The sequence below is a fragment of the Pagrus major genome, chromosome 19, assembly GCF_040436345.1.
Source record: "Pagrus major chromosome 19, Pma_NU_1.0".
NCBI classification, from domain to species: domain Eukaryota; kingdom Metazoa; phylum Chordata; class Actinopteri; order Spariformes; family Sparidae; genus Pagrus; species Pagrus major.
Window position 1 is genome coordinate 13,127,213 of NC_133233.1, and position 280,522 is coordinate 13,407,734.

A 280,522-nucleotide genomic window follows, 5' to 3' on the forward strand; every position below is an offset into this window, starting at 1 on the left:
TGAGTCCATAACTGTTAATTGATTGTGATTTTAAAAAGTTGTGCATGGATCGTGAAATATTGAAAAGAAGGTAGCAGATGTTTCAGATGTTTTCCCAGGTACTCAGATTCTGACTGCTGAGTTTGCAGTTCGCAGTCTGTGTGAGAAACTTTTCATTTCAACATATTTAGGTTGTTAATGAGGTACGCATTAAGTTTGACATGCTTGCTGCTGTAGCTAATGCCTTTGAGTGGAGTTTTGAAGGTGGCTACCACAACTGTACTCCTTTGCCGGAGGGGGGGTGACGACGCCGTAAAATTAGATGGCGCTCGTTTGTCATGCCAAGGTCGATACTTACCTCAGGTTCCGCATTCCTCCTCCTCATCCTTTTCTCGGCCTCCATTCCGACCCTTTCTCTATGTCTGAGTGAGTGCTGGCCTCCCTCTCTCCTCCATCCTCTTCTCCTCTCCTCTAACGGTCTATTATTATATTGGTATTTCGCTCCCCTGTCCCCCCTCCTCCGTCTGCCCTGACCTGCATTTACCCCTGTGTCCTCCTTCTTTCCTCCTCTTCTCCTTCCTCTCCTTTTCTCCTCCTTCCCAAAGCCTTCCCTTTTATCATCATGCTCCTCTTTAGCTCTCTTTCCCTCTCTTTCCCTCTCCTCTATTACCACCCTCCCTCTCTCTTCTCATGCTTTCCGTCCAGAAGCTGTGAGCCCCAGTGTTTGGCCAGGATGAATGGGAGCTATTTAAGCTGCTGGCAGGTCCATCCGGTGCGTGTGCTTGTGTGTGTGTGTGTGTATGTGCGTGTGGGTGTGTGTGTGTGTGTGTGTGTGTTTGCAGAGAGAGTAAGACTGTGGGTGTTATGTGTTTTGACAACTTGGGATGTTCAAATTTTGGCACCGTGTCACTTTGGGAGGTTTGGAGCAGCCTGATCGGTGAACTTTTGTAAATGTTGCCATAACTGCATACACAGTAAGCTGCACCCTTAACCCGCACACAATATGATTAAATTACACACACAATCACCACAGAATAAAGCACTGGACGCATACTCTGCAGACTAAATTGTATATTGTTCTGCAAATAATTTTCAATTTTCTCTTCTCTCTTTCTCTTTTTTTAGCCCACCAAAGGCCCCCATGATTGTGTCTGGAGTGGTTACAAAGGTAAGAGACACACACACACACACACACACACACACACACAGACCACCAGCAGTGTTGAAATACGCATTATAAGGCGGTTTATATCTGGGACATGAGCTCTACAGGGAGACGTGGAGGCTTAGCGCTGAGATAGAATAAGAGAGAAAAGGGAAAATAAGGCAGGGCAGGGGGAGGAGAAGAAAATGGAGTGGAGTGCAAAACAGAGAAAAAATATAAGGTAAAGAAGGATTAGGAGCAGTGGTCAGATATGTAGGACTTAAGATAATGCTGCGAGTTCTGATTGTGCAATAACCATTTTAAATCTGTAAATGAATATTATACGTGGCAGTAACTTGACCGGGGAAAACATCAGTGATTGGTTTAAACCAGGGCTGCCAGAAGTGGGGCCCACAGGCCAAATTTGGCCCGTCATAACCCTTTTTTGTGTATTTCACTGTTGTGTATAGTGCATATTCCTGTTAGGTTAAACATGGTAACACTTAAAGATGCTCTATAATGCAGTTTGATACAGTGCCACCATATAATGCAGCATATAAGATGATCATAGAGTGGAACAAACGCCTGTCTGGCACAGTCTTTACAAAAAACGTAACATTTTAAGTTTCACAAAAGGATTTGGCCTAATGTCAATGTTGAATTATATGATGTAGGTACTGCTTTGTGTTTGTTTGTTCAGGCTTAGACAGCCTTGACCTGCCTCTTTAAAACACAGGTCAAAGTCTGTGAATAGCCATGTTTGTTTAATTCTTTTTGACTGTATGTCTTGGATTAGATGTGAGAGCATGTGTGTGTGTGTGTGTGTGTGTGTGTGTGTGTGTGTGTGTGTGTGTGTGTGTGTGCGCACACGTGTGCCTCTGTGTGTGAAAAAGTGTCCTTGAATCCCTGGATGGCTCCGTTCTCTGCCTGTCAGACCAGGTAGATTGTTTGCGGAAGATTGTGGTGATATCAGCAAGGTGGCAGGCATCCCATTTATCCCCCGATCCTCCTCTAGCCTTCCCATTCGCCCCCTATCACTGCCATCAAACCCGGAGGCTAGCACTGCACAAATGCTCAGGAAAGCCTTTTAGAGGCTAAGTGAAACACTTCAGTGTCTGTGTGTGGAGTTCGTGGCATGCTGGGATTTTTTTTTTAAATGTAACAAAACAAGGACGTTTTGTATTTCCTACCTTTCCTTTCTCATTGAGTGACAGAATGGCATTCATAGGTGAGGGCTGGCTAATGTTAGTTAGTTACATTCTTCAAGATTGCTTCAATTTTGACATGTCTTCATTCAAACCTTCTTTAAAATATTAAAAGAAAAGTGTGATTTGGAAACAATAAGTAGCACATACCACATTACTTCTCTAAATTTGTATTTTTCTTGTATACTAAAATGGTTAGAAAGGAGGCGGGAGACGTGCCTTTGCCAATCAGCACGACTTGTATTCACAGTGTGGTGCAGTAATACAGCTAATTTGTTGCATTCCCTCCCATACCTGCACTTTCAGTGGGACAGAGATAGAGGAGAGAGAAGCTTTGAGCATCAGAAGAGAGAAGGAGGGCAATTGGAGGTCAGATCCATCCACATCGCATGCAGTTGGCTGTGGAATTGGCTTTAAATGAAAGAAACGCACATACACACACACACACACACATACACACTGTAGATGTTTTGTGCCCACCTTCACACATACACATGCAGGAAAACTAGCGCAAATACAGGACGGTTCAAAACCAGCACACACATACAAAGAGAGGATTAGGGTCAAGCGAGGATGGGGTGGGCGAGTAAAGTTCAGCAAGAGGTTCATACAGAGTGTGTGTGTGTGTGTGTGTGAGAGTGAGTGAGTGTTGATTAAATCTGTTATATAACGTTATCCTGAGAAATCAGAATGTGAGAGAACCATGTGTTTGGTTATTACATTAATGACGAGTAGTAACATATGGCAACATCTTGACATATGAGACAGCATTAGTAACCTAGCTAAATATTTTAACTGGAAGAATTAAAACCTTCAATATTAATCCACTTAGACATGCATGAGGCAATGTAATATGTGTTTTAATGTGCGCTTTTCATAAATGCTGTCTTTAAGCAGCTGGTTTGCCAGCTTTAACCAAGCTCACCACCCACTCCCCACCGGGCTGTATGTAAAAGCTCCTTTTCACACCCGGAGATATGCGAGCGCGCAGTTCTATAGCTATAAATTTCATCCATCCACTTAGACTAACGTGTCTCGAAAATGAGATCGAGGTGAAGAAGGCAGAGAGAGAAGAGTGTGGTGAGAAAACAGGTAAACTAAGGTGTCTGACTCAAAGCAGTGAGAAACGGGGGAGTCGGGAACAGGCATGAGAAAGGAAACAAACAGACATAGAGGACGAGCGAATGCTGGCAGGTAAAGATACAAAGAAAGAAGGAAGGAATGGAGTCATCATCGTAGCAAGTCTTTGATTAAAATCCCGCTTTCGTCTGAATGATCAAATTCCTGCTATGATCCGATTTAGAAGCGACGCTGTTTATGGGCATTTTTCTTGGAATAAGAGATTGAGGTTGCAGAGCAGATGAGCGGGGACAGATGAGTGCTCTATACTTTACCCTTGGTGCACTTTGCGGATTTCCTCATTGTTATTATGATTATCGGAGGGAGAGGATTTAAAAATGGGGCATAAAATGAACATAGCCTACGCAGCCATAAACACAAACTACAAAGCACTGTACACATTCCTGTTGTGTTTACTGTTCACTTAATGTCCTCTGCACTGATCTTTCCCCTAATTATTGTAAATTCTACTACCTATTCTAACTTTGATGACAAGCCTCTTACTGGTAACAACCACCTCACTATGCTACTGTTTAATAGCCATCTTCAGTTGGATGGATATTTGCTGTAGTGTGTGTTGTTATGGTAGTTTTGCGACAGATAAGATGCAGCAGAGCAGATGGGCAGTGTTGTCTGAATATTTAGCTTCAGTCGTGATTTTCCCAGCTGACAAGTTTAAGATAAAATAATGTAAAATTAACAATGAGGTTTAGTCTGGGAACCAGACGGATCTGTGAGCTCGTGTTTCATTTGCTGTGGTATATGTGTCTTCCCCCTTCTATTCAGAGTTCCATCTGACTTGGCCTGTGTTGGGCCAATCACATCAGTTTATCTGATATGTGGGAGTTTAAGTCTACTGCTAACTTTATTTTGGGAAAGTGTGCAGTTAGATCTGCAGTAGCACAAGCTGTTATTGTAAAATACTTTAAAACTCCAAAAATGCCATGGTCTTGTATGACATTTAAGGATTTCATATTGACAATTAAGAATAACGAGCCAAACAGCTGTTCCTTTCCCTTTTGACCACTCATTAGACCATATTCACATGTGGCCATCTTCCTCTGACGTCACATTCAGGGCGAGAAGCTCAAATGCTGTTTTCAAGAGGTTATAATTACATAATGCTGTGTTCAAGATTTCAAGTGGAATAAACAAAAGGGCATCTGACAAATCCTTATCATTTATTCCTGATTAATCAGTAGCTAAATAGACATAGTGCCTTATTTCAAGGTTAAACAACATATTTGATAAACTATTAGCTAATGTTATTGTTAGAGCTAACATTGGCATTCAGCTACTTCCTAGCTTACAGTACTGTGTATCAACTCACATGTTGGATCATTTATTTAAGCCTTGAAGTAAAACAAACTGGATGTAACATCAGGCAAGCCTGCAGTGTAACATTACCTTTCTCGCTGTCTCTTCACCCAACCTCCAAAATGTTCTGGCTCCAAACACTCTAGCAGAGGCTGGAAAGACATGCATGCTTAGTTTCAATACATTACGCTTCATAAAGAGCTTGATTACCTGCAGTGCATTATACTTCAAGGCTTAAATAAATGTGACCAAGATGTGTGTTGATATTTCAGAATTAATTTTACGCCTTTTCTTTCATATTGTGTACCACTACCAAACGGTAATATTCCCTGTGAAATGGTGGAATGCCAACGTTAGCTCTAACGTTAGCTTACCGATTATCAAATGTGTTGTTTTAACTTGAAATATGTCCCAGTGTCCCTTTCGGATTTTCAGTATCCATTGTCTTTTCAATTGCTGATCAATCATGAAGTGGTGAAATGATAGTGATTTGTCGTATTCCCTTTTGTTTATATGAATTGCAATCTGAAACACAGCAGTACGACATTTGACCCTGAGCATGACATCTGAGGAAAATGTCAGTTGTGTGAATATGGTCCATAGTAGGCATTCTGTGGTGTTGTACATGTTGTTGTTTCAAGTTTCATAATCACAAGTCATTTTGGTATCAACCTTCATCTTGTTAATCAGGCAGACAAAGCATGAACTCATTTTGCAGCTTATGCTGTATGCTTGAGTATCTTGGCTTTTTGTGCCAAACAGTGCTTGCAGTTCATTCTTCTTCTCTTGAAAACACTATTTACTGACTGTGTTCTGTTCAGGGTGATAAGGACTTCACTCCTGCAGCTGCCCAGGTGGCCCACCAGAAGCCCCAGCCTTGTGTCCCGAAGCTGCCCCCCGGTCAGCACATCAACCAGCACATCCACCAGCCCCGCAAGTGAGCCAGGCAGCAGGCTACAAAGGCTACGCAATCTCCACCAGCCGGCCTTCCCCAATGGAACACATAGGATGAAGACGTTTCCCCACTCAGGCACAGATCTCCTAATCAATCAGAGGAATTTATCAGTAACAGACACCCAATGCCAACACAGCCATTGTAGAAGTCCCACTCTATACACCCCTGCTGCATCAGTGCTGCACTATTAGTCTGCACTTTGGGTCCTCTCCTTAAGAGGAGTGTTTTGACAGTTGTATCGTCTTAAGGTGGTATAAGTGCAAGGAGGGTCTTCTAAAATGGCTATCACTCTAGGATTAAACATAAATGGACAAACTCGATCTCAGATCTGAGTCTGTGGGGGGGGATGGGACTCTCACCGCAGCCATTTGCTGACAAATACTACACATCACAGCAACCAGCCAATCACAGCAACCTATCAATCAGGCCAACCAATCACCTCACAGTGATGAGCCCAAGCTCCAGCCTTCTACCTATGATCTTCGCTGACCAAAAGAACCAATCGACCAATCGTGAGGTGGACACCTGTCTTACTATCAACACAAACCAAAAAGAAATGCAGAGAAGCTTTTAATTTGCAGAGGTTTCATGTATGTATCACTTTGTTCAAACTCTTGCCAAATTGCATGGACCAGAGAAGCAAATACATAACAGCATTAACCAATTATTAGAGAAGTAGTATGATTCACCCCAGACAGGAAATTGGACCTTTTCAATACTTCAGATGTTCAATAAGGAGAACCAGTTAGATGCAAAACATGCCCATTTCACTGTAATGATGGCTGTCTTTACCCAAGTAACTACTGCATGCATGGCAAGATAGCTAGCTACAGTTATAGCAGAAGTTGATATAGCTTTTGGACCATATCAAAACCTATTTGGCTTTTGCCCTAGTTTCCTCCTGTGTCTTATATTTTATATGACCGAGAAGAGTCTCACTGATCTCTGATCTGCTCGCCAGTTTTGCCTGCCTTGTTGGAGCTGTAATCATGTCTATCCTGGCCAACACATTTTAATGCAAACTCCCGCTTGCTTCATAGTAAAAGTCTCCCAGCAGTGCCTCATTGCTTAGATTTTAAGATTTTCTTTTTTTGACTTGCATGGATTTACATTTTATCTGCTGCACACCAGAGTCAACTGGAATAAAAAATGCAGCCAAAAATGTAAGGAAATCTAAAGAAAGCAATGTATTGTGAAGCAGCTGCAGGGTGCTTTGTTTTTGCAGCAACATTAGCGTGAACATCACAAGGGAGTAGTGTACTTTTATTACCAGTTGGACAAAGCGTTGCAGAGAAGCAGTTCAGAAAATAGTGAGTCTCTTCACTGTAAGATGAAGGTAACGAGGTACATTCCAAGTGTTTGAACAAATATATCAAGCATGTGACAGTTTGTCAGTGTAGAAGGAAGATGTATTACATTTATTTCTGCTGCAGGTGTGGCTCATTGCATATCAGAAATCTGTCTCAGCCCCCGCAATCCAGATCGGCATTTCCTAAGATATGATGCATAACAACACACACAAACACACACCACCCTCTTCCTTAATCACCCATCCCCTTACACTCAAGTGTCGTTTGTTGCAACACTAATGTTCAGGTTTCAAAGAACGAAAGAAAGAAATTTATCTTGCCAAGAAGGAATGATTTCCGATGTTAATTTAAGTTGAAAGAGTGAAAGAGTTTATTTTTGTTTTGCTCAGTTGTTCTTCTTGAGTAAATTGTTCAAATTGTACAAATCTTTAGTCATTGAGTGGACTTAGGTATTAGGTGTGGTTGTCATAGTAAATAAAGATATAGACTATCTTCAAAAAAATCACCTTGTCTGTTTTTTATGAAATGAGGCATGACTGGATGAAAACTCTGTTGTCTTGAGACTCATTTGTAACATTTGCCATGTAAAATATATTTTGTGAAGGTGAATGATACGGTTCCAATATTTTCTACTCTGATAAAATTCAAAGTAGTCCTCCTTGATGGATAGTGACCTGTACCTCACCTCGAGTATTTGAGCATCCCATGGTGAATTAGCACCCTGCACAGAGGAATTAGGGCTCAGGTGGTGTTTTGAAATGAAACAGAAGCATCTCCAAGAGCTGTCCGCTGTTTTTTTTTTTTTATTTCCCCTTCATCCCGCGCACAAACACACACACACACACATACATACACCCTCAATACACTGTGCACCAGGTGTTAGTGCATGTAATCCATCTTTACACAAGCATCTGCAACCAGGTGTTCTGTCAGTTTATGTTAGCCCAATAAAGCAGCCAGTGCAGGCTTAGTTGGTACGAGCCTCTGTCTGCACGCTGCAACACCCCAATAAAGCAGACACAATCTCCTTGACTCTCCATGGTTGTATATAGTTTTCCCAATGTGGCAGAGCTCTCATCCCCTGCCATGCCCTATTAGACTGACTGAAAGAGCAGGATGAGAGTGAGACACTGCTAAAAAAAGTAGGAACCTCTGGTTGTATGAGTTCCACAATGATGAAGGTAAATTGCAAGATTAATTCTATTGAAATTAAATAGTATTGTGAGTCTAGCTAATAAACAATAGTGTTGTTAGTATTAGTATTTACCACATAACACTAACACAGCAAAGAATGGTTCACGTGTAGCTATGAGCACCCATACAGGAGAAGCTGCCAATCATGGTGTTGCAGAAATACCTGTTAAACAATGCACTGCTCTCAATGGGAGTGTTTTAAAGGATTAGTCACCCAAAAATGAAAATTCTGTCATTATGAACTCACTGCAATTGTAAGTAGAAAGTCAGGTGAAGGTTGGTCATCCACAAAAAATTTCTGGAGCTTCACAGCAAAACAGCGTTGCAACATTCAGCTCCAAGTTATCGTGAATCAGCGGGCAAAAGAATGTGTTGGTGCCTGTTTGACTCCGAAACATGCTCTTTTTTTATCACTTGCTTCAACATCATAAAACCAGTCAAGGTTATAGTTAAAGCACTCTAGCCTCAGCACTAAGTCCTTCTCAATTAGAGGCACTTTATTACATTAGCCTTGAGTATACACCACCAGCTGTTGGACATGTGGTCCTCAAACTGGTTTCAGCTACCTGAGACCGGTAATTTCTGTTACATAGCTGCTGGAAAACCTTCCACCGATGCTGCCGTTTACTCAGTCAGCAGGCAACAGTGGGAGAAAAAGGTATGTAGTCATTTAGATGGGGACCATTTGGATATGCTCCAGCTAATTTTGATAAGGCTGCAGGGTTACAGTGACAAAGTTACAGTGACATTATGGTTCCAGCTTCACCAAACAGCTTACTCATCGTCACACCACACTCCTCAAACAGAGCGTTGACTGGATTTTATGTAAAACTAACCTATTTCTGTAGAAAACGTCTAAGAGAAAGTATAATGCATAACTTTTCTATCAAGTTTGGTGTTATCAGAACTCCTCGGAGGAGATTTTTTTTTTGCGTAAGAGAGCTGCTCTCCACCAACTTTTTCCCTCACTTATTATCAGTGAGGGCACCACCACTTGAGGTTCATTTTGAGTTCAGACGTTGTAGATAAATCTGATGCTGATTTAATTGCGAGACATTTTCATTTATTCATACTTTTTCAGCATTTCAGAAATGGAATTCATTAGGAGGGACCTACTTTATCCCCTGATTGCATCACAGTATCATTTCAAAGAATACTAAAAAGAGGAATTGAAATTATATAGCTCCAATAGCCTGAGCACTGGAAGAGATTACATTCAGTTCATACTAAATGAGGGAAATTCATTGTGAGCGTAAGGATCTTGTTTTTCAGAATACTTTGTTTATAGATAAAGGCCTCAGATGCGGTTCACTGAAAATGTACCAATTCAATTATAATTAGCTTTTTAAACTTCCCCATATTCAGCTACACACACTGATTCTGTTTCATGTTATTTCTTGCTTATTAAATTGCACGTTTTAAAATAATTAACAGCTTGATTTTAGGATTTGACAAGTATATGTAGTGACAATGTAGTAACGGTTACCTATCAACATGCAATATTACATCCTAATCGAAAAACTCATTTGTAAAACATCACATTATCATTTTGTTTATACTTATTCATAACTTTTTAAAAAAACACCCTGATTTATCAAGGGGTGTCAGCAATTATGACATTGTTTGTGATTATTCAGCAATATATAACTCACTCAAAATGAGTATTAAGCATTTAAATGAGGATTATCATATTCATAAGAATGCACAATGTCACCTCATCCTGCATGCAGAAATCCAAGTGTTGTCACAAAACCAACCAGCAGAGGGCCCCAATTAAGGATTCCCCCTCAAATTCACAGGTTTGACAGAAGCACTCACTGAGCGCTGACCTACAATCAGGTCATCCTGTCTCAATCCCAGCCTCCAGCATCACAGCATGACATAATAGCTGTCATACTATCAGTGGATGGCGTCCTGTTTATTTATCCACTTCTGAATTTCTATGAGGGATTTGGGTCGGAGAGGGTGATGAGGAGGAGGGCGGTCGGTTGGGGGGGGAATCGCTGACCAAGCCTGTAGCGCTTCATAATCTCAGGTTACAATCTAAGCCAACAGCTGTTTCAGCTACAACGATGACCTAAATATTATCTGATGCATTCAGGGCTGATAGGTTTTGTCTCTCTCCCATACGCGCAACACACTCATGCAGTCCATTCCCCCACACTCTGTATGAGTAAACTTTGTATAGAGATGCAAACATGTCACAAATGTAGGTATGTGATGTATCTAAAGGTTACTTCATTCCGTATTCCAAAGAAACTTTTCAATGCTCTGTACTGACTGAGAGAACACTAACAAAGAAGTGCATTGCAAATGAATAAGGTCGTGGCCATGAGACTGCATCGCCAGCAAAAATCCATTTTCATATGAAACATTTCCTTATGTTAATGTTAAATATGTTAATCCCGCAACCACTTACAGTTTGCTAAGTGCAGAGTTCAGTGAATGTGCACTCTGCTCATCCTTTGTCGTGCTCAAATGACTTCCTCTGGGCAGTATCTAAGCAGATTGCCACTCTGAAGTCAATGAAGTTTATTTGAAGAAATGATTTGGCTGCGCGGTACCCCTTGTAACCCCGTAGCAAGTCATCACCATGTATATTAGACACACACTCTCGGATGGAACTTAAGCTGCAATCGCCATGGGGAGTTAGGACCGTGAAATTGTGCTCTCAAAAATCCGACAATGTTATATCACTGCTCTCCCCGTGGCTCTGTGTGTTTAAACTCACGGCTATTTTTTTTTTTTTTGCCCCATTATTTTCACTGTTCTAATGTTAAAACATTGAGCTGACCTCTTGTTCTGTAATGGGTTGGCTGTTTTTTTGTTTTTTTCTTTATCAGAGAGGTCCATATGTTTTAGGGATTATCACTTCCATTCTACTTCTCCTGTCATGTTGACCCAGGCTCACCCCGGCTTCTCAAACTCACATCACTATTGAGTAATTTTTTTGCTATTGTTACTGGATGAAACATGTGCCCCCAGTGCTAAGATGGAGGAGCAAAAATATCCCATCAATTTCTCATTAACTCTCCTGCACAACATGGCTGAGGCTTTTGAAATTAAAACAGCAATAACGCATCAATATTTGGCTCAATCACACCCACAGTCACTGTTAGCAGAAGTGTTTATTTTGTCCTCTCCATCCATACCCTGTAACATCGCGCATGTTGGACTCTCAGTCATTGCATGTCAGTTTATGGTTTTGCAATGTAAACATTTGGAAATAATTTAATTCCTACATGGTGAGATGTGTTACATCACAATAGTGCTCTACATTTCAGTCTTGCTCTCCAACATTAAGACTAGAAAACACAGGAAAAAGTCCATGTTGAATAAAAAATTAAAAGTTTGTCATCAAAAAGCATTAAAATCTCTAATATAAAATATATATGCAAAATACATTCATGGGTTCGTCATTATAAAGCAAAACAAAAAGCATCTAAGAGCCATTAGATTCTATGTAAGCTTTTGTTTAGCTTTCTCAGTCAATATGACATGCCCATTAGTATTCTCCACTGAATTAATATAAAGACATTAATCCAGAACATCTTTAATAAATTGCTTCTATTCTTAGGCAGTAAGAGGAACAAATCTTTGCTGTGTTTACAGTCTGAAAGAATGTGTTAACAAATGTCTCCTGCTCCAACACAGTGTCACACTCTACAGAAACAGTGCTGTATTGAGCACCCAAAGCGTAACAAAATATAGACTTGGCCCTCCATCAAAAAGCAATAAATATAAAAAAATAAGTTAGCTACAAACATTTCAAGTATCAAATCCCCTGGGTATTCACTGTTTGACACTCTTTGTCACATGTCTGGCAGCCATTTTTAAGAGGCCAACCACTGACCACCACACCAACCTGAGCAGACAAAAGCAACCTTAAGTCCCTTGTCCTCTTTTAGGAACACTGCTGGTAATCTGAGACTCACCCTGAGCTCATAAAGTGTAGAAAAATATTAAAGCCAAAAATGGGTCAAACTTAATGGTCTGTCCAGATTTAGTCTTTTGGGGTAGTGTACATGGCATTCTCAGAGGCAATGATATTATTTCCTTTTCCCAGCAGCGAGGTGTCTCTTGGTTACAGCCTCCAGCCTCCTCCTCTCAGCCTCCTCGGCTTTCCTCCTTTCTTCCTTCAGCTCCTTGTACCTCCACTTCGGGATCTGCAGCAGGTGCCCTCCTCCATCTTTGGAGCTGCTTTTCCTCCTGATCTTTTCTGGTTCATAAGTGGATGCGGGCGCCTTGGTCACCCTCACCTTGGGGATGCTGAACCCCGGCCGGACGCTGCTCCTCCTCAGCACCATGTGCATGGGCAGCAGGCTGGTTCTCCGCAGCTCCAGGGCTTCGTTATAAGCCACTATGCTCAGGCTGGAGCTCCTGTGTCGAGGCACCAGGCTCTGGGCCTGAAGGCTGGCCCTGCGGTCTTGTGAATTCTTTGCCACCATTGTGACCCGGGAGTTCTCGAAGAGTTTGAGGTGGCTGTCCACCCTGTCGGGGTTGACGGAGCGGAGTTCTTTGGCGCGCTGCTGGCGGACGATCTCAGGAACTGCATGACGCCGTTTCCCTACACTTGGGGGGCTGTCGGGACAGACCTGAAACAAAATCCACAGTCTCTGATTGGTCTTGATATTTTTAATATCAGAAGTGTAATATTAATATCACTGCATTAGTGATAATAACAGAATTCTTGGTTTCCTTTAAACAAAAAGCAGTTCTCAGTCTCCTTTTTATTTGCAGTATTGCATCACTGGTAATCTTGCATGAATAACTTGCTTATCAGATAACGCTCTGTTAATTATATCCTTTAATTATTCTGAACAAATCCCATGAAAAAACAGAGAATTTGTTGATAGAATAAGAGATAAATTAGCACCACATTTATCCTTTAATAGCATTATTAGCACAATGTTATCATTAGTTTATGTGCACACTGATTGCATGAAACAGCAGTGATAGAACTACTGATATAGCATAATATTTAATTAAATAAGAAACAGTAATACATGTGCACACAAATATCGACTGTTCAGTCAAATTTTAAGTCTGTGGAAGTTGATTCTCACTTTCTACAAGAATGTTTGGCTCTATCTGAAGATAAGAAAATAAGCCCTGATATCTCCTACTATGCTGAGCATGTGCAGACACCACCAGGAATAATGCAGAGGAGAGCAAATTTACAGACTTTAAAAAATCCTCCCTTATCACACAGACTAGTCACCTGTATATTAATTGCTTCACCTTATCTCAGCTTACATTCGCAAAATGCCTGTTGGTGTGTTGTGATGTGTGGGTTGCAGTAGACGTGTTCTCGGATCTTGTGAGATGCTGTTAGATGCTGATTGCAGTGGATAGTGAAGAGTGCACCTGATCTAGAGCTTAATTACTCACTGAATGGCACGCCACAGCGATGAAAGGGCTCCTCATGGCAGTTGTAACAGAAACCATGTGGTCGATGACACCTTCGTCCTCAGGGTTGGTGACGTTGGCGATGTTGAAGACTTGCCGCATGGTGTCCGACAGGCGCTTCAGACAGCCGCGGGGCTCCTGGGCTTTGGCTACCAGTGATGCAAGCGGGGGCCACTCTAGACTGGGAGAGAAAATTTGATATAAATCCACTGCGCACTGTAGGGTTGATTCTTCAGCATCATGAAGAAAGCCACTCAGTATATTAGCATTGTTTATTGGCTGGTGAGTGAAGGAAATCCACAACCGGCCAAATGCGAGTGAAATATGCAAGTGGCTGGTGCTCATTTTTGCAGTTTCCAAACAGTTTACTCCTGCTGCCATATATTCTTCTCCCTTTCTAATTAATCAGTGGCCACCAGCACTGATCCTCCTTATATTTAAAACACAGAACTTTTTTGTAATTCCTTGTTTTCTGGCAATACAAAAAAACCCTCTCCTGCCTCCAGCTCATCCAAAACTTTTGGATGAGCTGATTAATTTTCCCGACCCTGGCTACCTAGATTTCGATTTATTGTTGATTACTTCAACGCCCTGAGAGGCCTTGCCCTAAGTTATTTAACTCATATTTTATTTTCCTTTGTCCCTTCCGCTCCCTGACATCCTCAGATGCGTCTGTTTTTCTCTCTTTGTGTTTTTAATGTGTTCAGTTTTTATGGCTTTTAGTTTCTTTCTTATCTTTTGTTTTAACTGTGTTCTGTTTTTATTATGAAGCACTTTGTAACTGTGTTCTGAAAGGTGCTATATAAACAAAGCTTACTATTATTTTCTTTGCCCTTGTTGGGCATACCTAAATCCTAGTGTCTTTCAGCAAATAACCAGAAAAGACGCAGTGAATCCAAATATGTCAATCAAGACCTGTGCACAAACGCTAATGAGGAAATGACTTGTCCAGATCTACATAGCCAGAATGTTAGTCAGGATTACTTGTTTTCTACAAAGCCAGCTGGCAGATATCGACTGTGTTCATTAGACAGCTCTTCAAGATGCTGTGGCGTGGAGTTTCCCAATGAAAGACTTAGAGAAAAGGACTTCCAAAATAACTCAGTGTCTTGAGGAAAAGTACTCCATCATAACAACACATTTTTTAGCAACATTAAAGTGTAAAAAGAGAGCAGTTCTTCATGATTTCTATTAATGTTTCAGTACCTTTGAAAACCTGCCTGCCTTCCGTCTCCCTTCCTTGGAACACAATTTTAAAAATACTGCAATGCAGTGATGAATTGCATCATTTCTTCAGATATTGGTATGTGAGATACTGCCCATGACAGACAGACACACAGATAAACAGCAATGAGTTTACCTGAATGTGTCGCAGTACTGGCGGGGGCACGGCCGCTCCATCAGCCGTGTCATCAGCCAGGCAGTTTCATAACGGCCTGTAAATAAGGCCCAATCCCTCGCTGTGAAGTTGCGGCCGAAGTCTTTGGCATTCAGGGCAGCTCCTGGTGGACACCACGAGGGAAAGACGTCAATGTAAGGACACAGCAGGAGGTGGATACACAAAGATACAACTCTCATGGGATAAGGACAAATAATACCAAAATCAACATGTTGAAGAATTCATCTCAAAAGTGTCATTCACACCAATAAAATGAAATCCTGACAATGAAGCCTGTCTCTATGATTTGGTATCAAATATCTCAGTTTGTTTCATAGTCATGGCTAAAGAGAGAATAATAATCAAATAACACAGATCTGGATCACGACCAAAACGTATTCAAATTGTCCATCTGTCCACCAATTCTCTGAAAATCTGTTCAGAGTTTTCTGAGCTGCCATGATGGAACAGTGATGACAGAGTAAACATCTTTTGTGCCCGTAATCAGTAAAATCTGCCAACAGAAAATCCAGGTAATTTGTAAAATCACATTCCTGAAGCTAAATCACTTTGTGTCTGTGTTGAAATCTACACATTTGCTCCTTCATGATTACTCAAGAAGAGTAGCCCTGTCATGATAATTAGGTTATCAACTCATCATACATTTCTTCACGACTTATTGATGTATGTATACGACCTCGACCATTTTACTGACCTTGACATTTCTTGTTGTGTTTACATGTGTTTGTTTACATAAGATTGTTACTAACATTTTATATCAAGCTGCACCTCACCATTTTCTCACGTTCTTTATTGTTTTGGTTGTTGGTTGGTTGTTTTATTTATTTAGGATATTTTTAATATTTTTTTCCTTTAATTTTGACAATTTCAATGTCTGAATATTAAGAATTAGATGTTTATTGCTCTTTAAAAGGATGTGCTTAGCACATAATATCATTTATCGCATTTATTGCTGGGACAATATATCGTCCAGCAAAAATAAATTATTATGGCAGACCTATACCAGCGTCACCAGTCTGTACCAAGAAGACTTGCCAGCTGGAGTGCAACAATATCGAATCTGCTGTCACTGCATTAATATAAATTAAATGTACATTTATTTAAATGGTCTTCTTTTTGTTATCTATTTTTCATTGTTTAAGATAACAGTAACAAACAACATGCACAAACAAATATACAACAAATACACTACAAAGAACCCCCCCCCCCCACCCCCCCCACCCCAATGGGCAACCCAGTTGGAGCAGTCCAATTGTTTGACTTGCTATTTTTCTTTGTCTGGGCTGATTTTCCCTCATGGCTAATCACAGGGGATTCAGAGCACCTGTGCACAGGTGGGGAGCCTGACCCCTGATTTAAGGAGTGGAAGCAGCTTCGGGTATTTCCCTCCCAGCCAATCAGGGTGTGACGACACCCAGGCTTAAAAGAGGTGTGAACTGGCACACTGGTGGTTCTCACCCTCATACTGTATCTGCCCCTGGCCCATGCTGAACCGCGCCCTGAATTACCAAGAACCTCATTCCCCTTAGATTGTCAGCCAGAACTCTGGTCTATTTGGGCCCTATTTTGTTTCTGGGCTGCCCACATCTTTAGTGAGGAAACTTTGTTTTTTTTGGAACCCTTTAAAACCCAGACCCCTTTACACCTTCAGTTTACTATTTTATTTCCCTGGGGCCTGTAGAAGAGGCATTTATTTATTGTACCCAAAAGAGGCATTTATTTATTATATCCAAAGAAGGCATTTGTTCATTTATGGGTTTACTGTCCTAGTGGTGGACATTGGGCATTCCACTAGTTATGTTTTTTGTTTATATTTTTATGTAGGTTGGGCTGGCCTGCAGGCAATTTACAGCCAGTACCGCCACACAGTCACCTTATGATTGCCCTTGGTAGATCAATATGGAGGAGAAAATAAAGAAATTATGAGGAGGGTAAAAGGGTGAATACGTGACAACTATGTAACTATGTGAAGACAGCTGTGTGGTAATTTATTTTTTAAGTGAAGAAAGCCTAGGCACCAATTGTTGATTGATTGGACTTTATTCATTCTTGCGACTGATATCTGATATACTGAGACTTGACTAGAGTATCGTTCATTACAATTATTTCTGGGACAATATATCGTCCAACAAATGTATTTATCCTGACAGGCCTACATTAGAGTTTTGTACGTTTTGTGTCACTCTCTTTACCTGCCATCATGAGCGAGCGCACACATTCCAACCTCCCCTGCATGGCAGCCTTCATCAGCGCGGTGAAGCCGTGGCAGTTCCTCCTCTCGATGTCCAACCCAGAGTAGTAGTTGAGCAGGTAGTTGGTGATTGTTATGTGGCCTTGAAGAACAAAGGGACGGATAATGGTAACTGTACAATACAGAGCCTGTAATTATAAGGATGGCTTGGAAGAGAGCTGCTGAATACTTTTTCACACTTGTCACATTTTGGACAGGCGAAATCCACATCCATACGGCTGGTCCTCACACAGTCATCACTTCTGTTTCAAAAAGCTTGAGTGTACAGTCTTATGTTTTTCATGCTCCTCTGTGTCAGCATTAGTGCCAAGCTGTGTGTGTGTGTGTGTGTGTGTGTGTGTGTGTGTGTGTGTGTGTGTGTGTGTGTGTGTGTGTGTGTGTGTGTGTGTGTGTGTGTGTAACAAAGCCAGTGTCTGATAAACTGTGTCCATTTGTGTGTTACCTGCTTGGGCGGCGGTGATGAGAGCTGTGTTTCCCTCGCTGTCCTGCCAGTTGACATCCAGATAGGGACACTGAGAGAGCGCTATGACGACGTCCACGTAGCCTTGATAACAGGCGACCAACAGCCCTATCTGAGAAAAAAAGTGACAGATAGAGACGGATGAGTTAAAAGACGAGGGGAAGGGAGAGAGGCTTAAGGGTGGAATCAGCAAAAATGTTCAGGGGAAAAAGAAAACTTGCCAAAGGAGATGAAGTAAAACTGCAGTAAAGTGCTGACATAGAGGAAGTAGTATGAAGAAAAATGCGATCCCGGCAGTGTCAGTAGGAATCCACGAGACCAGGGGATCTTTGTGCATCTTTCAAAACTAATACCCCTGAATAAATATGACAACTGTTGTCTTTCCAATGAGAACTCAACCGTCTTGAACTCAGTGGAAAAATAAGCTGTCTGATGTTGCTGTGTACTTTTGTGTGTATGTGTTTGTGCGCCTGTGTGTGTTCAAGACAGAACAGGAACCCTTTTATTTGTGTGTGTGTGTGTGTGTGTGTGTGTGTGTGTGTGTGTGTGTGTGTGTGTGTGTGTGTGTGTGTGTGTGTGTGTGTGTGTGTGTGTGTAAATGTTAGTCTGTGAGCGTGTGAGTCCTGGAAAAACTCCCGTAAAAGTTGGGTGCTTTCCGGAAGGTGCACACTTCATCAGCCAAGACAAACACGTTTACCACCAGAGAGCGAGGGGAGACGGAGGGGGAGCGGCGAGTAGAATTTGGGAACACAGAGTTCTCAATTAACATATCATATATACGTGGTGTGTTTATAGATTTATTCTGTTGGAGAGAAATGACTTTTACAAGATGGCTCTGAGCACAGCTGTGATGCTGTAATGTGTTAGTCAATATATAAAAATGATGTGATTAAAGTGATGAGAAGACATTTATGAAGAAATGACCAAGCTTTGACACTGAAAAATGAAGCTAATGCGGATGTGACAAAAATTGTAGTCACTACCAGCCACTTGAGGCTACTCTAAAAGCGAGTTAATCCCCATGAGACACCATGTTAAAACATCCAACTTTACGCTCATGGCAACTGTATGGGGGGGGGGGATTTTTACATAAAACAGTAAGAGGAAGTAAAATGAAAAACTCCAAATGTGGCTCCAAACTGGCACTGTGAGGAAGAGAAATGCGTCTCAGGAGGGGAATATTTCTAGCTGCCCTATTGAAACTGAAACTGACAACTGAACCAATCACAACTGCTAGTAGCTACATTGAGCAGTGGTGTTGAGACACGTTAGCCGCAAACAGCACAAAAAAGTGAGGAGATATGGCTCGACCTCATAATGTTTGTACTTGGAGAGCCTGTGATGGCACATGGTGTGAAAAGGGTTAGGTCATCAAACTGTTTCTAGGAAAATGACTGTATTACTGTATTCCAATTCCATGCAAAAGATGACAAAACAAAGCTAAATAATGTAGTAGGATTTGCATACACAGGCTCACAAGTGTAGCTCAAGTTGCCAGAGCTATGGTAAAAATTTAATTTGCAACCAAGTCAAGCAAACAACAATGTGTTTTTCATAACGACCTATTAATTGGCAACCACTGGCAGACTCTACAGGGACTCTTCATTAGAGCTTGATTGAAGCCACGTGCTGGAAAAGGTCAACCCGTCAGACTAACTTCATGTCAAAACACACAGACAGTGCATACATCAGCTGCAAGCAAATATTTATGTATTCTGCAACAGTTAAATTTGAATTCACACCTATTTCCCACTGTACTTACACCTATTCATATTATGTTTGTTTTCAACTTTGAAGGCTTTTCAGTGAATACAATGCATGAGATTTAACCAACTTTGCCAAAATTGGGGGCACACTGCTGTGCTTGGTTATGTCAAACTGCACATCCTCTAAAAGTATAAGCTATGATGAAAGCACATGTCCTTTTGTGAGGTATGGCAGCACAGACTTGGTAATTAAAACAAACAATATCAACTATCCCCTCCCAGCTGCTGTGAAAATGAACTGTCTGCAGGACATATTGCTTTATTAAGACACTATTAAACTGTGCATATTTAATGTCATTTGAGTATCAGATCTGTGCCACAGAATTCAGACTTCAGGGAAATAAAATCAAACTTTCTGGTAAGAGTAAAGTTTTAAAGTGTTATGTAAATTGTTACATTTCGTTCTAAATTTGATATTGCTTAAGCAGACCTGATTCTGTTCATGCTGCTGTGACATGATGTTCTCCTCAAATGAGCACTCATAAAATCTCCTTGATGCTTTGCACCTCTTGGCACGATGCGTTTTTACGCTCGCTTCCCAAGCACACTGCGTTACTTCAGTAAATTATTCTCTCAAACTCAAATGTGGATGTGATCAAAAGTTCTGTCTCGCTGACATGAACACATATGAAAAACTGAAGACTGGTACAGAGGGGGCCTGGAGGTTTATAGAAAACTTCCAGAGTATTGTGCCAACGTCCCCGGTACGTACCTGCAACCCTCACACACAAACTTGATACTGGCAGGGTGTGTGGAAGGGTAGAGTTACATGTGCAAGTCAAATACGAAGAGCTCACACCTACACTTAAGATCTAAATCTTTCAAAAAGGTATCATGTTGCACATTTTTTCCGTTATTATTTTTATTATTTAATTTAACCAGCATCAAGAATAGGTCAGCATCATGTTCCATCAACATGAGAGTCACCTTCATCAAGACAATGCACTGCCAGTTATCCCAAAACATGTGGTGGTCTGGTAAATCCTATAATTACAGCTGTGTGAGTAAGATAGCAACTAAGCGACTAAGCCTGTGCTATGCCAAATGATAACAATGTCTTGCAGCATTTACAGTATATGTACAGTGGATGTTTTCACACCTGCAAGACAAGCTGAACTTAGACTTTTGACTTAAACAAGTCAGGCTGTCAGGCAGCTGGAGATGCAGTCGCATTAGTGTTGTCAGTCCTGAGATTTTTAAGGGGAAAAGGTGCCGAGAGGTCCTGTGGAGTAACTAGTGGATTGTCTGGGAGACATTCACTTACACAGCTGGCACAGCTCCAGATAGCTCTATCTGGTTAGACACACACATGTAGAGCTTGTCTATGTCTCTCTCTTACACACAAACACACACACGCACACATTCTTGGCAACCCTCCAGCCTTGCTGTGATGTACTTTAGCAGCATGCCCTGCAGCATGTCTGGAGCAATCTCAGTTGTCTGACATTGTCCTATTTTCTCTGTGAACCTTTCTCACGCACAAATACGCACAAGGATTTAACTTCCTTCTCTTTTTTTTTTTTTTTTTTACCTTTTTCTCCCGTGCTCTAGTTTTCTATTCAGCACATTCTGAAATGCACACAAGAATATGTGTTCTGATGCATTTCACCAGTGTTAGTGACTGAAGAATCTGAGAGAAGAGCACCACTGAAATGAACGCACTTGCATACACGAACATTAATCGAGCTAACTCTGAGGCTAAAGGGAGGCAAAATAACACTACCTGGCAGCTCAACAAAACTGAAACAATCAAGAGAAGCGCTGCCAGGGATGGATGAGCGTGTGTGTGCAGTGCATGTGGGCGAGATGTCATGGACGGAGACTTATGTCCTCCTAAGGGTGTAATCTCCTTTTTTACATTTTACAATGAATTGCAGCTGCATTCATAAAATGTGTTTTTACCCCTAAAGTTAATGCACACCCAAACTTCCCTTTAATAGTAGTGCAGTTTTTCTTGACCCTTTTCTTTTAAAATAGCTTGTAAAGTATAAAGTAGTATACAAAAGGTTTGAACTAAGGCCAAAATGCCCTGTGGTGTGAAGCACTGTTCTGTGTGCACATGGTCTGAGCTCTTGATACTTGTAGTATCATAACTGAAACATTCTGAGTTATGATCACTTTAATGTTATACCTGTAGTAGCAAACTCTGTGCTTTCTTGTGGCCTATAAATGTGAAGGCTTTTCTTCTTTTCACATAAATATCTAACAGTGCCGATATAAGCTGTCTGTCCCTTTAGTAAAAGTTTAGTAGGTAAACCTCAAAATTAAATTCCTTCACATTCAACTCAACCCCATGCAAAAAAAGAGAAAAAAGCTTGTATGGTGTAATCCAAGTCTCTGGAAGCCCTTCAGCTTCAGCTTCAAAGAGGGTGTAAATAACGTCTGCAAATCAACTGGGGATGTCAGAGCTTACGGAGACTTGGATTACGCCGGACAAGCTGTATGGAGCCATTATATGGGTCTTTATGGTAGTTTTTTTAGGTTTTAAAACAAGTCCCTATCTACTACAGTTGATGGGAAGAATGAGAATGAAAAGGAGGATGCTGCAGCGCTGTTTTGCTGTGAAGCTCCAGAAATGTTTTGTGGACTACCAAACTTCAACCGACTTTCCATCAGGGGGGTGAGTAGATAATGACTGAATGATTTTCATTTTTGGGTGAACTTGTCCTTAAGTGGAAGCTAGCTAGCCTAGCTTGCTAATATTAGAACTGATTCCCAATGGACATGACTTTTCATCACTTTTTGTGATTCAAAAACCTGCTCAGTGCCACTGGCCATCTCCTGCACACAACTTTGGCCCCGAGCCAGTTCAGGTCTGTTGAGGAGTGTGTTTGAAACCAAAGAACATTATTGTATAATAATAAATAAGATGACTGCTTTAACCTGATCTCTGGCTGGTGAAAATCTTCAATCTGTATCAAAAAGACCCGCCAACTGAAATACACCAATATCATAGGGTTGTCATTGCATTCATACAAATAAAATATGAATTTACTTTTGGTAAGGACAGTTTTGACCAAATAAATACACACATTCTAACAAACCAGAGTGATATATATACATACTGTGTGTGTATATATGGAGAGACTCTTTTAATTTCAGATGAACTTTAACTAAAGCTCACATTTGCAATCAAGGTCAGTGGGTTCTCATGCACTATGAAACACACACACACGCACACAAACTCTTATCAACTTATTATTAGTCCGCACAGACACACGCACACAGAAACAAAAACAAACACACACACACACACTCGCCAAAGTAATCTGGGAAATATCCAGAGCTAGGAATAGAAAGGCTTAGCCGTATCAGTCAGTGACACAGAGACAGAGTGGGGGAGGGAGAGAGGCAGATCTTTGTGTCTACAGTTAACATAAAAATGCTGTAATAATTGGCTCCAGTGACGATGACACAATACCCAGTGCAACTCTTAAAATTCCTTATTGACATAAAATGACTACAGTTTTCTTAGTCAATGTTAAACTATGTTATCAATGACGTCTTAATCAAATCACGCAAAGTAGACAGAAGTACATGTTTGCACTTCTGCCAAGCTGTAGCATCTTTAGATAAGCTTGGATGGACTGATTGACGTTACTGTAAGCAGATTGTAACCAATAATACATTTACAGTTATTGCCTAGAATAGGTTTTAAAAGTGATAGAACTAATCAGCTCTGTGCGAGCGACCATATTGGTCCAGTGAACTACATAAATACTGATCGAAGCTCAATCTGGGACAGCTGATAACCTGTACATCTGCAGCCTGCATAAACCAAATATAAAACGTTGTTCTTCCATTTTATAGTAAATCTCCATGCTCAAGAACATGCACACACACATGCAGTCAAACGCACTGTAGATCGCCCTCAATCACATACACAAGAAGCACTGACACAGACATACTGGGCCATGTTTCTGTCAATAGCCTCTCTGTTAACCGTCTTTCTGTCTGCAGCTGAGCATTCACATGGCTGCATCAAATCAGATGTGTATGACTGTCTCTTTGATTTTTCCACTCATCTATACTTGCTAGCAGCATCATGCTCGTTACCATCTGCACAGCCCAATTTCAGGCCCCCGCCCGTGCCTCATTTAGTCTGCCGGCCTGACGGTCGATCTGCGTGTTGGCCAGCTGGACTTTCTGGCTGTCTGACACTCTGCGGGTGACTTTTTTCACCTGTTGCCTGGTGTCTGCAACTACTATATGTCCTTGTTTTTCACCTGATCTCACCCTATTTGGAAAATTTGAGTGCATTCTGGATGGGTAGAGTGCGTTTGCATGTTTGAGAGAGAGAGAGAGATTAGAATCAGGCAGCATGGCCTCATTTCAAGTTGATTGGATTCTGTGTTTGTGTGTTATGTGTGTGAATTTTCATGTGAGCATGACAACTTAACCAAATCACAGCCAGGAGGACAAACACTTTCCAAAACAGGGTCAGGGTCATCTCCTAACAGTCAACCTTAAGAAGAGATGATGCCAGTTTTTTCATGAAATCTCACAGAGAGCATCAGCCATCACAGTTACTACACTAAAAAGATAGGGTTTTGACATTGACATCATATATAATTACTATGCCATGATCATATACAAGGAGAATTAAGTACATGTACTTGATTATGACCTACATAATGGCTTGTCATTAAGATTCTTGCTAAATTTAGCACACTGTGTTTAGTTTAAAAATGGACTGTCTCTCCCAGTCTTCTGAGGGTACTGGGGATGAACCCTGTCTGTTTATGTCAACAAGTGGGCGTCTGGTTTTTTAGGTTGTGATCGAGGTTGCAGTTTTCAAAATGTGCGTATTACAAAGTATGATTTGGAAGTTTCAAATAGGCCCCCAAAACATGCTGGGAAAAAACATATTAAAAGGTTATACTAATCTTTCAGTACAAAAAAAATGTCATTTTGTTAAGTCAACTTAGGTTGTGTCCGTCAAACTTCCATTGCATTCCTAAGGGTCTGTTGTGGAACATTTATCCTTTCCTATTATATCACACCAGTTAATTTTAGCAAATATTGCTCCGGGCTATTGGACTTGTTTTTCTACCCTCTTTGCATGTCTTCTCCTTAATCCATATTGAAAAATCTTCTGGACCATATTAATTGGATGTAAATTGTTGTTGGCTATAAGCCACAAAGACAAAAACAGATCCTTGTGGTACAGAAAAACCCAACGTTCCTGCTTGCTACAGCATGTCAAACCACACACATCTTATGTTTTATGTCACTCACATCCTTTAAAAATTGATTTGTTTTTCTGTGCAGCAGCAGGTAGTGAATGCACTAATTGGGCTACCATTAACCAAAGGTTCAGGTTAATCTCCTGTGTTGGCAAATGATCCACCATGCTGAAATAACTTTATGCAAAACAGATTCCCCACCAGCTTCTGGGCTGCCACTCTGTAGCTGACTCTGACATCTGACCTCCCTGTTGAAGTGAATTTGAGTGCATCAAATATTATGACTGAACCTCTTTTCTGCAGCTTTAGAGCCTATTTAACAGAACACGTAGGCTACAAAATAATATTAAAGCCCAATTTTTTTCTGATTGGCCTGGTGTATCAGTGTTAACATTAATATTTTTCATTTATTAGACTGGTTTAATCAACTATGTGTTTGAACTAGCTCTGCGCAGCCAGACAATTGAAAATGTATTGTCTATCAATCCTACTATTGATATGCAATAGTTCCATATACTTTAAATATAATTAAACACAACCTCTTCAGTAGTTTCTTCATCTTCCAAGATTATAAAAGGATTATACTGAAAATGTCCATACAAACCGGTGAAGGGCGAAAAGGGAAATTTACAACCCTGGAGCCTCTTTGTCTCGCACGTCACACTGTCAAACTGTCTGCTTTATCAGGATGTTGACATCTGTGTTAGGATGTTGAAAACACACACTCACACACATGCACTAATGAGCTTAACAGATTCATGTGAACATGTGTTTCCAATGCATGGCTTTTTCCTAACCTGTATTGTGTCTGGTTACGCAGCGTCCCTGAGGTCACAGGGCACAGCAAAGTCAAAAGCACACATCCTGCTTATCTATGCAAACGCATAACTGTCTCTCACTGCTACAGTGCACACACAAAAACACTCAATGCCGGCATGTGTTTTGAGGTCCTTACCAAATGAATCCCCTCTACCTTACATGTCACAGAGAGAAATCTTTACATTCCAGTGAAGTAATTTCTATTTTTACTACATGACCTCATCAGTAATTACATAAGCAAAGAGAAACAAGAAGGGGGAGGTGGTCAGAGATGTATAGAAAAGTGAAACAGTAGCCTGAAGGTCGGAGACGCAAACCTGTGACGTAAAGTCAGTAGTGTGAAAACTCAGACCAGCTGGTAAGTGTTCAATGCAGAAAGCTTAAGAATTAAACACACTTCTCTAATGGCTCTCTTTAGTTGCCAATGGTCGAAAAACAACAGTTACACTCCGTATGTGAGGACATAAAGTGATGTGAATGCAAAAAAAGGGCTTTGTCAGTGTTACGAACGTCCAGATGAATTAAAAGTAGTCCCGCGTTCCATCAGTATGGATTTATCTCTTTGCTCTGGGCGGCAGTTCTTTGGCAGAAGCGAAGTGATACACAAGGCGTGAAGGGGATACATGCTTTGATTACACTGCAGATAACATTTCCAATAAGCAGGCCCTCTTTTGATAAATTACCTTCAGTGAAAAATGTTTATTTTTTTGTTTAATTTAAGCCAGCCCACTGTAATTGCATATAAATCATGATGCATCGCTATTGACATCAGTGTTGATTAGTAAAAGTCTATAATTCAACGCTGCTACTCCCCTATTGTGGAATTTATGGTTTTAAACGCATCTTGGGTCATTAGCAATAGTGCCCTGAGCCGCACGAATACCACCATCTCATTGGTACATAAGGTGTTTGCGCATGACCTCCCACATATGGAATCCAAATAAGAAAATGTATTCAGATGCACACTCAAATACATATGTATGTGTCTGCATGACCACACACGCTCTCGCACACACAGAGAGAACTGTGTGTTCTAGATGGAGGTAGCTCACTCTTGCAAAACAGGTCTGTCAACACACAGGGGAGGAAATTTTAATCATAAGAGAAAGATCATCATTGACACATTTTTTTAATGCCTAAAACTAAATAAACAAACTCTCTTCTTTTTCATGACTGGATTAACTGAATAAGCAAACTGACCTTTAAGGACAACACAATTTCATACTGTTCTGCTTTGTTTATATTTGGCGGACCCTGCCACCTTTCTAGCTTCAAACAGTGTTCTGGGGACCTAATTTCCCTCTGAGAACAGCTTGTTTATTCAGTTATAGAAAAAAGAAACAGTTCTGAGTTTGTACTATTACCTCATTAATAGGTAACCCTTTAATCGAAGTATCAGTTAATTAATGTGATTACTTTACAGACCTGTTAAGACTTTGGTGTCATAACTCAAGGCCAGCATGGGCCTGGAATGAAGTCAGGTCAGCCTTCCTTATCTCAATAATCTGAGGCTTCTTAACTAAACTTGTTGCATTGAGCGACAGATAGGTGATGGAAGCTGTCTGAAGATGGCTTCAAGTACATTTAATGCTCCCTAACTACTAAAAGTGCAATAATATGTACTATGAAATTCATCTACAAGGCATGGTGTCAAAGTGGACTACTAAAAAAGTTACTCAAAGTGCTCCTACTGTGTGCTTCATACCCTGTTATTCCTGTCCTTCTCCTTCACCTCCTCCTCCGTCACTCCATGCCGTATCATGATCCGGACGATAGCCGCGTTGTTGGTGCAGCACGCCTGGAAAAATGACAGCGGCTCCGGGCTGTCCGGAGACGGGGTGCGCTCCGAGTCCGCGAACACATCATCCGGCGGGTAGAAGGAGTCGTCCGACGCGATGCTCCGACAGTCGTCCAAGTCCTCGAAGTCAACTTCTTCGAATTCATCATCGTCTTCCTCCTCTCCCTCGTCGTCTTCATTGTCCTCATCGCACGAGTCCAGGTAGTCCTCGTCAGAGTTGGACAGGGGCTCCTCAACTATGGTCGGGTGGACTTGGGTGAAGTTCCCCGTGACTTTTTGCTGCTGCTGGAGCTGCCTGACCCGGACGCCTCCTCCATCCCTGTCGTCCGTGATTAGCACCATCTAGCCCCCGAGCCTAGGGCACTGTCCTCGGGGCAGAGTGCAGCCTGGCACGCGGGGCGCGGGCATGGGACTGGCTGTCTCTCCTGAACAAACTGTCGTACCAAAAATAAAAAAAAAAGTCACTTACATCGCCGAGGAGAGCCTTAATTCAACAAACTTCACCCGTGGTGTCGGCTTCACTAGTTGAGCATGTCGCGCGTGCAGTTACCCATCAGTCATCCTCTGAGAGTTATTGACGATGCGCCCATCTGGGCCGTGAACGCCCCACGAAGTGCGCTCTCAAAACGAAACCACGTTGTAGTTGTTCTAGTTATGCGGCTTGAGAGCACATGGAGGGGAAATACCAGTCAGGTTTAGCCCAAAAGTGATGCTAGGACAGAAAGTAAAACTGCTGCTCACACGACCGTCCCGTTTAGGCTGAGGCGGAGAGAGACAGCAGCCTGTTAACCTATAGTCTCCTAATCCGATTACATGTTGGGACCTCTCTCTCTCTCTCTCTCTCTCTCTCTCTCTCTCTCTCTCTCTCAGTCTGTCTACTGACTACAGATTAATTCTACTCTCAGCTGGTGGTGTCACATTAATGTTGGTAGAATATTCATGGTAACATGTTTGTGTTTCACTTCAGTTTAATGTGTGTATTTCACTTCCAAAGTAAAACCAAAACACCAATTTTCTCTGTATCATATATGCTCTTTGAGTAAAATTAAAAATGAAACTGGCAGTTTACTTGTGACTTCCTCCCTATTCCTATTAATTAGCTGTTAAGCACCTGTGTGAATGAGGCCAACTGCAAAAGACTCACTCCTGTGAACCCCTGTACTATGACATCATGTTTGACAGATGGTTTAATTCTCCTTTTAGAAAAAAAAAAAAACCCAATGTGTCATGTATTTATGGTTCATGAAAACTCAAGCAGGGGAAAAAACAGCATTGAAGTGCCAGCCTGTGATGAGTCATTTGATTTGAATATCTACAAGCTATCACTTCACTGTAAACCAAAAGAAAGTGCCTGCCAACTTTAAGGCCAACATAGGGCAGGATAGGTCCAAATTAAGTGGTTAACATTATGAAAGTGATAGTGACACATGAGTTACAATTTCCATGATTGCATTTAGTATGATTTTAATCTAATTCACACGCAGTCTCAGTGCATTCAGTACTTGCACCTCTCTCTCTCTCTCTCTCTCTCTCTCTCTCTCTCTCTCTCTCTCTCTCTCTCTTATTTTCTTGGCCACCAGCCAGTTGAGATAATTGAGACATAGATTGGGCTTTATTGCTTGGCGCTGAATTATGGAGAGAGTTGGTCTTGTATTTGTGCATGTGTATAATGAGTTTCATCTCATGGAAAATTCATGCGGGAAAGTGGGAAAGACAATGTTTTTCACCTGGTGTGCAAAAAATTGGCAACTGTGTGGGCACAACCACAGAGACACAAAAGTGAGCGAAACCATGACTAAAAATGATTAGATTATTTAAAAACAGTAGCCCTAAAATGGGGAACTAAACATGTAACAGGTATGGTGTCGATTTTACACTTGAAAATGAGACGTTCAAAGTAATGCAGGAAATATAGATCTGCTGAGCAGACAATTGGTGTAACTGAAATGAGATATCATGGTAATATTGATCCCACTAGCAGCATCAGATTTTTTACTGGATGTGCTGGGCTGCTTCTGTGCTTTGTCTGTGAATGAGGACCATGCAGTCATTTAATTTTCTATTTGGAAAAGGCAGTCTCACACAAAAACTTCAATGTAGTTTTACATGAAACCTTTTCCACTTTCAAATATGTTTACAGTGTGTGCATATGCACAGAGAGGGGAAATTAAAGCTGCAGTCCTTGTGGGCCATAACTCAGTCCTCAGGGGAACTTTCAGTCCATCTTCACTTGCAGGTGCACATATCCAATATTAAGGTTCTATGTTATACAGGTTTAACACATCTTCACAATTTCAGGACCATGCTTTTACAATAAATATTCTACATGTGGTGAGAGTGAAATGAGAAAATGTGATCATAATATGCTGTTATTGGATGTAAACTATATTTATCTATATAGCGTAAAAAGGTATTTAGGTGCACATTCTCTATGTATGTATACAATTTCCTATCATTTACAGGCCACAGCCAGATTTACATAGATGATCCCTTTCTCTCAGTAATTAATAACATCGGTTTGCTGAAGTCAGCTGTGGAAAAACCGAGTGCATAACAGTCCCAGTGTGTACCCATTATTGTTATACCTTCATCTACCCCCAGCTGAGAGCTCTGCTCTCCTGTGGCTCCTCCATCTCTATGGTATCAGTCTGCTGCTGTGTGCATGACAGTCAGTGCAAGCACTTCCAGAGATAAATATCAGTGCAAAGTTTCGCTGTCTGGTCAAGCCACAGACAAGAGCACCAGAGAGGAAGAGAGAGAGAGAGACCAAGAAGATTCTCATCTACTTACTCTAGTAAAGCTATCAAGACTCAGGATTGTGAGTCATGTTTAACAATGAAGTGTATAGATTCAGAGGGCAGCCTCTAAAATCTACGTTGCAACAGAAAGAGAATGTGCTCATACAACTGAAATCTAAAGGGACATCAGGCCCACATACAGGAGCTCCAGCTGTAGGGCCATGAACACAAGAGACTATGAATTATGTTCTAAGTTTTTTTGATTTTTTTCACGTCTTGTCTTTGTTTCTGTAATTTGTTTTCTATCTATAAATGTGCTTGAATATAATGTTGTTATTATTTAATGTAAATAAAAATGAGCATCAACATAACAATATACTTTTACATTTTTAGCTCTATATAAAATATTTGAAACAATAAATCAACTAGAAAACAGTTACTGGGCATCCCATCTTCTCTTTTCACCTTAGATATTTCCTAATATAAGCTGTTGTAATAGACAACATTACCTTACACAGCCACTGTGTTTGAAAATCTGATGGATTTTATTAGAATAAAATTCTAATATTTCGATTGCTCACATTATGTTGATTTTTTTTTTTAAATGATGATAATGTATTCTGTAGTCACAGAAGTGTGTTGTGTTCCAGTTTCACATCCTGATCCATCCATCAACAGTTCCATTGCACAGTAGGATAATAAAGGCAACAATTTGCTGCCGGTAAAAAAGAAATATTGCTCATATTGCTTGGTAGTAGTTGTGTTTATGGGGATACAATGGAATAACTAGAGTCAATTAAATTACAGAAGAGTCTCAATATTGCAAATTGTTAAAAAAAAAAACACTGGTATCCACTTCACAGTTAAAAAGGTTTCTCTAACTATGTTGGCTTTTGTATTACCCAATATTATTCATTCTTATCAGTTTGTTTTCTTTCACATTACATCATATTTACACAGCAATATTATGATTTCAAATAAATCACTACTGCGCAGTCTTTTGTACTTGATCCAGAATCTCCTTCCCATATGTCCTATACAGTATGTACAACATCCCACACTCACTGCTATATCACAAAATACTGCAATACTGTAGAGTACTGACATGTGACCACATGAAAAATCAGATCTGTTGCATTCACTGTGATGCACCTTCTGTGCACATGTGAGACTTAGACATGCTGTAAATAGCACAGCACTACTAACACCAACCCTCACAGAGCAAATTGCATTAGCTCAACCTAGGCTCAGAAGAAAAATCTAAATCCCCGGACAGATAATCACAATGAGCTCTTCTGCATATGGGTGTGTGTCATGTAAATAGTCAGGTTTATACTGGGACCCTGATCCTTTACATATTCAAGACTCTTTTAAACAGCTATACTCAGTGAGAGGACAGCACTGCAAAGCTGTTAGATATGTAATATTCGTAACTGTCTCTTTGCTGCATGCCATTTGGCAAAAATATTTGTTGCCATTTGGGTAGACAATATTTTCTTGAAGGAGAAGATTGGAAAACCTAAAATATTGGTTTAAATTACTTGAAATTGCAGAGCAAAATATGAGCAGTGTTGAAGCTACAACATCCTCACTACACCTGCTGCAAGAGGGAGGAACGGAAGGGTTCATGCTCTGCTCACTTTTTGGCATCTTGACCCCTTAATGCTACATGTGCAGTCACTACACTAATCCTGACATGTTGCATTAGTTAATCATCTCTGCAACCTAGCTCTGCTTGCATCCTATATAAGCAGTCTTACACAGACGGATGATTGTGTATGTTAGCAATTGCAAGCAAATATGCTTGTTGGGACAAAATAAGAACCCTACCCAGACAGCTAAGCTAAAGCCCCCCTACAGACAAAATATTTTTTTCTTCTTGGACCTACAGTTGAATTTTTGTGCTTCACTGAATATAATGATGCACATGCAGAGTTCAACACAACTGATATGTAAGTATTTAGTTGAAAACATTAAAAAAATGACTAAAAATGTCAACACAACATGAAAAAAATAACTGTTTTGACATTAAGACATCTACAAGTACTGTGTAGATGTGCGAGATACCTACTGAACTTACCATACTAACCAGCTAACCCCAGCCTGTCCTGGTCCATAGCTCCTGTGCAAGCAGTATAAACATCAACATTTCCCCCGTTGCAATCATTTGCAAATCCTTTTTGACCTATATTGGATACAGTACACAGAAAATACTTTAGGTTCAAACTATTTAACTTTATTGCCTTTTGTAGATATACACACATTATGAATTTGAAAGTGGAAAGAACCACAGCGTCACAACGTCTTTGGAAATGAGGTTGTACATGTCTGGAGAGGACCTTTTAAGTGTGCCTCAGGGTCACTAAAGAGAAGCTCACATACCTGGATTACATGAACATGAGTCACTGTGGGATGGGCTCTCTGATCAGAACGTCCCCAAGTAAGTTGTTTTAAAAATGTCTTTGACCATCAGCACCAGCAGTGAAATGTTCCTGTAAACTGAGAAGTGACTGTAGTGTGGACGGCTCTTGATATAACAACATCTTTCTCGGAAGAGCTCATATATGACTGCATCTCACATACACCTAACGAGTACATGACCTCGGTGCTCCTGCATTCAGTCATTCATATCTTCCCCCTAAAACCACAAACAGCCAAAACACCCCAACACAGTGTGGTCTCTTCTATGGCATACCTGAAGCCATACAAAGATCTCCTATGAGTCTCCTCTTGACACAAGCACTTAACTGTTCAGGTGTGTATGTGTGAGGGTAAAGTGAATGTGTGACCAAAGCTGAGTTTATGTCAGGGTTTCAACGGGGCTGCTTGTGCCTGAGGAGACCTGCCTAAAAATGTTGTTTTTCCAGTTCATAGCAAAGGACCCATGCGCTGATTAATAATAATAGCTTGATTATAAACTCTTCATATTATCCCTGAATCAGTTAAAGAGGCTGGGACAGACAACACTGTCAATTCAGAGGCTAAGGGACCACACTTCAATTGAGGGACAGAGAGAGCTTTTGCTGCCCGTCGAATGGAAGAATAGGAGAATTCAATAGTCCACAAGTAGCAAATTAACTCATTTTAATCAGACAACAAAGGCCCTTCATTATGTTTTTGTGATATGTATTCATGTGTGTAAGAATATCAGCCCAGCCAAATCATGTATTCCATGTATTGTATATATGTGTATAAGCATATTCCCCAGACAAAATCAGTATTAATAATAATTACACAAAAACATTATACAGAATATAAACAATCTATACTGTGAAGTGTGACAGCCACAAGATAAATGTCCAATTCTTCTCGATAGAGGAACTAATTGTTCTCTTACACACAAACACACACATAACCTTGCTGTAATGGGGAGGCAGAGTGGTGAAGCTGATGCGGAGGTGTCTCGAAATGCTGCTCCTCTGATGGCTGCAGGATACTGGCTCCATCAAATCCCAGAATGTGTTGAAATCAGTGGGAAACCTCCTCCAACTTCTCTCTTGCAATAAAAAGTAATTATGTATACTTTCGCAAGGAGTTCAGGTCTCAGTGAATTAATTTTACATCTGCTAATGTGTGTCACAGCGGGGATTATGAGATCATTGTTCCATTAAGGAGATAATGAGGCTTAAAGAGAAAAATGCTTTGGGGGGGTGTTTGCTTGATTGACAGGTGCCTGTCACAGGCAGCCGTTGAGGTTTCTGCTTGCTTCATCCCACCTCAGCTTTAAGATTGTGGTAAACGCAGATCCAGGCTTTAAAACTTCCCTTGAGAAAAGTATGGGTGATGTCATAATGTCTATGACCCTTGCACATAAGTTACATCAGATAAAGTGTAGTGGTAGAGGTGTTTCCAGCTCACTCTCTTTTTTTGGTCAAACAGACATATGCATGCTGCACTTACCAACAGGTCTGTTGGCTCAGGATTTGGTCCGACGTGTTCTGTTAAAAATAAAGCATTAATTTAGACATTTCTGTCTTTCGTTGTTCTTATTCAGCTCTTGAGGCTGCTCTGGCTGGAGTTGGGTCCATATCATCCCGATAGATAAAGTCCAGAGGTTTTATCATCCCATGTTGGAGTTCCCTGGAACATATAATATTCTGTTAGACATTTGTACAATACAATCTATAAGCAATACATATGCAACTGAACAGCTAATGAGAATGTCCCAGTTAACTATTAGATAACTAATACAAACAGCTAAGCTTGACAATGAAGTCTACACTGATTAAATCATGTAAAACCCCAAAATGTTTAAAAGGTTCCTACAAAAGAGCACAGTAGAGCTGACTGATAAAATATCCATGCTCCACAACTTCAGAGTACAGCATGAATCATGTTTTCCCTCATCCTTACCCTGAAATCTGTTACACAACAGCTACAGAGAGGAACGCTCAAATGGAGCCTTTGTGTCCACGCTCTCCTCTCCTGTCTCTTTCGCACTGCTCCGCTACATTCGTCGTGTCCCTGGAGATGTGATGTTATGAGCGAATCTTAGAGAAGCAGTAAAGGTTGTGCAACAATGTCCACCCTGGAGCTGAGATTCCTAAACCGCTGACATCTTTGCAATGACATCATGGTTGCTCCCGAGTTCCAACATCCTAAAACAATGGAGCATACAGCTCTGAAGCTGCACTGTGTGTGCATTGTACCAGACGATGCAACTAAAAATACGCCTCAGCTGCATGGAAATATGAGGATTTTCTATGAAGAACAAATCACTGTTTCACTGTGTACGGTTAAAAGTGAGAAAAATAAGAAACCATCGGGATATACAGGGATTTTTTATCGTCTTGTCTTTATAGCAGGCTTAATAATAAATACATGGTACCACGGTCCTTACATACCTTACATACATAAATATAAAGCAGCTTCTTTTACTAGAATTGTCAAAGATGATCATTTTTCAATAGAACATGTGCATGTAGTGTGTCCAATCGAGCACACATGCCAATGTTAACGGTTTCAGTTTTAGACAGAGACTACAGAGTGTTGCTCTTTGTAGTTTGCCAATGTGAGAGTGTGATTTTAAATGAATGCTTGAAGGAAGATGTGCAGAAGTGGGAAAAGGCTCGATGCAAGTCTCTAAAGTATGAAAAATCTTCTTTTTTTTTCTCTAGTATTTTTTGTCTTGAAAACATAACTACAGTGGAAACATTTATTTTTGCTTCTTTTGTCCATATTTCAGTCAAAAACAAAATGTAAAAAAGAGTCAAATTAAACCAATAAAAGCCAATAGACAGTGCCTGCTAACAGTCTCAATGAATACTGTCCACAAACTGCTGCAGTCTCTTGTGTTTCACAGGTCAGCCATGTTCAGCACTACAAACTCAATCCCAGAAGTCCCTGAGCCACTGAAAAGTACCAAACTTGAGAGTGGGGAGTTTCTGGGGAGAAGACACTTCCTGGAAGCAAAACCAAAGTACTTGATTTCTCAAAAAGATTCTGGATTCTTGGAAGTTACTGCAGAGAGCAGGGTCCAATTCTAATTTGTGTCTATTTGGTAAATTATATGAATGTAGCTTAAAAGTTCAACTTTTAAATTCATTAATTCATTCCGTCATCCAAATTCTCATGCATCATAGGTAATGGTAAAATGGTGTTATTCAATAAGAAAACTGATGTTTACAACCTGCAACATTTTTGATGGCTGGAATCCTAAATCATTGCTACCCAATATCCCAGATATCCCAGAACCCAGATTAAAATCAATGCTGACTTTTTGTTCAACATACTATTTAGCAAAATTCTACTTGTGATCTTCACAGAAAGATCTCTGTTTTAAGCCCTGACAAAATTCCTTGTCTGCAGTGTCATACGGGTGGAAAGCCTGCAGTTATCAGGCTATCAAGGATTCTATCTGTCCTCCAATTCCCTTTGACTTGGCCTCAGCTGCAATCCAGCTTGTGTGTGTGTGTGTGTGTGTGTGTGTGTGTGTGTGTGTGTGTGTGTGTGTGTGTGTGTGTGTGTGTGTGTGTGTGTGTGTGTGTGTGTTTGTGTATCCTCCACTCTTAAAACCTACTGCCAACTGTGCCTGAACTGTGAATTCCCACTGATCCTGTTTCCTGTCCTGCCTGATGAAATACTCACAAAACAACACAACTACAAGCCTGTGTGTGAGAGAGTGTTAGGGGGAAAATAACATGTTCATAAGAAATGAGAGTCATATTGTGCCTGTGTGAGCAGCGATCATGCTCTCTCTTGCTGACACACGAAACAGTGTCTTTTAAAAATGTGTGACTGTAAATGATGTGCTGTTGAGAGAGACTGGGCGTGAGATTTATGCTTGCATGTGCTTGCCTCTGAGATTTCTTGGCCCTGCTTGGGATTTTCTGACTAGTTTCATAAACCTGTCTGAGTGTGCATTTATACTTGCCTGTGTACAATATTGCATGGAGGCGTGAACAAAAACACGGGGGGTTTGAGATCTTTAACACGAGCTGAAAATCACACTCTTGTGCCCTCAGAGCTTATCTCCTTACTGCTCGTCTTTTTTGTCTGCTGGGCAGAATGAACACACCAGCAGAGAGGCCAAATGAGGTGAAGCTGCAAGCTGATAGGTTGTGTGTATGATAAATGAACTTTGGCTAACCCAGACATAAGGGAACGGGCAATAAAAAGCATACACACACACTCCACCTGACAATTTGTGTAAGGCAGCTTTGTGCCTCTCTCGCTGCTCATTAAAAGATTCCAACCTGACTCAAAATAGCAGCCTGAATCGGCTGGACAGTGATGAATAATAAGCCGCTGTGCCTGATGCTAACAATTAATGAGACCAATTTCTTGGTAATGAAACAACAGCTGTGCTTGAAAGAGCATTAGCAGGCCCATTTATTAATTGAGCATTTCTCATTTCGTTACTTCTGTTCCTTCCTTCCTGTCTTCCATTGCTTTCCAGTCTCTCCTTCCCTCACTTCCTGCTGATGTAGAAGTTGGAAACCTGAATCATGCCATTCTGCTTGTTGCTGTCGGGCAGAGAAACCAGTGCATCAGTGCAACAGCTCTACTCAGCAGCCTAGGGATTTTCACAACAGTGAGTATCACTATCTCCCAACTTCATCTGAGGCCAGGGGATCTGGCTTAGCTCTTAAACTGTCTGTGCTTCTAAGCCTACCAACATTGACTGGCAGAAATATTGGGCAGAGAGAGCTAAAGCAGTGTTCAGCACATCCAGAGGCAGAAAACACATTTGCACCATCATTCTTACGTAGTGTTGAATGTCTTTCCTGCATTTAAAAAAAAAAAGTCCTTATTTAACACTATGCGTAGCTTTGAATTTAAGCTCTAGTCATCAACTCCATTGTGAGGCTTTATGTAGGAATATGATTATGAGAGTTACTTACGTCAGTCTACATTTTGCCAACATTTAATTGCAAGTATAAAGTAAAAAAACAGTATTAAGGGGAATTCCGGTATTTTTAAACCCTGTGTATAATTGATTCTTACCCAAAAAGGTTTTGGAATCGGTCAAGTGGATTGCCTCAGCTGCCAGCCGCAACACAGCTTCAATGGCTGCTGGGTCGCTCAAGGAAAAGTCTCACTCTGAAATCTTGCGGGGTCAGTTGTTACAGTTGCCTCATCTTAATTGTCAGAATGAGTTTAAAAAGTCAGCCATGACTTTGGAAATTAATTCTTGCTGGCAGTTCCTCTAGGTAAACTCCTCTCTCCAACTCTGACTCACGTTTCCATCGTCACTTCTCACGAGATTTCAGATGAGATTGTCTCTGGTTAAAAAAAGGATTTTAATATTTAATAAAAAGGTCTATCGCTGTAGGAATCAATTCCGTAGAGTTGACAGACTCTTGGAATAACCTCAGAAACCATCACTTTTAATGGACATTACTTTGACAGTCGGAGTTGACCTAAAGGATTATGTTGTCGCCATTGCTGCAAATGGTTCAGATACCAGCTGAGGTGTTCAGTGGTAGGTTTAAAGATTGTTAACATCAAAAATGCAGACTCACATGCAGAAGAGCTTAAATCATTTTGACAAAAATAAATTACAAGATGGATAAATAAAATTTGCTAAAATACTTGTGGCAATTAAGTCTAATGAGTAATGTTCAGCAGCACAATGCGTATTAGATATAATCATGTGTGCTGACATTTTGACCAAATCAAACTCTGTTAGCTACTGCCAAATTAATCAGGAAAAAGGAATAAAATATTGATTAGTCATAAAAGTAAAAGGCAACCGCACCTGCAGACGTCATATGACCTTGATGACAGACTATCTTCATAGACCAGGGTGAAATAAAGACTTTTTATGAGATTTGACTGGAGCTGAATCCAAGGGGAACTCATTCAAATGAGAAAAAATAATTAGGCTGTTTGAGACTGGGTAGCATCTCTATTTCTGATGCATTTGAAACAGCCCCATCTTCCACCGCCTACATCCACTCTTGCTTATTGCAAGTGCAAGTAATGAGGTAGGCTTCATTTCTATAATTCTCAAAACTGACACACAAACAATACTTACACTTCTGCCTGCATGCTGCTGAGGAAGTTGTCAATGTTCTCCTGTGGCATGTCTCCATCCACGTGAGCCAGGTAGGTGTAAAGCTTGACAAAGGTGTTGAAGGGGATCCTCGCAGGTCCACCCTCCTCATCCTCTGTCAGGATCTCACAGGCAAACTTCAGAGAAGTCACGAGGGTCTGACAAAGAGATCACGGAGGAACACACAGTAGGGTTTTAGTCAAATCCAAATATGAAAACACGCATTCAGCATTCAAGGACGATCAAGTCTTGTTTGAGCTTCACAAACGCACACTGCAAATACACTTACACCAACACACACAGGCTCGCAGGCACTTAAAAAAACAGTCTAATCAGTATAGAACATGACTGCCCCCATGTGGCTAAAGTGTTCAACACCCTCATGCACAGCAGCATTCTTTTCAAACTACTGACACTGAGCACATCATGTTGGTAATGCTGAGCAGATTCTAAGCCATCATCTGCAAAGTTCTCCGTGCTTAGAGAAATTCTCTTTGATCTGTCTCCATCTGCAACTTTGAGGTAAAAATCATTCGCTTCATAGCACTGCAAAGATTCAAGTTGTCAAAGAAGGATTTATCCAGTCATTCTCATTGGAGCCTGGGGGCCCCGATGGAGAAGTCTGGATCATGGACATCTGGCTCTAGTATAAACATGAGAAGACTAGACTGTGAGATGATGAACAAAAAAGGTGCTGCTTGGGGATCTCCAGCTGTCCTTTGCCTCACAGTAGGTTTTAAGGCTCAAAGGAAGTGATATGAAGTGGTGTTAGCGTTTATATTTGGCCTTATGTAACATCTCACCCCTCCCAGAGCACTGCAGCCCAGGGCGAAGAACTCCATCCAGTCAATGTCTGAGCTAAAGCCGCCTAGTGACAGCAGGGCCTCGAGCTGATCCATGGGTAGACACAGACCCTTCCATTTCTTCTCCACTTCCTCCTCTCTGCATGTTTGCCTGGATGACAGCTAAGATTGGTTCAAGAGAGTAGAGGGTTAACAGAGAAGGGGAGAAAATATTATTCAGTAATTATTCAATATTATTTGTTGAAATAGACAAATTTCACTGAGCATACTAATGATATGTTTATCAGCAGGATTTCTTGTTCTTATTTACTGGTAGAGGACTTTTATGTACTTTTATGTAGGGGACGTTATGTAATTAAGACACAGAAGAAATGAAATGTATTCCCACTCCATCTAGTAGAGTGATATGTAAGCTACATGTCTGAGCCTTGATGCTGCAAAACCACCCTACAATGTTGCATTTGTCCTAGATTTTTCTCCATAAAGTTAGCAGACGTTTCTTTAATTTGTCAAATGTTCTGAAGTTAACACAGTTTAAAAAAATTAATAACTACGTAAGACTAATATTCCTGGCATAAAGACAGAAAGAAAGCAGTATCCTCACAAGGTTAAAACTGCTCAAGTATTAGCCTTTAAGGAAAGGGACATTTTAATGAATCCAGCACAACAAAAAGCCAGTGGACACCCCAAGTGAGATAAAACCGGTTTATGTAATGAACATTTAATGATACACAAGGGGAAACAGAATCACTACATTTTGCAAATACACACAAAAAACAATTAACTGTAACCAAGCGTGGATATTAAACTTACAAGGTACACGTTAAGGTGATGTTAAACTTAATGCAACTTATAATTAAATCCACTGAACATAAGGTGTAGTAGTAGTAGTAGTAGTAGTAGTAGTAGTAGTAGTAGTAGTAGTTTCTTTCAACAGCAATAATATGAAGCAAACAAGTATATGATCAGTTCTATGAGGTGTGGTCATAAATACCTGTTTATGGAGAATCTTAAGTAGACCTGGAGTCAGGCCTGTGTCTGTCTTCTGGGTGGCAACGTTCATCTCCAGCCTGTCCTTGACAGGCAGACACTCTCCTTCAGAGAGTGCTCTGAAGTATCTGGGAGAGGACACACACACACACACACACACATTATTAACACTCATAGTATATTATTCAACACTGCATAACTTCACCCTGCTTGTCACTCATTCCCCCTGCTCCCCAGCATGCCAGTCAAATAGTGATAAAAGTAGACAAGTAAATTCAGGCAAAAGTTGGCATTTGTCCAATTTAATGAAATCTCATGAGTACCATCAGTCGAATAAGTCACCATGTGTTGTAGTTTTCTTTGTCTGACATTAAGCGATATTCTTATTATCCTAAAGGGCATACTGAGGCTTATCTAACTTCACAGTTCAAATAATATTTTACAGTGGATTTAGAGGCAGCGTGACTTTCAGCGTCTCTGAGAGGCAACAGAGCCTGGAGTTACTTTAATAGCATACAAACATCTTGTAACCCAGGAGACATTTGAATTGTTTTTATTTCACCATATGGCTCACATTATTGTCTTTTGCTGTAAACACTGCCAAGCTACATTGGCTAATAAAATAGCAGATGTTATGACAGTCCTTTGGGGTAGAAAAGAAAATCCTTGACATACATTTAAATTTCATCCAGCACTTTCAAAGTGCTTTTACTTTGTTGGAGAAAGTCAGATAGTTTAACCGCTGCAGTAACGTGGAATCCCCTTGGGATCCAATTACAGCCAGTCAATGTAAAGATGAGAGATGCACAGGTGAAAAGGGTATGCCTTTTCATACAATGCTGCTGTCTGGAGAATCTGTTGATGGTATTGTTTAAGAGATCGAGATCGGAATAAAACACAATCACGTATCCTTACCCTCTACTCAAACCACCACCGACAGAAATTAAAACTTACGCCGCAGACCACAGCAGCACATCCTTGGGCTGTGTACGGATGGCTGCTTTAGTGAAGTTTTTGAGGATGTCTGGCAGCTGGGGAGGGATGTTGATTTGCTGGGCACAGTACATCGTGTCTGGAAGAGGCATGGCTGTAATATAAAACATTGCAATTTATACCAATTAGCAGATGAGTTCTAGCAGAAAAAAGATCTTTAAAAAAAAGTGGCAACTCCTGAGGCAATTACAACTATACACATTGACAATAACACAACATAAACAAATCAATTGTTCTATTGAGTTACACCGGGGAAGATTGACAGGGAAGTTTGACAGGTTGGCAAGATGCTTGTTAATGATAATGAAGCCGCACTGCAGAATATAACAGTCATCCGCAATTAATGACGTGCAGTTGTTGTCATCAATTTTACATATTTCTTTGAATGAAGAAAGCAGCAAGAAAGTAAAAGGCCGAGAATGTTATGTCACTGAATCTGGCATTGGCCAATGAAAGGCGTGGTGTTTAAATAATAATAATAATAATAATAATTGTATCTTATCTCAACAATGTTATAGCAACGTAAGCTGAACCTGCTCCATAAACGGCGAATAAAGAAACAAACTTAATACCGTTTGCTAGTTAGCAAACCAGACTACTGTAGCTAGCGTTAGTTTCCTAAATTCAAGAGCAGTGACAGGTAAAAGCGGGTGAAGAAAACAAGTCTGTATGGACGCAGCACTTTTACTTTTCTGTTACACTATTATGGAAAGAACAATAACCAGTCTCGGTATAATTTCTTAATCGCTCGATTAATATAAACTCATCTATATAAGGTTCCTTGAGTGTGTTTTTGTCATAATGCTAACGGCCGAAACTAAGTTGGCATAAAGCCCAAAGGTATTTTTCTTACCAGGGTTAATTGAAACTGTTATGTATATTAAACCCGGTTACGTTACCTGAATTGTTGAATAATGAAACGCTGAAAAAATGGGCCGAAATATGTACGGCTAGCTCAAAAAATGTGACTTAATTTACAACTAGCACTTGATGAGTGTATTGCAGTTTTGTCGCATAGCAACAGCGTTCTTCTTCTTTTGTTGGCTGAAGTACTGCACGAAGCGCATTACCGCCCCCTTCAGGTAGGCGAGTGGACAAACGACATGTTGCTGCTCAACCTTTATTTGACCAATATTTATTCCGAATTTGGACTTTTGATTACAAAAAAACTCTAATGTGCCATACAAGTTAAGAGAAATAGAGTGGTTGACACACACCTTTCATTAACTTGCGCAAATTCTAAAATTACAGATTTTTATTCTTTGAGGTTGATGTATTGAAATCTCAATTCAATTAGAGGATGTGGCCAAAACTGCTAAGTCTTACAATCTTCATGGCTTTTTTAATATCCAATGTCGTTAATAAGAAACTGTAATGGGTGATGCATCATGTCTCCCCAGAATCAGTAGTCCTGTTTGAATTTGTCAAAAACTGTAGGCCTACTACTAAAGCTGAATTTTCCCATTTGAACCATACAGAACTATCTTTTTAAAAAGCTTATTTGCATGTGCAATGCTCAGGAAAATGTACTTGACATTACAATGTTGATACTTTTGTCTCCTTGCATAAAATAAATAAAACTGATCAGAATAAATGTATTTTCCTTGTCAGATTAAAGTTGGAGATGTCACAAATCAGATGACACACATTCAAACAAACACGTAATGACAAACACCACTCTGTGTCAACACACACATTTATTGAAGTGATGCCACAAACAGGCAAAACATCATATTGAAGATTTTATTATTAAACAGCTTCTTGAAAATACAGGTTTACACAGACTGTGATTAGAAAATAATAGTACAACTACCAGTATTTGGTAACTGAACTGACATGGACAATTAAAAAAAGCAGAGAATCCCCCCAACTGCCCCAGACGCTCAAAAGAAGTCAGCAGCTATGATAGACCAGAGAGACAAATTCATACTTGTGCAACAGGCACACATGCACATTCACACAATCACTGTCAGGTCATATACACTGGCAAGTGCGAGTTCATTCTAGCACATGTATAAACTGGGTCAAGTGGGTAGAATCTGCGTGTGAAATCCCTTTCAGATTCAACTAACGCAACATTTAATGGGAGCCATGTAATACAAACAGCACAGCGTTCTTACATTGGGGGAAAGAAAATGTGCCTAGAAAGTCAATATTAAACAATGATAAGGATGGACTCTAGCAAAAACAACACAGGTTATGTGGACTACGTAACGGTGCTAGTCCCCTTTTACCCCTCCCGAATGTCATCTCTTTCTCCACTTGATACAAAAATAAACTGTGCTTCCCCATAACCCACCCTGGACACTCTCCTGTGCCTATAAAACTATCTAGAATCAGATAATACCCCCCACTGGCACCTTCAGGCAGGGACTACGCTGTTCCCAACCAACTATTACCTCATAAGCTTCTTTCCCTTTACCTTATCTTACCCTTTCCTGGACGAGACTTGGGCCAACTCATCATTTGAGAGGCGTTCAAGTGCAGTTTGACAGAGTTTGTTTGACACAATGGAACCGACTGCACTGTCCACCTCAAAGCTCAAAAACACATTGCTCTTGAACAATACTCAGACTAAACAAAATTCCTCATAGATAACTCTAAAATTTGGAATTAACCCAGCTCTGTCCATGGCTGGCAGTCCCAAAAGCATTGTAGTGCTACAGATTATAGCGTGCAGGCAAAATTTTGAGTCAATGCAAATGGGCAAACTCATGTATAAATGTATGCAAAACTATTTTAAGCCTTTCCATACACACCACTGTACTACTACATTGATTCAGAGTTACGGAGTACTGATAAGACCCACGTGATATAATTTAGTTGTTTGACTGGTTCTAATAAGAACATGTGAATGTGAGCTTTTTCGATCAACTGACAGGTAATCCTGGCTATCGACTTTGCAGTTTGAAATCAAATTAAATAGAATCAAATCAGTGAAGAACACAAACCAGTATATCATAGTTGTTGGTGAATGAAATATTCTTTCTCCAATGTTTATATACTTCAAAGGGTGATTCTGTGTTGTTTTATGGTGAATTCAATCCCATCCCTGATGATTTCCCTTAAAATGTACATTTTCTTTCTTCTGTAGGCGAATAAAGATTATTATAGCACTTATACACTTTTGGGAGACCAGGCTTTACCCGCTACAAACCCCAAGCTGGTCAGGTGGTCAGTCACAGGGCTCTTTCTTTCGTTGGTCCTATCTCTTGCCCCTTTTATTACCAGCAGGAGGTTTCTTGAGCTGGAGAAGGGGCCCTGCTGTGCCGAAGCCCGCGGCAGGTTGGTTCGACACGCCGAAGGTGAGGCCAGCCGAGGGGTTGATGCCAGGGTTGCTGAAGTTAAAGCCTGAGCTGCTGCTACTACCGAAACCTAGAAAAGCAAGAGAAAGGGGACACAGACGGACACCATATAAAAAGAAAATGTTAGAAATGTTAGAGAAAACAAAGATAATGTCAATATGAAATGCAGATTTTGTCCATCTGGTGAAAAACCCCATATTCTAATGTGTTTTGGCCAGACTTCCAGCAAACATAGAAAAGGCTTAAATGACTACACAGGGATGACTTTGATGAAAAAGGCTAATAAGAGCAGAGACAAACCCAGAGAAAAATTTTACAGTCTCTGCATGTTGCTTTGAAACTAACAATATCTTGCCATTATGTGCACAGAAGGCTTGTCCAACTGCATGTGAGGATGTACGCTCAGAAATATCACTATTCAGGGAGTACACTTGCAAACACAAGCCTTATCAGACTCGAGTGTGTCAACAGGTATCAGAAACTGAAACTAAATGCTGTTTTAGACCATTTTGAGATCATTTTTAACCAAATTTAAGACCGATCTTTTTGTTTTTTTCAGGCATGGCAAGTAGTATATGAGTGGTCCCATGTAGAGGTAGGTTTGAATTAGGAATATGGTTATTTGAGTGAGCTAGGTTGGTCTACATCGGTTGATCTAAGTTTTGACAAAAGAAATTAAACATGGATAAATTAGATAAAATGTTTGTGCCAATTAAAATCTCATACATTCAAAATTAAGACTGTTAAATGACTCTTAGGGCCTAATATTAATACAATTTAATATAAGACTTTTTAAGGATCTGCAGACACCATGTACGGCAATTTTTCTATAGTTCTAGTTTTTCGGGGCCGGGTACGAATGGGTATATACAATATGTATGTACCTGCACTCAGACTGCCTCCTGTGGGCTTACTGGCGGAGGAGAAGGCAAAAGAAGACCCCCCAGTCCCCACCCCACCAAATCCTGGCCCACCACCAAAACCTGTGGGAGAGAGTGACATGGAAGTCAGTTTGGGCTGAGCACACAGGCTACACAAGGAAAGAATGAAAGGAGCAGTGCCTCGGGAATACAGGCAGGAATTAGCAAACAAACACACTATGCAAAACAAATTCCACAGCCTAAAAATTAGAGCACTACACACAGCTTTACTTCTGACAAGAGACTGCAGAACACAACAGTATTCACAGTACACTGCATGGCAAAGCAAGGGCCAAAGGGAGAAAAACAACACGAGGAATACTTTACCAAACACACCAACTACAAGAGAACACTAACTTGATGTGCGTTCAGACCACTTGTTCCCACACTGCCAAGATACTTTAAACAAAATTGTTTTTATATAAAACCTGGTGATTTTTTTTGGGCCAAATTTTCTCTCTCAGTAATCATCCCAACTTGTCACATAAAAGTACAGTGACCTCCTGTGGCAAGTGGTTGCTCTGTTTTCTTGTGGTGTGAACGCACAGGGAAACTGCCAAGCTCTGACTGCACCACACTCTCAGACACATACACGCTGCCTAACACTACTTTCATACACAAAAAACAAAAAGGCTGCTGGCATTAAGAGCTAGGAGGCATGAAGGGAAATGTTAAACTGTGTAAGGGAAGGGCAAAAAGGGAATATTTATTTTTTTTAAAAAGGCAGAGGTAATACCTCCAAGGGTAGAAGAGCCCAAGCTAGTGCCCACTGCCGAGGCAAATGGGTTTCCGAACCCTGCCCCCAAGGGTGCCTGGGTCCCTAAGGCACAGAGAGAGAGTATATGCTTTACTCCTCTGAATGTATTTTGTGTATCAAGTAAATTATGTTCCTGATCTCCTTTGACAGAAAAAAGCTGGTATGAAGATTCACCAACAAGGACACATTATGCATTTTGTGACTTAAACTACTGTAACATAAAATTCAATTCCTATTAACTTTGAAATAAAACTTAATTATATGCTTTAATATCTATATAACCCAAAAAATCCCAAATATAGGTTTTTTTCACATCCATTTGTAAGAAGCAAAATGTTTGCAATAGATGGTATAGGAGTTATCTGACACAGTGGTTTTGATTGGAAGTACTCTACAATTATATAACACTACAGTTTAACTGCAGAATAAGGAAATACACCACACTTTTAAAACTTAAGTGCATATTTACCTAATAAATACTGTGTTTTAACGAAAACTAAAACATTCCAGCTAATCAGATGTACAATGATTCTTGCTGAAAAACTGTGGGGAAAAAATGCTGCTAGTTCTTTCACTCAGAAACTTGTCTTTTTTCCTCTATGCAATTTTTTGGTATGTTTTCAAATTTTGCAAGGCTTCCAATTAGTCTGCATTGTTAAACAACTTCAGTCGAAAAGAAACAAGGACAAACGTTTCTTTGTTTAAAAACGGATTTATTGTCAATTTAATATGCAATTCCACTTACATAAAACACAAACAAACAGTTTAGAACAGAATTGATTGTTAATTGCTAACTGCTACTGCATTTGACAAGTTTCCAAATTTTCAAGATTTCTGAGAGTGAATGAACTAGCATACGCCAAAAAAAAAAAAAAAGCATCACACAATTATTGAATATAGCTTAAAAAGGCACACCATATTATATATTAAATATACTGTATCAACAGGCATTGGTTATACAAGTTGAAACACATTCATCTACAAGTAAAAGCACTCGAGATTTAGGTAAGAAATGTGAATTTGGCATCTATGGCTGCCTCTCAGTGTAAACTGATCAAAATAAAAAGGAAACTCAGTGATATGTTACAGTTTGCCTGTGGAATTCAAGGTGGTTAAGTTTCAGACCATCCTTTCAACAAGAATTGACTGACCTTTGTGGTTTGTGTTTGTTTGAACACTATTCACCAGCGTATTCTCAGACATAACAGCCAAATTCTTGGTGGTTAATCTGTGTTTCTTTGTAAACAAAAAGCTGCACCTTAGATAAATCTACAAATGATTACAGGCTACAAACACTTTTTGTTGTTGGATCAAGTCTGACTTAGGTGAGGTGACTGGTTAACATATTGTAACATGTTGTAATTGAGGGAGTAGTTTTCAGATAAACGTGTTGTAAAGATCACAACCCCACCCCCCCAAAAATACAACTTGCAATAAGTAGTACCTCCTTAGAACCACATACAGAAAAACCACTACAAAAAAGGCTTAAAGTAATCATATGATAAATGATCAAAAGGAAATGATTAGGAGAATAAGAACATTCAAAACAGTCTGTTACAGCCAACCACTCAGAACACCAGACTCGCAGATTTTCAACTGATCAAGCCTGTTTTAGGAGAACTGTTGTGCTGAAGCTCAACGTCACACAGAAAAAGTAAGAAATTGTATGCCAAATTCTGATTCACTGAGATTCAGAAGAACTCAAATGGAGTCGAGCACTGTAGGCAAATTGTGGTGTAAGTAGTTTGCCAACCATCAAAAATTTTAAAGAAATATCACGTTTTAATTCCTTCAGTTGTTCTGGACAAAAAAAACAAAGGGCAAATGGGATCTTCCTGCTGTTGTTACAGCGTTCAAGAAAAAACAGCAGTCAGTATTTGCATACATAGCACTGACAGATATTGGAAAGATACCAATCAAACAGGAATAAGATGGGTAAAGATCCACTATCATCGTCAAGGTCCACACAGCTTTGACAGGCTAACATAATTTCATATTCATTATAGAGTAACTCAGGGATTAGCTCAAACACCCGGAAGTGAGTAAGCGTTTTTGTTCGCTCGGTTCCCTAGTCAATGTTTTGTTTTTTTTTTATGTTTTTTTGGTTAGATGCCTGAAATAAGGTCAGTGGTTAACAAAAGCCTTTCACGATTTGTTCTACAACATTAAATATGTCATTAAATACCCCGCTCGTGAATTTTGAAGCTTTTGAACTTGTAGATTGATCAATTTATTGTAAAGTGTGTATAGTTAACTGTCATTGGGAACTTAGTGGCGGGGTCGCTGAAGTCAAGCGACTGAGGTGTAGTTAGTTTATAGCCTACTGTTAGCTTTTTATTTCTGGCGATTGTATGTACGCTTTAGATATCAGAAAAGCAGTGAACATTTGTGAAGATTATCTTGTTGAACAAAATTACCCTTTTTTTTTTACCACGGATCTTATTTCCTGCATTGATTCAAAATCCTATGGGAAAATCCCATTGGCTGTTTGTCAAAGGAACCAGGGCAATGCTAACTTCCGGGTTAGCCTACAAAAATATGTCCTACCTTCAGCACTCAATTTTTTTTAAGTACAACTATAGGGATATGGAAGACAATATGTTCAAGTGTAAGCTAAACTACAAAAAAGTCAGATTTCTGGACTACTTGGGAATCTAGCTGACGGGCTTGACAGACATCCATCTCGATCCTACTAAATGTTTAGAGTTGTTTAACCGAGGACTGGAATGTCCAAAGCAGCAGTTTGTCTCTCTAACACTCAGCAACTCCATCGAGAAAGAATCAATTAGGTTGGATTGAGCGAGCACCACTGTAACTAGCAGCAACATACCGATAAGTGCTGGAGAGTGAACTGAACACCAGTTTATATCACAAAATATCAAACTACTTTTTTGTCCAAAAATGCTAAGTTCTCACCAGTGTCTAACACAGAGCAACACTGTATCCGTTCAAAATGGTGGGAAATAAAACCCCACGCAATAAAGACGTGGACAAAATCTGACCACACTGATTGGTCTGTTTTGTTTGGCACAAATGTGTCTTACTGGTACTGAAGGACCAGTGTGAGCAGCAAAAATCATTCTTCTCCGCTGGTCTACAAAAACAAACAGGACTCAATCAATGAAGTCGAAACAATGAGAAGGTAGATTTTCTACAAAATCAGAGAAACCTGTCTCAGCAAAGGTCCATACAAAGTACCACCATCTTGGATAAATACCTGAAATTACATCTTGTGAACAACACTTTTACTCTACATTTTAATTTAACTGAACTTAATGCAATATGATCCAGCCCCGTTACAGCGACCGTAGCCCTTAGGTGAAATAGCTTAAATCAAGTAAGAGTGGTATGGTCTCATGCAACCAAACCAACTAAATGCAATTTAGTATTGAACAGTGAGATAATGCAGACAATTTTGGACACGTGGCAAATTGACAAGGTTTTCAGCCTTGCTTCCACTTCAAGACCAACTAAGTGCAGTAATGGAAAGACAATTTCTAAGTTAAAATTTACATTTCAGGTAATTAAATAGTTTATATTTTCAGTCCTGAGTCTTTTGGCACCTTTCACCTCACGTCCACTGAGGCACAGATCTGAACAAGCTTTTGGCCTCCACAATCAACCACCGCAACAACAAATATACAGGTCAAACAAGAGTCTGCCTGAAGTAAGCGCCACCCAGCTGCATGGTTAGTGTTATATGTGCTGTAATACTGGCCATGCTTCACTATGCCATTCCAATTATGGACTTAGTTATGCACATAAACAAAAAATAAAGTTGAAAATAAATAGGTAAATAAATACTGTCAATACCAAGAACATCCACTTGTGATTAGGCTTAGTCGTTAAACTGACTGAGTCAAATACTGGAGAATAACAACTATTTGGCAAAAGGAATGGAGTTTCGCTAAATATTATGATTGATATCAAAAAAGAAATCATGTAACCTAGTACCCAACTCTGGGGTTAACAGACTTGCAAAGCTATGAGAAATAAGTTACAGCGCAATTCAGCTTTTTAGACAGCTAGCATACCCAGAGCACACAGGGTTACAATAAATGATCAGTAATTGATTTGGCTTTATATGAAATAAAGAAATGGAGAGCGACACACATAAAATCTTCAGCAGGCACCAATGTAGTGTGCACTTCTACCACACAAGTGGATCGTATCTCCTGTGAAAACAGGGCTTGTTGTGAATGGGTTTTTCCTGCTAATTGTGGTTTAGCAATGGATTGATAAAATATCCTCATCCCTACTTGGCACAGATGCTTATTCAGAATAGCTCCTGCATGTCCTGCTTAGCAGTCAAAAGGTATGTGAATATTCAAATATTATTACACTGAAAAGATTTGCCACATTCATTGTCTGGGGTAACAATTGTTGGTTATCGGCTCTATTAACAGTCTAAGCAGATTTGATGTTTTTATTGAAAAGGAAGCTGTTTTTGTTTTGTTTTTTAAACCATGCTGCCTTTGCAACCCCATCCAATTAAAGTATTGCTTTCAAACTCTTTACTCCACTTTATTTAAATTTACAAGAAAAAAATGACTGCAGAAACATGCTAATATACTGTACATAGTAGCTTAGTTTGTTCATCGTAAGTAGGTGCCCTGATATGCCAGTAAAATGGCCTACAAATCAAAGCCTACAAAAAAGGCTGAAAATTTGTTAAACACCTCAGAGATGTGGCAACAACTATAACGAATACTACTTTTAACAGTTATTTAAGTTGAAAAATGTTTCATAAAAGTGAATTAGTGTGCCATTGAGTGCCAAGATGACGGAAACAATGTGACCTGCTAGTTTATGTTTTATAATATTAGAGTATTAGGCTTATTTAAATATTTTTGGTGACTAAAAAACACACCAGCATTGGTAATAGAAAGATCAGGCTTTACCTTTCTGTTTATGTTGGATAATAATACTGTGTAGAATAATCTTTATTAGTATAGTTTTGTTTTTACTAGCAGAAAGAATTTAACATGTTTCATGATAGGTCATAATATCTTACATTCTGACTGGCTTTTTTAAATGTAAGCCTTTAGTATAATTCTTTACAGTATGGTTTCTGAAAAAAGTGGCTCTTGGCCCATATTTGGCCTATTACATAGGCCCTGACCATAGAAGCTGCACGCTTCAATGAACAATGGCGACACAATCTTTAGATCAAGTGTGTTCTTAAAAACATTTAAGAGTCCTGTATTTTCAATAAAGTAAGCTGATGCCAATTGGTGACTGAGCACCAGGAGAATCCCCTACATGGAAGAGACCTCTTGACAGTTAGACTGAAGAGAGTAGGAGCTACATTATAATAAATTTATACCTCATACACCAACTGATCACCCAGACACAATCTTTAAAAAACAAAAAAAAAAACAAAAAAAAACAACAAAGCAATCGCAGTTTATCTGAATCACACAGCAAGTGTCTAATGTTTCTAACCCCATTACATAACAACCTTCATGGAGTTGGCTCATTTCAAGCATTCATTGAATAAAAGATTTGAGTACTCGCTCAACTGAGGTTTAAAAGCTCTCATTATAACTTCAAGATTCAAGTGAGTAAAAATTGAGATAGCTGGACTTTCTCTCACATTACATCATTTCTCCAATAATGTCAGCCTCATACACCTGCTCTAGCATCCTTCCCTTAGAGAGGGCACAGAGAGAGATTAGGTGAAGTAAGTTATTATATCCTTGGTATTACTATTTACTGTATGGCATTCTAAAGTGTACAGACTTGGCACCAACACTGCCAGATTTTGGTGTTACTTTCCAACTGGGGCAATCTAGAAAATGTCCTCACTCTGGTATTGTAAGGCGCATTAGATAAATGTGTCTAACCCTTGAACTAAGAGTCAGAGACAAGATGGTAAGGCAGCACAAAGATTTCCTGTCGGGGCTTATCTCTCCCTTTCTTCAGCCATTCTTTCATTAGACACACACAATAGCTTGGCACCAGCTAAGTCTATTTTGTTTTTAATTATTTTTAATCATCCTCTCTGTCCCGTTGCATAATTGCTTCATTTTAAAAAACAATTATCAATTCAATCCCTCCCAAAAGTATTAAATTTATTCCACCTCTACCTCCTTTATTTTAAGGTGAGGGGAGCAGAACTTTCTAGAACTTGTAGGCAGTCAGACCTGGAGTTGGCTGCTGTTGCTGGGTCAACGTGGCTGCCATGGCCACCGCTGCAGCGTTGGGCACACTGGAAAATGGGGCAGGCCCAGTCGTTACTCGCGGCGTACTCTGCCACTTCCTGTTAGATGCCCGTTTGGACTCAAAGACGTCAGTGGAGTCTTCCAGGAAGGCTCGACGGTAGGAAAGGTACTGGTGCTTCAAGATCTTTAATGTCAGACATACACAAAAGGACAGACAAAAAAAGAATGTAATTAATATGTTGTTCACAAATATACAACAGCTATCTAATTTTATTAGTTTTAATTGGGTAAATGGATAATTTGGACAACAAACTTTTATAAAACAATAACATGATATGATCGTATTATCACAATCAAATTCTACTCAAACTTGATATTCCTCATCACACAGCCATAAACATTAAAATTTCAATAGAATATCAAATCATTTTCAGACAAAGCTGGAGGAAAAGAACTGACCTTGACATTCTCATGGATAGACTGGAGCTGGGCTGCCTGTGCAACAAATGTCTGGTATAACTTCTGCATGGCCAAGGTCAGGTCTGAAAACAAAAAATTATTACAATATCATCATCATCATCATTTGTGATAAGTTAATGAAAAGATGAAGGGGAAAAAGAGAGACATAATGACCAGCAAGAATCAGAAATCAAAAACAATGTCACCTTCATACTGGCACTTATTAAATAGTCATTGTTTCTTTTTCTTTATTAGATCTTGACCAAACAAACATTCTCTTACCCTGAGGAGTGATGTGGGAGCCACTGCTCTGTGTTGTCAGGTGGTTCTCGAGTTCTTCTATCTGCTGCCGGTACTGCTGCAACTGCACCTCGAACTGCTCTATCAGGCTACGGAAATAACTAAACACAAAAAATAACACATATGGTCATTTTTGACATATCCATAAAGTGCTGAAAGCTGATATATAAAACACCTGAGAGACTAGTGAGGAGGGGAATATTGGCCAGACACCACTGATAAAATGATTATTTAGTGTTGTCTCATGAGACTAGAAGGCAACTTTCATCAACTTCACCAAAGTTGTTGCTTAAAACTGAGTAAACAATAAAAAAATCAGATTGCATTATTAGACGACATTGATTACTATGCTTCTGCTACTGTCTGGTAGCTTACTTACTCTGATGGAGCTGTGTTCTCATGTTGTAGTCCTGGGGGGGTCTTCTGTGTTCGCAGTGCTATGTCAGCATTTTTGAGTTCCTAAAGAAGGAAAGTAAGAGACAGTCAAAAAAACAGATTTTTTTGTGAATCTTCTGGATGCCATCACTTTCTTGGAGATCCTTTGACACATTTTCAATTCATGGTGTGAGTAGCATGGTTAAAAAGCTAAATCTCATTGATCTGTAGCTCCATATCTTATAGTTCCACTTATATCCATTGTGATATAGAAGTGGAGCAATTCCTTATCAGTCTTACATGTATTTGGGAATAAAAATATGCAACAGTACATACATACAACGTGTGTATCCATTGAAAAATATAATTGTCACGTGTATCTCCTAACTGGATTTAAAGAAGTCAAGTGTACATTGCAGTGTATGTTCATACTGACAACTGCTCCACTACATATATAAAACTCAGTGCAGCAGGAATAGCATGCAATTTAAGCTGGTGTATGCAGATGTACAGTTTTTACCTGCGCTGTCTCAAGCTTTAGCTTGTCGATGCCCAGACCTTGTCGCTGTAGACCACTGGCACTGACAGATAGAAGCTGTTTGAGGCTCTTGATGTCATCTTGGACTTTAGAAATGGCCTTAGATGACATCCTGCTGATATCCTCCTGAACCTGTTTCTGGTCTTTGACAAATTTTCTATAAAAAAAGAGGAACAAAAACAGTTGGAAATTACTAAAACAACACATGTTAGAGTACATTCCCACAGTCCACATTAGAAGTTGTAGCTTTATGATTCTATGATACTTCTAGCTGTTGTTTACAACACACAGCCTTTTCGAACAATAACTCCACTGATAGAAATTGTTAACATTTGCATCTTTAAACAAATGACACAATTCTAACGTGCCGAGCGATGTGCCCAAGCTTGTGACCTAGCAGTCACTGCAGATCAAACCCTGAGACAATTTACACATAAAACACTTACTGGAAATTCTCGACATCCTGACAAATGACTGGGGGCAGGTTCTCATCTTTTAGAGCTTTACTGTCCCTAAGAGAGAAAAAGAGTGGGTTTTAATAATTACAACAAACTCATTAGTTCCTGCTGATCAGGTATACATTAACAGGATCAGAAGCCATTCTATTGCATAAACAGCAGTTTACATGTTTACATTTTAGCAGGAAAATTAATTTAGCATTTCCATTTAGTAAAGAACCATGCCTATCTTGGTCAGCATGACTTACTGTGCATTGGCTCCAGATGATGTGTCACTCTTACTCTCAGAGGAAGTGCTGAAGTCAACTCCACCAAGGCCAATACTGGGGGCAGGTGCTGATGATACTGCTGTGGAGGATGCTAACAGAGAACCTAATGTTAACCCACCTCCTCCTCCTAGAGTGGTCTGACCCAAACCTGCAACACCAAGTAAACATATAGGTTAGACCAATGGGCAGCATTATTAAGATTGAGAACTACTTCTAAAATAATCAAGGTTTTCCCATTGTGTTGTCTGCGCACCCATTCCCTTTACCATGTGTGGACAAGCTCAGGTTGTCTGTTTTCACCTCACCTGTAGATATATTGCTGGAGAAGAGACTCCCGCCCAGTGACGGGCCTGCTAAGGCTGCTGTGGTGGTGGTTGTGGCACCAAGACCGAGGGTGAAGCCCGAGGCTGCAGGCTGCTGTGGAGCTGTGGATGTCAGGACAGAGCCAAATGATAAACCTGCCGCTGCGGGGGCTGATGAGGAGGTGGTAGCAGTAGTGGTGAGGGAGAAGGGTGTTGCTGAGGCGGTGGGCTTGTTGAAGGCCAAGCTGAAGCCGGCGGTCGCAGCTGAAGTGGCTGGAGTACCTGAGAGAAAGTGTATGTATAAATCAAGGTTATAACCTGCTTTTTATTGACAATACCTGATCTTAGTTCAAAAGATATCCCAGAAATACAAACATACCTAATGTAAGGCCTGTTGTGGGTGCAGCAGCGCCTGAAACAGAACAACATATGACAAGATGTATGACAGCAGCAGATTAATAAAAAGCTAATTCATTTCACTGCTTGCCACTGGGTTTGTTTATGTATCTGTGTGGAATTATTACTTGAGGCAGGTGTGTTGAAAGAGAATCCTCCAGGAGGTTTTTGACCAAAGAGACTGCCTCCTAAGCCGAGAGATGGGGTGGTGCTGGTGGTGGCTGTACCCAGTGCAGTCCCGATGGAGAAGCCACCAGTACTGGCTGCAGGTGCACTACAGAGGCAAAAGCAACAAAGCAATAAAAAAGACACATTTGAAAAGGAAATGCCTTACTACTGTTTGACATCCTATGTTTTACATATAACCCCAAAACCTATAGATCACTAGACAACGTGCAATCTGCACAGTGACACTGAATCAAAGTGACAAGAAATATGTAAGTGCGCAAGTACGCGACAGAAAGAATATAACTTTGGACTTATACTAATAACTTACAATCTTACAAAACGTACAGAGACTCCGTTAATACAATGCCTATGCAAGTGTAGATACCTGCTAACAACCGGTCAACTCAATGCTACGCTAACGTTAGCTAAGTCGGCTATTGGAGACATGTCATTACCTGGTTGCGGCCCCAAATGAGAATCCCCCTCCAGTATTGGGGGCACCGAGTGTCCCTGTTCCGAAGTTAAAGCCAGACATTTTATCTTAAGAGTTAAACATAGCACGCATTTAAAACCAACTGCCTTTTTTGGACTTTAGCTACTGATAAAGACGCAAGCAACCCAGCATCACAGCTAACAGCTAACCCGCTAGTTAGCTTTGAAAGATGCCCGCGTGAGGACAAATCCGCGGTTTTGTGTCTACTCAAAACATACTCAGACAAAAAATGTCGCCTTTGGCATATAAATCCGGAAGTATTCAACTGTAGCCCGAGGTGTTTTGCACCCTATTCTGTTGCTTTTTTTATTTTTAAAGCTGACAAATATCACAGGATGAATTATCGCATGGTATTCCTTTCCTATTCCCCGCCTGGTACTGGGTATTTCCCGAATGCTGTTGCATTTCGGGTAATCTTTTTTTAAACTACGTTTCCCGTCGTCCCTACCGCTGTTTTTTTTTGTGTCGCGTGACGCCTCACACTTTCACACATGCGCATTACACCATACTTTGGTCCTTGCAGCAGACGTTTCCTAAAATCGTCAATTACCAACAAAAGACGATAATTTGATTCCGGCCAAGATTTCAAAATAACAGACACCATTTCAGATGTTTAAAACATGGTAAATGGGTCAGGCAACACTTATATATTTGTAAAATTGTGTACAATCACTATCTCAAGTTATTTCTTACCAATCTGTACATACTATATTTATATTCTATATGTGTTATTTTTTATCTTACACTTGCTTTGGCAATGTAAACACCTGTTTTCAATAACAATAAAGCCTTTTGAATTGAGTCGTTTATTTTATTTTATTTTATTTTTTGTCATTTTTTGCCACTACTCATCTTTGGCATTCTAGCAATAGTTGCTCTATTTAATTTGTGAATCACATTTTATAATTTCCTTCCCTATGCTGTTTTACACTGCATATAAATTATTTTTTAGAGCTGAATTCATGCCGCAAATGTACCATAATTTACATTACCTTGTATTTCATCTAAAAATGTCTTTACAATGAGCCAATTTTTCATTCAGAAATTAATGACATTTTAATTTGTATTAAAATATATAATTTTAACCTTTCATGGCTGGATTACCATGTGGGCAAAGTGGGCAGTTGCCCCAAGGCCCTAGACCTTTGGGGGCCTGGAGGCTCCAGGTACACTGTGTGGCAATCCTTTTGCGGAAATTGAATTAATTGCAGAAATGTTAAATTTGTTTTATACTATGTACACCACAATAGCATATTAACTGAAATAAAGGTAACACCTACATTATTATAATGTTAAGGCCCCATCCAGTAAAAGGAGTCCTTAGTTAAAATCTATTTTGAAGGCCTTCGAATTACTCTGCTATATATTATCCATACATGGTGTGTTTCACTGAACAAAGTTGTGCTTAATCAACACAAAACACACTTATTACGAGTTACATATACATTTTACAGAGAGAGTAATAAATTCTGGACTCATTATTCTGAACTATATAAACTCGTGCTTTTACTTCGAAAAGCCCACACCACAGGTGTTGACGTTATAGCCGGGATCTTTATGCGGATGAAGGAGTAAAATAATTGACAATAAATACATATCGTATGCCTCCGACAAAGTAAGGCCGGTTTGGTTCGGGCACTGACACCACCATATCATCAATGATACACTTATCTCCGGAAGGCGTCGTTTGAAGCTTTGCAGTCGCTGACAGCTGTTTCGACTCGGAGAAATGGAGCATATCCGAACGCCAAAGGTAGCGTTAGCTAACATTTCAAGCTAATTACAAATGGATGGATACAGCTCGGCCTGTCTTGTTGGGATTTGTGCAGTGCTCTATTGTGGTAACGTTTGCCAGCCGTCAATGTTCAGACTTAATGTTTGTGTATCACTGTAATAGCATGGTGGCTAGCAGGTGTCGCCAGCAGCTTGAAGTGTCAGACGTGACGAGCATCAATGAGCTGTTTGTTTTTCCCGAGCAGCAGATAGCTGGGCTTCCTTCTTGTAATGCTACAACCTGCACGCCCTTTTATTGATTGAGTTAACGTTACACTATCAAGTCAGCCAGTGCATCCAGCCCGAGGAGAAACATCCAAGCATTATGGCACACTGATGGACTTCTCAGTTACAGCACTGACTAGTGTGAACATTTTCACACCCATAGTGATCACTGTAGGACCTGCAGTCCTCTTCATATCTCACAGTTTTATCATATGGACAGTTATCCGAAACATATAGCCAAAACAGTGGACTGCTTTTGACTGGCTAAGTTAATCACCTGACCTCCAGATCATTTACCAAAGAGCAAACTGAAGGCAAAAACACCCAAACAAGCAACCACTGAAGATTCCTGCAACACAGGCCTTGCAGAACATTGCTAGAAGAGATACCAAGTTGCTGGAGATGTCTGTGGGTTGTAGACTTCAGACAGTGATTGATTGCAAATTAAATGTGATGACTTCAACTTAATGTTAAATGGCCAAATTACATTTCGTAACATTAAATTGAGGGATTACGTCTTAACAGGCCTGTAGCTTATATCCACTGACAGCACTTTTCCTTCACAGTCATTGTTTGTTTCAAAGCCAGTGTGCTGGAGTACAAAAGGCAACACACCCTAAAACTGTCACTGTCTAAATGTTGACAACACTGTGGTTGGTACAGGCGGCTTTCTCTTGACTTGCTCATGAAGCCTAAACCTACTTTATTCTTGTACACGTATTTGTGAGAGTGTTTATGTTGAGACGTGACCTAATTTGCAAGCCTCCATGATAACTGAACCTTACCTATGGATTAAGGATATGCTGGAATCAAGTGGGTGTGATTGCATGCAGACTGGGTGCGGCCCTCACTGTTTAAAGCCCTCTCGGTTGTTTGCTCAAATAAAACAGCAGAGAAGGGCTTTATTGCATTTCAAAAACGCAAGCACGTGTTTGAACTCGGCGTTATAAAAAGGAGTGCTGACATGTAAACGTTGTTGTGCGAGCGTTTTGTTGGATGATACGATTTTGAGTTGTAGTAACTCTGTGGTCAGCGTGCGTCAGAAGTAAGTCGATGCTCCTTTTTAAAAAGATTCCCTAATGAAACAGTATGCAGCTCACATGCTTTGTGGTCAATACTGTCTATAAAGTACTTAAAGCATTGCTTAGATTGCATCTTCGGTTTACAAAAATATATGCATTCACATCACCAGCTCGTTTATTAACTTTCACACACTCCTGACTTTTGGTATGTGCTAAGAAGTCTGTCTGTATGACAGAGCCTTGTCCCACTGGTTGCTGGGAGACACTCATTTCATCATATCTAAAACGACAGGAAAACGGAAACCGAGGAGAGGATGTCTGAGTCAACACTTGAACCGCTAGTGTGATGAATCATGGAAGTTGACGTTTAGCAGCGACAGCAGCAAACTGTCCAAATCCAACAGTCTGATAGCCTTTTGGCCACACAATGTAGTAGTAATCAGCACTTCTATTCTATTCTAATGGATTTTAGTGCCAAAAAGGGGATTTGAGGGGAATGCGACACTCCAGGCTGCACAGGGTTACAATTTATACAAAATCCATGAGCAGTATTTTCTGTTTCTTAGAATACCTGTTGTGTTGGGAAAGATCTTGTTACGTGTTTTTATCAATATTTAGGCCTGCCACTGTGAGGATAACTGCTTCTGATGGATCACATATTGTCGCAGAAATAATTACAATAACTTTATACGATATTATTATTATTTTAAGACAATTTTATGCATCTGATATAATGATAATATAATACACCCTTTCAACGAGCAATGAACTTTTAATGCTTAGGAATATTCAGACATTGGAATTAAAAAATATTTAAATATCCTAAATAGATGGATAAGTGTAAAAAAAAAAATACACTTCAATAAATATAAACATTTTGCACAAGGATAAAGTCATTTATTCATTCGTGTCATGTCTGAGGTAATATACAAAGTGTGATATGCAATATGCATGAACTACATTCATCCTGGACTGGAGGCTTTCTGTTGAACCTTATTAAATGGAGTAATGAATGGATGTTCTGACCACCAGAGGTTTAGAAACCTGTTGTTTTATGATAGCACAACCTTCTCCCTGTGTGAAAATGTGTGACTTGAGTAAATGTTCTACTGTGAGCATCTACAGCAGGGGTCAGCAACCTCAGACACGTGGTAGCTTAACCGGTGGCACACTAGCAAAAAGTCTGCAAGAGAGTTTTGTGGAAACGTTTATTGCTGATTAACAAGATTGATGATTTAACTCCGATCTGGATGTCCTCATGAGGAAGGCAGTGTTCTTAATGTTAGCCTTAAGGTTAATATGGTACACTGATAAAGAAGAACATTTTAAAATGGCACTTCATATCAAAAAGGTTGCCATCCACTGATCTACAGTATGGGTGTGAATGTGCGCACAGAGTTGTCACCATTACAACAATTCAGTTCTAATAAGGCTGCACCTTAGCAGAATACATGTAGTATAAAAATAGACATTTGACTTGAGGTGCTAGTAATTGGTTAAACTGGATCTGTTCAGTCTATACTCTAATTAGACTGTCTTCCTATATCCAGAACTCATTTGTGACTCTCGTTATAACAGAACTGGCAGCTGAACATTAGGCCCAGGTGGTCAGGATTAGGTGGTGTGCCAGCTGGAGCCAGTGCCACTTCGAGTAATTTTGTGACAGGTGTCTTTCTTGTTAGCAAAATCCTATCTTTCCTCTTTTGGCATCCTATGCTCTACACTAGAGCCTGACTGATGCTGGATTTTTTTGGCCGATACCAATATTAGGGAGTAAAAAAATTCAGACAATTATATATTGGCAGATACTATATATATACATAAACACTAATGTTTGGCAATGATCTATCAAATGTGGTTGTCAAACACTGACATATGTAATGTAAGCAGGATATTTTAAAGTTTATTATCCAAAATTATATCAGTGCACTGAAACAATAAAATTAGCCCAAGCATCTTTTTCTGCATTATTTTCTGTAAAAAAAAAAAAAAAAAAAAAGTTTTCTTGTTGATGTATATCGGACAACGAATACGCAGATACCGTTATATCTGTGATAGGCCAAGATCGGCCGATGATATCGTTCTGGTTCTACTTTGCACCCAGTTGAAGAAGTTTCCTTCACTTCCAGCTGCTAGCTGATTAATGTTGTTATCACTGGTGTGTGTGTGTGTGTGTGTGTGTGTGTGTGTGTGTGTGTGTGTGTGTGTGTGTGTGTGTGTGTGTGTGTGTGTGTGTGTGTGTTTGCAGGTGGAGCAGGTGCGACTGCTGGATCGCTTCAGCAACAAATCCACAAATGGCACACTGTACCTCACAGCCACACATCTCATCTTTGTGGAGAGCAGCTCTAATAACTCAACATCTGCCGGACAGGAGATCTGGGTGAGTGGGTTTTTTTATTACAGTTTCACCAAGTACATTACATATGGATGCAACCACAATAAATGCACCAACGGTATCTCTTTGCTGAACATATGTAAAAAGCAGTTTGGCTAACTCTTTTCATGCTGAGTGTTGTGTAGCACACTGGTGCAAGAGTCGATGCAGCATGGGAGGATTTCCACTGTGCGGAGATTACAACTGCACTAATTAGTGTGGGTAATTTAGGATGCTCATTTGAAAATTGTGGACCTGTTTTAGCCCATTAATTAACTTTTATTAGCCTGCAATATGTGGTTTATGCACTCCCACACAAGAACACATGCTGTGTAATGTTCTTTCCAAAATCATGCCATCACTGTCAGAAACTTGCATCTTGTCCTTAGAATTTGCAGCTGGTTTTATCTTTTGTTGCGCTCTTGATCCACACTTTGAGACGAACGTTTCAACAGCAAATGCAGGCTGTAAAGGATTGTTCTACAGTAAGCTTGAGCTTTAATGTAATGCCGAAACGAAAAGTCACCTCAAACGCCGCAAGGAAGTCTGCAACCTGATGGAGCATGTGTGTTTTGATTGTGGTGTGTTGGGCTAGAGGACAGAATGTGCAAGCTTGTGTGTGGTAAGAGGAAGTAGGGTAGAGGTTCAAAAGCCTCATTATATAGCCTCAAACTCTCCGGTTAGTCTTAATGTGCGTGTGTGTGTCTGTGTGTGTGTGTGTGTGTCTTCTGCCTCTACCTGAAAGAGGATTACTGTTGTAGCACTGTGAGAACTGGGTTATGGATGTACGGCAGCAACAGTCAGCAGGGCATCCTGATTCCACATATTACCCCGTCCTATTTAATTCTTCTAGACAGATCTTTTGTTTTTTTACAGATAGTGTATTTTGCTATCTGTGTATAAACAGCAGTACTATGCTTTTTTATTATATAAATGTAAAAATAGTACTCTAGTATTTCGATTGCCACAGTGGCTGGTCTGCATTGTGAAAAAAGCGTGGTTTAAAATGCTTTGTGCAGCAGATCCCAGGCCATGACCTCCTCCCCACCATCCTTCCTGCTGCATCTGCTGGGAAAAAGGGAACATTTACTTGTACTCTTTGTTTTTGCACTTATTGTGGTGGAGCAGATGCAGTAGTACTATTGTTCACTGTCTGTTTTTGTTCGTATTTTGGTCCTGCTTGAGTGTGTAGATGCCTGTTTGCATGTGCGATGTGCAGTGCACTGCATGTGTCTGCATTTATGGAGGCATTTTAGAATCAGTCTGTTGAGAGAGAGTTTGAGAGGGAGTTTGTTAGGCTGTTTGTGCCTCATAAAATATTAAACAGCAGTTGAGTTACTGTCTGTCTCAACAGCTGGTGAGATCAGCATATACTATGTGTGTGTGTCAGTTTCCTAGTCATTACCAATGCTGATGAATGTGCATCTTTATGATTTCCCGTGGTTAAGATCCCTGTGGAATTCAAACTGCCCTTATTGAATATGGTGATGTGCTGCTGCAGTTGTCCTTCTTGCCCTCTGTACTTAATTGAGGATATTTATGATGATGTGGTAATGTGGATCAAAATGCAAACCTTTTTGCAACTTTTCTCTGTTCAGAATACTTGTTCATGAAATCTTTCAAAAACACCAAATCTTTTTAATTCTTCATTCATTTAAAGCACTTTAACAGGAGCTTCATTGGCCATAGTAGATGTATCCAGGGATTTTTTTTGCATATGATAATTTTTATAGCTGTTTACTCCTGTAATGGTTCAATAATTAGTTTGTGTTTGCTTACTTTTTTTCTTGTAATTGCAAGAAAAATAGAAACAAAATCTGATCTAAAGCAGCTCACGGACGATAATCAACGCTCTCTCTCTGTTTTGCTCCTTTATTTCTCTCCTCCTCTGCAGATTTTACACCACCACATAGCGTCTGTGGAGAAGCTCTCCCTGACCACCACAGGTTGTCCTCTGGTCATCCAGTGTCGCAACTTCAGGCTGGTTCATTTTGTAGTACAGAGGGAAAGAGATTGCCACGACATTTACAGCTCGCTGCTGCGTCTTCTACGGCCTGGTGGGTTTAAGTGTGAAGATGTGTCAGTTCACATGTATCCACCTCAGTTTTCTTTCTTTCTTTTTCCCCTACCTCTTTTTGTTTATTCTTTTGTCATTTACACACATATGTCATTGATATACAAGCACATGATGTGTTTTCATATTAGTCTGTGTTTTGTTAAAGCTCTCTCTCCTTTTTGCAGTATCCTATGAGGAGCTCTACGCGTTCTCCTACAACCCCAAACAGAACGACCAACAGAGAGAGGAAGGATGGCAGCTCATCGACCTGGGGGCTGAGTTTGAGAGGATGGGCGTCCCCTGCGACCAGTGGCAGCTCACCGACGTCAACAGAGACTACAAGGTAGACATTTAGCTGTGTTTTGTAAGTGTTTTCCATTAGAAGTGCCAAATTGAGAAAACCTGCTGGAGGGAATTCCTCAAGAGGAGGATCTTTTGTCTGTTACTGGTACTTCTGAGAAGGAAAAGAACAAACACATTGACAGTCAGATGTTTTGTCTGACTGTGTGGCAGCTCTGATCTCAATAGCACTGAGTTTAGGCAAGGTTGGAGGAGCTGGACAAACTTTTTTAGAATCTATAATTTTTTAAATGTTATAATATTATAATTTATGATTTCAGCCCCTATAAACACCATGGGATATAGTGTCCATGTACAGGAAGCCATGATATAAAACTTAAGTAAAAGAGTAAAATTGTAAAAACAGAAGATGCTCAAAAGTGTTGGTCAGCGAGCACTGCCCAGTTAAAGCAGGACTTGCTGACTGTTGTTGAACCTTGGCACTGTCTCTGTGTGCCATAAACTCCACCTGCTACAAAGAAAAAAAGGAGTAGGCAGTTTTTTGATGTTCCATGAGCAATAAAGCCATGCATATAGTTTGGTTGTCTTTTTTTTACATCAACTATATCTTTATCGTCTTTTGTGTAATCATTGTCCAGGCTGGACCTGATCGCATATGACGCAAGGGATCCCTATATTGTAATAAACTGGCTTTGACTGAGGGTGTGGTGGTATCTTAGGAAATCAGTTAATACAGGGTTGTGGAGGAACCAGTGGGACGTTACCACACATTATTAAAAGCTTTGCTCAAAGTCCAGAGGAGGGCGCTGGAGCTTTACTCTTACCACAATTGTTGAATATTAGCTCCAACTCTAAAATCCATAGTGGTACATTTAACTCTAAAGAAAGGTGACACCTACTTTTAAGAAGTGATCGTAGGTAATACTAAACACTGCTGCTCACAAACCAGGAGACATCTGACTAAAAATATCTTTGTGTGTATGTTTGTGTTTGGTTTTCTAGGTCTGTGAGACATATCCACGAGACCTGTATGTTCCCATCACGGCCAGTAAGCCCATTATTGTGGGGAGCTCCAAGTTCAGAAGCAAAGGACGCTTTCCTGTACTCACATACTTCTACCAAGAAAAGAAGGTACTGTAATAAACTGTGGTAACTTGTACACAGTACTGTATGAGTACGTACCATTTTACCATGCTGTGCAAAGTATTTCCCACAAGTTTCTTTTTATACATTTATAGTTTGAAAACTGTTTGAAATTATGAAATGAGAGCATAATTGTTGTAGAATTGTTTTGATTTAGGTCTTCCTTTGCTAAGCTAAAATTTTCAAAGCCTGCCTGCATGACTTTAATGTTAGTATAACATAGGATATTTACCCTCAGTAACAGAAGTGCTGCTTTTATGGGAAGCAGTGGCATTCATGTGTATGAGTTTTAATACATGGCAGTTTTAATACACTTTTTTTTGTGAAATTAAGCAACGCTTTGCAAGTTTCCTTCAGTGAAGATACATGAGTTTGTGTCATTTTTTTGCAATGCACAACTGTCAGAAAAACAAGAGGCTTACAATTACAATAGACGGAACAAATAGTTCAGTAAAGACAAATAAAACAGAATTCAAAAGCCCAATAAGAAGTCCTTAGTGGGAGCTTTAATGTACTTGACATTACACCCACAACACAAAATTGTTTAAAGGAAAAAACTTTTTTAAAAGTCGTATTACCACAAGGTGGTGCTAGAGGAAAGGCCATCGTTTTAATGTACTATGGTGTACATGTATGTGGTTGACATGTTTCAGGAAATGTGCTCATAAATGTTCATATTTCTTGTGTGCAGATGGAAATTTTGACCTTTCATTGGTGATAGATAAAAGGTCAGAGAAGCACCAAAATTATTAGGAATAACTGCTGCGTCCAATGAAATTACAGGGAAATTTGGACAGTAGTTGTCAAAGAAGTGTTGTTATAAGATTTTGTTACATGGGACTGATGAACAGGCATCGCTATCATTGGACTACACTGAAGAAAAACTGGGGAAAAAACAAAAAAAACAGACATTTGACACACACAAACCTACACATGCATATTTTGATTTGTGATCTCTTTCAGTAAAATAGCTAGATTAGAGAGCAGAAGCCCTGCCCACTTCCTGTCCCACATTACCCTGGTCTTCCTTTCATGTGTCAACTTGGACAAACCAGACTCTTAACAGTGACTTGGCAAAATGGACTGTCGACACTCTGAGTTCAATCAATGTGTTTTTGGCACAGTGATTTCCTCTGGGCACAGTCTATATACTGTACCACAAAATAGCTTAGTCATTATCAATTATCTATTAAGGACTGGAAAGCTGAAACAAGATACTTGTGTTTTCTTTCCATAATCCAAGCTTAAAAGTAAAATGGCTAATAAATTGCTGTTGAAATTTTAACGCTTCAATAGCATTTTTTGGAAGATTAAACAATAAACAATGTTTTCAGCTTTGGCAGATTCATGGGAGCTGTATTTGAATTATAGGTGTTTATAAAGGGGGAAAAGAAAGGTGTCAAATGTTGCAGTTTAAGTTGATAATTTAGCATTTTGTATTTTTGTAACTGTTCTAATCAGTGTACTGTGTTCACTGACAGGCAGCAGTGTGTCGATGCAGTCAGCCTCTCTCTGGGTTCAGCGCGCGATGCTTGGAGGATGAGAGCATGCTGCAGGCCATCAGCAAGGCCAATCACAACAGCCGATTCGTTTACGTCATGGATACCAGGCCGAAGGTAACAGCCTAAAATATGCTACAGGTTCAACATTACACAATCGCAGTTTGAAAACAGCATTAGCAGGAGACTTGCCAAGGATTTTGTTTTTATCTGTTTTTTTCTGTCCTGCAGTTGAATGCGCTAGCTAACCGAGCAGCAGGTAAAGGTTACGAGAACGAGGACAACTACTCCAACATCCGCTTCCAGTTTGTCGGCATTGAAAACATCCACGTAATGAGAACCAGCCTGCAGAAACTGCTAGAAGGTTAAACAAATATTGCTGCACCCACCAGGACACAAACAAACATCATGAAATTGTTAATCTGAAATTAATTTCTGTATGTGTATGTGTCTGTCAGTGATTGGGACTCGCTCCCTTTCCATGAGTGACTACCTGGTCGGCCTGGAGAGCAGTGGCTGGCTGCGGCATATCAAAGCTGTTGTAGACGCAGCCATCTTTCTCACCAAGGTAACATTTTTGCCCTTTCCTGCTCCTTGATTTATGTTTCTCTGAAAATGCATTTAATTGCACATTTATTCCCCAGGCAGTAACAGTGGAAGGAGCCAGCGTGTTGGTTCATTGTTCAGACGGATGGGACAGAACAGCCCAAGTCTGCTCACTGGGGTCTCTGCTTATGGATCCCTACTATCGCACCATCAAGGGCTTCATGGTACCAACCTTAAACACACACACACACAGTTTGGCACAAGTTAAAAGAAGAGCTAAAGATCTGATAAGTAGGATAAACTTGCTCTTTCCTCACATTTGTCCTCTAGGTACTGATAGAGAAAGACTGGATCTCCTTTGGCCACAAGTTTGCCGACAGGTAAGGATGCAACTTCATCAATTAAGCCTTGAGATTTATTCAGTGTGAGGTTTACATTTTATGATAATATGGGCTATTCAGTTATGACCAGGAACTGTACGGTAGATGGCCCAGACATTTCCAGCAGCATGTTTGAGCTTTTAAGCCTTTGGAAATGACAAATGAAAACAAATGTAAGATGCAATCAAATTCTGCACTTTAGAGTCCATCTGCAGTGATCCCTCAGGAAAGTGTATCCGGAAAGTTTGGTGTTTGTCAATGCGGTGCCTCCAAATATTATAGTCTTCAGTTACCACAACACACCTATTACTTTGGTGTCTGGAAAAATAAACAAGTACTTGCCAGTCAAGGCAAATATGTTGACATGCACTTGACAATGTCTGCCTGTGCTGTGACATTGATAATGGCTGTTACAGACGATCACAGGCTACCATTGTTTTTGTCTTTCTGATTTGTATTTGTAGATGTAGATGTAGATGTTTGAGAAGGTACTAAGTGTGGTCGGAACTGCTACATATGAGAAATGTTGATTTGTGACACAAGCCTTTTCTGTACATCCTGCACAATTGGTACTGCACATGTGCAACTTTCAAAGCGAGGTGGCTCACATTTTAACTACTTCGATCATCAGTGTTTAAAAAAAAAAATTAAAAATTATATATCGGAATGTAAAAAAAAAAGTTTTAATGTCTTCTGGATGCAGTCAGATGAGTTATATGATATGAGTGTGTGATGACGTATGCTGGGCCGGATGTGGCTCATGGGCTACCAATAGAGTAGCTTTATGACTATGTACTGTTTAAACAACTTTGTAAGATTTTTTATAGTTAGTTAAATAATGACGTTGGTATGTACTCATAGGTGTGACCAGTTGGACGGGGATTCAAAGGAGGTGTCGCCTATCTTCACTCAGTTCCTGGAGTGTGTCTGGCAGTTGACCGAGCAGTTCCCACAGGTGTGAGAGTGTGTGAGCTAAGTGACACGTGTGTCGTATTTACACAGACTGGTGCGTCTTCTTTGGCAGGAAATGCTTAATTGTATTTATTCAACGATAACCGTCTCCGCAGGCATTTGAGTTCAGCGAGTGGTTCCTGCTGCAGATCCATGAACACGTCCATTCCTGTCAGTATGGAAACTTCCTCGGCAACAATCAGAGACAGAGAGAGGAGTTGCAGTGAGTCCAATACACACACGCGTAAATTGTAAATGACCCAGGTCTGACAAATACACCATATCTCACTCGTACTCTTCGGTCACATGACCTACTGCAAAGCAATCACTTCACACCCACATAGGGCACTTTTGATAACAAAAAACTAGTCAGCATGTGAACCAGTGAAGAAAAGGCTGCAAACAATGCTTTCAATAACTCTACTGACTGTAGTTCTCTTATCTATATCAACACTGGAAGAATGAACAAAGTCAATAAAACATAGAAAGAAGGAATTGTGACCCGTGAGACATTTATGACCGTGCTGTGAGCGTTTGTGTGTGAAAGCAAAATTAATTATGGTTTTGACGACCTAAACAATGACCCTATTGGACTGTGTTGAAGTGTGTGCGTCATGACTGCTGTTTTGTGTTCCAGGCTGAGAGAGCGGACTCACTCTCTGTGGGCATTTCTAATGAGCGAAAGACAGAACTACTTGAATCCGTTCTACAGCCCTGCGTACTCTGAAGCGCACCCTGTGCTGGCGCCTTCCACTCTGCCCTACAATTTCAAGTCAGTACAGCATTCCTCACCTCCCTGCTGTTACATATTTATAGTGCTTTACTTGAATCTGTAAGGAATCTTAATATCAGTGAAGCAAAGCATCTCTGATGTTTCCCTCACTGGAATCTTATCCATGCGTTTGTTTGCACTTGTGTTTCCCAGGTTCTGGAGGAATATGTACCACCAGTTTGATCGGTCCATGCACCCACGTCAGTCGATCCTCAAAACCATCCTGACTCTGAGAGAGAACAGCCGCAAGGAAGAGAGCACACTGCAGGCACTGGAGAGCGTGAGTGGACACACACGCACTAATTCTCTCTATAGAGCCCCCTTGTTGTCAGGACACTGGATTTAGTGTACCCATATTGATATAAATGGGTGCACAAAATAATAGAGAGACCTGTCAATAAAATGCAGTATCATTCAACAGCACTGCAAAGTACACCCTCTAAAATGATCAACATCTCACTATAACAGTTTCACAAAAACTGTACATTTTAGCCTTCATGATGGTAGATTTTAGCTCGGTGTGCCTATTAAACTGGCGACTGAAAGGCTTCTCACACTGCACATAGCCCAGGGCTAAAAGCATTTTAGACCCCATTCACATCAAAACTCGCAATCAAATGTTATTAATGGAAAAAGTGGTGCGACTCTGCAACTTGCACTTGAAAGTTGTGAATATTTTAACTTCTAAAGACAGCTAGAAAAATGTGAAAAATGAGAGGGGCGCAAGCCAGGCACACCGTACCATTGGAAGACAATGGTTTTGCAATGGTTTATATCAGGCGACACGTTTCTTGCGACAAGTCCGGGTGTGATCGGGGCCTTAGAATGCGTTTAGCCCATGCTCAGGAAGCTTTTAGCCCCAGGCCAGGGAAGATTTCACATTGGCATAATCCTGGTACATTCCAAAGTGGGCTAACATCGACTTTAGCCTTGGGCTTACTGCTCCGAAGCAGGACTAGCCCCAAGTTTGTAGGTTTTCCACTGAAAAATCAGCTCAATGCAGGGCTTAATGGTGCCAGAGTAAAATGGGGCTAAAGTAAGCAATGGACCTGAGGATCATTACAACCCAGGGCTAATAAAAATGTAGCGTGAATTGTATAGCACTGGGCTGAGTTAACCCTGGGTCCCAGTGTGAAAAGCCTTGAGTTTATTTTCTTGTTCTATACGTTTAGTGTGGATATACACACTTCTCTCTTTTTTTTAACTTTAGTTAATAAAATCCCATTTCTACATTAGCCAAGAGCAGCCATGTTTGTAATTTTTTTTAATCTCATTATCTGGAGTTGAGTATCTTGTGGATTAGCAGTTGTTTTCCTCGTGATATTGAGGAAACAAATTGTGGAGAAAAAGGGCCGCCATTATTTTGAGATAACAAGGTAATTATCTTGTTATGATGAATATTGTTGTCTTGAGATAAAATAATTGTAAAAGGATGCTTTCAATTACTTTAATTTCCCAAAACATTTTAGTGGATACACATAAAATCTAACATACAGTGCCATCTCAGAATATACATATTAATCTTAAACATTTTTATTATATAAACAATAACATTAACATCAAATATCACGTCATCACATTATATTTTATACACTGCAGCTCACCTTGCGAAAAAGTAATTCTCATTGTCTCGTTCCGCCCTCTCTGTCCAGCGGCTCCAACAACTCGGTGTGACCCCCGTCACAACCTCAGACCCCCCTGCGCCTCCTCCCACCAGAGATCAGCGGTCCAACTCCAGCACCCTCCCACCACGACCCGACTCCCTCATCCTTGGGGCGCCCATCAACCCCAAAGAAGTGCAGCGACAGCAGGAGGAGGACGAGCAGGAGGAGGTGGGCGAGGAGGCCACAGAGAGCACCGACACAGAGCGAACAGTAGAGGGGAGCAGCGGCACTGAGAGCAGGAAGCAGAGCTACGGAGAGCTCGAAGGGACATACAACAGCGAGCTGGCCAAAGAGGAGCCAGCTGTTGTCAGTCTGGAGTTTGGGGTGGCACGCATGACCTGCTGAGACCAAACAGGGGGATTGTGGGATACTGAGTGAGAGGGCTTACCGAAAGTGCGCGCGTGTCAAGGAAGCTGTCATTCTGTGTGTGATAACATGCTGATTACGCAATGGTGGAGTGGATGGAGTCGTATGTCTGTATAGTCTAAATCTCAATGGAAAGCCTCGTTATTATGTCATATACTGCACCTATAGGCGAAAAGCTTGTTTTTTTATGAATGTCGAAAAGCACTATAAAGAATTAATGAATAGGATAAGAAAATAAATTCATCCCAAAAAAACTGAGTCTCCTAGTTTGTTCCGTTTTATTTACTTTGTATATAATCAATTTTTAAAACCCACGGCCTTGATATTCTTGACAAATTGTCATATTTCAGAGCATGAAAACCAACAGGAAATCACATTTTCTGGCACCAGAAATATTTCATCTCATCTAAAGCTTTGAATCCAGCCTAATCTGAATGTTCTGGTGACCTGAGCTGATTTTACTCCAATGTGATTATCATTAAAGATAATCTAGCACTGGAAATTACTGGCTGTGCTTCTAACTGCATCTGACCGAACACAGTTTTGATTGGTTTTTTAAGTCATCACTGGACATTTAACTTATTTATGTAACTATTACTGCGACTATGGACAAATGGGCTGTGACGTTCAGACCCTGAATGGGTTCAGCTGTCAACGGTCGCCCTCATTTTTCATCTCACATTGATTGGATAATCTGACTCGCTAACGTGCATTGATCCCAAATCCTATTGGACGTGTCTGTGTGCCATGTCAATGATTTATTGTATATGACAGCTGACCCTGATCAGGGGTCAGCGTCACAGATACACCGTGGGCAAAAAGATGTCTGAAGTCAATGGGTCTGGTTCTCAGAGTACTGTCAAATGTAAGACATGACTGCTGAGGGAATTTACCAAGAAGAGACTATCAGTATATCAGACTGTATTAAAACAAACAGAACTTACTGTAGCAGCTAACACTGGGTGTTGAGTATCTGAAATATGTATATCTTTAAAGACTCTTTGTAGAAAGGAGTATTGGGATGTCTTTCTTTCTTTGTGTTCTTTTTGTTGTCACCGCGTCTTGGAGCAAGACATTTTTATACACCCATAATTTAACTGGGTTAGGGTTACTGCCATGGGGATGTGGCATGTTTAATTTAGGCCAGACGTTAACATTTATTTTTGAGCCAGACGGTATGTTTTGGCTCAGCTTTTATCTGTGTTAATAATTCCAGACTGAGGTTGTAACCTTGCTCAGAAAGGATTTGATCTTCATTGGATTGGAGTTTCTGTACAAGCTAACATCTTCCTTCATCAGATGCCTGCAGAAGAACAACACGCAAAACCTGCAGGATGTCAGGATATACAGAGTGAATGAGTGATGCATGCGTCTCTGCAGATTGATGACAATTTACATTCATTTTCTTTGCTCGCTGCTTTGCATGACAATCAAAGTACAACTTCACAGCAGCAGGCACTTTTCTCCAGCCCGTGTGCCTCTAAATACTTTATGGAATTGGTGCTAGCAGCATTAGCAGTTCCTTAGACTAGTTCCTCTCTAACACCACTCTCCTCACCATCCTCGCATTCTGTAGAATAAATGGAGTTTTGTGCTTACACACACATTCGCTCAGCAGTCAAACAAGTGACCATTGGCATCAGACAAATCAGAGTCTATGGGCGGGAACAACAGCTCGGAATAAAGATAGACTGGCAGTGCTGTGTGACGTGTATCAGCTGTGTCAGCTTTCTCCAAAGCTCCACACTCATTACATTAAAAGAAATAAATGGTGCATAGAATAGCCACACAGTTTTCATTCATCATTAACTTTCTTATTCTATCTAAAGGCTTCTCCAAGTTCTAATTTTACCAGCCCTTTTGCAGTGATTAGTCATTTATATGCATTAGTTTGATGAATTCAGTGTGCTATAAAGGGTTTATTATGCCTTATTCCAACCAGAAACAAGCTACAGTGTTGAATGAGTTCCTTTAATAGCTGCCATTTTCTAGTATTGATCAGTGGATTGAAGTTGCAACGTCAGATTACCAATCAAAGCACAACATTTATAGCTTTTACTGTAAGAGGCACATCCTCTCTATTTTGAATGTTGACTAAGCGGTGAATCAGATTAATGCACCTCTAACACACTCCTCTCTTCCTGCAGCCTACTTGTGCACGTTACCTCACATTAAACATTGAGAGGTCTCTCCCAGAGACAAGCTGCTGCAGGTTCTCCTAGGGCTCTGAATCATTCAGATGAGTACTGCACGCCATGCCAGGAGAACACTGCTGAGGACAAGGGGGGAATGCTGTACTCGCACTCAACATAAACATGTCCAGTACTCATGCAAATTGTCTGTACACACGCACAGGACATCCACATGAATATGCAAACTGTGTACATGAAGGGGATATGTAGATGGTGCACATGCAGGTTGTATGTGCCCGTGTCTGTGGGGTAAAATAGGTTTGTGTCCAACTTTCTCTCTCCCAATGACAGCAACATAATTGTTTTTGTGTCACACTGATAAGACAGATAATTGTGGTATGGGTGCAATGTTTTGGACCAGGCATTATGTAGACCACAATATGTCAACAGCATTCTTACTGCACTTCTCCATTTACTCACTCGTGTAATTCATCACTGCCTCTCTCTATCACCTGACACATATATGGTTGTTTTTTTAACAGTTTGAAATATAGCCATGGTAAATTGCTCTATATTTAGTTTGTGGCATGCACATGGAGTAATTATAGACCTTAATCCTGGCAGAAATTGAAAACATTAATGACTGCTCTGTTCCATTTTCGTGTCCTAGTGAGCCAGTATTGAGCCATCAGCCAGTACACAAACCTGGGGCCTTACAGGGAAATTTCCTAACCACTTCTCCTATCTTCCTATTAAGAAGCAGTTCTTAAGAAACAATTCTGTAAACAGTTATTTAACCTGCGCTGGTCCTGTCATACCTGCAGGGCCTACGGTATCTTTGTTTAGAATGTAGGAGCGAGACGCAGCCCAGTCTCCAGGATTAAATGTTTGCTGTTAACATTTCTGCAGACTACAGATACGTTCAAATTTGTACATGTCATAGGCTACGTATCATTTTCACATGTTCACAAAACGTGGAATATCACATTCACAATACGTTTTCGAGCTTGCGTTTCAACATCATTAAGGAGACCTCAGGACAATTTCTAGCCGTACGTGGCAACAGAAAATGGATAACCAGGCATATTTCTGACAGGAAATCAGGCCATCTGCACCCATGTTTGTGTTTGTGTTGTGTTGACAAAAGCAGCTGTTTTTAACGTGACCTCAGGAGATCTCCAGCCCTCTTTGTGGCGACCAAAACAGGTATTTTAAGCCAAAACATTATGTTTTCCGAACCCTAATTAAAGTGTGTGACAACAGAAAAATTTAAAGTTGAAACATAAATAAACATAAGTTTAAACTTATCTGGGGTTTTGCAGAAACGTAGCGTTACTTTGCCATCTTTTATAGCTATTTCTATATAGCTATCGAGGTAATGGTCTAAGGACAGAGGATGTCGCTCGCTGTACACATTGTAAAGCCCACTGAGGCAATGTGATTGTAATTTGGGCTTTAAATAAATAAATAAATAAAATTGATTTGGCTAATAGAGCTCATAGACAAATGTCAGTGTTAGCTTGACGTTGACCGGATTGAGTCTGGTTCTGCTCCAAGGTTTCTGCCTTCTGTCTCGGCACTGTCAACGAGTGCTTGCTCATGGGGTAAATGTTGAGTCTCTGTAAATAAATTAATCAAGGAGAATGGTATAGACCTGCTGAATTTGGAAAGTGTAATGAGATGACTTTTGTTGTGAGTTGGCGATATACAAATAAAGATTGATTGATTGATTGATTCTTCCACAGGCAGACAACAGTGTTAGCTTCTCAGTCTGTTACGGTTTGAGTTGCATTTCTGTGTTCGTGTCGTTCCCCATCTTCATTGCCATTGCCATGAGGACCTAGTGACGATGGTGCTGCCATTTTAGACCAGGGTCTATATCCTCCTTACTCATGACTCCCTGCCTGTCATCCTAAACAGACAGGGTTTCAGATTTAGTTTCTGTCGCCTCATAAGGGCCCCAGGACCCTGGAACAGGTATACCTAAATGGAACAGAGCCATCATTAATATCATCAACCACACATGGGCTTTTCATGCTATGATAAGTCGAATTGTCTGCTGCAAAAAAAGGTCAGCAACCTGTGCAGCCAGAGACATTTAGCACCAAAAATATTTCATTGAATGAATAAACATATCAGTTATAGCCAGTTATTTTGATTATCAGTACTAATATTACATGAATTTATCATGTAATAAAAGTTTAGATGGGGTGGCCTATAGGAAAAACGTTAAAGATACTCATAAAGACGTTGTTTACAGCCTTTGGGATGTTAAAGTGTTGGGGGAGTCTGTGCTTAGACAGCTTAATTAAAGTTAGTAATACTCCCTGATGATTACTAAAGTAACAAAAGAGCACAGGGGGTAATCCTGGGGGTTTTAATACTTTACACACACATACACAAACATGAACATGTGCACTGACACACACACACACACACACACACATACACACACTGTCGCTTAGTTTAATCTGGTGCTGGAAGACCCTCTGTCCTGAACCAACCTGACCAACAGGATCCCTATAGTGATGATGAATGTTTGTTGTGTGTGAGCGTGTGCATAATCTGTTCCTGTTCAATTGTCAGAACAGGGTGGGTTTGTTTGTGAAGCACAACTCACCAACCATGGACAAGCAGCCGCACCTGTCCTGCCTTGTTTGCATTTTAAGTCTTTTACATACCTTCAGTGTGTACTTTTGCATGGTATTTAAATGTCAATACACATTACAGTACTGGCAAATTACACTACAACTAAATTATGGATACTTATCATGGATTTTATTGTTCTCGATCATCCTTGACACACTCACCCGATCTTAATTAAATTAAGATCAGAGAGGCTATTGCTACAATACTGCTGTCTTAAGGTTGATGCAGATCATACTTGTGGCTAAATCCCAGTTAGTTTAAATGACTATATGAGTATTGTTGAGGTTAGTAATTTCTGCATCTCTGTCGCACCCTTTAACCACATCCCCCTACCCAACCCCTTCAGAACTATCCTCACCTGTCCGCCAGGTGCCCTCGGACTTCTCTGCTTCCATTCCTGATCCTGCCACTCCCATCTGATATGCAAACACTTCATTCTCCTCACTGGAGCTTCCACGCCCATCTCCAAACCCTGTATCAGTCACTTATTCATCAATTGTTCCTCTGTCAGTTCGTCCCGGTTTAGTACTTTTGTCTTGAGTGCCTGTTATCTGCATGTTAATCTAGACCTGTACCTGCCTGCCTGTTGCCTGGACCTGCCAGTAAGCTCTTGCTTCAATAAATTCCTCTCTGAGTCCAATTCTGTATTTTCCATGCGTGACAAGGTTGGTGTCAATGTGTACAAAGGATGGTCAGATAATTAAAGTGGGATGATAGTGATATTAAGACATTGAAATGTATGCCTTGTTTCGTGTCTGTAATTACTGACGTACGCCCCCAGTGTTCAACACAAGGAAATGCGTTCCTTTACAGATGGGTAGAACACAAAAAAGAAGCCAATTTTCCTTGTTTTTATATGCGCACGGAGCATTTTCTAGGCGAAAACAGGACTAATAATGCATAGTGACAGTTAGCCAGTTTAGCCAGTATCTGTGCCATCAAACGTTTCACTTCAAAAAATGTATAAATACAGTTGTACGTTCATTGATCAGTTAGCAAATTCCTTAATGCTTCATCGTAGTAACTTCCTCGTAGTCACTTTAAGCAGTAACAATCTTGTTTTTGGTTACGGCCATTATCCATTGTGTTGCAGAGATAGTCAATCTACCGAAGTTAGCATGCTGGATAGGTAGATATGCAATAGGTAAATGCACTTCCTTTCCCTAGAAATGATTTGTATAAACACAAATAGGCATGTTACAATGGGTTGTTTCAATTTTATGGCAACTAAGCTCCAATGGCCCTTCCATCACTACGTCAGGAAGATCTCTGATGTGCTATTTTTGTACATGCTTACCATGCTATCTGATTGCATATTCAACCACCCTTTCATGCATTCCCGCTCCAATACACACATAATGTACACATCCATGTGCTTTTAAAATAGCTTCAATATTTGAATATATTTGTCCAGAGCACTGAAAGATTAAAAGCACATTCACCAGCCACATGCAGGCATAGTGCAAAGGAATACAAACACTAGCCATATTATAAGAAAACACAGCAAGTTAGAAAGAGAAGCAGAGAGAGAACGTCCTCTAACTGTCCCACTTAGTGCCGAGCTTCACTCAGGGGGCTGAAATGGGAACCCTATTTAGACAGATGGGGGTGTGTGTGTGTGTGTATGTGTGTGTGTGTAAAGATAATAGGGTGTGTGCTTCTTCTGTCGCAAGTGTGCATGTGTCTATCTTATTATTCGCAGCAAATGGAGGGATAAATTAATCATTAGGTTCTGAGGAAAGCACATGTTGCATTTTGCAAACATCAAACTAAGCAAAGCCACCCAGAATATATCCATAAAAAGCTTGAGGATCACAGTTCTTGTTATGGCTTCATTTTTGTGATAGTTAAGCCTTATATTTACCTCAGAATGTGTTACCTCAAAATGTGAAATTAGTGTCAAAGCATGCTCTTTATTACTTTTTGTATAGGCATAAGGTATTATCCACTAAACCCTGTTGCTTTCCTGCCAAATCCAACCTGGTTCAGCACTGAAAAATAGCTTGTGAAGGCTGCTACAGGCTGCCAAAAATACGACTAATGGTCTGGATTACAGAATATAAGAATATTGCATACCAGTAGTAATGATTTAAGCAGCATAACGATGTGCATTTCCATCCTAACAACTCAGCAAAATCCTTTGTCTCATCATGTGATAACTGAGCCCGCTCATCAGTCTCCACTCACAGCCAGCCATCTGCTGCTCAGAGTCAGCTTCAAGTCCATCCGACAGCCAGCTAACCTGCTAGCATAGCTGTAGGGCATTCTGCTCGAGTGTCTGATGTACCTGAAAACAAGCACACTGGGTGACTGACTTGGCTGACAGGCAGACAGGCTGGGTGACTGACTTGTGGGCTGAGCGGGCAGATTATCTTTCTTATTGGGGGAGAGCATAAGGAAGATATGCTTCAGTGCCTCACTCTGGGGAAGCCCTCAAAATGTGTTTGTGTGGGTGTGAGCATGTCTGTGGATCTGTGGGGGTGTGTGTGAGTTGCCTTAGGCGGATGAATGCAGACATTGTTTGATAGCAGTCGGCTGGAAGAGGAGAGCCTCTGCCAACAGCAACTGAGGAGACTGAGGAGGAGGAGGAGGAGGAGGAGGAGGAGGAGAGAGAAAAGAAGCAGGGGAGGGGAGGAAGGAGGGTAGAGGAGGTTTGTAAGTGGGTCGGGGTATCTGGGAGATTCATGGGGGGTTGGGAGGATAGAATAGGCAGCAAAAAGAGCACCCACAGCGGATCACGCTGAGCACGGAGTAAGAGGAACTCTGGGTGAATCCACCGCAGGCGAGGATGACATATTTTTGAGAGATGCCTCCAAAACAGTGGCTCAGCAGGAGAGATGTGGAGCACCTATTTTAAATCTCATCATCCTTGCATGTTTACATCATCATTTGTACATCAACACATTGTAATACTTTGAACCATTTTATATGTGTCTTGTGTATATTTAAGAGAATCAGAACAATAAGGCAACAAGTTGAGCTGCCGCTATATACAGCTTTTTCCTCCAGCTAGTGAACAGTTAATTGTTTCTAAATGCCTACAGAAACTCTGCTGGTTGCCAAGGTAGGTGCTAACAGTATAGCTAATCTGAAAAGAAAGATTATATTGTTGATTACATGTGCGGTTAGACACACACACACACGCTGGATGATAGGATGACAGTTAGATGTGTTGTCATAGCTCTCAGACACCTGGTCCTGTGTGTCCATATGGAAGAGGGCTTGAGGCCATATGGCCTATATGTCTGGCCCAAACTGTATTGGAGGCATGTCTGAGCTGTGTGTGTGTGTGTGTGTGTGTGTGTCTCACAAAACTGTTGATCAGCACCTCGTGTATTTGCGTCCTCTAATTCAGGCTTCTGACATGTTTAGTGGTATTTTTGTTTTCTTTGAACTTTTGCACGCTCACACACACACACACACACACACACACACACACACACACAGCCACACACAGGGCTGGGTGAAGTAAGTAATGATAAATTTGTAATGTCAAGCTACTGTTTGCATGAAGCTTTGATATGATGTACCTCACAGGATTACACAGTAAGACACATCTTAGAAAAACATTATTCAAAACACTGGGATGTGAAACTAGTGCCATTAAGTCTTTCACTTGTTAGATTTTCCCCACCTCCATCGCCCATGTTCCCCAGACATGTGTAAACAACATTAAATCCAAAGAAGTATGCACGCAGTCTTTATAATTAGCCAGTCCACTCAGTCTTGTGACTCACTGAGAAAGCTCACATTAACATATGGAAGTCATGTCTAATCCATCATAATTCATCATTGAGTGTTTATCTCTACTTATTTGCCAAGCACACTGACACATGTACAGTACAGACACACACACACACACACACACACACACACACACACACACACACACAGGGATGGAGGCAGTGTATTTAGGGCTTATAAATTGATGAACAGTCAAAAGAAGAGTGCAAACAGTGCACTGGTGACAGGGAAGGTAGAGGAAGAGAGGAGGAAGAGGATGGGGGAGGGAGTGGAGGACAGACTCTGGCGCCCCGCCAACGTTGACGAAAGCTGCTTAGCCCACCCAGTTGCCATGGATACAGTAAGGAGCAGCTCCCAGCATGTGTGTGTGTGCCTGTGAGAGAGAGACAGAGAGAGACAGAGAGAGAGAGAGAGAAAGAGAGGGAGGGGAGGGGAGGGAGGGAGGCTGAGAGAGAAAACCAGCAGGCAGGCGTTAGAGCAAGTCAGAGTGGGAGTGAAAGAGCACCAGGCAGCAGGGTGTAGAGAGAGAGAGAGAGAGAGAGAGAGAGAGAGAGAGAGGGGGTGAGTGTATGTGTGGCTAGAGAGAGAGAGAGGACAGAAAGGCAACTCGAGAGCTTGAGGGAGACCATAGAGTGGGAGCGATAGAGTGCGAGATAATGGAGGTGCAGTCGGAGTGTGTGGAGCCTCCTGTGGCCCCTCAGTGTGACCCCCAGCCCACAGGGAAGATCAACAAAGCTGCCTTCAAACTCTTCGGAAAGCGGCGCACCGGCTCGGGAATGGCTAGCTTCTTCTCCTTCAGGAACAAAGGGGCTACAAACAGCGGGAACAACGTGAATTCTGACAATGGGAATTCTTTGAATGGAAACAGCTCAGCGGCGTCAGTGGAACTCGTTAGGAGCAAAACCCACGATGGACTAACGGGCTCGAACAACGATGCTGATGGACGGAGAGGGGAGGGGCTTGCCAGCCTGGAGGCGGGACCGGTGAGGTCTCTCAGCAAATCGCTGAGTTTCTTCTCTCTACTCCGACGTGGGAGTTTTAGGTCTAGTGAAAATGGAGGGGCGGGGCTTGTTCGGAGAGGGAGGGGCCTAAAGGGCTTTTTCAGCAGCATGCGATGGAGACGCAAGGAAAAAACAAACGAGGGAGAGGGGGAGGAGGTGGAGAGAAGGCGGGAGAAGGATGGGGATGTTGCTGACTCTGAAAAGGTAAAGGATATTACGCTCACTCTTGAACCCCCTCCGCATCATCACCAAGAGGATTGTGGGAATGCAGAGACAGAACCTAACCTAGAGACTCCCACTACTAGTGCTACCATGACACCCCCACACTGTGTTGCCATGCCAGGGCCATCTGGTGAGCCAGACTCCCCCTTTCCTTACACTCCCACTGACTCGCCACTGCGCCCTCCCATCCAAAAAGCCAAAGCTTCAATTTCCAGCCTCACTCCCTCCCTCGCTACGCCCCCTTTGGATCGCTGCAGCACGGGCGACCCACCTTCGGAGCCCTCGGTGGATCGCCTCTGCTCTCTCCTCTTCACTGACGTCACATCCCTTAAGAGCTTTGATTCACTGACAGGCTGCGGTGACATTATTGCTGACGCAGACGAGGAGGGGCCAGTGGGTAATGGGGGCAGTGGCACCAGCAGCAGCAGCAGTGGGGGAGGAGGGGGGAGTGTGGGAGCGAGTGCTGGCAGAGCTGTTGGTATCACCAGTGCCATGACTCGTGGCTCCCCAACCAAAACCTCTCTACCTTCCCAGCTGACACAGCCCATGTTTTCTGTTTCCACAAGCTCAGTGCCTTCCTCCCTCCCAGCCCGGGCCCGGGCACCGCCTCCACCGCAGCAGCACCCTTCCGGTAGTGGTGTAGTGGCCTACATGGGTGGAGGGGAAGAAATGGCAAGTCCAGAAGGAGTGGACGATGCAGACATGCAGGGGCTCTGGCACATGCTGCCCTCTACAGGTGACAACTCCCCTGCTTTGCCCCGATTGCACCAACCTCCCTCTTCCACCCCCACCTCCACTTATCCCCCACGTGCCACCTCCGGCCTTATGAGCAGCCACCTGCCCTCAGCCTCCAGGAGTGCAGACCGAAAGGTACCCCAGGTGAAGGCATTGGGACTCAGTAAGATTCCAGTAGTTGGCGGGGCAGGAAGTCGGGCAGCAAAACCCCCTCTCCCTCACACACATGGCCGCCTTCCCACATCCCCTGGTGAAAAAGAGCCACTTAGTGATGAGGGCTACTGGGACACTCCCTCAGCAACACCCACAGCAACACCTGATGAGAGCGGGCTGCAACGTAACGAGAGGATGGCCCTGTCACGCGACAGTTGCTCTGGAGACCACCTATACGACCTCTACAATGACCCTGAAGGAGAAGATGAAGAGCAGGAGGGAGATCGAAACACTACTCCCTCTCCATCCTCTGAATACAAACTGAGCCCCACCTCCCAAACAACTCCTCCTTCCTCCTCCTCGTCTTCCTCCTTCCGATCAATGAAAGGCAGCACTAGCCTTCCTCGGGAATCGAAAATCCCAGTAAGCAGCAGTAAAACGCCACCTCCCCACTCTGCAAGCCAGTCAGCCCTTTCCTCTGTTCTGGAAGCCGAGTCCCCTCCACCAAAGATGGATGCGCCTCCCCCTGCTCGCACCAGAATCCCTGTATCAAAGGTGCCCGTTCGTCGTTCTGGAAACAAACCTGGCAGAGGAACAGCCCACAAGAAGTAGTTCCTGTCGAATGGGCGGTTCCCTCCTACTAACTTATGGACTTGAGTGTACATCACTTCAATGCTGTTTATGCAGAGCCAAAAGTTTTCCCAGACCAAGAAAAATGTTGAGCCGTAGAGTTAACAGCCTATAAATTCCTCTCAAATCTTAAAAGCTCTCATTCCTTAAGTGTTTTGGCTTACGACAGGCTAGAATAGAATAAGTGGGTTTGTTCACTTGAGAAAGTCACGAGGAGACTCCAAAAAGCTGGGTTAACACTTCACAGCTCTCACTGGAACTTTGGAGGTTGACTCTTGACAATCCTTGGACTCGCAACAGACACATTTGCCTTGTACCTTCTCCTGGAAAAAAGCTCCTGACCTGCTGAGAGTTTTGACAGCTCATGATTGCACACTGCGAAAGAAAGAAAAAGCAGAGCACCTTTGTATCTTTTACATTTTTCTTATGGAATTCCACATGGCGTAACATGATTTGCTGATAAGGACCTAAACTAATCAGAGGGTTTTTTTTTCTCCTACCCCCCGAGTTTGTCATCTTGTCTAATCTGTAACAAATTACCTCCTAATCCTTTGATCTTAGAGCCAAAGTTAAAAAAAAAGAAAACCCAGTCTTCATTTCACAGCCTCTAATAGTCTTGAACAGACTCAACAGTATCCTGGAATAACCCACCGTTTTTGTTTGGCTGTTGTGTTTTTTTGCTTTTTGAAGATGGTCTTCTTCTGACCGCTCACTGATTATTAAACTGTATGTGCAAATATTGAGATCTGAACTGGTTTTATTACTTATATTCTTTGCAGCTACACATGTGGCAAAGCTGCCCACACACTATCTTATGTTTTTTGGAGGGGGAGACTTGCTTTATTTTGACTGGTTATTTTTTTATTGTGGATGGACTTCAAGTTTAGCATCGGCTTGTTCCATTTGGATCTCACTTATAACCCACTGCATCACCCCAAGTACATCCATAGGATGTCAATCTCTGGGATTTACAACTGTTGAACCTACCAATGGAAACCTACAAAACTATCGCAATACTCAACCTGGAGGGATCCTTTGCACTGATGCTTCGACACACACAAAAAAAATCAGACATGCACACACACATTTTCTCTCCCTCTCTGCATGCAGTGCCACACCTACAAGGCGCAAAGGTCAGGGAACATCGTCTCATACTGAATGATCTTCGTCACACACACCGTTTAACCTTTGCCACTGTCTTTGTAGCTACACTGGATGACTTTCTTCTCTAAGGACACATGCACAAACATCCAATTTTTTCTAGTTAGTACTTTCTCCTTCACTGGATTTCATACTGTTTTTATAGGCTCCTCCTTCCTAACACACACTGCACGGATCTTAAACTGTGATGCGTCAGCTTCTTTAGTACTCTGCTTTCGGTTCATCTCTACTAACTTATACTGTACAGGCTGATGTGAGCCAATGAGAGGGAGGCATCCTTTCTGTCAGCCAGTTTTAGAGAGCCAGAATATGCCTGCAGGTGTTTTTTTAAGTAGGCTGTGACCCAAAAGAAACCACACAAGGAAATTCTGTCAGGGTTTCAGATAAAGAAACAACATTTTAGTCACATGATTAACTGAATAATAGCTTGTGATACAAAGCAAACATTTGGGGAGTAATTCTACAGTTTCAGAGTCTTTCACCCTTCTTTTCCTGCTCATAAAGCATTGTACGACTTCATAATAGGAGCCACCACAGCAGTGAGTGAATCTGAATGTAGCTTGACATCATTGTAGATCATTGGTCAGCATATCATTTCTCCTGTTGAACTGTTTTCCTCTTTGTCCCTCTTATGTGGGGGCAAGACAAATGGCGGAGTTTGCTGTTTCCTAAGTCCCCCGTGCTCTGAAAAGCAAAGACAGACTACTGCACAGTGTTGCAGCCTCGCAAAGCACCACTTGTTTTAAGAATGAGGGGGTGTAATGCAGTCTTAAAAGGCCTTTGTCAGTGATTCAGCGAGACAAGTTACAGGGAGCAGAGTGTTCACCCTGCCCTTCAGTTAACGAGAGTGTTTTTTTATAGGAAAAGACATTCGAGATGATGCAAGTTTTCTCTAATCCTGACCATAATGGTACCAATGACACTCGGGGGTCATTCTAGTTCATGATAGCTTTCCAACTCATTTAGAATATGACGATTGATCCACAACACTCCTCCAGGTTCAGATATCTTTTCAGCCTCCTCACCGTGTAGCGCAGGACAGGCCATGGGGTAACCTGATCCGAGGTCTGTTCTGCAGTAAGTGTGTTTCTCACCCAATTAAAAAGGGCAGGCTAAAGGTCATTTGGGGCGCAGAGGATGATCATGTCCCTTTATGTTTTCTCTGCCTACACTGTGCTCTTTGCTCTTTTGATTTATTATGCAACCACTTCCATTCTCCATGCCTTTGAGTGCTGACTGACTAAAGAGTGATTCGATGGAAACAGATGGTGACATAAGGTGACTTTTTGGGTGATTCTGAAGAGCCAGAAATCACGATTTTCCCTCTATGAATGTCACCAACACCGACTAAGAGAGAAAAGGGAACTTTGAAATGGAAAAGGAAAGATCTTTATGCATCATATGTTTTGTTTCAATATATCATCCTCCTTGGTTGATGTCCCACCTGCCACAGTTTGGTGTGAAAATAGAAGTTGTACCTCTACTTCTCAGTGAAAATTAAAGTTGAACATTTCGGTACCTCAATCCGTCCATCCATGAGCAAAGTAATGGCATCAGGCACAGAGGCCACCATATTGCCACCTTGCTCACTTCCTTGTATTTCCTTTCCAGGCTGACACTTTTGACTCTCTTTTCTTTCTGATTACAAATCTGGGCCTTCATGTGACCATTCGCTGCGGTGAAAAGCACATTATGTTTTCCTTCTTTTTGTTACCGTCTGTTTGTTCACAGTGTGAAATTTCCACTTTTCATATTTAATGAATAAAACTGTGTTTGCGCTGATGGACCAGCTCCTGACTCTTTGTAACCACATTCACACAAGAATCCATACACTGAAATGTCAGAGGCTTTGTGTGCTTGTAGAATTAAAGCCAAAGTAGATAGAGCCCTTCTCTCTTCAACTCCCCTCCTCCGTCTCTCCACCCCCACATCCTTCATCCTGGTGGCTTTAAATCCCCAAGGAGTAGGCTGGCAGGGAGAAAGGGTGATAAACAGAGATGCTTTTGTTGATGTGCAGCGTGTGGCACTTTTGTTGTGGCGTCGCACTTGGAGAGAGGTCTGCTCGGCTTGGGAGCAATAGGTTATCAATACATTTTATTGATCGCTGAGACGAAAGCCTCTCGCATGTGTCATTGTCTGCTGTCGGTCTCATGGGAAAAGACAAAGAGACAGAGACAGACAGCCAAAATGATGACAAAGACAGGCTGCTGATGCACAGCTGATGCATGTGGAACCTGTGTCTGTGTGTGTGTGTGTGTGTGTCTGTGTGTCCTGAATACAGATGAAAGGGAGGGTCTCATTGTTCAGAGGAGGACACATGTTGCTGGAGAAAGCTTATATGTTGTTGTGGTGTGGGTGCGCATGCATGTGCAGTGGGAGGAGGATTTGGTGCAGTGCGAATCCCCTTTGTAATGGTGCAGCAAACCCCCCTCCCTCTCCATCCAGCTCCCTCTCTCTCTCTCTGTTTCTGCACGCTGAGGTTTATGTAAAAGCCTTACGTAAGACCATAACACTCACTTGTACCAGCCCACCGGATCAAAGCTAGTGATGCTGACAGAGAGAACGGTGCGTGCTGGTGCGCGCGTGTGTGTCGGCTGATCTCATCATTAATCTGCTGCTGCTGCTACTGCTGCTGCTCGGGTGCTGGATGTGTTCCTCATTGTGAGCCATGTTCGCGCCTGTGTGTGTGTTTGTTTTGGTGCATAAATCTGGTATGAGTGGATGGATTTAGTTTGAGCTGAGCAACAAGTTCTCCTTTAAACAAACCACTGAAGAGAAGAGAACAGGGGGGGGGGACTGAGGAAGACATGCAGAAAAGAAAAAGTGGGCGAGCAAGTTTTTATTGTGAATGTGAGCGATGTTCTGCCTACGTGACGTCTTTAACAGCAGCGACAAGTAGCATTAATGATATGCTGGTGTAGTAAGCAAGTTGACTTGGTAGTCAAGTAGGCCTTCAGCAGCATCTGTCTAATGTTTGCTAACATTAGCATTAGCCTCCAGCTACTGCACCAGACCCATGGGTCTATTTTGAATGGAACAAGGGTGACTTTTATTGCTCTTATGTTCAACATTTTATTTTGAAAACTATGACTGTGTACATGTGTTACATGGTCTTGCTTTGACATAAGAGCGTAGAATGTGTATAATTGCTTCATGCAGTTAATGTGTATGATCAATTATCTGTGTGATGTAGCAAAGCTATTTTTTCCTGCTAGTGTCTGGATTTCTTTCAGCAGCCTTTCTTGAGAGCTAAAACATGAGACTGACTAAGCGTCCGTATTCCAGGCCAAATCCGTAACTACTGACGTTAAAGTTAACTATTATCATTTTAACAAAGCGATATTGTGTAAGTGTTCAGTTACAGTGCCTATAAACTTTGACTATAATATAATAATATAAAACTATTATTATTATATAAACTTGAGATATCATAATAATATATTGGTTAAAATGATAAAATGAGGAGGTGTTTATATTTTGTTATTCAGCACAGTAGTAAGGTAGACTGACATTTATGTTTATAAAGAACACATTTAAATTAGCAATTGAAGGAGCCCTGTATAGAATTTAGCCACTAAATTACAGATGCAGCTGGAGACAAGTGTTAGCACGGGAAGAGCAGACTGAAGGTCAGACTGATATTTCTAAAAAATCTTATGGTAGGCAGGGTTTCCTTGCCCTGATAAATGTGCGTGTGATGGAGCCCTAAGCACCATTCAAAAGCTGTACCCCACATTCTGCATGGCAGCCTCTCTACAGCCGTTCCCATAGTTACTCCACTAGGTCAACCAATGAAAAGAGGGGGCTGGGCAGGAAGGAGGATGGGAGAGTGTTTGGGGGGTGGCGGCAGCGTTTTCTGACACAGTGTGTGAGAGAGAGTTGTACTGATACAGTAAAACACACACGCTAACCTATATGTTAAAGAGCACATGCAAATATAATGTATTCACAGACACAACTGCACATCCTCACTCCTTGTCAGAGTGTAAACATCCCTTAATAAGCAATCAACAGGAGTGTGAGGAAGGAAGAGTTCTGACCTTTAGCATACATCCTCTAACACATCAATTCTTCATGTAAAGGTTCGACTCTGTACTGCTGGTTTTCACCTCTGCAACCTCACAGAAAGCCCCTGCCACCACCACCACCACCATTTTTCCTCTCTGTGCATCCTCCTCGCTCTGCCATCCTCTATCCTTCCTCACTTCTCTCACTCGCTCTCATATGATGCCACAGTTCCTCTCAGGGCGATGTTGTGCAATCCCACTTTTCAATAATTCATCAACCGCAGGGTTTTGACTCTGTGAATCAGCTGTACATTGTGAAGACACATGCATGCAGCACACTGTGGTGCTGAGTGCACCTCTAACCCAGCTGAAAAATGTCAACCTGGTTTGCACTAGTCCACTAGTATAAAGGATCCTTTAAAGCTTGTGATTTGTCCAATGTGACAAATTCTAACTTTGAAATGATACGACTGGAAACTAGATTGTTGATTAAGTCCAAAACTGAATGAGAGCTTGTGAGCAGCAAAACAGAATATGAATTGAGTTATGAATCACAAGATGAGTGATGAGGTCAGGGAAGTTGGTTAATGGGCTGATGCACAGCACAATGGCTTGAATTTACTATTAAATAGTGAATGAACATTTCCACTTAACTGAATTTGTACTCAAACCCTTGTTAGACACAACTGGTATCAGTTAACTAATCAATCCCCCCATTGAACACTTGAGTGTGATTACCAGATTAAAAGACAGTTTAACATCATGAGCTCTGCATTAACATTGGTTGGTGTATATAGTGTATATATACACCGATCAGCCACAACATTGGCTTGGTGACGTGAATAACATTGATCATCTCATCACAATGCGATGTTCTGCTGGGAAACCTTGGGTGCTGGTATTCATTTGAATGCCACTTGACACGCGCCACCCATCCAAACACTGTTGTGGACCAAGTACACCCCCTCATCACAACAACACTACCTGATGGCAGTGGCCTCCCAGCAGGAAAATGTGCCCTGACACACTGCAAACACTGCTCAGGAACAACTCGAAGAACACAATAAAGGGCCCAAGGTGTTGACCGGGCCTCCAAATTCCCCAGATCCCAATCTGATCGAGCATCTGTAAGACGTGCTGGAGCAGGTCTGATCCATGGAGGCCCCACCCCACAACATACAGGACCCAGAGGATCCACTATAAAACGCCCTGGTGCCAGACACCACAGGACACCCTCAGAGGTCTTAAGTCCATGTCTTGACAGGTCAGAGCTGTTTTGGCTGCACAAGGGGAACCTTCACAATATTAGGCAGGTGGTCATAATGTTATGCCTGATCAGTGTATAGTCCCTATAGGATACACGATATGTATGGTTGTGTTTGTGTGTGTGTGTGTGTGTGTGTGTGTTCTAGGCTAAGGGCTATAGCATACTCTTTGTAAAGGTTGGCCTGTCAGCTCATATTTCTCTGACTCCTGAGGCCTCCAAATATACCTGTAAAACCTGTATGTGTGTGTGTGTGTGTGTGTGTGTGTGTGTTTGTGTGTGTGTTCTAAGCCAAGGACTTCTGCATGACTGGCCTGTCAGCTCATATTTCTCTGACTCCTGAGGCCTCCAAATATACCTGTAAAACCAGAAAAATAACCTGCAAGGAATGAGGAACAACGGCAGTAAAACAATCTGTACTTTGATATAGTGATTTGCAAAGTGCTTTCAAATAGGTCACTCCAGCTCTTTAGAACAAGAGGGAGAAGAGTTGAATTATCTCCTTAATTGTCACCGTAGTCTCTAAGGTGAGTGAAACTGACCAATAAACAGCATTCGTAGCAGTACATTTATTATATTATTTCAAGTTATTTTAGAATATATGAATGATAAACTTGAATACTTTGAATGTTGCCTGAAGTGTGTTTTTATGTTACTGTGAGAGTGTTGTTGTTGTAATCTGACACAGATCTCTTTTGCATGCCTCTCCTGCAAGCACTTCGATGACAGCAAGCGACAGGTTTTCTACAAGTTACCTAACAGTAAGACAATTATAACAGAAGCTTGACATGGGCCTTGTGGAACTTAATCCACCTCAGCAACGATTAAAACCGTACCTGACACATTGTTAGAGGGATGGTCGAACACTATTTTCTATACCTGTAAAGACAGATCTACTCAATACAGTGAGAAAGTTACAAAAGTTTAATTTAGTTTTGATGTTTACAAGGAAGCTCAGTTCATGGACCATTACAATAATGACCAAACAGTACATTTCACTGCATTCCTTCTCAAGTGCTGAAGCACTTTTTCCTGAAACATTGATAGTATAACAAACAATAGGTACAATCGTCACATTGGTTTGGATTGTGCAAAATACATCTTCATTGCAAAAGGCCACAAATAACAGTAAACCCAACCATCAGAAAGAAAAAAGAAACATCGAGCAGTGCGTCACTGCCACCAATATGATTTTTAACGTTTTCATTATTAACCCACAACAGTCAATGTGTAAGTAGTTATGTTAAATATCCTCAAGAGCTTATAGACCATATTCACATGGCGGCCATGACGCTCGGGGTGGGAAACTCAAATGTTGTCCTGCTGTGTTCCGGGCTGCAAGTCCTATAAACGGGCAACCTGACAAATCATTATTAATTTTACCACTTCCTGATTGATTAGCAGCTCAAAAGACAATGGATAGTGAAAACACAGAGGGACATCAGGCCACAGTTTCAAAGTTAGACCACAAATATGATAATCCATTAGCTTCTGTCAACAAGTGGTTGGATGCCAATGTTGACTTTTGTCGAATGGAGGCAAAATGGTTACCAAAGATGTTGTCTTACCATGAAATATGGCCCGATGTCCCTCCAGATTTTCCAACATGTTCTCATTCTCAACTCGTCGAACGGCTCCCTGGTTAGCTATGATACATAATATTGACTGTAGTAGCGTTGCGTTGCATTTCCTTACTTCACGTTGTGTTACAAACGGTTATGCTTTGGTTAGGTTTAGGCACATAACGTACTTGGTTAAGTGTAGGAAAAGATCATACTTTGGATTAAAGTGAACATTCAGTCTTGTAACTCACTCATTACATAATTCAAAAATAAATCTCTCTTGACTCTTGGTCACAAACAGGACACAAATTCAGATTGCTGGTGGGAAAGTGTATGACCCATTCCAACCACCTGAACCACCCCCTGACAGGCCATTTCCAGAAGTGTTGCCAGAGCGTTACCTAGCTACCTACATTAAACTTTTGCATAGGGCCACTGGCCAGCCTGCTGTATGTGACACACTGGGGGTAAAAACAGGTTAAGAATTCACTATCCATTGTCTTTTCAGTCGCTGATCAGTTTGGAAGTGGTAACAATTCACCAGGTTTACTCGACTTGCAACCTGTAACACAGCAGCGTGACATTATCCCAGCATTTGAGCTTCATACCCTGAGCATGACATCAGAGGAAAATGGTTGCCATTAAGACATTTCATGAAAAAGTTTCAACTCAAAAGTCTACGTACATGTTTCTCATTTTTTCCAGTATTTTCCATATGCACAATGAGAAAGAAAAAAGTAAAACCCCTTCACCACCTCATTGGCCAACCTCATGTAATATCTGCCATTGCAATACATAAAAATGTACTACTAACTGTTGCCAAAATGCCTTTGCTGTGGTGTTTCTTGTGTCCAAATGACCACATATCATTGCCCACCTTTCCTTCTTTGTGAGCAGAAAGATAGTTTAAATTATTATACATTTAAATTATGTGAAGGCAGTGAATTTCACACAATGATTTACATTTGAGGATTCTGCCAACACTACTGAGAAAAACTGGCAAGAATCTCTGTACTTCATAAAGTTTCCATTGACTTTATGTCACTTGGACATGCACACACCCACCCACACACGCACACAAATTTGCACACATGCTTGCATTGATAATCCGACACACACTCAAGACAGGGTTGGTTGAGATCAAGACTGAAACACCAATGAACCTACTGTAAACAGCAGTCCCAGATCCACATCCTCTTTCAGCTTGGCGGGGCGTCAATATCCACATTGATAAAAGTGTACAGGCGATCCTTCACAATCTCCTTGACTGTGTAATTTAGGGTATTAATCCCGTCTTTATCCATGGTCCACTGGGTTTGGCCCAGTTTACCAGGATTCTCGGGATTAGGCTCATTGTGCAAGTCTCTCGAATGTTTGACCATCTTGTACTTTCCCATCACCAAGTCAGGTCGAGAAATGGACATCCCACGGAAGATAACTCGTTTATAGATGTCGTCGTCCTCACCACCCCAGCCCCAGTAAGTGTTCGGGAAGCCATTAATCTTCAAGAACTGGCTTTTGGACAATGAAGAAACCCCACCAAAGAATGTGTTATAAGGTAACTGGAAGTTAAACTTGTCCATAGCCACAGCCAAATGTCGTGGATTGTCAAAACATCTATAGAGGTTACGGTCATCCATAGGCACCAGATCTATGTCCGAGAAGACGAAGCACTCATAATCATATTCCTTCAGTGCTTCGACATAGCCTGCGTTCATCAGTTTAGCCCGGTTGAAGATTCCCTCTCCATCCTGGTTGATGACATACACACCATAGTCCAACTGCTGTCGCATCAATATAGGATGGAGGTAATACAGCCAGTGCTTCAGGTGCTCATGCCGATTTCGGAACGCAATGATGACTGCCACCTAGACAAAAATTTGATAAGAAAGTTTGCTTTAATATAGTTGTAAAGAACAATTAAAAGTCAAGTCCAGCCAGTATTTGACGAGCTGGGAATGAGACTTAAAAATCAACTTTCTTACAAATCGGACCTTTAAGGCTTTGATATTCTTGCCCTTAAAACCACTATAACATCAGTAAGTCTGTTAGCAGTTAATGTAGAATATGATGAAGTTATAATTTGAGCAGTTAAGTTAACCCAATGTGTCAGTGCCCTGTAAATACCTTCTCTTTTCACTTTTGAGTTCATGAAAAAAATGATGATAATGTTATTTTTAAAGAAGATAAATTTAAATGAAATAAAACTATAAAAACACATGCTTTAAAAATGTGTGAAACTGAATAATAAATGCACAGGAAAAGACAAAATTTGGGGCTAGGACAGCCCAAAATTATGATAATAATGGGCTTTGTTTGGCCTGTGCTACATTCAGTACTTAAATGGCTGCTACCTGGAACACTGGGTGAATATAGATCCATGATCATAAACCATTCAGCTTCTGTTTGTTCCTTTTTTAACTAAATTGTTTTTTTGGATCTTGTATCTTTAACAAACTGTGTCTATAAACTTAATTAATTTATTGTTTTATTTTTGCATCCTTGAATAGTTTGCATCTCTGATGTCTTTTTAAACTGTTACTCAACATCATTGGAAATAAAGAGTGCCTGCAATGATCTTCAAGTTTAAAGGTGCACTATGTAATTTTGGAGAAGACATTTTAATCACAAGAAAAAGATATTCATTGGCTTATTTTTTATGACTAAACAATCTAAATAAACTAAATAAACAAGCTCTCTTTGTTTTCATACTGAAACTGAATTTCAAACTGAATAAACAAACTGACCTTAAAGGACAACACAATGTCATACTGTTTTACTTTGTTTATATTTGGCGGACCCTGCCGCCTTTCTAGCTTCAAACAGTGTTCTGGGGAATATCTTCCGCTGAGAACAGCTTGTTTATTCAGTTATAAAAACTAAATATTTCTGAGTTTGTATTAATACCTCATTGATATGTAAATATTAAAATTCCGAGTTTTAATTTCTTCTCGAGAAACTAAATGGTTCCCCTTTAAATAAAGGTAATATTCATAAGTTAGCGTTGATTTAGTTCTAATTGTTTTGACACATAATACCATTATACTTCATATGAAATTGAAAAGTTATTATTCTATTATTCTATATTATACTATTCTACCTTTATTCTATTCATTCATTCACTCACCTTATGTTGGGAGATGCAGTCCGGTGGCTTGTATCGTCCTCCCTCCTGAAGATCATAACTGAGACCCTTTCTCACCTCATCCATAGTCCGTTTTGGGTCAAACTCGACATGGAGAGGACCAACAAGATCTGGAGGGATGTCAGGACAGGGTCCTAAAGTTTTGTTCGTAGGATCCGGCATCGGTGTCATCTTTTCGCTGGTTTTTGTGCCTTCAGTCTCCATTTCCCACAGCTGTTTCACCTGTTCTTTTACCATCTGAGAAATGCTTTCATTTCCATTTTCCACATTTTGTGGCTGAGTCGAAAAAGTTATAGTGCAGTTTTGGCTGTAGTATAGAAGAACTATAAAATACACCAGCCCTAGCACAACAAAAAGGGCCAGGGCATTAAAAAGTTTTTTCAGCATTTTTGCTACCCCTGAAGTTCAGTGCTGTGTATTCATCAGCTCTCGTGCGTCTCTGTCATCTGTGAGTCTCTTTGCAAGTCAAAGGTTCTTCCAAACACAAAAGCCGCCAGACAGGTTTTTATTTTCATTGGGCAGCTTCCTTGGTCACGTCATCAGACCAGGTTGGGCTGCACACCTTATGTTAATAATTAATAATGCTTTTTATCATTTGTTTCCACTTACCCAGAATCTATTGTATGGTTCAGTTAAAAGAGTATTATTGTGTGACTCAGTATGTCTACAATACTATTATGTGTGTTATTTAAATTTCTATATTATCTACAAGTGCTTTGAGGCTGATTTTAATTTGTATGAGACAACAACAAACACAAAAGTAATGTACTAGAAAGAAAAGAAAAAAACCTTATTATTGGCTAAATTGTCTCGAAAAATGCAGTATTACTGCTATATATAATAGAGCATTAATAATACCTCCTGTATGTTGGCAAATGGGGCCCTCTGCTGGTGTGTGACTGCTTGAGCGTCCAGTATAAAGCCTGACAGACCACAAGGTTATCCACAACTTTCCCTCAAAGAACACGCTCTCAACCCTGAAAGAAGTCCTCAGACAGATCCTTCGGAGTAAATCTGAAATATCCACACACGCGTGCAGACGTCCCTGTGATTTCTGTCTGTTGCCACTACTCTTGTAGAAATAGTGTTTCACCTTACAAATACAGCAGGGCAGGGTTGTCCCTCACCAGGAAGAACAATATTGAGGGAATTTCCGCTTGCAGTAAATTTCTCCCTTGTAACGTCACTGGATGGTATCCTACAAAGCTGTTCCTATTCATGGGCAGATGAACCAATCGCAGAGTCAGCAAGGGGAGTGCCACCAAAAATGAGGAAACTGGTCTTATGTCAATACAGACAATTGGGACGGGTATCAGTTAAACTGGTCGCACCCATCTTTACATTGTTCACTGCAGGAACTGTGTTTCAGTGTATGTCTATAGGCCTTTTGTGATTATCTAGTTCACCAGAAAGTCATAAACTGGAGTATGTTGGGCAGAGGAAAACATAAAAACATGAGTATGAAGTATTGGTTAGTATAGTTAGTACAGTACAGTATAGTTCTACAAGGATATGCCAATGCAGTTAAGTTACGTTAAGTTACTTATGTTTTAAGCTCACATGGGTCAACAATAGGTTAATAGAAAACTGAGGGTGTTTAAGCACAGCTGTGCAGGTTTGACATGTTCAGCTGGTGTGACGGGTGAAGGGTGTGATGTGACGTGTGTGTGTGTGTGGGGGGGATTTAAGTTTCAGTGTGAAGAAAAGGGCCCTTTCCTGCTAACGACTGGAGCAGATGAGCTAACTATGGCTCACAGTATAGAACTGGGAGCCATGATGTTTGTTTTCCATTCAGTCGTCATATTGTTTGAACTTTTTTTGTTTGAACTATTTTTTATTGTTGAACAGATTTTTTATCGTCTTTTGCATCCATACATTCGAAAAAAAGCAACAAAATGATATGTCAAGTACCGAGATTTTCTCAAATATGCTCACATTTAATTTAATAAGACAAAATATATAGCAAAACATCTTATAATGTTATATACAAAAGGCATTGTGTTCTATTTACAGGGTAATGAAACGATTACAGTACAAACACACATGAATACAAATAACTTTCCACTGAAAAACAAAGCAGCCAGTGTTAAAGTCATGTGACAAACTCATAACTGATTAAACAGAGACAGAGCTGATAGACCTGATAATCAAGCATGAACAAATGATTGCCTCTGTTTGGAACTGGTTGGATGAGTGTTACACATTCTGAAGACATGTACGTGTGGACACTTGGGGTCTGAGAACACGGTTGTTTGGTTCCTTAAATAACGTATTGGCTCACAAGTGTACAATGTCTTCACTTTGTCTGCCAGTGATGAAGTAAAATACATAACTGCAAACATTTAGGTAACTGGCTTTATTGTCATTTCATAAGTTAGAATGACATGGTCATTTTAAGTGATGAAAGATGTTTTCCTCAGCAGTAATAATCTGACTAGTGACTTTCAACCAGTATATATAACTACATTCATCTGAATTAAAGATGCATTGCATGCATTTGAATTTAAAGCTGAACTCTGTAGCCTGAATAGATTACCTCTAAGATCCACCCAGTAGCACTGAAGGCCAAAAGATTCCAACTGCACCCATCATACACTCAACTGATAACGTTGTTGTTAACCCTTACAAACAGGGACCACAGGGACACAGCAGCTTGGTTTATAGTTGCAGAGTAAAGCATGGCTTCTGAGAACAAATAATCAGGTCATTAATCCCGGACAATGCAGCACAATGTGTCTTAAAAGACTTAACTACATCACTGCTAATGGCCGTGCTGCTCCAGACATCCCCTGAACCAAGGTGGCTTTTACTGTAAGTGAGGATTGGATTTTATTTTATCCATCTTGTCATTTTAACTGTAAGTGTTGTTCTGGTTGACGTGAAAAACACCAGTTGTTTCAACCCAAATTGGTGCGTTGGGTAGGCTTTGCTCAAAAAAGTGCTTCTTAAAAGAGCTCTGGGTTCAATTTAGTGAGTGTTTCTTGTGTGGTGGAAAGACAGCCGAAACTGAGGCTGTCTAGTGTCATCTGTGCATGCTTACTGACTGTGTTCTGTAAAACTGCGTATTTTTCTGTTTTGGTATCTGTCATGAAGAAACAGTTAAACAGTTAAGTTTCTTTCTTTCTTTCCTTTTTTTCTTTCTTTCTTTCTTTCTTTCTTTCTTTCTTTCTTTCTTTCTTTCTTTCTTTCTTTCCAATTTAAGGTTCACTTGTAATGTATTCCCATGCTACAGATTTTATCCAGCGGCTAATTATAGCTATGTAAGCTATGGCTTTAAGTAGTGTTACTGACACTGCTGTGGGAGGAAGGGTTAAGAAATAAGCAAATGTTCCCACATTCCTAAGCATTTTTCCCAGGGCTTTGATGGAGATGTTCCTTTGTCCATTTACTATGGTTCATCACGTCCACCATGGGGATTCCTTTTTGTTTTCATTACTGCTTCAGTTATGTGATATACATGGTTAATATGTTGATGTTGGCACTCAGCTGAATTTGAGTTCTCAGGGCTGAAAAATAGCCTGAGGTGCCAACCAAGATGTTAAATATTTGCTTAAATCATAATTCTGTCTAAAAGCATTTAGTGACCATAAAAGCTGAACTTTTTGACTCCTGAAAAACTAGAATAATACTGTATATGGGTACTTTTCCAGCCTCAGGTATTTAATTAGTGGTTTGTGGTAGATGTTTGAGAGAGTGAGGAGAAAGTGTTTTATCATTCAAATATTACTCATTTAGAGTAAAAATAAGGTGTAAAACTTCATTACTTTAGAAATATGTGCGAATAGTTTAGTGGAGACAGAGATGTGACGAGAGTGACCAAACCACCAGAAAGCACATATTTTTATCTGTTATTTGGGTTACTCTGTTGTGGGGTCAACATGCACTTTATGCTACTTTAAAAGTGCACTATGTAGTTTTGGGGACGACATTTTTATTTGTATTTTCCTCTGATAACAGCTTGTTTATTCAGTTATGGAAAAAAATGATATTTCTGAGTTTGTGTTATTACCTCATTAATATTGTAAATATTAAAATTCTTCTCCAAAAACTTCATAGTGTACCTTCAAGTGTACCTACAGTGTAGTTACATGAGTGCAGTCTTGTGTGCCGCCACTAGAGGCTGCTCATGTATCACCAATAAAGAACGTGCATGTGAGCAACACTGTACTGGAAGTCTCTTTGCATGCCTATGTGTAGGATCCTGTACATCCCACACACACGCACATATATAAACACATACACACATTACATGCATCCCCATGTGCATTAATTTGTGTGTTTAGCATGTGTCTCTTTCTGAGAGAATTCTGCTTTCTGTTCTCAACCACACACTTTTGGATAACTGGGCTGTTGTTTGCAGAGAAACCTGATCCTGAGGCCTCTATAGATGGAATCCAGCTTCAGTTTGAACATTTTTAATAGAATTTTTTTTTTTACACCTCCTCCCGCGTTCTCTTTTGCTTATTTTGTCTGCTCCCACCAACTCGAGTTTCAGAGCAGGAATGATGCTTACCGAGACACATTTGCAACCAGAGGAGCAGGCTTGTTGGATGGGCATCCAACCCAAACTGAGCTAGCGAGACTGGTAAACCCCTGCAGATTTAGCCACACAAGGCTTTGCTGGCACTGTGGTATCCCTTTGGAGGTGGGCGGGTCTGCTTTTTTTGGACCCACATTTTACTTAGCATGCATGCTTGTGGTGACAGAGTGACATTTATGCAAAACCTGTATAATTTCTTAATTAAATAGATGAGTAGAAGTTAAAACATGTGCTTCCCTTTGGTCTTGGTTGAGAAGTTTACACAACTCATCCAGGATTTTTTTCTGTTGTGGTGATACAGAGCCATTTTCCAAGTTCTTCAGTGCCATTGTAAGTGGGTTTTGTATATAGTAGTATAGGATTGTGAGATAATTTTCTTAATAACACAGCACACTACCACACCATACATGTAGATATTTTTCAATTCTGCTAATAAAAGGACTTTTTCATAGTCAGTTTATTTTCATATGGGTCTCAATCAATCTTTTTTGACCAACAAAACAATCACAAGGGTGCCAAGAATAGAATAAAAACTCCAGACCTGCGGTGGAAAAGATACAAGGCATTATTTAAGAAAAAAATATGTGTATATGTTTTGTAGCTTGAAATGTCAAAATGTCAAGTATCTTTGGCCGAGTGTAGATCCTCTGAGAATATCAAAGCTTGCTGGAGGCAGGACAATATACTCCCCCACCATCTGAAAATCTGAATACATTGCATACATGCATTTACTGCAGCCATATAGACAGATGTGAACACACACACAGACACACACACACACATTTATACTGAACCACAGCTCTTAAAACAACCCTAGTTACAGCCTAGAGAACTCAGCAGTTTAGTGAAACATGATGCCCAGACCATAAAAGTGTGTTTGTGTTTGTGTGTGTGTGTGTGTGTGTGTGTGTGTGTGTGTGTGTGTGTGTGTGTGTGTGTGTGTGTGTGGTTTTGAGTGGTCTCAGCTGTGTGGGACACACTGCAATGACAGCCAATCAGAGCTAATTCAGAATCAGAGTGGTTTTGACGGCTCCACGGTCTACCCGGGGGAACAAAGCCGTTTGTGTGAGTGTGTGTGTGTGTGTTTGTGTGTGTATGCGGTTGTGAGAGTGTGTATGTGCGCACACCTCTCAACCTCACTCTGCACTCCACCTGCTTTTCATTGCCCAAATGGTCTCACAAAACCTGTTTTTTGATGTATTCAGCACTTGTATTCAAAAGCTTTTATTCCATAGGCACGAAAATGATAGAAATGTATGAAAGGTATTTGAATTTGAATTGAAATGATCACAGAAATCAATTAAAAAGCTCTCTTTGTGTCATTTTTTGGGAAATCCTTGCTGCTTACCAAATCTCTTTCTCATGTTTACAACACATAGGAAAAGTGAAATTTCCCCCAAAAGTTATATCGATCATAATCAGCTGAGTTTAATGTTGTTTAGATTAACTATGACTACTGATCACGTGCAGACTAATTTCTGACTGAATTAAAGAGATGAGACCCCACCTAATATCCCCCTCCATTCATCCATTTACGTCCACTCTCTCTGTAAAACCAAGAAAAATCGTGTTATATGATACAGTTTTATTCAAAAGTAGATGGGGACTTGTTTTCAAACCTTACCCGACTTTCCACTGGCATGGAGGTGAGTAGATAATGACAGATTTTTCCTTTTTGGGTGAACTCATCCTTTATTAGAGTTATCTTTCATGTTACAAATTGGGTCATTTGCACAAACCATCATGGCTATAGCCTGTTATAATACACTTGACATTATCATTATTTATTACTGACCTGATATAACTTGAGCTTGCTTCCTCCACTGGGTCAAAATAACCATACTTTAGCTACTGATATGAATCCAACAGCAATAAGGGAACCCACGGCAATGAGTAAGACTCTTACAGGGTCTATGTTGTGACTACAAACAAACTAAGCATTGTAAACAGTTCAACAGCTCAATAGTTATATGAGCTGAGAGTCAACTTATAAACGTATTCGTTTTGCAAGGCATGTCATCCTGCGTCAGTGCTGCACGGCACTAAGTGGGAAAATCCAAATAAAGTCTATTTTGGTGACCTTAAACAAGTCATGCCACATTACTGGGCTCAAAGGTTGTATTTATCTTTGCTGGTGGTCTGACCAGTAAAGAGCTAGCATAGAAATATTTGGACATGAACATTAGACCTCATCCCTTAGAACAACAAAAATACCACTTGAAACAGGACAAGGAGAGGATGTGTAAAACAACTGGGGAAGTGACGACTGTTATTACAGGGTGAATCGGGTAAATATCTCAAGGCTTTGAATTATTCACGTGTCACATATTTATATAAATCAATCCAGAATAATAAAAGCACTTTGGGGATGGATTTGAGACACAATCTTTGGTCTATCTTTATAGACTGTATTGCAATTCCAGGTTAAGTGCCTTGATCAAGGGTAGAACTCTTCCAACCCAGGTTTTCCTACCCCGTCCAGGTATTTGATCAGTCAGTTTCATGGTCACGAAGTCTGCCACTCTACCCTTCAGGCTACGACCATTTGCAGTGTTTAGGAGAAAGCTGAGTTGGCAACATCAGGTCTTCAAAAGTTCGAGAAGCATCAGCCCTAAGTCACTTGGCTGGGGGTGAAAAACCATGGAGGGAAAACCGACAAGCACCCTCCTCTGCTCCCCTTATCATCCATCGCTCTCATTTTCTATGTGACGTGAAGCTGGCGTTCTCCCAATGGGCCCTGTGGCGATGTGTCAGTAGCAAGTGGAGAGCGAAGGAGAGGAGCTCAATTAGGGCCCATTGACGTATGGTCTTCATGCCTAACTATCTTCTTCTTCCACCCCTGATAGGTAGCTCTGTAGAGGCTCACTCTCCCTCACTTGTTCGCTCAGTCACACATTTGCTACCTCGAACACCCACACACTAGCTGTCTCGCTCACTCACGCGCTCATTCACTCATTTCCCTCTTCATTAACGCAGGTCCTCTCTATCTCAGGTAGATAGACTTCCATGCTCATTTATTCGCCTGACACCATGTGAAAACGTGGTCCTTCCTATTCTCCCCCTGCTGAATGAGAATATCTATTCAGCAACATTGTCATTCGCTGTGAATTCGACATAATAGTTGCTGTTGACTTTATGGCAATATGTACAAATAACATGGCTAAAATGTTCTTTTCATTGCAGGGATTATCATTAATTGTAATCAAAGGCATAATTTAAAGGGAATCCAAAATAAAATAGTGAAAAAGGCATTAATTTACTTTGATAGGATAAATAATTGCTCCTGAATGGAATTACCAAATCTGCTCAGGTGATCTAAAATCTAATTTCAGGTGTTGCTACAATGAGAAACAAAATGGCTACAGATTAAGGCTGCCCCACAGCAAGAAAGTTCTGGCTTTGAATACTATGAGGATCATTCTGTGTCGTGCTCAAGTGGTCTTCTTTTACGTTCTTAATTTTGTGTATGTGTCCTCCCACCCCAAAAAGACATGTATAGTAATTCAGCCTTGCTTCCAATTTTTCCCAATGGCCACTCGGGGTATTGCCGCAAAAAATCCCCTGCGGCCCAAAAAGCCTCTTCGCTTTACACCACAGTTGTTAAAGAGACGTCTGTAAAACTGTTGACGGGAAACCTCCAGCTACAAACATGGTCAATTATTACTGTTTGTATTGTATATTTTGAGCCATTTGGGGTTTAATCTTTGTCAAACTTTTCCAAAGCCCAGAAAAGTCACTGTTTTTTTTTCATGACGTCACCGCTGTGAGGACGCAACTGGTCGAACTGGCGAATTGCTGTTTTCACACTTTTTTGTACGGCTCAAACAAACGTTGGTACAACATTACAACTAGAGTTCAAGGGGTGTTAATAGGCAAATTCTGTTACCTTGGCTGGCTCTTGGTTTTCCTGTTTCCAGCCTAAGCTAAGTTAGCCATCCATCCATTATCTGAAACTGCTTTTAGGGTCGGGGGGCTGGATCCCAGCTGACATATAGGGACAAACAACCATTCCTGCTCACATTCACACCAATTTAGACAATTTAGAGTAACCAATTAACCTAACTTTTTTTTTTTGCATGTCTTTGGATTGGGTACCCGCCGGAGAGAACCCACACAGAGAACAAACTCCGCAAAGAAAGGCCCTGCCCCAGCCTGGTCTTGAACCGAGGTCCTTGCTGCCCATTAGCTTAAGCTAAATTAGCTGAATGCTAATTAGTTACCATACAAGCATGTCTTTTCATCTACCTAATTCTCAAATGGAAAGTACATGAATGTTTTTTTCAAAATGTCGTATTGTTCCTTTAAATAGTTGTATTACACTAAATGTCCTTTTCGGGATCAACATAAATAGCCTAGAACTAAAACTTTCCCTATCATAATTGCTAATGTTTTTAATTAAGTAGCGCTAAGCTAATGAACTAATGTATAAATATAAATGAATAAATACTGCATAAGGCCTAATTAATAAAATACAATTATTTTTAAAAGTGGTCTCAGTTTGTCTTTGACTGCGTTGCCTGATGGACCATTTTCAGAGTAAAGTCAGATATTTTGACTGCGTAGTAGAAAGAGCACAGGTGAAGCTCTGTAGTTAATTAAGGCCGCACTCCATCTTCGTCGTTTTCCCCTTTTTTTCTCGGACATTTAATGCCACGAAGCCAATGTTATTGTAATTTCCCAGCGAAACACTGTCTTTTTTTGTTTTTTGTTTTTTAAAAAAGCACTGTTTTGTTTTTGTTTCGTTTTACTTTCGCCATGAGGCTAAAGGTCAAGCCGGAGTCAGAGCCGGACCACCTGTCGACTGTGCTAGCCAACGTTTCTGCCATCATGGAGGGTGTCCTCAGGGATTTCAGCAGGTATCATAACGTTATGGGAGTGCAGAAAGAGCGCCGCAAAGCGCACAGGAAGAAAATACACAAGGACACACGCGAAAATATCTGTCTGAATTTGCGACGCTACAGCTGGTGCCATAATGGTACAACAACAACAACAAATGGCTACGAACATCACTGCTAGCCAACTACGGAGCGACAAGCTTGGAAAGGTGGATTTTACCCTGCTGACAAGAAGACCCTGCTGGAGTGCATTACTTCTAAAAGGTAAGGTTCTCCCTGGAGAAATTATTTTGTGGTTTCTTTTGGACTTCTGAGCTGTTGGTGGACTATGTTTAGCCGGTGTGTATTTTCTGTTCATGCGTCTCAATGTTCCTGTTATCTTTCACTCTTTGAAAATGGTTGGTCAGACGCCCAGACTGTCATAATACAGTTTTTGACATATAGGCTACTCTTTGCTGAAGGATCACTTGATCACACTTGCATTCGTGTGTTGAGCAGTGATGGCTATTAAGTGCAAGTACAGTGAGCTTCTTTCTCATCTCCAGTGCTGTTTCTACTGTAAGTGACATTGCTTTCTCTTTGTCTGTGTCTCTGCTCGTGTCTACTGTTTTTTTTGTGGCATTGCCTTGTGATGATTTTTGTGGGATGTCTGTTTTGAACAACTTAATGTGGCTGGTGGGTGTTTTTTCTTTTTCTGATTCAGATCAGTTATTTATTGCCTATCAGCTAACAGATGTGATGTTTATATTTTCCTACACAATGCAGCTGTGGGTTAGCCTACTGTACTGTACTGTAGACCTACATTAAAATGAGCAAGGCCAACATAGGAACAGCTGCTCTGGCTCTGTTGTAAAATACAGCCTGCAGCCCAGCTTTGCATTAAATGGTTTCCAGTGTTGTGTGTATTGTTTGAGTTTTTGTAGTATTTCTAAAGAAGGGAGTTTAAGTATGAAGTGCTGTGGCAGGAAGCTCTGGACAGGATTTGGACGGCTTTTATTCTTGACCAGTGTGAACAAAATCTATAATTACAAAAGGCGGTTTTGAAGCTAATGCAGCACTTTGGTAGGCCTGGTACAGCTGCATATTGTTGCAAACACACTTGTTGTCTCAGGTTGCAGTGAAAATAAGTTATTTTAAAAAATGCAATACTTTGTCTGGTTGTAGCAAGGATGTTTAATTAAATCTGGACACAGCCATGGAGACGGAGCCCTGTTTATTCCCATGAAAGCTGCTCAGTGGCACATGAAGCCAAAAGGGCTTGATAAAAATGACCCAGATCTTCTGTGTTGTGGGGCCAATAGAGCTTCCGCACTAGAGACTTCTGCCGACCGAGCTGGCTGACTTCCGGTTTAGCACCCGGCTAACTTGAATGGGAATAAAATAATCTAATTGTGCGTCTCTTCTAGATTTTTCAAATTTTATTGGACCTAATGGCTCAAATTATGACAGACGAACGAGTAATTTCTTCGGAGTTATGACGCTCCAAAAAATGTATCCACCTTTTTACAGACACTTTTTTCACAATGTTGCTGTATGGGGAAAAATTTTTTGGGCAGCAGTGCGTCACGTGACGATGTAATTACACGGTTTGGCCATCAACAATGAATGGGTTAGGGTTAGGGTTAAAAAAAATTGAACTACTCAAGTAAAGTACTTCAAAATTGTACTTTAGTAAAGTAGTTCAGTAAAATGTACTTATGCATATGGGTTCCAAATATCTGTTATCGGTCTCCCTCATTGCTAATAATCGTTATTGGTATTGGCCCTGAAAAAAACATATCAGTAGATCCCTAGTCAACACTACACAGCTTGTTCAGCATGTTGCAGTGGTTTGTCTTCATGATGGCGTCACATTTTGTTGTTCCAGTAGGGTTGCTTCATCTTAGACACATCGAGATTTTTATTTCAGGCTGCATTACAACGCAAAATCGTGCAAACAGCATCTGATGGCAATCCATCATCAGTTTGGGCGGTCACAATTTGGTTGTTGTTGCATGTAAATGTGATTTTTAGAGGTGGAAACACGGAAGCTGAAAGCAGAATTAAAATGCAAGCATTGCTATAAGGCTTTGACAATAATGTCTTTCAAAATGCAAAAGTTTATGGCCTAACTTAAGCTGTCTCGTGCAACTTCCTGAGGAGCTGGGTGTCGGTCTTCCCCTTTGTATTTTGGAGTGCTGAATTATTTCTAATAATTAATGGAAAATGTTCAGCACTCTTAAGAATCTCTGACAATCTTTGAACCATCTTAGAACAGAAGAAGAAATGCAGTCTCTAGGTCTCTTACCTCCATCACTCCTCCTCTTCTTCCCCCCCGCTTGTTCTTCTTCTCCCCTCTCCCTACCTCCTTCCTCTTGACATGTGTCACATTTTGGGCTTCTGCTCTCGAGGGATAAATGCCAGATTACATGGTGTAGTATTTTTATCCGTAGTACATTAACCGCCGGAGCTTACAGCATCAAAGCTTGGAGGAGATCATCACACAAGCACACACACACACACACATACACACACGCACGCACGCACACACACACACACACACACACACACACACACACACACACACACACACACACACACACACACAACTCAACATCAACTGAAACGGAGAGTGTAAAGTGCTTCCTTTGATCTCACCCTCCCTCCTATTCCTAATTACCCCAGTGACACACATACATGCAAACACACACAATGCACAGATGCCCTAGCATGGTCTCACACATGCACACAAAGAAATGAATACATCCTGGGAACGCGTGATATCTAAATCCATGAAAAAATGGTGAATTAGATGTCAAATGTTCATCTGTCAAAACCTGAACAAAAGCGGCCTGCAAGGGCGCGTGATTACACATTACTCATTCTGAAATTATGGCGATATTGCAACTACCTTTGCTAAATATGCGGAAAATCACGAGCTGATGGAGCTGTAAGATACCCTTAGCTTCCAGCCTCTTGAATCAGTGTCTCAGTCATGTACAACCCCTTTGGTATTAGCTGCAATTGAGTGTTCTTCCCTTGGTAGATGCTTTATGTATGTTTAATTTCAGCAGAATATGCATTGAGGAAATAGCAAGAATTTTAGAGAATTTTACATCTTCCCTCAGTTAAACATTTGTTAAACATAACCTAATTGACATATAACTACTAATTTTTAGATTCCTATTTTGTGAAGTCTGAAAAGAAAACATATCAAGTTTCCAAGCAAAATAACAAATAGCAAAGCAGTGACCCCTGCATGCAATCTATGTTGATAGATAATGGTAGATGATATGATGGCTGATGATGATGATAACACTTTTTTCCCCCTTTTTTTCCCCTCTCTCCATATAGCTGCTTGCTAATTCTATATTGCATGGATATATAAGATCACTTTGTCTTACTTTATTGATGATCCATTAATTTGTAACCTCACCCTGCATATTTATGTTTAAAAATCAATAAAAAATTGATCACAAAAATGATGGCAACGCTGTTACTCTGCCAATACCCAAACACATAATTACTGTGATACCCAAACATGAGGCAAATTGTATTACCCACTTTGAAACCTCCCCTGTACTAGTATTCCTGATTGTTTTCAGTTTGGCTTCAGTGAAGAAGCATTGTCCAATCATTGTCTGCATACAAATGCATGCACATGTAAACACACAAACCAGGTAGTGTATGCTCTAAGATTGGCACCTCACAAGAGGCCTTTGATGTTTACGGTCTATCCAAAATAAAATAAATAATAAATTATCTTCTGACTTGTTTTGCCTGCCACAGAGGTTTGACAGCACTAGTCACAGAAACTGTGGATGGAAGGGGGATAGTGAGATAATAACACTGTTTCTGTACAGGAGGCACAGCATGAGCAGCACATTAGCAGAGTAGCAGCAGTGTCTCCATTTGTGTCTACACAGGATGCATTCAGGCACAGTTGAGTTGTAGGTTACCTGCGTTTAGTCAGCAATGAGAGCCCAAATACACAAACGCTCGAGAAAACAGACGACCGAAAAACAAACGCCTCCTGTGTAGAAATGGCATACATTTAACAAGTGTTATAAAAGTAGCTAGATAGAGTAGGTCTAACTGTAGCAATGTTCAAACAAAGAATTGCTTGAGTAATTGCTATACAAATTGTTGCCAATCAGCTTATGTATTGTAGTGATGAGACTTTGTACTTTCAGCCTCTTGCCAATGGCTGCTGACCTCATTTTTAAAATTTGCCATAGATTTTATTTGCATTTAGAGAGTGGTGGTTGTCAATGATTGAGAAAAGCCAGCATTGTTGTAGGTCTTGGAAATGGACCAAAAAAGGCTGTACTGTGTATATTATCTGATCAATAACTGAATAAAAACAGTCCAATTAATAGTAATATGAATCTAATTGAGATTATTCAGCCGGGTAATATTCAACAAAGGCAAAACTCAAGCTCATAGAAGTTTATGAAACAAAGTAAACACATGATTTGGGTAAAATGGAAAGAAGCAAAAAGACATTCTCTCTCCAATGCTTGAAATTGCTCACCAGCTATTAGCTCATCTCATTCAAGTACTGAGAGTTTTCTCACTAGCTTATCGGCTGCCAGCAGGACCTGATGCGGCCCATTCAGCCTGCTGAGATCGCTGCCTTGTTGACCTTTGGGTGCCGTCAACAGATCAATGAGGGGATATTTTGCTCTGTTTCCACCAGTGATGCTAGATGTGTGAAGAGCCTCACCCTACTTCATGAGGTCATTTAGGAGAGCTTTGAGTGGTGGGGAGAGGGTTTGTGCTGTGTTTATGTGCATGTGGCACATTGAAGATTGAAACCGTGTGTTTGTTCATGATAGGGGTAGGTTGCTTGTAGGGGAGATGTAGCATGAGTGACTTGTTGAGATGCTTAATTGGCCCTACAGTACATGCTGTTTAGGTGAAATCAATAAGGATCAATTCATTGAGTGCCTCACTATAGGCTTGTGTGTGTCATCTAATAACAAGTGGAGATTTCATGATATTGTGTGTGTGCATGTGAGTATATATATGTCTGTCTATACAGGTGGCTTAGTGTGTTCCTGATCAGCCTATAACCCATTGGATAGAACTTCGATCTGCCAGTTGGACCCGTCATCTCTTGAGGTCGACTCCTGCATTACTTCAGGCCTCACTATAAGGCTCTAATAAGTCATAAGGCATTGCTTCTAAATGCTAAAGTGGTTCATCGTTCTGGTGATTATTAAAGAATTGATACTGAATGATGGATTAAATGTTTTGCACCATAGTCTTTATTAAGCTTAAAAGCCAAACATTCCCTCGTTGCACTTCTCTAATGTGATCATTTGCTGCTGTTGTCTGTTTTATATGATTAAAATTAAGTTAAATATATTTGGGGTTTGACCTTTGGCTCTAGGAACTTGTGATGGACTTTTATTTTTATTTTTAAATCTTCAAAAAATGTCAACATCAACACAATACTTGATTATATTAACAGGTATTTGTTAGTTGCAACTGTAATGTTAAATTTAAAGATCTTTGCTTTGGGCAAATGAGAGTCGTTTGAGGTTGAGTTGAGTGTTAATGTCTGTCTCTGTTTCTCTGTGTGGGGTACATACTCTCACCAGGGGTGGCTGACAAGAGATGACTGTGGCTTACCACACACTGAGAGTGCTGCTCTTCTTTAATCTCTCCCCCTCTCTTTCTCTCTGTGTTTCTCTCTCCCCCATCTTAATTTCTCTCAACCCTGACACGTAAAAGCATTCCCTCCCATCTTAACCACAGCGCTAATCCTTCAGCAGGTTTTTGGGGGTATCGTGCTGTTTTGGGGCTCTTCTACTGACACAACGGTTTAGTATCATAATGGCTTGCAAACACCTGTCCAATTAGGCTGATTGTGATGCACCTCAAACTACTAGACGGATCCTGCGGTGTGGCACAGAGATTTAGCAAAACACACTAAATACTTCTGCTCTAGAGGGATGTTTTTGCAGTTTGGTGACAAATGTCTTTCTGTAAATCCAGGTTTAGTGAAGGGTAATTGAGGGGGCTTCAAGAGTCAGTTGTCAGAAAAGGACAAAAGTCTTTCCGCTAAATTTAAGTTCCAACGTCAGTTTACTCTGTGTCACAAAAGTGGTGAGAATTACAGGTTGTCCAAGGTTTATGGGAGGGTTTTTTAAAAAACATTTTGCAAGCATTGAATTCAAACATGTCTAAAGTTAAAAGTGGTGCACTGGCTTAAAGGTTTTTGTGTTTTTATTTAAAAGTTGCATAAGTAGCGGTGACAAGATAAGCAAAGACTGACATTTTAGACATTATATTTGGTAACAGGTGATTGCTCAATTTAGGAATTCATACATACATCGACAGCCCAGTCAAGCTCAACATTTTGTATCCATACTGGTTCTATACTCACAGTGCCACTATAAAACTCATGCCCCCTGTCGCAGCCACTTTATTCATCTTAACTCCTCCACAGGGGTTGTTATTTGAACACTGCAAAGTTGTCATGGTGCACAGGAATGGGATATTTGGGGAACGACTTTGGGTGGGAATGCATTCAAGGACAAAATGTTCAATATATCAAGCATGGTTCCTGCGCTGTATAGTTTACCGAAAACTTAGCTGGGTGAGTGTTTTACCCTTGGCAGTATGACCTGCCATATAGTTTCAATGACACCCCTCTCTTGCTCGCAGAATTGTTCAATAAAATTAAATTCACACGTTTTTCCTACAAGCCAGTCTTAAGCCTGAAGGATAAGTGAGACCTCATCATCAACATATCAAGACAAACTGAAGCTGCGTCACTCTCAGTGAATGACAGCATCCTTGACAGTTTTTTGAAGAAATATCCTAGTTTTTTGGCCTTGAAATGACTAACATTACATAAAGCTACTCAAGATCGATATTACAGCCTGAAATAATCCTAGATCAACATTCATTTTTGTCAGCTAAATCAATAAATTAATTACAGTGACCCCAAAAACCCATTGCATTCTTTAAAAAAACAACAACAAAAAACGTACATCTGTGGTCAAATAAGCCATGTCTGTCTATCTGCACTTCTCTGCTGTATATAAAAGTTTCATGTTTCATGTTTTGTTACATTTTTTTGTGGAACTTTTTTCCAATATAACTTCATTTGTCAGGGCTCCTCTTGGTTTCTAGTGTCCAAAATCTGACTGGGACCTTAATGAATAAGTCCATTTTATATTTATGTGGTGCACCGTATACACTGAAGGTGAACAATGGGTTTTTGATGCACACTAAAGAGTTTGAATTGTAAAGGGTAGGGTAAAATGACATATATTGCTACTTTTTGACCATGTCTGCATGGTTTTCCAACATTTTGGATCAGTTTTAATTTTTTTTCCTTGGGTCTTAATAAATCTTAAATTTGTAGTCCAGTTCTCTCTAGCAGTAGGTGCAACACAATGTAGCCAAAAAACAGAATTGGACTGATAGTCTAAACAAGGCCTTTTCAAAGTGGATTTTATTTAACTAGCACAGATTAGGAATTTAAAAGTCTTTGAAAGCTTTAAAGGTACTCATCCAACAGCGGAATCTAAAGGTTGGACTGGGCCTTTAAATGAGCCCAAACACCACTGTCTATCTCTCTGTGATCTCTTTTCCCCTCCAGCTTCATAAAAATGTTGAACAGCCTTTCTCTGAGTGACCCGGGCCTTGTTCTCAATTAAACCCCATCGCCCTCAGCACAATTAATGGGGTTTTACCAAATTAGTTATTTCATTAGTGACAGGCTCCTATCTACTGGATGGCTGCTCTACTATACACCGTGTACATTCTTCTTCATATTAATTTTTCCTTGCTCCTTCATGAGCCTTGCATCACGGCAACACCACCCTGTTTTTTGACCTAAAGTAGACTGTATGTGTTCACCAAATGCATATTCCACATACATTGTCATATTTATTTTTGTCTGTGCACATTTAGACACTCTAAAGGTTATAACTATGTCTGTGTTAGTGTGTTTATGTGTGTGTGCTTGTAATAAGGGGTGTAGCTGATGTGTGTGCTGCATTAAGTGTGAAGGCGGTGGTGGCAGCCTGTAGGCTCTAGTGCTGGTTTAGGAAGACATCACTCTCCAGGCCAGGCAGATAATGAAGCACAGTGTACAGAGACACAGATAAGACGACAGACTTATGAACATCTCTCTCTCTCCTTTCTCCGTCGCTCTCATTTGCTCATTTGGTCTCTCTCTCACACTCTTGCTTTCTCTGTCTTTTTAGGGCTCTCATCACACACACACGTACAGTAGACACAGTGTGTTTCTCCCTTCCAGCCAAACACACTCGTTTTCTTCCTGAGCATGATTAGAAGAAAATAGTTGTCAGGGAGAGAGGGAGAGAGAGAGAGAGAGAGAGAGAGAAAGTGAGATGGAGAAAGAGGGAGAGATGAATGGAGACATGAAGGGACATGTCATACCATTCACAGAGCACTAGGTCTGACAGGAACCCTCAGGACATGGCACTCGTTTCAAGTGGGGACCAAATGGAGGTGGCACCAGGCTGTCAGTGCTCTCTAGTTAATTAGAAGACATTGCCGTTCTGGCTCGGAGAGGGCAGTTGGAAATCACAGTCAATTACATCCAGGTTATAACATGAGTTTGGCACCGCAAATCACCTTGTCACAGCTTATCTGATGCTATCCATAATGGCTTCATACCATACATTTACAGTCAATGATGGCATGTCTGCACATATTCTAGAGTTTGTTACGCAGTTATGCAAAATTGAGTTTTTGGCTATCATTCAGGAAGAAAAAAATAAACAAAATGACCATGTTTTCTGCAAAAAAGTCACAGTTTGGTATGCATCTTGGTTTCAGAGTCAGGGTTTGGTATGTTATCGGCAGGGAAAACAAAAAAATGTAGACGATAACATTTTGGCACTTATTTTATTTTATTATGTCATTGATACTCCAATGTGAGACTCCGACCTGTTATAATTCATGAACAACTGAAGCTGTTGCTTGTCTCCATAGGGCATGCACAGTGGACTTAAGATGCACACGTGAAGGCACATTGTAGCGGGGCTCAAGCTCTTGGACCATATGCTTTAATATTGTGTTCTCTAACACAGCGATAAACACTCCATTAGTTATTGCTTTGGTGTGAATGTGCAGTAAAAGGCTGTCTGAATGCTATGAGGAGGAGGACTTTCATTCCAGTCTGTTTTTTGTCGTTTTCCACTAATGGATACATTCAGGTGATTCCGTCGTAAATTACATGTTTGAAGTGTTTCCACAGACATACCCGCCTTCAGTTGAACAATGTTAGCATACAGTTTGACCCTAATAGCTGTCCACTTTCGCTGTACCTAACCAGGAAATGGTAATGCTCCTATACAGTGGAGCAGCAACACTGCAGGAGCTTGACTAACCTGACAGTAACTGGTTGGTTTACAGGGCTTACCGAACGAAGGAAGTCACATAGGCCAACCGAACGGTTGTCTTTGTCTTGTAACAAACGGTTCTGAACGAATACATGTACCGTTACACTCCTCTTTTCTATGTGTAATTTCAAGCATTGTAGAATGATTTGTGATCAAGAGAAGTCAGATAAAAGTCAAGAAACAGAAAAAACATCTGAAGAATTCTAATTTTTCAACCACTTCAGCTTTTTTGATTTCAGTAAAATTATTGCAGATTAAAAGCTGGGTAGGAGCTGCGATATTTGAAAAGTTTAGAGGAGCCTACATTTCGAAGTCTGTTTTTACCCATCACAAATGTGTTTTGAGCTTTTTTCTTTATTCACATTTTTTGGAAATCAATTTTGAGGTGATCCCTGAGAACCATCTAAAGATCCTCAACAGTCATCTTCCATTCCCATCTGACACACCTTTTTATATGCACTCTACTGTTCAATATAAGAATATAGCCAAAAACAAATTGAAAACAAAAACTGCACATAAGATAGAGAGAAGTATTTCAGATTTGTTGTTACTACCTTTGTTTGGCCAGATGTGAAAATGTGCATGAAGTCTCACATTTGGCCTTTCCAAACAAGTTCAGTGAAAATGTTTCTACTCTGTATGCAGAAACTTTCAACAACACCATCACCAGCAAACCACTCAGTGCCTGATTCCCATCTCTAAACACAAAGGAAAATGCCTGTCAAGTCTTGAAAGAAATCGTGTACCTGCATTTGAAAATCCATTAGGCAAGGCGTGGAAGCTGGAGTAACCGAGAGCAGTGGAAGCAGATGAAAGGGGTGACTCATTCAATGGTGCTGCAGTGTATTTTGAAGGTGGAATATGGTTTCTAACTCGGTCACATGGGTGAAAACAGAAAAGCTTATAGAGACACGGTCATGCTTCTGTGTAGGCATTCATCGGCATACGCTCTTGGGTATAGACATGGACATGTGCATGCACAGATGCATGCACATTGCCCTCTGTGGCTCAGGCTCCCTGGTGTTGTAACCAAAAAGCTACAGGAAGACACACAAATCACTGCTTGTAGGCAGAAAGAGAAGAGGAGGAGGGCGGGAGGGGTAATCAAACGAGAGAGCACTTGAGAAAACGGTAGGCTGTTGTTCTAGTGCTGCTGTTCCCATCTTCTGTAAAATGAAGGCCCTGTTCTTCTCTGTCCATCATCTTTGCTGCATTCTTCAATCTCCCCATCTTTTAGGCAAACCCTATTACCAGAAAACTGCTCTAACACTACCTCAGATTGAAAAGTAAGTGCTTATTGTTTTCATGTACCGCATTTGCTGCTCTCCCCATCTCCGTCTCTCCTTTTCTTTGGTTAGAAAAAGCTATGTAGGCTCCAGCTTTTAACCATTTGCGATGGCTGAGGGCCACGCTTGTTTGAGATCGCTGCACTTAATATCCATAAGAAGGACAGGAAATTCTGAAATACCTGTTTTTATGTTGGACTCATCTGGTGTTGTTCTCCTTTCAACCACTCAAAGCCAAATGAAATCAGTCAGGGATAGAAAATCGAGGGTTGCTAATGACCAGAGTGAAGCAAAGATCATAGACCTTGCATGCACTTCACTTCAGTTGGAATCGGGACATAGGAATGAAAAGGATGAGTCAATTAGTGTCAAACATCTTCATTTCTGGTCAATTCAATTATCTGCTTTTTTTATTTGTATCAATTTTGATGTATTCTCCCAGGTTGGTTGCCCATTGTACTATGCATTGCTCTCCTTATTGCTGCTAACTCGGCTGTTTGCTCTGGGGAGTGTAGACAGCCACGTGTGTGCTGGGAACTAAACCACAGGTCTCTTTGGTGGTGATCGAAGGAGTTTTACCCCTGCTCCACCTGTGCACCCCACTGTGTTTTTGAAGTAGGATCTTATGTTCATGTGAGAAGAATTGTGAAGGACTTGAGTGCTTGAAAACATGTGCTTTGGAAAGCTTATATATTACAAGATGGATTAAAAGAATTAAGGGAAATCAATGCACTCATTTGATCTGAAGTTTCTTTTTAGAATATTATAATTTAGATAAATAAGGATACATTAGACCTCCGGCTTAACATATACAAGATGCAAGCATTTAACCTAAAAAGTGTCCCTCTTAGTTGATAGTAGAGGGGATACCTGTTATTCGTAGTTTATTGGAAACCTAATAGTGTTCAGTTACAATAATTTATAATAATGAAATGCTCAATTTCCCCCTTGTCATCTGGTAGGGATTGAGGGGTATTTTCCAAAAACCACACAGTAGTGCAGATACCTGCTGACATGAGGCAGGTTCTCCTCCTGATGAGCAGGTCTCACACCGCACCATTGCTGCATTTGGATTCGTTTATTCCCTTTGGCAGTCAGTGAAAGATGCACTGAAAACACAGTTGTGATATTCTTCCTCTAATTTCATGGTATCATTTGGAGCTTTCCTTTTCAGTGGTTGATTGCAGGATGGTCTGCTGGCAAAGTAAACACACGCACACGCACACGCACACACACACACACACACACACACACGCTAATTTTATTGGTCTGACTATCTTGTCCTCATCCCAAACACTCAGCAGCATTTACATTTCCCCCCAACCGCATCCACCGCAGACCTAAAACATCAATTATTTCAGCCATGTTTTAAATTAGGTTCTGATTGCAGATGTCATGTGACTTGCTGTAAGTAATCTATACTTCACTGTAATTGCGCAAGACCTGAGACTAAGAACAGCATGAGGAGAAACAGTAAACATAATATATATATATATATATATATATATATATATATATATATATATATATATATATATATATATATAAAACATGCATGATAAGGCTTAAAATAACATTAAAAAGTAATATTTATGGACATATTTAGGCCACATTAACTGCCTATGCAGCACTCTCCAATGTAAATGCACATTAGCATATATTATGACTTGGTGAGCTATGCAAATAAGCTGCCTTAATTAGGGATAAAAGTAATCTTTCCCTCTCAAGCAAGTTTTCTCTAGGCAAGTGGAGCACTTGGCTGTCAACAGGGAATTAACTAAACAAAAGCTCAGTGGAAAAGCACAACTTTTCCTCATCTGACTAATTCCCAGTGTTTTCTTAGTTAATGGTGTCATGATTTGTGCCTCACTCAGAGGTCTCAAAGCTCCTCCGCTGTGGACTCAAGCTTTGAGCAGCTTCAAACCCTAGCTGAAACAGTAAATGTGATTGGACATTTCTGGGTTGGCTAGATGGCATGTTGGATTAGTTGGTGTATTAATTATGCTCTTAGACAATCAACAGCTAAGACTAAGGCTCCACTTTGATACTGAGCTTCATTTCTGCATTGCAGAGAGTATAAGTCCTGCTTGGATATGCGCTGAACCAGAAACATGAGTTTTATTTTTTTCCTTTTTAAATATAGTACATCTTTTGCATACCAAAGAGACACATGGAGCTTGTCAAATTAGTAATATTGGCGTCTATGACTATAAGCCCTTTCCCTCACACAATTTCTATAATAAGTACACATCAACCCTCAGTGATGGTTTGTTTTTAGATCATAGTTGGTGGGGTAATCAAGTGGACTTCAAGTGCCCTCACTCGACCTCTGGAAAGAACAGGTTTATATGTTACATTTTTGTAAGATTTACACTTACATAATGATAGCATCTGCATTTTGCATGAAAATACTGTTAAAGGTATTGCTTTTCTGAAAACACATTTCTGAACATTTTTTTGTTTGTTTTATCACTCAGTTTATTCCCCATTTCAGGTTCAGTTTTTATTATTACATCTCCCCACAATAAGCTATCATTCACACCAAAAGAAAAAATACTTACTTTCAGAGTTCAAATATCATTACCATACCCATAGGAAAATGTTGTGCAGCATTTAATGGGTGGCAAGTACATCTAGAACACCCCCTGAAAACGTTGTTTTTGCCAACTTCCAGTAGTTTGACTTCTCACCTTGCTGCACTGATGTACAAGTGCACTCCATGATCCTGTAACCACCCCTCACTGAAGGGGTGGTTACAGGCTCAACAAAGGACTCCAGCCAAGTTTATATCAAACTTAACTGCAATTTTGAGTCCCACGCTTTTGCTGTTAATATTTCTGTGACAAATGTAATGTTCCGAAATCTTTGATATACTGTATGATGATAAACAAATGAATATTGAGAGCAAATGTGTGTTCAGTCTAATTTTAGAGATGATCATCTCATCATAGTCTATCGTGAGTTAAAGACATTAGTTATTATTTGGCAAATTGTTGTACTCTCAGCTTTCATTGGATCTACTGTATGGTGAAGTGCCTCAAGCTGCAGTTCCTGTAATTGCCAGTAGTTGGAAAAAGAAACTACAGCCTGCACTGTTTTCCTCAAAAATAAATCCTAGCGTATTCCCTATAGTTGACTATGAACAGAACAATGAGCACTGAAATAATGGAAGTTTGTTATGATGATTTCATCCATTATATTAATAATTAGATCAGAATTAAAATGGTTTCTTTAAGCAGCTTTCTCTGAATTTTAGCTGGTGTTTTTATGGTAATAATTGTAAAAAATTGATGATCAAGCCTCCTGTCAGTGCGTTTGCAAACAGTGTGCCTTGTGTTCTGCGACCAGCAGACTCCACCATTGTCATATGTTTTCATGAGGTTTCTCCATGTGTTTTCTGCCCAACTTGGTCCAGGGTCCAAGTATTTCCTGGTTTGGTCACATGGTCATTATTGATTTCTTTTTCTTTTTTTTTTTGATGCCACTGGCTACTGTGCATCACCTGGGAATAAGGAGTTGTGTGTTTGATTTCATGGAGTTATTAGAGAGACACAGGGGGCTTGGGGTAGTTTGAGGAGCCTATAGCATGTTTGCACGCACACACACACACACACACACACACACACACACACACACACACACACACACACACACACACACACACACCTCTGCTTGGTAGGGGCCGATTGTTTCAGATGATGGATGTCACACTCTCACCCGTCAACACAGTGCCCCTGCTGCTTTTAATTGCCCAATCAGAAAGCTGGAACATTTGTTATTGTGGGGCAGTTAGGGCCAGATGGCAAACAGTACACAAACACACACACACACATACACATGCAGACGCACACACAGGCACACAGCACCTACCTCACTTTAATCATCGTTTGATTGGGGGTGAACAATGCCTAAAAGAATACGAGGTGTCTGTACTTCCCGTATGCACAATGTTGATGACAGTGCCTTGCGGTTGTCACAACACATTAAAACATTATGACACCTGTAAGTACATGCTCTCTTTATAACGGTCCACTTTAATCTCAAGAACAACAATCACAATTTAGCAATGAAAAGTAACAGCGGGGTTGTTGTGCCGACACAGATTCATGACAAAACACCACATTTTTAGACAGATAAAAAGGAAGTAACTATAGAGAAAAATAAAATCTAATCAATTTTGCTTTGGCTTCACACATATCTCCTCCGTGATGACTCTGTCTCCGCTGTTGAGCTCTCTGCCAAGATCTTTCCCTTGGGAAGTCAATAAACTCAACCAAATCTAGTTTATACTGTCAAACTATGAACTCAAATCAAAGTTATACATGTCGTCTTGAAGCAGTGTGTGCCTGTTTAGTTTGTGTCAGTGCTGTTTGTTGAAACGATGTGGGACATAAGGTCTCCTCCTCACACACATTGCCACAACTGAATGACAGCAAATGTTATTCTGTGCAAGAACAGAAGGGGGCAGTATTATACCAGAGAAACATAGATTTGTTGTAACCCATTGCTTCATATTTCTCTCTGTCTGTCTCTCATTGTACCCTCTCCCTCTGTCCTCTCTTGATATCACTTTTTCCTCCACATTCAGTTCCATCTCTTTCTCTTTGTATGCATGTCTTTCTCTGGTGTCTTTTGCTTGAACACACACACACACATACAGTACAATAATGCATACACACACATATACATACACACACACAGAGCCACACATGCGCAAGTGTGAAGTAATCTCAAGTCTGATACACCCCGCTCAATTATGAGCTACAATGCGTGTAATTAGAAAAGAATAAAATGCATTTCAGTTTTCATTAATGAATTTCATTGATTGGCTCTGTCTCTTTGTTCCTTGTTTTGATGAAGTTAACTTTGAGGGGGATAAACACAACACTTCCAGCGCAATCAGACTGGCCGCGGACGTGCATGTGCACTCGTGTGTGTGTGTGTGTGTGTGTCTGTCTGTCTGTCTGTCTGTCTGTCCGTCTGTGTATGTGTGTGTGTGTGTGTGTGTGTTTGTGTGTGTGGCATCGCTATGTGTGTTGTCTTTGGCCGATTTGCGGTTGGTGTGTCTTTTTAATCTGTCCAACAGGAGAAAATAGAAATAGGCCCCACCACAAAGCGTACAATCGTACCAGAGAGAGGGAGAATTAAAATCAGAAGAAAGAAGTAATAAATCATGGGACGAGATTGGGGAGAAAAAAAGCGACAGAGAGACAGTGTTAAAAAAAGGAACGAGTGGCGCGGAGCAGGCTAGAATAGATGAGGTGAGGGGAAAAGACATAATTGGTAGTGTGTTTGGGGACATCTTGCTGCAACACAGTAAAATAAACCGCAAATATATGAGTTGGAATAAGAGAGATGGATCCAAATTGAGAGCACTCGTGTATATTTCGGACTGTACAGTACAGTGTGTGTGTTTGTGTGTATGTGTGTCACGGACTTGTTGTGTTTGTTGGCAGGAGTGCATGCCAACTCTCTGCATATGTATGCGTGTTTTTTTATGCCAAGTGACCGTGCATGGATGGATGGGTGCACTTAATGCCCACACCTTTTGTTTTCATGAATTTTGTGTTTGCCACAAGCATGTGTGTGCGTTTACTTAGAGTGTGTGTGTGTGTGTGTGTGTGTGTGTGTGTGTGTGTACATGCACGTGGTGGAACAGAGGCTCTGTGTCAGCAGTGGTGTGCCCTCAGTGAGCCTGTCTCTAATTACAGTCTAGGGTTTCAGCGTTTCAGCCCGTCCATCTCCCTGTTTAAACCCGGCTAAGGCAGCCAGGCCCCACTGAGCCAAGGTAAACCATACAGCTAATTAGACAGACCAGCTTCCATCTCTGTACCAAAGGGGGAGGTGGGTGGGGGGCAGTAGGGGTGGGGGTGGAGGAGGGAGGGGCATGAATGGAGAGAGGGAGAGTGTGAGAAAGAAAAGGCTAGAAAAGGAAAGGAAGGAAAAGATGGGGGAGAATTCTAGAGAAGGAAGGAAGGAAGGAAGGAAGGAAGGAGAAGATATAGTGAGACTGAAATAAAGAACAGTTAGGATGAAAAAAGGAGAAAAAAGAAGGTTTTAGAGATTAAAAGATTACATTTGCCTTTTTTTTTCATTTTGGAGTGTAAACTCAGCGTCAGAAGTTAAGAGCAAAAAGCCTGCAATATAATAAGTCGTCATTGTACAGAACACCCCAAACACTTCATCAGACACTTCATCAAACACTTCATCAAACAACATCTTCCGCTAAGTTGTTTCAGTTTCATTTGCACATGCTCACTCTTGTGTGTGAGCGTGGGGGAGCCAACAGGGGGGCGAGGCGTTTTTTGTGTTTTTTGTGGCTGTACAATGTTAGTCTAAAGGTGTTTTGACACCCTCTAGCGCGTTTCTGAACCCAGAGGTAATTTGCATATTGTAAACAAATGTAAACGGGGGGAGAAGGTCATTGGTCAACCTGGGGCAAGCTAATCTGCATAATTGGCTCCGGTGGTTCAAATTATAGCCTGCTGCTGCTCTGCTGAGGGAGGGAAACAGGGGGAGAAAAAGGGAGGGGTGCAATTATGGTCATATGCAGCCAATGAAAAAAAATGGTCGTTTTTTTTTCTTTTTTTTTTTTCTTTCCTGCAGCCTTTGCCTCTCCTCCCTGGCTTGTTCTGACCAATGAGAGTGCTCTGTGCTGCCCGACAGCAATCAGAAATTCATCTCGCTCCACGACAGCTAAACCCCACCCCCCTCACATGGAGAGACAGAAAGGGGGAAAGTGAGGGAGACAGGAAACGAATGAATGAGAGAGAAATGGAGAAAAGAAGAAGGAAAGAATGAAACCAAGAGAGAGAATGAGGGTGAAAGCGGGAGATGGCATCTAGACTCTCGCCAGCCTGGGCGGTACAAAATGTGAGAGGGGAAGGCGCAGGGAGGGCGAGGTTGGGAGAATAAGGGTGAGAGGCAGACGTTGGCTCTGGTGAAGGAGCTAAAATGAGAAGAGGACGGAGAGAGCAGAGAAATGGAGGGGAAAATAAGATGCTACTGCAGTCAGAGATAGGGTGACAGATCTGTTCTGCTCGCACCAAACACCATTTTCTCCTGCCTGTCCTGTCCCGAGTGGAAAAAAAAGCCACATTTGCAGATTCTACCTTATCGCTGAAATACTAGAAATCATGTGTTTGTCCGTGTGCATGTATGTGTGTGTGTGCACGGAGAGGTTGAATAAGGGCACAGTAAATAAATCATGGGGGGCTCATTGGAAGAAGGTCACCGGCTGGACCCTGCCTACACACACACACACACACACACACACACGCACACACACACACACACACACACACACACACACTTACACACACATCTACGCGTGCTGACAGGCCCCTGCCCCTCATTTCGGGGTGCTCTGGGTGATTCTCCCAGTGTAATGGCTTCTACCCCATTTCCAGTCTCCTGTCTGAAAGAAATCACACACAGACCCTCCAACGGTAGCTCACACACACTGACATACACACACCTGGCCAGTCGGGCATTGGGGAAAGGGAACGGATGGAAACAGTCGGGTAAATACATTCTTTTGTAGATATTTGGTGTTTGTCTGCGTCGGCATGCTGTTATGTACCATATAGCCTTATCTCTTATTATTTTTTCTCTCAGCATTGTCCACTGCGTTGTGTATTTCCAGTTGTAGCTGTGTGGTTTTGTTAGTTTCTGATTGTAAACACGCTTTCGTTCTTGTGTATGTTTAAAGAGGCCCCTGCTCGAGTTTGGCTATCTTGAGTACGGGTCTTATTTCTCAATAGCGTACTGCTTTTGTCAAGGAAAGAGCCCAGTAAGTGTGTGCACAGGTACGGCAAAGCTGCAGTCAAATTTAATGCACTGAACAGTGAGGTGAGTTGTGCTGTCAATTGGGATGTCGCAGAACCAGTTAGATGGATTTTTCAGCAGTTACTTGTCACACGTTAAAGCTCGACGCGGAGGCAAGTTGACACCTTGAGGGATTTAAAATGGCTACAGTGACTTATTGAAAACTCTCATGGTCCATTGAGTTGATTTATTCATGTATACTGGTCATGTCCTCTACTCTACAGAGTTGACGTTCAACTTCTCAGGAAGATTGTTTTCACAATATCTTTGTTCTTTGTGGCAGCCTCTGTCATAAATTAGAAGAGGGAAATATTTCAGTAACATATAAATTATAGCAAAGTTTTTGAAACTGGTTGTGGCCTTCTATGCATGAAAGGTGGATATTGCATTACTGCTTGTCCTGGCTCCCAGTGTTGAATTAAAGCCCTATTAATGGCTTACAACTTGTTGATAATTAGCATGTTTTTATGTGTATAACTGTGTGACTGAGTGGATTAGCAAGTGAGTGGGTAAGAGAGACAGAGAGTGAGAGAGACGGAGAGAAATGCAAGGAAGGAGCGAGAGAGATGCATATGTCTGTCTGAATTTCTATCTGTCTGTGGAGGGCGGCGAGTGGGAGGGTCTATCAATCATTCCCAATCATTTATATTCAGCGGCTCATATCACTTCACCACGATTGGGAGTGGGAGAGAGTCGGCTCATTTGCATAGGGAAGAGTAACTGTTGAAAAGCTGTCAGAGCAAACAAAATATATGGCTGTAGTGATGTATACATTTGGCGTTTTTGTTCAGTGTGAGGAGCTGAGGATAAATGTGCATATGCCGTTTGCGTGTGTGGTGACAGATGCAATCTCACTACTGCGCATGAAAAAAGGCCTTTTTGACAACTCCTGCATTGCTTTTGTTGCATTTCTTAGTTGCTTTACACCTGCCTTCCAATGCCACAGTCAGAATACTTTATTGAACTGTTTGAACAGTTTCATAAGAGATGTCTAAAATGAAAAATGTGACTAAGAAACTGTTTTTGATCTTTTTAGATTTACTGTGTGAGTAGTTGTGTGAGTAGCTTTTGAAAAAAGATATATTTATATTTTTAAGTCCATAAAGTATTGTGAGAGTACTGTAGAAAAGTATTTTGTGGAATGAATATTATAAAGAATCATTATGAAATGTCTTTTTACAGAGAGCATCTTTCTTTTACATTTAGAGACTTCTGACTATTTTATATGGCTGGTCAGTATGGATACATCTTACATTACAGTATATATCATTTTATATAATTTTTTATTGTGGTGAGGTTAAATTCAATGGAGAAACCATTCAGAAATGAAATAGCTTGATGGAAATGTCTAATTTGTCTAATCTAATAAATGAAATGCATGTGAAATCAAGGTGCTTCATTACACTGATACAAAAATCCTCTAAATCTAAACAAAATTTTTAACGGATGTCAAATTCTATTCTCACCATAAATATTGTTATTTAGCTCACCCCTTCTCTTTGAGTCTGAAGCTGCAACTCCTGATTATTTTCTCTATCAATTAATCTGCTAAATATTTTGTTTTATATACCATTTGGTCTATGAAATGTTAAAAAACGTTGTGCCATTGCAACTTTCCAGAGCCCAAGAAAATGTCTTTTAAATGTGTTTTTTTGTCCCACTCACAGTTCAATATGAAAATATATTGAAATGATATTTTATAAAAATGTTGAGCAGGAGAATGCTTGGCTCTTTTTTCACATTTTGTTTCCTTGAAGATAACTAAAAGAATGAATAATCAAAATAGTTGGACTTTACTTTTCTATGTAGTTTGTTAAGTCTCCAATATTTTTCTTCTACTTAAAGTATTTCTTCTATTCATGGGTGCCTCTAAAATCTGGAAGTTTAGTGTTTATGCGTCTTATGAGTCTGGAACAAAAATGTATGGAGAACAAGTTCTTTATTTCCAGAATGCTCTTCATCTTTGACATATTATAACTGACATATGCTGCACTGAGGTTATCCGTTAACCAGTTTGTTAAAATTGCCTTTTCCCACTCTCTAGAATGGCTTTCAAATCAGTATAACAAAAATTGTGGTCATGCTACACCTTCCCTGTGTCTCCATTTCTTCGTCCCTCACTCTGTCCTTCATTTCTGCCCGTTTCTTTCTGACTCTCTGTGTGTGACCTTGTGTTCCTCCTGTGTTAGTGTGTGGAAATTGGGCACACCTAACTACAGGGGCTTAAGTATAATCATGTATTTAGCTGCAGAAATGTACTGACGCACTGTTCCTCCCTGGAAAAAGAGAACTCCCAACATTAATTGAGGGATATTACTGTTGAGATCAATTTCCATGTTTCTGACAGTGATATTCATTCCCTCCGACCTGAACAAATATTTATGTCTAGTTGAAAAAAAGAGAAAATGACAGTAGGAGAAAAAAAATCAATACGAAAACTGTTCCTTCATTTTAGACCGATTTTAAAATACTTGTTAAAGGGATAAATGGACAATTTTGCTTACATGCAGCAAATTTAAGAATTCAGGTGTAATTTTTTCAGACCATTTTTATGGCATTCCCTTTATCTTTATCCTTTTAAAATGTAATTATTTATTAAATCATAACTTAATAGAAATAACAATGTGACAGCATTTCAGAACAGCTAATTGTAGTCTAAAACACACAAATAAAAAATAGCCTGACCATTTGTAAAAATGCATTTTTGCCATGCATCACTTGAGATTTTGTCTAAGTGGTAAGGCTGCCAATAGGGGCCAGTGTGTAACCAAGTATAGGGCCTCAGTGAGGCCGGTGTTCATTGGTGGAAGAGAGACAGGCTGGGGGGAGCAGGTGGGGAGGACGGAGAGGGGGGGGGTATTGTTGGAGGGGTTATTGTGAAATAGGAAACGGCAAACAAGGCGGTCTTTAACTCTGCTTATAGAATATGTTAAAGTGATGTCTGTGATGCGCTGTGTGAATTATTTGCCTTATCATAAAGTGCATTTATGACGCACGGCCATAAATATGCATCAGTACGAGTGTTTTCAAAATTGAACCTCTCCCCTCTCTTATTCTCCTCCCTCCCCCTTTCTCCCTTCTGCCCTCCCTCCTTTTTGCTTCGTGCTAACAACACAAAAACAACATTTTTAAAATGCAACCCACCAGTGGATGTTTTGGAAACATTTCCTATTCCCTCCCCCCTTCTCTCTGTCTTAGCTGCTCTTTCTCTCTCTCTCTCCATCTCCCTGCTCTCTTCCGGTAAATCTGCTTATTGTATTATAATGTGGGATGATTTGAAAAATGTTTTGAAGTCACAAAGTAATTACAAAATTCCATGAATTGGTATGATTGTACTTATAATGGAGGTACTACAAGTACACACATTAACTGCTCTCTCGCTCTTGCCCACCCTCCCTCTCTCTCATCTTCATCATCAAAATCCTGTTTCTAATTTCTATGGATTTCCTGCCAAGAGCAGCCACAGCGATGACCCCCTTAACTCGGACATATAATGTTCTTAATATCCAGATTAAAATTTTTCTTTAAGCTCTTTTCTACAACATGTGAAATTATTTCTGCAATCAACCACAAAGCCAACCCCGCCCACACCCTCTGTCCTTCCCTTTCCCCTCGATTATGGCCTGGCCTCCGCAAAAACAACTTCTTATGCAGATGCTCTGAATGCACCCAGCCACCCACCCAGCCTCCCTTTACAGCACACATACAAACACACACACACTCAACTCCCCCTGCTCTTGTCTCTTCGCAATTACTAAGTGAAAGACTGCAATAAAGGTGGCGCTGTACGAGGAGGGCAGTTAATGAAAGAAAGGATTATGGGTAAAGGCAGCATCAAGGGGAGATTAGGAAAGGACGACCAGGCTCGCTGAGACAAAAGATCCTACTGACAAGAGCTGCTTAGGGCACACATATCTCAAAACACACACACAAATACACACTATCTACACATTCTTGAAAATGTGCATCCACAGAGCCATATCTACAAACATATGCATGAAGGCACACTCTAATGTACAGACATGCACCGAAACAGCCCATGTGCAGGTAGTGACTGTCTCAGAATGTTGGGATTGCTCTCTTTTGTAAAACTACAATTCCAGTGACACATAGCTTCAGATCTTACAGCAAAGGATTTAACCAAGATGTTGTCATATAATCTTCATGATCTTGGAATCAGAAGACCCCCTCCACCCTCCTGTGTTCAGAAGAGGCCTGAGATACTAAGCATTAAAGTTTTAACACCCAAAGAGCAATATTAGGATTAATGAGGCAGAAGGGGACAGAATTATTGTACTCCAGTTTAGGGCTGTAACTAAGAATTAGTTTCATGGTTAGTTTATATGTTGTTTGGTCAATGAAAATGTAAAAAAAAGTGTTCGCAGAGCTGAAGAGGACATCCTCAACTGTCTTGTTTTGTCTGCAACCCAAAAATATTGAGTTTACTGTCATAGACGAGTAAAGAAACCATAAAATATTCACATATTAAAATCTTGAATTATAGAATTTCTTTAAAAAACACTTAAATCGATTAAAAGATTATCAAAATAGTTGTTGGTATATTAAATAGTTGAAAACTAATCGATTAATTGGTGCATATCTAGTCCACTTTAGAAAATTTGGTTAGGCAGAGAATAATCAATAATACTGATATAATTGGGATGGTACTATGAGTAAGACAGATGATGCGTGTATGTGTGTGAGTAGGTTTTCCAAGCATTCCAGTGCACTGAATGACACCCTTGCCTGTCCACCAGTAGTCCCCACCATGAGACGGCATACGGTCTCTTTAAGTAAAGTGATAAGCACTTCGGCCTCGATGCTGAACAGGGAGCAAATTGAAAGTGAAGATTGCCTTCCCATAGACTTTATCTTTTCCCACTAAAACAGGGAGCGGGCGGCTACGACTACACCTATTGATTTTGCAATTTCAGCAAATTAAGAAGGAGACAGCCGGGCCTATTAGAGAGCTGTCTGTGGCTTGGACTAGCATGGCCACTGTGGTCTGTGATGGTGATGCTGAAAGAGAGAGAGTGAGAGAAAGAATGTGCATCCATTTTGAACTATTGTCTAATTATGATACTTAGCAGGATGTATGTGAATAAGTATATGCCACTCATCCTTTGATTTCATGGTATATAATATGTCACCAGCAGCTGCCAGAGCAGGCAGGCAGAGGGATATTGCACTGATGTATAAATATAACACAAGGCAATCCAGATGAATGAATTACCTACGCATGTGGCCAGCCTCAGATTTCAGTAATAAAAGAAGCTAAAGGCCAATCTGTACTGCTCTAATATCCACAGTAATATCCAATGCAATATGAAGAGTAATGAGAGGGATAAAAAATTCTATAAGGGTGAGAGAAAGGGGTGCAATTCAATTATATGCATCAAATAATGTGAGGTTATATAAATGTGCTGATGGTTTGCACATTTATGTATTCATGTCCTCGGTCTGTTTGTTGTTTAATTTGTTGATATTTACTGTAACTTTCATGTGCTTTTATTGTCTTACATGTACTACAATCACGACAGTCTTGTAAAGCTTGCTCATAATGTCCCTCCCTGTTTAAATAAAGGTTATGATAAAAAAAACATATTTGTATTTATTGTAAATAAACTTGGTACTGCGTTGCCCATTTATTTTAGCTGTAATGTTGACTAAGGTTGAATGCAACTAGAGAAAGCACAAGGTTTGTTCACCAACAGATGCAGTTTTTTTCTCCAAGGAAGCAACCATCCAAGTGCACTAATCCGTGATATACATTTATCGGCAGGAGGTGAATTTTTCTCAATTTTCAATCTGATTGTGTTATCAGCCTATATGACTTCTATATTGGAGTTTTAATATGGGAAATTCAATAGGAGCAGTGATGGATGATTTCTCTGGTAAAGGGTGCACATTTTTCATACTGATAGCTTTTTGGGTCTTCTAAAAATGATGAAATATGAGGGTTTTTTTTATTGATCATTAGTCTCAGGACTGCACCTGCTTCACCAATTTGTTTCCAATCAAAATTGGCATTAAGATTCATATTTGGCATCACAGCAGCACAATTTTCTCATTATTCATTTGATAACGAGTGGGGATTACAAAGACGAAGAGCAATACAAGACACCCAATTTGTTCAATTTCCTCTATTGTGATTATTTTTTAATGTTTTTTTTTCCTCAGCCTGTTTTACATTGAATTTTAAACTGCTGCCCTCAGGCATTAGGTGTGCATAGAGAGGGAGAAATGAAATTCTTGACCACTTTGCTTACTGAAGGTGCAAAACGGTTTTACAGTCCACCATGGGATATAAAATAAGCTAATTGGGCCAGGTGTGAATTAATTCCTATTTTCTGTGCCATATAGGTGTTTAGTCTATATGCTTCAGACATATACTGTGTGTGTGTGTGTGTGTGTGTGTGTGTGTGTGCAGAAAACGTGGCGAAGAATAATTGGGGGAAGTGGGGAGAGCATGAATGGGAGGGCTCTTCTGGCAACTCAACATGGGAATCACAAGCTAATTCATTGATTGCCCCTTGGAAGAGACGTGCTGCTAATTGTTAGGTAATTAACATGGCAAGCTGTAATTATGTTCGCCTAAGGACCCGATTAATGTTTCTGCATGTCTTATGGGCGCTGAGGGGCTGTATCTGTGTGTGCGTGTGTCTAAGCCTATCTGTTGGCTCGAGGACAGATGGCACATTGTCAAAAGCTGACATGTTTTGTTTTCCCTGATGTGTGTGTGGAGAGAGAGAGAGCAATGTACAGAGAGAGGAGACGAGCTGTGCCCAGGGACTTGTCCTTTTGTTTCAGCATTGTTAATTAAGTGCTAATTGAGTGTAATTATTTACATCATCACACACAGCGAATGGAGATGTCAAGTGGCAGTGGCACAAAGGCAGTTGGTGGGAGGCTGGCAGCTGAGAGCCGACAATCTGTTGATGCCTGCATGGTTACAACCCTCTGGCAGCTGAAAAGGAACAATTAGCAACAAGCTGAAAACCTCATCACAAAACTGTGCCCAAAATATTTATACATTCATGCGTTTTTTAAGCTTGAGATGTTCTATTGCTACTCACAAAATGTGTTTTTTGGATAACACATTTTTTATTTTTATTTTAAATATTAAAGAATAGTTTAATGTGTCCAATGCAAATGAGAGAGACAAAGAGAGAGTGGAGGGAGTGATAAAGAGGAAAAGAAAGCGAGGCAGAGTGACATTGATCAGTCAGGAGGAGAATGAGATGAGGCAGTATCTAGTGTGTTAACACCTACAGCTAATCAACATGACAGAGTTTAGACTTGCCCTAGAAACAACACATCCATGTTCTCACACACACGCTCACAACCTGAGTGATATAACCACTTAGTTTAGAGTCATGCTCTTACACAACATACAGTATAATAACGTGTCTGGTTGTGTATAGACCTATTTATGTAGAACAAGTTTGAATCTTAAAAATCACCTCACACCACTCACATCCTCTATATCTTCATCAGAAAATCACTGAACCCTGAATGAAATTTGGCAGCAGCTGGACTCCTTTCCTCTGGTTTTGTGAAGACAAATGAACAGCAATGAATCTTGATCATTTTCTACCTCTGTCTGCACATAAACACCTCAAAGGCCGCAGAAGGCAGAGCCTGTATTGGTTCGATGATTGTGTGAAGCATGAAGAACACGGAAATTTGAATAGTTGCAACCCTTGGTAACAAAGACAGAGTGTGCCCCAAGACAGGAGAAGGAATGTCACTTAAATATGAGTTAACAAAAGGTCACTTAACAACTAGCCAGAATAAAACAAAACCCAAGGGTGTTAACAGACGCGCATCATGCAGTGTTTTTAGAACACAGTGTTTATTTTGAAGAATCACAGTCAAGTAGCTGTGACATATTGCTGTTTTTAGAGTTTAAATGTGTTAAGAGGGAGCCAGCCTATATCGATGTTGTAAATCAATATTGCTGGAAAAGGGGAGCTAATGCTGCGGTATCAAGTGTTCCATTCAAAACTTATACATTTTAACAGGCTATGTGCTGAGTAGCAAGCAGCACACCTCCTCACAGAACATTATCTGTCTGTGCTTTTTATATAGTTTATACTTTGTGTGAGTAATTTTTCAAATGTCTAAGTTTTGGGGCAATTAAAAGTTTCCATTCTGGTGAAGTTATATCAGACGGTCTATTTAAAGGCAAATCAAGGCCTGAGCTGACAATTACCTTTTTTGCGGCTCATCTTGATCATTTGATGTTGTCTTGAAAGACAAAGGAGGACCAAATTTAGCTTGTCTGCCTAATTTGCATGCAATTTGTAACTTTTTGCAGAAACGGTTATTTTGTAATTTCAAAGTTCAGTTAGATTACAGAAAAGAAAATGCTTTGCTTAAACGCTTACAGTCTGGCCAAATGCTCTAGCTTGGTGTTCTCTGACAGGCTTGTGATCAAGACTGAATAGTGAGCAGCGAGAGCAAATAAGGACTACTCCATATTCAGTATGTGTGCTTGTGTGCATGCATGTATCAGCCTGCGTGCGTGCGAGTGCTTAAGTGTGTGTGTTTGTGTGTGTAAGAGCTTAAGTGTGTGTGTGTTTTTGTGAGTGTGGAGGGGGTTAAGCAGTGGGGTATTCTCGCCTCTGGTCAGAGGTGGAATTAATTTTAGCTGGCAGTCCCACGCTGTGGTCATTTGGTTTAAAGGGAGGTGTTATTATCCTGATTTGGCCGTAACGGCTGGGGATTGGATACCCAACTGGCAGCTAGACACTCTCCTTTAAAGACAAAGGGCCTGGAGACTGTGTGTTCTTTTATGACTGAGGGATAAATAAAAGAGTGGAAAAGCAGCTAGACAGGAGTATCTATCCATCAGACAGATGCTAAAAAAACCCACAGAAACCTAACACACCTTAGTTTAATGTTCATAACCATTTTGTTTCATAAATTGAAAGGAATATGAAAATTAAAATGTTGTGGTCTGGCAGAGGACCTTTTGAAAGATGTAACTGCTGTGTTTCATTTAGCAGTTCTTCTATGCAATCTGTTTTGCAGTAAATTGCAGATGACACTGCAGATGTAATTTAGGATTAATGAATAACAAGGTACATCAATAATTGCAATCAGATACTAAGCAAATGGTGATTAACTGTGTGTATTTTCACCAGGTGTTGAATAAAATACAGCTAAAGTGAAATCTTCACACGTAGAAGATCATTACAACCACATGGATACACACACACACACACACACACACATGTGCATGCACACGCGTGCGCACACGCACACACACACACACACACACACACACACACACACACACACACACACACACACACACACACACACACACAGATGATACTATAATCAGAGATGATGGTTATAAAGTAATTGTATTGTATATTCTTCAGAATGAGTCTAAGCCCCTATTTCATTAAATCAAAGATCCATCTCATGACAGAGATACCCAAATGACCACATACCCCATTTTAAATACCAGCCATCTGCCAAGGAGGGCCTTTTCAGCGGCCCAATCATTTGCATAACCAAAAGATGATTATTTTTCCCTTATGAAAGTTGAAATGACTGAATAATTATAATGTAGTGGATTAGAATGAGGGGAAAAACATGCCTTGATGTCAGAGAAGATTGCTGAGTAGTCACTATAATCGCTGCTTAGGTTTTTAATCAGAGTGAAATATGGGCCATAAATTATTGCCTTTCATGCAAACTTGTGTTTTTTGCACCGGCGCATCACAAATCTAATTTTTCAGCATTTTTAAGAGGCTTAAAAGATAGTTATTTTTGTTCAGGAGCTCTGAATTAAAAGTCATTCGGGTATACTTTCACTCATGGGGATTATGTTCCATACTGTAAGGTTTTTCTCAGAATTACATGATAAACTCAAAATAACCTGCCCTCACTGCAGCACAACAGCCATGTGTTTTATACATGCCAGCCAACTGAGATAGAAACATAAAGCACATGACACAGACCTTCAACTTGCAGCTCACATTGTGTAATACCTGGAAACCTTCATCTTAATATCCTGAAGGAGTGCGCTTTGCTCGACTCAACGTATTGCATCATGCTGGAATCTACAACTCATGAAAGTATGTGCTGTTAAATCTTACAGCTGATGTACGGTACTGTACAGAGGTGCAGTGTGAAAAGACAAACTCATACATTTATTTAAAATACCTCTCAGCCAGAAAGTGAAAGATGGTTTTAATATTACAAAACACCTCTGGATTCAGCCGCTAAAGATAAGATGCTCTGAGGCTGAAAAAGAAAAACAGCACATGTACGTACAATGGGTTTATCTATGAGCTCTATCCTTGCTGCTCACACGCTAAACACAGCAAAGTCTATGATGCCTGCGCACCCCTTATCCTTAACAAAGCAGCAAAGCCAATCCATTGTGCTCGATCCATCTGTAACAAATTCATACATCCATATCGACACACCGGGAAACAAGACACCCAAGGAGAGAGGGATAGAGGGATGGACGGAGAGATGGAGGGATATATTTCTCTTTCTTTTGTTTCGTTTGGGGGTATTAGTAATCAGAGTCCCCCCTTAGTCTTTATAGCTGCAAATTGCTTTGCCACCTCTTCCCCCAGCAGTCTGTCCTGCCAAATCCGCCCATGATGTATCATTATCACAACTTTGGGTGGAAATCCATAGAATCAATAGGTTTGTCAGGGAAACTTACGCCTGGGATTGCTTACACGCTGTGAGGCTTGTTCATGCACTAGTCAGGCCTTTCCTGCCACAGGCAATGGAGGAAACAACGCACATATAGGTATGTGCAGGATGTACATGAACGCACATGCACACGTTCACACAGACATTTGCAGACACCTTGGCCTGCATTCACATATGCGAACACAAATAAATGCACAGCATCGGTAACAGGAGGACAGATCTATCTATGTATCAGTCTATATATCCGTCTGTCTGTCTCTGTCTAGCCTGTCTTCCTGTCTGCCCTTATCTTTGCCTATCTGTCTGTGTTTTACTTCATTAGTTGAGCTGGTCAGCAGGAGCTGGACGGACGTCTCTTCCCATGTAATTACTGTCCGGTAAACAGGTCAGAAGGGTAGAGTCCAGCCACAGCTGCTGCAGCTTTCAGCAGCTCACACACACATACACACATGCACACATGCACACATGCACACATGCGCGCACAACCACACACAGGCTGTGGGTCCTGAGCTTTCAGAGTGGTATTGATTGGTTGGGCTGTGACATCTCCTAAGCCATGTCACCCCTGTGAAAGAAGCCTCCAAATTGACCAATAATAAAGTGGTGGAAGTTGTAGTGGCGCTCTCCTGGGAGCTGTCCGTGTGGACTCTGTCACTATGTGTGTAAGTGTGTGTGTGTGTACGTGTGTGGGTGGATGACGCATGTGTCTGTGTATGTATATGATTGTGTGTGTAGTCGATAAACAGTGTGCACTTTTTATTTACTGTCCCCATCAACACCATAGTGACCATCTCTGTTTGAACACATTTATTTGTATTGTATGTGTTTCACATCTATAGTATTATTATTAAAACAGCTGTAAAAATTATGATATTAAGATATTTATAATACTGTGGAAACTTCATGTGCTGCCATATTGATATGTGATCAATGCACTGTTCGATCTACTGCATATACTTTAACCTGTACTTATGAAAATAATAATTTAGACTAACTAAACATACTGTATGTTTTTTCTTTAATGGTAATATCAGTAAACACTTCCCTGTCAGTATGAGAAGTTACTAAATGTGTTGGCGACAATCATATATGAGCAGAGGATAGCAGAGTTTCAAAACTGATATCTCAGCTGATATTGGAAACTGTGTAAAAAATCACAAGGGTAAGAATCAAACGTGTTTCCTTTTGGTCCTTAATTTGCCCATTCATTTTAAACATGTCATTATTTCTTTTGCAAGTACCCAAGCGGCTGTAGCAGCATACAGTACACATTATGCAAATGTACTCGGCTATACTCTCTGAAAAGTATATGTGAAAAAAATGCACACCTGAACTTGAATGCATATAAAATGGAGCTATAATGACTGCATGGCATATGCATTTCAGTTTCAGTAGGAGTATATTTAAACAGAAATATCCCTTGCTGCCTATTATGTGAAGAAACATCAGCCCTTTTTTCAGAGATTTCCGCTTGAACCCTTTACATATTTATTCCCTGTACAACTTTATTTTCTATTGAACTTTGTGTTAAGAGTAAAATAATCTTTGTTCTTAAGCTCTCATAGTGAGAAATTGTAGCTATTGGAGGTGAAGATGGTATCTGGGTCCCTCTTACCTCTTCAACCCCTACCTCCTTAAATAGGTGTAATACTGCCTTTGATGGTCAGACACCCTGACTAAAGTTTCACATCGTTGACATTTGTCATATTTTGTAAATAGACCTTTTCTCTTTACATTTTCTCTTTATGCTACGTGAACACTAGCTTTTGCGACCCTTCATTTACTAAGTCATGAATCTTCACTTTGATGGATAGATCAACCTTTCTACAAAAATGTGTGTGTGTGTGTGTGTGTGTGTGTGTGTGTGTGTGTGTGTGTGTGTGTGTGTGTGTGTGTGTGTGTGGGCATACGCGTTCCAACACCAACCTCATTATAGCGCCGCTTTATGCACAAAGACTGTGGGGTCACATTGATTTGACTCCCTGGAGTATTAGCATGGGATTACAGCAGTCAACAGGCCTTCATTGATGTATGTGTATGTGTGTGCGTGGTGTGTGAGGCAGTGAGTGAGTAAGAGAGATGAGAGAGATGAACCAAGGGTAATTAGTCCATGGAATAGTCCGACATGCTGCGTCTCTGCCATGGAGTGTGTTTGAGTGTGTGTTTCTGTGTGTGTGACTGTGTGTGAGCGAGAGGGCGAGTGTATTTGTGCGCCCTCATTAATTCTTTGTACTAATACAACCACCACCCTGCTTGAAGTGTTAGACTCTTTGAGAGCTTCTCATCTTTATGATTTAACACTTTGATCTGAGAGTAGGATTGTGTGTGGGCGGGGGTATGTTAGTTAATGTTAGTGCCTGTGTGTGTCCCTTTGTATTAACTTGTGTGTGTTCGTCTACTTGCGTTCAATAGCTGTTGATGAATGTGTGTGTGTGTGTGTGTGTGTGTGTGTGTGTGTGTTATATCTTCACCTGTGTGTCAATGTGTTACCATCAGAAAGAAACGTATCCAACAATTCACAATCAGCTTGTCCACGGCGTGCATGTGTGTATAATGACAGCCATTTCAAACACTTGGTGGATTACTCATCATCACAATTTGCATAACTTTGAAGTATTCATAGCATTAGTGAGGCAATTACAATAATTAACATGGGAATCCATGTCAATGGGCCACAGCCACGAGGCAAGTGCAATTACAGCTATGCTAATTAGGGTTTGATTAAGCTTTTAAAGAACAATCGGCTTATTTAACTGAACATATTCAAGAGGCTGTAGAGACATTGAACACCCCCCCCCCCCCCCCGCCACACACACACACACACACTCCTGCTTGGAGTACTCTTACACATCCGCTTGATAGTTTAAAACATGCACATGCACAAGTACACACATGCATATGCACACAGAAATGCGCACATAAATATGTAGAAGCACCAGGTGTGCAAGGTGGTGGATGCACACGCAGCTCGCTGTCCCCGATCCATCTACACACACTGCAGACAGGTCCACACACAAACCCATGCCCTCATCCGCACACACATGACTGCACACTCACTGTCCCCCCCTCCCCTCCCACACTCCTCCTCCTTTTGTTTTGTCCGCCAGTCGTTCTTTCCAGACAAGAAGACAGGATGTTTTTTTTTCATTGAACAAGAACAATTTGCTGTCTGATGTTGGAAGCCTCATTGTAGTGACGGGGCCTAAATTAAAGTGTGGGCTTATTAAAACCAGTGTTTGTGTGTGTGTGTGTGTGTGTGTGTGTGTGTGTGTGTGTGTGTATGTGTGTGTGTGTATGTGCATGTGCTCCTGACACTGATCCGCCCAATAAACTCACTGTCCGTGACTAAGAGTGCGCTTGCAGCAAGACAGACACAATTGCCTGTTAAGTCAGTGTTGCTTTTATTGGGCCTCCCTGAACAATGCCTTGATGTGTGTCACGGCTCAAACAGACATCAAGACATGCCGAGATTATTTTAATGAATTAAGGTACCTTCCTCTTTGCTGTGAGGGCATTTCCTGATTGGTGATCAATGCACACCTTTTACACCTTACAAATACGTTCCATTTTGCCTGGTCATCTGTATGTCAATATTTTTCCTCTAAATTCGATTTTTCACACCTGGGTGAAACACTGATTTCAAATAATTTTGTTGTTAGGTTGTTTTAACCTGAATGGAAAAGTCGTTTGGATTCCTTTTCTTCATAAAAATCCTTTTAGTCACAACAAGAGCATGTTGCTTTTGGAGGAGTGGTGAAGAAAGAGTTAAGCTATCTGTTTAATTCATTTCAAACAGTATTCCTCCTCAGTAGATAGTGCCAGAAGCTTTGGTCTGTTTAGTTCAGATGGATCAAAACACGCTCTAAAACTCAATCCTATTTGACCCGAGTCTGGGCAGAGGTCTCTAAACTTTTTTTTTTTCATCACAGAAATGAGTAATTTAATCTTTTATCACAGGGCTGGAGCTCATTAAAATATATTGCTACTTTTGTCCAGTGGAGACCTGCCAAAAACAGACCCCTGACCTATTTTTTGGTTCAAACTCGCAGTCAAAGCCAAGTCTTTTAAATGACCTCTTAAAAAGCAGGATTTAATATTTTCTTTTGTCACAGTTGCAGTGTAAGTAAATCAAAGTTGGAAAAAAAGCAACTGATGGAGTCAAATTGTCTGTCTTTGAGTCTGAGTCAGTCTGGGTCAGCTAGTCGATGAATGTCACTCACTGCCATGTCAGGGTCACTATAGAGCAAGTAAAGAGGTGCCTTGGAAAGTCCATAATAACCATTGACAAGAGAAGTGCTGTTTATTTGTTATGACACACGCGCGGACAAACACACGCACGCACACACACTGTACCTGGACAGTTCATACACACTTACTCACGCAGACAAACGCACACACACTAAGTACCTTCATTCTGCTTAAATCCATCTCTGCTCCCAAGTTGCCTTTTGAGATCAGTTTGGTGAGACTGCATGTGTGTGTATTTGTGCGAGCCAGTCTGTGGTATGTGTGTGTACATACTGTATTTCCATATATGTGTGTGTGTGGCTGTGTGGTTGCACAGCTATCATCATTACCCTAGTCAATACCCACATGTCCACGTATTGATCACTCTATCGATGAGCAATGAGGTATCTCAGGCAGCAGAGAGCCTTGTGGATCTGTTGAGACTTTTACCGAGACCACACAGTGAGATCAGCTCGACTTCAGCTAAAGATTACCTCCAGGGCAAGATTATTGGCTCTTAGACGGCTTTACAAGCAACATTAAATGCACATCTGATTCAAGTGTATCAAATAAAAATGCAAGTTATTTCATGTGCATATTTTTATTTTCTTGAAAAGAAAATGTTTTTTTAACATCTATTTGTTAATCTTGATGTAATGTTTGTAAGCCAGAGGGTTGAATCTTGTTCTACAGGCATGCTGATCAAAAGTTTGTTGCAGCTGAAAGTGTAAATTATAAATCAGAGCTGTATGCATTCATTATGATGATAAGCTTAGTTAGTGTTTCATTTTTCGATGGAATCATCTTTCTGGATCATCACTCTGCAGTCAGAGTAAGTTAAACTTTTTGTTGATAAACAAAGGAAGGCATTTTATAGGTTTTAATTTATCGATAGGTCAATGGATGAAATAACAAAATATCAATTTTTAAATTGGTATTTGTTGGTCACAATGTCAAACCACAGGGTAAAGTAACAATCGCTGATCTTAAAACAAGATACAGAATATTCACAAAGGGTGCACAAAGATGTGCTTCTCTGTAAATTTAATTTGAGGCTACAATGTCATGCGTATTTTAAGCCAGAGGTTTTTCATCTTTTTCAGCACATGCCAGAATTAGAAGTTTAGTCCCTCACCCTGAAAAGCAGGCTCATTAAAACATATTACTACTCTTGACATGTGGGAACTCACCAGCAGCAGGACCACGGCCCATTTAACTCCTGAGCCAGAGTTCATGGACCCAATAGACAGTTTCCATGCATAATTAACATACTGAACAAACTGTATCTGATTCTGTTTAAGATCAGTTTTCAGTTAAGCTTGATAATAATTGTAATTGTACTATATATTTGCTACTGTAAATCTCTTCGTGCCTCTTTGTCCAAGGACTAAAAAGAGTTGAGTCAAGGACAACACACTCATTTTTATAATGCTTTATACAAGCACACATCTTATTTTAGTTCAGTTATTAGTTTTTTTTCTCCCTTATTAGAAAAAACATAGATTTTTATTTTATAAAATCATAGTAAACAACCTGTTTACACAATTAAACTTTTTAATGATTAAGTCATTCTAGTTCTTCATTGCTACAGTTGTTTATCATATAAACTTACTTTTAAATTTGATGCATTGAAAACAACAAATAATTATTGTGAATCTAGAATAAGTTTCATTCCAAAATTATAAGCAAACGATAATGTGCAAAGGTCAGAGCCTTGAAAACAAATTAAGATTATAAAAGTAAAAGGTGTGAGAACAGGAGGGGGGTTCCTAAAATAAACTGTAAGATTTATTCGAGACTAAAATTTGTCTTAATTGCAACAAGTAATTCTGCACACCACCTACTGATGGTTGGATATTAAACATGATGTGAGTCCATTAATGGGAGCTGGCTATGACGGAAAAGGCGGCATTTAGATTTTAAATAGCAAAAAATGGCTTCGTAACTTCTTTGTTTGTATTTGTCTTTTACCTGTCATGTTTATTACATATGTGAAATATAATGTGGGATTATCGATGGTATGTTTATGTAAACTAAGACTTTATCCAGTTTTCAGTCTAAACACATTGTTGTTCATACCACATGGACAATGATGTTTTACTCAAAATAACCCATTCAGTAGATTTTATTCATTTTGCTGTTTCAAATTCAATATAGTCAACCCTGCAAGCACACCAGAGTTGTCATTTTTCGGAATAGTTTACACAGAATTATGTGATCTGTGAATGTTAACAACACATCATAGAGTACATTTCCATGACAGCATTGTAGCATAATGTGTGTCAACATAGTCAGTTTGACTGAGTGTAAAAAAAATAAAAAGCCTGCAGGCCTTTTTCTCCCTCTCCAGCTTTCAATTTCTGCCCCCCCCATCCTCTTTACCATCACTCTCCCTTCTCCCACCTCTACCCCTGCCCAGGCCCCTCCTCCTCCATCCCCCCAGGGTGTCCTGAGACCCTTCATTACTGTCGCCATGGTAACACCTCAACCATTTGACAGTGGTCCCGGACGCTCCTCAGCCACCCACCCATCTTTTTTTTTTTTTTTCCTGACTCCTTCTTTCCTTCTGTCCTTGTCTTCCTCCCCTCTTTTCTCTTCAACCCTTAAACCCCCCTCCCTCCCCTCCTTCACCCCCTCCCAAACTCCCTCCTGCTCCTCTCAAAACATGGCTTCCGGACAAAAATCACCAAATCACAGCGGCAAGTGGGGCATATGATGATGGGACGACCCCCTGAGGTTTTTCCTCTCTCCCCAACCACTCCTTAAATGGCTGGAGCAATCATAACGTCCTAACACTTTGAAGTCAAGTCCCAATTCCACTCTTTTTACTTTTCTCCGTCTGTCTGTCCATATGCCCGTCTGTCTGACTCCCCTTTTTCATACACGCTTTCCTCCAGATTCAAATTGACAGACGTGTGGGCCTATATTGCCATGACAGAGGGATGTCGTGCCGACTATTTCTGAACCAAATCAGTCGGCATCCAATTAAACACGGGAATATTGATCTCACGCCTCATTTCTGAGGATTAGTCTTCCCTTTGAAACACGCTCTGTTTGAAACACGGCCATGATGCAAACACACATAGACACACACGCCTGCGCACACAAACACATAATATACATGCTGAGAGACACGAGCGCTGTTGGCTGTCAGCCCTCCAGGTGTGACATGCTGATCGCGTGTCATTACGGCTCGCCTTCACGTCAGTGACAGTTGATGGTGTCAACGTGAGATTTAAGGCCACCCCTGTTGCTGCTGCGGTACCAAGCTTGTGCTCATACACAAACACACACACACATACACACACTCACACACATACACACAGGGTCAGATCAGTTCTCCCTGGCCACCTCTGTGCTCTGTAGCAATGTTTTAATCATGATCGGGTTTGTTTGTAATTATAAACACTCTGAGACGCCCATATCAAAGAGCCTCATAGAATTCAGGCCTATGGGTATCCTTGGTTGCTTTTGAAAAATGCACGCTGCCCCCCCTTCCACGCACCCACATACTAACAAACACACACACTTGCACACTTCACTTCAAAAGCAGACCCTTCTTTTTTGAGCTGTCTGCGCGGCTTTCGCATACACCTTAAAGGCCTTTTGCCCAGAGCCCCAAGGTCAACACAAGTTGTTTGTGCATGTCGTGTCGAGCTGTCCCCTGGGCTCATCTGCTTCAGAGGCCAGGCCCTGCTTCTTTTTTTTTTTCTTACACCGCAAGTGCCCCATCCTTCAAAGTCAACCCCCAACATCTGAGAGAAACTGTACTTTGAGAGCTAAAGTTACAATCAGCAGAAATTAATAGAATAACTTTAAACACCAACAAGGTTCTATTATCCAAATGGAAAGTTTTACACTGATATTTTGAGGTGGAGCCCTATTACCAGCTGACATAAACTTTAATCCAGCTACTTTCAGTACTGATTCCCTATGAGATGAAGGAACACACTCCACTACAAAAATGATGATATTCTATGGTTTATTCTGATCCCTGTCATTATCAAACTCATCAACTGTAGCAATAGTAAAAGTAAAAATAACCTAAATCCTTTACTGCACCAGACTGAAGGTCGCACTCGAATCAAGACAAATGCAACAAAGTGCATCTTCTAATTAAAGATGTAAATGATCTTTTGTCACCCTTCTCCTTTTAATCCTTATGTTGTATGATACTCAAAATACCTAAAATAACATTCATTAATTGTATTAGCTGCCTTTACCCTCTCAAGACAACATGTTATTTTGCGTAATTCTGTGTCTTATTTTACTTAATTAATTGACATAACAGATATAATATATAACATTTCTGTATTAAAACTATTTATTTGCTGTATGTTTCGTTGTGTACTTCCATTTTCCCAAGTTATTCTAACAATGTTCAAATCCAGAGAAATCAAACTTTATAGTGTGTTTCATTTGATCGCCTGTTGCTATAGATCTCAGGAGAGAGTCAGAGAGTGAGGAAGGATGTTGCCAAATGTGAATGAACATAATGTGAATAAAACTTTAAAACAGTACCTCATCCATGAACTTTCTGTCTGAGTCACGTGAGAAAGATTTTCATTAGCAAGCGGGTTGTTTGACAATGTTGACAACGACTCGCATTATCCCACGCTGCTTACATCTTTTGTTTTGATTTGATTGTTTCTTTTCCATGAAATTGTGGTTGTTTTGTGTAGTTACTGTAATGTATTCAGAGTCCATGAAAAAAAAATGTATAAAGTTTTGAAGTTCTCAAAGTGTTAATGTTATAAAGCAGATAAATGAGAACATTTTATAAAACCAGGCTGCTGTCGGGCGTTTTTATAAAAGTTTCAGAGAAGATGTTATTGACATAAAATGGATTATGTGTGTGTGTTTTCGTGTGGATTATGCAACCCTGGACTGATCACAGGCAGGTTATAATGAGTGTGTAGTGCAGCATGTGGGCGTTCAACAGCAATGAAATTATTGACTGTTGCATAACCTGCACAAAAGCTTTTGTGTTTCTTGTACTGAGGAAAGTTGTTTACATATCTGATGATTAGTTTTATGATTCTACTTATATGAATAGAAAACAGTTCCTATTGAAGGGCCCCACAGGTATGAACTGTTTGACCAATGAATTTAAATAAAACATTTGGCGAGGCCCCTGGTTCAGGTTGAAGACCTGCATCTAACTTCAGCATGAATTATAAAACCGATGTCTTTGAAAACGACCTTGTACTTTCACTTTACTTTTTTCCCACTCTCTGTAAAGACCATGAAATGAAAGAAATATGTGTTGTTGTTGGGGCAAAGGAGTGCATGGTGTCTCCAGAGTCATTTTCATTCACAGATAAACACACGGCAGCATCGGTAAACAAGATTCACGGGGAAAGAGTGAGACACATTTGATAGTCATAAAGGATTTTTTCCCCTCAACGAGCAGAGATCAAATAAACTCTGTGTGTCTGAGGTGCCGCGTAGCCTCAAGCAGTGAAGCATAAATTTAGAACAAATCTTGTTTCTCTTACAAGGGTATTACTTTAATTTCTATGCTTGGGTGAAAAAGGGGAAATGTGGGGGGTAAATTATGAAAAAATAAACAAAAAACACAGGAATATAACATGTCTTCCATCTAACCTTCCTATCCTTCAGAAAATATGCTGTATCCTAGTTCAAGTTGTCACCTCATATACCACCTGACCCTGTAGCTCCCTTCTAAAATCAGTTTTGTTTCAAAATGAAAAAGCAATTTTCCTTGGGTTTATAATCTTCAGTAATAGTCAACCATCATTTTTAATCTTTAGATGCATTTTAAATCCAAGCTGTAATGTCTTAACTCTCCGCAAAGGTCAAATATCTTAGCAAATAAGGCTTAAGCTTTGTTTTATATGAAAGAATTACATGATTAATACCGAAGAATTAATCACGTACTCTTCAGATCTCCCAGATTGGGTTTGTGCTAAAGGATTATGCTGTCCTACTTTTTCACATGGCATAAATTGACATGGAGGTTTGTTTAGCAAAGTACGGCTAAATGCATTCTTTTTAACTCTTTGATTGCACAGAGAGCCTTGATTGCAGCCTGCAGTATTCAGGGATATTGCATTCCTCTTTAACCTTTTGAATAATCCTTAAGATTCATTAATTTATAGTCAGTGCTGCTTAATTAAGACTAGGTTTTGTGAAATGTAGGCTTTAATGAAGGGGTTTTAACATCCAGAGTTGAAAAAAATGCAGAAGTCATGGAGGTTAAATAAATTAACCAAGGTAAAGCTCTTTGGTGTGTACATTTTCTCTTCCTTTTGACGGGAATTGTCATGCTAAGTTACACAAAAAAACAACACATTTTTACCAGGAGTGGGACAAAATATCGATACAGCAATCTATCCTATCATCTCTTGTGATATATCGTATCGCCACTTGTGCCATATAACATTATTTTCATATTTTCATGCCATATAACATTATTTTCATTAAAACAGAGTTTGTTTGTTCATCTTCAGTTACTCAGACATTGCGATGTATTGTGGATGATTGTCTTGCAATGTATCAAATGTCAAAGAATCTCTGTATTGTGATCTCATTATTATTATTATTATTATTATTATTATTATTATTATTATTATTATTATTATTATTATGGGCAACGTATTGTGATAGTATTGTATCATGAGTTTCTCTTTGATTCCCACCCCTACTTTTTACCTTATCATGCCAACATGCCCATCCTTAAGAAGGAAATATGAGACACAACACTTAGTTTGTCGGGAGAACAAATCCTATTCTATTGATAGTAAAGTGAGAGACTGTCAATGTGACTTTTAAAAGGAAATGACCACACTGAACACATCATCTGACATTCTAGTTTATAACTCTCAGAAACCAATGACACTTGGCTTAACAGTCTTCGAGACCACTAAGTCACCTTGTCGTTCTCTCAGTTCTCTGGAGTACAGCTTTTGTCAAAGAGCTGTTCCTGGTCACAAATACTGATTTGGCATCCGAGACTATAATGTTTTATATTTCCTTTTAAGTGTTGCCAGTAGACGGAACTTGAGCAGCCATTCCCTCTGCAGAATCAGTCATCGTCTGATTCTCCAAACCCAAATCATCAACTGCCACCTCGTGTTTCTGTATTTACGACCACCCAGGAGGGCATCTCTTATTAATGCACACTTTTATAAACTGGACAGCAGTTTCACTCCTCAACCCCCCTCCTGTACGTCCAAACAAACCTTGATTTATAATTCACATGATTTATGATCTATCAGAGAGCCGAAGTACCGCCGTCTACTCAGCCATTCGTTTATACATGCACCCACTACAGATAAAGTAAAACTAGATGTAGATGCATTGGATGATTTCATTCAAAACCTGCTCATGTGTTTATTATGCACAATAAATCTAAAACCACTTGGAGTGTCAAAGCAATCTGTTGCCTCTGCTGCACTTTTATTGCCGGGCAAAATGATAAGTTGCTTTGTAAATTGCAGGGAAAGCGCACATGCATATTAATGGGGGATTTCGGATGTCCCTGCATTTTGACCAATGCAAAATGAATAATTGCTGAATGTTTTGTGGCAATACTTGTATCATGGTTAGGCTATGAATACTTAACTAAAGGGACAGAAACAGACAGATATATTTGAATCAATGTAAACCAGCCAGGTTCCATATTTATGTATTTATGCATCCCTGACATGCAGTGTATTTGTCACACTTTTTTGCTCACATATAATAACAGTCCTATGGTATGTGTAGCTGTTTAACATTTTCTTTTGAAACATAAAACTACTACTCACTTTGTAAAACACTCAGATCCAGTATCCTTTATTTTATTTAGCATTTTTATGAAACACCTGAAATGAGTTTTATGAAGTTGGCGTGAGTGCATGCGATTATCATATGAAAGGTTATATTTGACCCTGCCGAGTCAGTTGCGTTTAGCATCCATTTTGAGTCGCTCTCCCCTTTTGTTCTGAATTACCTTGGATATCACCTGGCTGTGACTGTGAGTTTAATGAATGCTGATGTCTCTATACGTGACGGGTATTACACAATAAAAATGTTTCAGTAAAACTCAGTATGTGGGGTAATTGGTTCTGTTTAAAAATGCATCAGGTTCAGCGTGGCGGCGTAGACACATACGCAGACACACAAGCATGCACACACACACACATACACACACACATGCATACACACAGTTGCTCGCCAGGCGCTTTCTGATCTGACCCGTCAAAACTCATTAAGGCTTAAAACATATTTCCAACTGACACCCGAAGTCTCCATTAGAAAACCACCAATTACCGCTGAAAGATATCCCCCCACCTGCCTGCCACATTTGCATATGATTGGAGCGATCAGTTAAAATGAGAGCATTTTGGCGCTGCTCAAAAATTCACAGTACGCCGCCAGATCAAGGGAGGGGGGTGGTGGGCATAGTAATGTGAAGTCAGCGCTTTAACTGCAGGTTTAAAAGTTGCTTGGACTGCGGGGGTGAGAGTGGGGTTACGTCCTCAAAATCATGGTTATAGATATAAGTTGGGACGGCAGTGCCCCATCTTTGCGCAGCTCTCAGCATTAGACTGTTTTGCCAGCGCAGAGTGGATCTAAACATCTCTCATTTAAATACATTTGAATACAAGGACGAGAAATAATAGGCGCTGAACATGTAGCTCTATTGTCGTGGGAGTAAAGAGTGCAAGCAGTGCAGTTTTTGCGCAATTATGAATGTTTTAATGGCAAAGTTATGCTCATAGGTTTTTTTTTTTGGGGCATGATTTGGGAACATGTGTGTTTGTGAATATGCTTTGTGTGTGTGAAACAAAAAGAGTGAAAGAGAGAGGGAGATTTAGGGCCTTTGCATCACGGTTTTCAAGAAAAACAGCACTTATACCCATTACAATCAAGATCATTCATGTTCAACTCATCCTTTCTGTGTGTGTGTCTCTCTCTCTCCTCTTTATTCTTTTGTCTCTGTCAGTCAGTCTGATTGTCTGACCAGTTACTGCCTGATAAAGTTGTCTGGAGATGAGAAGTCAAGTCTTCAATCAGTGCAGAAGTAGGCCAATAGATGTGAATCCAAGCATATGTCAATCAGAGACATAATCACCAGGCCTCTGGCCGAGGTGGGAACTGTAACAGTGGACCCTATGGATGAACAAACACATACACCAACGCGCACACATGCATCCATTCATTTATATAAGCACAGTCAGAGTCACTTAGGGTCAAAGAGCTTGATAGATTTCTGATTACTTGTGGTCCTATCTTTACATGGACAGGGACAAAGGGGGTTGGTTGTCACACACATTTTACTTTGATTTTGAGCTCATAAAAACTGTATCTTTTAGGTTCTGTTTCAATTTATAATGTAAGACGAAAGTGTCAGGTAGTATTGCAGTAACATTACTCTCCTTAAGCATATTCTGTTAAAAAGTTATGGGCCGTCAAATCCGTCTTGTACACTTGTGACCACCATCCCCATCGTGGGGTTAGTAGTCACAGATTATTAGGTGTTGTTTTAATGGGAAAATAATGATATGTATTTTTTTATCCTTGTGTAACAATATGAAGTACCTTATAAAGATGTCAGTGCCTCACTGTCACATGGGACAAGTATTCCCAGGGATCTTTTGTTAGTGACTAAGCTGACAACCACATGTTGTAGCCTAGCAAAGAAAAAAATATCTAAACAATAGCTCTTCCTTCATATTCTTTAATGATTACAATTGTTTTATCATTGGCCCATTAGGTTAAAGGTTAGAAGAGAAACACAAGGGAGCTTGATATTTAAATTTTGACATGGAAAAACACTAAAAGTCCTCTCCTGAATGTCGAGTGTGTTACTCCTGAAATGACCCTGTAGGTGACATCTGAACCCATTTCTGATTCGAGATTTCAGTACCAACATTTTTAGCAGTGCCCTCTAGGGAGCAGCATTTGATGAATGAGACAACCGAATCCTCTTCTCCTCTACAAACTTAGTTTCTATACACTACCCATATACAAATACCATGTATCTGATCAACATTCATTCAGTCATTGTTGCAGCTAGAGTGAGGTCACATTGACAGCTCAAACTTTTTTAATGGAATATAATATGTAGGCCTGTGAGTAGACCCGTGTGCAGCAGTGAATGAAAGGTACAGTTCAAAAGAACACAGTGTACATTATCCCAGCCGAGTGCTGCTGCTGCTGCACACATTAAGCTTTCATGGGAAAAGTTTCAAGAGCAGATGTCATATCTTTGAAATGGCAGATATGAATGGAGACCATTTTATAACACGCACACACACACACACACACACACACACACACACACACACACACACAACACACACACACACACACACACACACACACACACACACACCAGTAGTGTGATTTCTGGCCACTGTGCCAGCAGCCGCTGTGTGTCAGGTCAAAGTGTCCCTGAGCAGGACTCTGAAACCTCAAATGTAGCAGCTGGTTCAGTGTGAGCCACTAACACTGTCAGCTAAATGCCCAGAAATGCAAGGCAAAACATATATTTACTCTTTATGGCTAAAATTTATTTCACTGAAGAAATGATAACATATTGATATATATATATATATATATATATATATATATATATATATATTATCGTGATAGAAGACTTTATATGATATAAGATTTTGGATATCTTCATATTGTAATACTGCACAAGTGTTGTTTTTTCAGTAAAGTGAAGTTATTTAAACTTGCCAGACTGTTCTACTTGTTCTGATACTTGTCTGTACCGACTTAGTCATTCTATCCACATTGTTGGTGATTATTTGTTAAAAAATCTCATAGTTAATAATTTGTGAAAATACCAACAGTCAATATTCAATATTGTCGCGATGTGAATAATGAGGTAATGGGTCAAAAAATATATTGGTGTGTGATTTTTTTCCACCCAGTCCTTGCATTTCTGTGGAGATTTCAAACTATGTGTATCGCGATACAGCCTAACAATAAAAAGATATTATTTTAAGGTCTTATCGCCTGGCCCTCATAAGGATGACATCAAGGTGAATTCAGAAACTGCTCCACTAACAGATCTATATCTGCCTATAGCTATATTAATTAAAAAAATCTATATGGCTATCATGCTGTGCAGCCTGGGCTTAAATTGCATTGAATGAGGTTGTCAGACGGGTTGCTAAATGTGAGAAAATTAAAATGTAAATATAATAGGTTGAGATATGTGAATTGGGTTATTACCCTCACGTTGAAAAAAAAAAAATGGTGATGACATTGATTGTAAGGTGTGACACATTTTCTTTATATGCAACAGACAGTAATGACCGGGCTGATGGCAGGACGATCATTATCACCATAATCATCATTGGTATAATCAGTACTGTTTTCAGTGGGAGATTGCTTTGAGCCTCCTATTGGTTGTTCAGAGTGTGATAGGGTGATGGAGGGACACAAACACACACACACACTTGTGCACACGCATATACACACAGACAGATAAACCCAGCGGCTCTAAACGAGGCTCTTCATTGTTTCCCATGTGATTAAAACCGAGTGCCGTTGAGTCTCTTATATTGTCATCAGCCTGCTTTTGTGATGTGTGCTGTATGTGTGTGCGCTGTATGTGTGTGTGTGTGTGTGTGTGTGTGTGTGTGTGTGTGTGTGTTTGCTCTCCCTGCAGTGGCCCTGCTCTAAATGAATGTCAGCTTGCCTTAGTCCAAGCATGGGCCCCAATGCGACCGATCGATACTTCATTAGGCCTGGATTGTCTTGTGTCCATGCAACCTTGAAGCTGTTCCTTAATTACCCCAGCATTAAGGCCCTGGACGGTGCTACAGACCACGCTACACTGAGGATGGCCAGACCCAACAAAGCAATGACCCCCCCCCACCCCCACCCTTCCCTCACCACCCCTCTTACCCCTTCCACACCCCTTGCTTCCCTGCATCAGATGTATAAATGCACACATATACATACACACACATACAGGAATATATACACAAGAATACACACATTCATGCATGCATGTATGCTGCCTCTTTCTGTTTCTATCTCTCTGTCTCACACACACACACACACACACACACACACACACACACACAGATACATAGCACCTTGAGGCTACAGTGGAAGGAGGGGTTTGATAGGCCAAGGAAGGGGGAAAGAGGAGGGGAACGAGTTGGGGGAGGACGGGGTGAGGGAAGGAGGGCAGGAGATACTGTAGGAGAGAAAGGGTGAATTGAGGGCAATGAGGGAGACACAGAGACAATCAGGGGGAGGACGAGTGAATTTGCAAAGTGTATTCCTGATAATGACCTCAGATGATTGGAGCACAGAAGATGGCAGAATATGTAGTTCCTTTTTTGTTCATTTGCCACATGTCACATTTCTTTCATTTTTGCGATTTTGCTAGCTGCCTTTAACCATTTAAAAAAAATCTAAATTAAAAAATGTATTTGATTGCAATGTTTATGATGCCACTTGCATTACTAACCTCTATTTCAAGATCAGAAACGGACTGCACACAAGATAAAATGCTGAAATGTCACCAGGCTTGACATTTTGACCGTGCATATGTGTGCTTCCATGTATTTATATGAAGTGTGTGGGTGTGCGCCTCATGTCTATGTCTCTGCATGTGTGCATTTGCGTGTGTATTTGTGTATTTGTGTGTGTGTTTTGCACTGAATGCCAGTCTAATCCTTTCCATTCACCGAGAGCAGAGATTTCTGGGAGGAAGAGGGGGAGGAGGTGGCGGGTGGCTAGAAGAGGAAGAGGTTGGGGGGATGATGTGGAGATAAGGAGGAGACAACAAAACATTAAAATAAATTCAAACCCTTTCTTCTGGTGCGCTGAGTCAGAAATGGGTGAAATCTCAACAAAGTTGGAAAGACTGCTGCTGTTAATTTAAGTAGGTGGAAAAACTGAGGTAATATTGGGGAAGAGACAGGCAGAGTGAGGGCAGATGAGAGGGAGGATGAAGAAAGATGAGAGACGGTAGAATGTGTTCAAATAGATTGTTACAATGAAAAGAGAAAGGAAGGGAGAGATGGGCAGACAACGAAGGAGGTAAAAGAGGAGGATGTTGAGGAGTGAGGGGTGCGAGAGAAAGGGTGAGATGTGGAAGAGGAGGCAGATGGGAAGGAGGGGGGGGGGGGGGGTGCAGTCAAATGGCACTCATGACAAATGACATCCCCTGTCTCCCAGTCCCCTCTCCTCAGCACCATGATTTGTCATCTCCACTTCTGACATTTTTCATCGCACTATCAAATCACCCTGACAGAATGATATTTTCTAATTCTCCCAGCCTTGGAGCACGCCAAAAATAATGGCCTCCACATGCTATGCACACTCTTTCTGTGTTTCCCTACCTCTCTCTTTATTTTCCATCTTCTGTATCGCGTAAATATCCCGTGATTTCTTAATAATGACTAAGTAGCATCGCAAATATATTGTAGGCAGGACTTGACTGGAAGCTATCTGCCCCTCAGAGTCATTTAAGCTGTCTCATTTAAAGAGCTGGCACATGTAAGTGTCATTTTCCAAAGGTATTCCGCTAAGTTTTTGGATTTGTTGTTTTGCACCAGTGATGGAACAATAAATAGGAGACAATTTATTTTCTCCCTAGAAAAACAAGTTAGCATTTTCTCTTTGGATGGAAGAAACTTATACAAGATGACATTGTTTACTGCTCTCCAAGTGACTTATTTCTGCAATTAGTTTCAACTTTTACTGTCTATATTTTATGAATGCGTTGAGTGGGTTAAAGTTGCTGTGTTTGCTTTGTTTTTTTCAGTAGTTTTTCTGGTGGACAGTGATAATCATCACAGTAATCCTTTATCTATTTCAATGCTAACAGAACTTAGACGAGTCCCCACCTGCTGAGCCTTTGATTTTCTAGCGTATCATCCTCCATTGTTTTATTGAATATTAATAAGGACAATGTCATATCTGTCATGACCCACCTTTCCCATAATCCAGGTCATGGCACTGCAAATGAGTTTATGGTTAATTCCATCTCAGCAGGAGATCACTATCACTGTAGCCCAAAGGCATACAAAGAAATGGGGATCTATTTAACTCCTAGCGTGACTGCTGGCTTTGGATCCTTTTGATAACCAAACAATATTTACCACTTTGCAGCATGCAAATCTTGCTACATTTTAAATTTTGTTTTTGAGGAAGAATGGTCACAATGAAAGATTGAGTTGACTTTAAAAAGAATATCATGATTTAAAGTTCCCCAACCTCTGAAACAATAAAAACATATTCTTAAGGTCTCAATCAGGCACATTACTTAACTATTATCTTCTGAATCATTTACATTGTCTTTTGAAAAGTTATGAAACTAAACCCTTGACAAAAAATACTTCAAACAGTAGAAGAATTATACATACATTCAAAGGAAATTTACTAGAATGTTTGAGTGAATTTACAATTTAAAAAATAGGGTGTGTGCCCTAAGGCCCCTTTTTAGTAACAATGTGTTTGTGTGTGCTGTGACTGTATTGTCAGGTGGTTTGGTTAAAAATACAAACACATGCTGGTCATAAATACTTATAGTAGTATTGCAAATGTGTGTTAGATCAAAGTATCATCATGACGTAAGTGTTTGTGTGTATGTGACACAACATGAGCTATATTTGTTTATAAATGGTTCAATTGTAGCTTATTTGATTGTCTTAGTCAGTCATTACTTTCTAAGTATGTGTATGCACGTGTGCTTGTGTTAAGGTGACTTCTCCCGCTTGTGTTAGTGTATGTGTGTGTGTGTGTGTGTGTGTGTGTGTGTGTGTGCATGCATTTGTATGTGTGTCTCTGGACCAGTTTTACAATGTCTGGGGTAATTATGCATTATCCAACAAGGGATCAGTGTCTTGCTCTAAGCAGCAGCCGGGTGTTGTTGTTTAATGTAATAAATGTCATGTATGCATGGCTTCACATGCGCTTCATTAGCAGTTTAACGCTAACCGTTGAGCATCACCAGTGCCTCCCAGCCATGAGCCAACATCTGCTAATGACACCAGTATTTAGCTCAAATCATCACGTTGAGAAGGATAAACACTGTTCATGAGGCCCTACTGCTAGCTTATTATTTAGAGCTACACATTGCAAACTGGAAAAAGAATCACAAGCATTTATATAAAAAAAAGTTAATGATAATGTTCAGAAAATATGATTTGGTTACATTAATGCTGACTGTATCATTATTGTATTGATTGTATCATGTTATCAATCAACACATTTCTGTTGTCCAGATGAATAACGCAAACCGTAATTGAAAACCAACAAAATTGGTGAAAACAGTTGACTGCATTTCCTTACCTGTAAACATTTTAGCGACAATCACTGTTTGTGGGTGATTAACGTGAATTGTGTAGATCAGTAGTGGTTTTAAAGTGTGTTTGTGTGTGTGTGTGTGTGTGTGTGTGTGTGTGTGTGTGTGTGTGTCTGTGTGTCTGTGTGTGTGTGTGTCTGTGTATGTGTGCATGTCTGTGGTGGATGTATTATATATTTGGACTTTTCGAGTTTGGAGGCTGAAGTTAAGCACTTTATTTGCTCAGACTGAAGTGAGTAATGAGAGAATGATGGTTAATGGCATGCAAAAGCCGTTAGTAATGTTTGATTGTCTCCAGCCTGAGCAATAAGTATCGGTTATGGCACAGTAGCTACTGCCTTAAAGAACAACGCAATGTAAATAAGCCACCTTCCTGATATGTAATCTGAGCCTGATGAGCTGGCTTCATGGTGTTTATCAATTCTGTTACAAGTGTAACTAAGCACATTTATGAAAGTACTTGTACTTCTGTTTTCTGCTAATTTACTCTTCTACTCCACTACATCTTAGAGGCAAATATTGTACTTTTAATTCCACAATGTTTACCTGGCAACATTAGTTACAAATCACTTTGCAGATTCAGATTGACAATACAAAATATAATCAATAAATAAACTAAGGTATAATATCAATTAGGTTTTATTGGCAAGTAGGGGAAATTCACAATAATACCCAGCAGTGTGTAAAGTAATAAATAAAGTGTATATAACTAAATTAAAATTAGCTCCCGTTTATCAGCTGCAACATCAAAGCAAATGAACACATTAATGCGTCATGTGAAATGCTTATTCAGGCAAAGAGACTAAAAAAAGAGAAAGACGAGCATGATGAGTGCTCTCCTTCAGATAGTATTTATTAATCAAAACAAAAGGTTTCATTTGTGTATTAAAATCAGTAAATTTTCATCCAGGGAAGAATGCCCCTGACATCCTTACCTGATTTAAATTTGTATCACAATATCTTTCACTACTTTTGAGTTTGCAGGATTGATTTCACATTCATAGATACCCGTGGCAGCAAATATTCAAAATCATATCTATTTTTCAATCCTTCTTTTTTAACTAGATCACCCAGCCCAAATAATCACAGTGTGCATGCTGTATGAACTTTGCACATTGAAAAGGGATGGCAAAAGACAGCCAGCAAACTGAATAAGAAACTACTTCATACTGTACACATTTCCTGTAAGTAAACTTCTATCTTCAACTTGATCCTTTCCTCTAATTTTACCAATTAATTTTGGAATGTGTGGAAAGTCAGTTTAGTTAAACAGAGCGTTTCATTTAACAAGCAGGATTAGCTAAAAAATGTTATTAGTCTTAACGGCTTCAGGGAGTAGCTGCAATTAGAGGTTAATCAAACACACACCCACACTAGGAATTACATTCACAGACTTGTTTTGTTAGTGATTGGGCAGCCATGGCATTGGCCTGTTGGACTTCAGTGCTTTGCCTATGAGCACTTTGCTTGTAAGGGGTCACAGGGCATGTTTTAAAAAGTTTAAACATTTAAAGTTAACTTGATTTTGTTCTTGTTAGTCAGCCCCTATGAATGCACTGTTGTAATACAAAGTACTATGCCAGCAACACACTGAAACTGAGAGAATATTAAAGCAATTTCAGATCTGCCCGCTCTGAGATTGGGCCACAGTCAAAAGTAATACCAAAGCAGAAGAGATCAGTTTTCTATCATCTGAGAATTCTCTAAAGATGAAATAGGCCTCATAAATGAGTCTCAATGATAACTGATGTATGGTAAATGATGGAGAGAAGATAATATAGGAAATTGGGCGAATAGTGTCTGGAGACTGAATCAATTCATTTCGAAGTAGAGATCTACTGTGGGCCTTACTATTTTTTTAAGGTACAGTCTGTGCTGTGCTGCAGATTTCATATTAACTCTCACATCATCATTTACGCACATATAGCCTGTATGGTCAAGCACGCTCACACATAGGTATAAGCACGGACACACACACACACACGCACACACACACGCACGCACTAAGGAAATGGAAGATAGGGAGCAGAGGAAATGGTGTAGTAAAGAGGCCCAGTGGTTATCAGCCTACACATCACAGGTTGAAAGTCTGCTCAAGAGCACATCAGCTGGTCACATGACTTTTGATGTGCTCTTCAGCAACACACCGCTCGCTTACCTATTCCATCTTTGTAGGCTGCCCTTGATAAGACCATCTGACTGGACCTGAGTGTAAAATGTTGGGGAGCGGGACAAGAGGGGAGACGAGAGATAAGTGGAAGAGAGGGAGGGATAGCAGAGTGGATAGAAAGGAAGGAGAAGGAGTGAGGAGGAGAGATTGATTTGGCCAGCCAGGAGATGACTGCTGATGAAGGCCTCTCATAGACAGATGGATACAGCATCGGGTCCCCGCTCCTATAAGCCCTCAGCCTAATCCGCCTCAAATTTCCCTCTGATTGCTTCTAAATTGCCTTCTCCCATAGTTTCCTGCTGATTTCTCACCGTGAACTCCTTCCCTCCCTCCCTCCCGCCTGCCTCTCTGAACGGCGAATGATGTCTTGCCCGGTGAGCTGCTTCCTTGGGTTTGACCGAAGAATGTGCAAAGAGAGTGATAGGAGAGGGTGTGAGGGGTGATGGCTCCCATGCCCGTGTGTGTGTGTGTGTGTGTGTGTGTATATGTCGTCCCCTCATAAAACCAGTCTCAGGTCTTGTCATTAAAATGCATTATCATCCCACTGTGTCAAGAGAGGAGACAAATAGTTCTCTCTCTGCCTGCTATCTCCCCGTCTCATTCTTATTCTCTCTTTCATATACTCCCTGACTCCATCTCTTTAGGGGTGTGGAGAGGTGGTGGTAGTGGTGGTGGATGAATGGAAGGATCTTTCTTTTTTCTCTCTTTTAATTTCTTGCTTTAATTACACTGTTTCTTCCCCCATTTTTCATGATGTCATAGTTTCTCAGGACTCTGTCCCTCTCATTCCATCCATCTCCCTCGCCATTTTTTCCTTTTCTTAGTATTTCTCTGTTCTCCTTTATATTCTCAGTTTAATTCGCTGCGCAGAGGTGGCAGAAAAGTAATGCAGAATTATTCAGAATGGGAACTTTGTTTTCTCTCAGTGGGCTGGGAGCCCCCTCAGCAGTGTGATAATAGAGCTTTAGTCTAACACACTCTGATTTGTTTGCCACTCATTTATCATGTGACCTTTTCCTGCTATCATTAATACACACAGAGAGAGAAGGAGAGAGATGGACAGGGAGGGAGAGAAAGAGAAAGAGAGAGAGAGAGAGAGAGAGAGAGAGAGAGAGAGAGAGAGGACAGACATACGGTGAGACAAAACCAAAACCAAAGAAGCATACATTTAGAGATGCACAAAGAAAGGTCAAGTAAAGAGACAAACAAGGTAGGAGGGAGCTTTAGAGAGAATAGAGGGAGAGTGAAGAGAAAGAGAATAAAATGGAGAGAGAGAGAGAGAGGGAGAGAGAGGGAGTAGAAAGAAGATTGCATTTCAGAATTACTGGCCAACACCTAACAATTTATGCCCTCATGCAGTGCTTGGCAGCAGCTGGAGCCTGCAAAGCCTGCGGTGAGTGTGCACGTGTGTGCATGTGTGTGTTTGTGTGTGTGTGTAAGAGAGAATGGTGGTAGAGAGTCAAGGTAAGCTACAACACTCTATAGCAGTGAAGTGACATTATCAAGGGGCATTAACAGAGAGGCGTTGGGTATCACTGCCTCCATAAAGCGATATATGTTTGTATTCAGTAAAACAAGGCTCACATGACGGCAACAGCAGCAGCAGCAGCAGCAGTGTCCTGCAGAAAGAGAGGCGACAAAAACAGAAGAGCTATGCTATATCTTATCGAATATCTCCTCTCTTTTATCTTATCTGTTGATTCGAAGATGAACCCAACCAGGAACACCATTTTCACAACACATTATTATGACACTGTATAGAAAAAAAGACTACTACTGAAATACATATATTTGAATGAAACGAATTAAATGAAACATTAGAATTTTGTCCTAAAAATAATAGAATTTATAATGTAAGTCCGATTTTTTTAATGCTAGGATTTAACCTGTAAAATTAGTCATTTGAATTCTTGAAAAGCTAACACGTAACAAAAAGCACTGACTGATAACCCTCATAATTGTGATAATTTTTTGTTTTTCTGTAAAATGTGAGGTCAACACCAGACTCTGTAATCAACTCCACACGGTGTGGCAGACAAACCGCTGTTCCCGGCCAAAACTGTGCAAGCCTGCAAGTATAGATGCTAATGCAAACCATTTGTAGTGCTGTTTTTTTATGAACAGTTAATCCATGACAACATGAGATTGTAGTTAAGAAAACTTTGATCCAGTTGGGGGCAAATAAGGATAGCGGTTATTTTGTTGGTTTGTTGATGGTTGAAAAGATTAAAATAAAGTGCAGTTCTTGTTCCTAAAGGAGATCCACATTAAAAGGGTTTAGGAAAAGAAGGGAAACTATATCGGTCATAATATTCTCTTGTTATACACATTTTATGCACACACACTGTTACACACGCACACACACATAAACACAGGCCTCATCATCCCCTGGTAGAGAGCCCAGCGAGCACAGTGGGCAGTGGAGGTGGTAGTGAGGGCCAGAAAAATTAAACAATCTACAGGGAGCTCCAGTCCGAGAATATGAACAGAAAAATGAAGGTGACATTTGAGAGAGAGAGAGGGAGAGAAAGAGAGGTGTGCTGGTGAGGGAGGGAGGGGGGATTTAATAGGTCCCTGAGACACGAAGGGTGTGAGATGAGATGATGAAACCAGAGGATAGAGGGGAGGTAGGGCGGGAAGAGAGAGGGAGATTGTGTGTCAAAATGTGGATGTTTGGAGATTGGGCTTCCAACCCTGCCAAATGATTAAAATGTTCCCTCTGACATTCATATTCCCCTATCTGGATTTCTGCCTACGTACGATGGGCTGCGTTGAATATGAATTCAGAGATGGCCGTATAGAATTTGATCTGAGAAATGTTTATGGCTGGAGATGCAATTGAGGCTGGTTGCATTTGATGATGGAGAAAGGAAAGATAAGATTTTTATTTTATCATACCTACATTTTGATAATTAGGAAATATTGACTCATCAGCATCAATTCTACTGAAATCTGAAAGGATTCAGATAATTAATGTGTTATTAAAATGTATTTTTTATGTTCTAATCAAAATAAAATGTGCCTTATTTTTTTTTTTTTTATTAAGTTTTGACCAGGCCTGACTGTATTGTATTTGGGTGTTCTTGAAATTAAATACAATTGAGTGAGTAAAATGAAACTGAATTATTTGGTGTGCACCACCCACACACACACACACACACACACACACACACATATGCTTACACATGTACTCACACATGGACACACAATAAATGCACAACAAAAGAAATCAGGGGGACCTCAGACATCAGAATCTCCCTGAGTGTGAGTCGCCATCCCTTCCCTTCCAACACTCCAGAGATGAGGGTTGTCATGGTTACGGGGGCAGAAAAATCACCCCATGGCCCACCCCACCCCCCATGACACACACACACACACACACACACTTATATACACATACACTATTTTTTCTTTCAATTGTCCGGGCATTGCTGATGTCACTGGTGAAACTATGAATTTAACATACAGGTCAGGAGATGCATATCTGGGCTGTGGTAAGCCGTCAGGGGACGCAGAGAGAAAAAGGAACAGGAGCCTCGTTGCCTGACAGATAGACACACCGTCCGAATGCCCTTGAAATTTAAAAGAGAAAGTAATAAAAAACGAGAAGAAATTTGTAATTCAATCTTTAAGAGATTTGCTGTTGAGGATGTTCTCCTTTTGCTCTTCTTTCTGCTTTTTTCAGGTACAATTAGACCCTTTTCTCTGTGAAAAAAAGGCAGGGAAAAGGCAAAAAAAGAGAGAGAAACAAGAGAGTGCCTGATTGAAGAGAGAGATGGATGGTGAAACAAAGCAGACAGAGGAGGAATAGAGGAGATTCTTTTGAGAGTTGTTTTGTTTTTGCTTTTGCTGCCTCTGTGGCATTATAAAAGAACTTCACTAAGCACTTAGGGGATTACAGTGCACTTGCTTCTGATAAATATCTTAATTTTGATGCGATTTTTAAGCCATCAACATAATTATTATTTTTCATTTTTCTTCCCCCTTCCAACTTGTTTTTAATGAAGACCCTTTTCAATAAACAAATGGATATGCATTAAGGGGGATGATGGGGCTTTCAAGTATAAACCTCTCATGTCTATTAAGTGCTTCCATTACACCACATTTCTTCAGCAGCCCCCCACTAAATGTTTTTTATTCTGTCTTGAAAGCAGATCTGTGAGGTCTTTAGTTTGTATTGATGCATTGAGGCATTCCTCAATTTTTCATTTTTGCTTTTCCTTCAAAAGATACTATGTGAAATACTAATAGAAATAAAAAAAAGATAATTTTTCGTTTTCTTTGTAGTAAAAATTAACACACGCCACACAGCAGGCATCTGTATAGTTGCTATTTCATTAATATTTAATTAACACAATATTAAAAGAATAAATTAAATTCAAATTACTTTAACATTTTTTACAACTCTTGATAAGCTTTGCTTACATATAAATTGACCACGATTTATAAAATGTATATGATTAACTAAAATCTAAATAAATGAATGTATTAAAAGTATAAATACTCTCACAAAATATTTTGTATTGAGACATGTAATACCCAGAATTCTTTCCATTAGGCGCATTCAGCTGAGAAATAACAAACACAGGACGATAAATCAGTGCATTACGTCTGGATATTGTCCTCATATAATTGGTGTTTGATAACTCTGATTGACTATTGATCGGCACTGAGTTTTGACCCCAGCAATAAATCCAGAGCCCTGGTGGCCAGGACACTGCATCGTTGAATCTGAAATATTTTATCCGCAGCTTAAGAGGAATAGCCACTTATTCTCCCCTTACACACGTTTTTCTTTTTTTATGACAGCAGTGCTCTCATCTTTCCTCTTAAGTTTTACCCTTTTGTGACCTTTTGGAGAGACCAAACGTGTCTGCGTTATATATGGGCTGTCCTGCGATGACGGGGCGGGAAGGGAGGTTATGGAAGGGGTGCATTAGCCAGTCCCCCAACCCCACCCCCCCACCACCAACACTCTATTCCACCCCAACCCAACCCGCCATGGCAAGAGTCCCCAACCCCAACCCCTACTCCGCTTCACTTCATTCATTTTGTCCGTCCCCCGCGGTCGGCCGGCAAGGCCTCTAAATCCTCCCTTTATTGTACACGGCGCACACAAAGGCTTGGCCTGCTCTCTCATTTCCTTGATGTGCCTTTGGACAGCGGCGGTGGCTTTGTAGGCCATCGATGCAAACATTAGCATAAAGCAGCTCCTGGGGACAGCTGAACAATCAACTCAACTGTTTCTGGTCAACCCAGTAGACTTACATATGATGTGTGACCATAGGAATTAAATACCTGTGTTGGAGTTTGCTGTATGGGAGCTGGTAATGCGAGGTAGCCCAAGATGCATGTTTAGACAAGGAGAGAGAGAAGACCCTCTTGATCTTTGGTGACGTGAATCTCTCGCTCAGCTTTGACCTCACTTCTCTCTCTATCTTGCTCCTCACCTTCCTCTTCACGACCAACAAAAGTGGGATTACCCAGAGAGAAAGAGAGTTAAAAAAAAGTTGGTGTGTTTATAGCCGAGTTAAGCTTTTTGAACCAGGGGGTTTCCGTCCTAAAATAGACTCACTTCAGGCTGCAAGGCTGGTAATTATTGACCAGGAGGGGAGAGTGGCAAACAACACACTCATTACACATGGAGATTGCTTGCTCACCACTGAACACCAGAATGGCAATGCAAATGGGTGGCTGCCCCCTTTTTGTGTGGTCAGAAATCTAGAGGGTCATTAGAATTTTGTTGGGCCCATTTAATGTTCCTGAGTTGCATGCGGGAGTCAAGCTGCCTTTGAGGAGGTGGCAGCGGCTCGAGGGAGGGAGTCGGTGGCCCCGGCGTCTGCTTCAAAGGCTGGGCTCAATCTTTCATGTCTTTCTCATGTGAAGTGATGAGAATAGACGCAATTGCATGTTTCACATGTAGTCGCTTTACCTTGGCAATGAATCCAGTCTGTGGGAAAAAGAAGAGAATTTTTATTTGTTTACACTATTGTGCGATTTTACACTTGTTGAAAAAAATCAATAGGAAAGAAACATTTAAAAATATTAACAAGATTTGTTTTTGAATCTGTTGCTATGCACAAAACTGTGAAAATGCACCTAAATATAAAAAATGCATGTTTTGTGCTTGTTATGAAATCTTTCTTTACTCTTCTATACCTGATAATCCTACTTTATCAGGCGTACAAATGTATGTGATGTATACACTGTAGTAAAACATGAATTCAAAAACGAATATTTAGCTGACTCAATATCAGTTTCTATTAATGTAGGAATATTCTCCTTTATTTAGTTATCCCTAAATATTTTGTGTATAACATGGATAAAGTAATATCAGATATTTTTTGCCAGGTGTTCGTTACCTTTATCATATCTTATTATTCCATTTGTGTAAATAAAAGGAAATGAAGAAATAATGTAAGTCATAGATTTGGGATGAATAATCAATTCTGTACTTTACAGTGCATATTATTTAAATATATACATTACCATATTTATGTGTTATACATATTTAAGTCTAAAAGAAAAAAATGCACCACCATTGTGTTCCTCATAATTTACACAATATGTACTGACATTTATTTACATTTGTGTGTTTTATTAAAAATACTGCACACTCTTGTATTATAGGAAATATTCACACATTATCCTGCAACTCTTTTCTTCTGGACGTACTTCTGAGCTTTCCAAGGATACAAGAAAAAACCCCTTTTCTTCAACAACAGCACACACTTCTTTTTTACCTCACTTTTCTTCGCGTCACATTCATGAAACAAGATTACCGCCGCCTCTGCATTTTTCAATTCCCAAATGTTTTATCGGGCAGATGAGAACCAGAACAGTTGTAATAGCAATGTGTCATTATTCATAGTCGATATTAGCAGTGTGACACTGACGCTTTCTCCGCGGCATAGCGGTTGGTTTATTTCTACCCATCAGGTACTGGGGCGTGACAGGGGGAAGTGTTGTTAGGACCGAGGTCTCTACAATGTCCCCTGATGTGGACAGACATTATAAATGACATTGCCCAATCAGATACGAGATGGTCGACTGGGGGTTGTGGTGTGTGTGTGTGTGTGTGTGTGTGTGTGTGTGTGTGTGTGTGTGTGTGTGTGTGTGTGTGTGTGTGTGTGTGCTGGGTGTATGGGAGAAAAAGGGATGGTGAGGGAGGAGAAGATGAGAAAACATGGGGAGCCTCATTTGATGCAGTTAATGTGCAGATTTATGTAGAGGGACAGTGGTCAACATTCATAAGATCTTCCTTCTTCCCTCCCAGCCTCCCCGCCCCCGCCTCCTCCCACCCCATTTCTTTCTATCACCCCGACCCCCACCTCCCCCCACAGGCTTTCTCCTTTCTTCCTCTCTCCCTCATTCTCTCCCACTCTGTCACTCACCATCATTCCTCCCTTCTCTCCCGTTTTTTCCCTGTCTCTCATCTGTCTTTCCTGACTCCCTCCCTTCCTCCTTCCGTCTCCTATGAGGGTACTGAGAGATTGTTGTGGACTGCAGCGATCAGACCAATAGGAGGCATAGGTAGACCACAGAAACACACAGACCACGGTGCCGAGTGAGAGAGAGAGGGAGGGTTGATACATATCCAACATTCAATATTTTATTTCTATGTTGCACAAAGCTGCCAGCATTTCTGTTCAATGCAGAAACCGGACAATACATTAGTTAGACATTTCAACAATGTATAGTATTGTAAGCAAATTGAAAACCATTAACTAAAGCAAAACTGGTTGATACAATTTGCAGAGATGTGGATTAGAAAAAAAATCATATTCATCAAGAAGATCCTACAATTATTGGATTTTTATATTTCTTTCAATTGAACAGCATTATTGTCAGGAGTATGGGAAATATATTTCTTTGATTTTAAATCCAATAATTTTTTAAATATTTGTTTGTCACTCCTTTTTTTGTAAAACTTCTCCCTACTAGATCTGAATGCTAAAGTTTGACCTCAGAGGAGCTTCTTGTGTCAGTTGAAGACAGCTCTACATTGTATATTTCCCTTATGTTGTTGCTGTTTTTGATCTATTCAATGTCTTCCTCTGTCACAACCTTGAATATGAACTCTTTCTATAGCATCAGTTTGTTTTGACATTAAATTTGATGGTAAATGTTGGACAGCAGCCTTCTCTAGCTGTCCAAGGCTGCACATCCTCTGTCTACATATAATGGTTTTTTTTTTTATTTTAGAAGGTAGGTTTATTCACTATAGATGTTTATTTTACACAAGTGATCAGTATGTTTTTTCTATATATAGTAAAGTGTTTAGTTGAAGTAACATAGTTGTTGTCGTATTCGAGCTATTAGTAGACAGTTCATGTTTGTGATGCAGTTTTTGTGCAAAACTTTTCAAGTTCATTCAACAAGAGAAACTTTTTGCTCCCTGTGATGTGTAAAAACACCCAAATTTTAAAATGTCACAGTATACCTTTAAGCATTCTGCATTATTTTCATTATAGTAGTGTTAAAACCCATGCATGGCTTCATTTACTGATTGAATCAATTTATTTCTGAATTAGCCCCCAAACCCAAACACACACCCATGCGCACACAGCAGCATCTGTCACTTTCTCATCTTTTTGCCCTTCATACGGTACTTTCTCTCTCACTTTTATTCTCCTTCCCTCTTTCTCTGACTCTCTCTCTCTTTCCCAGTCCACTGAGTTTTCTGGTAATCCCTCTCAATCATTACGGAGGCCCTTCACTCTTCGTGGGACTTTCTCACCCCTCGTTGCGCCCCAGACTTCCATCCATTTTTCCTTCTCTCCCACTCACTCTCTCGAACCTGCCTCAGCACGTCTTCTCTTTCCATTTCTAAGGTGGAAAACTGACAGAAATAACTTTTTTAACACACCGCTTAAATTCTAAAATATTAGCTTAGGTCTTTGCTGAACTTAGATTCAGAATTACAAATTAAGAAAGACTGAGAAGTCACAGGAAAACAAATACATGAATTATGAAACCGTGGCCGTCACATAAATTGCTCTAAGCTCTTTACATAGGGTTGTGTCACACCCATCTGGATGATGTACATACAACTTGTATATGTGTGTACCTGTTTGAGGATACTATTCCATAGGTAAAAGGCTTAAGAAAGCAAATAACATCGGTTACATTCAAATGTGAGTTTCACTTTCATGGCAGCAATCATTTTGTCACACATTTTCAAATGGGGCATATATCTCGTTTTGGAAAGAAACTCTTCAAGCTCAGTGTTTCTACCTGCAGCAGCGAGCGTCTGTAGTTTTCTCTGTCTGAGAGCCTAAAGCTGCAGCTTTACAAGTGAACCTGCCAGTGTGATCTCAGACTGGCTGCACCCTGGGGCAAGGCAGAGGAGACTATACGTGTGTGTGAGTGAATACCGTATGTGTATGTGTATGTGTATGTGTGTACAGTGTGTCAGAGCTGGCACAACCACCCTTGAAAAGCGCTCTCGAGACCCTTGATTCCAAAGCTCAATATTATGATCTCTGAGATCTCCTTATGGCAGGATGGAACTTATGGATTTTGGGCATTTGCCTTGCAACACTATTAGTCTGCTCTTTCCATACATTGTCCTTTAGCCTCTGGAGAAGAGGGGCTTTTTATTAGCCTGGCTGCATGTTAGCTTCTATCTCCAGTGTCGAAAAGATTGTAAAATTCAGATTTTTATTGATGGCAGGCATAAACATTAGCAACTAGCACTGCTTTCCCTAATGAATATCACTATAACAATCCGATAATACTCAGTTTATAGTGACCTCACATGTTATGGAATTTTTTTTATTTCCTATGGCATCACTTTCACATTCGTATAATATTTCCACAGGGACTAATTGCTCTGGTGTGATTTCCCCCACAGTTGATTATTTGGATTACTTTAGTTCAGCTCCAACTCCCATGGGCCTTTATGGCCTGCACACATCTATTCTAGCTGAGTCCAGTGAGGATGATTTTACACTAATGCAGTCTGTTAAAAGTGGAATTACACAGGCAATGAAGTCAGCACACGCCCACCATTGCTGTTGAGTTTATAAGATGTGTCCAGGAGCAGAAACACGAACAAACTTTTCACAGACCACAAACTCATTTTCATATTTCCTTCTCTGCATAGCACATTAGAGTCTTTAGCACTATTTATGGAGAGCGGCTTTAAGATGTCATCGTAAAGTAAGAAGCTGTGATTTTAAAGTTGACAAAGAGTTCCCTTTCATGCTAGTTAGGGGAAAGATGGCTTGATTGACAGAGAAACACTTGAAGGGCAATACAAAGATAGCAAGCTGGGACAGCTGGAGAGAGCGAGCGTGAGTTGCACTTGCTAATTAAAAGAGAAGCAGCTGTCTTTCTTTCTGTTTCTGTTATTCCCTTGTTCCTGGGAGTATTAATGTTTTATTCAGGAGAAACATAACTACAGATGAAATTAATAAAATCAGGCCCTGCCTTTCCCTTGCTATCTCTTGGGGGGGTGGGAAATTCAAACGCTCGTTTCTCCCGGCTTTGAAAGTGCAAACTCAAAGTGCTCCGTGTACTGTAGTTTTCATTTCTTCATTTCCTGCATATTAAGTTACTTTTCCCTTTTGTTTCAAAGCGCATTGCCCTGAAAATAAGGATCAATTTTTCAGTGTGAGAGGCTTTGGAATTAGAGCAGTGTTTTTCCACACTAGCAGAGTGATTTACTGTAGTTACTGCATTATTTTCATGGGATGTGTTTTCTGCATGGATTTTTTTTTCTCCCTCAAAATGTTGTATCACAAATTACAGAGTATGGAGCTTTTAGTCCTGTTTACGCAAGCCTGTATGAGAAAGTGAGGGGAAGTGTGATTATATTTTACTGTGTTGTGTTTGTGTTGCTGTATTAAGTGTGTTCGTACGCTTTTGTTGATTGTGCGAATGTGTACGTGTGCATGCGAGTGTGTTTCATTTGACTATACATCCAGGCCCTGGGAGTATTTGCCTGTCTGATCACCTCATGTGAGTCTAAGAAGGGAAGCCATGCGCGACTAACACGCACTTCAGAGTTGAACTAATTGTGTCATTTTTAACATGAATCTGTGCTTGCCCACATTTTATTCACTCTCTTTCCTCTCCCTCTCCCCTGAGCCACACAATGAATGCAGAGCGGAGCAGGCCCCTTGCATCCATCCAACTCTGGAGGAATTTTCAATGCTGCATGCAGGTGCATCATTTATTTCCTTTCAATGTCGCTTATATGTGTTTGTGCTCTTATATTTTTATGAGGACCAAATAACCTCGCAGTGATAATAAGATTAGGAGAAATGTTGACTGAGTTAATTGTCAGATATTTCTGAGGTAAAGTTAAGGGCTGAGGTCATAACTTGGGTTATGGTTTGAGTTGAGCGTGGCATTCAGGTCAGGTATGAGAGTTATGCCTGTGTGGGCTCTCATAAATGGTTGAGCTTTGTGTTATGATTCTGGTTAAGCCCTAACCATAGAGCACCACACTTGCGGTTTACATGTTTTTAGCCCATTATGTAAAAATCACATGCTTTCCAACACAGCTGACAATTTTCCAAAGCATAACACAAGGTTTTGGACTGATTTCCTAATTCTCAGGAAGCCAATGGTTTCAGTTTAAGCCAGCATGGAATGAAAATCCACTTCTAGAGACTTGTAGCTTTTGTAAGATAGGTAATCCATCACAGTGCAGATTTAGACACCTTTATTTATCATTGGCTGATCATACAGTTGCAAGCAGTTAGGGCTGCACAACTAATCACACAACTATCAAAATTGCAATGTGGCCAAGTGCAATATCCAGATCGCACAAGCTACAAATTGTTGGATAAAGGTAAAATGTGTAACAAAAACAACATTCAAATGAAGTACTGTAGTGCTGCAGAGTTGCCCTGGCCTACCAATTTTGTTCTCCAGATGTAAATTGAAAAGACAATATCAGACAAAATAATAGCAATATGATGATGATTTTTTATTTTTATTTTATTTTTATTTTTTCTAACCATACCGTGCAGTCCTAAAAGCAGGGATTGTCAGCATACCTATGTGAGTTGAATAGATTACCATACTTGAACAAATCTTTCTCCACATGGCTTTACCATACAGAGGAAAGTTGGATCCAAGCACATACTGAACTCGATGTGTGAATATTTATATTACACATATATTTACATTACTTAAATGCCTTTAACCAGGGTTTGCAATGGTATCCAATTTTCAAGGTCCCATAACCATCCCAGGAAATATCATTGTTTCACGGTATATGATGTCACAAAATTATTATTATTATTATTATTATTATTATTATTATTATTATTATTATTATTATTATTATTATCATCATCAGTAACAATGAGACTTTAAACGAATGAAAGCAGAGGGTTCGGGTTTTTTTTTTGGTTGAACAAACACTTGCAATGTAGTACTACAGATAAGCAAATGTACATGATATAACTGCCAATTTTCATGCTGTGACACAGGTAAAACACAGAAACCCTACTTGAACTGATAACACGTTAGCAAGCAGCGTGTGCAGTAATTGTGTGACAGAATTAAAGGGAGCTTGCAGTCAGCAAATTACCACATTTTTAGTTTTAGTCTTGGTGCCAGTAAAGTAAGAGAAATAACAGAGCCTTGTAATTTTGGAAAATGAAATACTACACCCTTGCTGCTACTTCAGAGCCCTTTTGTGTTCCTCTGACTTCCATCCTCTCCTCTTGTTTTCATCAAGTTGGACCACAAAGGGAAGTCCATCTGTGTAACTCTACCTATTGTTTCTCTCTGTTTGTCCGTCTTTGTAAAATAAATTTGAAGCAGTCATCATCAGTCAAGATGAAGGCTGCTGTTAGAGACTATACCCATGTAACTGTGTATATGTCTATAAACTAATATCAGTGCAAACATAATTATGTAGCTAGAAAGGCTTATTTGGAATATTTTACCATATTTTGGGAGTAGACAGCCGCTCTTTAGTGAGACAGTGCAAAGACAAAATGGAGAAAAACTGGGGAAAAAAATCTTTGATGGAATTTGATCCCAGACCAGTGGGGGGTACACATCTGTTTCCAGACATGGAAGACATTAGTATCCAACTGTTTCTTGGCACTCACTGACACATTTTCAACAATGTGTGTGTCACCTACAAAACTCACTAATCCCATTTTCAAAACAGCAACTGAGTAAGTCCATGTTCTGTATATAAAGACTTTAAACTCCCACTTTTGTTGCTGCTGATAATAGAGCCTCTTCCCTGAAATGTAGCCAGTCAGTGCACCAGTCTTTTGATAACATTTGTTCTATAGTATAATGCAAATGCAAAAGTTCCCTGTACTGATGGGGCTTTCTGTAATGGCTGACATTTGGAATGTATGCATATTTTAAATGCGAGGATAAATGTATTTATCCAGAGTAGTCAGCTAAAACAGTTTACAGAGTACCCCAGTGGAGAGCTGCAACAATTAGTTGATAAATCGATCTCAAGAAAGAAAGTGTATTGCCAACTATTTTAATAATCAACTAAATGTTTTTCAAGCAAAAATGAAAAATTATTGCTTGTTCCATATTCTCAAATGTAAGGATTTGCTGCTTTTCTTTGTCATTTATGATAGTATATGAGGAATCTTTGGGCTTGGACTGTTGATTCGACAAAAGAAGCAATTTGAAGAGGTCACTTTGGGCTCTGGGAAATTGTAATTAGTATTTTTCACATTCCACATTTTATAGACTAAACAATAAATCATGAAAATAGTCAGCAGATTAATCAAGTAAAACTAATTGTTAGTTGCAGACCCACTCCAGTGACATGCTGCTTTACAATTATATGACACATGGGAGCTGCCCAGCACAACTGCAGTTCACTTAACAGCTTCACTGCAGCAGCTCAGGGTTAGATGCCTAGCTCAAGAGCACAATAACAGAATCACACTTTGTTTTTCCCAACAATATTTTGAAAATACACAACAATGATGGCATGTCAGAAAAAGGATCAGTAATTGAAAGCTTTGAAGCACACTGTTTCACTGTTGCTAAATCCAAGTACATCTGAGTGTGTGAAGCCATTCTTTACACCGCAGTGAGTACTAAGGCTTTTTAATGGCAGTCGCTGTCTCTTAGCCCTGTGATCTCTCACTCCACTCAGCCAAAGCCACAGAACCTTAATGGACTTCCTACTTCACAAATAATGAGATAAGTTAAGACGTTACGGAGATGTAAAAACAAAGGGAGAGGAAGGTGCTCAGGGCTGAGCGATTACATGCCAAATGCGGATCCTGGTATTTAGGTCCTGCAACAAACAAATGGCACATACATACACATACTAACATACACACTGCATGCACATACCTTTACCCACCTAACAGCAAAGAGCACACACACGTGCACTCACACACACATACAAGCCGAGGCAGTGCTGTCTCGTTGATCAATAGTTTCCTGTGCTGGGGAGGGGTGATGACTGCAGACAGCAGTCAAAGCCCTGAGGACCAGAGGGTGACACCCCTTATCAACTGAGCAAGGTGAAAAGTCAAACACTGGATCTGGAGCTCTCTCTCTCTCTCTCTCTCTCTCTCTCTCTGTCTGCCCCCCCCCACCCCCACCCCCCAGTAAGCCCCCTCTTTCTCCCTCTCTATGAGAAACTCTCATTTTCTTCTCAGTACGATTCTCATCGTCTTTCTGAACTTCCTTTTCCAGATCTCTCAGGCATTTTTCCTCTGAATTTCTAATTCTCTCTCTCTCTGTCTTACCTAACTCTGAACTCCCATCTCTCTCTGTGTCTCCCTTTGTCATTCTCTCTGACTCTTAATCTCTCTCTTTGCAAATGTTAACCCCGCTCTACTACTCTCACTGAGCCAGTTTTCAGTCTTTCTCTTTAAATCTCGCTTTCTGTACAGCTCGTCATCGCTATAATGTGATTCTGTTAATAACAGCCTCACCCCTTTCTATCATCCATCTGTTTCTCATTGTTTTTCTCAACAACCCTTTTTGCTCCATCCTCACCACATGTCTCTCTCACTCCCTCTGATACTTTTATGTATGATTGTCCCTTCACTAAAGAACTTAACCCCGGGGTCTTTTTTATTTTGAACTTTTGCACAGTAGCCGCACAACAGCAGAACAGCCTATTGAGCAGAACATAGATATAAATATGAATTTGAATATGGTGACAATGTTTGTGGGGGTGTTTCAGCACTAATCTGGCTTATATGCACTCTGCATGTCTTACACCCTGTCCATTTCCATGGCCCTGAGCTTAATAACAACACTGTAGGATTAGTGCAGGGTGACTTCACACAATATAAAAAAAAAAGAAAGAAAAAAAAATGGCACTCTTTCTCCAGGATGCAAACGTTGTCGGCAGCTGGAATACAGATACATGATTATGTAGGAATTCACTTAAAAGCAAAGGAAATTATTATTTATTGACAATCATTTGAAATAAATACTTTCATAGATAATTTGATAAATATGTGCGTGTGTGTGTGTGTGTGTGTGTGTGTGTGTGTGTGTGTGTGAAAAATGAGAATAAATGAAAGAAGAACACACAGACACAAATTGACTGTGCCATTCTGTTTCATCCCTGGTTGGTAAACATTCCTCTCGTCAGTATCCAACCACCACAAACACATCTTCTCTCTCTGACCACTGCATAACATTTGGTATTAATTCCTCATCTGGCAAAAGGATTATCATCCTCAGATTGGATTTATGATCTCAGTGCTCAGGCAGGTTTATCTAGCCACCATATGTAGAATTATCATTAGAGCTATAATCCCCTTGCAGACCACTCACACACACAAAAACACATACACAGTTAAATGCCCCAAAGATGGTGGCGATTGGCAGTTAGGGAGTCTTGTCTTCTGTATGTTTTCTACCAGTCAGAACACATCCCCCTGCATAAATGTTTTGTTTTTGCTTGGTCAGTCCCGTGATGGTGATGTGAAACATAAAAACAACAAGATAAACAAGGGGAGGGAAAATACCCAGATGTTATTTGTAGAGATGGAATGTGATTGGCTAAGAAATGGTATAAGGGGGGCAGAAAGGGTGTGTTGTTTCTTAATAGTCTTTTAAAAAAAATCTAAATTGTGTTTTTTTCCTGTTTTCTCACTCTCTCACTCTGACTTGGTTTACTCACTCTCTCCAACCCCATTACTCAGCTCATGATTCATTCACTTGCTAACTCTCACCCATTTACCCAGTCACTGCCTCATTCCCTCTCAGCTCCATTTTGTGTTTTCCCAAACATCATATCTCAAACCAATTCAAAAAACCTGAATACTTCCAGAGATAATTTCAAGGTGATATCAAATAGATTTCGCCTCATGAATGTGGCAGTCCAGTTTGTTATTGTAGCATCTGCCTTTAGGCCATTTGGTGTAATTTTGGTCATGCCTTAAATGCAGAGGAGAGATGCATTACTGCCTGATCAGCGGTGACCAAGATGTCACATGGTTAATTATTAGGGGTCTAATAATTCTACAAATCCATGTTTTGTTAATTTTTTTTCAATTGTTTTTATTGTGAAAAGAGCTTTCAAAGCAGATTAACTTTATTAGTTCAACTTCACATAAAATAACAACCTTAACAAAAATAAACGAAAACCCTTCCTAGACCAGTCTATATTTTAACTAAATGCGGCAAAAAGTCTTTCAAAAGTTGTATGTGAATGGAATGCGACATGTTTGTAATTTACAAGCAGCCCCTGAATGCATTATGTAGAGCGCCACAGAAGCAGGCAGCTGTTTACAGTCTGAAAAAACTCAAGTTTTAGAGATTAGAAAAGACTCCTGTTAAACTATAAAATGTAATTTATTTTTGCATTTTTGGTCTTTTGTGGACAGGACCGACGTAGGTAAGTTAGAGTTTTCTGACATGTCAATGTGTGTCAAGTCAGAAGTGGAATTAAAAGTAGAGCCCAAATCATACTCTGGGCCCAATACCGATTGAAGGGAGTAAGAGATTTCAACCTCGGCCAATATACACAACTTTTTTGCAATGATCCCCTAAATGTGATTATCAAAGACTTGACAAAGATATGTGACAGGGGCAGAATATTTTATGATTTCTCCAAAAAGTTTATGAGGCTCTTATTAAAAGAAATTAAGTTGTAACGCATAGTGGCAGTGGTTCCAGAAGACAAGACTGCAACTTAAGACCGTGAACGTTTTGTATTGCAGCTGTCATCTAATTTCAGAGTCGTTACATCCCTCTTAATTACATTAGTTATATACAATTGCATCTTCTCCGGCCAATCAGCAGTGATTTCCATAACAGAAACTACTGCTGAGATGCATCATCCAACATTTTTTCAAAATCAGATCAACTTTGTAAGAGAACACATGGAAAAAAAAGATCAGATGTAGACTTTCCCCCAAACCACACTCAAAACCCCGTCTATAACCTGTCTCACCCCCCTCGTCTGCATCTTCATGACAGGAAGAGAAATCAATACAAGACGAAGGCTTTCACCTGAATTCAACTGGTCAGTCTATTTCAAAGAAAGAACACCTGTTCCTAATCTTTAGTGCAGCGAGTGCACATCATTACTGATTCATACTCCCCACCATCCTCTCTCCCTGATAAGTCATCACCGTCACTACCCCCTCTTCTCCCTCCTCGACTCCCCCAGGCTCCACCGTCTCTAATCAAGGCCTAATGAGCCTAATTGGTCGTTAAAACATGCCAGAGTATGACACAGCGGTGCTACAGCGTCTGCCATATGGTCGGGGTTGGCCCTGAGGCCCCCGAGCTGCCAACTGTTCCCCCGTCACTGCCTGGACTGGGCTGAGCTGACTGACAGCGGCCTCGATCAGAGTTTCTCTCCTGATGATGATTCAGCACTCAACACGGCGCTGAATGAAGCAGAGGACATGAAAAAGTGTGTGTGCTGATTATGTGTGTATGCAGACTGACAGACTCACTTTCTCCATGTTGGCATTAGTGCCCTTCAAGCTTTAAGCACGGAAATGGAGGTGAATAAAACTTCTCAATGTTTGAATCACATGGCAAATGCTGCCAAGATACTAAATATAGTGTTGTTTATACCCATTACAATTTTATAGGCCTCAAGGTGACTTCTTCAAACTGCTTGTTTTGTCTGAACAACTGGCCAAAAGCTGAAGATTCTGACATTCTAGTAGCTAGGGCAAGAGACTGATTTACATTTAAGCTTTACAGATTGATATTTCAGTCAATTGTCTAATCAGTTACATAGGGCTGGGCGATATGGGACCGAAAATAATAATGCAGTATGTTTAGGCCATATACAGTATTTTTCTTAATATCTTGAAATCTCCCCAAAAGCACTTCATTAACCTTGATACAGATGTTGCGATGGTATTGTAGGGATGACTATTGGTACATTCACAACATATTAAAACAATGAGTTTTTGATTAAACAATCGTCAGTTATGTGGATATAATGACAAAGTGGGTAAAGTGTTAGAACGAGTAGAACAAGATCAGATTTTGACATCACGAGGAAGAGACAACACTTATGTCATATCGCGATATAATCATATCCAGAATCTAAGGCAACATCTAGTCTCTTATATAACAGTAACGACATAACATCGATGTATTGCTCTGCCACAATTAAACATTGATTAGTGAAACTATTTCACATCTTACCCTCTTTTAACATGATGCATCTCTTTGTTTTTGTGCAGCAGGAAAATGGCTGACATGGATATGAATGTAACAGGAATAGTAATTTGTATTTGTTATTTGAGAATTCTTCATTGTTCTTTCCACTTTTACCTTCAGAATATATTCTGTCCTCTACCAGTGACCCTTGCTCCAGGGCGGAGAAATGAGTAGTAATATTATATTTAGTAATATTTAGACATCCTATTGCCATCAGTGTGATGTGAGCTGCATCAGTAATGTGTTGACTTCACAGTGCTGCATGGCCCACTAATTAATTTGCCTCTATAAACTAAGAGCTGTGAGGCCTGTTGCCCTCAGCCAATTTACTGCTGACCTTAATATGACCCAAGCGCAGTGCTACGTGGCTTGGTTTTTAGCCTGTGTTTATGTGTGTGTGCATGTGTGTGTGCATGTTTGTGTGAAGAGGTTAAGCATATTTTACCAAAACAAGGAAGCCCAACATCTAACAAGAACTGATTATGTAAATGATGTGTTGGCAGCTTTGATACCACTGGGGTTTGAAGTGTGTGTGGACGTGTGCGTGTGTCTGAGTGTGTGTATCATGCAATCAGGCTTGAATTGATCCCATCTCTCCAACATTCAAAGGGAGCCCCCTCCAGTCTTTGCAGTCACCATCACTGCAGTGATGGACAGTACATTTATTTCATTTGATGAAAGATTCAAATAGGAGCAAACGTTTCACTTAACTTTGATTGCAGCTAACGAAATAAATTAAGTTCTTTTTTACCAATAAATGAAATGTTAAAAAAAGTTTTCTGATACTTCAAAGATGGTTTATTGCAATTTGGAGTGTATTTTAGAAGGTTTTGGTGGTTTTGATTTTATTGGTTATACCTCTTAAATATTCATCAAAGTAAATGATCTTGACAGGGGTCAGTGACGTGATGCTAATGTTTAAGGGTTAAAATTTGAATATTAATGTACAAATTACTGAAATGCATTCTCTTTTTGAGGGCCATATTTCTGAAAACATCAGGCCAAAAGCCAGGTCAAAGAGCTGGAAATTCACTCTGTAAATTGTACTGGATGTTCTCAATGGAAAGGTTGGGAAATTATTTTGCTTATGTTTTCTCTTTCTGGACGAGAAAACAACTGATGCTCCGACTGTTTAATTAAAACCTGTATGATTGTCTGACTACCACAACTAACATATTTTTGGGATGCAACAATTAATTGATTAAGTGTCACGGTTAGTCAGCTATTCAGTTAGTTGTCAACTATCAAATGAAATGCTAACTATTATGACACATGACTGATTAGTTTAATTTTGTAAGAAAACAAGAGTCAAAATTATCTGATTCAAGCTCCAAAATGTGAATATTTTGTTTCTTTACTCTGTTGGGCTTTTGGAAATGAAGATCGACATTTTTCATCATTTTCTAACATTTAGACTAAACAAATAACTGATTAGTTGAGGAAATAATCAACAGATTAATCGACAATTAAAACAATTGTTAGCTGCACCCCTAATACTTGAATGATATTGTTATGTTCCAACACCTCAGTAATTATGTTGACAAGCGCAATGTCATGTACAATATCATTACCAGAAAGAATGATTGCTATAAGTACAAAACTAAGGCTGTTACACATTGTAATAAACCAGGTTTATCCTTCAATACTTCTGTCACAGGCTTTAAATCTTATTTTGAGAAGAAATACCCCAACACTTTCCCTCATTATACCTTCCTCACCCCCTCCTCCCTTATTTCCTTTTTTCTTTTTATTCCCTCACCTCTCTTTTTCCAACTGATGTCTTCATCAGTGATAATTCTGGGTGCATGCAGAGTGTGGCCGATTTCCCTGCCAGTAGATATAAGCTGATTGAAGGCAACCAGCGCCTGTCAATACCGCTTGCTTGTATTTGCCTGCGTCCTGCCTGCCTCCAACACAGCTGATTATTGGAGACCTCTCATAGCGGTATTGAGCTGCTGTCCCCACTCTTGTTACCTAGCTGATAGTTTCATTGTTTATATGCAGATGGAGGTGGGCTATTGAACAACCAAGACACTCGCCCCTAATGGTAAACAAACAATCGGAGTGGCGTGCGGAGAGAAAGTGAGGTCAATAGAGTTGATTAATACACGTAAGGGGACACATTATGGACATTGCGATCTATATTTTCTGCTGGTCACATCCTCTGAGATATTCAGAAGAAAGCTCTGTGAAAGATGGATTAAATGTTGAATATAGTCAAGGCAAAGATATAAATAAAAGGGAAAAACAAGTTTTGCTTTACATTGCCATTGAAATGAGTAAAATTCAAGACATAGTTGAGTGGTTTCTGTGCAATCAACTATGTCTGAGCCATTGGTCTGGATGTTTCATTATAGCTACTGCTGTACCTTCTTGTTCATATAGTTTGTTCATATTGTATTCTACAATGCACAGTTTCCTTGACTGATTTGAACTCGTAGGGCTGCAACTAACGATTAATCAGTTAATCTGCCCATTATTTTTATGATAAATATTTTTTTCTATAAAATCTAAAAAAAAATCACAAAATGCTTGTTTATATTTCCCACTGCCCAAAGTGACGTCTTCAAAATAGTTCTTTTGTACAGCCCACCAATCCAAAACCCAAAGAATCATCATTTACTCTCATAAGTAAAAGTAAGAAAAGCAACAAATCCTCACATTTAAGAAGCTTGAACCAGCAAATGTTTGACATGTTTGCTTGAAACATGACCATCGATTTTCTTAATTTTTTTCATTCAATTAATCGAAGAATTGAGTAATTATTGCAGGTCTTTTACATCAGTGTCTTTTCACTCACTTTGTTAAAGAGCCTTTGATAATCATATTGTCCCTCTTTTGATTTTTCTGCAACCATTCTCCTCCTTTTCACCTCATTTCCTTTTCTGTAAATCTTTTAATTTGATTCATCTGTTTCCGTTCGCTTCTGATGATGTGACTTGAGTGAATTTTCTTAGAAAAGCACACAGACATCTTTGTGTCAGAATATATGAAGGCTTCCTAACAACTGGCCTACTCAAAACCATATGTCTGGTTGCAAACAAAAAAAGAAAAATGGAATTATTCCTTTTTTGATATCTGGCCCTGTCTTACAGAAGTTCAAGCAAATGTGAATGAATGGAGCAGCAGTCTCATCTGAGATGTGTGAAGTTCGAAAAACACATACTTCTCTTTTCCACCTTGAAAGGCCTGGGTACAGGCTGACCCATACATCAAAATATATCAAAGAAAGTCTTTTGATGGAACTTTAAAGTGAAAGGAGCCGTGTGATTGAGCAAGCGATGTACTGAAACTAAAAAACATAGTTCAACTGATGTTTCAATGCCTTAGAGTTTAGTCCTCAAAAGCCAGGAAGAAAGCATGAAACCATGCAATCTGTCTGTAAGCTTATGGCTTACATAAACCCAATTAAAAGCTGAGATTTCTGTGGTTTTATGTGCTTTGTCTGGTTCTTCTGTGTGGCACTTGACTTACTATGGGTCAGAGGTTTAGTTTACACAAAGGTATAATAGAGCTTGATACAGATGCTGAGATGCAAAAAAGTAATTTCTTTGAGCTCCGCTGGAAGAAATTGAATGCTTTGAGTGATACAAAATAGATCCTTTAAATGACATCTTCTGTTTATTTCCATTTAATTCCACCTTTATTCGAAAACAAACTATTTTCATTTAACTGACGCTATGATGTGAAAAGAATGTGCACATGGATAAAAAACTCACCAATCTGTGACATATTGATGCTTTCCTTTCAACTATTATTGATCGTTTTTTCTTTCACTGTCACAAATACACAAATTCTTCTCAGAGCATCAAAGCACATGTTTGGTGTTAGTGGCTATGTGTATATGTGGCCTATTAAGGCTGAATGTATGAGAAAAGCAGTAAGACAGTTCAAGATTATTCACCTTGGCCCGTAAATAAAACATCCATCGGCTCTCTTAGGAATAAAGCTCATGTCTGGTGACCTCTGAAAGGTTAAACCCTGTAAAAAGGTTAAACCTTGAAAGAATTATTTTCATTACTTTTCAGCCATTCCAATCACCCTCTCCCCTTATGGGAATCAGTGGATTAGTCCTCAGGTTGAATGCTTTGTTTTCTTATTACTCCAATATCACCTCATGCAGTTTTTGAGCTTTTCCACACAGGCGGCTGAATCACAGTGGAAAACAGAGTATACATGCTGGCCATACATGCAGGGTACAATTAACTTTCACTTAAGTGATGGAACCACTTACTGTATAGCAACTCTGCATACTGCGAATCCTTTTAACATTTCAAAGTTAATAACTGTTGCCATTTTAAAGCCTGCTGACAGCTGAGATACTTTTTTCCACGCTCTGCTCCGCCTTTCTGTGTGTATCTGTATGCTAAATAAGGTCAAGACATCAACTGCAAAACAATAAATTTTCTTGACAACATAGGGGAAGTTCAGAGACCAGTGCTGTGGCCAGAATTCAAATTGTATTCAAACATCAAAGCATGAAGAAAAAAATGAATTGCACTAAAGCTCTCGTCTACTGACCTCATTTCAGGCCATCGAGTTGTTTACTGTATGTGGTCCATTTTACATCTTTAACCTCAGGCTTACATCATGGATGAAACCAAATGGCGCTTGATCATGTCTCTCTGATAATTAGTTCTGTTCAGAGTACAGTTTACCACTTCTACATCATTACTGCTTTAAAGTTCTGAAAGTGCTCAGCAACACCACTAATGCAGCCCTCGTCTATTTGTTTGTTCGCCAGAGATGCACGAGTCAATTAATCTGGACAATAAAAACAGAACCCCCATTTAACTCGTTAACCCTCCGCAGCCCGTTGTGATGTTCTCAGTGGCACATTTCCGTTTTCATTTGGCTCATTACTGCCTAAGTGGTGCCACAAATGGTCAGAATGATGTCACTGATTTGAATGAAGACCATGGGAGTGATTGGTTTAAATGCCTCTGTGTAATTGAATCGTGTTAGCCAGATATGAAATTGAATTATGTTTACTTGACTGGATGGGCTTGTGTACAGAGTGTTCTGCGTGTGAGTTGTGTGTGTGTGTCCTAGAGCAGAGGGGTGGCTTAAAAGTGAAAGTTCAGCATCTACCTCATAACAGCACCAAGCAATCAAAACCAAAATGGAGGAAATCAAAGGTCAGTTCACCCAAATTATGTAATTTCTCACTTAGTTCTAGTGGTATTTAACCATGCAGATAGTTAGTTAGATAGTTTATTTGCCCACGATATGACATACCCTGCTGCAAAACAATGGAGGTGAAAGGAATTTTCTCTGTGGTGCTCACAACATTAAGAAATGACATAAAAAAAATTAAAGCAATTTTTTAGTAGAAGCATGTTTTTTGTTTGTTGATGAAGGTTCTCAGTCAGTATTCTAAGTGCTGTATCGTAGGCAACTGGACGTGTCAGTTTCTTGAAAAAGTATTTTCAAAAAAATGTTTTTTGTATATTATCCCAAATAATCAGGACACATTCTTTAAAACATAATTCTTCAAAGCTTACACTTTTTTTCTGGGGGGATATCTGAAAAGCTTTACAAATAAAAGCGGTTATCCCAAACAAAAGGAAATCTGCTCAGAGATTGCAGGCCAACTCCTTGAGAAACTCAACATAATAACATATTGAGCCTAGCCAACAATATTTATCTGACCCCAAACATATCTTGAACAGCAAAAATAAATTGTTAACATCAAACTGGAGATACAGGGTTCCACAATTTAAAAAAGGTTAGACTTAAGCACTAGAATCAAATGTTTAATCTAATCCCAGATTAAGTGTACATTGAAAGGCCTTGAATTCTGTTTTCTGTGATTGTACTGTTGTGTTAAATGTGCATAGCTTTGTTTTTTGTCTTTCCTGTGATTTGGAAAATTGAGCTGATGTGATGCAAGAAACAATGTCCGACTTATGATACAGTATCATCATCATCATTTCATCATGAAGTCTTTGCATGGGTATAGATACCAATTTAGGTAAAAGAACAACTTCAGTGTTTCACAAACTCATGATCCGATTTATGTTAACAGGGAGTCTTCATCTGCATTTGTTCCAGTATTGTCTGTGGTTACTATTGATTCATGAAGCTGAATGTCCAGTGCTGCACCTGTATGCAGGACATACCTTAATTCCAATTTTTAAAATCATTTTCTTGCACAGATAAGGTTTATTTTGACTTTCTTTTTTAACTGCTCAGGACAGTAGTCACATAAAACACCCATATACAGCTGTACATAAAAGCTTCGTTGGAGATTCATACATGTCAATCAACCCCCTCTCTCACTCTTTCTTGCACGCACACACTCATACAAGCTCTCACAACTGAGCATACACACGTGCGTGATGTGCTATCTGACTTGGCAGACCCCTAACTGTGACCAATCGGTGTGTGTAGAGTGTGGACAGTCGGATTATGTGAAGACACAAGCTCCATCTCCCCTGGTTTCCATACTGTTGTTTCAGTCAGTCATTAGAATAACAATAACCACAATACATACGGCGCCATAAGCTGACATCCATCCAATAAGCTGTAGCTGCAGGGGTGAGGTCAGGAGATACAAGTGTGTGTGTTGTGTGTACTTATATGTGTGTGTGTATTTGTCTCTGGCAAAGAATGGACAAGATGTTAATCACAGCCATCTTTGTCTTTGTAGACTCTAATCTTTTATAACGCCAACAATAGCGAGTGCGTGTGTTTGAGAGTATGTGTGTCACAGTCTAATGATGCAGCAGTGATGATGGCGGCGCGTGGCGTCCCTATCATGTGGCGAAAAATTGATTAGCTAAGGGTCACACACAGCAGAGCCTGAAGCTTGTCTGTTTGTGTATATCCCTGTGCATAAATGTGTATGTGCTGGTGTGTTTGAGTGTTTTTGCGAGTGTGTGTGTGTGAGTATAAATGTGTGTGTGTGTGTCGTCAGACCTCCTAAGCTGAATATTGATGTATTGATCAGGCGCTTGTGTTGCTTAAAGCCATTTGCTCCTAGGGGAGTCCTCTTAACACGCACGCACGCACACACACACACACACACACACACACACACACACACACACACACACAAACACACGCACACACACACGGAGCATGGCTATTGACAACTGTGTCATCTTTTCTATGGGAACAATTACTGACAACTGGCGTTGTTTCTCGTCATATTGTGTCATTGTCTTATCGGACAGTGGCAGTGTGCTGCTACAAAGCACACCTGCCACACGTCCATTCAGTGGGATGCTAATGTGGGCTCAAGAACATAATACCATTATGGAGCATAATAGCCTTATGGCCCACCTATTGGCCTTCTACATGTGCTGCTGCATTGTTATAATGATGGCATAGCCCAGATGTGTTTTTCAGGGGGTTTGAAGTGAAGGAGACATGTCAACAAAAGTCTTGAGGATGAAATGAATCTTGAACCTGGTGGTTACAGCACCTGGTATAGGCCTTTGTGTAAAAACACAGTACAGGGTCTCAGAAATTACAAGGTATGGGCGTCAGGTGATCAAGTGGTTAAGACACATGCCACATAACCACATCTTTTCAGTCTGATTCCAGCCAAGGACCTTTGTTGAAAGTCACACATCTTTCTCTCTCCACATGTCCTGTATATACCTCTAACGTCACTATCAAATGAAAAAGCAAAATGGCAAAAAGGAAAAGAAATGTACAAAAGTAAATATAAAAAATGTTCACTATATTATTTATATTCTTTAGACACAGTCCTAACTCAAAAAAAGGCTAATGTCAATCAAATGGCACAAATTGAACATGTTTTCTGATGCCTGAATCATTTTCAATGTAGCACTTAATTTTCAGTTGGGGTTGGTAAGCTATTGTAGAAGCATTTTTGTTATATTCATAGAAAATCTATCAAAATCCTGACGACACTCAATAAATCAAATGCTCCGACATATAAAAGAAAAAATATCAGTAACTGGCTTTTGCAGGCCTCTGATAAGCACATCCAATTGTTTCATTCAGCCTGTCTGAAAAGATCAGACAGGTTACCTGTCTGTCTACCTGCATAGCCTGCCTGCCTGCCTGCACACACTCTCATTGCACATGACTGAAGACTTTCGCAAGGCTTGCCTGATGTATTGCTAAAGCTATAGAGCTAGTGGCATAAGAATGGCAAAATTTCCCAATACTAGCATACTTGCCTGACAGAAGTGAGTACTAACAATAGCCATGTTTATTGGTGATGGTCATTATGATAATGTTACTGTTTTTTTGTTGTTGTTTTTTTTACAGGTGAGTGAGACATGAGGTAGTGGTGTATGTTCAGCAATGACAGTGATGCGCTGTGCTCACAGTACACAGTCCACGAGCCTGTCCTTCACCAGCTTGCTAGCTCAGTAGCAATAAGCAGACAGCCCATTACCCAAAGACCAGATCTGCTGTGGCTGCAACAGCCTCCTTCAGTTTCTTATGTTAGTACAAAGCACACAGCCCATGAGCCAAGCTAACCCAGTTAGCACAAAACACACACCTAGAGCAGTAAGCAGTAACTAGTGAACTAGCCACTAACACATCTCCCTGCTAGCCAGTAAGAGCTACGGGGCAGTATTTGTTGTTGTAGTCAGACAGAATGCGTTCATGTGCTTTTGGAGGAGTGGCAGGGAGTAGGATTTTTTTTGGTTGGACACTTTCAAAATATAGCTTGCTCTTGAAGGTTTTTACAATCTTACCAACCCTAGCTTTGATGGGGATATAAATGGAGTGAGCTAAGATATTAGCCTTCTTTTCAACCTACAGATGGGCAACACATTAAAATAAAATCCCAAACAAATGAGTGGAGAAGCCCAGTGAATGCCATGCTTCCATTGGGCATGATGGGTCACTGAATGCTGTGAAAAAATGTGTAAATCGCATTAGAATTAGATCACTTAGAATGGATGTGTTAGTCAGCGCTAACCACCACCACAACCGGCAAAACACCAAATATTTCATTGTAGGAAAAAAAGGAGCTTGTCCTTAAATTTGATACCCATAGGCATTTTCTAAGCTTTTTCCAGACTCTAAAACCTATGATTTTAACCCATTAACACTTAATTGCCTATTGGTGCTACTCTTTAAAAGTTAGGATACATCCATTGCCAGAAAAAAGAAGAGACACTTGCTACTTTGGATTTGACATGAAGTGTTTGCCTCAGCACATAGGCTGAACTCTGGAAGCATCACCGTCAAATTGCTCACACTAATCAAACATCACAGTATGAAAACAGTTAAAAGAAATCAATGATTTTTAATAAGATCAGAAACAATCTCTTAAAACACAACATCAATCACACTGTCATTTCTGCCTCCTGCTGTGTGTACGTGTGTGTGTCTGTGTGTGTTTATATAGACTGCCATCTAGATGAATAACCACCAAACAGTGCAATGATTCAGCATCATATGCACTTTATCAATCAAGCAGTGTGTGAGAGGCACAAATGCAATTAGCTAATGTGTTTGCCTAAACTCATCAGAGGATGCAATTAGCAAGGGGAAACAGATAACCTCGCATCATCTATCAGAGAGGTGGAAGCAAAGGCACAGCAGGAGGAGGAGGAGGAGGAGGCGGAGGAAAAGGTGAGGAAGGAGAGGGGAGGTGACAGGAAAGGGAAGAATTTGTAATGCAAAAGACATAATCTGTGAACAGGACAAAAGAATAAACTTTACTGACTGAAAAAGGTCTTATCTATTGTACCTAACAATCCATCTACCGCCCCTCAGCCTCCTCCCCCTCTCCCCTCTCTGTCTCTCTTTTTCTAATTACAACAGATGGCATTGAAGTGGCAGCCGGAGCATATTTCATCAGGAGGGAATAAAAGCAATTAGACATTCAATTTGGAGTGTAATTAATCCTACATTAAAGCCTTCATTAGTGATCGCTCGTTAGTGAAACATGCCTCTCTGAGAGGCCCAATAATAGCCCTCTTCGTCAGGGGATCAGCGCTAAGAGGGAAATCAAACAAGGTTAAACAAAAGCCATTGTTCCATTGGCGGAGAGACGAAGACAAATGAGGTGGTTAGGCTGGGGTTTGACTCACTGTTTTACACACATTTCCAACTCAAAGCAGTTTTTCTGGTTAGAGGTCTTAACTGTTAAAACTCTGGCTTAATGTGATTGTCTCCTAAGTCAGCGCTTCAGAACTCAAGTTCCCTCTTAGGCCTGGATCACACTTAATGAATGTGAATGTGGTTCTCTGGTGAAAGTTCATTCCTTCCTTGTGAGAGAATTTATTCCTGATCATTCTTTACACACATACGACATACCTATTCACATGTATTTTTGACGCATTCCTTTGTAATTTTAATCCACAAGATTCTTTTTTTTTCACAATTTGTTTGGCAACATCTTGGTTGACAAGCAGTCATTGCTTTGCAATCATATCCATGGCCACTACTGTGACAGCTTTACCTCTGGGATTTCTGTTGAGAAGAGTTCTGTTGAGTTTGAGTTTCTGCAGGTTGTGCTCTTTAGTGTCATTTCAGGCATGATTGCTGTCGCTGCAGAAGTAAACCAACCATTCCTACATCTATGTACTCCAAACAATCTACTGTATATGTTCAACACTGCAATGAGTATTTCATACAATGTATTTATAGTTATTTCATATTTTAGTAGGTATGGCTTCATGTGTTGCGATTAAAGTAGCTCAGTAGCTCTCACTATACTTTCAACACGAGTGGTGGGGATGAGTTTAGGAGTCTCACAGCCTGAGGAAAGAAGCTGCTCTGTAATCCGGTGGTACGGTAGTGGTTACTTCTGTATCTTTTGCCAGATGGCGGCAAGGTGAAATGACTGGTGCTAGGGTGAGTGTTGTCTTGTAGTATCTTTTGGCTTTTGTGCAGACATCCCACTTCACCGATATCATTGATGCTCAGTAGATGGGTGCTAGTGATGTTCTGGTTGGTTCTAATCACCTGCTGTATAGCCTTCCTGTCCTGGGCTGTAGATGATCCATGCCAGTTTGTGATGTTGCCAGTTTGTGATGTTACTAGTGCTTTCTATTGCTCATATGAAAACATTGATGAGAATTAGGCTCTGGAATTTTGCCTTCTCAGTTGTCCTTAGGAAGTAGAGCCTCTTCTGTGTTTTTTTGTTTTGTTTTTTTGTTAAAACTGTTCAAAACTCTTGGTTTTGCTGCGTTAAACAATAGATTATTATAATTAATAATAAATTCAGACTTGCAGCTAAACAAAAATCCATCAAGCTAAAACATTTTAAGCAACTTAAAAATATATCTACTAGATGCAGGCAAGAGCTGGAAAAATGATATATATCAAATAATATTATAGTATCTTTGTATAATACATTGAGAAGCTTTCATGAATTTTATGAATGAAGACTTGTCTGTTTTTGGAAATCCATCAAATTATATTCCTGACAAAACATGCTTTATCATATTGCTGAGTATTGCCATGAAGCATTCCTGCTCACTGATTTGCAACTTTACCCACAATATCAGACTACAGCATTCATGAAAAAGATACTAGATGGCAAATTGATGAAGAACAGATTTTTATTATTTATTATCTCATATTATGTGTCATCATATTGCCCAAACCTATGAACAACTTAAAACTATGACCAGTGTCAGGAGTATGACGGTGTCTGTTTTGAAACAGACCTATCTTGGTCTTTTTTAGTGCTCATTTATTTTTATCTATTTATTTTTGCAATCCATAGTTTAAAAATGCCTTAAGCCCCTATAGTTCACCTGAGTGGCTTTTGAAAAACATTTCAATTTTCACAAATAGAGTGGTAACTGTACAGATAAACGATACTACCAAAAAATATAAAGTTAGTGAAAGTCAACACTGAGATGTTTTTATGCTGAATGGCACGAAACCATTACAACATGAGAACACACAGATAACCCTGCTGTATCTCCTCCACTTTATTTGCTATGAATTGTTTTCTTTTTAAAATGTTTTCAGCAGCTTCGGTCAGGGCTGTAGTAGTCTAGCTGTCATTTATGCACTTGCACAGGTAGGAAGAGGAGTTAGTTACAGCCTGTATCTCTCCCACACAGACACTGCTGTCAGAGCGTAAAGCGTCTTAAACACAAGTTCTTTTATGCTCCCTCTGAGGTTGTTAAGTTAGGGTCATACCTGTAAACAGCACTTTTTTTCATTTATCAATTATAGTGTCAGTGTGTGGCACATAAAACAGGTATGGTTTTGTCTTTCCACTAGAAGTGTTTATTTCCATTAAAATGTTGGTGTGGATGTCCCTTTTCTAGGTTTAAACAAACAAAAAAATGAAGTAACAGTGACAGGTTCTGAAGGCTTATATGATAACTCTTCCAAATAAAAAAATGGATAGTGACGTAGGACAAATCATACAAACACCTAGATGCAACCCAAACCAAACATCCAAGACACATACACATCAAGCGAGGTGAGGATCTGACCTGATCTTGATTGTGAAGGCTCATACACTAGTTCAGTTTCTGAGTATAGGAGGAAATATAGGCAAGAGAAGAATGAACTCCTGCACACTGGCCTTTTACAAGCAATAAACTTTATTAGAGATACAAAATTTGGGACCCTAGACCTTCATCAGGTAAAGCTGAGGAACAAAGAACCTACAAATATAATCAATCAGATTGAGAGCTGAGGAATTTGGAGGCCAGGTCGACACTTTCAGCTCTTTGTTATATTCTTCTAGCCTGAGCAGTTTTTGTAGTGTGGCAGGGAGTATTGTCCCCATGGGGGGGACCAATGTCATTGGGGAGTGCTGTTTCCATTAGGGATGTACCTTGTCAGCAACAGTGTTGCAGTTGCTGTTGCTCATCAGGACCCAAAGCTTCACATCAGAACATTGCATTGCAGTGAGATGATCAATGCTATCCACTACACCCATTAGTCTATATAATAGTAGTTTTTTACTTTAACATCTAAGACATCAACTGGGGGATCCTTGGTGAGTTTGTTTGGAAGCACAAAGCACAAACATTGAAAAAAGCTTCTTAATCTTTAGAATTGGCTTTAAAGTAGACCCTTCTTCATAGGTGTGTTGTGGTAGCTGGTGGCCAATAGAAGTGTGTATTTAATCTGTCTCCTTCCTATACAAGGGTGTAGGTAATAGTGCTTTTCATAACCTACAGATTTTAAAAGTGTACCCTTGGTGTAGTCCATATCAGAATTTAGGTCACAATCAAAACTGTTCACATTATAAGAAAATCCTCTAATTCATCAATATTACTCAGGTAAACGCAGAAAACATAATAATTTCAAGATTTCATCCTAGTGGCTCTTCTTGTCTGGATTGGAAACAAAAGCGTTCTCTAAGAAAACCTTCTATAGATTTGCATAATTCAGGGCATAAATTAAATTCATGCTTGTGCCAGATGTGCCCTCTAATTGGCTAATGCTTACAGACTGTGGGACTGACCTGACAGTTCATAGTCCCTTATTGGCTTCAATTGTTGAGATGTTGGCTCTATCTGTCTGGAATGCTTTTTGTTCTTCAGCTTCACCTGATGAAGGTCCAAAATGTTGTATCTCTAATAAAGTTTATTGCCAGTACCAGGACAATATCCAGGAGTTCTCTCTTCTCTTGCCTTATGGTCTGATATGATGACATCAGTTGCAACATGCTTCAGGTATACTGTATCCAGTTGCATGCATATGTATTTTTTGTGTGCTCTGGGCTTCTGTGCGTCCCCAAGAGGCGATTCAAATCCAACTCTGATCTCTACTAGGAGAGTCAGGTGAAGGGTGGCAACAAGGAAGTGAGTACCCACATGCAAAATTGACGCGAGGAGGTGAGGAACAGGGGAAGAATGGAAGGATGAGAGGATGAATAAAACAAAGTCTGCCTCTGACTGGGAGGTGCCTTCAAGAATTCTAAGACTGTATTTACTCTAGAGGACAGTTTGTGTGTGTCAGTGTGCGAATGTGCACGCAAGAGCGTTTTTTTCCATGCATCTGAGAGTTTGTGTGTGTGCTGTCTGTGCACATAAGGGTAATACAATATCCTTACAGAGGGCCGTGCCTGCTGCCCGAGACACACAGCCACGATGAGCAGATGAAAAATGAATTAAAGAACAACAGATGAAAGGGAGAAAGGCAGAATTAACAATGAGAAAGAGCTGTGGCTCCAAGTAGTCGTGTGGCCAGTGCAGATGTGTGTGGCTATATGGACGAGTGCGTATGGATGTCTTTATTTTATGATTTACACTATGCCCTAGTTTTTAAGTGTATTTTCATCCTTAGAGTGTGTGTGTGTGTGTCCATCGAATATTTAGTGCTTTTGTCCTGGCGGTGGCTATGTGAAGGACTGGTTTCTCACAAAGAAAGAAAAAAACCTACCAGTAAGACAAAGAAAATTAGCAGACATCTGAGCTACATAAACACGTCGAAAGTTTATGTGTAATCATCTTACCTTGTTACAAAATACTAGAATTCAGTTGAATCCCATGAAGTCAACTCAACAGCAACAAAAGTACCAGGGCTCAACACTAAGTAATTGATATACTATGCAGTTATACATCATAAAATGTTGGAAAGTTTTTACTGTAGTAACCTGAACAATAGTCTTTGTAGTTACTGGTTTACAAAATTAGAATGATTTACAGCCACCACCTCATGATGTCGTTACGCTGTCCCCTTGTTTTGCTTCAAGCGGCAGTGCTAGTCTACTCCTGTGGTTCTGTAGAATGTGCTACCTTGAACTGGTGAACTGCTGTCACTGCTGCTGAGATGCCTCACTTCCCAAATCAATTTGCACATTTGTTTGGGATGTTATCTGGGTAAGTTAAACTTTGCACCGCACAGTCAAACAACTGAATTTGCTTCACCACTGTCTCTAAAACAGATGACTGCGCGCACATAAATAACCGCACCAACGCATGTGCAGCGTTGTCTGGTTCTAGTTCTGAATGGAACAGTAATGTATTAATTTCACTACTGCAAGAAATATTGTAATTATATTTATTTTGAGGTGCACATCTTTGCTGTTTGCTATGTTAAATAGTTGTTGCTGCTGATGGCAACCAAAGGCCAAAAATTGGTTGGCAATTTCTCAACATGGTTGCCAATGGCAACCTGGCTACCAACACTGTCAAGCACGGAAGACTGAGGACAGACTGTGTCGTATGTGGTTCAGATTATACAGCCATTATACAAATTTTTGATTTAAATATTTTTTTAATGCACAATAAAGTGACAGAAAGCAGTAAAAAAATCTGCCCTTAGGAATGTGTTTCTTTGTCCCTCCGTCTGTCTTCCTCTCCCTTCCTGCCTGTTTGGTAGCAGCAAGGATTTAGGAGGATGCACAGTTTGTCATTTGGCCAGTGAGACAGATACTAAGAGTTTTGGCTGTGACTTATTTGAGCTAATGGTCCAGAACATTGTGAGCACCCCCACACCCAGAGGCAATTTCGTAGGCGCACTGGGCCGGTACAAATGGCCCATGGTATACCTCCATGGTCAACACACACATGCCAGGCCCACACACATGCACATCCACTCACTCACACATGTACACACACGCAAAGAACTCACAAATTCACACCTCTCTCCATACCTGCCATCTATATGTCCTGCAGAGGCCGTTCGTGCCAACGTGGAAATTGTGATAAATTCCACATATAGCTGAATATAAACAAAGGAGAGGGTGTAAAAGGGAGGAGAAGTAATCATACTCTCAGACACAGGTAGAGACAGTGTGGGAAACATATAATGAAAAAGAGATACGAGAAACATACACTGGAAGAGAGAGATGGACAAGCATATCAAGAGAAAGGAAATGAATACGAAAGGTAAGGTACAATGAAGGCTTGTGCAAGGCAGCCAAACAGAGGCAGGTCTGGTGAAGTGGAAGAAACTTCCAGAGGAGGAAACTGTGAGTATCTGTGATTAGACTGTCTGACTACATTTTGCAGTGATATTGTGGCTGAGAAGCTCTCTAATTCCCTTTGAAAAGTCCACTCCAGATGAGACACTCCAACACAACATTTAGACTGTCTGAACTCTCAGCGAGGGACCGGAGTGACTGGTCAATTATATCCCCCTGGGGAGAACAGACAAATCAAGCTTTCACGTTAAGTACACAAACACATGCTGACATGAGTACATGGGCACATACAAACACATGGACTCAGGCATTGCATGCACAGGCACAGACATACACATGAATGCCAATGCTCACAGACATAAGCAAAAAATACTTTCCCATTTTTAAAGCACTGTATATTTGTTTATTTTTCAGTGCACTGATGTAATTTTGGACAATAAAGTTTATTGTTAATTTTTAAAATATCCTGCCTCAGTTAAATATCTTTATTACAAGTGTTTGATATCAGAATTGTTTACTCCCTAATATCAGTATCGGAATCGGCCCCAAGAAGAGAACCACAATACACATTTTATATGGAAATGCAATAAAATACACACCCCACAACACACATACTACAATACATAAATACACACACAACCTACATCAAGAGTACAATTAGCTACAAATGGGTACAGTTGTGGCTTGGTTTTAGCCAGCACTTAACCTATGTATGCGGTAAAAGATTTCACATCTGGAAAGAGTTTGATTTCAGTGGTAATTAAAAAAAACAAGGATTTAAGCAAAGAATCAATGATCACAGCAACACAGTGAAACATGTTAGGAAACAGAAATCCAAATGTGGACTGGATCAATGTACGAAAATAGAGCCCCAACTCATGGCGTGTGATGACATTATCGTACATATTAGATGGGTGTATCAGAAATTTTCAGAAATATTCATTGTTTCAGTCTTGGCAGGAGATTGTAATGCCAGTTAAGCTCCATGTATGAGATTTGAGCCTGAAAACCATAGGTTATGTTTACCTCTTTACAGAAGGCTAAAATTAAAGAGTTACTGTTACTGTTTCTTGAACTGCATTTTATATTCAACAATAACTGAAAGGTTTGACCCACATTTTCTACTATTACAAAATTGTAGAGCTCTGAAAAACAATAACAAGGAATCTCAGAATATTGGGTGACATTTTGTCTTTTTGTGGTTTGTATGCAACTGGCTACATTTGACACACACATACACGAACACACACACACACAATCACAGCATGCATACAAGGACTAAGTGCTCTTACAGTGATGAACTGTCTGGCCGTGGCACGACTCAGACACAGCCTATCACCATGGCAGCACATGATGATGTCAAGGTGTTCTAAGGTCTTTTTGCGCATGTGTGTGTATTTGTCCTTTTCACTTAGTGTGTTTTTCTTTGAAACTGCGCCAGAAAGACACATGGGGGTTACATTGTTTTATGTTCGTCTCGGTTCATTGTCTTCTTCATAATGTACTTTGTCTTTAGAATGTTAAACATAATAATCTTGTGACAAAGGCTTATCCTGAGGTTGAATACAACTTGGCTTTGAAGGACAGATAAATAAAAGAAACACTTCATTCACTGTCATTTTCTGTGGTATAATTCACACACATCCAGAATTATGTAAAAGCTAATTTTGCACAGCTCTTTAATGACCATCTGAGCTGAATCTACTAGTTATGAATAAACAGGCAACGAAGATAATGTCTCCGTCAATATATAATGTTCTGCAAATTCTGCTTTGTACAACTGAGTTCCACTTTAGCAAAGTTGCATAAAACACTGCTCATATCGTCCAGGCGGACCTGTCACTGACATTGAATCTCCCTTTGTCATAGTGTCTTCTTTAAACTCATCAAAAATCAATTCCAGGTAATAAATACAATTTGTGAAAAAAAAAAACATTAAAACAAAAATTTTCACCTTCATTATTGCAGTTCACAAAACAGTGATGTCTATACGAAATGAATGCATGTTGTGCCCTCAGCCTCGTTATCCAACAGATTATGTTTCCTTGTTATTTTTCGGTCTAATACATGAAATATCCTACACGAATAAACATTCACTCATGTCATGTGCACACCTCTGATCACACACTCATCCCCCACCACTAGCCTCCAGGAACTCAAGGGGCAAGTTCAAAGGTTGCATGATTTTATTTATTTACTTATTTTTTAACCCAAAGCGAGAGGCAGAGAAGACAAGAAAAATCAAGTCAGGTTAGGCTTGTTAAGTTTAGCATGCTTCTAATTTGGTCTGGGCGGCACACTAGAAAATCTAATTAACCAGGATAGTTTTAAAACACTGCAGGGTACGTCCTTGCAATGGTCAGATCAGAGTCCAGTGGAGCCAGAGTGGGCGCTGTTAATTTTATTTTCATTTATTAGCACATATCTCCTGGAGGTATTTAGACTAACGAGGTTTCAGAGGGCCTCGCCTGAGCTTTATGTGCCCTGTCATTATTGATTTTACTGAGCCCTGGCCGTGATGAGGACAATACACACTACTCTATTTTGTTGCTTATGAGAAATTAGACAGTGTGGCCTTGTTCTGTGTGGAGAGACAATCATGTAATGACAGAAATTATGATATTGACTCATAGGAAGGGGGTTGTGAAGGATGTTTCTCCAGGCAGGTGAATGACACAAGGTCAGATGTTCCACCTGGTATAATTTCTTTTAAGAAGCCAGTATAAGTGCTAATGAGTGGGACTGTTGTGTATTTTTTCGTGTATGCAAACCAAGAGCTGGGCTCAGAAGTATACCTTCTGAAAGTAGCACAAAGAAAAAAATAATACTTTTCGTGAAATGAAAATCATGCTATTCAAAGCCCCTCCAGCGGTTAAAGGACTTTTATGTAATTATTGTGGATGTTTTGTCCTTCTTGAATGTTACTTGTAGCAAAAATGCTTTGAATACACCACATATTGGCCACAAAAAACACCATTATTCTGCTCCCCTCAATACTTTTAACCTTTTGCATGCTGCATTTGTAGAATAGCAAGCAAAAGTTGCTGTATTAAGGTCTAGTCATAAATACAAGTGAGAACTTTTAATTAGTTCTGTACATGAGTTTCCAAGTTTTTTCACTTTATTGACCTTGAAAGTCTTGGGAAGGAAATAACAATTTGCTAACATATTTGGTATTTTGCAGTCAACAAAGGTGCTATTTACAGTACAGTCATATTTGTGCGTTCTCTCTGCCCTTTAAGGTTCTTAACATTTTGCAGAACAAATGGCACTTCTTCATTAAAAAGTAGGACAGATTTCTGTATAGGCTCACAAATTTGCAACAACTTCAAGCAGTCATCCTTGAGGATGTCCACTGTACTGTACAAGAAGCTTACTGGTTTCTCTGGTGTCTCTCTCTAGTCAATGCAGCCAAAGTGTGTATTTAGTAAGGCAAGGTAACCATTGAGATGCTTTACGAGTACAAGCATAACTCAACATTTCACCTTTGAAAAGCGTTCTAACTTATGCAAATGATATCGCTATGCTATAAGTAGCCTTCAGCAAGGCTAAACGCAACAAATTGATACCCCTTCTCAGAGGGTTGTTGTAGGGCCAAGACAAGTTTTTCTATTAACACATAATCTAAAATAAACCATATTTAAATGAAATATCTTTTATCTTTTTTTCTCCATTTAACCTGTGCATGGCACACTCTTATGTACCCAATGTCCTTCAAAACCTCACAGTAGTGTTTACCATTCCAAACAAACATGCAAGCTATTCTATGCATGAGGTGAGTCCCCTCATATGTACTTGCCCTTGCAAATAAAAAAGCAGCAATACGAACTGTATACATGACCTTTGAGCTAGGCATTGACAGGCTTTGTACAGCTCCTTCACAGCCAAGACCACTGAAGAGATACACATGAATCTCACATACACATACACATACACATACACACACACACACACACACACACACACACACACACACACACACACACACTTAACCAACCATATACAGAGAACAACAACTATTCAATCGAAAGGTTGGGGCTTTTAAGTGTTTGCCTAAAGCTCACATTGACAGTCTTTTCATCACAGCTATATAAATGTTTAAGTGCTTTATTGTTTGTGGAAGTAAAGAACATGTGGGGTTTGATCTATTTAAGTGAAATATTTCTTACTTTACCTTGAATACAACTGTTAAGACGCTCTATTTATCTGTTGCTTTGCCATAATCGATACCACGGGGAAAAATTGACACCATGCTGAGATCCCAAAAGTTTTAAAATTTATTAAAATATAGATATAATAAACAAAAGCATCGAAGTTAATTCACATCTGGAGGAGGTTGGCACTGTTGGAGAGGAGAGTAAAACAATGCAGGTAGTAGTGCACTGATACTGTGAAAATTGGAACTATTTCAAATTATCAGAATTGATATGTATTGATATTTCAATATTTTTGACAACAGTAGACTGGACTAATGTCCTTCATCTGAAAAAACACCTTGTAAAAAGTCTGTCTTATGTCAGACCCATATTTAACCATCATAGTGTGAAATACAGTCCACCTGCCGCTGTTACTTTTTAAAGTTATAATTCACTAAATCTTGAATCTGCAGAATTGCAGTGAAAATAGACAAGACAAGTCAGTGCTGTGTTTTAAGTACAATGACTGGGTTAGGGATAAGTGACTGTATTGTAGTAATGATATTAATGCAAAAACAGTCAGTTGCCACCCCTTGCCTAGGGTTGGGTATCGTTTGAATTTTATCGATTCCGGTTCCGGTTCCAATTCTGCTTATGTCGAACTACACTTATTGAACCAAAGGTGAATTGAACCTTGACCAACGTGCAATAACTGTACTTTATGTTTCACTGGGCAGCAGCAGTGATGCCTCATGGTAGACAGGCAACAAAGAAAACCCACACACACCGCATTCAGTGGCAGTGCACAACACCTAACTGCAACCTACCCTTGCCTAAACCATACATAGTATAGTACAGAGCTTTATTGGGTTCTGATAAGTCCTTATTTGCTGTGCTGTAGCAGTTGGAGAGTCTGATTCTGTGAACAAATCTTTAAAGGCAAACTGAACACCTGCTGCTGTCACTTACTTCTACTATACAAATAAAGTGGTTTACATTAAAATTCAGACATTTATTATTTTTAACCAGCACATTACTCTGAGATATAAGCAATACCTCTTACCATGTCATTCTTGTCGTGTGTGGAGCCCTCCATGCTTTGCCTACATCACGGGTTCGGATGGTTGACAGTCTAGCACAGCACAGATACAACCAGGCTTTTAAGTAATAAATGATGGGCCTGAATTAACAGGATCAAGTAAAAGATGGGGAAGGAAAATATAGGTTACACCAGTATTCTTCTTTCATAGCAGTCATGTTGGATAGTCATCCACTGCTACAAAAGAATAATCGCTAACAGGCTTCACATTTGTTGCATTAGAATGATTGTTTGTCTGCATTTTAGGGTTTATCTTTGTGTTTTTTTCACCCTCGGCCCTGAAAGGTCATAGTACCTCATCCTGCTGACATTTAGAGCATTGATAATATTCCCTCACATATCAATTTCACCTATTTTCTCATCATTCTCGTTTCCCCCTAGCAGAAAATGGAATCATTTGTGCTTTCAGCAATTTGTTATTGATTGGGAGAGCTCTGGAAATAGAGGGTAGCCATTATGGCAATGCTGCAGCTATGGTTAAATTGAGTTTTAAGCAGGCCTGCAAATGTATCATTTCACAGCCATAACACAAAAGCTTTTAAATCCATGAACCTCAGGATGGATCAAATGCCTAAAAATACCAGTATTCTCATCATATTGAGAGCTATTAGAATTTCTGCCGTTGAGAGGTTTTCCGTAATTCTGTAGAATGTGACAGTATGTGGCTGCGTTTAAAAGAAACCACAGTTACGATTGATTCTCTGACTAGCATCAGGCCCATTCGAAAAGTGCCATTGTGGGCCAAAAAAACAGTGATTCAATGACTATTGATGCATGCCAGATATCTTATTTTTATGTACACTGAGTTCTCGGTTTGGTCATTGTGGCAGCTTTGAAAGGAAATAGTAAACAATGCTGGCTATATATGTGTGTATTGCTGGTTTGCCTTTGGATGTGTTGAGAGAATCAATAAATGTCTAAATACGTGCATGTACTGTAAGCATGCAGGGTCACGTGCACACAAACACACAGACATGAGGATGGGCAAATATTTTCAGTATACCATCAATATGGGGATCTGTATTTCTCATATTAAAGGAACTGGTATAGATGCTAGTCACAGAGAGGTGGTGGACTGCCTTCTCAAGCTCTCGACATCCGCCCCCCAGCCCTTTTCGGCCTGCACCCAGGGGACAGTGCATCAGGCCCAGGCAGGAGAGGCAGTAGTAGCGCCTCAGGCTGGGTCTTCACCACATCATCCCAGCACTGGTCTGGTTGGGATACCAAAGAAACCACGGGCCTGTAGCACCTCTTCTAGTCACTCATAAATAATGCTGCCTGTTAATAATGAATTAGTAATTACCCCAGCTGTTTTATTTTTGTTGACCAAGGAGCAGAGGGGCTCGTAAATTAGTAGTACCCCTTCCCTCTCAGGGCGTAGTCCTACTCCTAAATCCCCAGAGGAGGGTTGCTGGGTTTTTATGGCCTGTGAAGCAACCACTACCCCCACTTCAACTGTCCGGCTGGCCCGATAGTCGTCTAACCCTTAAACCCCCCACTCCCAACTGTCATTCTCCTTCTGAACCAGGGAACCTGTTTTCACTCTATGACATGCACTTGCACAAAGTTCATAATCCAAGCTAAAGGTTCTCAGCACTTTATTCAGCACTGGCTTTAAGGCAGATGCTTTCTGGACTAATTAATACTGTAGTGTACAGACCAACAGAACATGCCAGGGGATTGCATACTAAAGCATTTGGTCCTATGCATCCATCCATTTTGTATACTTACTGAGGGGTTTGGGGATTTCATTCCATCCATTTTGTTGTAAATAAACAAACAGATGACACCTGTTTTGCAATTTTTGTTAATATTTTATGATAAATGGTCATGTCAGCGGAATGTAAGAAAATGTAAAAAATAATACTGTAAGAGTCTGCCATGGTGGCTCAGCCTGTCTCGAACCTGACCCTGCCAGCTTGGTGTTCTCAGGGTTTCCTCAAACAATCCAGACATCCAAGTTAAATGAATTGGACTCTCTAAATTAGCTGTAGGTGTGAATCGGCGTCTGTCACTGTGTGTGGTAGACAGCCAACCTGTCCTGGATCTGTCTATCTGCAGCTCTTACAGCAGTTTCACAGTGCTTTGTTAGACAGGAGCTGCATCTAGTACCTGAATGACCCTAGAGCATCTACTGTATGCTGTGTGTAGGCATTATCTGGATAAACTTATGTATACACTGTATAGTTTCTGTTACCACTACTTTTTTCATTATTTCCTTGGAGTATAAAATGTTGAACTGAGAGTTGAGAATACTGTAGCGACCAAACAATTTAATGATTTAGGCAGCAAGTGCTTCAATTCATGAATGATTTGAGTATTAGTATGTGAGTTTAGACCTGTGTGTGTGTGTTACTGTGCACATGTAAGTTTTCACTTGAGTGCATTGTGGCTTTATATCTGTATGCGCGCGCGTGTGTGTGTGTGTGTGTGTGTGTGTGTGTGTGTGTGTGTGTGTGTGTGACTCTGCATGCATACAAAGGTCTACAGTATGTGTGCATGTTTTTTTTAGTTATTTTTTTTTAGACTTGGTTGATGAGCAGCACAGTGCATTCCGACCATGGTGGTGTCTTGCCTGGCTCTTACCAGCCTTGTCTCACTTTCCTCTAAAGGTTAGCTGTGTGTGTTTGGTTGTTGACCTGGAGAGAGAAAGAGTGTGTATGTGTTTCAGAAAGACACAGAGAGAGAGAGAGAGAGAGAGAGAGAGAGAGAGAGAGAGAGAGAGAGAGAGAGAGAGAGAGCGAGAGAGTGAGAGTGAGAGAGAAAGAGAGTCAGAATGCCAGACTCTTAATGATCCCTCCAGAGAGGGCTTGCTATGTGTGTGCAGCGCTGAGGCCCGGACAGGGAAACGCGGGGAAATTAGCTATCTCTCTCAATAACCTCAGATGAAAGTCTGCCTCCTACCGGCTCCTCTGTCACTGGCTCCTCAAGACAATAAGCCAATTAGACCAAACCGAGCTAAGGGCCAGGGCCTGTGTAAGTGTGTGCGGCTTTGTGGAAGTGTGTACGTATGAGTTAGAGATGGAAGAGAAATAGAAGAATTGCAACACAGATTCTTTAAACATAATTTTCTTTTAACTGGGATCTGGATTTTTAAATTAATAATTAGTCAACATTTCATATAAGTAAATTTCCACTTGGCTACCCTCTTTTGCTGAGTAGTGATTCACCATAAAGTGTTTTTCTCAACAAAAAAGGATCATTGGTTGTGGACGTACCACCTTCTCTACTGTAAACTTCAGATCATGCTTGAATATGATTTTATATGAAGCAGAGGGTTGACTCAGGGTGTCTTTGGCTGTTTATAGCCAATTCTTGGAGGAGTTAGGCAAATCATATAATCTCAGTCACACAAAGTTTTATACATCTGGTAGCAGGTGAGTCAGCTGAGGTTTTTCAAGGATATATTCTGTAGCACAAAGAAAGTCATATATTTTACATTTACAGAAGTAGAGTATAATTGCAGAGTTAATTAGAGCTAATGGGACGAAATTGGTAGTTAAATTGAGCAGTAATAGCTAAGAAGGCTGTATGAAGTAAAAAAATAAAAGGATGAACACTCACACTTAATCACAGGAAAACCAAAGAAGTGGATAGCACAAAATTGGCCAATTGACCATTTTATTGACAAGCAATCGCACTTGGAGGCCACTGGGCAGTACATTTAAAAAATTACGTATTAATGACTGTGGTGTATCTGCGTCAAAGACTTTCAAAAAGCATTCTTTGGATCTTGGAAAAATAATACATGCGACATAATGTGGTATGATTAATCCCTCATAAATATACTGTTTATTATCTATGGATATGTATAGGTGTTGATGTTCCTGATTACCCTGGCAATATTGCGTCATCTGTTTAATTTAGACACCAGCATTTTGTAAGATTAGATGCCACTTTTTTTCAAATGAAGGATATTACTCTCTCTCCCATTCTCTCTCCCTCTTGCCTCCCCATCCCCCCCTCCCTCTGCCTTTCTGAGATATTGGCCTGTCTGTTCATTCCATAACTCATACTTTACTCGTGACGCTCAATTAAACTGCATACATTAGGGGAGTTGATGGGGAGGTAGGACATTTGTAATCAAGCATATTTATTCTCTTTAATCACCCTGGGGACCTGGAGACCTCAGGAAGGCACACGCACAAGGATGCATGCAAACGCACACACATACATAGACATGCAAATCCTCAAATAAACACCCACGCTAGCCAACAAGACATGCACGACCATTCACACATACAAAAAACACACGCACACACACACACGCACACACAGTTATCAAATGGTGCTGCTGAACTCAATCAACCCGAGCTTTGGCAGCCTTGACTCCTTCGCCCCCGCAACTCCCCCTCTGCACCCTGGTCCCTCGACCCCAACCCCATATTAATGACAGCGCACTAGTTTACATATTAATGAATAGCTTCGGTTTTTAATATGCTGCTCACTAAATCACGCAAGCCAAGCAGACAGGCTATTAGTTCTTTGTACTCCTCTGGTGTATATTAAAAATATATGGGGTGATTTGTATAGCATGCGTGCCTGTAGGTGTTTTTGTGGTTGTATGTCAGCAAGCCTTGTGTGTATGCGTATCTGGTATGAGTATATATATATATATGTATCTCTTTGTGTGCTTGTGTGTGTAAAAGTAGAGTTTGTTCACGTTTGAGATTCAAAACATCAACAGTGCTGGTGCGAAATCTGGGGGATTTATGGTTTTCATGTCTGCATTTCTTTGGAGAGAATACTAAAACAACAGAATTGTATGCAATAAAACAAAGTTCAACATTGACATCCTGCTTTTCTGCATTTGATGTAAAGCCCAAATGCACACGCAAACAGACACACACACACACACACACACACACACACACACACACACACACACACACACACACACACACACACACACACACAAGAACAATGAGTTATTTCTGTCAACTCGGACAAACTGTAATCGTGTGCAAATACATCCCACTGTCAGTTAATCTCCGGTCGCTGTCACTAATCACATATAGAAGAGTGAAGGAGATGTGAAAGGTAGGAAATAATTAGAAATATTCCCAGTGGCTGTTTTGTGACTGGGACTCGATGGAACCTCACTTTTAATTAAGACGACGAAACCAGCACACCAGCACTCATAAAAGCACACACAAACATTCAGTTGTACATTCGCACTGTACCCTATGTATACACAGGCATCTCCACATACATGTGCACACACTAGTAGCAAGACACACACACTATCGCACTCTCACCGATCAACAGGGGAAATAAAGGCTTGGTTTAAAGAGGGCTTAGAGCCGTCCATGACCTAGAATGAGTCTATATTCAGTGAAATTTGTGTGTGTGTGTGTGTGTGTGTGTGTGTGTGTGTGTGTGTGTGTGTGTGTGTGTGTGTGTGTGTGTGTGAATGATGTATACTGAGTCTTTCATGACAAATTTATTTGTTTATAAGCAAGGGATACGAGGAATGGAAGAGGGAAAGAGACGGAGGAAGACATGGAAAGACACAAACAGGGATTGATGCAATTATCACGGTAGTCCTCTACATTTGTGTGAGAGTATAATGTCTCAGTTGATATTTCCAACACTTCACATACATGCATATATGCACATATGCTTTCACACACACACCCATGAACTTCTAAAGGAAGTTTCCTGCCAATTCAGGTGCATCCTGGCCTTTCTGAATGTGTTTGCATGCTTTTTGTGACCATAGAATAATCTGCACACATGCTCACACGTGTCTCCAATCCATTCAGAGTGTCATTATTGTATAGGATTCTCCCTCATTTTCTATTGTATGACCGCTATTAAGTACCCACTACATTATCGAGCTCCCATCTGCTAATGACAAAATAGACAAAGAGAATAATCAACAGTCTTCTCTGTCTCTGCTGCTTTCTTCCTTCTGTCTTTTGTGTATCAGCTCCCCCCTCTCTCCTTCTCCCCAGTCATTTGGATAAAATCAAGGGATTGTCATAGTGTGTGGGTGTGTAAGGAAGAGGAGAATGTGCATTCACATCGTTCAGGAGTATGTATTTTTCAGATGTGTATGCCAGCTATCCGGCAAGTGAATCTCCGTGCATGTTTGACTTTGTGTGTGTGCGTCAGCGTCCCCATGGTTGTGCGTGTGTGTACGTCTCTGTGCATGAAGACCACAGACGAGATGCAGTAATTGAAGGCCCTCCTGCCGATTTCACACAATCAACGTGGCCACACTGGAGGTGATGAAAGTGAATCAAAGATTGAAGAGAGAGTTGGTGTAAAAAGGCTTTCAGAGTCATCGTCCCCCCCCCCCCCCCCCCTCAATTATCCCCACAATGGCTTATTAATACCATACCCACCTTCACTGCACAGCACCCTCCTTATTTCCTTTCTTTCTCTCCTTTCCACATCACAGAACCACACAGCATAATATTCATATTACCCTGTGCCTTCATATCTGGCCAGATCTCCCTCATTGCTCTCCCCTTTTCCCTCTCTTCCCCCGGAATCCATCCTGCTCTCCATCCTTGTCCTTCATATTTTTTAAAACCCACTGCCCTTTGCCTTCATATCTGCCCAGATCTCCGTCACTGTCAGCCCCCCTCTCCTCCTCCTCTTTTCCTTCTGCCCCCCATCCCTCCACCTTTTTTTTAAATCCTTTTTAATGAAACGGAGGACCCGGCTGCCAGTGGAGGTGATCCTCATTCGGCAGTCCCAGTGTGCGCTGATTGTCTGTCTGCAGAATGGCCAGGGAGAGGGCTGAATAGGATAGATGAGTCTGTATTGGCCCTGCTGCTGTAATTCACATAATACCACTGCTCCTATACTATTGCCACCACTGCTCTCTCTTTCTTTCTCCCCCTCCTTTTCTCTGGCGTAAAAGAAAGATAAGGCTCACAGATATGATCCTGGAGATGAATACGCTCCCATTACCAAAAAGCGAGGAGGAGCTGAGACATTAATTGTTTGGCATTTGGTGTCACTGCAACATATGCATGGAGCTCATGGCATGTATCATGTCTAGAGGATTCAAGCAAGAGGGAGGGCGGGCTGGTAAGACGGGAGGAAGAGCAGGAGAGAAAGAGAGAGGAAGCTGTGTCTGTTATTATACACAACACGTTTGCGTTTGATGTTGCCACCGTCATTTTCCCTCCGTGTGTCTAGATCTAGCCAGAGAGCAGTTTCAGGATCACAGCAACATGAGGGAGAAAATATTGAATCAATGCTTCCGTCGGCTTTTGAAAGCAGGGTTAGCGTTTGATGCTGCGACATCGGGCGAGAGTGATAGAAAAAGAAAAATACGTATGAGGAAACAGTCCCTCTTTCCCTCCACCTTTGCTGCTCACCTTTGCTTTCTTTCCGCCTGTCTTTCTCCCCTCTCTCTTTTCACTGCTTACTGCCGTCATTGTCTCATTTAGCCTGTCTAAAAATATAGTCTTCCTCCCCAGATATAAAGGGGGAGAAATTTCGACATGTGTGTTACCTTTTCATCTCCGAGGCGGGGAGAGGAATCTTGGGGGAAATCAGGTGTCTTAATGACAGCGGAGTGTGCAGCATGGGTAATGCCTAGCGCCAGCATTTGCAGTACACGCATTAAATTATTCACATCAAAAACTCATTGTTTGTTACCTGACAGAGCCGTGGAGAGAGGTGGAAGGATGATGGAAAAGCGTGATGAATTAAACATCAGGAAGATGGAGTGCCTCAGAGAGGGAGAAAGAGAGGAGCGAAAGGAGGGAGTAAAGACAAGAAGAGAGGAAGGTGTTTAGAATCTAAAGATGCACTCTTGTCTTTTGACAGAAGGGAGGTGGGGTTGAAAGAATGTGTAGGCTTATGTATTTACATCTGTGATTTTATGATAATGTTAAAGACTGTTTATAGTACCCGCCTATTATCTCTGCCACCAATGACAGGCAGTCGGGATGTAAATCAGGAAGTCAAAATAGGAAGTGAGAAATGTAACTGCACTACAGATCCTGAGAGCTACACTGAAGCTGCTCAGACATTCAAAAATGAGTTCTGTTTTCCAATTTTTCTACTGAGTGACAGGGACGTCAAGAGAAGCTGATCCCTGGTGAACTATTAAAGGAAATATTGCCACCCTCAAGAGCCGGCTAACAACTATGCATTCCCAAAATTTAATAAGTGATTGATTTATCCATTTTGGGGTTTTGCTAGAGCCAAAATATAGAACAGTAATAATAAACTGTGGTTTAGAAAGTCCTTTACAGTATGGAAGACAAACAGCGCAAACATTTTGACAACAAAAAAACAGTGTAGAAGATGGTGAATAAAAAAGCACATGTAGAATGGCACTCCACACAAAATGGAAGGTAAAATGGTAAAATAAACACAAAACTACCAACTCACACTACTTCAAAGGGACTTTAAAGATGACACTGATTTTGGTGTCCCAGAATCTTTAGATTCTAGGGGCCTAAAAAAACAAAAGTAGGGTTGCAAGTAACAACTGATTTCATTATCGATTAATCCGACAGTTATTTTCTAGATTAATCAAGCAAATGTTTGGTATGTACAAATTCCGAAAACAGTATCAAATGCTCAAAATTCACCCCCATTATGACCTCCTCAAACTATTTTTTGACCCACAGTCCAAAAGCACAAGAGCTTCAGTTCACATGAAACAAATTAAAAGCAGCAAATTCTTAGTGTATAAACTTAAATCATAATTGGTCTTATTCTTGAAAAACAACAATCAAAATGGTTGCCGGTTTTTGTCAGCGCAGTGTCAAATGGCTAAAAATTGATGATCTTAGTTTAAATGTGAAATAGTTCAGGTCAGAGGATTGACCTGCTATAGTTTTGGTAAGGACACATGCCCCTTCCGCCGCCCATTCTTTCCATAAAAATACTATTTAACCAGTGAAATATGCTGCAGTTTCCTAAATGACAACAAAATTTAAACCAGGATGTTCTTGCACCATCACATTTTTGACACCAGTGTTACACAGAATATTTACTGGCATATAAACATTCTCTCAGGCTAAACAAGAAATTCTTGTAAAAGGATGCAGTGCAAACTCTTGAGAGTTAGTGCTAGTTAACAGTTGTGGGAAAATTGAGTTTGATGAGGAAAGACATTAGCAGCAAGTCTAGCAAATTAATGTTTAAGCATTCTTTAAATATGGATTAGATTTAATACTTCATGAAGTACAATGATAATAGCTTGTTTCACAGAAACATAATGTAGCACTTAACAATGTACTGTAATTAATACATTATGCTAAGTTGTATTATGTTAATTTCTGATGGGCAAATTAAAAATAGATTATACAACTAGTTCGAGTGTGTATCCTCTTGATTGGGGAGCGGAAAGCAAGAGGGGCAGAGCGAGGGGAAAAACACATGCATTTATCAGAGGGTGATTAAGTTTAAGGCAATGATTCACTAAATATTTAACAGCTTTGCTTGGTGCAAAGTATATCATGAATTATAGATGGCAAGGATGAGCATGTCTTGATGTAAGACAGTGTTTAAAGACTTAACCTACAATGAGGGAAGAGCAATTACCATTGTAATAAATGAGAGTGGAGTGAAAAAAGACTGTCTATTCGTTATTTCTAATTAATTTCTGAGGATGATCACAACGGGGGAGAGTGAGGATGGGGCCACGTCCATTAGTCTCTGACACTTTGGGGCCCTTTTGTCCTTGATAAATGGACTCCATGCTTCAAATGACACACAAGAGCACATGCTTTCGGACAGACACACATATGTTCACGAGCACCTGGGTATGCTTTAGCATTTACGTGCACTTAAAAACGTGCAAGACAGTTTTCACAAATGCAAGCCTTATGTATTTTTTCTCCCATAAATTTAAATTCTCATGTAAACGGTGACAGTGACAGAGAGTTTGAAGCGCAGTGGTTCTTCCCACTTTTAAGATGGTGTTTTTAATAAAAACTGCGTCTGTGGGAGCAATTTCCAAGATGGATACTCTGGACAGTCTAAATAAGGTTGATTTCACTATCAATATGCATGGGTAACTCTCTCCGGCTTTGCATTTATGAATGCCTCTGTGTCTCTGTGTGTATAGAGTGCGTACATGCAATACAGATCCTCCATGACAAATGCTTAGCCTTTAGCCTCTCTAGAACTGCTACCTTCCATACCAATTCTCATCACATATCCTATATTTCCTCTCTGTTTGCTTGCACTTGATTTTATAACGGCTCCAACGTCTTCCAGCAATTCTCTCACAGATTTCATTAGGTAAGGGGGAGGGATGGGTGGGGGGGGGGGGGGCCTTGATGCACTGGTTTTTCAACTTTCACTGCGCATTACTTGATGTCATATCACTAAGGAAGAGAGAAGAGGTGTACGCACGGGCCCTATATTCAAAGTCACTGGAGCATTCCATGTGTAGTGCTCTGAAATATTGATGAGTAAGCAAAAACACACTGCGTCCTGTCACTTTCAGGAGCGCAGAGGCGAATGGAAGTCACAAGGAAGAAGGATGATGCCTCCTCCCTTTCTTTTTTTCAGGCCATAGCCATTTTAACTGTCAGTGGAGGTAATTCACTTTTGTGGAGCCCGGAGACAACCACAGTGAAAGTCAACTGATTAGCCATTAAATGCATGAGAAAGAGTGTCAATAAAGGTTTGATCAATTACTCATCTAGATATCTGTCTATTTTTCTGTCTCTCCATCTGTCGTCTACTTCAAGCTCAAAATTGATGCATATTAATCCACCGCAATGATCTCTCAACACCTCTGATCTGCATTATTCATCGCATTATTCCATCTGATGCTCTGAATACATTCAGCGTGCATGCCAAAAAATCACCATCAAATTTTCAAAATTGTGAAGTTACACTTTTCCCCACACTCGTTTGCATCCAAAGAAGCCTTTCTTTTATTCATCCCTCTGCTCTTGTTTAATTGATTATTTGTCTTTTTTCATTTCATTTCACATCCTTTTCTTCTGGAGTTGAGAGAGTGAGTGAGAGTGAGTGCTTGGTTTCAGTGGCTTGTGGGGCTACACTGATGTTAAGCCTATCTGGTTTGTCTGTGTGTAGCCGTATTGATCTTTGGCTAAGACATTAGATCTGTACGTCATGTCAAGGGTTTGGTGACCTCTAGCAGTCTCTCTCCAAGTGATAGCTTTGATAAGCCCCATCCTTCTCTCTGTTCTATATAGAGCCGTGCCCTAACCTTTAGCCTGACTCTGTGTTTGAGCCTGACCTTTCTTTGATGTGTAATACATACCACGTGCCGCCCCACCACTGAACACACTCATTCAGACACGAGATGTACACACATGTACCGGCAAACACACGCACGCATGAACGGTATGCACACTGACACACACACACCGTTAGTCAACACCCTGAAGCACCAACTCCCTTGGAACCTTATTAAAACCACCTTCAGTGGAAACGGGGGAAGTTCTCAAAGTTTCCATAACTTGTATAATGTGTTGTATGAATAATGTTTTCCTCTCCTCATTTCCCCCTCTTCAATCGTTAATGCAGAAAAGCAGAGGCTTCACTCACACAAGAAGACAAACGCCAAAGTCCGCTCACCACTGATGGGCATATTTACTAAAGGCAACAAGCTGGCCTAGCGGGACAGCAAAAGCACAGACACGCGCGCACATGTGTGCCAAACACAATCGTATTCACACAATCACACCCTGCATACATGTGTACACACAGGCTTAGATACTCACACTCACACACACACACACACACACACACACACACACACACACACACACACACACACACACACACTATTTCTGTTTGATGTTTGCCAATCATCCAAGATCCCTTACAGCTTGCCCTGCCTCCTACCAAATAACAGTCTTCATTAATTAAAAAAGAAAAGGCAGTGTTATTATAATTCTCTTTGCTTTTGCCTTGATGTAATGGAGGGGGTGTGTGGTGTTTTGTGGCTCTTCGAGAGTTTGCTTTCATCATCGTCTGAGATTCCCCATGGCTTTGCCTTACTGCCATCAAACTTCCTTTCCTTCTTTTTGTCTTTTCATCCAATGAGATGAAGTTTGGGAAAGTTGCTCTCGCCCAACAGGATCCTTTTTAGCAGTTAATGCCCTTCCCAGCTGGCAGGCAACTAACAGCCCACCAGCAGGCCACTGGTGGCAAAGTCGGACAATGTTATTAGCTTGCCAGCTTTTTTGCGAGCTTATAGCTGATGGCTTGGAAGCAGTGTTGGCTTAAAGCTGCCAAACGCTTGCCTGCCTGGGTCAGCAGCGTTGACTTGTTTTGTTTGCACAAACAAGGTTTTAGAGGGGTTATAGATAATGGATACAAATAGCTTAACTTTAAAAACTAAAATTTTTCGCACAGCTCTGAAGGTCAGTGCACTTGGAATAAGTTGTAAAACAGTTTAGTTTTTACATTGAAAGTGAAATCAGTTACAGGCAAACGCTTGAAGGCCAGTGTCCAAAAATGGGCTTGCTTCATATCTGAGTTTGTTATGTGACAACTGTTAGGGCCTTGAGAGACAGGAGACTAGTAGAAGACAAATCGAAGTACAATCAGAAGGACAGACAGACTGGAAAGCAGAACACTGATACGGGCACATGACGAGCAGACAGGTCCAAAAGCCTGATGAGAAGAGGAAGGAGTGAGAAAATGGAGCATGCAGCTGCACTCTGTTTGCAAGGCCTAAACTTATTAGTCTGTTCTTAATGCCTCTGAGTGCAGATAGCATTAAGAAATACACGGTAATGATGATTTGTGTTCTCCTCAGCCAACAGAGGGAGAGGATTCCACTTATTCCACATGAGTGTTATAATTGGCACCTTATTGCATTAGGGTAGAATGCACTGTGTGATTTCCTGGGTGTCATTTTTGACTAATGGATCCTTAAGAATAGTAATCTAATCGCCGTCATTATTTCATCTCCGCTGCTTTCAGAAAAAAATGCCTTGATTTAGAGAGGGGGGGGGTAAAGGAGTTTTAGCCATGGATGTGTTGGGGCATGTTGCAAATTAATCTGCACACCTTGTAAACAGAAAGACAGCAAACAGAAATCAATTTGGCTGAGTGAGGAACTCCACTCTCAGGGCTTTTAGTATCTGCATTAAGCCCGAGTTGTTTGGGCTTTAGTCAGTTTTTTTTGTTTTTTTTCGGCAGGCGTAGACAACTTTGTCAAATCAGCCCATTTATGTTACTTGTCAACACAGTATGTTATTTCCTGTTTCAAATCGAATCTTGTATCTAATTGTAAAGCCAAATCATCAATACAAATATGTTTTCAGTCATTATTACTAGCAGCTGCAGCATGGCACGCTTGTTATTTGCTGCTATGTTTTTGCAGCAATTCCCGGCTCCCTATTACTTTGTGTTCAGTAATCACACAGTTTCAATACACACCCTAACATCTAATTCTGCCTAAAAATCCGAAACCTCTGCAGCGCTACCAGCCCCTCTGCTTCCATTTCCACATACCTTGATCCTGGTGTTGTGTCACTAATAGAGGTGATGTACTGTTTATTTTATTGATCATGTGTTTTATCCAAGCATCAATGCAGGGTTCACTCACTGGCATGCACATTCCCTTTATCAAAACAGACACTGGACCTCTGCTTTGAGGCTTTCATCAGGCAAAAACACCCATTATGGTTTCTGACTGGCTTGCTCGCTCAGGAAAAAAAAAAAAAAATACTGCTGGTGTTCCCCTGACACGCAACATCCCAATTATGCCCACACAGACGAGAATATACACTAACACAGGTCACATACACACAAACACAGACACACACAGGCAGCTACATAAGCACTTAGAATTTTGTTTCAAGCTCTCACACACAGATGTATAGTAACTGTTTCATACACACACATGTAGTGACTATATTTTGGTATATCAAAAACACACACATACATTCATTGAGCCTGTGGTTGTGTTTTGAGGCCGAGGAAGTGCAGGAATGTCAGAATGGAGGCTGATCTGATGGTCAGGAAAGTGTCCTCCTGAATAACCCTCGACACATACACACACACAGAGACACACACACTATTTACAGCTAAACACACGGTAGAAAGAGAGAGAATGAGACGGTCCACCACACCACACATGTCTTATCACCCCCCCCTTCCGTCCCTGCAGCCCTTTTCCACCATCCCTCCTGTCTGCCCCCCCATCTCCCCTCACCACCACTGTCCTCTCTAACGCCCACCCACCCCCACCCCCACCTCTCCACCCCTCCAGGGAGAAAAGGCTGACTTGCATTCAGCAGCATCTCTCAGGAAAGAAGAAATGAATAAAAGAAAGGAGACGTCCCGTTGACAGTCAATGTCTGCGCTGCCAGGAGCCAAAATAACTGTCAGCAAATGCTCGGGACTGTCCAAAATGCCACAGAGACAAAAAAATAAAAGATTGATAAATAAATAAATAAATAAATAAATACATGAAATTTGGCAAAGGAAAAAAAAAGAAAGAAAACCTTACTGTCGCCTTCAGAAATAAAACAGAATTAGGAGTGAGGCGCAACTGAAAAGTGAAGAAATTGCCGCTGACTGCATTGTTCATTCAGTCGTGTACAGCTTGTATAGAAGAACACTGAAAGACTAGTTGTTGCTATGGTGTAAAGGTAAATGGGGTCCCTAATAATACACTATGAATACAATAAAGTAATTTTGCCCAAGTAAGTGCAGTTGCAGCCATTTAAATGTGTCATGTGTCTCTCATGTGCTTTAAAGAACACAACAGAAGTCTCTCCAGCCCAGCACCACTCACAGCCTCTCTGTGGAGAGCATTTTATTTGGCCGCAAACTGAACTAACTGGACACACTTATGCCTTGTGTAGATACCGTCATCACCACCGCTGTGTTCTCATGCAGTCTATTGTAGTATTTAAAGCACAAGTAATGTACCTTTGATTGCAATAACATCTTTTGTGTGACCTTATTATTATTTCTAAATGTTATAATTCTAAACAGTAATTGGACTACCTTTGTTCATGCCACAGTACCACTGATTGTTTAAGTGTCCATGTGTGATTCACGAGTGCACTTTAGCCAATTGCAATCTGTTCAAATATTATGAAATAAAGTTTGTTCTCAAGCACAGCGTGATTGGTTTGTTCCTGTGTCTGTATTATTGACAACAACCTGTAAGGTGCTGACAGACTCCAGCTCTATCCAGCCAAGCTTTTCTCTAATGATCATTAATTGCAATAGATCTGAGAAAGCCTGGACGACCTTACATGTCAGTATCATACCTAGGACTGCTTCTTAGGCCAGACATCCTAATCGAGTGCATGTCTAATTTATGGGGCTGGAGTTTGCCATTAAGGGCCTGATCCATGGAATTAAATAACTAGCAGACCTTCGCTGGTCCCGGACGGTGGGCGGAGGAGGAAGGGAGATAGCGTGATGAATTGCCCACCCCTCCTCTACCTCATCCTTGACTTTGAAAAATACTGTCTCTGCGTTTTAGGTCAGCTTCTGACAACAATTAGGCACAGCGAAACAGATAGACTGTGACCTTCTTTTCTCTCCCCTTCCTTAAGGTTTTTTTTCTCCTTTCTCCTGCCTCATCCTGTGTGTGGAATAGAAAATAAATAAATAAACTATTGGAGGTTATAAGAGTAAAGATGCAGAGATATTTACTGGAACATGACAGAATATTAATATGACTACAGTTGAAAGATTTCTTAATTAAAGGAAACATATTTAATTTTAAGTATATATTACAAATTTCGAGTTCATGCACAGCATCAAGCTTTGGTCACATTTGGTCGCATCTTAAATAAATGGGAAAAGTGAAATGTTAGCATAAATAAACACATCTTTATTAACAGATGTGTCATTTTGCATCTTTTCATTTTATTTCCCAGTGAATATTTTCACGGATGCCGCTATTGATCTTGCAATGTGACGGAGGTCAAGCCAGCTAATTCCCTTTTTCATTAGAGCAAAGCCCCCCAAATTCTCTTAGTAGATCTGCCTCTTAGGGGCATCCAATCTCCTGCCTCTCCCAATGACATGAATATAAGCCTGTGCTGATGGGGCCTGGTGTAAATGTATTAGCCCTGCGCCTGTGCCCCTAGCACAGCCAGCCATAATTATGTTAGGAACCAACGAGACAGCTGGGAAATCAATATGCTAAGACAGATTGAGTGGAGATGTGTGGCCAGTGGAGTGGGAATAGAGAGGCCTGGCAGCTCCCTGCGGTGCGAAGGGGCTAGAGTCGACGATTAAGCCATAGACTTAGCATTTACTGCTAGGATTCACTGCCTGAATCTAGTTAGCATTTAGGGAAAGATCCCTGTGAGCAGACAGTGTTACTATTAGATACAGGCTTCACTCGTTAGCTGAGTGGCCTATCATCGTCTAGGGTCGGGTAGGGGCAGACGTGTTTCAGCATGCTCACCATTTACTGTTTGAATCAGTGGATCCTGTGTCCTGTGATCACTTAGTAAGCCTTTCACTACCATTTACTGCAGATTTTAGCTTGAAGGTCTGGATTCAGGTGACATTTTGCTACGGGATTGGTTTGCCGAATCTAACAATGGCTTAATGAATGGCTTTCAGAAAAAGGTCACATCATCTCAGCTTGCTGATATTCTGAACTGATTTACGAATAAATCATCATTAACTGAACCATGAAAATGTCTGCCATTTCCTTTACATCAGCTTCTTGATCTTAATTTAAAATTTGGAAAATTAGAAATGTCTTCACTTCCTAAAATACGTAATTTCAATACTAAAGAGGGTCCTCAGTGTAAGAAAGAAACTGTTACTATTGTATCTTACTCATCTACTGTGCAGCAAATCAATTGTGTTTTCAAAATACAACTAAAATCATCACTATCCAAAACTGCAGAGGATGGTGAAGGGCTGAGCAGGAAGTGGATGATGAGGAGGAGCGGGGTGAGGCAGGACAAGTGGAGTTGGGTCAAATGAATTATCTCTCAAAGAAGACTTAACTTTGATGATAGCCTGCGTGAACCAAAGCACTGCTGCAATTTATATTCAATTTGGGGGCTGCAGAATCAAGACAAAAGCTTGGTGGGGGTGGGGATGGACATTTTTTTGGGGTGGGGGTATGTTAAGGTGGAGCGGGAGGGAGACTTTGGAGGGGTGAGAGGGGTACAGAGGGTGTGGTGGGGTTGCATCTGCTCTCAGTCCCAATCAGCGGCCTCGAAGGCACCGTTCCCTAACAATGGGCCCCATCAGTGTGCAGGGAGCGGAGTCACAGGCGTAAGTGCACCCAATAAGTGTGCAATTTCTGCCCATATGACCATCCTGACACAATTGCTCTAATTTTCCTCCTTTGAAATGACTGATAAAAGACTTGGGTAATTGCTACGCCACAGAATTTCTTCCATGATCAGGAGGAAGGAGGAGGGGAGGGATGGAGTGATGGGGAGCGACAGAGAGAGAGAGACACTGAGAGGGGTGTGTGTGTGTGTGTGTGTGTGTGTCTGTGAGTACGGGTGAGAAGTGACACAGCCCCAGGGCCTGAGGATAGAGACTAGAGTGTCAGTTTGTGAAAAATCCCAAATTAATACTTGTCGTTTCCTCTCCCCTTCTCCGAGTGGCCGTCCTCTACTTCCACCAAGGATCTTATTAAGTGGGGGTAATTTGTCCTGACAATGTATTGGAAGTCACTCAATCAGACTTCTTCTTGGAAAAGATATTCAAAACATGTGGTGGTGTTGTGTTTAGGTGGCAGCTAATTCGAATGCTTGTCCTCTCTACCATTCTATTTCTCTGCTTCGCTTCTGAAGTGAAGTGTTACACAGTCAAGTGATCACAAAGTCTCACAATAAATGTCTGCCTCACGCCTCATGGACACACACTTATTAGCATCGTGACTGGATACAAATATCGTTTCTTCATTCGAAAGCCCTCTGAACACCTCTCTTTTTATTCCTTGTTGAAACTGTGAATCAGTGCGAGCGTGTGTGTTTGTGAGTGTGTGTAGGTACTTGTAGGTGTGTGCGTGATGCTTGACTCTGATAGCTTGGCTCCAACCTGTGTCACTCCTCACTATGACCTTGTCCTTTGTAATCAAGCCTCTTTTATCTGACTCCTCTCGCTTGTGTGCGTGTGTGTATCGTACTCACACCCATCTCATTGGAACACCATGTATTCTGGACTGTGTCCTCACTTGATTGGAGTTCAGTTACAGGGCGAAATAGAGAGGTAAAAGATTGGCAATGGGAGACGGTGGGAAATGGATAAGAGAATAGTAGTTTAGTCGCCTCACTAACTAACTAACTCCCAATCAGCTTCTTTAAACTGTGTGTGTCTCTGTATGTGTGTGTGTGTGACACGGTGTGACAGACTCCTGAGGTGCTGATTCTAAACACAGTCTCTGCCAGTGCCTGGGTAATGTTGGCTAATAGCTTAATCAATACTTATTATGGCCCTATTGGTTCACTAAAGTGAGAACAGAACCTCGCCACGCACAGCGCCTCAGTGGAGAGACAGAAAGACGGAAGAGGAGAGGAGAGGAAGAGTAGAAGAAGTGTCTTCTGCTGATCCAGATGGACAGCCTAACCTCCCTCATGGGATTTCCTTATTCAGGAATCCAATTTTCCCAATGTGATTGACGCGGATTGGATCCAGTGGAATATCGCTAACTCTTTTAGCCCCTCCAATAAAACACTAATGGCTTTGTCCCTGATTTTTTTCCCAACTTTTCCCCTTCTCAACTGGACTGGTTGTCTGCAATTAGCGCCGGCAAGGCAGCGGGCGGTCGAGAAGATTAAGTGATGGGGAGAACGAGCGAAAGTGGAGGAGTAAACGGGAGAGCATGAGAAACAGTGAGAAGATGTGATTAGTTAGAGATGGTAGAGATACGAGCGATCACTGAACACCATGTTCTTAAAGCACCCTAAGAAACACAGTCAAATGAAAAAGGATGGATTACACTAAGACTGCACCTAAAACTTTAGATTAAATTGGTGCGATTGCTATCAGAAGATTCACTCTTTTCATGTTATTAGTGGTACCAATGTAGCAGTGGCAGAAGTAGTAGTTATAGTCATGGTAGAAGAGTAGCTGAAAGAACAGCTGTAAGTTGAAACTCTGAATTAATGTGCTGGAACATTAAAATGAATAAAACTAATAAAATAAACAACAGAAAGAGGGACTTTAACACAGTGAAATGACCATCATTATATCAGATGCAGTGTTTGTTAATAAGTCAAAATATCCATTTGCAAGAACCAATTAATGTAATTGAAAAGTACATTCTAAATGCAGAAGTTAATTAAATGTATATGCTTGTGCAGCCTTCATTAAATCGGAACCCTACAAGTATAATGATTTTGATTTAGCATATTATTATGCTCAGTTAACGGCAGAATATAAATTGGAAAAAGTGTGAACCGTGATAGTTAATTATCAAACTAAGCATCTACAAACAAGAGAAATAAACATTTAGATTTTATGTAAGTCAATAATTAGATATTTTACATACAGTAAACAGCATGCCAAAATGAATTTTCATCTCATTAGCCAAATTGCATTAGTAAAATCAAATATGTATGGGATTGAGATAGAGAGTTATGAGGGTGAACTATTTCCTGATGTCCAAGTCCAACTGTATTTATTTACTTTTTTGTCTTTTTTGACCACAGAATTTTAAATTAGCTACTGTATATTCTTTTTAAATATTGATTTGAAAAAAAAAAACTGTCTTGTCTGTTGAGCACAGATTAATAGGCCTGTTTTCATACGTTTAACTGCATAAATTTGGTCATAGTCATGGCTACATACAAATGTAGTGCTTGCACCTACCATCGCTGCCATGGGAGTTTTGACAAGCCATCTAAACACAGCATGAGAACCAGTCTAGCCACTTGGGCAACATGTGTATGTCTGCCACAATATCCCCTACTGTGTTTTGTGCATCTTTTGACTCCATTTATAGCTAATGGCTTCACCAGTCAGGGCCCCTTTCAACAACCAGCTCTCTCCCAGCTGCCACCATCGGACCAGCATGAAGTGAAATGGACATGCCATGAAAACTCACTGCGGTGTATAGCGGAGATGTAGAATAAGGAGATTGGATACCGAAATCTAATGTTCTGCATTTCAGCTGTGCCACAGTGGTATGGTGTGCAAAATGTTGTGAATAGGCTCTGATTGCACAAATCAAACACACACGATGAAAAAGTGACACGCGCGGGCACACACGCACACACACACACACACACACGCACGCATACACACCAATCTTGCAAGCTCTCGTTTCTGCTTGTAGGAACCTTGCAGGGAAAAGAGGAGGGCTCACCGCAGGAAATGGGAGCATTGATTGACAGATTAATCATTCGGGTACTGTGCGCGTATGCATTTGTGTGCATGTGTGTTTCTGGATATCTGGGAAGAAGTGTGTGTGTGTGTGTGTGTGTGTGTGTGTGTGTGTGTGTCCCCGCTGACCTTGACAGCTCCATACGAGAGCAATAGCAACTTCCGAGAGTCAGTCATTCAGACACAGCTGGCGGCTCATGACTGCCTGACCCTGCAACTAACAGTTAACACTTTGTCTGCTCTACAATTATCCATAGAGAACACTTCTGCTTATAATTACTCTGCATTACAAGATTCTATTTTACCTTACCTATTTAGACATCTTGAGGTATAATTACCTGCTTAAGATAATGTGTTTTTGATAATAATCTTATGACTTAATACCTTAGCTAACTTGTCATTACCATTTGGCTCCTCGGGATGGTTAAATCTATTGTGTCCATTTCTTCTGTGGGAAAGCCAAAAGCATTAGCAAGGTGATTTATTTTAAATATACACAGATAATATACAGAGTTCTCTCTCTCACTTTATCTCAGGCTCTGCTCCATGGTAGCCTGGGTCGACCCTGTTCCCACCTCATGGCTCCCGAGGGCCTGACCCTGAACTCAGTCACCTCTGACAGCTCCTTAATATCATCCCCAGCCCCCCAGCCACTGATCCTAGAACAGATATTTTCTTATCCTTCTAATAGTTAAGGTTAGGGAGCTGGTCCAGGGTAATCTGACCCTGAATCTGTGGTGGGAGACAAGTTATTCCTCGGGCGTCTGTGCTGCTCGACAAACAGAGAGAAGCGAGGCGAGCCAGGGGGCAGTATGGGTCTAGCAACCCACCCTATAGCAAGGTTGTACAGTGTGCGTGTGTGTGTGTGTGTGTGTGTGTGTGTGTCAGTGTGTGAGTGGTGTTTGTTTGCATGTGTTCACATGATGGCACATGTATTTGTATGATCTGAGTTTTTGAGCACTAACTATGATGCTTTAAAGTCTTGGTTATGCATAAAAGACCAGGTTTGCTTTTCACTTGGTGTACATGCTTGACCATGGACATGCAGGTGTGTGTATGTGCTTGCACGTGGACATGCGAGTGTGTGTGTGTGCGCGCGCGTGTGTCGGACTTGCAGAGGCGAGGGAGATGTCATGTTCAGTTTGTGTTCGGCTAACCCTGTGGTCTCCACCCCTAATAGCAGGGTCTATGGGGTGTAGACACATGCCAATATTCATTGGCAGTTGAATCAAGCCACTTAGATACCATCTGTAAACAGGACTCAGAGGGCCTTGAATTAAACCGAGGGCTGGAAACAGTGGAGCTCACTGCAGAGATTACCAAAGGTTCAACACAGGTTAATGGGCTTTGTTGCCATAGATCAGTTATATAGATATTGGCAGAGATCTGCTAAAAAGCTTGCATTGCCTAATTTTCTGTGATATTACAAATCATTGTTGCTATTGTTCTCAATTTTTAGAGCATGCTACATGGTCATGCATAATCATTATGTAAATGTTATGAAGGTAAAGGTATCAGTGGCTAAATCAGTTAGTTTAACTTGCAATAAACCATGATTCAAAATCAAATTCCTGATTTGTCTTACGGCGTACCCCAATTTTCTGTATATGTGATTGTAATGTGTTATTTCCTATCCTACAGAAACACTGTGACAGATCAATATACAGTATTTGTTTTATTATGTGTTCAGTGGAAAAACTATATTTAAGTAACCATTTTTTAAACTAAAGGGTTTTTGATTTTTTTATCTCAATTTTTAACTGTCAGTCAAAGCCTGTATTTTTAACATAAAAATGACAATTCTGTGCATCATTATGTTGCAACCAATCAGTGTTTTTCCCTCTTCCTCTCTGTCTCTCCCTTCTCCCTCTGTCTCCCTACTCCCTTTCGCCACCATGGCGCTCTGCTCACCAACACTGATTCATAATCTATAGCTGTGCCTGGGAGACCTGCAGCTATTGATTTAACGCCTACAGTAATCCAGCGCTGTATCCGCTGCTTGTTAGAGATGCTGGGGCCTAGGAACTGGGGCTTGCAGAGGTAGCCAGAGAGGGACTAGGACTGATGGAGAAGACATTTTCGGAGCAATTCCTTACTAGGAAAGCAGAGAATTTTGTAACTGACCCTCTAAATTAGAAATTGTATGGCTTTCTTCACATAGCAAAACCACTCCTAAAAAATATAATAATATTTAAAAAAGCTCAGGGTACATAATATACACAGTTATACCATGTATGTACACGTTCATCTAAGGCTGGAACTAATCTAATTAATCTGCTGATTATTTTCACCATTAATCAGTTATCTTTTTAGTTTGAAAGATGTCAAAAAATTGTGAAAGATGCTCGTCACAATTACCCAGAGCCCAAAGTGACGCCTTCAGATTGATTCAGTCCAAAACCCAAAGACTCTTCATTTACCATCATAAATGAAAAGAAAAGCAGCAAACCCTCACATTTAAGAAGCTGGGACCAGCAAATGTTTGACAGGTTTGCTCGGATTGTTCAATTAATGGACTAATAAGTGTAGCTGTAGTGCACAAAACAAAAAAAAGTTACAAGGTTACATGGTTTCCGTTGGCAACAGAAAATCAAAACATTAATGTTAATTGTGACCCATGAAAAAGAGCATGATACAGCAGTTTTCCATTTTAGAATATTATTTCAACATAATTCAATTAAGTTCACATCAAAATCATCACTCTTAGCTACTGTGTGATGAATTTACAATACAGAAGTATGACTAAATGTAATGCGTCTCCCCTCAAAACATGATAGTTAAGATGATTTCTAGTTATCAATAATTAAAATGTCTGTATTTCACAATCATTCTATAAGAAATGGGTTGTCCTTTTTTCTTCATGATGAACACGGTCTGTCTTGGAATCAAACTTTTCAGTTATAATTGTTCTTCTCTAAATGACTGGCACTGACAGAGTCAAGATCCCCTCTGTTTCTGTTACAATAAGCCAGCACTCACACACACAATAGCAAGAGTCCTGCATTTGATTTGGAGTGAGCGACAGCTAAGGCGGCCTCGACATATTCATACAGAGTGCTAATCATGCATGATCCAAGAATAATAGACAATGTCGCTTTCAGTTCATTAAGCATCCAGGTAAGTGGATATGTAATTTAACTGTTATTATCAAATCTACCTAATTTGGTTTGGCCCATCCATCATGATAATGACACCATTCTCTGCACACATTTCCAATTGTGACAAGCCTGGATATATATGAACAACACTTTTGGCGTCAGAGTTCTTTTCCATTATAGATAATTACAGACCATGCGTTTTAAATCTCCCTATTGAATGTAGATGACAATGTCCTTCATTTCATGAGTGACAAGACAGTGTTCAAAACTGAAAATCTAACTGTGAATTCCACTCTGTACAAATGTCTGCATGAAAGGAGAAGATTTACAGCACTTCAAGACTAATGACTAATGTGAATATCAATGTGGTACACATACAGGTATATTCTGTTAACTGTATGACATTGTGAGCTTTCAGCAGTTTATACCAGGGAGAGTTTTTGGTATTGAATGCTAAAGAAAACACAATAATAGAGAATATATGTAGTTAGGTATGAGACAGGTTAAAGAAAGGTGTGCAGTTAATTCTATATGGTCCCTTAATCAAGATGACAGATGACAGCAAGGTTGAAGAGGAGTACTTATCTCAATCAGGTACAGGCTGTCAGCATGGAGACAGACAAGCACACTGACCTTCATTAGCCTGGCCAAATAATTAGCTGACCTCGGCTAATAAGCACTCACACTGCACACACACATGCACATACGCTCACACACACAGCATGCACTATGACTTGTATGTGCCTCTAATGAAAAGAGGAGGCTGAGAGACTGACGCACAAGGCTGATTGCTTTGTTCTGATGAGTTTGTGGCTTAAGTAGCCCACTTGATTGATGGATGGATGAACGAAAGGATGGATGGAAGGAAGAATGGATGAAGACAGACAAAGGAAACAGACGACTGCTACTGTCGGGCAGTATGCCAACAGGCTGAAAGAAAGCAGAAGTTATCAACTTTCTTTATTAGACAAAGGGTATTTAGTGACGTATAGACCCGTAAAACTACAAGGTTTAAACAATAAACAGCATATAATACATACACTTCTTTACAATCCACTAAGACAAATAAACAGTGAGCCGCCAGTCCAGTTGCAGCTGCTTTGTAGGGAATAGCCGTATTTGTCCATGCAGTCGGGCCTTGTCATGTACTTTATGCACAGTCACATCACCATGACCAATACACTAATCTCTGCCATTCTCCTCTGGCTACAATGAGCTGAAGAAGGTTAACTTCACCTTCCAGGGTAAATAGAAAAATGAACCTGAATGGCTGTCTGGGCTGTTATGAACAGGGGTTATTAACTCAGCTTCAACTTCCTTGCACACAGGGAGATTTGTGAATTCGCCACTTTGTAGTCAGTTTTGCTGAGATAAGGAACAACAAGGATCAATCAATAATTTGCTTTATCAAGAATACATTTCAATGCAGATGAGAACTGCTCTGTTTGTCTGTGATTTAGGCTGTGGGGGTTTTTTCTGTTTTACTCCTTCCAGATGTAAACTGATCCGATGCTAATCTGACGTCTGAACTTGTATTGACATTTTGTCTGCGGAGTCCACTACAGCTCAGGAGTGACATAGTCTTTGTGAGTGTCAAGGATGTAATTTGCATCGGAGTAACTGATACTTTGAGCTGAAGTAAGAGAGCTCTTCTCAAAAGGATAAATGCAACCGCATCACAGTGGAGGATTGTCAGCAGAGAGTAAAACATGTCAAAGACTTGAGGAATAAGTGCCTTCGCTTACTCCAGTCCATTTCTAGCTCTTTCGCTTGACAGTTTTTTGAACAATGGTAATATATTCTGGCACCAAGTCTGAAGACAATTATGTGAAATTGCTGCTTTCGCATCTAGATTTGCTTGTCTCCACCATTTTCATCTCAATCCAATCCAATCTGAAACCATTTGAGCAAATAAAATGATATTTACCTCATCTTCTGTTACAAGCTTTCAAAATCACAGGCTTCGGGAAAAATCAATACAAAATGCCAGCTTAGCAGCAGATGTATGCTCTGTGAGAATGCTAACTTTTCCTCTTCGTGTGTCTCCCCATTCCCCCACAAGAGGGTAGAGACTGGGAGCAGGAAAAGAAGCTCCCCACCAACAACTAGGGGGTGGATATTGTGTTGGATGTTTATAAACTACTTGTGCTTGCAGGCCGAATGCACGATTGTCTTGTCCGAGACGCTAACCTTTAGCATCTCGCTGCGCTTCGGCGCATCTTACAAAGTTCACTGCGAGAAGGGAGTCTTGACCCTGCGGATGATTTGGAGGACTGAAATACCACTTTCATTTATTATTTATCCAGGCTGGCCGAGGGGAAAGCAAGCCGTGGCGCTGTCATACCTGACTGGCTAATGTAAGAAGTGGCCATCTCACTGCAACCCTGGGGAATCAAAGCCCATTACTGGTTTGAGAGATGGCCTAATGTCCACTGTGAACACACACACACCAGATCAAAACATTAGGATGAGAGTGAGATGTACATAGACACAAACACACACTCTGAGCAAACAAGACGTTGTGTAGCGGGCTGAGATGAGAGGTGAACATCGTGATGCTTCAGAGTCTTGGAGAGAAGAGAGAAAACATTCATAATTCAAATCTGGCCTTGTACGATTTCTTGTTACTCTGGTAAAACCAGTTCATTATGAGGTACTGTTCATTGTTTGTTACATTGACAGCCAGGCTGCAATTAATCTGCTGATTATTTGATTAGTCTATACAATGTCAGAAATGGGAAAAATGCTCATCACAATTTCCCAGAGCCTAAAGTGCCATCTTCAAATTGCTTCTTTTGTTTAACTAACAGTCCAAAACTCAAAGATTCATTTACCATCATAAATGACAAACAAAAGTCCTTACATTTAAGAAGCCAGAATCAGTAAATGTTTGACATTTTGGCTTAAAGAATTGACTGAAACCATTAATCGATTATCAAAATAGTTGGCCATTAATTTTCTTTCAATCAAATAATCAATCAATCAACTACTCTTTGCAGCTCTAAAATACAGACATAATTCTTTAACTGGAACATATCAGTAGTCACTGAGACAATAAAACAGAGAGGCTTGAGGTCTTGTAATGCTAAGACGTTCTTTAGTTACAAATGCAGCATCTCGACAGAACTGAAAAATACACCTTCAGATGGCCTGAGAGCTGTCGTTATGATGATTTGTATGTTTTCAACATGTTTTTTTTATAGTTTTTTTGAAGCAAAATATGTATTTCGGCAATTCTAGCATCTCTATCTGTGTATACGTATTTGAATAAACAAGTAATTTCTTACTGCCCATTAGGCAGACCATTTCTAATGTCGAATGGCTTCTTTTACACATTTTAGTAGGTTGGAAGGTACAGTGGCCACTTTGTCTGCTTTACTGCGTGTGGGGTGTGTGTTTATGCGTCTGTGTGTGTAATTGTCAAGATGGAGGCTTAATGACCCTTTGGATCTGCAGCCGAGGTGTAGCTAATGAAGCGTATGTGTATGGAGTACTGGCCCCTGCCTTTTAATGGGAGATTCCTATCAATACCGTAGATCGGATTAATATTTCAAAGTTAATGTTTTTGTTGAAGAATTTGCAAAACAAACATGAGATGAGGCTTCACAGTCGCTTGTGCAGGAAAATGCAATTTTCTCAGACTTAGCCGCTCATCTTTTTAATTACAGACTTAATAGCTTTATAGATTTTTGAGAGATGAATTCTTATTGGCATTTTTATAATTACTGGTCTTTATTGCTTTTTATGAAAATAATCGTCAAGGCTCATTTACCCCACAAACCCTGAGGCCAGGCAGATGTGTTTCAATGATGAGGGCAAATAACCTCCCAAACATTGGTCCTCATTTTTCAACTGTCTGAATCCCTCCCTTAATCAGCCATGTTCTTCTTCTTCATGTAAATAACTATTTCTCCCATAAAACCAATTTTTTTAATCAAGTGACTGTTCTCATATATCCAACCAGTAGTTTTAGTATGAATGCGTACCGGCAACAGCTGTCACTTTAAAACACAATGCAATGCTGATTGGACAGCATGTTCAAACACACTGGGAACCCCAGAGGCAACTAAAACCAGAACAATACACATTGGCCCACGGTGACGCAGGGTTTGGCCAGAATATCACATATGTCAACATACTATCAAATGTGCTGCTAAAATAACTGAACCTCTTCAGCATTAACACATGTACAGAGCCAGAGCGAGCCAAGGCTGCCTCAGAGCTCTGACCGTAGAGAAAATATATCTGGACACTTCAGCGAAAACATATTTAGAAGAGCTGGCCAAGGTTTCCTCATGTAGTCTGCAAAGGCCTTCGAGTGCAGCAGCCCTAGACAAACAGTGGCTTGGAGCCATACCCTGCTAATAAGTTTGACAATGAATTCGGGCAGGCAGAAGAAATTCAACCATATGAATTTTGTGGGAGAGCAAAGTAGGCAAATGATCTTTTACGAAATTCATACCCACCAATGGAATAGACTCCTCCAATCACTATTTAATGTAGGCTAAGATCCTGCGTAGAGGGAAGAGTGTGCATTTGGCCAGCCTCATCACCACTAAAAGGGAAATATGCATTGATTTAGCCTTGAACTCCCTGTTTAACTTGGCTGGCCCGCTTCACTGTGGTTTTCCAGTACATTCCCAGTCCCTCCTCCGTCGTCCGGGACCCAGCCTGAATACAGACAATAACCGGAAAGAGTATTTAGAACATTTTGGAATAAAGTGGATGTAAATTTCACCCTTTACATTTGCCAGAAGCATCTGTTTTATCTATAAATTCTAGGTTCCAAAGAGCCAAAGCTGTGGAATATTTCAACCCGTGCTTTATTTTATTGGTTTGGAAGCACAAAAGGAAAAGAAAGAAAAGTCAAAATATGACTTTTTCCCCCTGGACCCCCTGCTAATAGGCAAGCCTGGCCTCTCTGTAAGCTATCCCAATCGGCACTTTCTCATAATAGGGCCGTGGGTAATGTGCCAGAGCCAGGGCCAATTGAACATGTTCACAGCACTAAATGGTAAGAACAAGTCATTTGCTTGAATATTGTATATAAACCAGTTGGCAAATCATATTTATGGCACCAAGATTAAAGTAAAAATCAATTTCGCCTTTTGGGGGGAAATTGGGTTTCTCATTGTGTGAATAAGTGTTGGCTTAGCCCCTCTGGCCTTGGCTGTGTCTGCTGAAACTCTAAAAACAGTCCCTGTTTTGGTTCCAACATTTTCGGTCTCTATGGTGCTGGATCCCGTGCTGCAGTGTGGAGTCAGTGTGGTCTGAAGAGTCTCACTGTATGTCTGCTACACATGTGAATATGCTCGACAGATGTTAGCTGGCTCCCAGGCAGACAGGCTCTCCTCCCCCTGGCCTTTTTGGCTCGGGTTGTGACATGGTGACACACAGTAGCATCTGGAGTTCAGACTGGGTCACCCAGGGCAAACATGATACAGAGCAGTACATCACTCGCTCTTTTAATACCTTCTACAACATTTGATATGGATGATCATGAGGTGATTCTGTGAAAATTATGGCTTTCTTATCTTATCTTATCTTATCTGCAATCCAATCAAGATGGTAGTTTTTCAACTACTTTCAATTACTTTTATTGTTGATTAATTTGCTGATTATTTTTTACGATTAATTGATCAATAGATTAGTCTTTAAAATTTAAAAATATTTTGAAACATCTTTTACCCAACCAACAGTTCAAAACCCGAAGATTCTTCATTTACTATCATTAATGACAAAAGAAAGCAGCAAATCCTCACATTTAAGAACCCTGAACTGGCAAATGTTTCACATTTTTGCTTTAAAAATGTTATTAATCCATTATCAATATATTTGGCGATTATTTTCTTTCTATTGACTGATCTAATCATTGCAGCTCTAGTAGCAACTGGTAAGACTGAGACATGCTAACAGCGATTGTAAGGTGAGGTGTTTTTTTCACTCGAGGCAACCACCAAAAACATCTGATACTCACTTTATGGAATGGACCCAAAGGAGAAGAAATCAGCTGTGAGTTATTGATTGGCAAGTACTGAGAACAAACTGTCTAGAGAAACACTAGACCTTCCAGTCTCCATACTGCAACTTAGATTTGATATGATATGTGTGATATAAAACTAACAGTCTACATGAAGTGATACAGTACTGAAAAGATCATACAAAAGTAAATGCACAAAATAGTCATAGAGCTCACATTCAAAGCTGAATGCAGCAAAGAAGCACAAAGCCAAAACTCATTGAAAGTCAAAAGTAGATTCCCAGCAGGGGTCCTTTAAACCATATGTGAATTCAAATTAAATTAAACCCTATAGCATCTTTAGTACCAAAGGCAGCCAGGCTCAGTTCAATCCCTGTATGCTGCCAAAGGACATATTTAAAAATGAACAATAAAAAAAATGCCTGGTTGCCTTTAAACCACAAGACTGTGGTTTGTTGTTTTATTTCTTACACAAAGTTAAGCAATGAGGAGCTTTTTTGGGTTTTAAATTATGCTCATTTTTTTATACATCTTGCTATTTTATGATGATCTATTTGACAGGATAGTGAACATTGCTGTTTTGAAGGCAGCTTTTTGACTGTCAACGATGCACACTTGGAAGACGTAAACACACACATATTTAAAAATACCCCTTTTTCTGTTCCTTGCCTTTGTGTTAGACTTGATACAAAACTATTTGTCTACATTTCCATCATTAGCTGACAGTCAGCCCTGTTCAGAGACAGTCGAGCATCAGCTCATGAAACAAACATTTAGCAAGCGCACAACAGCAAAGCTGCCAGCTGACGTGCACCCGTTCAAATCCATCCCGTCATGTAAATAACTTGTTTCAGTGTGCTTTCAATTAAAGCGGAGGACGGAGTGCCATTGCTGCCTTTGATGGATGAGCTTAGATATTGGAGTGTACCGTTGGATGACAAAACGTTCCCCCACTCCACCTCAACTCCTCTTTCCTATTGATTGTCCTGGCGGTTATTCATCAGGGCGGTGGCCACTGTCAGATCAGCTGCTCCTTCTCCTCACAAAACACATTTTCTACAGTTATTGATAAAGCTATTTGACCTTTTATTTAAATGTGTGTGTGTCTGTGTAACGTGCACACATCTGTGTTTTCTTTCTCTCGGCTCTTGCCAGAGGCTTGCAGATCACTGCAGCTACATGAATAAAGTCAGGCTGTTTTGATTAACGCCAAATGAGTAGGTCTATTCTTTGCAGATGTCTGTTTCAGCAGTACTGAGCCTTGCTTTCACATAACAAAAATAAACCTCAAACCTGTTTTACAGTTTGGCAAAGGTAAGCACACGGTGCATACATACAGAATTTGCACACACATATGCCTGTATTCATATACATCAGCGGTATCACACATACTGTGACTTGCATACCTACATGCATAGTTTTTCAATGTTGTGAATATTTTCTGTTCTTTTATCAAGGTGAAGACAGGCTGTCTTGGCTGCAAGTCCAATAATAAATGTGCCCTGAGTAAAAACAGAGGAGCTTTGGTTGTTCAGTGGCTGACAAGGGGGAGGATAATCTGCTGTTGTGATCTTGGTAAAGGTTATGATACGGAGGAAATGTGAAAAATGTAATGTATGCATGTTAAAAAGTTCCTAATTCATCATCACACAGTGGTCACATTGACTGCAAATGAGATGGACAATGTACAAATGAGATGGACAATGTACTACGAAAGAAACAATGTACACATCATACATGTACATCTTTTACACTTTCAACATCAACACATACTAAACTTCACTTCAAGTACAAAAGTATTCTTAAGTTAAGAATGAACTTTTACACATTTATATAAACCAAAGGAAAGCATATTACCCACTGGGATGCAAAGTACAGGTCAAGGATGGAAAAGAAAAATTTCTTTACCGATGACAGTTAAAAGTTTGCATTCATATTCACATTTCTTTATCTACTGCACATATATAACATATAAAATGTACCCTCAACAAGCAACTACCAGACCTGCATTCCATACAAAGAACAACTTAACAAAAAAACTAAAAAAAACTTGGTGCTTACGTGGTATGTCTGTAGAAGAAGTCTAACAAAAAAAATCAACTTAATTAATCCACTAAGAAACCACATCAACAGTTGCTCAGTGTGTAAATCACACAGCCACGTAGGCTGAGCAGAGAGAAAAACATCTTACTCACCCTGGTAGGTTTTCCTACCATTCTTTTGTCCTTCATGGCCTCAAACAGTTCAGTAACCATGTCATGTAATTTCCAACACACTAAAGGTTTTTTACAATAGAGGACTCCACTGGTGTTTCCGCCAAGTGGCCATGTCTCTCCTGTCCAGATGTGCACTGACTAGTCATCACATTCAGTTTTGACTGTTGTTTTTTTATTTATTTATTTATTTTTTTTACGTTTTTTCAGTGGATCAGATGCAATAAACTCTGTGCTTGCTTGCTTTTCTTGTGACTTTTCAGAACCTTGAAGTGAAAATTGCAATTAGTATAGCAGACAAACTACTCATTGAACATATTGTATCTGCAAAATGAATTAAACATTCACTTTTTTATTCCTACTTTATCCGCTAATGGAACATGATTAAGGCATGTTTACCACATGTCAGCCAACATCACTAGATGTGAGTAATGGGGAAACATCAGGGTCATGACTCATGATTTGCGTATGCTGAAGAATAACTAAAACCACTTGCTTAAAAAGATCATAGTAATGTTTAAATGTAGACTTCCATTATGAAACAAAGGAATTGTGAAATTGAGGAAGAGAATGAAAAGCGTGATCCCAAAAAGATAGATTTTCTGTTGGTGCTTTTATTTATATGATGACTCACAGCTGTGTTTATATGGTGTGTGATTTTAAACCCTGTTGAGATTGAAGCACAAAAGTTTTATCCTGCGAAATTTGCGCTCATGTCTTTACCTTGCTATCAATAATTAAGACTAGATCTTGGAATGAAAAAGTAATTTCCCTTGAAAGAACCGGATAGAATTGACATAAATCCCCGGACCTAAAAACAAACCCCAAGAGGTATCTAAAAGCTCAGTAGGTGACAATAAACGTGGAAAACAGAAATCTTTCTCGCAAAACACAACAACAAGAACAAGAACAACCCATTGAAGTGGAGAAGTGAAAAACAAGAGAGACTTAAGGTGATTCTCATCTCCGACTCCAAAGCCTGGGCACTCCAAAAAAAAAGTGGGAATGTAATTTCCCAGACTAGGAACATAAGCCAAGAGTAATCTGGCCTGTAATACCTCATAGTCCTTAAATAAAAGCCCTCCATTTTAAGTCTTCAACCTCGTTCCCCCCCCCCCCCCCCCTCCCCACCTTTAATAGGATTTGGTAGAAAATGGCTTTGTGAATCGCTCCTCTCCGTCTTGCTCAAGGAAGAGCGGCCTATTCTCATTGAGAAGTGCTTAATTGCTTTAAATGACTGATGATACATCCAGGGAGAAGGGCCTTGAGCTAGGGGCCACAGCCAACCACACAACAGATAGCTCCCCTGGACGATGGGAGGAGGTGTGCCTCAGTGTGTGTGTGTGTGTGTGTACGTGTTTGTAACAAAGATGAGCTGCTGGGGATGGACGGTTCTCCATAAGGGTCAGACGAGTGGCCATGTTGTGCACGGACGTGTGCGAACATGCTTGCATTTGTACGTGTGTGGTTGTGCTCGAGCGTGTGAGAGAGGGTCGCCAGGCAGTGTTCGTCCTATCGACACCCCAGTAACAGACTAAATTAAAGCTGTGATGAATTGTGGCTGTCACGGCGGGAGAGAGGGGAGACTCTGCGCCGTATTCCACCTCTGATTAGGTGGGGATAGAAAGATACAGAATATCATTATCAATATGTAGCACTATATTTTCATTAGATTTTTCTCTTCGCAGTAGACAGCTTGATAGCAGGATGATTTTTCATTTCAAGAAAAGATTAAACATCTTCATCGATGTCAGTGAGGAGTTAAGTTAAAATTTTTGCAGCATTTTCTGTCCGTGATGGGAATGTGTTGATTTCAAAGTGTCAAAGCTGCTCTGACAGTTGGGATTTTACTGTTTTCATATTAACAAAACTATTTTAAAAGCTGGTAAAGGTGCAGCATGTGCAATTAAAAGTCAAAATGTAGAAATCCTAAAAGCTCTTTCATCATTGTAGGAAGCTTGTGGCCATTGAGGAGGCAGAAGCTTGTGGCTGTTTACTAAAAGAAGTAGAAAGTCACAGTAGAAGCAGGGATTGAGGGGTATTGCATGTTTGTGCTCACTGTGCTTTGAAAGTGGCGTCCTTTGGGTAGACCACGAGGGTTTTATATTCAGTCACAACCGCAGTGGTATACCTGAGGAAGCAACATGATGCATGAAAAGACAAATTTAGCTCAGTAAAGTTGCATGTACACACTGTACTTTTCAGGACTAATGAGGCAGTAGTAGTTCTTTGAGGTTTGCATCCAACGCATGCAACAAACAACTGATGTATGCCTGTAAAACACACCTGATGTTTTATTAAAAAAAATATAAACAATGCACAGGGTTAGCAAACATGAAAGTATCCAACTTTTTTCAGCCTCATTTATATAACACATTCTCCTTGAAATTGTCCATAGTTTTCTACAAAATTAAAGGATTGGTTCTGCTGTTTTCAGAGTATTACTCCAAGGTTGTGGTTATCTACCTGTTTTGCAGTTAGACCACAAATCTTACCTGAACCGTACATTTGAACACCTCCTGAGCTCACGACCCCCTGGTCGAGTCTGAGAGCTGGTAATCAGATGTACACAGAGACTGTCATCAGTCGCAGGGTGGACTTTTGTGGACTTATAAGAATTGTTTGGTGCCTTCTCCTATCCAATCTTCTCGAATTGTTCCCATCTGAATCATCATGGTAGCTCTACAGCCACACCAATCACATATATAGAAATAGAGAGTGAAAGACGGCGGTAGAAAGGAATGTAATTGCGAGGAGGACCAAACATTGCTGCATTATTGTGAGCTATTTTCAAAGACATAAAGGAATTTGATTTTCTATGGCTCAATGTGTGTATGTGTATAGGTCTTTCTTTAGATTATTAGCATTTCTCAGATAAATATGAATCTATGTGAAGGGTTAGGGCTGAAGCCACATTATTACCATAGCAATTGTTGTGGTCCATTCACATCTTAACGACACTCAAAGAACATTAAGTGCTTTTTAATTGCAACACATGTACATTTCTTACAGAATAGTTGTTCCTAATGTGATTTATTTTTCTTTACAGGTAAATATATGCGTATGGTAAGGAATCATGGGATGTATGGATAATGTTACTATTTTACAGTAGTTTATGAAATGTAATGTATGGCAGATGAGGCCTCAGACATGTGCCTTTGTGGGATTATACATGTGTTTAGTCAGGTAGCAAAGAACCCGAGCACATAGCACATGAATACAAGTTAACATCCAAGTATTTCAATCACCAAATGTTCAAGTTTGTAGGATTTAACATTCAGCAGCCTCTCTGTCTATCTTCATCTTGTTTTGTCACAACACAACTTGATGCATATTGACTACATTTATATGTCTGTCCATCCTGGGAGAGGGATCCCTCCTCTGTGGCTCTTCCTGAGGTTTCTTCAGATTTTTTCCTCCTGCTACAAGGGTTTTTTTTTTTTTTTTTGGGGGGGGGGGGGGGTTCCTTACTCAGAATGGGGGTTTAAGACAAGGGGGGAAATATTCAGATTTTTGCCCTTATTCTGAGAAAGACGGTTTTCCTACGAGGCTGTTTGGATGGCTGGAAAATTGGTTTGGAAAATTAATATTCCATTAATATTCCTGTTGACATGCAGCGCACTCTTCGATTAATGAACACTGCATCCTGCTTTCATTCGTTCAACCACCTTTTTGAAAAAGGTTTGCGATGCCATATTTGCACATATCCAAAAACCTGTTAATATCCAAGTTCTTTTATGATTCCTCAAAGTAGGTGTGTTTCTTTGTCTGACCAGAAACTGTTAACATGCAAGAGGTGGTAAATCGCAAACTGCAATTGAGACACATATTCAGAATCTGCTGTGTACATGTCCAAAGAATAATATCTGCATATCCCATGTCGTAATCAGAAAATGCTACATACAGAATAAGGCCAAATTCAGAATATCAATACAGAAAATAAAGGTTTTTTGACCCATACAACATATCCACATGTGACTGAAAAGGTTGTTTGCTAGTCTCCCAAAAACGATATGGTCGTTGCAGCATAACGGCGACATGTGTACCCTGACCTCTTACAGTCGCAGTTTTGTTGGTCTTGGCAAGAAAAATTATTGGTGAGGATCAGGCCAGAAAAACAGTTTGTTTTCAAACCACTGCATAACTTCTGTAACTTCCATTACAAATGTACCTACATTGCCCAAGTCACTTATGTTACGTTGTTACCTGTTGTTACTTCACTATGTTAGTTAGTTAGTTAAAAGATCTCACTGTTGACCTCTGGTTTCATAGTGCCCTCCTGATTGAAAGTCCTGTCCTTGTTTAATGCATCCACAATCCCTGTCCCCCTCCCACTACTTCTCCTCACTTCCTCCTCTACGGCTGTAATAATTTCCACAGGTCACCGCCTAACTACAAACATGAATATGTATTGTGATGAGCTGCTTGCTTTTTTTTGGCGTATATAGTTTTTTGTGAGGAGGACAGACTTGACCCATATCAGATTCAGAATATTGTCATATTCCTAAGAGTAGTGGAACAGTAGTCATTGTACTGGCTATATTTTCTTACATGTAATACACAGTTCCACTTATAACTCTAATATTTATGTGTCCAATGATGAAACAGCCAACATGCATAAAAATGAAATCTACTGTCAGGCAAACTTGGCTTCCTCACTTTACATGGTTCACAAATAAAATCATGTCAACTGATTAAGCATGACTCTTTTCTGTATTAATGGTACTTAACTGCAGTCTTGTATATATTCAGTGTAGTACTGTTTCCCCTCGAGATATGTCTTGGCAGAGCTGCTCAAACACTATTTACACCATGTGATACTAAAAATCTCAATTGAAAGCGATACACAGGAAACTATTTTAGGTGACCCAACCCCAGGTATTTGGTGGTTAGGGGGAATACACATATATCCTCCCATGGTGGTAGGCTGTGTATGTGTATATATTGTTTTATCAGTGACCCGTATCCTGTTTACCTGATAGAGGCAAAAGCTCAGTGTCGAAACTCCTTAAAAGTCAAAGCCAAAGGGGGGGAAAGGGTGGAGGAGCGCATCCAAACGTATACCACATGTTATCACAAGCACACACACACACATACACACCCTCCACCAGCCGTGGGGCGCCATGGTTACCTTGGAACTTTAACGTGGACCAGCTGGTGTACTTGGGTTGTGAAATTGCATTGCACACACACACACACACACACACACACACACACACTTGCAGAGGATCAAAGGGAGTTGGAGCCCTGCACAGCAGCCCTCCTGCTCCTGCCCTTGGCTAAATGGACGACCAAACATTCCAGGCTGTCCAGCCCAGTAATATCTGGCCTGCAGCCTAATGAAGATGGACTGTGTTTATAATTCTCATGTTTGCTCTGATCACTAACATAATCCTTCTGTACACAAAACACGGAGACAGAAAACACTCTTTGTTTCTCCACATTAAGTCAGGGTGCAGAAGTAGAAAAGAAGAATGACAGAAGTACGTTAAAATAAAATACAAGCCCGGCTTCAGTCGACTTTGGAGCTCTTTGCATTTTCACACAGGGGCATCACATGATCTCAAACAAAGGAGAAGGCACCGAGGGATGTTTTTCTGCCTGCTTGAGACTTTGACACCTGCCTCGCCGCAGCAAATTGGAATGGCTCACTCTCAAATGAGATTTCTGCCCGCCGCATAGGGAGAGAAAAAAAGGTCACCCATTACAACTATTCTACATGATTCTCAGAGTTATCACATCTCTGCTCGCCTACCTTCCCTTTAATTAGCTTCAGGGACCTGGGCGAGGTGTAGGTGCATGTGTGTGTGTGTTTGTGCGCGTGTGTCAGTTTGTTATACACAAAGGCTCTATTTCTCCCTTGGTTTCTCTCCCTCCATCTATGTTTGCACCAAAATTAAAATCCCATGTTGCTTTGCAGTGACATACGGTATTTCTCGAACAGCAAATTTATTGACCCGTGAAATCTGCCCTTATTTAGCCTGCAATGCAAATCAGAGATTACTGTTATCACTAAGATGCATGCACTGAGTATGTCTGGGGTGATGTGATGCAGTTTAGTGCTTATGTGAAGGTGGTCTTTTTTTGTGACTGAATAAATGACAAGATGCAGTTGAGTTCCCCTTATCATTCGTGAGCTCCCCTGTTTCTAACATATCCCTATTATCCATTCCCTTCAGAGATCCCAGTAAACAGAACGTTTGGACATCAGAGGGAAAGGCAGCAGGCTGATAATAAGTTATTTGTTTAGATTTCTGAGACTCAATTTTTGGCTTTGCACTAACGTGCTGGTTCACTTATAAGTATGTGTATTTCTATATTGGCATGGTCCTGAATTATATATTCTTCTCCAGTTGCCAAAGATCCTTTGCTGCAAAGTTAAGAGCTGGTATTCTTCATGTACCTATTAGACAGTTTGTAGATAGAAAGTGTTTACAAGTAAAATAGATTGCGTGAGCTCTCAGAAATCTGGGAAAAGTTGAAAGAGTAGAGCTGCCACAATTAGTCAATTAATCGATTTAGAAAGAAAATTAATCTGCAACTGTTCTGATCAATAAATCATTTCAGTAACTTCTTAAGAAAAAATGTCAAACATTTGCTGGTTCCAGCTTCTTTAATGTGGCTAAACCTATATAGCCTAAACGATGAATCAATTAATCGTGAAAACAATCAGAAGGTTAATCGATAATGAAAATAATCCTTAGTTGAAGCCCTAGCAAAGAGAGCCTTATTTTCTTCTGTATGTAAATAAAGTACAGAGCTACAGTGATTTAAAAGTGTCTGTTCAAAACTCTGAACTAAAATATTCTGGCCTGGTGATCAAAAATTTTGAATTGTCACTTTATTTGAATGTCCTTCACTAAATTCACTTAAGTTGTCTTAAATGCTTGGAAAAGAATGTAAGATGTAGTGTTGAAATATTCTCTACTTTGATTTGTCTCTTATGTTACAGTTCTGTGAGGTTCATTAGTAATTTAAGAATTTTGTTGTTGACATAGGGGTTTGAAAATGTGTTTATGTGAGTTGAGAGCTACTTCTTCTTCTATGATAATGATGACCAAAGCTTTAAGTCACACAAAACAACTTGGCAGTCAAATTCATTTTGAGTGTTTGAAGTTCCGCTTCAGGAGTGATGGTTAATATACTGACTGGCTTAGCACTGATTGAAAAAGAAAGAAGTAGAGAACAGAGAGCGGAGTGAATGTGACTTCAGACCTCCAGTCAGAGGGACTATGATTCTAGATCACACAGTCCTGACGTTGTGGCTTTCTGTAATGCTTTTATCAATGAACGCATGCATGCATGTACACAAACTGTCCCTGCTGTCTCAACCATACACATTCTGCCTCACACACACACACAGGCCCAGTGCATCAATACCAAAAGGGTTTAATCAACTCTCGGAGGAAGACATTGCATTTTGAATCAAACCTATGGAATCAATACCTGTGTTACACTTAAAATGACAAAGTGCTTAGACGAGGCCCATGCAGCCACACAGCCCCGGGGTAAGTTTTGAATGTATAGATGGCTGCGTGGATCGTTTATGGTTGTGATTTTGGTTGTCTGATAGATCCTTGCAAATTTGAACCCCTCGGGCTTAGACAACCTTTCCACCGGTGAAATATCTGAACGCCAACAAATAGAAACAATATTGTGAATACAGTAAACTACCTTGAAATAATGCACACAGCATGCACATGCAGGTCTTCCACCTGCTCTTGGGATGCAATTAAATCAACAGTGATGTGACCAATGTGTTCATGTCTGCTGATTTTACATTTTCAGTTTTAATTGCTTTGCATTCTTTTGATATACTGTAGCCAACATGAAAAAGTCAATGTAATTACTATCACGCCAACAATGCAACTTGTATAGAATTCAATTAAGAGTCATTAAGTTAACACATTTACATGAATTAACAACATAACATCATAGTAGCTCATGAAATTGTCACAAATATATAATCTACACAATTTGTGTAATTTTCAGTTATTATTGTGGTTTGCATCCAGTCTGTGGTTTGGTTTAGGCAAAAAATGCACTTTGGTTAAGGTTAGGAAAAGATATTTTCACATTGTGATACAGTCACAAAATGTTATCTATAGAATTAACTTTGTTTAAGGTTACAGAAAAATCCTGATTTTGGTTATATTTGAATAAAAATCAGTTTGTGAAAGGCTGACTCTATTTAGTCTCTAGGATTTGTGTCAAGGAGGACAAAAGCTTCACACTTCACTTCTTTATTTGGCTCACATTGAAATACATAAACCCTACCACTTTTCGGCACAGAGCCTTTGAAATATGTTTAATTCTTGTGTTTAATTCAGTAATGCAGAGTTAGCACAAAGATAGCTGTTGAAACCAATTATTTGGGAACCAGTTAGAGGTTTGAATCTTCACTGGCTCACGATTCGATTCCATTACGATTCAGCTGTCAACGATTCAAATGCAAAACGATTCTCAATGCATCGCGATGCTTCTCAGTGTATGACATCCTCAATGATCTATATTACTGCATGTGGCTACTTTTTCATCATTTGAATTCCCCTTTAATTCAGAAAGTCCTTCCAATAATCAGACTACAGAAGTCTACAAAATAAGAACTGCATCTGCAACATCACAAAAACAAAACATTTATCCATCTGCAGTGCCTTACAAGTTTGTTGTAATCTACAATAATATTGTTTTCACATGGCAGCTTTAAGATAAGGCACGTATTGACTGCTGCACACACCTCTCTCAGAGTTGGATGGCAAAGTTGTCCAGCTGAGGCCGGACAATCAAAAATCAACATAAGCTGCAGACTCGATTATGCTCTGTCTCTGCATCGATGCAGAATCTTCCACGTCCGCATTGCGATGCATCTTATAATCGAGAAATTTCCACACCCCAGAACCAATCACCTTTCTTATCCCATTGGTCTAGATACAGGGACCAATCACATGTATGTAGTTAAATCTGATTTGAATTCCATTACCTAGAATATGAACCTTCTCAAAAGGTTCTGGCCATCATTGATTCAGGGGGGGCATATATTACAAACAGACTCACCTTTAGAAGCATTTTAAGCTCTAAATTATTAAATCCATTTGGTGCCATATTCCTCTGCAGTGTACAGTGTGAATTAAACATAATTAAAAAACTGCGGCATCATTTTGCTACTTTTATTTTACCAACTATTCCCTACAACGATAATCCCACTTCCACCCAGGTCCAGTCAGACTTTTATGTTTCAATTCTATTTATTTTCTAACTTTGAGAAGTATTTATTAACAAGTCCATACTGAGTGCCTGTGTTAATGTACTGGAAAACAGCAAAGCCTTGCCTGCTTATCAACACAGCAGCTCTCACAATCAAGAAGAAGAGCTCAGGAATCCCAGGAATCATCACTTGAAAACTACTCTCTGTAATTTTTTTTGACAGAAGCAAATAGAATTTTTACAAGTAATTTCTGCGAGACACATCTTTTCTTTGTGTGTATTTCTCAGACCTTTCTAATGATGAACTTTTGGAATCCAACTTCTTAGTGTGTTTAACTGTGTGACGTCGGGGGACCTTCGCTTTAAGTCAATGTGTCAATATAAGCTTAAGTGAAAGAGTGGCTTGAAAGCTAAGCACAGAATCAGACTAAGTGTGAATTTCCATTTCTCTCACACAGTTGGTAATTACGGCTCCACTCCCTCATCCTCATTCTCTCACACTGTCTTAGTCTGCAGTGTGCGTGCATGTAAGTATGTGTAAGAAAGAAAGAGGAGGTAGAGAGCCAGAGAGAACGAGCCTTATATATTATTGCAGTCACGCTGCCCACGTCTGAAAACATTTCACAGGCAGTGCAAGGGAAATGTAAATCTGAGTTTGCTGAATCTAACACACACACACACACACACCCACACAGAGAAGAAAAAAAACCTCATCTCCCCTCTCTCCCTTATACACACATAATGCATTAAAATGGAAAACAGCTCACACTGGCCGCGGCATTGAAGGGGGCCCTAATATTTGTTTTTCTCTCCCCTGTAGTGTCCTCATTGCCAATGACCAAATTTATAATAATCTCTGCCTCAGAGTCCAGCGCTGCTTTCAGAATCTATAATCACCTCGGCAGTGGTTCCTTCAGCCTGGCCACGGCCAGCTACAGGCCCACTTCCCTTTAGCTCTGCTTCAGCAATACAGCATTTTGGGTCGCAATCCTTGAAATCTGCCTGTAGGTTGGATTGTCTGTATGTATGGTCTGCTTTCACAAGGACACATACAATTGCAGTAAGGAATTGCTTGCAATCATCTGACATATCACAGAGTTTTACCAGCAGTTACCTTAATCATACCTGTACGACAAAGAGGACTACAAGCATACACGTGTAAGATTTTTGCCCTTGCTCAGAGCCATTTTGCCACCCTCTTGCTCTTTCTCTAGCTCAGGAGAGAACCAGATTTTAGTCAAGTTTCCTCCCTGCTGCCCATTAGTTGTGTTGTGGTTCAGTGCATACAGTATGTGAGCAACACTGCCAGGCTCAGGCATTCTCAATAGCCATGTTTCCATCAACATGTTTCTATGCACATTTGAAGTATGACATTAGAAAAGATGGATGGAAACTGCTAAATTATAAATACATTCATAAATACAATACATTCAACTCACTTGACTCATCATCTGTTTCCGCTCTGACTAAGGCTTCTTTCCTCTGAAGGGATAACAAAACGGTGGCAGATTAAAACAGTCTCCTCATTGATCCACACAGATCTGATGTAACTTTGCTCACATTAATATATGAAGCAAACAAAAATGTCATTTTGTCATCATGTACTTCTTTTTGGGGGTTTTAGGTTCGATTGCCACTGTTTTAATGACGTTATCTTGTTGTGCCTTCTTCACATGTAATGGTCTAATGGTTTTCTGACTGGAGAACTGAGGCCTACTACTACTTGAATCAACTCCTAATAGTCACATAACAGTGGTGGATGGAAACAAGCATTCATTTGCATTGTCTTTTGCTTATTTTCTCAAAATCAAGACAACTAAGTACATTTACTCAAGTACTGCCCTGAAGTACAATTTTGTGTGTACTCATGTACTCATACCTTACTTGAGTATTTCTATTTTCCGTTCCTTTATGTTTCCACTATATTTTTGTGGCACATGTTGTTCTGCTTTTTAATAATCATTTATTTTATCAGCATTCTGATAGAAAAAACTCTGATTCTGATAATCACAAAATCTTGAACATAGCGTACAGTGTATACATACATGTGAATATTTACTTTTACTTGTACTTTTGATACTTAAGTACATTTAATATCAGATACCTTAAGAATTATACTCCAGTGCTATTCATATGGGCGACTTTCCCTTTACCAAAGTAATATTATATCTCAAGATCAGACTATCCATAAATTGGACACCAGAAACAGAAACGATATGATATTGTTTAACTAAATAAAGTACAGAAAACTAATTTCAGCAGCCAGGCCATGTGTCTTCTATCTTGATCCTGTATTAAAGTTTACTGCTGTTTCGCTATTTTTGCTTCACATTAAAAGCCTTTCACTGGGAAGCTACAGTAATGATACTGTGAAAAAGCTACAGTAAGTGCAGTCTTTGTAACCAAGGTCAACACTGGGGCTGACCATTTTTGTATAGGAAACAATGATATGAAAATGTTTCAATGCTTTATTGAGGTACTGATCAGTTTTCAATATTGCAGGGAGCCACAGTGAAGTGGAGCAGGTTACTGCAGTTTGCTCTGACTCCCAACACGCTATCAAGGTAAGAAGCTTTCAATATGCTGTTCCTGGCGTATAAAACGTCTTGCTCTCATCAGTTATTAAATATTAATTTAAAAATGTTTTGCCCCAAAGCAAATCTTACTTATTTTCAAAGTAAGTCTGTAGTGCTCAGTTTATTTCATTATTTTGTCCAATATCTTGTACAACTGTTTGTCATGTTTTTTTCCAACATATATTGAAATCAAGAGTTGTAGAGAGACTGTGACAATCAAAACTAAATCTTATCTTTTAATAAAACAGGTCCCAGTATTCAAACTAAATGAAACTGTTATCCTTTGGGGATGTAATTTAATGTTTGAGGCTTGTAATAGCTGTTAGCTTTAACATTTTTAAGGCAAATTCTTCTTGACAATAGAATTTTCCAAAAGGAATATACACTGAATTGGGTTTTTTATTCTGGTACATTTTAACTGACCTTGAGTCCAGCTGGCTTTGTCTATGTCGTTTTTTTAACTATAGCTTTACCTTTCCTGTTAGGAGAACAGTTAAATAGTTGTATAAGCCTCTTATAAAATCAGATTTTTGCTTGTGTCTGTGTGTTGTGCATGTACAGTGCTTTTATGTACTTGCACAGCTTACTTATACTGTTTGTAACACACAGAACAGTTGACATGTATACAGATATTTATGGCCTATTCTTTTTAAATTGGCCATTGGTGATTTTAATATATACACACCTATTTTCTACAGTCCTGCCCTTTATTCTTTATTCTTTACCATTCTTTAACCTTTTTGTTCAGTTTTTGTTTTCCTCATTGCAAGCTGCATGTTGTATTCCTTGTTTGAGTACACATACTTGGCCAATTCTGATTCTCATAATGATAAAATCCTTAGATGAAAGACATTCGCCAACAGATATGCTTAAAAGTAATAATCTCGAAGATTTTCTTGTAAATAAATATCTGTTAAGTCACTATCTATCGCCGAATGAGCTAACACAATGATGATTGAGCCTAGTCGGTGGTGACTGTCCCGGGAAATATCACAAGTTAGTTAGTGATGCGTTCACCCAGCAGTGGTTGGTTGGCCAGAGAGAGTAGGTGGTTTGCATCATAATGACCGGAGTAAGTTAGCCTAATGTTGGACAATGAATAAGTATGTACTAGGGTTGAACGCTGACACTCAGTCATGCTGATTTTACACACAGTTTTCTTAGCTTAACTTCCTTGGATAGGTGGCAAACGTTGTTTTATGCACATAAGGCTGAACAAAGCTAAGTTATGGACGTGTGGTGTGGACACAAGGATGCTTTTAAACCTGGCACAGGGATGTATGTCAGTGGTAACGGGAGATAGTTTCCTCTGCAGGGTGAGACAGTTGGAGATTCGAGATTGCTACTTTAACTTAAAGGGGAAAACACAAAAAAAGTAAATAAAAAACTAATAAAACCTTGATATAGCACCAGTAAACTGATCAAAATAAACAGAGGTTACACAACACTATGCTGCTGAGAGTTATGTAAGAGGTATGTAAAGATACTTTCTTATGAATCACACCTGACATTTCATGTGAAACTTTAGTTAAAGGTCAAGTTTATTAATTAGAAACTAGTTGTGCCAACAACAATATGAATATATTCTTACCAAGGTACAGTACACTAAACTGATTTATTCAACTACCAGGTATTCTCCACTGTGGTCATACTGTAACTGGAGTTCAAGGGTTATTTGCCCTAAATTAGTCTTTCCAGGCAGAACTTCTTCTCAAACATTTTACAATCTTGCCAAAATTGGCACACCATGATTTCACCTGCCAGATGTTTCTAGCAAAAAAAAGAAAGAAAGAAAATGGGTGAGGAAAAAATGCTCTTTGAATCACAGTATTCCTAATTATTAAGGTGAATTGTATAGGGAATTTGGGCTCCTAGTACCGTTTGTAACAATACAAAATAAGTGTCTACTTTTGGCCTGTATCCCACCATTACGTCTCAGTTTTGCCTGCCACTGGAAAAAGCACCCCTAACATAGGCAGAATGTGTATTTTTGTCATATTTTAGCCCAAAACACAATTAATGAAGAAAAGGAAGGTTGGACTGATGGGAAATTTTTTTAATTTTTATGATTTTATAACAGAGTGATACCCTTAGAATGAGATGTAAACCTAGCTAGTCTCAAGCGGTTTAAAGTGAATGCTGTAAAGAATGCTGACTGGCATATTTACCCTGCATGTTTTGCACCACTCATTTTTCTTATGATTAATTCATATTTTTTCCATTTCTTGTGTATGACCTGAATCCCCGTTGCCTTGCCACGACAGAAGCAACAAACCAAAACATTGTAACAAGAAAACTCAAGACTTTATTGTGATACACATTTTGTTGTTCCATTTTTTGTTAAACAATTCAAAGCTAAATTCTGAATTGCTAACACTTAAATGAGACATTAAAAATGAATAATTTTCTAAACAAATCAAATGTATTTTCAGTTTTTTCTTTCATGTTACCATCTGCCCTTCTCCAATCTCCCTGTTATCGTTTCCCTGCTCTCACTCTACTTGACAAGGTCACATCACCAAATCCAAGAGCCGACAGACACCAGCATGCTCATATAGATACAGACACATGATAAACACACATTTCCCTTTGTTGTATAAGCACATATACAAATGAAGTACTCACACATATGACCAGTCTTGATTAATCAATTGGCTAAAACAATTTTTTACAGCCAAGCGCCTCCAGGGGCGTTATCTCATGCAGTATGTGGTCTGCATAAATCATAAATCAGACCAATCTGATGATTGGAGCAGTGATAGCCCCTGCTTCTGCACCGCCTCTGCCAGGCCTAATGTTATTTCCCTCCCCTGAAATGCATAATAACATTAATGATAATAATAATATGCACGTCAAGCCCAGCTCATAAATATCAGGATCAATCCGGCTTGAGAGGGGGTACATATTCATAAAAAACAACTCAAACAAGGTACAAGTGAGTGCTCCATCAGTGTTTGTGTGCACATGACAGAAAAAGAGAAAGAAACAAATAGACATTTTTATCCTGAAGAGAGCCGAGTGACCCCTTCTATACATATTTTGCTCATTTTTATCTGTGATTGTGTTCCCCTGTGTATTTGTGTGCCTTCCCAGTGTGCATGAGTGATGACTTCAAGCAACTGTGACCCACACACATCACCCCTCCATGCATATAAAAACAGCCTACTGCTTTAATATCCTCATTTAATGACTAGCCCCAGTGAAAGACCATTAACGTAATGACATCACACTGGCCAACACACACACACACACACACACACACACACACACACACACACACACACACACACACACACACACACACATGCGCCGCACACAAAAGCATGCTGGCTCTGAGTGGTGACATTCTCTTCTTTCGCTAATGAACAATGAATTAACATTAGAGGTGAAATGTTTTTCATTATTATGTATGTGTGCGTACAGCTATGTCTTCATTTTAGCACTTCATTTTAACCCATATAGGCTACAACATCTATATGTGTGTGTGTGTGTGTGTGATGGAATATAAGTGTGTAACGGCAGCGGAGTTGGGGGTTGCAGTTTCATCTTACTAATTCAAGGACAGTTCCTAATCATGCAGAGTGAATACATGGAGACATTACAGGAACATATGCATTAACCTCTTGCATATTTACGTCACGGACACACACCAGCGGGAGCACACACATGCCCATGCTGACTACACACAAGCAATTTGTATTATTGAATAGCTGACACAGTAAGATTTCATAATCTATTGACGGTGTCACAGCACAGTCATGCAAGGTGGTAGAGCTATTGATAAACACAGTATTGGCCTGTCATCCGTGTTCCTCAATCTGGGCTGATGTAACTTAGTGCAAACAGCAGATCCAAGGCCACTGATGACATCACAGCACCTATGGGGGCTGAGGACTCCCTAAAGCAAGGCTTTTCCATGTGCACAGAGTTGGAGCACTTCACTTACTACTGAAAAGAAGATGAAAGAGTCACCAAAAACACACACAGATGATGAAGGATATAAGAATAATTTTTAATACAATTTTAATACAGATAGTACAAAATTTATGTATTGCAAAGAATTTGTACATTGGTTTTAAGTTACAGTGCAAAGTAACTTAAATTGGAAACTTTGTCATTATACACAGGCATGCAGTCATGGATATTTATCGGCAAGATATACACTTAAACACACGCAAACAAGTAAATTAAGTTATCTCTTCCCAAACCATAGATGAGAGTTGATTTCAGTTTATCAAATAAAAAACAAAACAAGAGTACATTCAGTGCTGCATTGTCAGTAGTTCATAAGTCTAATCAGCAGGCTGATACTGTTGATATACTATACCTCAGGACACCAGTCCCCCATGGTGGCAATTATCACCAAATGCCCAAGATCAACATCCCAGCACACACACTTATAAACATGCATACGCACAGCATCCACATCATTTTTGTCCTTCCAATTAGAATTTTTAATATCCTGGTCGGCGTTAATGGAGATTAATGGCCAATCGCCATGGTGAATTCCAACGTCATCTATTATCATTCCAGCCTTGGTCTCGGTCCGCTCTAATTACATCCTCAAAATGCCCTCCGCTCTACAACCCCCAGCACCCTAAGATCAATCAATAATTTTAATTTTCGGATGCCCCCCAACCACGCTCCAATCCCTACCCGCGTCCTCTGCTTTCGCTCCTTTCTTCCTCCTCCGTGCGTGTCGATTTGTTTCCAAAGAAAATCAAATGCCGTAGAGTAAAGGCTGATGGGGAATTAATTACCCATCTCGTCTATAGCTCCCTTTGATTCCTTCGTTTGTTTGTCCATTTGCTCAGTCGCTCGTCCCCCTTGTTTCTCTCTTGTGTCTGCTATGTCTTTCCTCCCTCGCCCTCTCTCTGTCTGGCGCATGGGGGGCGCTTTCCACTCTTTCCCCCCTTCTTGTCACGTAATTAGCATGCAGATATGCATTGCCTGATTCGCAAGTCAAATCGCCTCGCTATTTCCCCCTCTCTGTCTCTGCTTCGTTTTGGGGCTGTGATTGTTCTTATTCAAATAGGGTGTTTGATTTGGGTACCCCCCCGCTCCCCTCCATCCAGTCTACCCACACACACACACACACACACACACACACACAGAGTGTATGATGACATTACTCTTTATCTGCAGACGACAGAGCTTTGCCCAATCTACTCCTATAACCTGCTCTGCTGCCAATCATGCAAAACAAGTCAAACATGAGAAATTAAAAGATTTTCAATCTTGTGGCCATTTCAGAACCCCTTGGATGTGCTACAGCATCTTTATCTGTATGTCCCATGTACCTGAATGCCTGTAATATTCAGCATACCTAAATGGCAGGTTTCTTATGATGCATGCTTTTCCTTTTGGTATGAACTCCTCCTTTTTCATTGGCACACATTCAAACATACAAGAATACAGTACAATGTGTGTTTTGCACCATCGCAACCCCCCAAACGAATACATTTCTATCCCTCCCTCCCTCTCTTTCTCTCACACACAGAGCACGTCTGCTGATGCAGGAAGATGTTTGCTCAGCACATTTCAATATGAACATCATAATACTCTATCTAGCTGCCATCCGTTTTTCTTGTCATAAACCAACACAAGCCAGCAGTTTTTTTACTCCAGAACACGGTGAGACAAAAATCATGGTCATTTCCCCACTACAACTGGAATGTCATTATGTAAAAAAAAAAAGATTGAGTGGGTTGCAACATCTATTTTTGATGGCCATGAAAAAAGATATGCGAGGAGAGTCAATATTTGACCTTTGCCACGTTGCATAAATGGAGGTCAAATTGGAGGCCAGACCTCTATCTTTCACCCTCATTTTGCTTTAGGCTCTCATACATACTTAAATATCTCACCCAAAGCATACAGTGATATTGAAACATCAAAATATCATCATTCCATCACAGATAAAAGGTAAGAGAAGTTCGCTGGCCCTATTGAGGTAATATGGCGCAAGTAAAACGCCATAGTCTCGTTGGGGAATTTCCTGCCACAGCATTTGTCCTCACATGTGTTCCTAACACATAAACACACAGACAGCAACAAGTGTCAGAGTGTAGGGGGAGGTTTCCCTGCGTAGTCATGTCTTGGTATCGTTGGCACCAGGCCAGCTTTGCCATCTGTCTCCTCTCCCCCTTTCCCTGTCTCTCCTCCTCCTCCTCCTCCTCCTCCTCCAAGCCAATCTGCTCTACATTTGCTATCATTACGTGCCTGCCATCCTTATGGCATATCAGAGGCAGGCGCCAGGCACCCTTTACCCCTCTCTCTCTCCTCCTCCTCACGCCCCTCTCTTCACGCCCCTATTTCCGCGCCCACTTGCCACGGAGTTCTCTAAAGGGTCCAGGTGGCATCTTGCCCTGCTCTCCTCTCAAAGCCAGGACGGAAAACAAAGAAGCGCTGCGAAGAGGACAAAAAACGCCCCGAAAACGAGGATATACTCCTTCCCACATCCTGCTTGGAGCCTGCTGTGCTTCCTGTGCCCACAGGCTTGGTGTTGGTTTGTTGTTGTTGTTGTTGTTGTTGTTGCTTTCCATGCTTCTCCCTCATCTGGATGGCCGTTGCAGTTTGAGCAAAATGGCTGAGAAGTAAACCCTCTTCAACCCTTGGAACTTCCCTGGCTTTGGTGCTATTGACGGGACCCTGGTACGTCTCATATGCCCACACACTCACACACACACACACACACACTCACACACATACACGTTGACGCTGCAGAGTGTTTCTCTCAGAGCTCCCTGCCACCTCGTCCGCCTGCTGCCTCGAAAGAACTGGGAATACCATGGGATCTACCAGAGACTAACTCACACGTACACACAGACACACGCCGGATTTAATACGCACGTGCACTCGCCGGTCGTTTGAGGCTGCAGGAAAGTGAATAATCAATTAAGTATTGATTTCTTGTAAGATTTTGTAAATTTCAAAGGCAAAGACAAAGAGGGTAGCTTAAGGAGAGCCGCCGCGAGCGAGAGGAGCCGCAAATTAGCCAATAAACACAGACGGGGGAATAAACGAAGGTGAACGAACGAGCCGCTCGTCACTGCAAAATGCTTCTGTTCATTTCTTGTTTCTCTATTGTTTCTACATGCCCCTCCAGATGAATTAATGCTGAACGCGACAATGAATGGAGACGAAGACATGGCGAATGGTCGAGCGAGGGTTAAAAGCGAAAGCTGCAGGAGGAGAGAGAGAGTGTCTGGAGGACTCGGTAATTAGGCAGTCGGCAACACACGCCTCATCAGTATGCGGAGTATGCAAATTGACCGGCTGGCTCCTTCTTTTTGTCATGGATCAGAAGGCACGAGCTGCAGAGAAGAATTAAGAACTATTATTCTACCCAAGGAGAGGTTGATATATGCAAACGAGGGGGAAAGGGGAGGAGGAGGAGGAGGAGGAGGAGAGCAAAGAACACCCTTTAACCACAGAGATATACAATGGACTCCACTGCAAAGGAGAGTCAAATACAATCACACAAATACACTCTTACTCTCCCTCACACCCTGGGAGATTGTTCTACATTTGCTCTGGAAATGGGAGAGAAAACGACAATCAGACATGCACCTTCATTCCCCATTATGGCTATCTCCACATATTGATAGGCTGCTTCGTGGATGATAATTACCTTTTGGAATATCGAATCCCGAAACGAGCCTCGGGATGAAGGAACAAGAAGAAAGGACAGAAAAAAAAGAAAAAAGAGCGGAGGTATGCAAAGGCGCTAATGATATTCAGAGCGCAGAGACTGTGTGTCATCTGCATGATGACAACGGCCAATTATAATGAACCATTGGCTCTCCGCCACAGATAAGTAGAAGAGAGAAGGATATGGGTGAAGAGGAGGGGGAAGCGAAAAGAACTTCCCCGTCCCTTTCTTCTTAATTTGCCGCTGATATTTGCCGCTTCTATGTCGTGTGGATTTACAGTAACGATGCATGTTGAAAAAAAAAAATGTGACAACCTTTCCTTGCATTGTCCCTTAAATGGAATAAAGGCCACAGAAGATGAGAGTATCCCTCCATGTAGGATTTATGGCTGCTTGGGGTGGTATTCCATCGCCACGTTGCTCAACTGGGCTTTGGTTCTGGTGGCACCTGCTCCTGTACCAACCATCGCTGTGGCGAGCCAAAGAATCTGTTGGAAAACACACAAGCATACGCACACACAGCGGCATCTTTCACAGTTCCGCCGTCTCCCCTTCCTCATCACACTACAAAATGCCTCCCCATCACCGTTTTGCATATTCGCATGCTGCCCCGCCTGCCACAAAGGACTAAACAGCCGTATGCAAAACAGTCTGGTATCCCCACTTACATAGTGATGAGACGAACAGTGTGAGAAAGAGGGGGCGGGAGTTGGGCGGGGGGTAAAACACGATGGGGGGGAGGAAGACAGGAAGGTGGGGGGGCAGGAGGGCCACAGGGGAGCTTGTTGGCACTAAAAAGGGGCACGTGCGGTGATACCACTCCTACTACGTGATGACAGAAAGAGGCGGGCGTGGGAAAAATAGAAGAGTGGAGGGGGGAGGAAAAGGGAGGGGAGAGGAGGGAGATGGGGGATGAGGGCATGTTGGCACTAAGAAGGGGCACGTGTTGCCGGAGGAGGAGGGGCGACGTGGGTGGGCGAGGTGCAGTGGGAGGTACAGGGAAATGGGGGGTTAGATGGGGGCGCGGCAGGGGGTGGCACTAAACACAGACGAGTGTCTAAAGAGGAAGGGTTTTTTTAGATGGAGGGGCCACCTGCATTAAGGAGGAATGTCACACCATTAAAACACTAGACGCACAGTCGACCTCCCTATACACACACACAGACACACACACCTCTTATCAGATCTCAGGGGAATATGCCAGGGGGCGTGGCTGCCATGCCTGTGACGGAGGACGGTAACTTCGACACGAAATACCCACGTGTGCTTCCACAGAGCTGCAGGGGTGCCAGCGATGTGTATGCACACACTTATTCACACACACACATACACACACACTCTTTTGCATACGCAGATGCATCAGGAGGCTGCTCAGTCTGCACTGCAGACCTGGCACAAAGCCAAGAACCTAACACACGGTGCGCCTGGTAATGTGTGTACACAAAAGCACAAACACACACACACACATGTTGCACCAGCAGTTCTTTTGATACACTGGTTTATTTGTGTGTGTTCATTAGTAGGAACTGTTTTGATTCTTCTGTAAAACTTCATTCTCTTGTATTGGATGTTTGATTGCAGTAAGACCATATTCTCCAGCCCTGACTCTGAACTTTAGCCATTAATAAAGCCCAATGTTGACAGATTGTACTAGATTTACGTTTCAAGGCATTTTTAAGTTTAGTTAACTTTTTGTTACTTTGTTATATTTTATTACACAGTATACACTTTATAAATCACTACAAGTAAAATCATATAACAATGATTTTGTTTCCAAAGAAGTTTGTTTGATGTTCAGTCATTTTGTATTTGCTGTTAGTTTGATAATTTTTATTGTTGAGCTGTAAAAAACGATGCGCCAAAGGAAGACCAAGCGAAGCTGCCCTGTTTACCCAATGCCATTTCATCTGTTTATTTAATTTTGTTGGGAAGTACAGATTATTGTGTGACTGTTGCATTTTATGTGTCTCATTACTGACCTGGCCCTTTGTCAAGTAATTGAAAAATTAGGACAACTTTGTTGTTGATAAAATATAACAACAAAGTGTGATCGGTAGGAAGGAAATCCTAAGTAGATGTTCTCTCTTTTAGGCCAATATCCAAGACTAGCTAAACTGCTAGTTGTATGTGTAGCCCAACCTTGACCTCGGTGACAAAAACACTAAATTGGTTTGACTCCAGTCAAGAGTTCACGCTCACCGGCTCAAAGTCATCTAGTTGCAAGTCGATTAGATTATTTTCACATTCACTTCTAGTTTAAGAGCGATGGTAGTTTCACATGTCCTTCTTGAGATGCAAGCCTATAGCTTTTAGCCTCACTAAGTGAATCATCAGTGGCAGTATCAAATTACCCTCAACAGAGACCAAAGGTTACTTAAAGGCCTTTTAGTCATCCACGCTGGCACGCCAGCTAATTTACAGCAGACTCATTAGACCAGCATTAAACACAATTTCCTGCCGACAAATTTCATTTGGTAGAAAAATCATTACCATGGCAATAATAAACAAGCTTATACAGTAGTGGCTAATGGCAATTTGAGTAACCTAATGTCGTTAGCAAACCCCAGAAATAGCAACATTGGCTTGAACGGCTATGATCAAAGCTCTGTTTAACATAGATGTTGACATGACGACTGATTACTTTGGAGTTTTTATTCCTTTCCGCCTTCTTTCTCTTTTTCTTTCTTAAGCTTCGTCTTGGGCCTGGACTATGACAGTGGAAATATAATGTTTCATAACTGTCAGTGCACAGGGTTGTGTGTGTAGCCTGGGGTTGCTGTGCTGAACAATAAACCATAATTTGATAGATGAGAAATTACAGCGGTCCATCTACTGTGCAGGGCCCTCACCCCGGGCAACGCAATACCGTGCCAGATGATGTGTCACATTTCTCTGAGAAAGGGAGAAAAATGAAATTATTGTTTTATACTTTGTTAATAATGTCTGCCTGTGTTTTGAATGTAGCATCCCTGTTTGTCTTATGTAGATAAACTAATAGGACAGATGGATGTGAGGCTTCTTATTGGCACTGCCAATTAGTAAAGGCGTTCTGTCCTTTAAAGCTCCATACATTGCAGTGTGAGAGGTGCTGGCAGGAATGATAAGCCATCTGAGTTCAAATGGCGCATATATCGTTGAGTACACCACTGATTTATATTTATCAGTCACTAAACACATCCCTCCTCCTCGCTCCCACATGTGGAGAGCCTCTGTTGATAAGAGATATGCATCATGGGTAGCTAGCCCACCTCGGTTAGCCAATGCATTTGCCATTAGCGAATGTATATCTCTTTGAGTGTGGCACGGACTTGTTGTGGAGCAGGTTGGAAATTATGTGTTTTCTGTGACATTGTGGCTGAGAACTACTCAGACCAACCATTAGTACCCCTGGAGCATGCTCCAGTGCTGTATCATTTGTGTCAAGCATACAAGACTGATTTGACTTGGACCCATGGCGAGTGAGTGACAGCCATTTGAATAGACATAATGGTTGCGATCCTACTGGAAACTAGCGCTTAAGTGTAAATTAGTGGGCAGAACTAATAGCACGCACAAGTGGGAATGTTTAAGTGCAAGTATTTAACTGTAAATGTGCTGCAGTATGCTGAGGCGAATGTAACAAGTTTGCGGGGTGATGGCCAGTTATTTATCATCCCTGTTGTATAAGCTGTTGCTTTGTGATTTCACCACTAGGGTCACAGTGAGGCGTTTGTTTAACTTTTGCTGTGCCCACATCTTGCAAGAAAAAAATCATTCAAATCTGCCCCGAGCAGTCTCTCACTGTCTGATCATATATATTTATATTTATAAAAAAATATATATATATATATACACCAAGACAGTTATACTGTTAAGAATATTATATTTTTATTGCATGTTTCAAAAGCTCCAGCCAATAGCAGGGAGGCTAATCCCACTCCTTTGTTCTGCTGCGTTTGTATGTCTTGTCAGACAACAGCAGCACTGAAGATGGAGGAAACATTTTGTCCTCTTTTTGAAGCTGCTGAAGCTCACATCCTCAAAAGGTGGTGATGTCATGTGAAATGAATGGCTTTTATTCCTCAGTAATTTTACGATCTTGGCATGAAACCTTATATCCTACCCCATTCCTATTAAGGAACACCCACCACCTCCCCCCCCTTTTTTTAACAAGAGAGATCTGATAGATGTTCAGAAAGATGTTTTTTTCTTCTTCCCCTTTGTTCTGGTCAGTGGGCTCATGCAATGTTTATTAGATTAAAAGTCAGTCACTGCGACGAGAGAAAAGGTGAAAAAATGCAAAACACAAAAGAGAACCCTATCGCCCGCACTGGCAGCGCTCTCTCCTCTGGTCTTTTTTTATTACAAATTGAGACCAAATCACTTTGGAAGGCACCAGAGAGGGGAGGGATAGATTTGTCGGTGATTTAAAGCAGCAGTATGTAATACAGCGTTTATGATCAGAACTTGCGTCTGTGTCTGACAATTAACGTGACTCCAGTCGGTTTTATGGCCGGATTCAAACAGCGACTGCGTTTCATAGTGATGATAGAAGACAGAGTGGACATAAATAAGAATCTACATATGTGAAATCCATAAAGGGTTACCGAATGGTTTATATGGGAGAGGGAAGTTGGGGTAGGAGAGTTCATCCTCCACATCTGAATTGTCACAGCAGCTTTTATGATGTACTACATGGTGGGGGTTGACATGTTCTGGTCCTTCACATGTGTCTGGATTGTTCTAACAACTGAAATGACTCACTCACACTGAGAGTCTCTTTTTCTGATCCTTGCACTGTACTAGACTGTGTTGTATCTAATCAGGACAGATGCACAAATAAAGACGTTCAAGCTGATTGTGTAATTGTTAAGCTTAGAGGAAACAAACAGTTGTCTTTTTTTGAAAAGGCTCTGCTTGCCACTGAGTGATTTTTTTTATGATCTTTGATAAATTTAGAATATCTATAGCTGCTATTATCATATGAAATGTGTATATATATATATATATTGGTTTGAATGCACTGTTTTTTTTATTGCCATGGCATTCTCATACTAAATATTTAAACAGTGCTGACCCTGATTGCCATTCTTTCTTCACATATATTCCTTAAGTGCTCATGGAGCTACATCACATGTTGTGTAAAGGTTTTTCACTCTCTAAATAAAAAGGCGGCCTAGAAAAATTAAGTATTATATCATTTGTTGTTAAAGATGTGAAAATGTGATCCAAAACCATTTAAACAGCAGCATGTATAGCAAGCATCGCAAAGATGGTTAATAGAAGCTGAATCCATTTGAAGCACCAGTGCACATCAGCCTGGGGTGAAGTATTTTGACTTGAAGTCATCGTTTCCAAGATTCTTGTTATTCTTTACTCTGGTGACACTTTCAGTGTCGAATGCCCTCTGCTTTGGTGGTTTTCGCTATATGCACTTGGCACACATGATATAATTATAAAGTTAATCATTATTGAATCAGTATCCAGCAATGATAATCTCCAATAAAGATGAGCAAAACTTACTTTTTAGGTAGGAACACAAGTTAGTCCTAGTTTCAGATCAGTCTTTGTTTTTAAATGTATAATTTCTCAGTAATTTTGTACTGTAGGGCTCCCAATCACTCATGTTAACAAGAGCTCATGTCACAGCTTGGCCAATTCATTTTGCATTACATTTTGTAGGAACTCTTTTGATTGAACCCAGAAACAGGAATAAACCCATTGCTCTCAATCTGGGATGGGACTATAAAAGATTTTATCGCAGATCACAGTTAAAACACTTAGGATAAGTTGATCATGGTGAATTAACTTTAGAGGGATAATCTTGAATCAGAATAGTTGTGAATATCCTCAGCTGTCGCTAGTAACATACAGTTCTTTTCAGTCGTTCCAAAATCCTCAACCTGTAGCCAGGGCTGGCGGCACAGTTTGTCCATGGTGTCCCTCACAAAAATGTTTAATTGGATGTTTAGAAATGTATTAAAAACCTCCAGGTTGCACTCCCATCTTCGTTAGCACAATATTCTTCCTTACAAAATGTAAGGTCAAAGGAGTTAAGTATGTTTAAGTGACATTTTAAGAGTTTTAAGCATGTTTTGATGGTTAGTGGGATTATATCGTGAATTGCGATTATTTTGTCCAGGATAATGTTGACATGAAATTTTCATAGTGTCCCATGCCTACTCTCAATCAAAGGTGTGTCACTGGCAATTAAATACAGCTATCATCGGTTTCACTGTATACCGTAGTATGAACATTTATGGTTATCATACCATGTAGATTTGCTCACCTATGAAATTGAATTCTACCATTTTAATGTTATTGAAAATATTAATGGGTTTATATCAAGACATTAAATTTTGCTAAATTATGACCATTCAACCAAAAAAAAAAACCTTCATTCCTTTGAGGGCCATTGTACTGATAATAATAATTGAGTAATACCGTATACTCTTATACCGTGATATTTTTTGTGACGGTTATTGTGCTGTGAAAATCTCATACTGTTGCAAACCTATATACCCGATACAACCCTAGACCCTAACTAACATCTAGCTATGTCTTCGACAACAGCTGCATCGCTACATTAAATTGCAACATGCCAACTCTTGTGGCTATATTACATTGTGTTGTCAGTAGGGAAATCTGGTACACTTTGTGTTTACTATGTGAGTGCTGAGTCTAGAAAGAAGCTCTTCCTCTTTGAGACTTTTTCAGCGGCACCTGACAAAACATTTACCACTGGTGTTCTAGATTTTTTTTTCTGCTGTCAAACTCCATTGTGGTGCTGCTTGAAACACTGACATAAAGGGCATTCAGTGGTCATTGTTCGGCCAGTTATTTTGGAGGAATGAATGAAAATGAGCAACTGAAGAGCAAACTTGACCCGTTTTGTTGACAGTGTTAGCATTGATGGATTTTAGCATAGAGTATAGGTGCACGACTTGCGTTTTTAAGGTATAGTAAAGGAACTCATCAGAAAACAGAATAAACTATAGCGGAGCACAGTTAAAGAGAGACTTATGTGACTGACTGTTGAATGTTCAGAATAACTGAAAGGTAAAATAAGTGGTAAATTAGAATAAAATGAATAAAAAACAAATACTGACTATATTTGTTCTGGTTTTGAAGCAGTTACTGTTTTATTCCTGTATAAATCTGTGTGACGTGTATGGATCGGGTACAGTAGATAATGTGTTGGACAATCAACACCACAACTGTCTGCATCTGTCGCTCTCACCCTCCCTCTTTTTCTCCAACCATCATCCACCTTTCATCAGGCCAGACCATTGATCCTCCGCCCGGCAGGGGGTCCGTTCAGTATGCAGCCTAATGTTCTCATTATGTGTCCTGCATGGTCCCATTGCTGATGACTGGCTGATTACCATCTCATTAAGAGACATGGCCAGGCAGGGGAGAGAAGGACCTGTCACAGTTTAAGGAGCTCATCAGAGCACAGAAATAATACATGCTGGAGACTTGCTTCATGTCTGATGATACCTGAAAGAAAATGACTTCTTTATCGGAGAAAATTGGGATGGAAGGACTCGCACAGTATAATATGAACTGGAAATATTAGAGATGTAACATTTTATATTTATTATATGAATGTTGATTTAGCTTGGATACATTTTTGGTTTAAGTGATTAATGGCATTTTGATTTATTATCCGTATAATGTACTGACCTGAAATATGATCAAGATTCCCTCAATCTTCTGCCTGAAAGTTAAATAGGCACTATGTAGTGTTGGAGAAGACATTAAAACTCATAATATTGATGACGTAATACAAACTCAGATACATTTATTTTTTCCATAGCTGAATAAACAAGCTGTTCTCAGAGGAAAATGAGGTCCCCAGAACACTGTTCAAAGCTAGAAAGGTGGCAGAGTCCGCCAAGTAAAAACAAGGTAAAACAGTATGAAACTGTGTTGTCCTTTAAGTTCATTTTGTTTATTCACTTAATGATTAACATTTTATTCCCCAAAACTACACACTGCACCTTTAATGCTCTACAATACGACTCAAAGTTGCTTAGTTTGATTTGATGCTTCATCTGAAGTGATGCACTTATGTTTCTATTACTTACTTAATCTTTAAGAACAGGCAGGAGCCAGTCAGAGATTAACATTCAAACTTGGAGGTCTGATTCTTGATGTATTTTCATGTTTAAACTCTTTGCTTTTGCTCCAGACACCAAGCTCCAGCCATGATATCCTGAATAAACAATGACAGCGTACATTATCATTCAGAAATAATATTTTCATACTGTCTTGCTCAGCCTAGCCCTGATTTTATTAAAAAATGTGCTGGTTAATGAAGTACCTTGATTCAGCTAGTCTCTTTCAAGGTTTATGGACAGATTTTCTGCGTGTGTGTGTGTGTGTCACTCTCTCTCTCTCTATGTGAGTGTATCTTTATTCCAGCATCCATGTGTGTTGGGGGGGAGGACTGAAAATCCCAAGGTAATCTGAAGCACAAAGGCAATGTCATTATAGACATGGGGGGACATTATTCTAAAATGGCAAGTGATGCAGTGCTGAGACAGTAGATAAGGTGAAGAGAAAATGTGGAGGAAAGAGGAGAGGAGAGAGTGAACGCTTGAATTTGTCATGGACAGATAAAAACAGACTAGGGCCAGGCTTGAGGACGGCGTGATAGGGGTGTTGTTGTTTTTTTTTTTCTTCTCTTCCCTCTTCCTTTCTTCTCTCCCTCTCTCTCTCTCTCACTATACCCTCCTCACTCCTTTTTTTGAGGTTTATCTGACATACGATGAATGCAGCAATTTTATCTGAATAGACAAAGGAGCGGTGACATGCAGCCTCACTCTGACGACTGACCTTGAAGGAGACGAAAGGAAGGAAGGAAAAGAGGGAGGAGGGAAGGAAGAAAGAGGGAAATGGCCATGGTTGTTACTGCCTCTGTCTGTTTGTTACAACTCTGAGCTGTCTTAATGTATTCTATACAATGCACATGTTTTTGTGTGGGCATTTTTTCTCATTTGTATGTAAAAATATCAAACACATGAACATTTAGATCTTTGCTGATTTAAAATGACAGATCTCTGTTGCTATTGGGTGTTTTGTGGTGAATTCAGGACACTGACATACTTAAAAAAGAAAAAAGTTAAATATGGTTTCTTAATGGAAAGTCGACCTTAAATTGGTTAAATAAATGAAACATGGGTCCATTTTGCTATCTGGTGCAAAATTTTTCTCATTACTGGTCGTATCAGTTTGATGTCACAGCCACAGCATGTGTGATGTGCGATGGCACATTTTCTTAACAGTCACACAGAGTTGAAAGGGCAGGGCTTCATTCTACACTTAATATTTCAACATCACACCAGAAGATCGTAGAAGAGACAATTTTTCTACCAACAGCCGTCTTGACAGTCCATAATGCAACAGAGACACAAGCCGTGTTGCAAGTTAGGTTTGAAGCACGACTCACTTTTTTCAACGGGAATAACATTTGCTCTATTGCTCTTATTATCCTTATCACTTGCACTTATACTTCCTCCACCTACACGTTAAACCAACCGCTGGATGCAACAAGCAGGTTCTCTAGGGGCTGCTGGGAGTCATCTTGCGAAATGTAGGAAGTCGCTATTTGATGTCAAGGTAGGCGAACAGGGTTATTGGATGGCAGGCACATCAAGAAGTCAATTACAACATTTAATTTCAAAGTAAAACCCTGAGTGAAGAAAATAAATTGATGTGTTGATTTTTCTTTTACCGTTGTCATCAAAGTAGGTTACATATTTATACGAATTTCACTTTATTTGCTAAGTCAATCAGATCCATGTGAAGAGATATTGATTCATCTTTTGTGAAATAAATACAGAAACAGTAAATGGGACACCAGCAGAGTTAATATAGCTTCATTTTGTCTAATGAAAACCTCAGGAACGTACTCTATCATTGTGTGTAATTGATGGCATATATTCTACTCCCATCTCTCATAGTTACACCAGAAGAATCTTCTGCCAACAAGTACTAATTAATGAGTTGATTAATGGGTCTTTGGCTCCACAACAAGACATTAAAAATTATCACATACAGATACAGTGCAAGATTTAAACAGAGTGCTTGTTAATACAACAGCAAACTTCACAGAGCAGAGCCCAGATAAACATTTCTTTCTTTGTTCTTAGTTGCAATGACATGCTTTGTGTTTTACTTTTTACGTATGAGAAAGATTTATTGACAATGTCCTGTTTCAAGAGCACAGAAGATTGTAGACAGATGAGCGTACTTTCACTTTAAGATGGTGACCATAACTGAATGCATGCAGCATCAACCTTTACAACCTTTGAGGACTTTTAACCCAAGGTAGCAGCTGCCTGATGTCACCTGGAGTGCATGTGTTGAGCTTAACACACTTTGGCACACCTAAACTTTGTAGTTTGCGGCTGCACATTGAAGTGGAACAGGGTTATATGTGGCCCACAGCTGGCGTCTCCACTTGTGATGGGACATTACCCGCAGCACAGACTTGAGTTCTGACCAAATCAATTAACAGATGTGTTCTGACATAACTTTACATCGGTTATGTCTCAGATATGATGTAAAAGACATGCAGAGAACATGGCATGAGTGAATTTGTCTGAACTTTCCTGAACTGAATGTTAGTAATTTCAAATGTCAGTAATTCTCTGTGTCACTGAGCTCAATCTGAAACAGGAAGGGAGTAATTTCACTAATCGGGCTAAAGATCAAATATTATTTCAGTGACAATATGGAAAAGAAAACGAGACAACCCCCCAAGATTGGAGGAAACATTCATGATGAAACAAAATTCACCAAGCACTTTCAAGTTTACACTCAGAATACATTTAAAAAATAGTTTTGCCTTCTTTGTGAATTTTGAGAAAATTAAAGAGGGAAATATAAATATGTTAAGGGTCAACCTCAGGAGTACATAGAAAGTCAGACTTAGAAATGTAATAATTGTCAACCAATTGAGGTAACTTTAAAGCCAGATTTTAGTTATTAAGTAAAGTACTGTATATCCAAATGACTTTAAATGTAGTTTGCGGAAACTATCATCCCTATTCTCGTAAAAAAACAGTTAAAAAATGTTATATAATGTTAAAAATTATACTTGCTAGCTTCCTTGTTTCCTCAAAATATTTGCACTACCTAACTCAACAATGTCACTTTCAATAATTTGCACTTTCAGTATGTTTCTGTTTTTGATATTTATTATTCTTATTGTGGTATTTCTTTTGATATACTTTCATATTTTAATTCTATGCTGAGCCTCTGAAACGAAATTTCATTCTATATTCACTTGTTGCTCACTGAATGACAATAAAGCCTGTCTAAGTCTAAGTCTAGTGAAGTTGAAGAAGTTATACTAACAACTTCCATCTCCCATGACATTTGAAAATATTTAAAAGATTAAAGGGAGCTTAAAATGCATTTACTCATTGCAGGTTTCATAGATATATAATCCAAAACCGTGAAATAATTGGCATCGGATAAACACATTTTGATAAAATAGAAGTGGGCCCATATGTTCACCCTGGGGTGCCCCATATTAACAGCTCAAAAAGTACTGAGTCAGACAAAGTCTACTGGTTAAATTTTACACATCAATAATCCAAAGCATCCTGTCACTGTCAAGCACTGAATGGTACGGAAACGCCTCAAAACACACAATAAAGAAAATGGACAGACAAGCATTGGCACATCTAGGATCATAGGCTGTAAACTCCCAACACTGGACTCCATGTACACACAACGCAGCATCTCTTTCTCAGGGCTGTTCAGTTATTGAACTCTCTCTGAGTATGTGATGTGATGTTTTTCCTTTTGCAACTTGTATTGCACTTATGTCTATGATGATGTGTGGCGTTTGTACTATATGTTTTTCTTCTTTTGGAGTTATGTTTTTCTTTTTCTATGTCTCTATCTAACACCGGTGCTGTATGTGGTGTATTGTCACAGCGAGTCCATCTGTATTTGAAATAAATTCCACCAGCCACACCGTGTGGTCAATAAAATAAACTTAAACTTGAATTAGAGAGGCTTGTAATGAAACACACCCACTGACAACAATTATGGCCCTTAAAGTTGCAGCTTCATTGCTGTCCCTTCGGCAGAAGCCAGACTGAAACTAATGAAAGATGTAATTTTAGCCACTCAAAAAAGTTACTCAGCAACTACTTTTTCAAGGACTTAAAAATAAAGGATAGCTTTTTAAAAGGAAATCAATGATTGGACATGCAGGTCGAGGACAGGTTTCTTTAAGCGAGTCTTACTTAAAACTCAAGTTATAAAGAAAAGACCGAGGATTTATTAACAATGGGAATGAAAGAAAGAACATTTGTTCTCAGTACATTTTTAATAGACTGAGTTAGATGATATCTATAAATAAAAATGAAATATCCCTGAGAGTTTATAAAGACGCCTGCACACATGCATCCACAGGAAAACAATAGCCATACTCTTATCGTGATATTTAAATAAATCATTTGAAGATAACTTCATGCTATACTCAGCCCTTCTGTTATTCTGATTCATGCATTAAAGATTGTCATTGATCTTACCAAACGATTAATATGACATAATTAAAGAAAATGTGTTAATCTAAGCACTGTTCCCACTTCAAAGCCAATCTGAAGTGGGATCACTTACCTTATGGAAAACAATAAAGTTGCCATGCTCTCCACTGGGGAAAAACATACTGCAGGGAGGCTCAGAATCACATGTGTTCAATGTGAAATGTCACCCTTTTGGGTGGTACGCACTTCCAAAGCTCTCACTGTAGCTGAAAAATGTCAACTTCTTTTCCTCCTTCCTTCTTGTAGTATTAATGTTATTCTTTTGATGAGCAAAGTCTGCAAAGAATGCAGAGCGGCATCTTTCTTTGCCAAAAAGTAAACTTAAAGTTAAATTTAGCCTTTTCCAGAATCTCAGGCAAGATCAAATATGCTGTTGCATTAACATCTGAAGACCCAAGTAAGAAAGGTTCTTAATCCATTTTAAGCCCCTCTACATAGTGATATTCTGTGAATACTCTGCTTCTGCATGGACTTTTCCTTTGGACACATTCTAAAATGACAGATGTGGTGGTGGTTCAATATATTCTTTTTAAGTTTATATATAATTATGCTTTATAGGGCATTGCTTTTTACTGTAAATGGACAACATTTTGAGTCTTAGTTATATAAAAAATTGGTTTATTTTACACAACTAAAATCTTTTATCCCATAGAAATTATTAATTGGCAAATAATTAAACCATTGTACTTGATTCTGCTGTCAGGGGTCCCTCAGTCAAAACAATGAAGACAATCGACTCAGTTTGATGTCCCGAAGTAGTGTGGGATTATGGGAGTTGTTGTCATTTTGTTAAACAGACAACATTGCCGATGAAAATGTGTTGTGACTTGCATTCAACAACTTCCCCCCTAGGTCTTTGAGGTATCACCTGATGTTTCCCTGGAAGTTATAGTGACAGGTGACCTAATGAAACGCAATGTTACCCTGAATGAAAATTTTGGACTATTGGGTTTGAACAATGTTTGAAACATTTGGAATAATTAAAATAAGTACACAACTCAACAAAAATACCACCTAGGTCTAGTCATTTTTGACATTTTAATGTGGAAATGTGACATATTATATCATTAAGGACCCTGCTATCCACAAATATAAGGATGATAATCCTTGTTTTAGACAAACAGCATCCTTGCCACAAGTTGACAAGTCAAATTTGATGTTAATAAGAATGTCATGAAGGCCTTTGCAACAGGTGTGTGTCTATCCAGACAGTGATCTTTTAATCTGTTAATGTGAAGGGAAGAATAATCCCACATCTGGAAGTTTTACTACTCTGTAATTGCGTAGCTGCTCGTGAGCAGCCCCCAGAGCCTCAGAGAAAAAGAATGACCTGCATTCAGCTCCAAACACAGACAGACACGATAACATTTAGAGGGGATGAAATTTGTGTTAATTTCAGATGACTTGCCTTTTCCAAACCAATTTGGTTTTCCCTCTGTTTGTTGACGTTCCCTTTAATGTGACGAATGTGACATGCATTTCCACAACAGATGGATTAATGTTTTTCTTTTCTCTGTGTATTTTTTCCCTCTTTTTTCATTCCCCTCTACTCTCTCTTTCTTTTTCTCTCTCTTGCAGGATTTCATCTAGACAGGTGCTTCCTGTCCGGACTTTGACGTAAAATTAAACACAAGTCCAGATGTGAAGTGTGTGTGTGTGTCTGCGTGTGTGTGCATGCATGCGTGTGCATGTCAAAGGCAGACAGAGGGAGAAGCATGTTTCTTGTGCACGGTCTGGTCACTTTTACCACAGCTAAGAGAAGAAAGAATAAAAAGAAAAAATGTAAGACAGACAGAAGAAGAGAGAGGGCGGCTATGAAAGAAAATTTGCGACAAATGCAATCCCATGATTTAAACAATAACTTTCACCTGCAACTGGACCTATTATCCTTAAAAGGCAAGCAGAGCACGGACAAGAAGTTAAGACGAGTCATATCCTAATCGATCCTATAACAATCTTTCAACGAATATTAATTTATCAAATTACATTTTTTTTTCTAAGAAACCACTTTGTTTTGTCTTTTAATTAGTCGTCCATCTCTATCTTTACTTTGAGTGTGGGCCCCTTTTTTCATGTGCTCCTTCCTAAAATAGCCTCCTTACATGTTCACTTAAAACAGAAATTTTGAATGAAACTGTTTGAATCCTTGTAGCATTCTTAAACATATGTGTATTTATGTACATATTACCTACAAAAAATGTCCATTCTTTTTACTGTCTGCTTGAAGCTGACTCCAGGCTAATGGCGTCACAATGTGGCTTTCAAAGACCGGTCAAATACAGTCATTTAAAAGACATGCTTTCCCGTTCTTCCTCTGCTTTTCTCGTCCTTGTCCTGAATGGAGAGACAGAAGAAGGGAAAGAGAGACAGAGAGGGAGAAATGGAAAGGTCATGAGTGATGGATGCTTTGTGTGTCTCTGTCATTCCCAATTACTGAACTTTGCCTTTTAAAGCGTCGCTCAGATGCATTTCTCATTTCTGCCTTTCTGACTGATGAAGAGCAGGCTCTGACTGCGGGCACTGTGTGTTTTAAACACCGCCTCACTAGTCATTCAGTATTTACTTCAGATACAATACACTGCAGCTGCCGCTCCCGCTCTGCACCGCTCTGCCGCTACAACTTTCTTGATTTGTATTCATTCTCATGTGCTGTTATCAAATGTATAGTTTCCCTGCGCTCAGGTCTGTTATGGTGCGATGCAAAGAAAAATGAGATTACATATCATGTTTTTTTAAAGAAGTGTTCAAAGCTACAAAAATAAACCGCAGGGAACAGGGAGTCTTCAGGGGGAGGCTGCACTTTGATACTGAGCAGTGTAGATGCATACAATACCTACAGTTGGTGCTTCTGGCACACACCTAGAAATGTCCCCAGTCTCTTTAGAGCTTATTACCTTTATGGTTATTAATTCCTAACATTTTTAAAGGTTGTTGAGTTAGCGAACAGCATGGGAAACACTAAAAAGTTGTTGTTGTTTTTTTTTTATTAAAGCGGCAAACAGTTTATGGTTGAATAACCTTTTGCGTGCAAGGAAATATAAAATCCAAATAACTGCATAAATATGTGTCGTATGCTTGCAATTCCCATGCATGCACTCCTATCCTTATTTTCATACACTTAACATATATTTTTGCCTGAAAAGAAGTGTTTCAAATGCTTTCACTGCCCCATATTAAACACAATATGGCCTGGACAGCTGCCTCATGTGGTCCTCTGTTATTTTTAAGGGAAAAGAAAGAGAGAGTAGAGGGACAGGTGCTATGGCAGGCGGCTAGGTTAATCTCCTCTGTGCACTGTCAGCCTCCTCGCAAAACTTTAAAAAGTGTCATGTTGACTAGCTGTAACACTGTGACACTCTACAGACATAGGAAGAGAGGTGGGAGGGGAGGAAACAGAGATTGAGACAGAGCAGGAGGGATGGAGAGACAAAAAAAAAATCCAAATATATACAGCAGAATCCTCCAACACCTTCCTCATTCTCGATTTTTCTTCCACCCACTGACTATATTAAAATCATTCCCTGTTAATACATCTATTTTCTGCTCGTGAAAGCCTCCCTAAGTGTCACGATAAAGGTGGAGGTGGTTTGTGAGGTCGGCCCGAGGAGAGCTTTACGAGACAAGCTGCGCTGATATATGACTCACGGAGACTCCATTAAAACCCTGGACCTGCGCCATTTGGGAAAATGGAGGTCACTCATGCTAGGGTCATGTGACATCTATAAAATCAAACTTTTTTTCTTAATATCTGGTCGTATATCACCTTTTTTTCCCCTCCCTTTTTTGCCTCTTTTTTTCACTAATGCTTGAATCTTAAACAATAGGTCCAGGGTCGAGGATGATCGTTTTTCAAGAGGTAGAGGGGGTTGTGTGTTTGTGTGTATGTGCACGGGGTCGGTAAGGGGACCGGGGTAATGCTCAGGTTTTGATAAATGTACCATATCAGATCTGCAGAGGAGCATAAGGGGAACAATCTGCAGTTGGTAATCTTGGAAAGACAAGAACAGGTGTGTAAAGGCATGGTCGGGAGTCCTTTTTTTCTTTCTTTATCCGTCTCTCCTTTCTTCTCCTCCATCACATCACATCTCTCTCCCTCTGTTTGTCATGCTCAGCTTCTCATTTCGTCCCTCTCTGCAGGTAACCTAATTAAAGTGACTTCACGCTTTCTCCCTCACCTTACACATATAATTGTTTCCGTCTCTTGCACTCGTTCTGCCTTTCTGTTTTTTCTCACACTCTTTGTACGAATCTTAAACTTGTCTTAAACTTATCCTCTTCCTTTTTACTCCAGCATCTGTCCTCATACTGTATACCCTTAAACCCAAAGAAACATGTCATTTCCCCATCTCTCCTTGCCTCCACCTCTCTGGTTCTCCTTCCCCTTATCTTCATGTCTCTTTAAGCCATGAGTGTGTGTCCTGTCTGTCTACCCGTGGCTCTCGGCTCCCTAGGGCAGCATTTCCAGGCTTCATTTGTTTGAGGGCTTTCTAATCTGGGGACTGGGACAACCTCAGTCCACCGTGCCCTCGTCAATCATCCCCGCAGAGGAGCAGAGAGGAGGTGAAGAAGGAGTAGAGAGGAGGAAGAGGACTGGAGGTGATGGCGTGATTAGTTATCTGTCCTCGCTCTCGCCCACCCGCCCCATCGCCACCGACTACCACTCCCTCCATCTCTCCAATCTCTCACTCCTTCTCCCTTTTACCTATCTCTCTCCCTCGCTGTTTCTCCATCTATCGTACCTTCTTATCTCTCTTTTCCCTCCTACTCTCCCCTGCAACCTGAGCGCCAGCCTGTAGCGCCAGCCATCCCTCTGTCCGTCTGTCTATTTATCCGTCTGTCTGATTGTCTGACCTCAGCCCCGACGGTGGTCCCTTTTGTGTCTGCGGACAAATGAGGATGACCTTTTATTGTAAAACAGACACCTACGGGGAGGGATGAAACCGCCAGTGTTTAAATTAACAACAGAGAGAAGAGAGGGAGAGGGAGGCCATTTCAAACAGAGAGAGGGAGTTGGACAGAGGGAGAGAGAGTGTAAAGTTTTTTGAAGTTCTAATAATTATAGAACACTGTTTGCGTCAAACTAGCATGACCACTGTTCGATAATAAAGTTCCCTACCTGGCCGGCAGCTATTGATGAACAGTGGTGGAACGGTGAGGAGCGGACCTCTTGAACGCACCCTGGACCCATCAGTGTGGGTGCATGAATTATAAATGGCATTGACTGTGGAGGCCATAAGAGTAGACAGAGTATTATTGCACATGAAGGTCCATTCTGATTTTGATTATTTTTATTCCAGGGGGCTCACAAAAGGCCGTTGGTGAATATTCTAAAAGGGCACAGGGCTGAGATGGGCTTGATGGCAGGCTTTGATTTCTGGCTAATAGCCACTTCAAACAGGCTTGGACGGCCCGGAGACAGGGGAGGAAGGTGACACCGGGGCTAAAGGACAGAGGGACACAGGACACGTGAAGAGGGCAGGCCACACGAACCACACTCACACACACACAGAAGACATGTTACATTTCACAGTTCAAGTGTTTAGCTGGCATTCATATCCAGAGCTGCAAGTTCAACTGGACAATGCGAAACAACTAATCACATATGCCACGTACACATGTAAACACACATATATATGTCCGACAAAAGATCCACACACTGTACTGATAGCTTCCAGCAATTTTATTTTAATAGAGCAGCATTTCAATGCTCGATGCTTCGAACAGAGATCTCCATCAGACGTCGCCCGAGAACCATCACAGCGAAGATCAAGCAGTATGTAGACACAAACACATTCATCACTAATACTCTGGGAAAAAAAAAAGATAGAAAATATATTCTATAAGAACATTTTGAATCGAATGCATCAGAAATTCAGTCAATTCAGTCACATAAACCATTCAGGGAAAATAACTTACATCAACTTTCTTTTTTATATAAAGCAAAGTAAATAAGAATACATGTATATTATTTTTGCCCAAAAGGTTTTAAACAACAACAGCAAGTACAAACGAGCAATGGGGCAAAATGTGCATTGATACCTACAACAAGGAAATCAATGCAAACAAAACAAAGAGAATAAAAAAGGGGGAATACATTAGCAGATATTAACTCCTGGGATTATTTACAGTCCTCCCATTCAGACATAATTCCCAGGATTGCCTGCATTAAAGATGAAATAAATAACAATTAACTGAACTGATTCTCATTTATTCATGTTACAAATATAATGTTTATATGCAGGTAAAAGGAACAGCCATGGGCAGCACCATTGCGCCAAACAATCATTCCTTATACTTTGAGTTCAGGGTAAATATTTCTTCTCTTTGACCTTTGATGACATATTCCTCCTTTGGTTGAGTTGTATAAAAGAATACTTGGATTTCAAACGCTTTGTAAATGCAAGCAGTCATCTTTTACAATTAACAGTCGATCAGAACCTCCAAATCAAATTTCTGGACGCTTTGATCATCAAAGAACTAGATAAATTGGTAACAGGTCTCTGTAGGAAACAGACAGGAACACATTATTACATAAATAAATGGCAGGAGTTTCCAGCCCGCCTTCAGCCCCCAGTCTTCCAATTAGTCAGTTTAATACAATATGCTGCATTTGTAGCTCTGATGAGTTATATAATAAACATGGTGCAGACCTGGTCGAAATGTTCAGGGATAGACAGTATGAGGAAGGCAAATGTCCGTGTGGATCAACTTTTTTATGGTGCAGCATTTAAAGGAACACTCACTAGTCTTGTGTGTTTGATTTGCTCGCTATACGAAAAACTCTTATACATGAGTGGTTGCTGGCAACATACAGTGACATACAATCAGAGAGGCAAGGCAGAACAATATGTGACATCTAAGACCAGGCACAAGTTTGCCTTATACTGTATGTATCTATGCACACACACAAACAGACTTCATAACTTTGTGGATTAGGATGTGTAGGTTTAAAATACATTTTACCTTTCATCTCTTCCCAGCCTGTCTCTCTCTCTCTCTACACACACACACACACACACACACACACACACACACACACACACACACACACACAGTCATAAAGAGGGAATCATGCAGACCGTCCTGTTGCCTCTGTGATCTGGAGTCCTTTGTCTGCTTTGGCCCATTTGATGTAAAGGCTTCTGGGTAGGGAGACAAAGTCTGGATTATAGGCTGAATTTAATATAGCAAAATTAATCTACCCCACTGCAGCACACACAGCACAAACTCTCACACCCTCTCACCTACGCACACACACACACACACACACACACACACACACACACAAATACCCATCACAGTATAAATCTTCCTTAAGGTCCAGCTCCACCCCCTCTTCATCATAACTGCCTCTCATTCATTAGCTGCACAAAAACACACCAACATGTACACTTGCACACACACAAACGTGTCCTCACACATACACACATATAGACCAACAGGGATAGCTACACGACTGAGATAGCCCCCACGCCACAGTCCCACTCTCTCTCTTTTAATTACAAAGAATGGGCCTGGGTAGGTCACACAAAACAAATCAATATCTCTAAAAGAAATATTCAAATGTGACCTAGAAAACAGAGCTTGCGCCCCCATTTTATCATTGATTTTTGACGCAAGGCGATTTAGTCTTTGAGAGATTCTTTTTTTTTTGTTTTTTCCTTGTTTTATTTTTTTGCTGTGCGCCAAACAGCACATAAATATTTACTCCAAAGATAAAGCACAAGTACACGAGAATGAATATTGAATTTGGAGGTAAGCATGTGTGTATGATCCAATATCCATCCAAAGAGCCCGCACATTGTCTCAGTCAGAAAGGCAATATGAATATAAGCATATTTGTTAGAGGCAGGGTCAATATCATAAGGTGGGTATGGTGTGCGCCTCTGAGGCTGCTTAGAGAGATAGTTTGAAATCGATGGTGTGTCTGGCACCCAGCTCATTGTCTGATTACTCTTTTGTTTCTTACAGCAACCAGGTTAATGTATTTGTTTCATATACAATCAGTCTGGAAGATTATGTCTCTCTTTTACTTTTTCCATTTAGAACACTCGCAGTTCATAGCAGGTATCTTTTTAAGAAAACTGGTTAACCTTTCTTAAAAAAGTCAAGTCTATTCACAGAAGGATTGCTGAGCTTGTGTACCCTTTTCCCACCCACAGTGCACTGCTTCAAAGCCGTGCCATCACATATTTTTTCACCTGGGAGCTGCCCAGTACAGCCGCAGCCTCCGACTGTTAGACACTGAGCAGTTTCATTGGGGCAGATAGAAGGGATGGAAACTGCCAGCTTTCCCGTCTCATGCCTTCATAAAACAATTTCAACTGACTGATTAGATGTTTGGAATTTGTTACCTGTGATTGTTCTAAGCTGTGCAGTTTACTGCTTGAGAAAAGATACAACTTTCCTCTGGAGTGGGCTTATATAAAGACAAGCAACGTCCTCTATGTTCAAAGTGTCAACATTTGTAATCCAGAAACATGCAGTCAAATCCAAACTACAATTAATGTTACCATAATAAAGTTATACACTCATTCAGTTAAAGCATTGGTGATGGTTTAAGGAGTGTTTTGGAGAGAGAGAACACACAGATTACTTTCTATATGTGCATGAAGGTGCAGACTCAGCTGTTTGTGATGGGTTTTACTCTTAGCTGGTTTCTGTTGGTCCCTCTTCTCAGGTGTTCTGGGCTCGTCTCTCTCTCTCTCTCTCTGTGTGTGTGTGTGTGTGTGTGTGCATTTTTTCGTGAGTTAGGAGGAAGAAGAGGATATAAGCCTGGATTAAGTTCAGAGGATGATTTTTATCCTTGTAGGGGGTCTCTAAACGGTAAGAGATGGATGCAAGGTGACCCTATCTGGACACACACACATGCACACACACACATAGAAATGGACTCTACGGAAGAAACATGCAATCATCACGAACTCACCAATAAACACGCATGCATGCAAAAACACATATGAACACATACTCACAAGGGCAGAAGAAAGACTCTTGAGGAGACTTGGGATCATCACGCACACACGCACACACACACACATTCAGGTGTGCCGTGATCCACAAACAGGGATTATATAGTGCTGATGTTAGAAGTTGAAGAAAGAAAAGGCTGCTCTGCCAAAGCTTCCTCTTCATTGTCACGGCGATAACACTAACAGTATTGACAGTGGATAGAGTCACACCTTCAATAACTTCTACTTTCCTTTTATCCGTCTTATTTTCCTCTTTCTATTTGCACCTCTGACTTTTATGTTTCTATTTAAGTTGTGCCGTGAAACGTATGTGAAAAAGGCGCTTGGTGGAGAACTGACAATAAACATGGAAGCTCGATTAATTGAGAGGTCTTCCAGCAGCTCATGATTTCTTCTCAGCTGCTTTGCCCCTTATGTTCAGAGGAAGAGACATGTACATTCCTATAGTTACTGATCGAACATCAGGCTAGCATCATGTCATTAAAGAGCAAAGGAGCAGGTGAGTCAGAGAAATAAAAGAAAGAGAGGAAACAGAAAGGGTTGGTGCGCCCTCTGTCATTTCATCTTTTCATTTTCCTTACAAGTGACTGCAGCGTTTGATGGAGGAACCGATTATTGTAGGACTTTTCTTTGTTCTCAGCCATTAGAGCTGGAGATAAGCAGCAGACAAGTAAATGGAATTTTCTCATTCAAATCCTCCACCAGCGCCTCCTTTCCTGCGACTTCCTCCTTCCATCTCCTCCCCTTCTGCTCCCATCGCTTTCTCCTCCTCATCGTTTTCCATCTCTGGGTCTACGTCTGTGGCGCTGATCAGATTCAGTCCTTTGGAAATGAGATTCCGAAGGACTCAGTTCATCACACAATGCTGAACGTGACCTTTGCTTTGTGTCTCTCTGTCTGTCTTGCAACATTTCTACAGAGTGCAAGTGCAGGTTCAGGCATTCAGATCTGCACATACACACACACACACACACACACACACACACACACACACACACACACACACACACACACACACACACATTACTTCCCCTTTGAAGTGCATTTGACACAAACTCTCAATACACTTTATTAAGAGTGGAAACAATGTGGGAACAGAAGAATAAAAGAAACAAAGATGACAGAATGTGGATGAAACAGGCGACATAGTGTAAACTGGGTGTTTGCTCTTGCAAGACTGGGGCCTTTGGGGCTTGACTTGGCCTTTGAGGTGGAAGTGTGGGTGTTAGGTCTGATCTAAAGAGCAGGTACAAACTCTGATTCCCTAACACGCTTACACATATTGTTAAATAAAGTGCTCAAAGAGAAGAACTACATCCTTGTGACTTCTTTTTGAAATGAGCTTTCTGTAGGGTTGCAGCAGGAGGGGAAAGTTGGTATTAAACTTCACTCGTTTCTATGGTCACCCATCCTTTTTCCTCCATTTGACTTTCTTTTAGTCCCATTCCCTTTCTGTCTATTCCCCTCTTCAGCCTTTAATACGAAAAATATAAAGGCCTGTATCCCACCTCATCTCTGCTGCTTCACCTTGAAGAAACCCCCCCCTCCATGGGATCATTCCAAACAACTATTTCATTCAGGGATGGTAATCAGACAGACAGTCACACACACTTGCGCGCACACGTACACACGGTAATGGCAGCAAGTGATTACGTTCACAGATGAGGGATCATTTTTGTCCATTTTCTGGGAAGTAGTGATTGCTCACAGCATTCATTAGCAAATCGCAGAGGTCAAATGATTCAGAGGCAGCGCTCGCTCTTTTAAAACCCCCCCTGCACAGTCCAAGATGAAAAAAAGGTGACCGCGAATTAATAGACATACCGCAGGACTAGCTTGACAGACGAAAAAGGACATGCCGTTATTATGTCCTTGATCTCTCTGGAAAGTTTCGTAAAATAAGTAAGCAGCAAAATGGCATCCTTTCCTGGAGAACTTGCCGTAATTATCAACAAGAACTAGTTGCATTTTCACAAGAAGAGCTGTTTGCGGGCGTTTTAGTAGCAGGGAATACACAGCGCAAAGGCCTATTTGAATGGCACTGTGTGAGAATGCATCATTGAAATGTGTAATCCCCGAGCAGCTGGGGAGCTGTGTGTGATGGAGAGAGCTGGGCTTCATCATAGCCTCCACAGGAGACTGGATATGAGTCCAGAGCGAGAGAGAGAGACAGACAGAGACGTAGAGACTGAGAGAGAGAAGGAGGGAGGAGGAGAGACACCATACTGACAGTATGAATGATACATCATATGATTGTCTTGGACAGAGCTGTTCTCTCTGACTGCCTATACTGCACTCTCCAACTGTCCTCCATTTCACAAGCCCTGGTGGACTGATTTATTACACTCAACTCAACTGCGATAGACTAGATTTGGTGTTGCTGCCCATAAGTTTTCAAACTTTTTCCCATGGGGAATATTCCCAGAATGTGATTTTTTGTTGTAATTTTTCTCTTATTATTTTGTTTTTACATCACATATTTCCCCGATCCCAGTGATAAGTCAAAAAGGCGATAAACTTTTATTTTTAAAATAGCAGAGACACCATCAAGGCTCAGTTCAAACTTATATATAGTTCTCCTGTGACTCCATTCCTCACAAATGTTTATCCGTCAATCACTGCAAAAAGTTCACTGCCTTTCTTCAAGTGCTTTTGAGGTTGAAATGGGATATTTTTTGGATGCCAACGACTAGAAAGTCAACAGCGAAATCAAACAAAAGTGGCATATCAAGACATTTTTAAGTGGATATATCTGAAATGCACTTTTGTTTTATCTTCTATCAACTTGTCAATAACAATCAATAATCTTTGAAGTGTGAAGCCTTCCCTTTCCTTTTCTCCCACCGCTCAACAAGCAGAGGGCCGGAATAAACACATGTCATCAGTCGGATAACAAGAATGGTGTGTTTGTGGGATGTAGGTTACATTTCAAAGGTTTGAAAGGCCAGAGAAAGCTACCGTCTGTGAATTATTGAAGAGGTAAGGGATAGGATGGAGAATATGAGTGAGTAGCATTTAGAGTTCAGAAGAGAGTGAGAGAGAGAGAGCGAGACGGCTGGCTCACAGTGCAGTTCTGTGTGCATGACCACGATGGGAAATCTATATACGCTAACCTTTCTTTGTCTGTAGTTTTATTGAAATTGACTGGTCAGAGGGACGGTGTTTCGCCAGGATGGTATGGAGTGGATCCAGTCCCTTCTGATGCCAGACCTCCTTCACTCCCAACTTACAAACTGTGTTTGCGCTGTACGCGGATGATGAAATCTTGTAATATGTGAGATACTACTTCCCAATTCTGTCTGCAACTCCTATCCAGCTCTTTTTTTTCATATATTTATGGGAGAAACTCACACTCTTGATAGTAAATGTGCACATGCAAGTGTTACACTCACAAGCCAGCACTCTTGTTCAATTTTTAGATAATAAAGCAATTTTCTTTTGTTTTCTGGTGATGTAGGCAAACTCTGCGCAATCAAGATATTCAAATATCACACAGTATGGCCATAGGTTCTCAGAACACTTATGGGATTACATTTGTTTTGGACGAAAAGATATCAAATTTCACCGCTGTTTTGCACCTATTTTCTAAATTTGCCAATTTACCGTAAATACAGACAATCATCAGAAATGACAACATATGGAATTGCAAAGAGGATTAGGCATAAACATCTCCCGTATCTCCACCAGCCACCCCGTTGAGGGAGGGCAGGTCGGCAAATAGGCTTTTCACATTTCAGACACCACAATGTCACTCCATCTCATCGCGGCATCCATTACGTGCTACCTTGGGAATGAGGAGAGGTCCATGCTGAGAATCAGGGCAGAAAATGGCCGCCCACTAGGAGGGGTAAAATGGCCAGCGTTATTATTCTGCCTCCCCCCCAGGGGGAACTGGCCTGAATATAGATATGCAACATTATAAAACCAGGTTATTATCTGGGTGCAGGGTAACGGCCTCTTGGCTCTCTCTCCCCTATGACAGACACACACACTGATAAACACACACACACACACACACACAAGCATGCGTAGCCTGCACACACATTATAAAAACTGTGTGCAGTATATTGGTAGTGTGGCTTACTGTGATGATTGCAGCCCTTCTGGTGATTGAGAGATGTTTACTGTCCCTATTGTTGCCATTTTTGTGTTTTCATCGTGTGTAATTGTTTTTTTGTGATTGTTCTCTTACTTCTTTTATTTGAAATTAACATCCAGCTTCCTCCAGTTCTTATCTCTGCCTCTGCTCTTTCAGTATACGTAATGTCATTTTATGGTGCAATGATATTTCCGATTCCAGTAATGCAGACGGCAGCTTCGTATCAGTGAGCATTATTCACTTATGGGCTGCTTGCTTTAAAACATATTATTACTTTGGTAATAAATTTGTTATTTGAGTCGATATCGCTCTGTTATTTGTTTGTGTGGGTTTGTGTGTGTGTGTGTGTGTGTGTGTGTGTGTGTGTGTGTGTGTGTGTGTGTGTGTGTGTGTGTGTGTGTGTGTGTGTGTGTGTGTGTGTGTGTGTAGGGATTACATAGAGGTTTTACAGATTATACCTGGCATGTTGAGCCGTGTGTAGATATTCACCGCCACAATGATCTAGCTCTTTTCACAAATGCACACATGGACAAATGGACATTTTGTGCTATCTCCACATGCAGCACAGGATTGACACAAGCAATTTAAATTAGGAGTAAAGCTACTGGCCACCCCTCTCTCTCCCCCCCTCTGTCTCTCATTCTATATATGTCTTCTCTGTCTATTTATGTTCTTATCTTCCTGTTCCTCTCTGTTTCTTCCTCTCTCAGTTCCATCTTCCTCTCTCCCTCCTTCCTCTCTTGTTTTAAATTTCCCCTTTTTCTGTTCATCTCTACTGATTGTACCTCCCTTCAGTAGATTTCCCCCCTTCCCTCTGATGCTTTTCATACAGTTTAATAGCTCCCTCTCTTCTCTTCCTTCACCTCTCTCTATCTGTCTATCTGACTTTCCCAGGTCCGCGCTAATTCCCTCCTTTATTCATGAACCTAACCCTGCTGGGTTTGTTGGCTTGGTGTGTATATATGTATGTGCGTGTGTGCATGTGCATGTGTCTGTGGCTTTGTGTGTGTGTGTGTGTGTGTGTGTGTGTGTGTGCGCACGCGCGCGCACGAGAGGCAAGGCAGACAGTAAATAGGAATATGAATCTTTAAGGGCCTGCTGCTACTGTGGCTGAAATGACTTTTCAGAGCCGCGGTGATTTTCCAAGAAGGATGTTGATGAGGGCAGGATTGCAGGAGATGTGTACATGTGTGTGTATGTGTGTGCTTACTGCGTGTCTGTTATGTCTCTCTGTGAATAAAAAAAAGTGATCTCAGTCTTCTTGTCTCCAAATCTCCTTTATAAATCCACAATCCTTTTAACTTTTATAATCTCCTTTGTTTTAAACCACAAAGCAACATTTGTTCAGTGCGTTGTTTCTCTCGATGATGATTATGAAGCAGGTTTAACATAAATGCTTTGTTTCAGTTCAATCCATAGGTAAACTAAAGAATATCAAAATAAAGATCAACATATCAAAACAAAACTCCACTCTTGTTTTTGGCATTTGTTTAACTCTCCAAACCTGTCCTCACATGCTCCTCCACCTCCCTGTGGTTGTAGCCAGCGGACAGAGTGCGGGACCTAAACGACTATTTGAGCACCACGGCCATGTATCTCGTGCCCAAAGTGTCAGGTTGATTACTCACTGCTGACCATGATGAGTCAGCAATAATTCATTAGCGGCACCGGGAGCACAGTTGGGGATAGCAGCTGGGGGGTCAGGGTTAGGGGTTGGAGGTCATATGGGAGGTGCTGCTAACTGAATGAAAATAAGTGGCTAGCCTTGGAACGTGTGCTATCAAAATATTTGACATTTGGTAGAATCCAGTGGGGAGACGAAATGTCAAATAAATGGAAAATATTTATTCAACAGATGTAGATAAGAAGTAGGCTGAAAAAAATCTGGTGTGAGAACTGGTAAAGTGCATAAGTGCGTCCAAAAATTGTTGCTGATGTGTTCATCTCAGAGGGATTTTGAATTTTGTGTGTGACAGTATATTTATACATTTGTTTATATACATAAATCCCATTTTTAAGGTAGATGCATTGAATGTACAAAATATTTAGACTCCCTTATATATGACAATACCTTATAGTTTTTACTGTATGATATTGTTTGTATTTACAGTAAGCACACCATCTCTTTTGTGTTTTGTTTGCACTCAATTATGAAAAGATCAGTACTGAAACATAGATTTTACCCAGATTTGATATCTTGACCATAATGTAGATTTCAATCTCTGCACAAAAGGAAAACAGTTATGCTTAGTGTTCATGGGTAATAATGCCTTTGTAAGTCCTCATAAGATGCTTATTAACATTAATAGGACCATGCAAGTGTTAATTATAAACTAATAAAAATGTTTATTGTTGATTATATCAGACATTTATAAGCACTTATAAGAAACTTAACAGTTGATAGACCCTTAAGGTTGTTAATAAGACACTTATGAGTTTATAATAGCATTACTAACATATTTTACTAACTTACATATTATGCCAATTTTAAATCATAACTAAGCTTTTTGTTGCTGTATTAAGATTAATTCATACTCTATTATGTATTCATTAGTGATTAATTACACACTTTTTAACTATGCACCAGATCTAAAGCAAGAACAATACCTTGTTATGGTTAATAATTTATTCATTATGCACTTATTAATAACTTTAGGTCCTGTAGCTACAACAAATAGTTAACTGTTAATAAATGCATGATAAGCTATGTGTTAATCTTAATAAAGCAACAAACAAGGTTTGCCAAGGTTTAACAATGATGTAATGGGTAAGTTAGTTAAACTCAATAAATGTGTTTATATTGCTATTGTTACCTACGCTTATTACAAGGACCTTAACATAAAGTGTTACTGAAAAAATGAACCAGACTTCTTTTGACTTTTTCTAACTTAACTTAAATTTTAGCTAAAAAAAAAAAACCTCATCATGCCTCACAAGGTTGGCTCATAGGCGACAACTGTTTTTACATTAGATTAGATTTAGCTCTAGATGGAACGTCTAGAAAGGTCAGTGGGTGAGATTGTCCTGTTTCATAAACTAATCAAACCTGACACCCCCATCAAAAAGGTCCAAGCAACTGCTGACAGATTCAAAAAAAAAAATTTGACTGTGTTTGTGTGAGTGTATGTGTGTCGATCTGTGTGAGTGTGGATCTCCGGCCGTATACCTGCTGGAGTGTGCCTGCCACTCCAGGGTGTCTGTCACTAGCCTCCATCACATTACCATACAGCCATGACATCTCTGGCAGCCTTCTGAAGCCTCAAATCTGATAAAAACAGAGATAAATCTGATCTCTGATCTTCCTGATGAATATGATAAGACCTGCTCCAGGTTAATGGACCTTGACACCTATCAGGGCCCCGGGAACCGCTGATCCTGGATCAGAGGTGGAAGAGACTGTGGAGGTGGAGTAAGAGGGAGTAAGACCCGGGAGGGTTTAGCAGAAGCTGCCCTGGAGAGGTGCTCGCAGGCTGGGTTTGGATGACAGCCATGGCTGGGTGACGGTCCAAAGCTCCATGCAAAGCCCGTCTCTCCTGTCTGTGGGAGAGAGGAGGCACTCATTCTCTGTAGTGCGCGCACACACACACACACGCACACACACACACACACACACACACACACACAAAAACGCACACAAACTCACACACACCTTTCTGTTTCTCCTTTCCTGTTTTTAATTCTCCCATCCTATCTCCCTTCTCTTCTCTTGTCTCTCACGTATTCTTGTCTCTTCTTGACTCTCACTCTCTTCTATTTCTGTTTTTCTCTCTCACACTCGCACACACTCACACTCAGGGATCTGGGGGATATATAGGGGTGTGGTAGAGCTAGTGATGGGGCTCTGCTTTGATGCCCAGTGGGAGATTACAGGGCCAAGAAGCAGAGATAAAAGTACAACCGAAACACAGGTATCTGCTCTTGCTTATGCCTTACAAACACATTCACACGCACACTTACACACATCCATAACACATGTTCCGAGTAGGCCCAGGATGCACACACACAGACACACACCTACATACACACTAACATCTAATGGCTAGTCAGTGACACTGAGGTCTTAGCCCCTGTCTGCCAGTCCTCATTTGTTTCCCAGCCCCTCCTATGTGTGTGTAGCAGTAGCACTTGCTACCGGGTGTCTTGTTACTCCTCAGAAGGTCTATTGATTTAACTCTTGCCACAATCTATAACACTATTGTCTTGCCTTAAGTGTCTCATCTGTACAATTCACTGGCAGGAGTCTATACATCAAAAAACCCCGCCTGCTTAAGGATATTGGTATTCTGCAACATGCTGGGAATTCTTTTTTTTTTCCCGTCTCTCTGTGAATTTCACATTTCTTGCACACTCAACCTTACTTTTTTAAAGCGAAGATGCTCGCAGCTAGGCATAACACAGGCTGGTTTATTTTTACTGCTGTTGTGTTTATGAAGTCAATATTTTATTTCACAATATCATATAGCAGCGGTGTCGAGCAGGAGTTATATTTTAGAGAGCGGGACGTAGATGAGATATGCAGCCTTGCCGTGGGATTTTGACATATTTTAAAAAGAATGACATCCTCTGAAAAACAACGCATAGACCTACAGTTGAGGAAATGAAAGGAAGAAAGAAAGGCTTGGGTTCGGGCCTCAAAAGGCCTGTAGGTATGTTGCCAGATCTGGCTTAGTTTAAATCTTAAGTACACTTTCTTTTCAGTGCCAGTGTATGTATTGGTTTCTGAACATGTGCAGATGTTTGGTCCTTTTTGTCCGAGCAGATTAAATCAACCTGAAAGCAACAAATCAACTTATATCCTCATAGAAAAATGCAGTCGCCTTTTCTGGTATTTGAGAAAGTCTTTCTTGCGAGCAACCTACACTCAGATGTTTGGTCCAATATTCTTTACAATAATTGTAAGTCTTCTATTTATATTGCTTTTATACCTTCCTGAACTAAAAGCAATGGGGACTATAAAGAATATAAGTACTCACATACAGTTGTTATTCAGCTGATGCAAGTGCAATGTTTTACAAGATTTAGCCCACAGTGCACAAATCTCAAGGTTACCTTTCTGAATCTGGCAATATCTTACCATTGATTACCTTCAAGTGGCACCTCAATACAAATCTTTAACAAGGGACTTTGGCCCTTCATGAGCAAGATTAATTGATCTGGTAGGAATATTTAGAGAAACAATGGTGGGTGACTGGGCAGGTGAGTTGCACCGATGCTGACTAAAATTCAAGATGATTCACCTTCAGAGATGAATACTTCTGTGACAATGTTTAAAGTGTCAAATGTGTCCATAGAAGATTGATTCATGTAAGCATCACAGTCAAAGTTTTGTATGAATCATTGATAAAGGTGAAAATCCAATAATAAATGTAAGCATTTGAGGGATGCATTCTATTCCACAGCCGCCATAACATACAGTCGATATGACAGTACCAAATGCCCCTGTTTGAATTCAAACCATCTATGGATGATCCTGAAGCAAAGTATACATTTTTAATGCCATCCTCCACTTTTACCCACAGCCCACTGGTTTCACATTGTGAATCACTGTATGCTATTTATGTTGTTACCTCCGCCAAGGTGGTTATGTCTTCACCCGTGTCCAACTGTTTGTTGGTTGGTTTGTCAGCAGGATTACACAAAAACTACTGAACAGATTTCCAAGAAACTTGGATGACACAGAATAGACCCCATTTACTTTTGGTGCTGATCCAGACAAAGGGACGGATCTAGGAATTTTTTCACACTTTCTTTAACATTTGGAGATAGGACGTTTTTCTAGCATTTTTGTTAATTTCTCAGGGAACAATGCATGGATCTTGATGAAAAAAATCAGGCATAGTAAGATGGCTGGTCTCTATGCGTGGGTACAATCTGATGCAGTTCCTAGATCAGCTGATGGTAAATTATGGCTAAGCATAGTGTAAAATTTAGGATGATACAGTTTGATATTGGATTAGGCTTAATTGAATTAAAGGGGACTGATGGGCCTTGGTGGAGGTATGCACTCTACTGAGTGACATTCTAGTTTGTTTTTTCTGTCTGTTTCCTCCATCCGTACTGAATTAACCTTCTGGTTGATTTTTTATGTTTGTCTGCATGTTGCCAGTGTGCTCTGCAGCAGATCTCCATCCTCCAGTCCATCTATCTCACCATCACGTTAATAAGCTAACCTCAGATCTCGATGTCACGGTGAGGGCCACTGTCACTGCAGAGACATCAGCAGTGTAATCCGTGGGAGGTACATGTACCTCATCCTAGTTACCGTTGCCGGGCTCAGCAGGATATGACACGGGCCCAGCAGGAAGGGGTGGTGATTAAAGCAGGCCGGGGTTATGAAGATGCCATTACACTGGCAGATGATCAGAGCCACAAACACATGATGATTGTTTTTTCAGCATCAGTACACAAACTGCAGTGACATTACAGGAATATTCATCGTTGTATGGCAAATCCTGATGACACAAGTTACTGCATGTCCATCTCTCCATCTACCCACATATCTATCTGTCTGTCTGTCTGTCTGTCTATGTCTCAGTCTGTCTGTCTATCTCATGAAAAATAGCATTCTTTCTCTGATGCACACATTTTCACAAATAATTCATTCCATCTCTGTATTGGTCCAGAATATTTACACTGGAAATCAAATTCTGTTGTTGTTTGTGGCGCAGGCATGAATAAAAACATGAGGGTGATTTTCCAAGGCAGAATAATGTGCCATTGGCGCCTTTTCCTCTGGAGTTCCATTGCCCTAAAATGAGGCCCGGTCAGACGGGGAGTGATGGTGTTCCATGATGGTATTATACGATCGCTACCTACCCGTGTGCGCTTCCTTCACCCTCTCCCGCGCTCCCTCTCTCATTCTGCCGTATCCCTCCTGCCTCGTTTCAGCCTCACCCCAGTGTCCAAATGCTAAAACCAGCCATTTTGGATCCGCATCACTGTCATTCCATTATGATGGGAGCAGGGAAGCGTGCACGCACATGTGCAAAGATCACAAATGTGTATGGAGTAATGCACACATGGCCACACACTGACATTGTTTCGCAATGGTAAAATCCCCCCGCAAAAAATATCTAACATTGTGAAATCAGCTTGTGATAGAAAGATATTGTAGCTGCTATATGCTGACAGGCATTCTGGGTTATAGCAGTTTTAAATGTCAGTATACAGCACAGCTGGACGGGATCGTGGTATTCTGTGACTCCACAGATCTATTTCTGTAATTGGACTTATAAAGGAAAGGAAGTACATATAGGTGCACTATAAATATATCTTTTAAATAGACAACTGGCAACATCACTGTAATAAATACATAATTTAACCAGTGTTCTCTATCCAAATTATGTGTTGTACTGTCCTTTTGTATGGTGTGTCATTGGTCCTGTTGTCCTTGAAACGTGTCAGAATGTCTTTTATTAGTCTGTAAGCCATCAATACGTCTTGCTGAACATTCAACATTCCTCCATTCCTGCTCTTTGGCCATTATAGTGATTCAAATTCTTATTCTGTCTTTGAATAGGCAGCACATCTGAGGCAGACTGTTCATTTATACAAGCCGAAGGCTTCCATTGAATGTAACGACGAGCCTACGCAAAAAGTAATGTTCGTAGCGGGAACTTGATCCTTGGATGATGGCTGTGTTAAGATGGCAGATAGGGAGCGAAATCCTCCCCAGCGGTGCCTTCATCTTTGAAATGCAGGCCCTCCTCACACATGGCACCCTCTATGAATATTTCACACGTTTGTTTATATATATTTACACACACATTTTTATTAGAGGGGAATTATGTCTTGGAAATGTCAAGGTTAATTTCCTGGTAAGGAGAGAGAGTGAGACAAGGGGGGGGGCGGGGCAAGGCCTACAGCAAGGAGAAGAATGTGGAGGATTTGAACGTGTGTGTGTGTGTGTGACTCACTCGGTGGGTGCACGTCTGTGTTAAACAACCACACAAGAGAGAAGGACAGTAGCCCATGTAGGAAGAATAGAAATACCTTTATTATTCACATATCTGTGTCATAACAAGCAGTTTAGGAGGAAAAGGGAGCAGGAGAGAAGAGAATGTGTCGCCGGAGTGTACTCAGTAAATACTTTCATCTGTTTCAGGTCAGCCTACATACCTGTGAGGAAGAGAGGAGGAACAGAGAAGGCAAAGGTAAAAAGAGAAGGCAAAAATGTGTTTAGCAGGGCTAATGTCGTTCTGTTGTTAAAACAGCTTGATATAAGTATTTTTTCACCAACAGGGTTATTCCAGTCAAGCACATAAATGTTTAACATGTAACATGTTTAAATTCAGTGAAATCATGAATCAACAAAACTGTATGGACATGAATGCAGTCGTCATGATAACGTCTCTCCCATCAGACAAGTTTTACCACACAGTGACAGCAGTGAAAGTTTCGACACCTCGGAACAGAAAAACGAGCAAAAGGTGAGTTAGATAAAATAGTTTGTATTCAGTCAAAAAACAAAATATCACTGTATGTTGACGTGCACAAACAAACAATAAAGTGCATGTCGCTGTTTCATTCTGCGCCCCTGCCTTCTTTCTTCCTTCCATCCAATTTACCCTCTTTCTTCCTGTTTGCTGAGACATTTTCCCCTCCGCTACAAAGCCGGCGTCATGTTCAGAGCTTTTCTACATAAGTGTTTCATGTCACTTCTTTTCCCCTAAAACACACTTGCCTATTCCGTGTGTTCTTGGTCTTATATTTGGGTTTGAGAGTAGATAGGTAACATTAAAGAGCTATCACTTTCTCTCTCTGTCATTCCCCTCCTTCATACACCATTTGATCTGAAGCCAGATATGGCTTTCAGATGTGGATGCGGACACGCACGCACACACACACACACACAACCACACAAAATATGTGCGCGCAAACACATGCACCAGCGCAAACAATTTGCACACACTCTTGTCTGACTGACAGATAAACAGTTTGAGGGAACACACGTACACGCACGCTCAAACATGTGCAAAAACACACCTTTATCTCGCAAGGCTTTTATTTTGTGTATTTCCTCCTAGCCAAACATCAAAAGGCGAATACCATCTCACAGACAAACAACAATATTACAATCCTCGGTACTCGACAATGCCATTTTAAAATGCCCCACCCTTGACAACTTGTGGAATGGGTTGAAGGGAAGGAGGATTCAAACAGACATGAATACACAACAAATACCACCTACAGCCAATAAAATATGCATGGCAGAGGACGACTACCTTTAAACTGACTACTGTCAGAATTAATAACATGCACAAAAACACAATGACTGTTTTCCACAGGTGTTTGTCTGCGTGTCTTCATATTCTATTCTATCCATGTTCTATTTTTGCACGTACGAATGCTTGCATGCTTGTGCTCTCAGATATAACACTGCTCAATAATGTAATGTCAGAATGCCTGAGAAGCTCGGATTATTAGAGGAGTTGCAAAAAAAAGTATTTCAGTTTTTTTTTCATATTTTTGTTCACTTCTACAAATTTTGACAACCATGCATAATATCTTAAAATACAATAACTTCTTAACAGGACATAAATCACTCCAACTACCGAACAGAATTATAGCCATGCTGCAGATGTCTCCGAATGTTCAAGTACAAAATGTTCTGAAAGTCAAAATTAATGCACTCGGATTTTAAGAATGTGCCCATCAGGAAAAACCTTGATATGTTAGATCCCAATAACTCATCTTTTCTTTTACTCCTGCCTTTGTTCACTCTCTTTCTGATCTGTAATTGAAAAAGCATTCCATTTTTATTTTTCACCGCTATCCAAAGGCTAAATCCAAAACACCAGCCAAGAGGTTAGCCTGGTCACCTGGCACCCACAGGCACTCTTTCTCCCTCTCTCTCTCTCTCTCTCTCTCTCTCTCTCTCTCTCTCTCTCTCTCTCTCTCTCTCTCTCTCTCTCTATCTCACATACACACACACACACACGCACACACATACACACACCTGGCTGCTGTGCTTCAATAAACTGTAAATTCCTCCTCTGCGCCCACCGTACCCAAGCTAACCCTTTAAAAGTCACCCGCCTCCACCTTGTAATGCATGAACACACACACACACACACACACACACACACACACACACACACACACAGACCCCCCCACACACACATACATACTTACCCACAGTCACACACAACAGACAAGCCCAAACACACAAAAAAACAATGTGGCTTAGTGGATGGTATCAAATTTAGTGGCCACGGGGATCTGGCTGGGGTCGTAAATCTATATCTAACATGTGAGAAAATCTCTACATGAATATCTGGAGACACAGAGGGAGAGAGAGACAGAGAGACAGACAGCAGGATACAGAGAAAGAGAC

The 280,522-nt window shown here is 40.4% G+C and overlaps 7 protein-coding genes and 1 long non-coding RNA gene across 10 annotated transcripts in view; 4 read left to right on the forward strand and 4 right to left on the reverse strand.

The window, feature by feature from the left end:
* Positions 1 to 7,531, forward strand: part of dap (death-associated protein) — a 14,023-nt gene extending 6,492 nt beyond the window's left edge. The window contains exons 3-4 of the mRNA XM_073488178.1: positions 1,105 to 1,147; positions 5,586 to 7,531. Of these exons, the coding sequence (XP_073344279.1) occupies positions 1,105 to 1,147; positions 5,586 to 5,705 (163 nt within the window). The 3' untranslated portion in view covers positions 5,706 to 7,531. The remainder of the gene's footprint in view (positions 1 to 1,104; positions 1,148 to 5,585) is intronic.
* A 3,835-nt stretch (positions 7,532 to 11,366) lies between these two features.
* On the reverse strand, positions 11,367 to 27,653 carry ankrd33ba (ankyrin repeat domain 33ba). The gene is made up of 6 exons (XM_073488666.1): positions 27,219 to 27,653; positions 17,725 to 17,854; positions 17,224 to 17,364; positions 14,993 to 15,134; positions 13,615 to 13,813; positions 11,367 to 12,818 (listed from the first exon to the last, which is right to left on the reverse strand). The coding sequence occupies exons 1-6, from the start codon at positions 27,651 to 27,653 to the stop codon at positions 12,273 to 12,275; spliced, it is 1,593 nt and encodes a 530-aa protein (XP_073344767.1). The 3' UTR covers positions 11,367 to 12,272.
* Positions 27,654 to 36,959: 9,306 nt separating this feature from the next.
* ropn1l (rhophilin associated tail protein 1-like) lies at positions 36,960 to 41,424 on the reverse strand. Its single transcript, XM_073488894.1, has 5 exons — positions 41,294 to 41,424; positions 40,344 to 40,467; positions 39,350 to 39,511; positions 38,529 to 38,704; positions 36,960 to 37,014 (listed from the first exon to the last, which is right to left on the reverse strand). Exons 1-5 carry the CDS (start codon positions 41,422 to 41,424, stop codon positions 36,960 to 36,962), a joined length of 648 nt encoding a protein of 215 aa, XP_073344995.1.
* Positions 41,425 to 43,010: 1,586 nt separating this feature from the next.
* nup58 (nucleoporin 58) lies at positions 43,011 to 56,631 on the reverse strand. 3 transcript variants are annotated; one of them, XM_073488430.1, is made up of 14 exons: positions 56,199 to 56,616; positions 55,704 to 55,849; positions 55,559 to 55,591; positions 55,183 to 55,461; positions 54,857 to 55,025; positions 54,597 to 54,662; positions 54,133 to 54,307; positions 53,617 to 53,696; positions 53,220 to 53,338; positions 52,938 to 53,020; positions 52,461 to 52,662; positions 46,294 to 46,377; positions 45,522 to 45,620; positions 43,011 to 44,707 (listed from the first exon to the last, which is right to left on the reverse strand). In XM_073488430.1, exons 1-14 carry the CDS (start codon positions 56,276 to 56,278, stop codon positions 44,538 to 44,540), a joined length of 1,785 nt encoding a protein of 594 aa, XP_073344531.1. In that variant the 5' UTR covers positions 56,279 to 56,616; the 3' UTR covers positions 43,011 to 44,537. The 3 variants fall into 3 exon arrangements, with proteins under 3 accessions (XP_073344531.1, XP_073344533.1, XP_073344534.1); XM_073488432.1 differs by lacking the exon at positions 46,294 to 46,377 and having other exon boundaries at positions 56,199 to 56,631; XM_073488433.1 differs by lacking the exons at positions 45,522 to 45,620; positions 46,294 to 46,377 and having other exon boundaries at positions 44,444 to 44,707; positions 56,199 to 56,379.
* A 1,147-nt stretch (positions 56,632 to 57,778) lies between these two features.
* Positions 57,779 to 71,565, forward strand: mtmr6 (myotubularin related protein 6). The gene is made up of 15 exons (XM_073488740.1): positions 57,779 to 57,989; positions 61,505 to 61,636; positions 63,525 to 63,687; positions 63,872 to 64,029; positions 64,989 to 65,117; positions 66,611 to 66,745; positions 66,860 to 66,992; positions 67,087 to 67,196; positions 67,273 to 67,398; positions 67,505 to 67,554; positions 68,416 to 68,509; positions 68,622 to 68,728; positions 69,143 to 69,277; positions 69,431 to 69,557; positions 70,930 to 71,565. The coding sequence occupies exons 1-15, from the start codon at positions 57,966 to 57,968 to the stop codon at positions 71,284 to 71,286; spliced, it is 1,980 nt and encodes a 659-aa protein (XP_073344841.1). The 5' UTR covers positions 57,779 to 57,965; the 3' UTR covers positions 71,287 to 71,565.
* Positions 71,566 to 80,488: 8,923 nt separating this feature from the next.
* Positions 80,489 to 82,555, forward strand: amer2 (APC membrane recruitment protein 2). The gene has a single exon (XM_073487843.1). It carries the CDS (start codon positions 80,489 to 80,491, stop codon positions 82,553 to 82,555), a length of 2,067 nt encoding a protein of 688 aa, XP_073343944.1.
* A 9,211-nt stretch (positions 82,556 to 91,766) lies between these two features.
* LOC141014789 (beta-1,4-galactosyltransferase 1-like) lies at positions 91,767 to 94,099 on the reverse strand. Its single transcript, XM_073488699.1, has 2 exons — positions 93,695 to 94,099; positions 91,767 to 92,435 (listed from the first exon to the last, which is right to left on the reverse strand). The coding sequence occupies exons 1-2, from the start codon at positions 94,097 to 94,099 to the stop codon at positions 91,767 to 91,769; spliced, it is 1,074 nt and encodes a 357-aa protein (XP_073344800.1).
* An 8,796-nt stretch (positions 94,100 to 102,895) lies between these two features.
* LOC141014183 (uncharacterized) lies at positions 102,896 to 239,269 on the forward strand. The gene is made up of 3 exons (XR_012180472.1): positions 102,896 to 103,351; positions 236,837 to 236,898; positions 239,175 to 239,269. It is a non-coding gene; the product is annotated as an uncharacterized lncRNA (long non-coding RNA).
* The last annotated feature ends 41,253 nt before the right edge of the window (positions 239,270 to 280,522 follow it).

What these genes read in the sequence shown, in the direction of transcription:
- mtmr6 (XM_073488740.1), top strand. Translation starts at nt 57,966, where the DNA reads ATGGAGCATATCCGAACGCCAAAG. An exon ending in ACTTCTACCAAGAAAAGAAG is followed by an intron (nt 65,118 to 66,610) that starts GTACTGTAATAA and finishes GTTCACTGACAG; the next exon opens with GCAGCAGTGTGTCGATGCAG. An exon ending in CACTGCAGGCACTGGAGAGC is followed by an intron (nt 69,558 to 70,929) that starts GTGAGTGGACAC and finishes CTCTCTGTCCAG; the next exon opens with CGGCTCCAACAACTCGGTGT.
- ankrd33ba (XM_073488666.1), bottom strand. Translation starts at nt 27,653, where the DNA reads ATGGTGCTAATCACGGACGACAGGGATGGAGGAGGCGTCCGGGTCAGG. An exon ending in AGAAGGACAGGAATAACAGG is followed by an intron (nt 17,855 to 27,218) that starts GTATGAAGCACA and finishes TTTTTTTCTCAG; the next exon opens with ATAGGGCTGTTGGTCGCCTG. An exon ending in CAGTACTGCGACACATTCAG is followed by an intron (nt 13,814 to 14,992) that starts GTAAACTCATTG and finishes TTTCTCTCCCAG; the next exon opens with TCTAGAGTGGCCCCCGCTTG.
- ropn1l (XM_073488894.1), bottom strand. Translation starts at nt 41,424, where the DNA reads ATGCCTCTTCCAGACACGATGTACTGTGCCCAGCAAATCAACATCCCT. An exon ending in GTGCTGCTGTGGTCTGCGGC is followed by an intron (nt 40,468 to 41,293) that starts GTAAGTTTTAAT and finishes GTCCTCTCCCAG; the next exon opens with ATACTTCAGAGCACTCTCTG. An exon ending in TTAAGATTCTCCATAAACAG is followed by an intron (nt 39,512 to 40,343) that starts GTATTTATGACC and finishes AACCAATCTTAG; the next exon opens with CTGTCATCCAGGCAAACATG.
- LOC141014789 (XM_073488699.1), bottom strand. Translation starts at nt 94,099, where the DNA reads ATGCTGAAAAAACTTTTTAATGCCCTGGCCCTTTTTGTTGTGCTAGGG. An exon ending in ACTGCATCTCCCAACATAAG is followed by an intron (nt 92,436 to 93,694) that starts GTGAGTGAATGA and finishes ATTTTTGTCTAG; the next exon opens with GTGGCAGTCATCATTGCGTT.
- amer2 (XM_073487843.1), top strand. Translation starts at nt 80,489, where the DNA reads ATGGAGGTGCAGTCGGAGTGTGTGGAGCCTCCTGTGGCCCCTCAGTGT.
- nup58 (XM_073488430.1), bottom strand. Translation starts at nt 56,278, where the DNA reads ATGTCTGGCTTTAACTTCGGAACAGGGACACTCGGTGCCCCCAATACT. An exon ending in TTTCAACACACCTGCCTCAA is followed by an intron (nt 55,592 to 55,703) that starts GTAATAATTCCA and finishes GTTCTGTTTCAG; the next exon opens with GCGCTGCTGCACCCACAACA. An exon ending in GGGCTCTTCTACCCTTGGAG is followed by an intron (nt 45,621 to 46,293) that starts GTATTACCTCTG and finishes TCTCTCCCACAG; the next exon opens with GTTTTGGTGGTGGGCCAGGA.